At 39.2% G+C, this 288358-nt stretch overlaps 9 protein-coding genes across 12 annotated transcripts in view; 3 read left to right on the top strand and 6 right to left on the bottom strand.

The window, feature by feature from the left end:
* eif3s10 (eukaryotic translation initiation factor 3, subunit 10 (theta)) overlaps positions 1-15769 on the bottom strand; it is a 17105-nt gene extending 1336 nt beyond the window's left edge. The window contains exons 1-21 of one of the 3 annotated variants that reach the window (XM_036575114.1): positions 15563-15769; positions 13469-13659; positions 12617-12753; positions 12289-12452; positions 11776-11975; positions 10957-11165; positions 10352-10523; positions 9652-9756; positions 9465-9563; positions 9207-9323; positions 8483-8668; positions 7680-8027; positions 5980-6084; positions 5665-5778; positions 4901-5023; positions 4551-4704; positions 3896-4077; positions 2032-2111; positions 912-1417; positions 447-582; positions 56-234 (exon numbers count right to left, since the gene is read on the bottom strand). In XM_036575114.1, the coding sequence (XP_036431007.1) occupies positions 56-234; positions 447-582; positions 912-1417; positions 2032-2111; positions 3896-4077; positions 4551-4704; positions 4901-5023; positions 5665-5778; positions 5980-6084; positions 7680-8027; positions 8483-8668; positions 9207-9323; positions 9465-9563; positions 9652-9756; positions 10352-10523; positions 10957-11165; positions 11776-11975; positions 12289-12452; positions 12617-12753; positions 13469-13659; positions 15563-15611 (3556 nt within the window). In that variant the 5' untranslated portion in view covers positions 15612-15769. Of the gene's footprint in view, positions 1-55; positions 235-446; positions 583-902; positions 1418-2031; positions 2112-3895; positions 4078-4550; positions 4705-4900; positions 5024-5664; positions 5779-5979; positions 6085-7679; positions 8028-8482; positions 8669-9206; positions 9324-9464; positions 9564-9651; positions 9757-10351; positions 10524-10956; positions 11166-11775; positions 11976-12288; positions 12453-12616; positions 12754-13468; positions 13660-15562 lie in introns of all 3 variants that reach the window. The other 2 variants (XM_036575112.1, XM_036575113.1) reach the window with 2 other exon arrangements.
* Positions 15770-42362: 26593 nt separating this feature from the next.
* On the top strand, positions 42363-46566 carry LOC118810949 (zinc transporter 10-like). Its single transcript, XM_036575111.1, has 4 exons — positions 42363-43130; positions 44683-44754; positions 44947-45186; positions 45551-46566. Exons 1-4 carry the CDS (start codon positions 42653-42655, stop codon positions 45979-45981), a joined length of 1221 nt encoding a protein of 406 aa, XP_036431004.1. The 5' UTR covers positions 42363-42652; the 3' UTR covers positions 45982-46566.
* Positions 46567-59811: 13245 nt separating this feature from the next.
* Positions 59812-134599, bottom strand: ldlrap1b (low density lipoprotein receptor adaptor protein 1b). Its single transcript, XM_036575109.1, has 9 exons — positions 134335-134599; positions 99224-99366; positions 96016-96128; positions 88940-89054; positions 85160-85232; positions 77775-77861; positions 74201-74328; positions 69334-69368; positions 59812-61045 (listed from the first exon to the last, which is right to left on the bottom strand). Exons 1-9 carry the CDS (start codon positions 134417-134419, stop codon positions 60901-60903), a joined length of 924 nt encoding a protein of 307 aa, XP_036431002.1. The 5' UTR covers positions 134420-134599; the 3' UTR covers positions 59812-60900.
* A 16540-nt stretch (positions 134600-151139) lies between these two features.
* On the bottom strand, positions 151140-182407 carry maco1b (macoilin 1b). Its single transcript, XM_036575108.1, has 11 exons — positions 181764-182407; positions 171932-172073; positions 170205-170331; positions 162654-162777; positions 160445-160623; positions 158871-159471; positions 155471-155629; positions 154188-154370; positions 152742-152862; positions 152412-152586; positions 151140-151517 (listed from the first exon to the last, which is right to left on the bottom strand). Exons 1-11 carry the CDS (start codon positions 181841-181843, stop codon positions 151315-151317), a joined length of 2094 nt encoding a protein of 697 aa, XP_036431001.1. The 5' UTR covers positions 181844-182407; the 3' UTR covers positions 151140-151314.
* Positions 182408-185072: 2665 nt separating this feature from the next.
* rhd (Rh blood group, D antigen) lies at positions 185073-202660 on the top strand. Its single transcript, XM_036575107.1, has 10 exons — positions 185073-185350; positions 187636-187825; positions 190539-190689; positions 192621-192774; positions 195914-196068; positions 196353-196484; positions 198315-198442; positions 199293-199372; positions 200823-200896; positions 201357-202660. Exons 1-10 carry the CDS (start codon positions 185200-185202, stop codon positions 201381-201383), a joined length of 1242 nt encoding a protein of 413 aa, XP_036431000.1. The 5' UTR covers positions 185073-185199; the 3' UTR covers positions 201384-202660.
* A 1751-nt stretch (positions 202661-204411) lies between these two features.
* Positions 204412-216683, bottom strand: tmem50a (transmembrane protein 50A). 2 transcript variants are annotated; one of them, XM_036575105.1, is made up of 7 exons: positions 216497-216683; positions 213964-214069; positions 213648-213760; positions 213313-213380; positions 209888-209980; positions 209639-209699; positions 204412-206845 (listed from the first exon to the last, which is right to left on the bottom strand). In XM_036575105.1, exons 2-7 carry the CDS (start codon positions 214063-214065, stop codon positions 206800-206802), a joined length of 483 nt encoding a protein of 160 aa, XP_036430998.1. In that variant the 5' UTR covers positions 214066-214069; positions 216497-216683; the 3' UTR covers positions 204412-206799. The 2 variants fall into 2 exon arrangements, with proteins under 2 accessions (XP_036430998.1, XP_036430999.1); XM_036575106.1 differs by lacking the exon at positions 216497-216683 and adding an exon at positions 216414-216436.
* Positions 216684-218607: 1924 nt separating this feature from the next.
* mgst3b (microsomal glutathione S-transferase 3b) lies at positions 218608-223512 on the bottom strand. The gene is made up of 4 exons (XM_036575104.1): positions 223237-223512; positions 221719-221841; positions 221342-221414; positions 218608-218936 (listed from the first exon to the last, which is right to left on the bottom strand). The coding sequence occupies exons 1-4, from the start codon at positions 223360-223362 to the stop codon at positions 218836-218838; spliced, it is 423 nt and encodes a 140-aa protein (XP_036430997.1). The 5' UTR covers positions 223363-223512; the 3' UTR covers positions 218608-218835.
* A 1272-nt stretch (positions 223513-224784) lies between these two features.
* On the top strand, positions 224785-229708 carry rsrp1 (arginine/serine-rich protein 1). The gene is given in 6 exon segments (XM_036575103.1): positions 224785-224954; positions 226425-226916; positions 226919-227041; positions 227360-227544; positions 228896-228973; positions 229326-229708. Coding segments are annotated over 5 exon segments (1011 nt in total). The 5' UTR covers positions 224785-224954; positions 226425-226432; the 3' UTR covers positions 229467-229708.
* Positions 229709-242935: 13227 nt separating this feature from the next.
* syf2 (SYF2 pre-mRNA-splicing factor) lies at positions 242936-257078 on the bottom strand. Its single transcript, XM_036575102.1, has 7 exons — positions 256995-257078; positions 254159-254257; positions 252515-252640; positions 250698-250815; positions 248636-248726; positions 247284-247382; positions 242936-243391 (listed from the first exon to the last, which is right to left on the bottom strand). The coding sequence occupies exons 1-7, from the start codon at positions 257010-257012 to the stop codon at positions 243226-243228; spliced, it is 717 nt and encodes a 238-aa protein (XP_036430995.1). The 5' UTR covers positions 257013-257078; the 3' UTR covers positions 242936-243225.
* Positions 257079-288358: the final 31280 nt, after the last annotated feature.

Below are 288358 nucleotides of genomic sequence, written 5' to 3'. Positions count from 1 at the left end.
TCTTGGGACAGCACAGGTTTTAAATAGATACGGCCAAGAAATACAAGGGTTTCACCATCATCGTGTTCTCTGGGGGGGCCTCTATGTTCACGATCACGGTCACGCTCACGGTCGTCTCTGCGGTCTCTCATATCACGTCGATCGCGGCGCTCATCTCTGTCAAAGTCCTCACGACGAGAGTCACGCCAGCTGGATGACTCATCAGTACCACCCCTCCTCCAGCCTCCTTCTTCCCTGTGTGCACAAGAATAAAATTGACATATCAATGAAAAGGAAAAAACAAAAAAACACCACGAATCCCCACATAAATACCACCAAGAGGATTAGAATATTCAAAATCACAGGTTTAAATCATCTATACAGATGAAACAAACCAGGCAAACTAGTTTTACTGTTACGCAGTGTGCAAATAATGACCTTATAAAAGGAACAGGTTCTCCAAGTACCTGGGTGGACGACGGTCTCTGTAACGGTCTCCCTCATGGCGGTCTTCCTCACGATCATCATCATCATCATGACCGTGAGACTCACGGGGAGGACCCCAGCTCTCCTCACGAGCCTTCTCCCTCTCTCTCCACCCTCCTACAGAAAACAGCTTTCAGCATCAGTGTAAAGATACATACCTGACCTTGTCACAAGGATGGCTATATGAACGCAGTGTTAAAGAGCACCAGACATGCAAAGGTACACATCCACTTGCAATTCCACCACACCCTATTCATGCTTTATCCAGTTGTGGGGTGGCAAATTTAGCCTCACAGTACAGTGAAGAAGTTTTGACTGGATAATCTGATCTGCATTTTAACTAGCAATAACCCATATTGGTCAAGTGTTACCTGCCCTCGAAAACTCCAACCCCACACAATATTCTGTCTCTTAAAGGACACCCTAGGGACATATACCTGGTCTACCTGAAGGTTTCCATGGCTTGGAGTCATCACCGCGGCGTGGAGCAGAATCATCCATGCCTCTACGGCCTCCTCTCTCATCATCACCTCCTCTCCTGGGGCCCCAGTCATCATCGGCACCGCGTCTAGGGCCTCTGGGTTCATCCACGCCACGGCGGGGGCCGCGGTCATCATCAAAGCCCCTTCTAGGGCCACGGTCGTCATCCAAGCCACGTCTGGGGCCGCGGTCGTCGTCCAAGCCACGTCTGGGGCCACGGTCGTCGTCCAAGCCACGTCTGGGGCCGCGGTCATCATCAAAGCCCCGTCTGGGTCCACGGTCATCATCAAAGCCTCGTCGTGGTCCACGATCATCATCACCGCTGCGCCGTGGACCTCGTTCGTCTTCAAAGCCACGACGGAGGCCTCTGTCATCAGAACCTCCACGACGGGGGCCATCACCTCCTCTTCGGAAGGGCGGCTCACGTTCCTCACGGTCGTTGTCTTCACGGCCTTCTTGACGCCAGTCCCTGCTTTTCAAACACATTTAATATTATATAAATAGGAGGATCAGGAGATCACAAGACTAGAGCCAGAGAGAATAACAGCATGGTTGATAAAACCGACAGAGTGTTGTTGCCTTGATGCAAGTCTGCAACATAACCAAGACCCGTAAGTCCCAAATATGTAAATCACCACACAATATCACCTCATAGAGCTTTGTTTTTTCTGTTTCCCCTTAAAAATGTCTCTAAACCCTCCAAGGTATTTTTTGATCATTCTCCCAACAGTGAAGGACCTTCAGTGGTTTAATTAATGCTTTTCTTCACATGTAGTTTTCCAAAGGATAACATCACAAAATAAGTGATGCTTCTTGAGTTAATTCAGACATTGCAAAACAACTTGAAATCACCAAGGCACAATTTGGGTTAAATTCCATTAGCATGGCCAGGTTAATAACTCATGTTCCATAGCTGACTGTACAATTCACTTTGGAGGAATATCTGGCCTGCAAATCAATGACAAATTTCTCATGAAACCAAGCAGCAAAACAGATGGCAGAACCTCTATTAAATACCTTAAAATGTCATTTGAATTCAGAAACAATCAAAGCCCGAAAGCAGCCACCGGTTTACTTTTTACTTACTTGTCAGAAACGGGGCGTCGCCATTCTGACTCCCCTTCTCCACGCCTCCTCCAGCCACCCTCTTCTTTCTCACCCCAGTCCTTTAAAGAACGACAGAGAGACATTGACAACTGATTATGTCAGTGGAAAAACAGAGGGAACATTTCATCCTTGAACAAAGATTTATTACATGAACATGCAACACTATCATACTAAAATCATTAACCGAATGTAGAATCAAAACGATATGAAGGTTTGACCAAAATGAACGCCAAGACCCCTCACTGCTACTTCTGAAGATTATGATCCTAAAACAATTCTAATACTAAGGTACAAATCATGCAGTGAACATGTACTTTAGATTTAAGTCTTATATCCTGATAGTAATAGTTAAACAGTGCTTTACTGACCGATGTGACTGTCCGTTAACTGTGAACTGAACTGACAGATTTGGATGACGTCACAATCGCACTGCCACCATTTTGGTAGGCAACATTAAGTTGTTTCAGCAGTGCTGTGGCGGTTTGTAATGAGATAAAGCCATAACTGATCCAGCAAAGGCAGTAAAACACGTTTGTTTAAATCACTTATTTAAACTTGTTTTTAAAGTGTATTAACCAATATACTGAAGTCTAATACCTTATTGTTGCTGTAGTGATAACAAGTGAGCTGAAATCTAAATGGCTGAGATTTCCTGCTGATCGAGTTACTAGGATCTCAAACTGCATCTAGTATATACACTAAATAGTGTATAAAAACAATGCATATAACATTAGAAGGGCATTTAGTGTAGCAGGTAAAGTACAGAAGTGTGTGGTTTGGGACATCAACCAGTGAGACGCGTTAAACAGCTGCTTCACTGTGCTGCACGTCAGCTGCTCAGTAAACATTACCAAGCGAAAGTTTAAGGTATTTGTTAATTAAGGACACATTTATTGAGGTAAATTAATGCTTTTATTGAGGAAAGCTGATGTTGGCTTTGTATTCACCAAGATTTGTAAGTCGTTCTACATTTCAGGCACCTCAGTGTAACTGCAGCACCATTTAAAATGGAAAGAAAAATTCAAATGAGAAGCTGGCGAATAAGAAGGTAACTTCAGCTTTATATATGAGTTTACTATTTAAGAGCTTTGGAGGCTTTGGTAGCCACTTTTATCAGTCTTTGTAAAATCTCACGGATTGGGACTCTGGAGATGTGCAGGCTACATCGATCCAGTCCAAGAATCTCGCTAATTCTCTCCGCGTAGCATTTTCTGGAGACGGCCTCTGACACATCTTTTCATGTTATTCTGCTACTTTGCTTTTGGACTTCAACCACCTGCAGGGTTGTAGCTGCAGTAACAGTGATGAGATGAGGTCCATCAGAGCAGAGTCAGAGTTACAGCTTGCCTATCAACATAGCGATGTGGTCTTCTTAATGACACAATCAAATACTACGAATGGTCAGTAAACTCAAAAACAGCACACACCCAAAGAAACTTGTAGTTTCTATATTCTTCTGTGCCACTGGAGGGTCATGGGGGCAGGGGTGGTCAGCCTGTATTTTAGTGCTATGTGAATAGAAATGATTTATTCTTGACAATTTCTTCACAGAGGTTTGTGACAATAAGGCGACCCTCCAACTTAGTGCTTTATTGGTATGAATTCTACTGAAAAGTCAGTGGGAACTCCATGTGTTTTAATGGTCAGGACCTGCTTTAAACCCATGGTACCCAGATTTACCACTCTCATTCTGTACTCTTTAAATCTGAAGATTTAGATTTTTCATTGGACTGAAAACCTGCAGGCACACCAGCCCCCAATGGATGAGATGGGTGACTCCTGTGCAGTTCAAACAAACAAACGTCTGCCCAGTGACAGAGGGTGAATGTGCATTTGTACTTACTTTGCTGCCCTTCTCCTCTGGCACTTTCCTCTCCTCCTCTTTGCGGCGTTCGCGCTCCTCAATTTCCTGCTGCCTGGCACGCTGCTTCCTCTCCTGTTCCTCCAGCTTGCGCAGGCGCTCCTGGTACTCACGCTCTTCCTCCTCCCTCAGCTCCTGCTCCAGGCGCTCGCGCTCCTCACGCTCTGAAACACACAACAGACATGAGAACTCATACAGACCAGAACGTGATGAACAGTTTTACCTTTACAAATTAAATTGTCATCTAACAAAGAAATACTGCCAACACAGTCTGGTGCATACACTTCAACTCTAGTGCCTGGGTTTCCAACCCTGTTTACCTCTGCCCTGCATATTCCCTGCTCTCAATTGCTTGGACCAACTAATCAGCATATAAGTCTCCCAAACTAGGGTCTGGTGGGTTTTGCCACAAATGTGGCCAAATGAGACACTTAAATATGGCACTTTCCTGCACGCTTTTGTGTACAATTTCTATTTATTTGCTGAGTTTAATCTACTGGAAAAATAAAACAAATTGAGCCATTACTTCTGCACAAGACACATTTTATGTTTGTGCTTTTTAATCTGCTTTTATCCTTCTTTCAAGACATCCTAATTCCTGTGAATACTGTAGACTTTTTGACAAGGTCTGCAGTACCTTTCTTCAGCTGTTCCTCACGAATCCTCTGGGCCTCCTCCTCTTTCTGCCGGTAAAAGGCGTTTCTTCGCTCTTCTTTACGCTGTTTTTTACGCTCCTCGAGGCGCTTCTTCCTCTCCTCTACCAAGCGCTCCTGGAACTGCTTCAGTTTTTCCTTAGTGAAGGTTTAAAATACATATTTAATTTTTTTTAAAAGCACAACAAACAAATACAGTTTTAAGAGTGATCACAAGTGAATTTGAAACAGATCACACACTATTAGTAGGACTATACCTGAGCACTAGTGACCAATGACTAGTAGCTGAGTGAGGCTCCATAATTATAATTCCATAATAAGGTTTTGTTTTTACCTCATAGATGAAGCTTCGGGCAGCTGTTATTTTAGATACAAAGTTCTCCTTGTCTTCTACCATTCTAGACAACCTCTTCTTGTGTTCCAGAGCCTTCTCACGCTCCACTTTCATGTTGCTGATCTGTAACACAGATGAGTATCATCACACGTCATGAAATATACTGACTAGTCAACTCCTTAAAAGCCATCATTCTCTTAATTTTCTCTCAGAGTCAAAGTCAAAATGAGTTAGATTTGTCTGTATCAAACAAAAGCTCACAAACTAGATAGGGTATCAGATACTTTCCTTAAAAACACATCAACCTCTGCATCTTCTGCAGCTACGACTCACATACCAATACACTAGAGTGACAGCATTTCCGTTATCTTCTCTAACAAAGCACAGTATAATTCAGTCTGACTGATAAATTTCTCAGGAGAGCAAAGTGCTAACGTGACAGGCAAAATGACTCCAGGACCTATAAGTGATTAACAAAAACACATCAATTTCCAAGAGCCGAAGCACGAAAAACAAGAAGTAAAGGTCACAGTTTATCAGAGGCTACTTTAATTAAAGAAGCTTGACAGCTGAAATTCTCCAGAATGGCAGGATAAGATGCTTCCCTGCTTCCCTCAGGGCAGTGATTTTTTTTTCCATGTCTAAGAACATTACATTAAAGCAGAGCACTCCTGACTCGGTCTGCTTCAAGCACAAAAACAAAAAGTTTGCACAAAGCAGACAGCCTTGTATCATTAGTTCTGTGTTAGACTGCAAGGTCTTACCCTCTCCTCCTCTTGGAGCTCCCACAGCTCCATGTCTTTGACACGTTGTTCTTCATAGGCCTTTTTAATCAGGGGGATTTCCTCAAGTCGCTTGGCCCTCTCAAAGTAATCAATCTGAAACACAAAAATCATGGAAAAGTTTGAGAAATTATACGTCTTGACAGTGTTCGACCGTATGAAGTCTGCCTATTTTTAATTAAATTAACCCAGCTACATTTTGAGAGAATCATTACAATAATAAGAACAAACATGATCTACATCATCAAAGTCAACCTGTGTTAACTAAAGCTATTAATCTACGCAGAACAAACCTACCTTTTTCTCCTGATTCTTCAAGCGCTCCTGCAGCTCCTTCTTCTCTTTCTCCAACTGTTCCACCTGTTTGGCCATGATGAAGTCTGGGTCCAATTCTTCCAAGTCCTACACAGAGAAGCAGAAAGAGTCAACACATAAATGCTAACGGATACTGTTAAAACTCATACAGTGTCACTCCTTAAGTCAAACATGCAACTGAAAACAAGTCAAGATGCACAAAAAACAGACAAAGGAACAAAAATGATAAGCTATGGAGTTTACATGGTTCTTAAAAAGTTTGTGGCCTAAATATAATTTTGGCTTTGTAAAAAGCTACAAGTAGAAAAAAAGAAATTCTGTACCAAAAAAGACTGGAAGTCTAAAGGAGGTACGATTCATGAAGTACACACCTGGGGCCGTATTACAGAAACGTCTTAAGTCTAAAATCTCATCTGTTTAGTCACCATGACAACTTTAGGTAGGACTGAATTTAGGACAGAAGCTATTACAGAACAAAAGTTCTTAAGTTCATAATCTTATCATTAACTCCAGATAACAGTATTATACAAACATCCTAACTTTCCTAAATACTGTCCTAACTTTAAGATAAACCCCAGAGGTGTCTTAACTTCTATTTTAACCATCTGTTCAATTGTTTTATGCAGTGACCGGCAGCACAGTTCACTATAACTGGCATAATGACGCTACATTTATCTACTGAAAACTGTTTTTGACTAAATTTTTTTTTCTAACGTTTTAAAAACCCAGACGCTGCAAACACGATTTCCACCGTCCCTCTTATTGCCTTTGTGTGTTAACGTTTGACAAAAACTTGTCAGATACAATGTCACCATGATGGTGGTGAATAATGAGGAGACAGAGCTGAACATGTGTGTTTATTAGGAGGGATAATGTTAGCGCGGTCAGTTTAAGTGGGAAATGAAGCTGAAACGGTAGCAGGGCAACGCTCTGAAAAACAGCACAAAGCACTGATACGATATTCTTTTTTATCGTGCTTTAATTTGGTTTGACCTTTTTTACCTCGGTAACGGTACCTAATGTTAGCTGCCTGGCTAACTAGCTTGATTAACGTTACTTTATGTGTTTACGTTTCAGCTGTGCGTGTATGGTCGGTTGCTAGGTAACAGACATGACAGTTGAATGTCGACTTCGATCAAGTTAGTTAAGATTTCTTAACTTGAGATAAGATGCTAAGATAAGATTCCTAAATTAAGATAAGTTTCGCTTCTGTAATGCAAATTTGTGAAAAATCTTATCTTGACCTGTCAGATCTTAAGTTAAGACAAAAAGATATGATGTTTCTGTAATACGGCCTCTGCACCCTCAGACACAACACAATGCACTTACCTACCATGATAAACTAGATGCACAATAAAGGTGCACAATACATCCTTTGTTTATTATGATATTGGCCTTTGTAATACCACTATGGCAGAAGGCTCCAGCATGCAAAAGAGACCAATTATCAATCATTAACTGTTCTATCGTGCGCTGTAAGCACCCTGAGACACTCCAAATGAGCTTTTATAGACGCTATTTTGGTCTAAAGTAACGCACGCTAACTCTTAACAGTCCTTAACTGTAATCACAATATGTAGCAACACAATCCTAACATGCAATTTCAGCCACATTGTGAAGCCCTAATACATGAAGTAAAACAACTGGCCCACAAATCTATCCTTAAGCGCTTCGGTTTGCACCTCAATGTCGATGTCTTTGAAGGCCTTGGCTCCCAGCTCGGTCTTCTTGATTTGCTCCAGTCGCTCGCGCACAGTCTTCTTCTTGATCTGCTCGTGCTCCTGCATGATGCGCTCCTTCTCCCTCTCCTTGGCCTCCTGTCGCAGACGCTCCTCCTCAGCCTTCCGCACCTTTTGGAGCTCAGCCTCGCGCTGCTCCAGCTCCTCCTTCTCTCGCTGGATGTTCAGACTCTCCAGGCGTTCCTTGCGCTCTTCGATGGTCTGGCGACGAGCAAGGATGCGCTGGTGCTCCTTGCGGGCGTTCTTCAGGTACGCTGCGATGGCCTGTTGGTGATGCTCCTCTCGCTCTTGCTGCAAGGAGAGGATACAGGAGTGAGGTTTGACGGCAACAAAAAATAAAGGGTGGATATGGATGAGAATTTACCATTTTTGCTATTTATTTTTAAACAAATGGTATTAGAATAGCACATGCAAAGCAGTTCCGTACTTGATAATTCAGGTTACTTTAGTGATTATCTCTGTGCTTGAGATGTATATTTACTTGCTGACCTACAGAATAACTTCTAAAACCTACACTGCACAAGTTTCCTTACACACATTCACTCAGAAGTGGCCAGTTGGCTTAACGTAACATGAGCTGTAATGTCAGCTGTTGTATTGCAACATTCCCTGTAATTTTATGTCACAAGCTGAAAGCAGACAGCATGCAGAATAAATACAACAAAAACTCACTGGGAACATAAGGAAGACAATACAGTGAAGCAAGGAAGACACTTCTATGAAAGAAACTAACAGCGTTTTCTTACCAGAATAGAAGCAGGTTTGATGACCTGAATAGCCTTGGCCAGGGAGGAGGACATGGCTGTCAGTTGGTTACGGATCTGTTCAGAAGGCATGTTCTGCAGGAACGGCCCCACAGGTGCATCTTCTTTAGTAGAGTAGTTCAGGTCTGAGCCAAAACTCAGCGTTCTGGACGTGTGGTCAATGCGCACCTGAAAATAAAAGTAACAGTGAACAAGGGTCACACATGAATGAAATCTGGACTGCAGTCTAAGCAGAACACGAATAACAATCAACTCAGTTCACAATCTGACTTCTCAAATGTTATCAAAGGGCCCCAAAAGGCTGACTCAACATCCTCAAAATGAACATTTTCATTTATATTCTTCATTTATACGTACTTATGTTCTATACCGACAAACAAAATATATAACACTACAATCTTTGTAATGTATGTTTTATTGTTTCTGTCAAGAATTAAATCACTACGAAGACTTATAACTGAACACTAGGAAATACAATTACAATTACCAACATCAAACGGATATGAAAAGATCTGGTGCCATATCAAACGCAGATTTTGATTTGGCCGTTATTTTGCAAACATCGATATAGACATATGTCATGCGCCTTACGTTAAAATGAGAAAACCTACAGTCTACTACAAAGTTATACCTATTAATGACAGTTATTCATGTTCGATGCCCCCAACCAACACTCTCTATGCCATCATCCCACAGCATACTGTACCTGCAGGTCACAATGGCGTGCAGCATCTACAATGGAGCGCTCCAGCTGAAAGGCATCCACAAATGGCACGAGAGAGGCCAGCCTGCTGAATTCAATGCTCTGGTAGATTTGAGCCACCTGACACAATCAAATCATACAATCAGCACCAGAGAAAGGCTCTACTGAAGAGAGCGTGTCTTCCACATAAGAGAAACAATTAAATGATGAAGCTTTGAGGTACATAGTTACGTTTTTAGGTTAGAAAGCCAGAATACGAACCTGCTGCAGCAAACGGAGGATAGTGTTGTTCTGCAAGTGAGGAACATACTGCTGCAAGTCAGGCTCCTTCTCAGCCTGCTCCCTCACCCAGCTCAACACCTAAAAAAAGGCAGGATTCTGTATTAGTCTCATCACCTAAAGAATCACTGAGAAAATTACAGACTTCAAATGAGGATCAGGGAATTACCTTGGTGACTCTTCCACACAGTTTCAGGGGATGGAAGTCCACCTCCAGCCAGCTGTACAGCTCCTTGACTTCAGGAACAATGTACTGGAGAAGATTGAACCTCACCTGCGGAAACAAGACAGCCAGATGTGTATTAGCAGCAGGTATAAGGTGATGTCTATGTATTCCAGAATTTCAGAAACTAGCATGGAATATGGATAGAAATTCAAATACAATATGCAAGAAATGTACAAAACAACCCTTCACCCTACATCTGCATTTCTATAAGACTGTATCACAGCAATAATAATAATCAACGTTATTGCATGATGCAATATAATACAAGACATCGTATTGTATAACTGTATCATGGCTAACATGTTTGCGTAGCATCTCCTTGCTGCCAAGGCACCAGACTGAATGGATCAGGCAAAGCTCTGATCAAGCAAGACTCAAATATGGTGCTTCAATAACATTAAATGCTTCAATTAACTAAAAACGGAAATGTTAACATAACACAAAACACTTTCTTGCTGAATAGTGAAATCTACGGAATCACCATCATACTGTAATGCATTATATATGAACTTTGAGAATCTGAACCTCCTACAAATTTGAATTATTTTTAGAGTATCGCAGTAGGATTTGTGGTTAATCTTCCAGATGCCTATGTTTAAGCATTACGCGAGCATGAGCATTTATTTGGCTGATTCTAGGTTACCATGTCATTGATAAGGCTCTGGCGAGTGGGTGGGGACTGCAGGCCGAGCAAAGTGGCCAGTCTGCGGTGTTTCTCCACGATGATGCCATCCATATCCAACAAGCGTGCGATATCAGTGCGCTCAGGGGTTATGGGAATGGACAGAGTGGCCAAGAGGACGCGTGTTGACATCCTGGAAATAACAAATATATATATATATTTAATAATAATAAGAAGAAGAAGAAGAAGAAAAAGAAGAAGATTTAAGAACTGACCATTTCCCATAGACTTAATAATTACCCTATGGATTCAAAGATGATTTTAGAAATGATTGTATCTGCTATCTCTGACCACTAATTAAAAATAAATTCTGAATATCTGAACTTTGCATTACAGACTGCACGCTGTATCTAAAAAGCCTTTTTATATTTCATGCTTTCAGCGCAAGAAAGAATGACAAGTAGCCTAATTAATCTCCTAATAGCATAATAAAAAAAGCTCCGTTAATCTCCTCCCACTAGAGATTACAAACCCCAATACAATAAGGAAACAACTGAAATGTGTCACACAATGTTTCATGCCCAAATTCAAAATTATAGAACAGCACAAAAAACCTCAAAGCTCACCTCTGCATCTCCTCCTGGGTAAGGTTCTTCCTCATCTCCCTGGAGAGATGGTAGAGCCGGTGCAGGGTGGAGGCATGAAACAGAGCATTACCAGACTTCCAAAACACTGTGGACACCTTGTTGTAGTAGTTGGCCATCAACTGGGGCTTTGGAGGTTTCTTAGAGAGAGCGAACAACCCATGGATGTCCTCTACTGCCTTGAAAGCTTCCTGAAATATAGTCAGTTACATGTTAGCAAGTGGGATTTTCTGAAAACAAAGCAGTAAATATGTGGACACGTTTGAAAATCATCTAACCACAGATAGTATACAAATACTGTTTGACCATCCATCATCACAAACTAATACAAACAAACTTAAATGCCCCATATTTATACAGGACGTTGCCAGTTTAGGCAACTCAGGTATACTGCTGCTGTGCCAAATTAGCCTGTTACAGCACAACACCAACTAACATGCCATTATGTTGGCGTCACTGTTGTGCTGAGAATGGTGCACCACCTAAATATTATCTAGTCGGTGATGTTCCTATGGTGGTCCCGCTCTACTGCTAAACAGGGTCGAGGGGGCCCTCTGCAGAAACAGTTGCGCTTCAATGAGAAACTGTAAGCCTACATGGCTGGTGTTTCTTATTCTTATGAAAGAAGTATAGATACAAAGCACCTAATAAACTGCCAGTTCAGTATAACCATCTACTCTGTATGGTTTTGTAAGAATGTGTAAATGTAAAGGCTCAACATTTAAACTTTTAAGGTTTTAAAATCATACTCACAACTTAATCAAAAACACTGCCACCTGGTCTAGCACTGTATTGACCCACCTGCCACAGTTCCATGCTAATAGCGCTGTCCAGCTGCACCAGACGAGTCTCCAGGTGCATGGACTGGCTCTCGGGGTTGTTCAGGTTAATGGCCGTGCTCTGGTTGTGATGCCTCTGGATTTGGCCCAGGTGCATACGCAAGTTATCACAGAGCTTGCGGAACTCTGCCTTACGGGTGTACTGCAGGCAGAACCTGAAAGCTGTGTTAGGGGGGACAAAGAGAGAGATTAAATGACCACAGCATAAAGAGTCACCTTATTACAAATGACCCTTTCGCAGGGATGGTCCAAAATAAAATATCCAAGTCCTTATTATGGCTTTAAACTACTTGGATATCCCACCCAGCCAGGCATATAGTCAAACTGACCACTTGAGATACTACACACCACACCAAATCTGCAAATATGTATTTCGTGATATGACTACAAACAATTCACATAACCATTCTCTATGCTTTAAGCAGCATCATGAACGGATGACGCCAGCTAAAACGACATGAAACTCTGTGCTGACCTTGCTGAGCGATGTCATGGTACAGCCTCTCCACTTTGGAGTTGTTCCTCAGAAGGTCCAGACACTGGCGGTATGACTCCCACAGGAACTTGACCCAAGGAGTGAGCAGCAGGCGGTCAGTACGGTCCTGAGTGTCCTCCCCACTCACTGCACTCAGCAGCACACTGATAACACACAAAAGAAGCCCACTCAATGGTCACTTCACAGGTCTGAACTTTGTGGTCTGCTAAGCAAAGCTGTTCATTTGATAAGGACTCCTTTAAACACTCCGGGTCTGTATGCTCTAAAATTCACTTCAACCTCATATTTATTGTTTTGCTCTGCTGACCTCTCTGGGGTCTGAATGTTATCCAAGTCCTCAATGTCCAACACCATTTGCTGAGACTCCTCCTTGGCTGTCTCAGTCTTCTCCTCAGCCAGTTTCAGGTAGGCACGAACCACATCCTCCAGAGACTTTATATTCACCTGAAATGAAAGAGGATATCTCTCATGCGACACGCCTAAGGAAACCCACACACCAGGAACAAAGCGTAACTCCTATTTGCTCCAGTAGAGGGCACTAAAACACAAGGTCTGCTAGAATATCACGAGTTTTAACTGCAATAACTTTTCTCTCCATTTCCCAGTTTTATATTAAACAATGATCATCATGATGCAATACTAACTGACAGCTCGGCAGAAAGCAATTAGCGCAATCTACTTTACTCTTGGATAGTACATACTTATGTTATCTTGGCATAGAGCCCTTATTAGTCTGATGTATGTTGATTTATAACAATGCAAAAATGTAACACAACAATCAACTCATCTTTAACCATTACCTTTATCAATTAAATGCCATTTATATATTATGGAAGCATAACAGTGCTTTGTCTATTACATTACTAAACAAATGTAATCAATATAACTGCATTCAGACGCAGTACAGGCTGATTTATGTAAACTAAATTCAATATACATACAAAACATGCAGTTTTTACTAGTTTAAAACCTTATAGGCCTCACAGAATTGAAATGTTTAACAACCCCACAAAGCTGTGCTGCAAAACGGTGCATGATTATACAGAATAACAGGCAGACAATAAAGGACTTTATATTTCTTTCACACAAAGAGATTATAATACTAATAACATTAGATCAACAGACACAGAGTTGTGATAGTGAACAGCTGTTATCAGACCTGCTGACAGATGTTTTTGTACTGGTACAGGCCCTCTTTGGCCAGGTGGCTCTTGCGAAGGTCCACACAGAGCTCCAGGTACTTGAGCATAATCGGCTCGTGGATCTTCTGCCATGTTCGATGCTTCTTGCTCTTGATGACATCGTACAGCACATCCAAAGCTGGCTGCTTCTTGCCAACCTCAAGAAACTCTGAACAAAAAACAGATGTCATTAGTGAAGCGGTCAGTCATTCACAGGCTTTAATGAGGGTTTTTGTGTTGCAAAAACTTGCCATTAATCAGCAAATTTCATAAAATTTTCAAAACTTCTGCATTAAATAAATTAAGATGTAAACATTCATTCAGAGCGGTTTGACTGAAACATGCCTATTCTGAAGGAACTTGACCGGTCAGAACTGTTCATACTGGTGATGGGAACAAAGACGTCTAAAGTGTTTAACACCTCTAAAAGCAACCTCACAAAGTTTTTACATTAAGTTGTTATGAACAGTCTGATAATTGTCATAATAGTTTTTATCTAAAACATTTTAAACTTTTTTTTCCCCACTTATTCTTGGTGGAGAGATTAACATCATCAATGTTGCATATAAAACCACATATAAAGAGAAAACGTTTAGGTTCTCTGGTCGTTTTGGATAGTAAATAAAATGGGTACATTAGCGTTATGCACATTTTAACCCTTGGTTCCCATCACCACCACCACCACCACTGTAAACAAAATCATAAGCTTCTCTTTAATGACACATTTCACATCCAGGCATTTTAAATGGCTTCAGCTGTTCACATCTGATTGATATCACATGCAGAAATTCTGAAAATTCTGTTGAATTTTCCACTTTAATACAGTAAGGAGTAGACTGGTCATACCAGCACCTACGACTAATGTTTCCCTGACAATTTAACATCCAAACAAATCACCCTACTGAAAAATGAACAAAAAATTACTGGACTTGAAAAATTAAAAGCTATTAACAACTGTAAAAGGTTCTCTTAAATGCTGATATTCGTTTGGGAACGAAATTTACAGAAGAAGGAAAAAACGTCTAATAACATCTTTAACAGTTTCCAAAATGTCAATATTTTACATACAGTATTATATACAACATTTTGAAGGGCTGGTTTATGGCAGATATTATCTTTATATTAGCATTCCTATTTTTTTCGGATATTCTCATTTTGGCGCAGGCCACAGACAGATTTCACAAGGCTAAGACAGGAACAACTCAGAAATTGTCAAATACTATTGTTTTGGTCGAAGAGTTGTAGGCTGTGAGTGACTTAATCTCTCTTATATTTCACTGCTACTGTGTGTTGCTGAATATGGGCCTGACGTAGATACCACTGCAACAATAACCCCCATTCATCTGTGTCTCCATGTATCTGAACGTGTTTGTGTGTTGTCAAAAAAACAATAAACGTTCATAAATAAAAATATATACACACAATTACACAAAGTCTCGCAGCATTAACAGGCTACCAATCAATCTCTTGCATTTTACGTACATAACTACCCACATCTTACACCATTTAAGCCATAGCAACACACTGATTATCATGAAAACTGTTAATTATGCATAAAATATGTGGCAATGTTGGATAAGATTAACGACGCACTCAGCCAAGAGGCGAGCTAGCTTAGCTATGTTAACAAAAAAAGGACCACGCAGACAGACTGTGGCCTAAAGTCCCCGCGCTGAGTTAGCGAGCTACGAAATGCTAACAGGGTATCCTCGAGAGAACAGACGCTTTAACAGATCTCGTTACTACAAGAAAAACTCAAAAGCTTCAGCATTATGTTTATATATGTACGCCTTAGGAACAAAGTAGCTCTACTCGTGGATGGGAGAAGTGCGAACATACGCGCTAAAATGCTAAAACTGCTGACATACGGCCTGGTTTAGTGAAGAAACATGGGTTGCACTCCAATTCGCGCACTTGAGTTCTAATTAGGACGCCTGGCTAGTGCGTAGAACTACGGCTTCCGCGCTCTAACCAAGCAGTCTAGATAGAAGGCTAGTGCGCGAATTGGAACACCGCCCGGCCCCAACCACGCTGCAGCTACCAGCTAGGAGAGACTGGAAGGGTGCGCTCACCGTTAGCTCTTTTCAGAGCGTTCTCCGGTCTTTGAAAGTACGCCGGCATTGTCGCGGCTCGCTAGCAGGACGAAATTCGAAGAAATATCGAGGTTTGTTTTATTTATTTCTACCAATCCTGCCGGTCCATCCGCGCCGAAGCTAAAGCCTCTCGCCGCTTCTACTCCAGAGAGAACGCAGCACGCATGTGAGGTGGTCCCTGTCAGTGACGAGGAGAGGACCCGTATGTACTCGGAAAGCTAGGGAGTCGATACCGGAAAAGAACCGATTCTCGATTCGTTGAGGCGTCAGTAGAACCAGTACTGATAGTAGCTGGTGTTGTAAGAAGTATTATTACTGCTTATACCGCCTACTGGCAGAAAGTGTGTATATATATATATATATATATATATATTAATATATCATACTATCAGTATGGGCTATATATAGCTAAATATATCTATATAGCTACATATATATATATATAGCTAATATCAAATATAATGAACAATCATTAACTATTCTCTAGTTAATGGGCCTATATAATTATAGTTCAGAATATCTATCTATCTATCCATCTATCTATCTATATATATATATATATATATATATATATATATATATATATATATATATATATATATATATATATATATTCTAACTATAATTATATAGCCCATTAACTGAAATAGTTCATGATTGTTCATTATTTGAATTAGCTCAGAGGATATTGTCAAAGTGATTGTCAAAGTGGAATTCCACCATTTCTTCAAAATTTCTGAATAATTTAGTCCTAGAGATAGGTTTTCATGTAAAATGATTAATTGTAGAGAAACTTACAGACTCTTACAGTGGTGGTGACAGGAACCAGAGGTCGCCATGTATACAACACAAATATAACCATTTTATTTGCTATCCAAAACCACCAGTTAACCTACATGTATTTTCTATGTAATGTTGATGACAAAATAGGCATACATCTGGAAAAAATAGGTTTTCTTAGGGGCTTCTTTAATTTTCTTTAATTATGTATTTTTTTAAATTAGTGGGGTTCCCCTTAAAAATACACTCAGTCATTCAGAGTGGTTTGATGTGAATGCTCCATTCTAAAGAAAGGAACCAGATGTCCGAAGAATGTAATACCTCTAAAAGTTACATCACAGAAAGCAATTAAATGAAATAATTACAATGCCTAAGATGTTGTTTTAGGCTCATGGATTCCATTCAAGTCCATTAAGGTTTTTGTATTCAAGTTATTCAAGTAAAATACAAAGACAACAGACAGAATAGAAACACGAAAGAATAGACAAATGTTCTCTGCTTCATATTAATGTTTTCTGTTTTTTTTCTTTGTATGTAGAGGTAATAGTAGTACTACCTCTGGGGACACCTTAGATCACAGCATTCTTCTCATGCAGCCTGTATTTAAACTACACAGTTTGTCATTACACACAGTTATAAATTTGATCTCCAACTGAGGGACACCATCTGTCTTATCTACTAGTGTGCAGCCAACACTGTTTATCCAAAGATGGGTGTATCTCAAAGGAAAAATATGCTCACACTAACAATTACAGAGGTCAAACGAACTGCAGGCTGCTCGTCTTTAATTGTTCCTCAGCTTTGTGAGAAACAATGTAGACAATGAAGTAAAAGAAAGCGTACAGCTCTATGAATGAGACTTCATGGAAGCTTTCCTGTAAACATGGGCCTGCATTCTTCACCATTCATGGGCCTGCATTCTTCACCATTCTTCTTAAGTAACATGGGTAGATGTCACCCAGTCAAAGTTTTGCTTCCTATAGAGCCAAATTGTCAGAATATATTCATAATTCAACCATGTAACGTTTGTTCAGGCCAGTTCTATAAAACTGCTTCATCATAATAATGTGTGGATCGAGTGCATTTATGAATTTGCATACATTATATGTCCAAAAGTTTACAGACACCCTTTTAATTAAATTGAGCCACTTTAATTTAATTCAGCTACTTTAAGGTGCACCCATGGCTGACACAGGTGTTCAGTTGTGCTCACACATCTTGTATAATCACCATAAAAGTGTTGTCAATAGAATGGGACACTCTGGAGCAGCAGCACATGAGCCTAAGATCACCATGCCCAATGCCAAGCGTCAGCAAGAGGGGTAAAAGGCCCCCAGCAATGGACTGTGGAGCTATGGAACTGCATTCTCTGAGGTGATGGAGCTTCATCCATTACCTTTGGGATGAGTTTGAGTGAAAGAACTAATCATCCAACATCAGTACCTGACCTCAGCAAAGCTCCTGAGGCTGAATGCAGTCAAATGTTTCAGAAAGGTCTTCCCAGAAGAGTAGAGGCTGTTACTGCAGCAAATTCTCTTACAGTACAGTTTGATATGCCTGGTTTAGGGCCCCCAAGCCACCAGGGGGACCCAAATACATACTTTGTGAAAAATCATTCAATATAATTCATAGAAAAAGCACTGTGAGTCTAGAGATTTGCTTATTTTTCACTAATCAAAATGAATTAACTAGTAATTCATTTTCTATTCTTGCATACATAAGAATAAGATTGGGCAGGTGGGGCCCACAAATGATCAGAAACAGACCTGGGTCAAGTTAGGATAACTTAGTTACTGAGAGATACTGAACTCAAACAGATGTTTGAAAGATATAAATGTATCCATTAGACTTCATCAGAGCTCCTCTGGTGATGGTCAAGCTTTCTGATAGGAGAGGAAAGCAGGTGGATGGTATTTTGTAGTTTATTCGTGTTTTCTTTCAGCAGGTCAGTTCTAAAAAAGGCCTGTTCCTGTGGGAATCTGTTATCATTTCATATCATTTCTACAGTGGAGTTAATGTTTCAAACGGTTTATTGTGTTTCTAAACGTACATTCAGCCTTAAGTCACTTGTACAGCTTCATATTACTACCCCCTGATAAGGTGACTCAGGGTGTCAAAATAACCTACTTATTGTTTTAATGTTGGTAATGTTTTCTGATATGGAGATGAATATCAGAATATCATACCAATACATGTCAATGCTGGCAGCATTTTCTGATAGAGTCATTTAGGCTGGTAAAATATCCTCCCAAGCTAACCTGTAGTTTTAAATATCCTACCTGTAGTTGTGCTGCTGGTAGCACTTTCTGATACAGAGATTTAGGCTGTCAAAATATTGTACCTACAATTTTATACACAGATACAGAGCCCCACTGGCGACATCTCGTATAAATAAAAATGTGGCCACTCATTAGGATTTCATCCCCATGCCTTACTAAGTCGTGGCCATGCATTATTTTAATTTATATGCGATTTCACCAGCAGGGCTCCGTAGGAATGAGATCCTAATGTGTGGCCACAACTAAGTAGGGTGTGCGAACAAGACAATTAAGTCGTGGCCATAACCTAGTAAGGCATGGGAATGAGATCATGCCTTATTATGCTGTGGTCAAGGCTTAATTATCTTATTCCCATGCCTTACTAAGTTGTGGCCATGCATTCGGATCTCGTTCCCACACTTTACCAAGTTGTGGCCATGACTTAATTATCTAGTTCCCACACCTTACTAAGTCGTGGCCACGCGTTCTTTTTATTTATATGGGATTTCATTAGCAGGGCTCCGTATTCAGTGCTGTAACTACCGTAGGACAATTTAACACCTGTAGGCTGTAGATAGTGTTGTAAACAGCACTATAAACCCTAACAGACTTTTGATTTGAGTTTAAAAAAGTTTAGTACTGAAAAGCTAAATGCCACTGTTATTATTCCAAATCTTACAAGACAACACACTCGTTATGCACTTGCGCTTTATTGTAAGACAGCTTTGTAATGGAGAGTCGATTCCAAAAGAATCGATTCTTCGACCCCAACACGCCTGGGAGGCGGAGTTGACTCTTGGCCAGTGACTCTAAGAGTCGAAATGCTTGGAGTCGACTCTTCCACTCTCAATCGGCTCAGTGAGCATTTTGATGTAGGAGTGTGTACCGCAGTGTGTAACACAGGAGAGAGTGTGAGTTTAAGTAGTGCGAGTTCGTTTAATTACCAACTGTAAACGATGTCAGCGCTGCTCAGCCTCCGTCGCGAGCACAAACTCTGCGCACGGAAACGTTTTCGATTCGTCCATCACCGCAATAAACAGTGATTAGAAACGGTAAAGGGAAGAAAAACCAAAAACAATGTTTTTCGTTACACCTTAAATGGCGCACCGTTAGGACCACTGCTGCATCTCTTAAGGTGGACCGGAAAAGTCGAATAAGAAGCGGGCGAATACTAAGCCAACGTCAGGCTCGTAAAAGGGGAACAAGATAACATCCAACGTTTTGAAAATGGTTCCTCAGAGTTTCACCCTTCAGTCACTGCATTTTTGTCATATGTCTATAATCTGTAGCCACTCAAAACCGGGTAAACTACGTTTAGGGTGGTTTAATCCGTGCTGTGTCCCTTTGTCGCCGGCTCTGGGTTTGTCTTATGCCGGCCTTACACCAAACGACTTTTCAAGCGATTTCACTGTCGCAGACAAACATCCATGTCGGGATAAAATCATGAGGGTCTTGTTAGAGTCGGGTCATTTCGATCGTTTAGTATAAGGTGGTCAAGATGGTCTTAAGTCAGTCTTTTTGTCGTCTTCACGCTGCGACAGAATCAACCGTGTTTAATATCATCGTAAGTTTTAAGTCTTGGCTCATGAAAATAGTGACGTGCCAGGGGTGCGCGTGAGTGCTTGCGGGCGAGCGCAGGCGCGCGGCGCGAAAGAGAGAGAGAGAGAGAGAGAGAGAGAGAGAGAGAGGGAGAGAGAGAGAGAATAACTGCCTGAAATCTCTGTAAAAACGGCAATTCAGTACAATAATCATAACAACTTAAAATGTAAACTGACTGCTTTAATATTTCAGGTTCACTGAGCCTGTAACACGTGAGGAAATGTGCAGAGGACTTTAAGAATGCCATTATTGAAGAATCATCAATGGTTTTTTCTGTTTTTTTCTGTTTTCTGTTACAGTCGTTTCTTATTTTGTTTGTTTGCTTCTTATGGTTTAGTTCATAACACCCAATCAACAATGTGTTGTGTTGATGTGTAAATCTTCATATCAAATTTAAAAAGTAGCAGCACATTTTACAGGTTAATTAAAGATTCTGGGTGATGATCTGCCAGAGCATACAGCTCTACAGTGAACAGCTCTGAGCCCCAGATCTTTACGCACTCAGCCAACATATTTTCCCATCTGTACCACTATATAGTGGAAGGAAAAGTGTTTCTCTGCTTGTGAATTTCCACCAGGTGCATGATGGGGAATAATCTCAAAAATCTAGTTGTATTATTGTAAATAGTGACACTGCCAGATTCCTAGTCTTTGCAAAATCATAATCTGTGACAAAAAAACGTGACAGTGTCTTTAGATGTGAGAGGGTGTCAGACTTTAGTCTTTCAAAAGTCTTTCCAAAGTCTTAGTGTATGGTTAGCATTAGTTAAATAAAGCGGAGTTGAGAGTCGGTTTCGACTCCAGAAAACTCGGAGTAGCGCAACACTAGCTACGGCCGGCAGATGGCGCTACATCACTTGTGAGTGGACGACAGACATTACAATCGAGAAGTCGATAAAAGAGCTTCAGATTTCGCAGAAAGTGTAAAAATGAACAGTTATTGGTCATTATGTTTCTCAGGGGGTCAGTATTCGCACCGCTAGAGGGATTATAACGAAAAAAGTGGCCCATTTACAGCGGTGAGTCTGGTGAGTTTCCAAGTTTCTGAGTGTGAGCTAAGCTACAGAAATCCGTTATGACGAGTTCGTTATTTTTCAAATGTTGGTGACGCGTTTTAAGGCTAAACAATCTGTTGGCTTGGTTAGTTATGGCTTTTTTATTTTTTATTTTATTTTTTATTTTGTTATTTACTTTGCTATTTGTGAAGTGAAAATTGGATTCTAAACAAAAAAAAATAATCAGATATTACAAAAATGTCAAAACATTTTAAAGAACAAAATAAATCCTTATAAAGTTCAGACTGTGGATTTACAGAAGCCACAAAAATAACGGCTTCAACAACAACAACAACGAAATACTCTAAAATATAAAAGACAAATGTCTCCTCACTCTCAGCTCGAACAAATATGAGCAAACATGTTCAAAATTCATATTTTATGTAAAGAAATCAGGAGTAACGGTCACAAGCGCTGCGTAAGTGTCCTACATAATAAGTGACTGATTGCAGCAGATCAGCCGCTCCTGACTGAGTCACTGTCAGTGCAGTGAAGGGGCAACGAAATTGATAAAAAAAAAAAAATAGAGAATACATTAGAAAAGTGTGACCTCAAATATCACCATATATGTTAAATATACTCGTGTTGTTTTTGTGGATTTGACATGAAAAACATAACTTAGAAATTCCACACAAAAAGAGGTTCTTCAGGGGTTCTTTAGTGAAGACAGTAGTTCTGTATAGAACCATGAGTTCTATGTAGAGCCATTTGCATGCTTAAATGGTTCTTCAGACTGATGGAGAATGTGCTGCATATGGTTCTACATAGAACCTTCTATAGGACCATATGAGTTCCTCTATTGTTACAAGCTTGATATTGTCCTATATAGAACCATATACAACACATTCTCCATCAGAAAACCATTTAAAGAACCATTAAAGCATGAAATGGTTCAATAGACACGCTTAGAAAAAGATGTTTTTTCAAGGGTTCTCTAGTAAAGAAAGTGGTTCTATATAGAACCATAGCCACTCAAGGAGCCCTTTGCATGATTAATGTGTTTTTTTTTGCATCGTGAAAGGGTTCTTCAGACTGATGGAGAATGTGCTGAAGCTATATAGAACCTTTTTGAAAAGAGTTCTGTATAGCACCAAAATAGGTTCTTCTATTGTTGTGATATCAAGCTTGTAACAATAACAGAACCTTTTTTGGTGCTATATTGAATCATATACAGTACCTTCTTGAAAATGGCTCTATATAGCACCCAAAAGGGTTCTTCTACTGTTACAAGCTTGACGTCGTAACAATAGAAGAACCCTTTTGGGTGCTATATAGAACCATCTACAGTACATTTTCCATCAGTCTGAAGAACCCTTGCACAATGCAAAGAACCCTTTTAATCATACAGAGGGTTCTTTGAGTGTTCATTGTTCTAAATAGAACCATTCCCTTTACTAAAGAACCCTTGAAGAAGCATCATTTTTAAGTGTGTACAGTCGTTATTGACTGCAGCAGCTGCTCGCTGCATTTATTTTCATACCATTTTTAATAAATGAGACAAAAATGTATACCTTCAGCAAAAACGTGTGTGATAATATATTAGAAAAATAAATGATCTGGGCGGACAGTATCCTTTTAAAGCGAGGGCTGCTCACCTACACAAACACCTACATACCGTTTTTATGTATTTGACTCGGCACCTTTTTTTAAGAGGTGAAAAAATGATTAAAAGATAGAGAGAAAGTGGAACGACAGTGACCCTGCAAGACCTGGTAGACCACCAACACTGTCCCCATCAGATAAACAGAAAATCAATCTCCACAGGTGTTTCTGTCCATCCTTCCATTGTGAGAAGACCACTCAGCGCTATGGGTCTGAAAGGATGTGTAGCTGTTAAGAAGCTCTCACTGAGGTGTGGACAAATACGCAGATTTCTTTGAAACTCTTCCATTGGTTTACTTTAGTCTAATGAGATGAGTGGAGGCTGTAAGGCAAAGCGTGGGCGCATATGGAAATGTGTATTATATTAATGTAGCTTTCTGTTAAGTATGTTTTCTGCTTTTTTCCTGACACTGAAAATGAAACTTGTTCTTGATGGCGGTTTTGACTAGAATTTAAATAACGGAAGGATGGTGTCTGAGTTTGGCACTGTACTGTATGCTATATACAGTCGAATGCAAAAGTTAAGGCCACCCTGGTCAAATGACACATTTTGTGGATTTTTTTTTAAGTGAAAATAAGTTAAAATCCTCCAGAGAACAAAGTTCATAAAAATATACAATGTGGCCTATGCAAAAGTTTTTCTGTTTTATTTTTCCCTGTATGTAAAACTCATAAATAAAGACACATTGTGCATTAAAATGTGCAGAAAATGTCATATTTAATTGTGTTTTTGTATAGGATGCATTATTTTCACACCAACAATCAACAATACATGATATTTGACCAGGGGTGTTTAAATGTGTGTATGATTGTAATACTGGTTGAAGCAGTTCTGTTCATATTGAAGGGGGATGGGGGGGTCACTTGCCCAAGACATTAATAGTATAATAATGAGTACATTATTATACAATCTCACTGATACCATTGGTTTAAAAAAGGATCTTTTTTTCTGAGAGAAACACTACAGTTACTGTCACATCAGAAATTGAACTTTATATAGCACACATTCATAACACTGTCAGATAAAAGGTGCTGTGCAGGTTCATTTCTGCTGACTTCAGATAGCCTTAAGTAAAATGTTATGACTTTATCAAGTTATTTACTCAATTCAAGAATATCAGCTTCAACCACACCCCTTTTCCATCGTAGCATTCGCATTTTCATTTTCAGTGGAATCGTTTCTTAAACTCAAACTGCAAAGGACACAGGTCATTGCAAAACTTTATTATATTAAGCAATGCTTTGGGGAACTTTACAGGTTTAGAGTACTCAGAGGCAGAGAGGCTTTGATCCTATATATATATACATACCGATCAGGCATAACATCATGACCACCTCCTTGTTTCTACACTCATTGTGCTGGCCTGAGTGGATCAGACATAGCAGTGCTGCTGGAGTTTTAAACACCTCAGGTCACTGCTGGACTGAGAATAGTCCACCAGCCAATAATATCCAGCCAAAAGCGTCCTGTGGGTAGCGTCCTGTGGGTACGTAAAGTCACCTTGCTTCTTTTCGGGATATCCTTAAAGGTATAACAATGTGTCAGAGGTTTCAAGGCCCAACTGTCTACCTTAAATACGCTTTTCCCAGGGGAAAGTGGTTTATTTATAAATGTTATATTTATATATTTATTTATACTCGTAGCCTACTGTTTTAAAACAAAACCGTAAAATAAAAAGGCTGGAAACATGACAGGGTGTGTGGAGTCAAAACAATTTCAAATACATGACTGCAAAGGAAAATGGTACAATTATTTTCTCCCCTTGAGGGGACCACCGCAGTGACAGTATGGTATCTGAGAGAGAGAGAACGAGAGAAAGAGAAAGAGCAGTTTTATTTCAAGATAAATATACACACACACACACACATCTTCTACGCCGCTTATCCTTCTGGGTCGCAGGGAAAGCTGAACCTATCCCAGCAGTCACTGGGTGCAAGGCAGGATACACCCTGGAAAGGTCACCAGTCAAGATAAATATAAATCAGCATAATATAAATACTAAAAATAATATAACAAAACAGAATCAAACAATTAAACTAACAGAATTTCCGAAGAAGTAAAAGTAATCTCTGATCTCACATCCACAGTTAAAAAGGAAACGTTTTCGTTTTTGAATCTTTATTATAGTGTATCTGTTTATAACAGTGATGGGATGGCGCGAACTAGTCAACACAGGCAAAACAAAAAGCCTCGAGGCAGCATTCATATAACGTAGTTACAGAGCACATAAAAAACACATAAAATGCTAGTAAACATGCATAAAGGACAAAGAACAGACTGTCCTACCATATTATACAAGGTAGTACTGATTTGTGTGATTCCACAAAACATTTACCATGACTGAACTGAAGTGTTGCCACTTTTGGTTGTCCAGTAATCATACATAAATCAGCACTTAGTCAAATTACTTATGATTTTATATAGAAACTCTTCAAGCACTGGAAGGCCAAGGCCAGTTATAACTTTAATAAACTGCTTTAACAGTTTCACTAAAATTTCCCAGCTTAAAAAAAACACGCTTGGCTAAATAATATAACAATTTTTTTTTAATACAGGATTTTCTATATATTGTACACTCTTTAAAAAGATGGTGGTTCAAGGGTTCTTCAGTAAAAGGAATGGTTATACAGGGTGTCCCAAAAAAATGTACATCATTTGAGATGTGAATATCTGAGTAACTACATGTCCTGGCAAACGAAATTAAATAGGCTTCATGTTGAACAATACAAGATTTATTTATCAAAATAATAATTTTATAACCAATTTCACAGCTTCACAAATGTAATATCCTCCGATACTGGTGGTCGTCCAGATCCCTTTGTCCTGCACAGACAATTTTTTGTGCCATGTCCAAATCTGCTTTCCAGTTGGTGCATTTTTATTGAATTTTCTCGAAAATGCACGCTGTACACTCTTGTTTGACTGTGTTCGAGCATATTCTAAGACAGTGAATGCCGTTCTTCATCCTGAAAAAAAAAAAACCTTAAAAATTAAACTTTTTTTACACATTTTGTCAAAATTTAAAATCATTTGAGGGAGAATTGGCTGTTATTAGACTACGAAATGATGTCAGTTTTTTTGGGACACCCTGTATTTAGAACCACGAGTTCTATATAGAACCATTTCATGCTTAAATGGTTCTTTGCATGGTGAAATTGTTCTCCATCAGTCTGAAGAACCATTCCACCATTCAAGGAACCATTTACGCATGAAATGGTTCTGTATAGAACTCATGAATTCTAATGAACAGAACCATCCCCTGACAGTAGCTAACATTAGTCAAACATTCTGCAGTGAATGTAAAATTAGCCAAATTAAATGTCATGTTTTTTGAAAGACAGCTGGATATCAGTTATTTAAATTCATGCTCTTCCTCATGTTTCTTATACAAATACTTCAGGATCAAAATCAGAATCAACCCTTTTGTAAAACCCAAACAAATTATTATTTTTTTTTAATTTTAAGATGCAGATCAACTACTCCAGGTAAAAGTTTACAATATGTGTAAACGTTTCTGAGCAGCCTGCTGCTTATTATTTCCATGCATGTAAATAACGGTCATCTACGTACACTTGAAAGGAAACATCAGATGACAGATCTAAAGATCATTAACTTATAAATTTAATAACTGTGGACCTAGAACCGACCCTTGTGGAACTCCAGCCTTGTGGTCTAAATACCGAGTGACGAATGGACTGTTTCTTGACACGTTGTTGTCTGATTGTCTGTTGTCTAAATAAGGCTTAATCTGTTTGATTGCCTCTGGTGAAATATTAAAAAGCTTTAATAGCCTTAAGTAAAATTTTATGACTTTATCAAATCATTTCCTCAGTTCAAAAACAACAGCGTCAACCACGCCCCCCTTTTTCCATCACAGTGTTCATGTTTTGGACACAAGTAGCCTTTCAGTGAAATAGTGCTTCTTAAACTCCAACTGCAAAGGACACAGAAAAATGGGAATTATTTATAATACAGAGATCAGGCTTATGTATTTTAACCAGTTTGAAGAGTTATAGGTGTCACAAAACCTTTGACAATGTAGGTCAGGAACGGTCATTGCAAAAACTTTAGTATATGAAGGAATGCTTTGGGGAACTTTACAGGCTTAGAAATTGAAAATAAAAAAAATACATATGTATTTATGCTGGTGTGTATACACACACACACACACACATATATATATATAGTATAGATAGATAGATAGATAGATACACACATACATACATACAATTGCTGATTGCAATTGTTGCAAAACAGGCATATACATAAACATAAGAAACGTGAATTATGAAGAAAAGAAAAGAGCAAGTCAAAGGTTATCTACTATAACTTTCCAGGTATCATATATGTTTATCAGTAACTTCTATGATAGATTTGACCCGTTGATACTGAGTTCACAGCAGCCTAGATACTGTGCTCGTCTTGAGTTGACTGGACATTCTCATTTTTTGTCTTTTTAATGGGAGCTCTCATTTTGATCTCATACTATATCTTATCAGTGTTTATTCTGACGTTTTAGATTGAGGAAGAAAATCCAGCCGTGGAAAATGACGCACATTCATATTAATGAATAATTGTCAAAAGTGGAGCAAGTGAGGTAAAGGCTGCACCAGTTCACTCCTTCAGACAGGTGATCGAGGTTATAGCAGCCAGACTGTTCTTAATAAAACTGCACTCTTAAAACTCAGTATACCAAAGGGGTTCTTTGGGGCAATGCCTTTTTGTATGCCAGAGAGTCTTTCATTGGGTTGTTGTTCTTTAGAGAAATAGTCCAGTGTTTTTGAACCTAATCTCTATCTGCTGTACAACTGATTACAGAGAATAGACGCTTGTTCCCATGCTTAGTAAATAAATCGGACTCAAAACACATTTAAAATAGAAGCAAATGAGTATCAGTGGTATGAATGGTAAGAAACTTTGTGTGACGTATTGAGATAAGATTGAAGAATGCTGGCGTCAATGCCAGTCCTACACTCCCCCCCCCCATCACCTAAACGGCATATCTTCATCTTTATCAAAATAACATTAACCTTCTGCATACTCCCTTTGATTCGCCTTACAGTCATCTGCTGATAATCATGTTAAGCCCGAGTATTTCCATTACATCACTGAAATACCTTTAGAATTGAGCTTTCCTACATTTCCTGGAGATAAAATCGTCAATCGTATTATAAGGAAGGTCATGGCTAACCTCAGGATTAATGCTCATGGTGGCAAGATCACTGAAACACTGGGGCTGCCTTCAAGTCATGTCAGAAATATAGTTATGAGATGAGCGAACATGAACACCACCACAGTGTCGTCCTATTGGGAAACTAGTATTTTTCGCTGAGCCCTGAGTTTTTGAGTTGGTGGTATCTTAACAAAAAAGCAAAACAAAGCACTAACTGGTTTTATTTTAGTTCAACAGCCACATATGAACACTGCAGGTTAAAATCATATACATGTAAAAACAGAAATATACATGTTTTATGTGATTCTTCTAACTGGATAAATACAATACTCTTCTCAAAAGCTCTGCTCTTCATTTTGCTTCAGTAATACAAAACAAACATTCTCAAAATAAACATGAATTCCACTTTTATTCCATGTTTATGCTGGTTTGATGCTGGTCTGGTGTTGGTTTAGCTGGTCACCCAGCAGGGTCATGTACATACATACATACATAATATATATATATATATATATATATATATATATACATACATATATATATATATATATATATATATATTTTTTTTTTTTTTTCTACATTATTTGAATACTGCAACTGTCCTTTACAATTCCCACCAATTTTATGATGAATGGACCAATAGAAATGCTCCAACATCATCTCTAAAAACCTTGGCTAAAAACCTTTTTACATCAACGTACATTAAAAGTTAAGAATGTTTTCGCCTTCTCCTGCAAAGTTACTGTCTTTGAGATGCATGTTTTTCTTTAGATGGCGATGATATGCAGTGTACCAGCATCCAAAACACAACATATGCTGGTTTTACTGGTGATCAGCTATGAAGGTCTTCGCTGGTTTTTCTAGCCAGGTCTTTAATGACAGAAAAACAAAAGTAAACAAAGAAACATTATTCCCAGTGTGTCCATCTACTTTCAGACAAAACCACTTGAACGAAAATCACCTCATACTTACAGCTTCAGAAGTCAAACTTATAGGCATAAATAATCTGAGATATGTGAGTTTTAACTTGGAGAAGATTTGTTTTGCAAGCTATCGAAATAACTATCGTTAACAAACTGGTGATAAGGTGTTCAAATTTGCCCCCAACGTCGTAAATGTATCATGCCTCCGAATCATTTTAAAGTCAGAGTTCAAAACACCATTTCAGACTTTTAACTGATTAGACTTTAAACTAAAATCCTTTTGCTCTGAGTGACCCTATACCTTAATTACCTATGATTGACCATTTCATTTTGTTGCTAACAAAACAATCATAAGACTATCAAAACTGTTCCAAATGTTTCAGTAGTGACTGTTTTGGTCACAACAATTTTAGCTAATTTTAAAAATAACTCCAAAGCACTGGCCAGTACATGACTAACAGACAGTACACACAAAATATCATAATATGTTTCATTAAAACATAAAAAGTTTATTGTGTTTCAGTAGTGACAGTTCTTAATGTTCCACACTGATTTTCAGACTTTAGGACTCATTTACTTCAAAACAATGAGATCTAACTGCTCACTATGTGGCCATGAGGGACAGGGATGCAGTCTCACTTCCTGCTCTAAAATGAAGGGGTGTGGCTAAAAGTAAGGCTCGGCCTATGGGCTAAAACTTCGAGTGTGACAAAAATGTGGGACAGCCTTTTTTTTAATAAAGCTTTTTTATTTAAAAATTACAATCATGATACATTTAAATCTTTTAAATTGAATTTCAAAAAATTAAGAAACATCTTAAAAAAAGAAAAAACAAAAAGTTGAAATTTAGGGGTTAGGGTTTGGGACAACCGCAAAAACAAAAACAAAACATATTTGTATATATTTTGTACATACAAGTATATATTGTATATATTTAGCTAATTACTCTCTCAGTTAATGCCTTGGGTTTAAATATCTAAGGTCTGAATACATATTTATTTTTTTCTAATAGTTCTTTTACTGCATGACCACAGTTTTAACTAATTAAATGTAATGGTCCATATAGAGCACTACTTAGATCGAGAAAGTATGACTTCTACACGCAAATACTCTATGGCTGAAACACAAATGGCTCTATTTTGTATACAGTGCGCTAATTCAAGTGTAGTTTACAGAGCTAAGTAGTGCACTACAGAGGGAAAACGAAGCCATTTCAGATTCTCACAATGGTCAGAAGTTATCTAGAACAGTCCTCCTAACACTAAACATTTTTGATTACTCAATTACACATTAACGAAATGAGACACCATAATGATGACTTACAGTGATATAGGTGACACAACATAGCTACCGGTCTCTTGTCTCACTGCTGTTTTCCATTTTTTAGCCCACATCAGATAGTGCTGCTCCAGAGCCACCCTGTCAAGACTGCCACAGCTGCTATGTCCATATGGACAACAGAAAAATAACATAGCTACCCACCACCCCCCACCCCCCCAACAACCCGGCAGATGTGAGGGCCCGACGCAACTTGCATAGTTTGCATATAGTTTAAGTATTAAAGAACCACCAACTGAAGAGATGTTTAGGGAACGAGACATGGTTCCTCTGTGGCATCACTTCAAAGAACCTGTTTGCCTTTGTTATTTTTAAGAGTGTGGGATTGGGTTTTTAATACCGTCTAACTGTCTCCAAATATTACCGCCATATACAGTATTATGGTAATCGGGGTAAAAAAGTTTTGTTGGTTTACATCAAATCACCATTCAATCAATGTCAAACCATCTATCTAACAACTTAAATGCTAAACAGTGCTGCAATCTAGGAAAGTGCTGCTGGTTAGCATTAGCTATTAGCTTACCTAGCATGATAACAGCTCTGCTCGCAGCAGAACATGCTCGATTCTGGCTAACTAAAGCACCAATACAAGATTCAATTCTGAGGGTGTGAAGTTGAGCGGCTGGCGCTGAAGGGATAGTAAGGAGAAATTAAACCTGTTTTTGGGTTTGGATCTGTAGCTTGATCACACCGTTAACTAACTGTTGTCTGCAGACCCAAGTAGTGTTTGATTAAAGGTTTGATTCTGACTAACTGGTACACTGCTGACACAAGTTTGGATGACAAAAACTTATGTCAGAGAGCAAAAGTCGAGTGACAGAAAGCCGAAACTGGTCCTGCTCTGTGGTGTTTGGTGTTGTAGCATTTAAGTTAGCAGGCCAAATGTGCCACACAGCACAGGCTTGAGTTAAGTTGCAGCGAACTGATGCTAAAATTACACCGTTTAGAGGATATCTAAGCACAAAGTTGAGCGAGTGGGTAAACGCTGATATTGAACACATTCAGTGGTGTGTGCAGCCATCGCTGAGCTATTATCTTAGCTACATTCACATTACAAGCCTCATTGCTCAAATCTGATTTTTTGCTCAAATCCGATCTGTCTGACAGGATGGTTCACACTCGTTTAGGTAAGTGATTCAAATCTGTCAGTAATGTGAATAAACCGGCATCCTAAAATGACCCTCATGTGCACATCCTACTCAGTAACGTCACGTGATTGAATCATGTCCATCATCAGCAAACAGACTAACGAGCAGAACAAGCTTCGCTGAGAAGATAATTAACTCTGATCAGCTCTCAGCTTCATTATTAGAGCGAGACGAAGGTGAAATAGATGAGATGTGTTGCTTTTCCACCGTTTACAGGCTTTAACTTCTGTTCGGTGCTGCTGCCATGGTAACGCTGAATGATGGTGCACGCGCAGGGTAAAAAAAGCACATGAATTCTGATCTGAGCGTCACATTAAGGCAGCATGGCCAAAAAATCTGATACGTATCCGATCTAGGACCACATTTGAAAGTGGCTCAGGTCGGATTTGAAAAGATCAGATTTGCGTGTCCACACAGCCCCGAAAACATCAGATCTGAGTCACATTAGGGCAAAAAATCAGACTTGTGCCACTTCAACCTGGTAGTGTGAACGCAGCCTTTAAGACCACCACACACAGGTTCCGCAACGTCTAAACATTCCAAATCATTGTTTTTAATGAAGATGCGCACAGCGGCACTCGCCGACTCTGAGCACTGTTCAGTTTCTCAGTGTGGCACTCAGCATGTTAAATTAAAGCCACATCAAGGCCACAGAAATCTATGGTAGATAACGTGGCTTAACATCTACACAGAGAAAGGCTGTCTTTTAGGTAAACAGATCTCAGCTAATGTTGTAGCCTAGTCGTTTCCAGCTCACTAACAGGGAGCTGTTTGTAAGGTGGTAAACTGATGCCAAGCGTGATTAATGATGGTGAATCTTTTATATCATTAACTTTATATGAGTATATTCTACAGATGAATTTAAAATTGACGTTTATTGGCGCTCTCATTGCATACGTTCTGTAGCAGCACTCTGCTACATGATGGTACGTGACTCAGCGCATCTGCTGTGCTTTGGTACTTTTTCTGAGGTTTTCTGATTTTCCCACTCATTCTGTTATTTTTAAATACCATGCTATACCATATTACTGTTATACCACCCATCACCAGTGTGGAAGAATGATACCACAGGGTTTTTAGCCCATTTCTAATACCATATGTCAGAATATGTAAGGATTTTCTGAATAAGCATCCCTCTTTTGTTCAGGTGTGGTGGAATGCTTTTGATCTTATCTGTTCCTAAATCTCAGGGTCAATAAAGGCCTGGTGACATTTAGCAGTCTAAGCACTTACATCCACAGGTGGGAATGTTTTTTTCCCTAATCAGGAATTTATTTTCTTTCAACTCAGAGACCTCTGTCAAGTATAGTTCTTAACCTGATATCAGAATATAGCAGGTATATAACTGGTATATAATTAATCTTAGCGAATCTCTGGCCTCCACACTGTCACAAGGGGAGATATAAACGATGGGGTTCAAAAATCTTGGTGTCTGTCACACCCAAAGTGGAGAATTTATATAATTCTAATTATGTAATAGATTTTAATGTTAGAATCAATTATATAAGAAACATTTTACATAGATTTTGTACTCAAACTTTAAATAAACTTTGTTATATTCCCCAAACTTTCTTGAAAGGTATAAATGCTTGTATGAAGCCAATACATTTGGAATAGTAAGAAGTCTTGACTCCGGTTTTTAAAGAAACTTGGGACCACATGTCTATGGAACTATTCGTTATCTCAAGTCATATATATCTTATATATGTACAATCAAGGTATGCATTTGGGGCAGATAAGACCTTGGTTTAATCCTCCTAATTCAGATCTTTATCTGTAGGTTTACTGCTATGACATTCTGTAGACTCTTTGTCCAAAGAAGGTAAAGGGAGATATAAGAGATGTAAAGATGTAAAAAGGTGGCCTTAGAGGTAAAGATTTGAAGTATAGTACTGTGCAGAAGTCAGAGACCACCCTTCATTTATTTAACTTGCAGCCATTAGGGCAAGGCAAGTTTATTTATATAGCACATTTCATACACTGCTGTCATTCAAAGTGCTTCACTAATGAGTCATTTAAAAAGTAAAGGAGAATAGAAATCAAAAACATGATTAAAACAATAGATTTTAAAAGAGAAAAATCATTAATAAAAAAATAGGATAATTAAAAAGTCAAATAAAAAATTGAACTAGGATAAAGTGCTGTTACAGAGGAGAAGGGCTAAAAAATCGAACAGTGTTTTAAACTGAGCTGAAAGCTGCTCAAATAGAAACGTTTTCAGCCTGGAGTTAAAGTGCCCAGTGTCGGGGCTCTTCTAATGATCTCTGTTATTTGGCTCCATTTAAAAGCAGCATAGTAGCTAAACGCTGCTTCTCCATGTTTAGTCTGTACCTTCAGCAGGACTAACGGACTAGTTCCTAATGATCTGAGAGTTCTGCTCGGCTCATATCGCTCAGCATATCAGATAAATATGCCGCACCATTAAGTGATTTACAGCTCATTAATAGTAGCCTTAAGTCTATTCTGTAACAGACTGATAGCCAGCATAGGAATTTAAGAATGGGGTTGATGTGTTCCCTTCTTTTACTCCCAGTGAGACTCTGGCAGCTGCATTTTGAATCACCTAAAACTGTTTGATTGTCTTTTTTGGGAGTCCAGTTATGAGACCATTACAGTGATCAATCCTGCTAGCTATAAAGGCGTGGATGAGTTTCTCCAGGTCTGCTTTAGTCAGACAATTTCTGATCTTGTTTGTATTTTAAGGTAATAAAAAGCTGATTTAGTAACTGCTTTGACACGACTGCTAAAACTAAGATCTGAGTCCATTAGTACACCAAGGCTATGTACTAGTTCTTTAGATTTTAGGGCTCTTGAATCCAGATAGGCAGCCAGTCTGTGCCTCTCACTGCTATTCCCAAATAATATAATGTCTTTTATATTTATTGATCTGCAGAAAGTTTTGTCCCATCCAGTTAGTGATGTGCTCAAGGCACTTACAAAGTGAGTCAAGGGGACCATAGTTGTTTGGGGAAAGGGCCAAGTAGATCTGAGTATCATCTGCATAGGTGTGGTAAGATATCCCATAGTCTTTGGCCAAAAGGCAGCATGTATGAATTAAATAAGAGTGGCCCAAGAATTAAACCTTGGGGGACACCACAGGTCACTGGCACTCTCTCAGAAACTTTTTCTATTTCCAGAAAGTAGTCTTGTCCTTGCAGATATGACCTGAACCATTTTAGGACAGTTCCTGAGAGCCCAACCCTGTTCTCAAGTCCATCTATGAGAATTTTGTGGTCAATGGTATCAAAGGCAGCACTGAGATTGAGAAGTAGAACAGATGTTTGTATTTAAACAAATGTCATTAATAACCTTAATTAGAGCGGTCTGAGTACTATGATTAGGCTGAAAACCTGACTGAAATTTGGCTAGACAGCTATTTAAGGACAGAAAGCCAATAAGTTGCTTGAAGAAAAATTTTCTCAATAATTTTTCCACTGTAAGATTGATTTGAATTCACCTGTAATTACTCTATAGAGCTGCTTCTAGATTTTCCTTTTTTAAGAGAGGTCTGCAGTTTTTAATTTGTTAGGAAGAACATCCGACATGAGTGAGGTGTTCACTGTCTGAAGTATGTTCGCTGCCACTGAGTGAAACATGTTCTTTAAAAAGCTGGTCGGTAACATGTCAAGAACACAAGTGAAGGATTTGAAATGACTCAGTGTATCGATTAAAATTTCATTATTAATGGCACTAAACTGGGACATTTTAAACATCATATCTTTACGTGGTGATGGAGAGGACATGGGCTCTTTGGTGGGTATAGATGTATTGATGGCTTGCTTGATATTATGTATTTTAGTGTTAAAAAAGTAATCAAGATCATTACATTTCTCAGTTGATTATGTATAAATTGTTCATTTTTCAGGAGATATTTCTGTGGAGATTAGATATAACAATCAACTTCCATAATGAAGGAGAAAGTCAAAGGAAAATAAATATAAAAACAGGTATTTCCTAAGCTGGAGTTCAAAATATTTTTAACAGCTACAGAGAAAATGAGACTCCTAACAACCACCTGCAATCTGGTAGATGCCAAAACTGTCCCCATCAGACAAACAGCACTTACAGCTTTCATCTTTCAGAGTGAGGAGAAAATCAAACTGCTTCAGATCTGAAAACATCCACAGGTGTTTCTGTCCATCCTTCCACTGTGAGAAGACAAGTCAGCGCTATGGGTCTGAAAGGATGTGTAGCTGAAAGAAGCCTCACTGAGAAAATATACAAAAACAAGAACATTTGCAAATAAACAAAGAAGCTGCTGGAGTTCTCAGAACAGTGGACTGACCACTTCAGAGCCCAAACGTCAACATCACTGAATGTTTTGGAATCACTTGGATTGTGAGAAGCAGAAAATGCAACCGATTTCTAAGACTGAACTGAGGTGTAAAATGTGGACACACTAAATACTGAAAACGCGATATTATACTTAGAATTGAGGCTTTTTTTGTAATCTTCTGTTAAATGTACGTTTTCTGTTTTTTTCTGAAGAATGAATAACTTGTACTGGCAAGTTTTGTTAGTTTTGACTGAAGATTAAACAAATGAAAGATGGTCTCTTGACTTTTGCACAGTACTGTACATAATACTGACCCAAACAGTTTTGTACAGTACTGTATATACTCTGTTCTGTTGTGCTCTGATACACGGAGAAAATGTTTTGTTAGTTCAACCTAATGTATTTAATGTGTTAAGCAATCAGTCAAAAATATACTTGAAACAATATATAGAAATGTAAAGGTATATACTTTAAACCAGGGGTGTCCAATCTTATCTGCAAAGGGTGTGGGTGCAGGTTTTCGTTCCAAACAAGAAGAGCACATCTGATTCCACTCATTTAATCAGTCTCAGTCTTTCAACAACTGATCATGTGTGCTCTGCTTTGTTGCAATAAAAAACCTGCAGCCACACCGGCCATTGGCGGATAAGGTTAGACACCCCCGCTTTAAAGAAACCAAAGTAAACTAATATTTAAGCTTAACAATATTTTTATCTATTCAAACCTTGCATAATTGAAATCAACTGTTACCCCGTTATACATTTTACCATATGTATGTTTTAATTATTTCTATGGTTATTTTCATTGATATTTATGAGCAGAATTTACCTCGTTCCTAAACACCTCCATAATATTCTCCCAACTCATCCTTACTGTACCCCAAATGCAAAAGTCCCAAAGGTACAGTCATGCATATGTTCTGGCAGGGTGCTAAAATACAAGAGGAAAACTTTGCTGCAATTAAATGTTGAAATTTTATGGCTTGGTAGACATGGTAGATATGTCTGGCCCAGATTAAAAATAGTTCAACTCATGTTTCCTTTGATGATGTGTAGTGTCCCAGCACTGTTTACAGAGAAGCAGACCCATATCTTCATACTCCCACCTTCATACTTCACTGTGGGTCAGGTTTTCTTGGGCACCTATGTGCAACCCCTCTTAAACCCAAGCCCAATTATTTCCAAAGAGTTCTGTTTTTGTTTATACATATACAGCATAACTCACTGTTCCAGAAGAGTTCTGATGTTTCTAAATATTCATATGCAAATTTTAGACGTGCATCCTTGTGCTCCTTTTTTAGCAGAGTTTTTCTTTGGATGTGGGTAATTTTGAATGGAGGTAATTGCGATGCTGTTTATTGTTCTTGCATCTTAAAAAAGATGGTTCTTCAAGGGTTCTTTAGTATGAATATGGTTCTATACAGAAATACAAACACTCAAAGAACCCTCTGCATGATTAAAGGTTTCTTTGCATCATGAAAGGGTTCTTCAGACTGATGGAAAATGTGCTGTAGATGGTTCTATATAGAACATTTTTGAAAATGGTTCTTCTATTGTTACGATGTCAAGCTTGTAACAGTAGAAGAACCCCTTGTTGCGTGAAATCTTCCCAACCAATGGCAACGTCTTTTGGGTGCTATATAGAACTCTTTTCAAAAAGGTTCTTTATATAACCATCTACAGCACATTCATGCAAATTTTCCATCAGTCTGAAGAACGCTTTTATGATGCAAAGAACCCTTTAATAATGCAAATGGTTCTTTGAGTGTTCATGGTTCTATATAGAACCATTTTCTTTACTAAAGAACCGGCGAAGCACCATCTTTTTCCTGTCATCTTGCAGCTCTTTTCGAGTGATTGTGGGCTTCTTTCTTAACGTCCTTATCTTTAGTCCGAGAGCGCGTTGTGAAACGTTTAGCTGCGCAGCTGTCCGAGTAGAACTAGTTGTGGTTCCATGAACTTCCCATTTACATATTATCAAACCCGTTTGTACTGACGGGGATGTAAGTACGTCCTAAGTCCTAAAGTGTACGTTACATCCTAAGTAAGGATGTAATTTAAGATATTTGCTATGGCTCTGTAGCTATTTTTCCATTCGTGTGTTGTTTAATAACATCGGGCCTCATTCTCCAGTATTTCTTTCTTAAATTTGTTCTTGAGAAAGATCCTAAGAAACAGTCTACATCAGATTCATGACGTGTTCTTAAACCGCAGAACTGTTCACACCTTTGTGCTCTTCAGTGTGTGTAGATTAAAGAACAATTGCAAATAAGAAAACAGTGAAAGTTATGAATGTTTTGTTCAAATGACACATTTACAATCTTCTCCCACTAGTAAACATTTCATGAGAATCATCACGGACACTATAAATTCTTGTAAATCTAGTCCTCAATGTGGGACATAGTAGATTACATTTTAACAGCAACCTGAGTGCTCTCTCTCTCTGTCTCCCTCACTCCCTGTCTCTTTCTCTTCGTCTTTTATTGCAGCTCTGATATTGTACCGAATGTGTTTCTGTGCTTCAATTCTTTCATTTTGCTATTATACGTTGCTGTATCTTTCCCGTCCGTCTGTCATTGTAACATGTAGTTGCAGTCAAAAAACAAAACACAGTGGACTTGCACATTGTGACGCACTCATTTACAACCTTGGCACACAACAGATGTTGTTGGCAGTTTCGTTGTTGAGTTGGAATGCTTAGAACATCAGGCCACCAACAAACACGATGCCAACAGTGCTACAGGCCAGATAATATCTACTAATCTACTACCTATTAATGACTAACAGTTAATAATCTTACCTTCCTGCGTAATAGTCTATTTTCATTCATCATTAGATCAAAGAGATGCCTTCTACCAAATATTACTAAATTTCTGTATTTTTGTACAACTATTAGGGGTCAGTTGTGTAAATAACAAAGCTGCTTTGTTTTGGATTAGTGACAACATTCATAAGAGCAGCTTTCATTTCCCCTGTTTAATGTCAGAATACGTCACGTTAGCTCGAGACTTGGGTCACTCAAGCGGACCTTGATTTGCCAGGCCTACAGTTTCTATCAAAATCAAAGATTAATTGCAGCCATACAGATATTAGTACAGTGGCCGATGACATATTACTCAGGTTATTGAAATTCAGAAGCCTCTTTACACTTTACCTCAATTGTGTTATAAAGTCCAAACAGCACATATAAATTGATTTAAAGTCCAAATAACACAACTAAACTGAGTAATCAGGCAGGAGTAATGCACTAGCGGACCTTTTTGTAGTTTGAACCTTGCAGATGATGTGATACAAATAAAGGAGAATGACCATTGGTATGTACCCCACAGTAAAACTATAAGACTACACCACTATTTCGGGTCCATTTTTGGGGGAATAGTGTATCTCTCCTATCAGTGTGACACAATGTTATTTCCTTGGTATTACGTTCTGCCGCGAGCAGATTTTGAGTCTTAATATACACCGATCAGGCATAACATTATGACCACCTCCTCGTTTCTACGCTCATTGTCCATTTTATCAGCTCCACTTACTATATAGGTGCACTTTGTAGTTCTACAGTTACAGACTGTAGTCCATCTGTTTCTCTGCATACTTTGTTAGCCCCCTTTTACCCTGTTCTTCAGTGGTCAGGACCCCCATTGACCCTCACAAAGCAGGTACTATTTGGTGGATCATTCTCAGCACTGCAGTAACACTGACGTGGTGGTGGTGTGTTAGTGTGTGTTGTGCTGGTGTGAGTGGATCAGACACAGCAGTGCTGCTGGAGTTTTTAAACACTGTGTCCATTCACTGTCCACTCTATTGGACACTCCTACCTTGTCAGTCCACCTTGTAGATGTAAAGTCAGAGACGATAGCTCATCTGCTGCTGCACAGTTTGTGTTGGTCATCCTCTAGTCCTTCATCAGTGGTCACAGGATTTTTGGTTGGTGGACTATTCCCAGTCCAGCAGTGACACTGGGGTGTTTAAAAACTCCAGCAGCACTGCTGTGTCTGATCCACTCAGACCAGCGCAACACACACTAACACACCACCACCACATCAGTGTTACTGCAGTGCTCAGAATGATCCACCACCCAAATAGTACCTGCTCTGTGAGGGTCCATGGGGGTCCTGACCACTGAAGAACAGGGTAAAAGGGGGCTAACAAAGTATGCAGAGAAACAGATGGACTACAGTCTGTAACTGTAAAACTACAAAGTGCACCTATATAGTAAGTGGAGCTGATAAAATGGACAATGAGCGTAGAAACAAGGAGGTGGTCATTATGTTATGCCTGATCGGTGTGTGTTTCATGTCTGGATCATATATACTTTGGCCAGACTACATTTAACATTTACGTGTCACTAAAATGCGTGCCTAGTGTGGCCAGATGAGATCCGATTTTACTTTCCTTGCATTTTCATTTTACTTTTGATTATTTTTCCCCTCCGTTGACAAGCTTGGATTGGACACTTTCATCGGCCCAGAGTCCAAGAAAAACCTTGGTCTGGTGGAAGACTCCAGCCTCACGTGTCCAACATCTTTTGTTTCATTGTTTATCCTCTAATCTTCTAGTTAGCACTCAGCAGACGCATTTCTGCTCAAGAAATTGTATATAGCAAACACCAAGGTGTAAACAGGCCCTTAGATACACGTTTAATTTGCATTCTGTGATTTTAATGATCAATGAATTATGACAATGCAAAGCGTTCTTTGATACTATGAATACAATCATCCAAATATGTTTGAAATATTTGCAATATTTACATTATAATAATATCTAAAAGTTAATCACAAAGAAATGTTCTAGAAGTGTTTTTAGAGAGTTGCCATTAAGGCAGTGGTTTAATCTTGCGCAAGATAGGTAATACATATATGCAAGATATCAGCTTCTCCAAACTCTATCCAGCTTTTGCGGATTTGAGAAAAGGCTATGAGACACATCATTACTGTCCAAAAAAAAAAAAACGTATCTCCATTTTTTGTGATTTTTAGTTTTCTGCATCTGTCCTTTACATTGTTTTCAAATTTCATCATGATTGGACCAATAGAAATGCTCCAAAGTTGCTTTGAATAAAATAACTTTACATTAACTTTCAGTGAAAGTAAAAGCGTTTGCCCTCTCCTGTAAAGTTACCATTTTGGAGATGCTTGTTTTTCTTTGGACAGCGACGATATGCTGTGTTCTGATATAACAGCCAGGTTATGTTTTTGCAATGAAGCTTTGACCACTCATTTGGAAGATATGTACGGTAAAAGTAAATCTCGCTTGTTTTATTTCCTAAACTTTCTTTGAAGGGATAAATGCTTGTACGAAGCCCGCACGTTTGGAAAAGTAAGGCGTCTCTTTTAAAAGCTTGGGACCATAGGTCTAATCATTATCAACTACTCCTTATCTTGAGTCAGATATCTCTCTTGTATGCACAATCAAGATATGCATTTTGAACAGATAAAACCTTGGTTTCATCTTCTTAATTCAGATTTCAGATTGTATCTATATATTTGTAGCTATGGAATTTTATAGACTCTTTGTCCAAAGAAGGCGAAATTTATCCGGAGATTGAAAAAGTAAAAATTTGTAAAAATCTATAAAAATTTGCACTGCTGTGCAAAAGTCAGAGACCGCCCTTTATTTATTTAATTTTCAGTTAGCATGGCCAATCAAGTACAAGTTATTCATTTTTTTGGAGATATTTCTGAGGAGACTGAATACAAAATGACCCACCTGCATAAAGAAGAGGAAAGTTAAAGTGGAAAAAAAAAAGGTTTTCAAAAACACAGAAATGAATAACTTGATTTTTTTTACTTGGAATTGTATAAAGCGTGGTCTCTGAGTTTTGCAGCATACTGTGCTTATGTAGGCCACTAAATAGTGTTCTATTCTGACATATGATGATGGCGAGAGCGAAGGGCATATAAGGCAACATGCTTTATGGGAATTGATACTTTGCTAAAATGCACTTTGTACGATACGCATCAACTCATATAATGTAATAAGACACTCCTCTCATTAACGTTATACAGACCCTGGAATCTGTCCAGAAATCTGACCTACTGGTCATTATTATGGGGAATTTGCTCTGCTGGAACCACATTCTGATTCATGCAATATGCGTACTCGATAACCTCTGCTTTATATGATAAACCAGTGTGCAGTGTACACTACAGTCTACAGTGTTTAATGAAAATATAGGCAAGCCAGCCACAACACTTGGATGCAAAGCTAACATACAGAGAGAAAAATGGTTGATGACACATTTTTAAAAAATCATCATGAATCATCAAAAAACTTACTTATAATGGCAACAGGCCTGTGACACCTGACCTGATGGAAAAAGGAAAGCTGGACACACTACAAGCTGGAAAAAATAGCATTTTTTAGTACCACCAACTGCTACCATGAAAGGTTCTGTGAACGAGTAGCTTCGGTACTTCACCTGCAGGTAGTTCACCTACAACACAATACAGCTTATCTACCTTTAAGGATAACAAGAGATAACGGTATCTGATACAGTAGAAGTACAGTAACTGTCAATTATTGACCTCACAACTTAATAGTCTATCTCACTTAAACTTTGGCTAAACTACGTTATATAATAACACCTTCAATTGTGTGTGGTTTGACCTTGGAATATGATTGGCTGGAATACTGACAATGTCTGTTGTCTTTTTTTTTTTATTCAAGGATTTACAATCCATGAATTGAGAGATAAAACAAAACCGCATGTACGGTCTCAAGTCAGACTCAAGCTCTTAAAGCCACTGGATGGTTTGCATCAACAGGAAACTCTTTAGGTTTTACCAGATAGTGTGGAAACAGACAGTAGTGTTAAAGATACATTACATTGTTTCTTTCTTCCAACAGCACAGTCAGTGAGTAACCAGCATCACTCTTATTTTCATCATTTCAAGCACTTTGAAGGACAGTTAGAAATGGGTCGCTACACTGGGAAAAGTTGTCGCTTGATTTGTATGCTGGGAACCATGTCGTTGTTTTTCTCAGCCGAAATAGTGTCAGGATACATCGGAAACTCCATAGCACTCATCTCGGACTCCTTTAACATGCTATCAGACATCATATCGCTCTCCGTCGGCTTGCTAGCCACCCGTGTTAGGCGCCGTAACGGATCAAGGCGCTGGAGTTACGGCTTGGCCCGAGTCGAGGTCGTCGGTGCGCTGGCCAATGCCGTCTTCTTGGCTGCCCTTTGCTTCACCATCTGTGTCCAGGCACTGAAGCGGCTTGTTTCACCGGAGGCCATTGACAAGCCGGAGCTGGTGCTGGTCGTCGGTTCAGTAGGTCTGGGCATTAACATAGTGGGGCTTCTCATCTTCCAGGACTGCCGGTGGTTGTGCAGGAGAACCAAGCGTCAAGCATCGCAGGGCATGCAGACGACCGTGGACGGGGAAGCAGGTGCTCTTGGTTTAAAACATTAAGTACATGAAATTGCTTAGTTTACAACATTCTTAATTATGAAGGGACTGTTGTGAGAATGATTAAATGGGCGTTGTATATAAAACTAAGACAATGCTTCTTTTTAAATTTTTGTATGTCAATTTAAAATATTTTACTTTTGCTTATATTAATTTAGCCCCAAACTGTAAATCAAAAACCAACCTATAGGCCACAATCACAGACCCTGATTTATTAATAGGGAAGCTTAATTATGTGCAGGCCAGCTTTCAACTTGGAATACTCTATGTCTTAAATGGGCAAGGATTCCATTAGAGGAAGTGTTGAAAACTTTATTGCAAGTATAATCAAAAGGTAGTGCAAAAGTCTGTGACTGCTGTTTTGGCAGAGAGATCTTGTTATTATGGTAGCTATGCGTGTTGTCAAGGTGTCGGCCCAACGGCATCCCCTCCTAGCCTTCACACGTGGCAACACGGCCATTGTTTTGGCCAAAGGTCCAAAGGAGAGAAAGGCTGGAAGCAATGTAGGGCAAACGTTTTCTCAAATTCTTTGTTGCCCATATAAGATATAAAGGATGCCACAGTTCATTTAATAATATAAATTCATTTTAAGTACATATTTTTGCAGTTTTCACCATAATTTATTTGCAATTTGCAAAGCATTTACTTTGAATATTCCCATCACATATGAAAATCAGCATCTCTATGAATATTTGCACAGACTTTAGAATACCTAGTTTCAAGCATGAGTGCTTTTAGGGTTTATCGTATTCAACTGTAATTAAAAATTGATTGTATTGTAGTTTTAATGTACCACACATTTACTTGGTATTTTCAGTAAGTCTATGCTCTATTAGACAGAACTTATATATTAAGTTACAATTTCCTCACAGTGTATGCGTAACTCAATATATCATAAACTGAACCATCTTTATTTTGGGTTAAATGTTACCAAATTATTGACTATCATAAATGGTAATTCATGATTTTATCTTTTGTTTATCTATGTAGATTATCTTTTATTTATCTATTTATATATCTATATTATTTTATTTAGAACAATAACTCTTTGATATACAGTTCAGATTGTTTTATTAGATCTGATATGCCAAATGATACACGTCATTTATCTTGGCTTGTACACAAATGATCTTATTCAGTATAATAATAATCACAATTGAGGTTGCTTTATAAGACCTGATATGCTCCAACACCACAACTTGGAACCAAGAGGACAGAGTTCCTTATGATCGTGGCTAGTTATCCAACCCCCCCCTTCATTTTGGCACAAATGGTGACCCTGCTTCCACTTAAAACTTATCTGCAAAGAGCTTAAGCCACCTTGTCAGAGTTCACCTGACAAGCACATCTCATAATTTGGCACTCTAAAGCATTAAGTTACACCCCAAGTCTCACTAAAGATACAGCAGTTTCTTGATTTTGTCTTGACCTTTTACTGTTACTTCCATCAAACTGAGGTTAACACTGTATATCCTGAAAATGTCTTTATAATAAACATGTATACTGAACTCAATGCTTGTGTCTATCCACAGGTTATCCAGAACAGACAGACTTAGAAGAAGTAGACCCAAGTGAGGAAGATGGTCAACCCCTCAATATCAGAGGTAAGCCCATCAACATACTTGCTAGTAAACTGAAAGGGTCTTTTTTCAGTTTGATTGAAGTCAGTCACTGAGCTGTGCTCTAAAAAGCCACGTATTGTCTTCTTCATATCAGACAAGCAGTTCTAACAGATCTTGTTATACCAGCACTTTGCTTCTCATCGTTTACATGTATAATCTTGTTACTCTTGCCAGGAGTGTTGCTCCACGTGCTGAACGATGCCATGGGTTCACTTGTGGTGGTGGTGACCTCAAGTCTATTTTATGTGTGGCCTGTGAACAGCGGGGAGCCCTGCCGCTGGCAGTGCTATGTGGACCCCAGTCTGACACTGGTGATGGTGGCTATAGTCATGTCCTCTGGGGTTCCTCTGGTCAAAGAGACAGCAACCATATTGCTGCACAGGATTCCTCATGACATGAACTTTACAGGTGTCGGTGAGTATGGAGGGAGTGCTGTGAAGGCATTCTGGGGATTTAATCTTGGTGATTGCGGTCCTAATAATCAGTTCCAATTACTCAACTACATGTAGTAGAACGAAACTTTTGAAGGATTTGTACACCTGTAACAAACTACAGGTCCTATGCTGATAAGACGTTCTGCCGCACTTCTGTAGAGAACTCAGTAGGAGTAGTTTTGCCTAATCTGATTCTTATTCCTTCTCAAGTTGTTTTTGCCGGACTACTTTTATCTCTACTTGATTCATTATATTATTTAAATAACAAAAAGAAAATCTGATTCCCTTCCAGCCTTCTTTAATAACACTTCCAATCTCCCTCCTCTTCTCCATCTATCTTGCAGTGGAAGATGTGTGCAGGCTGCATGGAGTCCTCAGTGTTCATGAGGCCCATATGTGGGAGCTGACAAAGGGACGGTATGTGGCCACCTTTCATGTCAGAGTCACCCCTGATCTCCACAGCTCCCACTCTGGAATCATAACCCTCCACCGACAGATCAGAGAGGTGTGCCACAGGGTCCGGATCCACAGTGTGACCGTTCAGCTGGAGTTCGGAGAGCCAGTTCTAAATGGCACCCGTTGCAGCACCCCCTGCCTGTCCTCTTCCTGCCTGAAAGTCTCCTGCTGCCCAACTGACGTTACGGCGCTCACAGCCTGCAAAGCAAACCTGTCCCTTTACCCTGAACCAACCATAGACATGTATGATAAGAGTATGCTTAAAGAACAGGAGGCAATGCAATCAATTAGTACTCTGTCTACAGTCACAAAGTTTTAACTGATTTCTTAGAGACGTAAAGTGATACTCATTGGAAGCTTTGGTTTGTTTTGTCGTTGACCAAACTAAAATAGGAGGAGGAAAAAAAACCTGTTATTTAAAGAGTAGTTTGAAGGGGTACACTAGTAGTATTTAAACTGCTGTGTTAAATAACTTATGTTTTTAGCCTCATATCTCCTAAGCCTGCGACTTTAAAATCCCTCTTGGACTAGATCAAAGAGATGCTGCTCATGGTGGTTTATTATTGATTTTTTTCTTCTTTTTGCGCTTGTTTTTGTTGGTCACTTATGAAGAGGTATAAGCAACAATTAAAAGTGACATGAGTTACAGATGAATGACAGGTTATTAAACTTCAAGGGAACCTAAAATTATGCTCATCAAAGCATCTCTCAGCTCTAAAAGAGAAGGCTTTGTTTTGCAAAACGAAAAAAAAGCTTTTTTGTACATGTGTATATGTAATTTGTATATACAAATCTAATTTTGTAGCTTCAGTACTGTTATGTTGGAATTTATGTATTGTTCATACTATACCTCAGCAACTCTTGACTGATGTTGACTGATAATAAAAATGTGAAAAAATGCCAAGCAGTGTGTTCATTGTTGTTTTTAGTCTGTCAGTCATTTCTGCCATATATTTAAATAGGGTTCTTTATTTAAAATGGCACAAATATAAAACCACTACCATGACGTGCATTAACAAAAAACATTTATAAAAAACTCATCACTAAGTATCACTATAAAATCACTAAAACAGTGATGTACAGTACTGTGCAAACGTCAGCGACCACCCTTCATTTATTTCATTTCCAATCAAAATGATCATTAAAGTGCAAGTTATTAATTTATCAGTGTCAGGAAAAGAGAACATATAGCTAATAAAAAAGTATACAAAAACATCAAAAGCTAAATATAATTTCACTATCACTATTTAGTGTGAGCACCCCCTGCCTTTATTAGAGTTTCCATGTTTTAAATAGACTTGTACACCTCCAAAGTTCAGTCTTAGAAGTTGCACTTTTCACAATCCAAAAGTTCCCAAACACAATCTGAACTCTGGGGTGGAAAATGTTCTGAGAACATCAGCAGCTTCTTTGTTTGATTTGCAAATATTCGTCCTTATTTCACTCTAAATTGAGTGAACTGCTAATCTGAAATACACTTCTGCAATGGTTGAAACTGAGACCTATACATGATTGCGCTTAATCGTCTTTACTCGTTTGGTTAGTCAAAGCCAATTCTCATGCCTTCAGGTTCAAACCCTGAAATAACACCACATACGCATGGGAAAACAGCTTGTAAAGCATGTCATGTTATCTTCTTGAAGTACTAGTCATGCATCATCGAACAGCTCAGTGAATTTCATGTCATTGTTACGTGACTCACCCAACATGACTAAGCAGATGTCCAGATGAACATCAACATGATACTAGATGCCACTCCAGAATGTCTGACTGCATCCATGTTTTCCCAGGACTAACTTCATCTTTTCTTTCTCACCAAATTCAAACCAGATAGTCATTTCCAGAAAGACAGGCCACCTTGTAGAAAAAAGAAAACACACCATGTAAAATGCACAATGCAGATAAGAGCTAAATTTGAAGACTGTATACTCCAAAAGACAGAATGTGAAATACAGCTTTTAATTCAATTTTAACCAATTAAAAAAAATACTTTAAACAAAAACAATTAAGCCTCAGAGATCAGAGGAACACTATTACTCACAAGATATTCCAGTCATTGCCTGTCCCGACTACTGCAGAGCAAGGGAAAACATTGATACTTTTCCAGTACTGATTGCACTGGAAAAAAACAGCTTGGACTGAAACCTGGATAAATGTAAATAACCAATTTTTAGTTCAGAATATTACAATGTACAAAGTATTATTAATTATCTACATCTTGGTTTCTTTAGGATTGTGTTTTGTAGAGTAAGAAAGTCTGTAGGTATTCACAGTCCTAAAGTTTCTGCTCAGCAAACTGACCAGTCAAAGCACGAGGACATTCATACAAGGAAATTTATTCACCTGCATGCTTCCAGAAGCAGTTGTGGTATTATCCTGGATTCAGCCCTTGAAGTGGCAGAAATACAAGGTGCCCTGTGGTTTGTCTTCTGTGCTCAAAAAGCATGTTTTTTTTTTCTCAGATTTTTGTGCAAAATCTATCAACTCAGGTTGGTTTAAGCTCCAGCACCTGTAGTCACCAAACCCCCACACAAAGATGACCAAAAACAGGCCAAATAAAGCCAACATTGGCCAGTTATAGTGTTTATCGATCCCAGTCCTAAGTATCGCATGCATGCTTTTCATTATTCACACACCCGATTGAACAAGAGGTAACAACCAAACTCTCCATGAGTTAAAACAGGCATATAAAAGCAAGGGAAACACTAAAAATGTGCAGTATTGAAATTCTCTATGACTATGACTGAAGAGCAACTGCTCTTTAACCCCACTCACAGTGCTACGTGTCAATCGCAGCACTATCAGCACAGATGTTATAGATGATATCAGCTCAGACAGATTTTATATAATTGAATAGTAAAGATTTAATATTCCTTTTAAACCAAACAAATACTACAAAAAGTACCTAAAACAAGAGTTTTACAAGTTAGTGAAAAATAACACCTCACACTATTACTTGTAAGGAAAAACAAACAAAAAAACAAACACAAAAACTTGCAAACAGTAAGGCAGTGGTGTAAACATACAAACATTTCAGGACCTTAACTCTCCCAACTAAAGCTAAGAGGGGACAATTTCCAAAAAGTCCCAAGACACAAGTAAAGGTGTAAACAAATATACAATCTGGACACCATTTGGTGAATGCTTCTGGTACAAACCTAGAGCGAAAAGAAGAGTCTGAACAACTTTCTTTTTTAGTGTCTGCATCCTCTCAGTTATTCACAGAAACCAAGACTAACAGTTAAACGACATAATTGGCAGGGATGAAAAGGGTAAAACAAGCCAAATCTACACACTGCATCACAACATTCACAATTCAACACACACACAAACATTTATATACAAAAGCAAGTACACCCACAAACAAAAACGAAAGCTGAAGTTGATGCTCAAAGGCAGACAAACCAATGACTCAGGAAGCAGATACTGAATGTCCTGCCAGGCCCATCGGCCAGTTTCTTGAGGCAGGAGTGCTCCGAATTTGTCAACCTCTGTTACACCAGCATCAAATAAACAACATTTAAGATCTTGATCAAACACACAACACACGCAAAAAATATCACAGCAACCTTATTTGTGAATACACAAACAAAAGAAGTGCAAAAGTATAAAAGGAAAACACTTACAGTTTAGCTTACTTACAGATTAAGTGCAACAGGCCACAACTCCACTAGGGACCCACTATACCAAGCAGAGATGTTTGGAATACAAAGAAGTACTAAGAGGCTACAGTGCAGTCTCTGTAATACAGAGAGAAAAAGGCAGATCTGTGGGGCCTGAATGTTTGAAATCAAAGCAATGGACTCCGGATGAACGGCTGAGGCACTTCAGCAAAACGGCGATGGTAGCGGTAGTTGAAGTTCCGCCATTCATCCAGGGAGAATAAATGGCCGTTGTTACGTGGCTGGTAGTTTCTTGGAAACAGAGAATGAAAACACACTGAAGATACAATTATTGCAGTGTACCAATGCATGGAACACAAATTAAGATTGGGATGAGAAACTTTAATCTCAAATTTCTTCACTGTCATACATCTTCACTACTTACCCATGACTGTGTTTACATGCACTCATACATATGTGTAATACAATCCCTGGAATTTAGTAGTTATCTGATCATTCAAGTGGTCATGTAAATGGCACACGATTTCTTAGATCAGAATAACGTCGTTATTGGATTTCTAGAAATCCGATTAGGAGACCTGGATTTTAGCTCAGTCGTCGGATTTTCACTGCATGTATACTCTTACTCTGATTTCTTTCATTTTCCTTAGCTTGGGCAAAATGTGCAAAAACAGTGCTGTTGCAAAAACAGTAAGCAGCGTTTAATGCAGCACCCGCAAGATGGCAACAAAGGACTTTTTGGAGCGATGCTGAAACCAACAATAGGCTTGATGAAACAAAGAACTCAAATGTTCTTCATCTTCTAGATGGTGTATATTCATACTTTCCAGTAAAGTGACTCAATGTTTAAAAAAACAAAAATCTGCAGCATGATTTGAGTTTTACGTTATGTTTGTGTCACGTTTTATACTGTGAGTTTATTGGAGGATGCAGTGCAGAAACCCAATTATTGCTCAATTCTTGCAGATCCAGAGTTTTCGCAATATCGGATTACCCAAGTGCACGTAAACTCGTTAAATGAATTTCTGACAAAATCTGATTTTCTGCAGTTATCAGATTAAGTGCATATAATCGCACTCATTCACTGAGGTCATGTATTTTTGTTTTTTGCACCCAGCATGTTAACTGGGTGTTAGATGTTTCATTAAATACAATTAATATCTTTATTTAAATAAAAATTAAAACACCTCAGTTTACCTGCGGGTAAGGTCTGAGGGGTGCTGCCAAGGTCTCCCGTAGCTTCCATTCCCCTGATTGGCAACAGTGTTCATAAGGTGCAAAAGCTCAGTCATCACACCTATTAAGCAAAGAGAACTAAAATTAAATTGTGCAAGGAATTTAACAACCCTAATCACAAAAAATCATATAACAATCCTAATCATAAAAAATCATAAAACCACTGCCAAAAGCAGATACTTATCACAATGTTTACCATATGTGTATCCAAGTTATCAAGCTGGCTAACAGCATTTGAGTATATTTCTTGACCCTCTTGGGTGTCAAAAACCAAATAGGGGTACTGTATCTGCATAAATCTTCACTTAACTAAAACAAACTGAACATTTCAGTTTGTATGCAAGTGGGTTTTGCACCAGTTACCCATATCACAGATCTTCAACAAAGTCAGCTGAGCAATGGAGCATTGTCTTAAGACTAGTTAAGAGTGAGCTCAAAACCAAAAAGACTCAAAAGGTAAATGGGGGGGGGTTAAAACACGGGGTGGTAAATTCTCTTTGACCTGCATCTACAGTTAAAAAAAAGAAGAAAAAGACATTTGATGTTTTACCTTGTGAATGTAAGTATTAAAGGTGTGTAAGTTGCCATGGACACTAAAACACCCCCATACCATGACAGAACCTGGTTTTTAAACTTTACGCTGGTATGGATGGTCCTAGAGGTGTGCAACATGGCAATAAGAATATCACAACACTTCAAAAAAGTCATGAGACATGTCATGATGTTTATGTTTTTAGATATCTGATCAGTTGGAACAGAGAAAAAAGAACCAGTATTGCTAGATTTTAAACAATACTATCAAAAACTGAATACAATGATTTTATTCAATATTTGGCAAATTGTGTTGCACTAAATTCAGTTAAACTGGACTAATTTTGCTCCCTTTATAAAGAAATATGCAGCTGGTTAGTGTTCTGACGATATACACATATTCAGCATATTTGATTGCATTGTGACAATTTATCACGATAACGATATATAGTGTCATACTGCCCAGCCCTAGATGTTCCTTTTCTTTTTTTGGCCGAGGAAGGCAACACCTTTTATTTCCATAAACAATCTGAAAGACTGACTCACACGACTCTCACAAGACTGACCACCATGCACGTTTCCACTGGCCACATATCCTACAAACACCGGTGGATTTTTTTCAGATGCAAGAGTGAAGCTCCATTTTATCCAATCTCTCAGAGATGATACCTTTAAGCACTGTTTACCTGACAGTGACAGTTACAGTGGTCTACCAGGGCGCAGCTGTTAAGAATGCCATTTTCTGTATCTTTTAATAGTTTTCTGAAGCTCCTGTTTTTTTTCCCTCCACTTATTTCTTTTGACTTCCCCCTACCTTTTGCAAGTGTATTACCTAATATCTAACAGTCTCAAAAGACCTCCTGAAAAAGGTATAACTTATTTAATGGCAGTTTCAACTGGAAACTAAATAAATGAAAAGTGGTGACTTTTGCAGTACTGTATTTTAAAAAAAATTAAAGCATAGGGGCAACAAACATGTACTGAGAATACCATCACCCTTTTCATATATGATGAGAAAGTTTACTAAGACGAAGGGAGTCCTCTTAGTTAATAGCATTATAATACGGGCACAGGCATAACTGTAAAACCAGTTTGAGAGTGAAAATAAGCAGTGAAAAAGGCATTTGAAGATTACCATCCCCTGCTCCTGTGTTATCCTTCATATGTCTGATGACTGAGTCCACATACACTGTCTTCTCTCTCTCCCAGTCCTTCTCTTTGTAAAACACCACCGGCCTGTAACACAGAGAAAATGCACCTCATGCATATAAGAAATCAGCTTTAACATTTCTTGTGGTATCGCAAGTATACGAAGAATGGACTGTACTAAATTATTACTTGATGAACTGTACTCAATTATTACTTCTATTAGCACAACAATACTTTCTAGAAAATGGCCCGAAATTGCTTATCTATATGAATAAGTTAAACTGAAGTGATGAATTTTCATAGTTATACCCGGAAGTTATTTTCATATTTTTATTCACGACTAAATCTTGATTTTTATTGTTTTGTTAAAAGTCAGCAGTCCCATGTGAGCAAAAGACTAAATATACTATAATAAATAAACAATATGAACTCTGTTTTAGCCATATGGTCCAACTTGTGCTCAGGCAAGCTCAAAGAACATATGGACCAACGGACAACTAACCTTTCATTAACATCAACACTAATGGGTTAATGCTAGCATAAACCGCGACCACCTTTAAATACCTGAGTGAGCTGTTCACCAAAGAACAGTTCAGTTACAGTGCATTAGGTCTTTCACTATGGTCTTAGATTTTCTCCATATAAACAGAGATATTACTCCCTCTACTGGTCAAAAAGCTTTTTTTTTGGTTAACAGCAGACCTGAGCATAAAACGGCTGAATATGTACAGGTATAGAGTTAATTCAACAATGCAAAAAACCCTGACAAAGTCATTTGTTTTCATACTAAAATATAAAATCACTATCAATATGTCAATAAAAGAACAATATTAGACATTAAGCAGTGGTGTAAATCTGCTTAACTGGTGTTTCAATCATTATCTTGAGAACAAATTGCAACAAAAGGATAATTAAGTCTATTATTTGTCACTTCACATATTCTAGCTGTGACCAGCAACTAGATGTCCCTTACCTGTTCTCCTATTGGACATGCTCTGTGGGTACTACCTTGTTCACACTGCTCAGAAAATAAAGGTAAGTGAGGAGCTAATCCAAGTACAGTACCTCTGGACATCTTTGGAGACTTTCTTTGTGTCCCCAGACTGGGGTTTTCTCTCTGGCTGCTGAGTTGTTGTTCTTGCTGCTTCTGCTGCTACTTTGACTGCAGGTTTAGCTTTCACGTCTGGTCTCTGGATGGTGGCCAAAACCACCTTTGACTTTACCTAAACAGCAGATACTGTTAGAAGTCAGGAGAAAGAAGAAGGCAACAAGTAGCAAGCAAGTAGACACACATTTCAGTATTTTGTGTTCATCTGGCTGCAACACAAAACTTGTTCATAACGGATGTGTTTTAAATACAAGTGAAAAAAGAAGAGCATAAACTATTTGCTTTAAGGGTGCAAGGCGCATATTTGAGGATAAAATATGTATAATAATAGTAATCTGCACAACATAATACAATTTGCATTCTTTGGTCTGGTGACAGCATAATTAGCAAAAATAAGTGCGTTCTTAGACAGAACTTCTTATATGAATTTTAAGTTGAGGTTAATTTTGGGAATATAAAGAAGATTCATTTCAATTTATGTATGTCTGACTTCACAATATTTCATTTCAATATTTCAATTTTTCACCTGTTTCACAGAGCATAATGTCTCACAACATAGTGTAGCTCTAAAATACAAGCTGACCGTATAACTTGATGCCAAACCTGGACCCGAAGAGGTGATGGGCTCTCCACACACTTTGAGCTGTCTGTTTCCTCCTGAAACGTCACTTGAAACTTGGGGTCAACCTTCTGACTGGCCGATAGCACATCTTTGATCTTATCTGCATGGCTATCTACGACTGTGACAATTGGTGCCTGCTGCACACCATGGCACTCTAACGACTTCTGGATCGAGGTGCCAACTTCACCCTCTTTGTTTTCATTACTGTCCAGAAACGGGGTTTCTGGAAAGCTTTCAGCATTAGAGGCATCCAAACTCACAGAGCCATACAAGGTAATAGGAGAGGAGGCCCTGAGAGGCTCCTGGTTTACTACAAGAGAGCACTTCCCTACTTTCCCCAACCTCTTTAGTAGGGGGGATCGTTTAACAAGCTGTCTGAATTTGTCCAAAGGGGTGGACATGACTGGGGTTACAGTCTGAGATTCACGTGGGGTTACATCCTTTGACCCCTTTAGCTTAGCTGTTTTATAAGATTTTGTACAATAGCCCTCATCGCTTTCTATCCCCGTGTCCTTCCCTTGCCCTTGTACTTGGACCTGCTCTGAAGTTTGACCCTTTTTGGATGAGCTGTGACTCTCACAAGCCTCACTATGTTTACACGACTGCTGTTCTTCGCAGAAAGTCTGACAGCTCTGAACAAAGTCATCCAGGCCATGCTCCTCATTACGGTCAATGGGGCTCAGACACATTATCTCATCAATATCAAAGTCAAACGCAGGACCCAGGTCCCCTGTGTCCCCACTGACTAGAACCAGAGGGCTGCTCGATCGGTCATCGCTAAGAGAAAGTGATGGGCTGCTCTGATCATCACTCTCATCACTGCTATCAGGCCACACCAAGCCTGAAGACTTCAGGCTTGTTACTTGTGGGTCAGTCTCTTCATTACCACTACTATTCTCTACATTATCCGCCTTCTCCGCTACTAAAGACGACGATGGAGTTATACTCTTCGGATCTGGTAAAGTAGAATCTAAAACGCAGGCAAGATCTGGGGAATGGCATGTAGCAAGGCAGGGTTTTTTCTTTAGAGGGGTCTCATAAGTCTCGTCAAGACAGGAATCATCCAACTGCCTCTTAAGGCTAACGGATGCACCGCTGTTAACTATCTCAACTTTTATGTTGCAGAAAGGACTGTTAGGAATCCACAACGGATCACTTGAACTGGTATCTGTGCTCTCACACGTGATCATTCGAGAGTAAACCGAGAGTGGCCGCAAGTGGGCAAACTCCGTCGTCTTATCTGAGCCAATTCTATGGAAAACGGTCTTGAGGAGGGGTTTTTCGTCCGCCATCTTTAGAGAACTACATTAGGTTGTGATCATCTGAAGAAGTGTCAGCCCCCGTGAGATCCTAGAAGAAAAATAAAATAGTTAATCATAGCATTAACTAAATCAGCCTGGTCAACTTTCATTAGACTTCATTCCTCAAATGATCACCAGACGTTGCTTGCTTTAGAAGAAAATGCACAGAGGTGGAAGACATCGTTTGAACTACCAAATCAAACTGAAATCACTAACAAATGCACCGTTGTTTGCATTACATATTTTGGAACGGACAGAATTCTGAATCACTAAATCCAAGATGCACACGTCCAAAATTATTCAAACACCTCTTCAAACTACTGAATTCAGCCACTTTAAGGTTCACCAATCACTGACACAAGCATGCAACTGCACTGTCCAAAACCTTTATGCTTGTGGCTGAATGCAATCAAATCCCCTCTGCAATCTTGCAGCCTCAGCAATAGTGCAAAGCCTTCCCTTGATTTCAGAAATAACGCTGGATGAGCAAGTGTCTACAAACCTTTGGACAGTAATGTTAACATATTTTGGAAGTTAAGCTTTTCTTAATGCAACACAAAGATCTTTGCTTAACAGCATGGCTAACGGGACCTTACCCATTAAAGGTGAACTCCACCGATTTTTCAAAAAATTCCACATAATTAAATGGCTGAGATGTAAACAGTCATTCAGAGCTGAAGAAACCTGCCACATCAGAACTGCTCACAGTGGTGGTGATAGGAACCAGACATCTAAAGAGTTTAATGCCTCTAAGCTTTATCACAGAAAGTTATTAAATTAAGTAGTTAGATAAATACTGCATGATGTCTGACACTTTGTTTTACAATGGTTTTGTGATCAAGTTTTTGGCTAAAAATGTAAACCCATTCATGAAGGAGGGATACAAGCAGGGCATTGTGAGCCAAAACAGTCCCAATTTTTTTTTTTTAAATGGTTGATTGTAGAGACTCAGATTCCTTTACAGTGGTAAATAGTCATTTTACCATCATCATTACCCACAAAAGGCACGTGTAGGTTCACTGGTGGTTTAGTACAGTAAATAAAATGGCTATATTTGTGTTGTAGACATGGTGACCTATGACTTCTATCATCGACACTGTAAAGAAATCTGAGTCTCTACAATTAACCATTTTATACCAAACCACTCTAAATAACTGTTTACATATCGAAGTCTGAATTATTCAAAAAACTGGAAAACTGGGCAATCACGAAAAACACCTTCAAAACAGATGACTGACTTTATATGACTTCATAAAAAGGAAGATCACGTTCCAGCTAATTAGAGACTACCTTCCTATTATATATCAAGAACCACGTAATGGAAATGAGCCTTGGACCTCTTCACGCTACCCGTGATAAACAAGCCTAAGATGTAGCGTTAACTTAGCTAACGCTAGCTACTTGAACGTAAGATGCAAGATGTAGTTAATCTTTGCATTTACTGCCAAAGAAAATCAACTAAACTAAAACTTACTACAGAGTTTTCTACCAAAATGGCAAAATGTGAGGTCGCTGGTGCAGCAGTTAAGATGGAGCTGGCTAACGTTAGTCAGTTAGCCAGCTCCACAAACTGACTCACCGGGTTAAGCTTGGTTTGTACAGAATGAATTCAACTGTAACGTTAGAAGATATCAAATGTAGTTTAGCCAGGATTTCTTTACATAGATATAAATGTACACAAAACAGCTGGCGAGCTAAGCTACAAAGCCCTGGTCTCTGTTCGTTACCGTTAGTTTGCTGGTGTGACAGTTTGATCCAGCAAGCGGCTAACTTAACCTAGCTAACGTAGCTATCCAGGCAGTTCTAAGGATTTAAATCGCTCAGTTGGTTTTCATGGCCGTTCAGTGCGGATTTTACTTTCATTAGACAGTGTACAGCAATGTTTTGGTCTACCTCAGAAGTGCTGGAGGCGTTTTGGAGAGTGAATAAGTTCGGCTACCAGGCCAACCGCCGCCTCCTCCTGCCGATCAGACTGAAGGCGCCGGAGCTCCTATTTATAACGTTCGGTCTGCAGCGGCGCCTCTGATTGGCTGAGCAACATCGCGCTCGATTATGAATTATTTTTTCGTTTTTTGTCCGGTTTGACTACTGGAGTAATCCGTTAAAACACATCTACATCCATAGTGCGACTAATACACTGATTTTCGACACGATGTTTATCGCATTTATTTTTATTCTAGTATTTTTATTTTACCATTAAGGAGAATTCCACCTATTTTTTCAAAGTTTCTGTATAATTCAGTGGCTGAGACAAAGTAAACAAAGTCATTCAGAGCGGTTTGGTGTGAAATGGTCAACATGCAGAGACTCAGATTTCTCTACACTGGTGGTGATGGGAATCAGGAATCGCCATGTCAAGAATACAAATACAGCCATTTTGTTTACTATCTAGAACCACCTGTGAACCTACACACATCTTATGATTTCTTTGGGGATTATTTTGCCTCATGAAGCCATACATGCATCCGTCCAACATGAATGGATTAAAATAAGTGGATAAACACACAAAATGTTATCACAAAACCATCACGGAACAATGTATCAGACATTTGATTGCAGCTGTACATGGAGGTTGCAGTCTTCTTAAAGGGGAATTCCACTGATATTTCAAAATTTCTACATGATTCAATTGTTAAGATGCAAAGTTTTTCACAACATTTTGTGGTGAAATGGTTAATTGTAGTAAAATGCCCCCGACTCTGATTTCTGTACAGTGGTGGTGATAGGAACCAGGGTGTGTCATGATCTCTACAACACAAACACAGCCATTGTATTTGATACCCAAAACGACTAGTGAACCTACACGTGTCTTCTGAGTTGTTATTGTTACATATACTGCTGTAAATGGTAAAACAGTGGTAAATCTGAACAAAAAAAAAAAGTTTTTCTTGGGGACTGTTTTGTTTTACAACACACTGAACGGACCTCTCCACCACGAACGGATAAAAAAAAAACCTGTTTTAGGTTAAAACCTTCTTAAAACTATCATAAAACAATGTCTCAGATGTACAGGCAGGGATTCATAACCATTTCTTTGTTTATGCAGAAATTGTGAAAAATCCCAATTCAAGAAGAATTCCTGGTTGGACTGTTTGGTTATTCTGTAGCACCAAATCTTCACAATAAGTTCAATGCACTCATAGGTTACGTTCTTTAATTCAAAAGGGAAATACATGATGCAGTCAAAAAAACCTCATGAGCTCTGAAATGAATGCAAAAGATGTAACAAAACAAAACAATCCAAAGGGTAACACTGAGAGGTGAGTTTGGGTGAAACCATCTCGCCCAAACCCCAAACATCAGACCTGGGAGTTTTCCACAGAGCAGGAGTTCTCAGTTTAGCCAGATAACTTAAGCTCAGAGTCAAGCCTGTCCAATAGGAAAAGAGCTGTAGGACATTCCCACTGGACCGTCCTCATCTTCGGGCTTAAGTTGTCTGGCTAACTGAGACATCTTGCTTTGTGGAACATCCCCCTGGGACAAAAACTGTGTAACAAAGCAGGTAAAACATCAGTAACTGCTTATTGGTGTTCATGGTCACACTAGCATGAGTAAACGTTTCAAACCAATACAAAGTAATGGGAAAGTTACACAGTTATAGGCGTGTCCCCCATATGCTTCAAATACTAGCTGATATCAAAGGGTGTACATTTATTATGTCATGAGCTGAAAATGACCAAACCACAACACGTCTTTGTTATACAAAAAAAAAAAAAACCTTGAATAAACTGTAGTGATTACAGAAAATGCGTATAATTAGTTGTGAGAATTATTTCCCTGAAATTAAATCATGTGCTTTGAAAGACTCTCGGGAGTGCAAAAATACATTTTTAATAGAAAAAATAAGATCGTCTTTGATATAAACTCTCGCCGCACATCCGCACGTTTTTTGGTCATTGGCGGGAGGCTGCAGCTTGGCTGAAAGTGTGTGCGAGCTCGTCTGTATTGTAAAAACCGCCAAGCTAAAAAGCAATAATAATAATAATAATAATAATAATAAAAAAAAATCACCCTGTCATACAAGCACAATTCACTTATCCTGTTCATTCATTTCTTTCACCCGACTTTTCACTGCAGTCCCTCCTTTCGGCATGTCAGAAGCAGGAACGTTAAAACAGATTGACCAGTTTAGTAGCCTAGAAGAGAAAAATCAAACCCAGGCTGTGTACACGTCAAACACCTACACACTCAGCACACAGATACCTTAAAACCTTAAGCAACGACCAGGGTTGTGCTGACCTCTCTAAGAGAGAATATTACACAGTGTTATACTGCATAGACAAAATTGCAAAGCCAACCTGTATCTAAAAAAAAAAAAAGAAAAAACAACCAAACAAAAAACAAACACAATCTCATATAATACAGTTCTTGTCATATATGCAGATACTATACACACATTTGATATACATCAAAGAGGAATTCCACAAGTCATTCAGAGTGGTCTGATGTGAAATGGCTCATTTGAAGAGAGATTTACAGACTCAGATGTATTTATAGTGGTGGTGATAGGAACCAGGGGTCACAATGTCTACAACACAAATATCGCCATTTTATTTACTATCCAAAACCACCAGTGCACCTTCACGTGTCTTCTGAGTGTTTATATGTAATGATGACTGTAAAATAGTGGTAAATCTGCAAAAAAACACAATTTCTTTGGGTACTATTTTGCCTTATGACACTCTGCACATAAATGTTCATATCGCATATATTTTAAATATATTTTAAGCCAAAACCTTATTTCAAAACTACTGTAAATCTGTTTCAGAGATCATGTAATGTATTCATAACACTTCTACTAAATGCTTCGATGTTTGGTTCCCTATCACCACCTGAATCTGCAATTTTCTCTAGAACTGCACTTTTTTTAAAACCACTCTGAAAAACTTTACATCTTAACCCATTGAAACTTGCAGATATTGTGAAAATTCCCCTTTAATAGAGACACACTTAATACAAATATGAGAAGAAACAAAAAACAACCTACAGACTGTAACAGAAAATGTCTAACTTAAAATAGCACTAAATGTCCAAAAGTTTGTTGACACTTGCTGAACCAATGCTTCTTCTGAAGCCAAGAGTATTAATATTGAGATTGCCCCCCGACAGCAGCCTCTACTCATCCGGGAAGGCTTTACACTGGAACACTGCTGTGAGGGTTTGATTGCATTCAGCCACAAGAGCCATCAGCCACTCCAATTTATCTTTCAGTTATTGGATGGAGCTCCATCAGTCCAGAGAGCGCAGTTTCCAATGCTCAAGAGCTTTATACCCCTATAGTCAGTGCTTGCCAGTGGGCATGGTGACCTTAGGCTCATGTGCAGCAGCTCCAAAGCAGCCCATTGTATTGATAGTGCTTTTCTATGGAGATTATACAAGCTGTATACAAGCACCTTAAAATAGTCAAATTAACTAATTAGAAGGGTGTCTGGAGACTTTTGGACATATAGTGTCGCACTCAAAGGGAAAACCAAAAGACATTTGTCATTTATTCTGTATTGCTTTGGTCTGAGTACTGGATGCAGTTTGTGTGTTAAGACTGGCTTTGCAGCATCTCCTCAGCTTCTTCACCCAGTTGCATCTCCAAGCACCAGCGAGAGGACCATCCTCCTTCCCTTTTCTTCTATTTATCTGTTCGTTCAGATTCGTTAACTAACCCATCTTGTTCTCAGAAGCCAAAAGTGTCCTCAGCGTCAGCTGCCTCTGCATCCACTTTGTCCCAGTTGCCAGGCGACAGGCACTCTTCAGCGTTGTAGTCCTGAGGGTTTAGCCCAATGTCCAGGACCTGGGGGTTAGCGCGACACTCAGCGAGTCTGTGGGGCCCAAACAAACAGAGAATGATCAATTAAACAAACCAGGCTAAATCAAAGGTTCTCCAGCAAAGAATAGGGGCAGCATGCATAGCATTTAACATTTTAAATACAGCCTGAAATTTACCATATTGAAAATCTGATGTCTCGTGTTGCATTACGAATGTATAATGAATGTACAGTATGTTCAAACAGGTTCTGTTAAATTTCCAGCGCTTAATGGGACAATCCAGTGTTTTTACAGCCTAATCTCCATGTAATTCTACCTGTAGTGTCTGTTTATCAAAAAGCTGATGACCCAAAACAAACCGGTAAGAGTGGGCAACATAATATTTATCACAATCGCAATAATTTCCATCAAATTACATCAAAATATACATGGATATTATCAGTATTTAAAGAACACTGACCAACTGCATGTTTTATTACAAAGAAGAGGTTAAGTGAATTGGCTTGAAAAAGCTTGTGCTGTTTCTATCCTCATTGTCCATTTTATCAGCTCCACTTACTATATAGGTGCACTTTGTAGTTCTACAATTACAGACTGTAGTCCATCTGTTTCTCTGCGTACTTTATTAGCGCCTTTTCAACCCGTTCTTCAGTGGTCAGGACCCCCACAGGACCCCCACAGAGCAGGTATTATTTGGGTGGTGGATCATTCTCAGCACTGCAGTAACACTGACACTGTGTATTAGTGTGTGTTGTGCTGGTGTGAGTGGATCAGACACAGCAGTGCTGCTGGAGTTTTTAAACACCTCAGTGTCACTGCTGGACTGAGAATAGTCCACCAACCAAAAATATCCAGCCAACAGCGTCCTGTGACCACTGAAGAAGGACTACAGGATGACCAACACAAACTGTGCAGCAGCAGATGAGCTATCGTCTCTGATTTTACACCTACAAAGTGGACTGACAAGGTAGGAGTGTCCAATAGAGTGGACAGTGAGTGGACACAGTGTTTAAAAACTCCAGCACCACTGCTGTGTCTGATCCACTCGTACCAGCACAACACACACTAACACACCACCACCATGTCAGTGTTACTGCAGTGCTGAGAATGATCCACCACCCAAATAGTACCTGCTCTGTGGGGGTCCTGACCTGAGAACCTGTTAATCTGTCCAATTCTTTCTTTCGGAGATGGGACTGTTTTTCAAGAGGAGAGAGAGAAGAATTTGTGGTAATACATTACTAACGCAGTAGAGTGGGTTTTCACATGATACTGCCTGATTGTGCATGGATATTAAAACTACTTATAAAAATAGAAAAAACCTTAGGGAAAGTGAAAGTAACTGGAACTGCTTTTATACTGCTCTGGAGTTCAAAAGATGGGCAAACGTTTAATAAGAGGAACTTTGCTAAGACATTCTCTCAGACCGGTCTCATCCCAAGATCTTTATTCTTAGAATGCAACAGCTGTAGTTTCAAATTTGTCAAAAAGTCACATATTTCAAATATATATTCAGTTCATGCCAGCTACAGGGAAATGCAGCATAATGACGTATCAAAATAATCGCACATAAGGCAGACACAGATTAGGTTGAAAAACGCTGGAGTATCCCTTCCCTTCCTGAACATTCATGAACATCACAACTGAAACATTTAAATGCTGCTGCTGCACTTAATCTTTGTAGGAATAATTATAATTGACTGGTTTGTTGTTTATTTTGATAGTCACACCCACCCTAAGGAAAAACAATTGTGATGTACAAGTTCTATGCAAAAGTCTTAAGGCACCTAAGCAATTTTTTTAAGTATTTATAATGGCAGTAAACTCTATATAATATTGAAATAATACTGTAGACAAATAAACATAAACACAGTAAAAAGTGACAAGAACTTCTTTTCCAAAAAGTAGTTGAGATGTTATGACGTCGTTAGAACAACACAGGCTTGGTGCCCTCAGCTTTCGCACAGTTACTTTCAAATTCATCGCCTGCATACATGGTTTAACTTAACGAAGGACTGATTAAGCCAAATGAGGCATTGGATGACAGCGGCAAACAACACTGGGCTGCCACAAGGAGAGATTTGGAAATGGTCAAACCAACATATTGACATACATTAAAATAACTACTTACTTTGCTAATGTTATTTGTATTTATCGCTGCTGTCGTAACAAAACCTCGTATCTCCATTTTTGTCGTTTTTCAGTTTTTGACGTAATGTGTAAATGCCTGTTTCTTTTTACATTGTGTTTAAATTTCATGATAAATGGACAAACAAAATGGCCCAAAATGACTTGGAAAAATGTCTGGGTCCATTGATTTACATTAAAAGTGAAGTAGGTTTTTTTCCTTCTCCTGTAAAGTTACCATTTTGGAGATATGACGTTTTGTTTCCACAACAGCGATATTCTAAATGCTTACTGAACTGGCACTGGATATATTATTTTTTCAGATGCCTAAACTTTTGCATAGTACTGCATATGTATACACATCTACATCTTTTTAATTAAAAAGATCACTGTCCACAGCACTGTTGGCTGAAACTCTACCAACTCGAAAGGAATTCAAATTTGTTGAGTACACCAGTGGCACGTTTATTCATCAGCTGCTGAAGACACAAAAGAAGAAAACACAACACAACACAACACAGAAGAATATCACTACACTATCCTCGCCACAGTGGCTCACCGTCATGGCAATGCACTCACTGATGTAGCAATAGTGGGCGACAGACGGCTGAAGACAAGACAAAAAAGTAAACGTAAGGAAACTGGAACAAGATGTATGAACATACAGGAATGAGCACTACATCTAAAGAGGCGAAGAACCCTGAACCATTTCCAGCTTCTTTTAAGTCTCTGCTTTTGAAGCAAACAAAGCATAAAAATGTATAAGGTAACTTCGTAATTGAACAGGGTTCTAAGCCACTACATGAACACAATGAGAGAAAATGGAAGGATTCTGCGCATCGGCGTCACTGCAGGATGGTTACACCATGGACGATGGAACTGGATGGATATTAATGGGATGCTCTAGATGTCAGGCACTACACACTTAACGATGCTTCTTTACCTGAGTACGACTCAAAACTATCCAAACTGCGGCTGCAGAGAGAAACATCAGGGGGGAGAAAGTCAACGTGATGGAACGTTTTTCAAAATATCAGCAGGTTGTTTCAGATATATTAAAATATATAAAACCTCGAAACTTTCTTTGATTAAACAATATTCTTCTGGCCACCAGATGGCGTAAGCTGTCCTTTCCTCAGACCTTCAGCACTGTACATACCAGCAGTTTGGTCCCTCTTTAATGGCTACATCATTCCACTCATGCTAAAAGTTTACTGGAGGTCAGTAAGTGGGCTGGCTGACTGAAAAGGTCCAAAGTGCTGTGTGGTTTCACTTATGATCAAACAGAGTCACGCAAGAGAGCCTTTCTAAAATTTATATGGGGACTGCATGTACCAAACTGTAAAAGGGGGCTGATTTGGGGCTGATTTATTTATATATATATATCATTTTTTTTACACATAAGTATGGCCAAGCATAAAATACAGACAGCTTGTAAAAAAATATGCACAAAACATGCAGTGGTAGAACATTTTTGTTAAAGCCGCTGGATAAAGCAGTTTGAGGATGGTGTTTTAATTAAACGCAGAGATGTTTAATTGTTCTAGGGAAAGGTTTATGAGCTATGATACAAGCCAACACAACTGAAACTTGCAACACACAATAGATGCTTCTCTTTCTCAGGCACGTTGCTTATGAAACAATAAGCAATGCAACTGAAAAGCACTCAGTCTGCGCAATGTGCTTTGCATTATTAAGCTGTGCACACAACTCAGAAAAAAACATCAACTTCTGTACTGAGCACCATTTGTCAACCACATCTGACCAATCAATATATTGATTGGTCATTGATTGGTCAGCTGTGGTTTGTCAAATGATCAAGGATCACTCTTCTGATGAGGAGGAAAAGCAAGTTGGGCTGTTTTCTGTGCAACATTACACACATTACCACACTGTATACATGAAAAAAATATGTATCAATTGTCTTTCAATGATGTCTCAAATCGCTGTCTCGTGTTTACTTGTGTCAATCAAATGTCTTTGCCTGGCCCCTAAGAGGCGTCCTGCTTCCTTTTAAGCACAAAACATGGCAATCATCCCATATAAAGTGTCATAAATATGTCTGTCATGAAATATCGTATACACATACTGGCCCTTACTCATGTACATGCAAATGTCACTGACAGTTTTGTTATCCATCATTTTCATCTTTGGGGTGTCTGTACAATCAATCTCAGGTTTGGCAGGAGTGTGTGTGAAATGGATCGCAATGGTTTAACAACCTAAAATGGTTTACTAACCAAAACTATTATCAATATAATCTCTAATACCAATAATTTAATAAAAATAGAATATTAGGTCGACCATTTCTTGTATTTATACTAATGACACTGTACCAAAAAAATACAAAGCACAGCTAGTGGAGAAACATCTTATTTACTGCAATCACACACACACACACGCACACACACACACACACACACTTTCTAAGCCGCTTATCCTTCTGGGTCGCGGGGGGAGCTGTAGCCTATCCCAGTGGTCACTGGGCGAAAGGCAGGAAACACCCTCGACAGGTCACCAGTCCATTGCAGGGCGGACAGACAGACATATACATTCACACCTAGGGGAAATTTAGCATATCCAATTGGCCTGACTGCATGTCTGTGGACTGTGGGAGGAAACCAGAGCACCCGGAGGAAACCCACGCAAACAAACACGGGGAGAACATGCAAACTCCACACAGAAAGGACCTTGGTTGCCTAGCTGGGAATCGAACCCAGGCCCTTCGTGCACTCACTGTCTGATTTCAAACTCCACCTACAAGCACAGGCATTGGCTCACGACCTGCTAAATGATATCTTTTTATTGGATCCCTACCAAACATCTGCATAAATCAGAACGTGCTTCATGTAAATGATATGTAAATGATATGTGCTGGTAAACTGATTTCACACTGAAGCAGATCCATCATTTGTGCTCAAACCTCCATGCTGGCGAAAGCTTCATGAATGAGATGTAGAGCAGGTCGTACATCATTAAAAGTAGTCAAATCTGCGTTCTTCTTTACTTTGATGAATAATGGCCACCATACATAAGGCATGGCCCTGACTACAGATTACAGTTAAAAATCTATAAGGTCCAGAGACATTTACAGGAAGCACAGCAATGTTGGAATTTTTTTAGGTAAAGAACATAAAAACGGCATCTCTGGTCAATTTTGGTGCCCCTCCTACATACAGCATTATTGAAATCATTAATAGTGTGCTAGTTTTAAACGCAGTCAAGACAACCCATCACTGAAAACTGCGAAAGCTTTCTTTAGTATTAAAATGTCCCCAGTTGTTCTCTAGTGACACAAAGCTTTGCTGGGCCGAGCTCTGACCAGCTCTTCTTCATTCGGAGGATGAATCCTCATTAATCACCACAGAGATAAAAAAAACAAAAAAAAACAGTGTTTAATTACTGAGCCACTGCCTTTAATTACTGCACACATATGAACAATCAGTGCAGAAAGGAGCTGAGACGAACCCCTGCTGCTTTAAGACAGCACCTCAAGGGTGCAGTCTGACACCCTCGGGGGGGATGTTTGTGTGTGTGTGTGTGTGTGTGTGTGTGTGTGTGTTTACATGTGTGTGAAGGATTACCCTCGTTTCTATCTTTTTAACTGCTGTCCACAATTGTTTACAACCTCACACAAAAAGTAATCATTTCAAAACACTAATTACTGTGCGCCTGAGGACTAAATGCCATTTAAGGAGTGCATTACTGGTTACTTGTTTCGAAGCAACAGCCTCCAGCACACGCTCTGCAGCACCATGGCAACAGAACTTGGCACATTTCATATTCACCCTCCGTAGTGGCAGCAGCTAAAGCAAAAAAACATGCGAAATGTCCGAGAATGACCCTGCAAGTTCGAGAAGTGATGAGATGTAGTCTAATGGAGATTCCCTCTTACCCAGTCCCAAAAGATCTGCTCTCACAGGCTTCAGGCTCAGGGTACCTGCTCTGATACCGAGAGACTGACACTTTGGACAAATGTACGATGGAAACAGACCTTGAATAGGGACAGAGGGACACGGTAAAGATTTTAACAAAGGTTTGACCCGATGGGCTGGACTGGTCTCGCTTGAACAAAAACGAGTTCAATACACTCCCAAGACGAAATGCCTCTGATTTGATACATTTTTCAATACAGCATAAGGAGAATCCAAAGAATGTTAAGTTTATTAGAATGTCCAACATTACAAAAGTACGATATTTCAAACAAATGTTGTGCTCTACAGTGTCCTGATTAGCCACCAGCTAAGATGCTAGTCAAAATACGATCATAGGATATGATATAATATGATGCAATATGATACAGTGCGATACGTTGTATTCTTACATGCTTGGAGGTTACTGTTGTGAGGTTGGATAAGCTTTATAGGACACTGGTGAAAATCCCACTCAACGAAGCACATTCAGTTTTTGTCAAAATGTATAAATAATTCTATATTCTAATAACATTTTTGATTCAGCAAAAATCAAGTGTTCATATGTATGCTCATATATGTTAATATGTTCGTGTTTGCACCATGCACACAGCTTATGTGCCTGCACCCCAGGGGCGTAAAAATGCACATATTTTCAGGTTTGATACGGTTTTCAATTCTGAGGTCAAGATTCAATTCGATTTTCCATATTTTTTTACGTTAAAAATGTGTAAAATAATTCTATGTTGCTTTAATTATATTATACACAGATCCAGGGCCGCCGGAACCATAGTGAAGAGCGGACATTCGCCCCACCACTTTTCAAAGCACTGTGGCGACGCCCCACCACTTTTTGAGTTCAGGACGCACACATAAAAACCTCCACATTCCCTAAACTGCATGAAGAGCTGTTCAGCCTGAACAGACAGAGTAAAACTGAGTGGCAGAGCCAATAAGAATCTCTATTTCAGCTGGGAGGCGTTTTCAGACATGCCTTGGTTGGTGCGAACCTGTTCAACTTTTTTTTGGTTTTGACATACGACTCCACCCAAATTCAGGTGGCACCAAACAGCTGAACCGCACTAATTCACGATGGAATTCAACACCATTTTTTCCCACTGCACATGTTCTCTGTACTGTCTGCACAATCTGCTGTTTTAACATTTCACTCTTTGGATCAGACGCGTAAGTGTTTGTTTATTGATCAGAAGTTTGCAGGGATGCAAGCACTTGTTCCTGCACTGCAAGCTGCTGTAAATAATAAAAGACAAGCAGTAATGATATGCGTTTGATAATGGATTATGGATCTAATTTTTGGCCAAGCATCAGCGACCATTAGCAATTTTAGTCAGTGGCCTAATTGCACTGCGTCACTTTTTGCTTTTTGTTTTTTTGAAATATGTTTTGCCCCACCACTTTTGGAGGTTTGACGCCACCCCTGCACAGATCTGGCTTATCTGGCTTGGCTCAAGATAAACAACTTACAAATGTATTATTTCCTCCAATCATTTGAGCATGGGTGCATGCATAGCATAAGCACCCCCCCCCCACCGCCCAGCTTACTCTGATAGGATGCCCTCAGAGGTCTAGTTTTGATCGTTGATAGTGGTTTCCTAGAGATGCACTAAAATTTTGGCCAACAAAAGCCGAAAATGGTCAAAAACGTTTTCCCGAAAGTGCATCTCATTTACATAAACGGTCCATTAAACAACCATCCATTTAAAGGTTTTTAGGGAATCAACAGTAGTTCTTTTGCTGCACTGCTCTAAGAAGACTTTTTGGCAACTTTATGGTAAAAAGTGTGGCTCACTAACAACAAATGCAGGATAAGTGACATTAGCATGACATCAATGTGTCACAATGATACTCAAAATAAATATTTCTGCAAAAAGTGAGTTGATGCTGCAAATATGAATCTATTTAAATATTTGAGTATGAATCGATATGACAATCAAGCCAGGCTTCTGCAGGTGTCACCTGTGACCTGTGCACTTCTGTCTAACCGTAGAAGATTACCATTGAAAATTGTGAAATTGGGGCCAAAGGCTGCAACTGTGAACAAAAGCACTGTGAGCAAAAAAGCCACAACTTGGCGTAATTTTGCAGCCACGCTTGTAAGTCAAACGCAGAAACATTTTTTTCTTTCAAAACGAAACAGTAGAAGCAAGACATTAAGCAAATGACAAAACATGTTATTACCACTGATTACCACCTTTTGTCCTGAAGCATGGCCTGTAATTTTAAACAGCACGGTGTAATTATATCTATACAGAAGAACAATTTAAAATTTGTCAAACACTGACCTTGAGAAAGCTTCATCCAGCCCATCGTCAAGCTCCTGCAAGACACACATAAAAGAACAAACAGATGGAAACAACTGAATGAAATATGTACACATGATAAATATACTGCAAAAGAACATGATGGAAAAAAACATGATGTGCATTTTGCTATCTGCAAGAATCTATTCAATGTGTTTCATCATCTTAACAATGGTATAAATTCATTTTTAAACAAGATGTCAGGTGGTGCAACCACAACTTAATTAAAAATATTATTTTTTTAATCATTTGCCATTACTGAAAGTATGAAACAAGTGTCTGTACTTAGACACCTGTGTAAACGTTTGCCTTTGAACTTTGTCCTTTTTACATACATTTGTTTTCAAATAATTATACAGCCCCGTTTTCAAAAAAGTTGGGACGCTGTGCAAATCATTTAAATCCTGTATTTAATTGAAAACAGTACAAGGGCAACATATTCGATTTTGAAACTGAGAAATCTTTTTGTTTTTTGAAAAATATACGCCCATTTTGAATTTGATACCAGCACCACATTTCAAAAGTTGGGATGGGGGCATGTCTACTACTGTGTTGCATCAACTCTTCTTTTAACGACACTCTGTAAACGTTTGAGAACTGAGGAGACCGACTGCTGTTCTGAAAGTAAAATGCTTTCCTGTTATTTTTTGATAATGGATTTAAGCTGCTCAACAGTTCAGGGTCTGCTTTGTCATATGGATCCTGTTTATATATGCTTTCTTCTTTGCATGGAGTTTTAACTTGCATTTGTGGATCCAACAATGAAATGTACTCTCAGACAATTGCTTTCAGAAGTGTTCCTGAGCGCCTGCAATAATTTCAACAACTAAATCATGCCCGTTTTTAATGCAGTACTGCCTTCCAACATGGTTTTGGTCTTGTCCCTTGCATACAGAGATTTCTTCAGATTCTTTTATTCTTTTAACGATATGATGTACTTTAGATGATGAAATCCCCAAGTTCTTTGCTATTTTATGTTGAGAAATGTTATTCTTAAATCGTTGCACTATTTGCTTGGGCAGTCTTTCACAGAGTGGTGAAGCTCTCCGCATCTTTACTTCTGAATGACTCAGCGTCTCTGGGATGCTCTTTTATACCCAATCATGTTACTGACCTGTTGCCAATTTACCTAATTAGTTGTGAGATGTTCCACCAGGTGTTTGTTTAGCATTACACAACTTTACCAGTCTTTTGTTGACCCTGTCCCAACTTGTTGCTGGAATCAAATTCAAAATGGGCAAATATTTTTTCAAAAAACAATACAATTTCTGAAATTATCTGATGTGTTGCCTTCAAACTTTTTTCAATTATATGGGGTTTAGGATGGATTTAAAGGATTTGCACATCATAGTGTTCTGTTTTTATTTACATTTGCACAGTGTGCCAACTTTTTTAGAAACAGATTTGGAATAACACATTTTTACGGTCTTCCTGTGTTCACACCACGTGGTAAAGTGAACCAGAGTAACCATGACTTAACAATGACAATTTTTTCAGGACCAACTGACCTTGGCATTGTACCATGGAAGTCACTTCTTCTTTATGAAGAACTTCTGCCCACTTTCTTAAAGTCATGCCAGGTGACATTTGAGGACATCAGAATTTAAGGCCAAAAGTTTTTCAATAAGTTGAGTACTTTTAAAGCTGTCATATGTGCCAACATGTTCTGATTTTTTAATGTTTTAAACATGAAATCATACCAGACTATCTTATTTGGAATTTTATATAACTAAACTACATTTTTTAATGGTTTATTTAATCTATGTATATGTTTGGATGTTCATACCACCGACTTTGGGTGGTGTAAATGCCTAAATTATTATTATTACTATTTTTGTGTGGACAGGAAATGTATTCATATAAATGATGTATTATATATTATTGTGCTCCAGATCATATATTTTTTTTAATGAACTAATAACAAAATAATGAAATAAGAAGGAACAACACAAAAATACACAATGCATAAATGATATAAATTGGAATGGTTTCCAGTGTTGCATTAAAAAAAATCCATGTGTATACCTAATGAGACTACTACAAAAGAACAACAAAATCTCACAGTGCACCCAGACCCACTTACACTTATTTATTGTATTTGTCTTATTTGAAGTTCAATTTGTAAATTCAAATTATTTATATTAAAAATAAAAATGAATGTACTTTTTTTAACTTGCATTAAAATCTTACTGTGGCACAAAACCTATAAGATAATGTATCATAAAATCTGCATATTGTTTCACCCCTACAGGTAGTTTCTTTACTGCTAAGGGAAGAATAACAACAACAACAACAACAAAAAAAAACTCTCATAGTACACATGTGCACACACACCCACACCTGCCCAGTGTTCTTATGACAGGCTCAGTCTTGACTGCCTTGGCCGTTTAACCTGCTGCCATTTCTCCAGCAAACACCAAAATGTTTTTTTCAGTTTCACCTAGAGGAAACCTCCTAAGCTTCTAATGATAACATTTTAACGGCTGCTGGAGGTAACTAATTTAATCTGCGTTATTTGTCCAGCCAAGCCTATATTACAGCAGGGGGGTTGAGGGACGGTGCTCTCCCTTGTTCTCTGATAAAGTCAGATGCTTTGAATACAGCATTGTTCAAGGAGTAATGAATGAGATTGCACAGTGCCATTACAGGCGATCCCAGAGACAGCTAATGATCGAGCAGAGCAGAAAGACCTGTAGATCATACAGTAATGGGTTTGTTTCATGGCCTCTTGCATCACTGTATCCTTAGTAAGAAAAGAGACTTTTCCAAATGACCTAATTCACGTACAGCACATAGGTATATACTGAAAGAATTTCTGGGCTGATAACAATAATGTATAATTAGCAACTTGCATCCATTATTGTGAAATGCTTTTGTTGTTTCTGTAAGGCCCATAATGTGGTCTGATGAATATATTCTCGTTAGCTCTACATTTAGGGTACGACTATGCTAGCAATGATGTCACTTTAAAGAAGGGGCATCATTGGTCACTGTCAGTCAGTGACCCAGTAAGAGACAGTGGCTTAAAAACAGGGTGATAAATTATAGGTTGCAGTAATAATAACAAAAACTCAATTTATATATGGTGTGTGATTTTAGGCTTTGTGCTTATGAGCACAAACAAACATGGGCAAGGGGGATGGGTCAAATGATGGGTTAGACAAAAGAAATGAAAGAACAGAGCGTGCTGAACATGAAATTAACCTTCATCAATGCATCAGTGAATCTCTCATATGATGAGTCTCAAGCTGCACAAATAATTTATACAGATCTGCCCATAATTCACTGCAGTGTACTGATGCCATGTGAGGTGTGCTGAACCACAGGTGATCATTAATTAACCTGAAAATATAACCAGCTGTGTAGGCTCACAATACACTTCCTGTAAGGGGAACGCAAGCTGTTTACTTTACTAGTCAATAGTGAGTCTACTGAGCAAATTAAACCATATGAACTGCATACCCACATTTTCTATTAATTATTACTTATTAAAAGGAATACTCCAGAGATTAGGCTTACATTTACAATGTATACAACATTTTTCTATTTACACAGCAACTACAATTTACACATATTACTGTCGGATTATATCCACATAACGGGCATTAAATAAAGATGAAGTAATTACAGCTATTAAGCCATGACACCCACAGTAAATTGCAGATGACATGCAAATGAATCTGTTCGCATGATTAGTCTGTCCCCACCTACTGTTTCCACACCCTCCATCCACATTTGTCACTCCCACAGGAATACCCCAAATTACATATTAATATAGGAGCAACCTACACAGATTGGTCATTAAAGACCAGCAGATTTCTCACGCAGAAACCTTTCCAGCTTTACAAGAATAAAAACACCAGCAAAAATCAGTAAATTAGTACTTTGTGTGTTTCCTCATGTAGTCACGGATTCATCTGTAGCAAAGTGTGTTTTTGAACAAAAAACACTTCACATAACAGCTTTGAGCTGCAACTACTTTGGAGCCATTTTATTTTTCTAAAAAACAAGTATCGATTTAACAAGTGTGTTCATCAGTTTAAAATGCTCTACATTAGTTGTTCTCAAGCTGGTCCCCATTTCTGCCCTGTCCCTATTCACTCTGAAAATATGGACCATCTGGGAGGCCCTGAGGACAGGTTTTGAGAACAGACCCTGTACATTATTTAGATTATTATGAGATTATTCTCACCTGTATCAGAACAGAATCTGATTACGTTTGCCTAAATCAAATTTAAGATGCGAGTGTCAATGTCAGAACACAAAAACACTATGAAAGTTTCAAAGCTTTAAAATGCCATCTGGTCCTGGATGCATTTGGCTTTGAAGATTTTAATGACTCGTCATTCATTAGAATATCAAAACAAAAACATATTCATTGATGTATTTAACAGCAGTATATATTAGTGATGCAGCGAAATGACAATTCTTGGCTGAAACCAAAATTTAGGCCAAAAAGTGGAACCAACAAACAAAAAATGGCAATAAGTAAAAAACAGTTTCTATAAAAAATTACTAAAATTATGATACGTGCCATAAAGTCAAATGTCCTTGACAACATAGAACAGTTGGTTTTTAGGGGAGGGAAGCTCCTGGGTGCTGTATTCCCTCTTGATACTTGGCATGAATCACTTGTCTAATGTCCCTCATAGAAACTGTGAAATGGCTCCACAGAACTGACTTATTCATTGTTGATGTGCTGCTGCTCAAACGCATCTGTGCCAGAGCAGGATAGCATTTATTTAAACATTGTTTATCATTTTCATTAAAGTTTATTTTTTAACGGCCAAACTTTCAGTGTCTCACTAGCATTTATCCAACATCTTTTCTTTGGCTGAGGTGTGCTTACCCATACTGTGTTGTTGTTTTCTGTGCTGATGCTCTGTGCTGTGTGTGTGTGGGTGTCTTCACATCCTGAGTGTACCATCGCCATTATAGCTCCTTCCTCCAAGTTCAGCAGGTTTCCTGTAGCCACCTCTACACACAACACACACAAAGAATACACACACAAAATCAACATTAACAATCTCTACAAAAGCAGGAAAATACATTTCACACGGCATTTGTTATGCAGACGTTTATTACGAAACCCATACTTCCCTTTCCACTCTCACACTGATATTTACTTGCTATTGCACAGACACATACCCATGTGTGAGCTTTTGTAGTGTTTCACTAATGTTTAGCTTTTATTCAGTAAACTTATGAATGAGTAATGAAGCATTAGGCAACAGAAAGGTGAGAAGCACTTCACCGTTGCAGATCCAATCAACTTTAGCAGTGTTGTATGATGTATCCAAACATCATTTTAATATAACAGCTACAGCACTTCAGCATCATATAATTAGTTGTATTAATATCACAACCTTGATTTGCCTCTTATTGCTATTAGAATAAACGACAGCATCAAGCAAAACACTCGAAACAAAGCATAAATCCAAACCACCACTTCCCTGATTGTCTTTGACCAATCATCTTAAAAAATGCCTGCAATACATAGGCTTTCATGAGATCCTGCTGGTGTGGGTTCCTGTCAGTTTCTTCACTTTCATTTATGGACACAAGTTACCTAATAGCTCCCCCTTATGGAGAATCTCCAGCATCCTAAACGTGAGCAAATGACTAGGCAAGAATGAGCACCAAGCCAGGCTATCTAACAACATTTTGCTGCAGAAGCAGCTGGTTTCAAGATATTTTGTCTGGACTCTGTTCATATTTTATTAGTAATTTTATTTTAATTGCATACATTTTATTTAAAAAGCAATTTATTCATAATTTTAATGACTTAAAACATTTGTTACACTTGATTTCTGAACAGCCATTATGAACCCAACTGCATGCCCGCAAGTTACGCTAGGCGAAAACTCATAATTATATCAATGTAAGGCAAATATTTAAATCAAGAATCATGCAGGCCTAACTACAACCTGGGAAACAAATATTCCCAACTTTCAACGGTTGCAATTCTATTTAAATGCACTAACACTATGTTAAAGTTGTATTTTGTCTACTGGAAAACCAAGCTGAACATGTTAATTAGACTCCAATAGGCAGAAATTGTCCCTTAGCATAGCATAAATTGTATTCAGTAACATGTGTGATGTTATGCTCATAGAAACAATCAATATAACGCATATACTATTTTTTATTTGTTTTACCTCTTAGAATCCTGGGTTAATATTGCACAGACTTTTGGTATTTGTCAATTACAATTACTAATTATTTATATACCATGCAAACAACCCAAAAATGTGATTCTGTGGGTTAAACACAATGTAATGAATATTATAATCTCACAAATGTTTTCACCTAACTGTTAGTCTTCCCTCCAGAACATGCTGAATGAGGCCATGTACAGTTGCGTACTGAATTGTTCAACAAATGATGTTTTGTTTAGATGAAAAAGCGACAGAACTTTCTGTTTTTCTGCGTTTGTCAGCTTTATACCAAACGTCACTAAACACTGTGCGTACAGATGATGATAAGTGCCTACATTTCTTAGCCATAGTATCATTATGAAATAGAGAATTGCGATGCTACACTTGGTTATCGGTATCAAAGTCAAGATCCTGGTGTTGTGACAACCTATCTTTACTTTAACCTTTAGCTAGAGCCAGCTTTCGTTGCGCACATGCATAAGCACAATCTTTAACCCAAACCCTCAGTAGCTGATGTCAAATTATTTCATACAAACTTGGTGAATATGAGGATTTGGTCTAGTTTCGCTTATCATCTGCGGTTCAGCTCAGTGTGGATGACAGTCAAAGTAAACAACCATCACATTTGTCTGTTTTAGCGTTGCATCCTGCACTCGATCCCTCCCTCGCCTCCATATTAACGTCTGTCCATCTCTGAGTCAGATTCAGCAGCTCCTCTTTCACAAGCAGAGCAATTACCAGTGGCTCTCTGGGACAGTGAGAAAACGTGTTTGTGAGGACGATGGCTCATGTTCATGACCTTTCTGATGGCTATGTCTCTCATTCATGGGACACACACACACTCAGTACTGCAAAGTCATCCTTCTCGTATGACACAGAGGAAGCCAGTCTCTGTGTGCTCTGTATTGTGTTTCATGTAGAAGAGAACCACTTACAAGGGCCAAACTGTGCCCAGCCTCACAATGCTTCCACTGTAAGTTGTACAACTACAATGAGTTGCAAGTTTTTTTGAGACCCTGACAATATATACATGCACTATTTTTATCAGTTGCAGCTTGTCACACTTTCTAGGTTTACAGTTACTGACTGTAGCCTATTAGTTGCTACTGTTTCTGATATATAAGCTTTGTCCCCATTCAGGGGCTGCATCCTTCGGAGGCTGCATTTGAAGGCCGATTCCATCACAGCGGCGCGACAAGACTGTCCTATTTCGAAGTTTCCTTCATATGTGGCCGAGAAATGTGTCCTTCTTTTCCATGGCAACGAAAGATCCAACCTGTGGATCCCTCGCCAGCCAACATACCCCGAGGTATGAGTGGATCGGACACAGCAGAGCTGCTGGCGATCCACTCGTACCAGCGCAACACATACTAACACGCCACCACCAAGTCAGTGTCACTACAGTGCTGTGAATGATCCACCGCCCAAATAATACCTGCTCTGTGGTGGTCCTGTGGGAGTCCTGACCCTTGAAAAACAGGGTAAAAGGGGGCTATGTAAAGTATGTAGAGAAAAAGATGGACTACAGTCTGTAATTGGAGAACTACAAGGGGCACCCATATGGTAAGTGGAGCTGAGAAAATGGACTCTAAGTGTAGAAACAAGGAGGTGCTCCTGATGGGCTTGGTGAGTCTATTTCCTCCAGCTGTCTTGAATTAAGGACTTGATTCTGTCTCTGTGTTTGTGTTTATCAACCATTCTCTGTCTCATTTTTGTAATGGATCATCTGGTCACATGACATGACAAATATTTAAAACCTTTACTCCACGCTGACAGATGTGGCAGGAAGGGTTTGTCAGGCGATATTTGTGTGCTTTTCTGAACAGTTGTTGGTGGTGCTGTGTTTGCGTACAAAAGCTGATCCAAAGCCTGATTTAAATGGCATCTGTGTAAATCTGGCAGTGATCAGCAGAATCAGTGTGTTGGCCCTGTAAGCATGTGCACTCACACACTCTCTCTCTCAAACACACACTCTCACACATACTCTCTCTCTCACACACACACACACACACACACACACACACACACACACACAAAACAATCAGTCTCCTTTAGAAACATCAGGGTGGATAACACATGAACACAGCCAGAACAAAGAATCCACAGACAAGACCAAAGAAAGAAGAATCAGTCTTTGACAGAGCAACGGCAAAAATAGGAATGAGAGAAAATGAGAGAGAGAGAGAGAGAGAGAGCTTGAAAGAGAAAGAGAAGGGGAGAGAGAGCGAGAGAGAGAGAGAGAGCGAGAGAGAGACAGACACTCACCTCCTTCTTTCAGACTGTCTGAATTCTCTGCGTGAGAGTTGCTGGCTACTCCTCCATCTGAACCTGACTTCACTCGCTTCTCTTTCTCTGAGAGGTAAAGAAGAGAACAGAGTGAGTGACATTAATGCTAAATAACTGATTTATCAAAACCATATTTACACGAAAAAAAAGCTGCTGTAAAAATGCTGCAAAATATTTGGACGCCTAAAATTTTCAATGAATGGTTCGACTCCAATTCCTAAACATTCACACTCAACCACACAAAGCTACACAGCTAACAGATAAACAAACATTACTCAGTGCTGCCCTAAAATCCCATGATGTCTTAATGAATGCATTTGCTGTTTTCTTTTGTTTATATTTTTTGCCCAAACCCAGTGCACCCAATTCACATTTTGTTTGTTGTAACTTAATATGACTATGAAATATAATGACTGACAAATGATCTAATGAATGATTACACTCAGCTTAAATAACTGGATTTATCTCAAATAACTACGATTACACGATTACGTACAGGCCTTACAGGCCTATCTGCTTTTATAAAGAGTGCGGTGCTCTGTAGTTAACATGCCTTAACGTTTCTGTCAATGACTTTCAAATTTCTTACAGTAGTTTACAGCACAGTTCAGTCCAGTACAGTAACCTCATGCTGCTGGAAAATAAAGTTAAATAAAGTAAAGCTGCTGATTCACTTACAAGTGACCAGAGCTATTTTGAACCATGACATAATTTTAAATAATACAGTCGGCTGTGATTAGTGGTTCATGCAGTTATAATTAACCGACAGAAGCATGTATTTTGGCGCACCACTAGACTCGAAAACTTGGTGTGTCTCTTCCTGAATAAAGTCTTTGAATCTTCTTCTGAACCACATTTCACAAACCAACAACCACTGCTGTGTAAATTCAGTGATATGCACACCTAGATGTGCTCACAACAGGAACTTGTGGTTTCAGGGTGTGTATCTGTGTAAAGGTGTGTTCAAAGGCAGAGCTCGATGAGTGCGCATAATTATCACAACACACACACACACACACACACACACACACACACACACACGCGTGCGCACGTACGCGCACAGCTCTGGATCTACTGCCTCTATTACTGACAGAGAGGGGACATCAAACAAACTATCTAACCATGCCTTAAGGGCATTATAACAGAGAGAGAGAGAGAGAAAGAGAGAGAGGGACAGAGACACACAGGAGGAGGTAATCTCTACTTCGCACACACATACTTACAAGCTACATAATTATCATTTACAAATACTGCCATATACAAAAATTCCAGGCTCCTCTCCGTCCCCTGCTCTCTGAAATGGTTAAAGTAGAAGTTCAGTCAAATATGCTAATGTTACTAACAATAAATGTTTCAAAACACATAATTTGCTCCCCTGCCAACACGGCAAATGTATGTGAAACAAACTGAAAACAGTTTTGAATTAATTGTTTTTGTGGTTTTTGTCATATTGTAGCTATATGGAGTGTTTGTGTTTCATTCCAAGCTTTTTGAATGAGGCACAATACAGGACAGACAATCAAAACAGATGTCATTTACACATGCTGGTCTTAAAAGCACAGTAAAAAGCCAGTCTGTTTCATTCTGAGAGATAGAGGTTGGCAAAATGGTCCATAAATCCACACACACAAGAGGACGTTAGGGAAAAAATAAAATATAAGAAAAATATAGGACCTTTAAAGCTGCAGTTCTTGAAATGGGGGCCTCACGCTGCAAAAATGGCTTGTGAATAGAAAACAATACTTCATGTGGTAACAAGTAAATTAACTAGTTTTACTCAACCTAAGTAAATACTTTGAATGAACGATTCTTTCAAACAATGTAATTTTTTGAGTTGAATAAAACTACTTCAACTGTTTGTTACCACATGAAGTCATATTTTAGGTTTAACTGAGGACCAATTTTTCAGAGTATACTTATTAAGTTCTAATTTTGTTAGTTTATTAATTCTGCTTAAACCAAAAAGAGGTAAAAACAGTAAAAAAATGGTCGATATTATTAAATGTTATTGAAATAAATACACGCCAATCGATCAGAATTTACGGCCATAATGTGTCCATTTATTAAAAAGTTACTACCCTTAAGACCTTTTGTTCCATTAATAGCTGAAATGTATTGTTCTGTAATAATACTATTCACCAGCCTTGCTTGAAATTCGAACACATCTTACCAAACTGTAAACGTAACATTTATTGTGGTCAGTTCAGCCTCTGCACCTCTGGTTCAACTCTGCGGATGATGTGTCTTCGTACCAAAGTCCGAAGACACGTCACAGTAAGCAAGTCTATCAACCAACGTTACCGTCCCGTGATGACACCCTACTAGTGCCCAGGGCCATGTAAAGAGATAGCTCTGCTCATGCACCCTCATAAATATGAAACCACACATGCCTAGAGTGAGGGATCGGTGCAGTTTGCTCTTTCCATACTTATTGTCTCACCACATTTAGCTTGTTATTTAGTGCTCTAGTTAGTTATTACTGGTAATTCTTAGTTATTGTATTGTATTTGATTGTAGTTTTTAGCCTTTTACTACCTAGCCTTATATTGATAACAATCAATGTATGATTAAGTGACAGCTGGCTCTCAACTTTCAACAGCCAAAACCAATCAGGACTGCTCATGGAAGTACTGTGAGATCTTTCCACACCTACGCATTCATTCTTCCACTGATCACAAAGAAAAAAATCTCTCACTAGGTATATGAGTTAGAAAATCAATAAAGACTTTATGTGAACACAGCATACGCTGAATGAACATCGAGGTGGACAAAATCATTCCGTATTCTCTAAATATGGAGGCTTTTCCATGTGGTGCTTGGCCCCCTGAGATTGCTTCTGGCAGCTACATTTTCTCTCATCTTTAAGTACTGAAGCCAAAGACAGCCATGAAATAGTAGCCAAACACTGACGATGGCAGTGCTATGTGTGTGTGTGTGTGTGTGTGTGTGTGTGTGTGTGTGTGTGTGTGTGCGCGTGTGTGTATGCAAAAAGCAGAAGTGATCCAAGCCCTATCATCTCTTTTATCGTCCTACTCCTTCCCACAGAGACTAGCGCCCAGGCAGACGCCAAGCTTTTAAGACTTTTACTTGCCCTGAAAAGCAATATCACTGCCTTTGATTTTTTCATCAGTCACACAGACACATGCACTCGCATGCTCATATGCGTATGTAGAAAGAGACACACAGAACTATCACTCAGAAGAAAGAAAGGGAAAAATACGACAAGGACAAAAATGATCACAACAAAAAAGTTGCAAGAAAAAGATGTAAAAGAGACAGGAGGCAGTCAAACTAAGTGAAAGGGAAGGAAAAGGTGAAACGGAAGACATCCATAATTCAAAATATTAATTTGAATATTAAAAATGTGATGCGATTTTAAAAAAGACTCGGGTTACAGCCTTGATTTCCCTGGGAATTAAATTATTAAATGGAAATGTACCTAATTTTAAACAGTATCAAAGCCTCGCGTCCAAGGCTTTGAATAAAAGAGAAAGATGAGAGTGCAAAACAGTGAGATGTGTTAAAGGACAAGTAAACAATCTTTCCATCAACATCTCAATGAGAAAGGGATCAATGTGAGCTGTCACTGGGGCCTGACATGTTCTTCTTATTTCTTTCCTCTCCCAGCTTCTCTCTCTCTCTGTGCAATGTAAGATAACAATATTGTCACAATTTCTATCTTTACTTTCTCTTCCTGTCTCTCTATCTGTCGAGGGGTCTACCTGGGTGTCAGCTATACTGTCAAAACGTCACCGAGACACTCTGTTCATCTCCTTCGTTCGTCCTTTATACACTCTCTCTCAATTTAGACTGAAATAGAAAACCAGCAAGGCTGAACGATAAGGAAGTACATATAATAAGTAAGTACACTCTTATTTGTACACAGTATTAACTGAATGATTACTGAGTGACATCCATATATTAAATATTAATGACTTAACTTCCAATATCATTTTTAATACCACCATCGATGTTCATTTGATTAGGCAGTTCAAGGCTATATGGGTCCTGCTGTAGTAGAAAACATAGCTGCAATGGTCACTGCAACAGCACAATGGTAAGATGCCAATCCAAGTGTTGGTCACATTTCCGCCACAATCTCAAAATCCCACTTATTGTTGCTCCTGTTGCTGTTTTTCTATGACAGCACTGTAAAAAAAAAAATAATTTTAACCAGATGTTCTAACCAATCTGCTTCTGCACTGCATCACAACCACGCCACTTGGACGGTGGTCCTGTGTTTAAGCTTTGCTTTACTGGCTATGCCTCATTGCTTCTGGTTTAAAGCTTACACAGTTTTTCTACAGCACGCCAAGATTACAAAAAACACGATCACGCATTTTGTCATGTCCACTACCAACAGAAACGTACCATACCCAAGTACTCAGTGATTTTGGTTACCCTTCTAGTTGGGGTTCTTTTGCTTTTGGCATTAAAAGAGACAGAAAGGCGAAATTCAACCCATTTTGTGGTGTTTTTAACTGTAGCTCAAACGGATAACTAAACGTTAGCTTAGCAAGAAGGCTACGGACTAGCGGTGTGTACTCCCATGGATTCACGCTGGGCCCATGGAACCCACCACAATATCTTGTGGCACGGGACTAATTTTCAGTGTTGTGGGCAGAAAACCAACCCACTGCAGGCGGAAGTGGGCTGAAGCACACATGAAGAGAAATCCCACAAATTAATGAATAGCCTAAATGAAGTACAGCAATCGCTAAATCATATAAACAACATAAAATTATAACAGTAAAACAGCTAAAATGAATGAAGTCATTCTAAAGAGTTGCAAAGCAGCTGATCTCGTGAACAACATTCAAATTCTCATAGCTCACAGAGACGGCAGAGCCTTCAATCTGATGGCCACAGCTGCCGAGCTCAGCAAAATAACAAAAATAACCATTCTGTGGTTTAGTTCCTGCTTTTTGTTTGCTGGGAATAAATGAGCAGGCAACTGCATGGGCAGGAGGGGACCAAAACGTTTTGGCTGCAGGCAGGATACCTAATTCTGATTTCTGTGGGAACAGGTTGGAGCAGGATGAAATCTTGCAGGAGCGGGTTTTAAAAAACCGTTCCGCGCAGACCTCTACTTCAGACCCAAACAGTGCCATGTACCACAGTATCGGGTGTTTCTGACTAACTGCTGCTCTGCTGAAGTGCAACTGATAAAAACTAATGTTGAGTGTTGACAAAGCCAAAATTTAACCTGTTCCATGGTACATGCAGCTCTTAGCTGCTGCCAAAGTTTTCCTGGCTCTGACTTCCCCTCTTGCAATCACTGCCACTTATCGGTGAGCTCCCACGCCACCAATCAGTGACCCCTCTAGTACTTGAAATATTGTATTCATGTTCAAATACCACATTATATCTTATTACCATTATACCACCCAACTCTGATGTGTACATGTATATATTAATGAAGCCTTATGCCATATTGGAAATGCTACTGTTGTGATAATGATTAAAAAAGATCCTCCAGGAAATCAGAAAAATAACTAGAAATAACCAGTGATATTCTACATTTCTAGGCCAATTTCTCCCTGAAGGGAACTGTCAAAGGACTGTGGTAAATCCTGGTGGAACATCTTTAGGTTTCTGATCTTTCTGCTAAATTTGCAAAGTGGTCTGTAAAGTGTAGAAAGGAAATGCAGTACAGAGTATAAACTCCGTCATATGTATGCCACACACCCGCAGGCTGCGCACAGAACCGTCGTGTGCTCATACATGCAGTTAATTATATGTTCCCTTGACCTGTGGGAATCCTGGGGAGTGTGTGAAATGTTATGAAGCTTCTGCATCACAGACATACACACACAGCTCAGAAACTCAATTTCAATCTGTCCCTTTTAGTTCATTATATGCTGTAAATGCAGGGAATCTGAGTGGAGTCACACCAGCTCACACACATCTGGAAAGCTTCCAAAATAGATGGCAACTGAACATACCAGCCATACATTTTTGGTGTTGCGTAGGGCCGGCCTAAATAATTTGAATACTTGGGTATTTGCTCAGTACATTGGTATTGAATTCTACATTTGTAGTATTTGGAAGTTTCGTCTTTTCTTCAAGCCACAAAAATTGTAGTCTAAACTACAACACATTTTATCAGCAAAGGCCATTAAAAAGGACAGAGATTATTAGTATATGGAAAATATTATATAAAAAATTAAATAAATTACAACTGGTTTAGTTCAGACATCCACGTATCCTCGCCTGAGAGCGAACTGCACCACTTCCCAAGTGGCCACTGGAGCTAAAAATGCCTGAGAAATCACGTGTGAGAAATTTAAAACTGTACAACGTAAGACTCAGAGATTTGGAGAACTCTCTGAAGAAAATGTGAAATTTGTAATGTGCAGGTATTTTTTTGTAATGTGGGTTGTGCTTCAGCCATCTTCCCTAAGCGGATGAATCTGAGGATTGGCAGCATGAACACAGAGTATTCAAAGAGAACTCAGTCAACACTTGGTGAAGGACATCTTCCGAGGATGCGAGTGTGTTGTCTACTATTGCCATCATATCATCTGTATAATGTTGATTTTGCATTCTAGTCCTAAATATCAAGCCGGACCTTCTTTTTAAACCTGTGAGTAAAAAATCTTACATAGTGCAGCTCTACGTTATCTGATGATGAGAAAAATGCTCAGAACAAAATTTGCAACAGTAAGAGGCTGGTATACCTGGTTGGTAAATTTGTAAGCATATTAATACTTAATTGAGCACCACTTAACTCTGGTGAGGGCGAAGCTAAAACTGGGGAGCTCAGACCTTCAGACCTGTTTGTCGTGGTTAGATGTGTCAGTGGATGAGGAGGGGAACCTGCCGCTCCTTCCAGGGTGGTCTTTCTCACGTTCAGACAGGTCTGTAGCTCCAAAAGCTCTTTAATCATCCATTCTAATATTTGTGGTTTGGCTAGGACTGAACTCAGCTTGGCCTGCATGTTGCCCTCACTGCTGCTTTTCATGATAAGAAAAATTCTAATTCATTACAGTCTACATGACTCATAAAAGCTATATTTGAACAAGAGGGCTAAAACCGGGGCTTCTATAGCAACATGCTTCAGCCTGACTATTACATCTGGACACACTTCGAACTGTAGTAACAAACATAATTAAAATGATGGTGAATTATGAAAGTATACATAACTGATTATGATCATATGATTGATTTTGAGAACAAGTATTCAGGTAGTTACCAGTAAATATTAATGAGTATTCAAAGCTTGTGAAACGATAGTCAGGTAGTATTACAGTTAGAACAACAGTGAAGTTAAAAGTAAAGAGGAAAAAAAGAGAAGGGGTGATCTGGGAGGCTATGAGATGTCGATCACTCGGCTGGCGCTGAAGCAACCAAGTAGAGCGTACCTTCTTTGGCAGCCTGCCAGAACTCAAACGCCACCCTGAAGGCCTGCGCTACCGTTAAAGTCACTGCCTGCGCCTGAGAGAGAAAGAGAAAGACTGTTAATACATTTTCATACTTTATTAGTTTCATTCCACAGCAATGTAAGACAGTGTAGAGGAGGAATGCAGGATATGTAGCAGAAAGAGCTGAAGAACATGAAAAAACAAGTACTGTAAGTTTTTGCACTACTATACGATACATCTTTGATGCAGAAATAAAAAGAAATGCCTTTTTATTACTTTTCCAACTACAAACACAATTCCAAAAAAGTTGGGACAGCAGGTAAAATGCAAAAAAAGAAAGCAGTCATTTATAAATATACTTTGACCTGTATTTGAACAAAAACAGTGCAAAGACTAGATATTTAATGTTTTATCTTATTAATGTTTTTTTTTTTTTTGGTAAATATACTTTCATTCTGAAATTGATGTCTGCGACATGTTCCAGAAAAAGTTGAGAAAGCGACAGTTTAAGGCTAGGAATATTGTGAAATATTCAAAAACAACTTAAACAGGTGATGCAATCATACTTAATAAAAGGAGCATCCAGTAAAGGTCCTTAATGAGCAAGGCTGGGCCGAGGCTCGCCACTTTCCCTCTACAGTGCCTATCATCTCCAAAAGACTAAGGGAATCAGGAAGATTTTCAGTGCGTAAAGCAAAAGGCTAAAAACCAAATGTCCATGATCTTCAGCCCCTCAGACGGCACTGCATCAAAAACTGCCATGTGTCTGTGATGGATATCGCCACATGCTTTTAGGAATGATTTGAAAAAAACGTTGCCAATAAACGCCGTCCGTCACCGCATCCACAAACGCAAGTTATGACTGTACTGTACACAGCAGAAGTCATATTTCAACAGCGTCCAGAAACACCGCCAACTTCTCTGGACTGTAGCAAGTCTGAAATGGACAGATGCACAGTGGAAATGTGTATTGTGGTCTAACTAGTCAACTCTATCTATTTATGGAAATCATGGATATTGTGTTCTCTGGTCCAAAGGAGCAATGGACTTTCCAGACTTTTACCAGTGTGAAGTTCAAATGTCAGGGTCTGTCAAGGTACGGGAGTGGTGGTGGTGTTGGGGGTGGGTTTATTAATGGGTAAACTCCAAATCCTGCATTTTAGAGCAACATATGTTACCTCTTAGATGATGTCTTTGTCAGGGAAGTCCATGCTTATTTCAACATGGCAATACCAAGCCACACTAATTCTGCACGTCACAACATGACTGCATAATCAGAGAGTGCGGGTGCTAGACTGGCCTGCCTGCAGTCCAGAACTGTCTCCTATTGAAAACCTGTCTGTTTAAGCTCAAAATACTACAATAAAGGCCCTCTACAGTTGCATAGCTGAAGACCTGTATAACAGAAGAGTGGCAAAAAAATTACACTTTCAAAAGTAGATTAATTAGTGTCTTCAGTCCCCACAAATGAAGTGCTGTTCAAAGAAAAGGTGATAAAACACAGTGGTAAACATGCTCCCGTCTCAACTTTTTTCGAATTGGGTTTGAACCAAAACGATGCACAACAGCCTGGTGGAAGCATAATTAACATAAACAAGTCGTGAATGTAGCACAAACTGTTTTCATGATTGTGTTTTAGGAAAATAAGTCATCCTTTATCTAAAACTGATGTTTGCCTGACGCTGTGGTCAAGGCTTTCCAAAACGTGTTCACAAATAGGACAGCTCAAGTAAACACGGCGATGTGTTTAAAGGAATAGTTCCATGAAAAATCTGAAAAATTTTCCCTTACCCCAGACACTGTCAACTAATGATGTAGTCATCCAAATCTTTTTTGTAAATACATCCCCAAAACATCTCTCATCACTCAAACCACAACCACGTCTTCATTAAGGTCACACAGATTTGTTGATGTCGTTCAGTATGACTTACTGTGAACTACAAAAATTAACAAAACTTTACACTGTAGTGGAAAACTGCGGGCAGCCCCTTCAGACAACAGGTGTTGTGCTGAATTCTGACTTCCCTGCTGAATACGACTCCCCTTTGTGTGCATGCATACGGATGATAGATATGATTCAAGATTTGATTTCTGATTCTGTTTATAAACATGTATACTTAGCTTGATCAAACAGTTATTTATAAAAAATAAATAAATAAATAAATACAAAAAAAAGCAAACATACTCATACTCGTCTTCACGCCTGCATGATGTCATGCATGCAAAGGGGAAATGGAATTCGGTACCCTGTTGTCTGTGATGGCTGCCATCAGTGTTTAGCTACACAGTAAAGTTTTGTTCATTTGTGTAGTTAATTTAAGTCATATTGTGCTGCAAACCACAATGACAAATCTGTGTGTACTTAATGAAGACCTGGGGCAGGCTGAGAGTTTTGTGAATGTCTTTATGGAAAAGATTTGAGCGATTATTGGCTTGTAGTATTTGTTAGCAATGTTAGCCTCATAGCTCTGGTCTGGGGGATCGACTACATCTGGGCTAAGTGGGAATTGAGAAATGGTGTAAATTTGAAAGCAGAAAATCAAACTGTATTTCAATTCACACCACATACTGTCTTGCTACATCTACACAGAGAAAAAGATATCAAAGCACCCATAACATTATTATTGAAATAAGAGTTTGATGTATTATGTAAAGTTTTAAATCATGCTGCTCACTCCACAGTCCATATAGTCAATATATAAAACAAATATTCAAGCATTCAGCCTACAGCAGTGTAGCTCCACCCATTCTTGCTGAAGTTATAAGTAGTGTTTCAGCTCAGGATTGCTTTGTGAATGAAGCACAATATAGAGCAGCCTATCAGAGCACGGCTCATTTACAGGTATCAGTCTTAAAGAGAGAGTCATAGAAACCCTGTTTAATTCTAAGGGATAAAGAGAGGTTGGAAAGTGGTTATGATAAAATGATTTATGACTGTTTTTAAACACCTCAGTGTCACTGCTGGACTGAGAATAGTCCACCAACCAAAAATATCCAGCCAACAGAGTCCTGTGGGCAGCGTCCTGTGACCACTGATGAAGGACTAGAGGATGACCAACACAAACTGTGCATCAGCAGATGAGCTATCGTCTCTGACTTTACATCTACAAGGTGGACTGACAAGGTAGGAGTGTCTAATAGAGTGGACAGTGAGCGGACACAGTGTTTAAAAACTCCAGCAGCACTGCTGTGTCTGATCCACTCATACCAGCACAACACACACTAACACACCACCACCACATCAGTGTTACTGCAGTGCTGAGAATGATCCACCACCCAAATAGTACCTGCTGGGAGGTCCTGACCACTGAAGAGGGTAAAAGGGGGCTAACAAAGTATGCAGAGAAACAGATGGACTACAGTCTGTAATTGCAGAACTACAAAGTGCACCTATATAGTAAGTGGAGCTGAGAAAACGGACAATGAGTGTAGAAACAAGGAGGTGGTCATAATGTTATGCCTGATCAGTGTAACACTCATAGGGAGAAGGCACAGTAATGAGGCACTGTAATAAGTATCTATAACTAGAAAAATCTTAATTAAAGTAAACAGATATTTATTTCAAGCGACTCTTCAGTACCACTCCACTCCTCTTCTTCTCCCTTCTTCTCTGCAAGAAAGTGTGTTCGGAGTCACAGTAAAATTAGAGAAGGGAAGGAAAAGCAGGGAGTGGCCATGTAACGATCTCTCTAGAGATCACACACACACACACACACACACACACACACACACACACACATTCAAGACATTCAAAAGGAGTAAACACACACTCACACTCACCACTTTCTTTTTGGTGCAGAGGAAGGCATGGCACTCCAGCGTTTCATTGCGTTGGCTTTGAGCAATGTAGGCAAACACTTTATCATGCATCTTATCAGCGGTACAGTACGAGATCCTGCAGAGACAAGCACAAGAGACACAGGTTAGACAGAGACACAGGAAACACTAGAGCATATAACGATTGTGCTGGTACAGTACTGTGTAGAAGTTAGAGAGCGTCCTTCATTTATTTAACACCCAGTCAAAACAACTTTTTCAAAACACATGTTCCATTTTCAGGAGGTATTTCTGAGGACATTACAAATACGATAATCCACTTGCATAAGGAAGAGAAAAGTCTAAGAAAAATATGTGAAAAACCAGGAGTTTCCAAAATTGGAGGATTAATATTTGGGCCAAGCCCATTTCACCCATACCACTTAGCCCTTAGCCCTCCGTTTTGCATGTTCACGTCTAAGGTTAGGGTGTCCCGATTTTTGTCGAGATAGAGTGGTATGCTGATGTCTTGGTAGCTAACTAGCTAAATTTCCCGTTCCACCTTAAATAGTCCACCAGTACTGCCGCCTGAAGCGCCACAATGTAACAGGAAAATCTGAGCAAGAAGCTCAAGCGAATAGCTGAGTTCAGCTTCATATCACTGAAAAATTAGGGTGGGCGATAATAAATAATTATCACATCCCCCCTCCTTGAAGGCATATGATTCCCTAAATGTAACTAAAGCCCAGCAGTGAGGAGCTGAACTTTACCCTCCTCTGCTATCACTGCAGACTGGCTACAGAGCAGCGCTAGTAGCCTGTTAATGTAAACCTGTTAAAGAAATGTTATTTTTATTTGATGGTTGTCCCATTTCACAGGGGAGGATTTCAACGACTACCCCTTGTAACTCAGTTCCAAGGGGCAAGGTGACACTCGAGAACAAGGGGCAGGGGTAAAAATAAGAAATGGGACTGGGCCTTTGAGTGAGAAGAAAAATCAAGCTCCAGTCTGCTTCAGACTGTGAGAAGACAACTCAAAGGAAAGGAAGTGTAGCTGCAAAGAAGCCCTCACCTCTTCACCATTAAAAAAAAGAGAAGAAAATTTGCAAATTTCTTTGAAAAAAATTAAAGCAAGTCTCCTGAAAGAACACAAGCTGTAATAACGGCAAAGAGTGGACGCACTGAATGCTAAGAAAACTGACACTATATTTAGTTGTTGAGCTTCTTTCTAATTTTCCTTTATATAGGTTACAAAATAATAACTTGTACATAAGGACATGGAAAGAATTCTTCAAAACCAAAAAACTGAAGCGCCCCGCTAAACACAATGGATTTGAAAAACTTCTTGGCAGTGAGGACACTGCTACAGTATGGGTCGGTTTCCCAGACAGGGATTAAGCCTAGTCTTAGAGTACATATTCCTTTAAATAGACAATGTGACCTGAGGCCCATGTGAGGCTGTTAGTACAGAGTACAGTGTGTTCTGTACTATTGGCAGTGGATTCAAGTATCTGAATGTAGGTGTCTGAATACTTTCGGACATTTTTCGGATATGATGCGTTATCTAGCAATACAGCTAAAACTGAAAATCAAATCAAATCAATCAATCAGTAACACCAACACAGGTATATCCCATATTAATCAAAAGGACAGTAGCAAAGACAAAGATATGCTCAGCAAAATAAATAAACAAAAAGGGATCTCTATAGCTTTCCGAAGTCTAGGCCTGCTAAGCCTTTAAGCCAAAGCTGCAATCTCATTTTATAACTCCTCAATCTCTCAATTCCACACCCAGCGAGAAAACGATTCGCACGCCCACGCCCGCAGACACACACACATACTCTCACACATGGGATGCGTGCAGACAGTGGTGACCTCATCTCCTCATTGTGCATTAAAACCTTGTGCACAGCTGTGTTTTGGCCCCTTCATGCACCCAAACGTCGCTAGAGACCAAGAGGCACCACTATTTTTCTCTCTCTCTCCTTCATTCTCACGTCTCATCAGCTGGCCGTCCTCTTCACACATGTAGATCTGTAGATCTACCAGACCTCAAAATGACATCAGTGCTGTTACATACTCTTTAAACCCAAACAACTCCATCCTGTAGACTGGTACGAACTCTGAGGCCTTAAATGTACATGGTTAGGCCTTTTACTTTACATAATAAACACTGCGATTATTTGAGTTGACTACAATTACTTTACACATTAGTTACCTTTCTACAATCCTGTGTTTACATCATAAACAGAATGTGAATCAGGTGCAGTTTGGATTGAGGCCAATGCATGTAAAAGACTGCGGAAAATGCATTTATTAGACACAACATGAGTCTTAGGAAAAGAGTCTGTTTTACAGTCTGACTGATGGTCTAACACTTCTAGAAAGCAGCAGTGAGTGATGTTAGATTATGTGAGCTGTCTGCCTGTCATACTGTGCTACTAAGTGTCAGCAGCTACGAAGCACGACAGCTAATCAGACCATTTGCCTACCTTAGGCTTGTATTTCAATAGCTGCATATAATAAACAAAAAAATGCATTAATTTGTCTGCTACAGTTTCATGACTGTGACAGGCCTAATCACAGTCATAGCTCAAAGCTCCTCACTCTATTTTTTGCTGTTTTTTTTTTTTACTTTACACCATCTGAAAACACCAGACGATATTTACATTGTGTGGAATGAAACAATCTGAAACAACAGAGATGGTCCAAAACAATTTGGAACAAAATGTACACACTGGTGTGCATTTAAAGGGGGATTCCATCAACTAAAAAAAAATCTGCATAATTCAGTCACTGACATTTCTAATAACTTTCCTGTACTTTTTAATCAAAAACAATCTTGCAGAAATAACTTTTTCATCGTATACTGTCACTTTTTCAAGATCCATATTTCATGTTTTCTTTAATTATACTGTGTTGCCATGTGCACCTTCTCTGTTTCCAACCAGTTTATTTTTACTGTAGGCCTGTCTTTTAACCATTTAACATTTAATACTACTTTTCTCCTTTATTTTCACATATAAATACTATTAAATTGTACTGTTGTTAACTTTATTACTGTAAGCTTTTTTAAAGCTTTTTAAGGCAGTTTTAATACTCAACTTGTGCCCGGAATGAGTGACAGAATGACAGATGGCTTAGCCATCAAAGAGTGGGCTCAAAACAGCAATGTGGGGCGAGTGATGGATGACAGCCAAGTGCTATAGATTCACCAACTTCAGTGATGTTCTAATGATTTCACATTTTATGTGGTAGAGAGGATTTATTTAGATAGATGGCTTGTTTGACTGCTTGGAGGTCTTAGTTTGAGAGAAAAGCTGTCTCAAATTGAGCACTTTTGCAATGCATCCACCACTTTTAGAGCAAGCAGTGTGTTCACAGAGGGAAATGCAGCAAGATGTTGTGTACCATTGATGCCCAGATGATGAATTAAAGGGGAATTCCGTGTCAAAATGTGCGCATAATGCAATGGTTTAGATGCAAAGTCATTCAGAGTGGTTTGCAGTGAAATGTTTTACTGTCGGGAAATTTACGGTCTCTGATTTCTTTGCAGCGGCGCTGATAGGAACCAGAGGTCGCACTGTTCTATTTTATTTTTCTACGTTATTTGAACACAGTAGCTGCCCTTTACAGAAATGCTATGATGATTTGACCACTTGTAAAAGTGGGGTGGATGGGGATTTTGCCTATTTCACTGCCTATATGTATCCCTCCTCCACGAATGGATTAAAAATATATTTTACATGTATATACAAAATTTATATTATTAATATTTTCAAAACTATCATTAAAAATGTCTCAGGCATCAGGCAGTGTATTCATGACCATTTCATGTCATATCTCTCTGTGAGACAAACTCTTTAGACGTCTGGTTCCTATCGTCACCACTGTGAACAATTCTGAGTTTCTCTAGAACACAGCATTGCCCATCAAAGCACTCTGAATGACTTTGTTTACATCATAACCTTCAGCGTCCACTTTGAGACACAGGTAAAGAAAGAAAGAGACAGAGGAAGCAATGTCTATTCTTGGCCTTGAACACATTACATCACACTGTCCCAAATCACAATTATATTAGCCAACTCTTGATCTCTCGTGCGTTACACACACACAAAATCTGGCTAATCTCGCTAAGTAACCATAAATGGTTTCAATTAATCTTTAATCTACTATCAAACTGGGATGATGTAGATATTACTTGCATTGTAGGATGTAAATCATAATATATAACTATTCAATATCTGAAAAAATCATGATAATCTAAGGCCCACTTCTGCCTGTAACTCACACAAACAAGAGGTGACAGAAAGACTCAGGGGAACAGAAGAGTGAGTGTCTAAGTGTGAGACTGTGTTGTGTCCATGTGTGCTTGTCTGTCTGTAGTTCTATTAATAGCTCCAGGCCCAGGTGAGTCTCAGACAGACAACACACAGAAGGAGATTGATGGGAAGTCCTTGTGCACTCGCCAGCCTCCTCACTCTCTCTCAAAATCTCCAGGCTGTGACAGCTTAAATCCAGACTGACAAGCTCTAGTCCTGGAAGGCCATAGTACTCCACGGTTTTGCATCTTCCCTGTTCTACCTGTTAGAACTTGCAGAACAGACTATGGATACACCGATGCAGAATTAGGGAAAACCCTGAGCCGACATTAATGTAGGGCTGTAGGCTTACCTTCTAGGTGACAGCACTGTGTAGCAGCACGCAGAGGAACCCATTTTTAAACATGTTTTCTTATCCGAAATTAGCTGAGGGAAGTTTCTTGTTTTGGATATGTTGTGGAGGCTGCATCTTCAGATGAGCTAATAAGCTAACCAAGCTAACTGGTACAAGATTGGATGATTATGTCTTGATGAGAAACGCTAGTAACAATTTTAATAGTAAAAAAAAAAAAGTCAAAAAGTCTCTAATGTGATTACGAAAATTTTTAATTGTACTGTGTTACAATACTTTGACAGCATTTGTGTAACACTAAAGTTAAACCCATTTACAACCAACTGAAAGAGAGAAGCATTAGAGGAGGACGGTATGGCAAAACTATACAATATCACAATATTTAAAATGACACTCAATGCTAAGTGTCAGCTAGAAGGGTATAAAGCCTCCAGCATAAGCTGTGGAGCAGTGGAACTGTGTTCTTCTGGAGGAGGGGTTTGGCAACATGCAACTCTGGAGCCACATGCAGCTCTTTGACTGCCCTGTTGCGGCTCCACAGCAGAATTAGATTTTTAGGTAAAAATTTTCCCTTGCAGTAAAATAAAGCTTTGCTGATCATTCTAACACAATCATAAAAATAAATGGTCTTAAACGCTGGAGTTAATGTATAACCGTTAATTCACCCTTTAACCCTGAAGGTTGCTGTATAGACTGCTGGTCACACAGCAACACGGATAACAATCTCGCCTAGCTATTTGCTAACAAAACAGCAAAGAGAAAGATTTAAGAGGAACATCAATAATTTGGAGAATTATTTGCATTTATAATCACTCCAGCTGGTTTCCTGATATGTTAAATCTGCAACGAGAAACTGCCAAACACTAAAAGGTCACGAAGCTGAAATCAGCTTTCTGTTCACCAGTTTCTTGTTCGAATTTTCACGTTCCACCTTAAAAGATGCAGCAGTTAAATTCTGGCGCCTCAGGCACCATTTAAGGTAGAATGGAAAAATTTCGAACAAGAAGTTGGCGAATGAGAAGCTGACTTCCGCACATTGATCACACGTTGAGAGACATTTTACATGAAACTATTCCACTTTTGCGGAAAAGTTTCCTGCCGGAGATGTGGGAAAAGCAGCTATAGCTGAGCTAAAAGTGCAAAGTAAGTCTGTGTTTTCGTTTATATTATATTTTTAGCCTGTACTAGGACATCAGCACAGACTGAGAAATATTTACAGCCATGATGATAAAACGTTACTTCAATAAAATGAACACAAAATGTTGTGGCTCTCAAGGTGGTTTGACTTTTGTTGAAAGGACAAAATGGCCCTTCTCAATGTTTGGGTTGCCAACCCCTTCCTTAGGGAGACGTTTGGTTTGTGAAAGCACCAGCATGAAGGGAAAGCTAAAATTAACCAGTATTCTCTCTTTTCTGCTGTAATGTTGTGCTTCTGTGGAAAGTAAGGTCAGACTTGCATATGTTGTACATGTCCACTTTACGCTTCAGTGCTTTACTTTTTATTTTATCTTCATACTTGTTCTTTTTCTTTCGCCATCTGCTCTCATAAGTACAACACCATACGTAAATTGCTGCCCTCTTCAGGTTAATTTGTTAACTCGCTGTAGGTTATTTTTAAAAATATCAACAAAATATCTGTTGAATTTTTATCGTCAACATTTTTGATAATGTTGAAGAGTTTCTAAATAAAGTCCTAAATTCAACATCTGGTGTAAAGGCTTCCCACAAGAGTAGAAGCTGTTACTGCAGGAAAAAAGGAACAAACTCTTTATAAATACACTTGATTTAGAAAAAAAAGGTTGATGAGCTGGTATCTACAAAATTTTGGACATATTTTTCATCATATTGTCCTCCCCAAGGTGCGTTTACACCCACTGACATGCTGGACCAAAGCATATGCCCCGTAATTATCACTCAACTCATTAGCCCTTTATAAGCCGAATTGGGTCTATTATTCTACTGAAAACACTGGACTCCAGGCCTGACACCCTAACTGATTGATGGCAGTGTTTAGAGGAAGCAACAACTTCGCTCCCTCGTTTTGTCCCAGCCTGAGAGGAAACAAGCTTGTGTTGATGCCACACAGACTGATTTCCATGCAGTAGAGTTCTGGAGGAGTCTTTCCTGCTCTCACACACGATATATGTAAAACAGACTGCTCTAATGGCAGTGGCACTCCTCTGATACCTCTGAAACTTGTCAAAATCAATTTTTCTGACACTGGAAAGAACATGTTCTGTATTCTTAAGAGAAAGAGTGTGTTAAACTGTGATCTTCACAAAACGAGATTAGAACAGCTCACTGAGTGATGAATTTATGAATGTGCACTACTGAGGGAGCGTAAAGCTTAATCTGGGCATCAGGAACTGTCAGACAGACGCTTGTCTTGCATAATATGAGAAGAAAGGGAAACGTTAGAAGTCTGACCTGTAAATGGAGATGTTTTCTATCAGCTGATTTGAGGCACTGTCATAAAGTATGATCCCTCTTGGAGAGACCTTTAACGTTACTTTCTGTAGCTTCTTCCCACTGGCTTTGGCCTGAGAGAGACAAAAAGAGACAGATAGATAAAAATAGAATGAAAGACTTTTAAAGCAACTGCAAATTCATGTTTACATTTGTTCAAACTCCAGCTTGTGCTCTAGCATGACTCAGTGAAAAAGGGCAAGGAAATGCCTTTAGAAACCATTAAATGGATGTGCTGTATTCCCAGATGTCTCAAAAGGAACTGCGGACCCTGATTCTCAGCTTACATGTGCTGCGACACTTTATACATGAATGCACATATTCAAATGACGGCATAGTGCTTCTATTATAGCACACTAAACTTGCTATAATTAGCTGTGACTACCACAGAACCTTCAGAGAAACACTCTGACACTGAAACAAATTCGCACACATCCAACACAGTGTAATCAAGCCTCTGAGAGACGATCTTCTCTCATGTTTTGCCCATAAGCATTACCAGCCCTTTATGCTAAAGCCCTATTCAGATTAGAAGAGTTTATTCAGGGACTGTAATAACATTTTTACATGTCAGTAATACGCTTCAGTGATAAGACTCCCGCAAACAGACAGTAATAAAATGATCACTGGACAAGAGAGGTTCTATTGAGTTGTATTTTCTATGAACCTACATGTTTGCGTAATACGTGGTCAGTTGTGAATTTAAAGCATGGGTGTTCAACTAAACCTTGCAGAAGTCCAGTTACATCAAATTTCTTGCTTACAAAGGTCCACATAAACAAACTAACATAATGCTTAACTATAAATGACCAGTCCAGAGAACTGATGAAATAGAATGAAACACATCAAATGATCTAATGAGCATTTTTAAATTGTATGGTCATTTTTGGGAAGCAAAAATGTGTAAAAAAAAAAATTAAAAATATCTGTTCACAGTCTTTTCAAAAGGTAAAATGAAAAAAAATAAATAAATAAACAATTAAGGCTATTCTTAATGAGCATTTCACATTCTTGTGCTGTCAGGGAATAAACAACCACTCTGGTGTATCTTTCATGTTTAGCTTTGGTTTATTTTATTCGTCCTCAGAGCTGAACTTTGCCTGTAAGTAAATTTATAGTAATTTGTTTCGCAGTGCTACCAGGCTTAATGTTTTCCCTTTTGACATGTACCACAGACACTAAACAGACGAAACACATCTGTTTTAAACTTGAAATGGGGGGGGGCACAGTTCTCTGTTCATTTGTTTTTAAACACATTTTTTTTTTTTTGTTGACTTTCCTTTTTAAACAGGGAAACCAGGTTGCTGCTTCACTACTCAGACCAGAAATACCTTGCTGGGATTGTGATCCACCAGTTGACGACCTCTGTTATAAAGTAGCGGTTTATACCTGTAGTTACCAACATAATCGCCCCTTTAATCAGCCTCACGTTTTTCTTCTCCCACTGCTTATGTTCTCCCAGAGCCGAAAGAGATGATGGAAATGAAGTTCTATTACCCAGACCAAGTAAGAGGTCAAAGGACTCTTAATCAGACTGCTACTGGGTTAAGATAAGATAAGAAAAACTTTACTGTCCATTAAATTTGCATGAAATGGAAATTTGTCTTTGGCAATCTGGGACATAAATACATAGACACATACTTAAAACACTAAAAAACAATTATAGCAACAATGCACATGAACTATGGAGGGGGTTATTCATTATGTCCTTATTGAGAATGCTCACAGCAGAGAGCCCAAATGATTTTTGTACCCATTCTTTCTGGTTAGTGGGACCTTAAACCTCCTGCCCGATGGCAGCAACTGGAATGATGAATGAAGGGGGTGCGCAGGGTCCTTGTAGACCTGGGTCTACTTTTTCTGGTTTGAGCCTGGAATGCTGAAGATAATGTGCCAGGCTGACAGACTGTTGTGGTTATGATGTCTCAGTATGTGGGTGTTTGGTTGCTTCTGATTGGTCCAACTCATCTACAGGCAGTTCACAAACTTATTATAGGATTAGAGGTTATTAGGTCTCCACTTAGGTCCCCGTGAGCACAACAATGTTGATAACGTAGGCTATAATAAAATTTTTTTGGCGATTTGAAAACTGCATCGTTTCACAATTCTATTTCAATTTAAAAACAATTCATGTTTCAGCCTTACTAGTGCATTAGCTCTGGGCACATTAAAGCACATCTGCTGTTTAGTGTTTCAGTACTGCTAAGAAATCAGCCTGAATGGATCAGGTAAATCTTCACTGTCTAAATCTCCAATATTGTAATTTTATAGTGCTGAACACTCTAATAAACTGAAAATAGAAACATTAATATATAAATGTGAGACACATTTTCAGGCACTCGTTACTTTTACTATTATTTAAAAAAATTATTGAATCGAGACACCACTGCACTGTATTGAACCAAAATATGAATTTTGTGAATTGCTACCTCTCTAATAGCCTTCTGCCCAATGACCGCAGAGATAGGCTCCAGCAACCCCTCAACCCCGAAGGATAAGCGGCTAAGATAGAGTGTGTGTGTGTATGTGTATGTGTGTGTGTGTGTGTGCGCGCGTGCACGTGTGTGTGTATACCCCTCTAATAAAAATGTATTTGTAAAACACTTAAAGAACTCTTTAAAATGTTTGTTTTCGTGTGAGATTGTATCGTAATTGAAAATTATAGACAATACTCAAGTTACACGTTTTTGACACAACCTGTACATATTTTGCGACAATGATCCATGGATAAGGCAGAGATTGAAGAGTGTGGACAGGAAAATCTTGCCTGGCCTTAAAGCTCACTCTAGTAGAGGCTCATGAATTCTCAGCAACTATCACAGCACTGCACAATGATCAAATATTAAAGACACTGGCAGTGCTGTACATTTAATGTCATTAGAACTGAATCATCAGATCATTTTGACATTATTCAACTCATTTTTGAATGAACCAGGTCCAGTTCGACAGCTGAATTTAACATGAGAAATAAAACACTTTCCCTCTATCCAAACTCTGTGCCCTAATCTGATATTGACTAAAGCCACGATCTTGACCCTCAACAGGGCCCTAAGCCTTGAAACACCCTATCCAAGGACCACTGACCCAAAAAAAGAGACAGAATCCACAAAGGAGTCAAACCCCATTAGTTGTTTTGTGTTGTCAGGGGCTGTTTCTATGGTGAGCTCACCGTAGCAACAATCCTCTTGACGGCCGCGGCTGACAGCTCTTCTCCTTTGGGCTGCTCCACCAGCGTCACGCCCAGATACTTCAGCTGGAACACCATCCCCTCCAGCAGGGTCTCCCTCGTATCCGTCCAGTTTTCTGGAAGCTCTGGGAAGAGAGAGGGGAGTATTAAACTACATATACAAAAACACACATACACACACACACACACACACACACAAACAAACACACACACAAACTGGGGTTTGTGATGAAGCCTGTGACTGGTGGGCGGCATGGCCACAAATTCATATCCTGATACAATTAAAATTTCTTGTGGTTTTCCAATATCACAGAAATATATATATAAATAAATATATATATATATATATATATATATATATATATATATATATATATATATATATATATACGCATTTGGCACTTTTTGGGCAAGAATGACAGCTGATGTATAGAAAACACATTTTTATTTCTCAAAAAAAAAAGCTCACTGCCAACTACGTATATCAGCAGTGTTCTCTTCTATGATGCATTTTGCAATGAAACCCTGCCATTCTAATCATTAATGCACTGCAACGCTAGACGAGCTAAACCATTTACACATGAAACAACCCAAAACACACCCCACACAATCACTTCAATCAGGACCTCTCTACCAGCATAATCCCCCTTGATTTTAAACAGACCCTGTCTAACTGCACCTGCACTCTTTGCGCACAAAAGACGAGCGTGTCTGCGGAAGTGCTTTGTATACTGCAGCTCGTCCTCCGCAGCCAGGCCGATCGCAGTCGGCTCTGCGGGAGCTCTGTGAGGCTCAGCCGCAATGTGCGCCGCTGGTAAAAACCTGCAGAGCCACAGCTAACGAACAGGAAAACCAGCGCTGGGTTTTTTTTAATACACAGCTGATTAGTGAGAGGAACTTGGATGAAGCATTAATGCTTAGCTTATGCAAGGAACACACTCTCACTCCATGTCACCCACATGGCCTGTATACAGGCTGTTCATAAAGAAGGAAAGGAGACAGCAAGGGAGAAACAAGATGGATGCATCTCAGATTCCACCCTTAAAATGCGGGGCAGATGTCACAGAATGAGAAGAGCATTTTTTTAAATTTCTACCCAATTTCCCCCCAATTTAGACATGGCTACACGCTGCTACCAAGCTTGGAGGATGAAGTCTAGCACGCTGAAGCTCCACCACTTCTTTTCAAACTACTGCTAACACAACATTTCTGTTCGGCTGAACATCCTGGGTGAGAACATTAACTTCTAAATCTGTTACATCAGCTAACAGATGCCAGTATTGGCTAGCATCGCTCTAGTGATGAGTGATGAGGGGAGGAAGAGGGCCATCCCACCCTATTATGAGGCCAATTATGCTCTGTTGGACTCCCAGCCACAGATAGCTGCGGCATTATCCCACTCCAGAGCCCATTATTTTTTACATTCTTAACGTGTTTGTCATTTGTTGACATCAAAACACAAGAGAAAAAGTCACACTGCAGACTGAAACATGCCAGTACACAACATATAATACTGTAAATGTAATTCCTTACATTATCAAAAAAGTAACTGTACATAACTGCATTCAAATAGTACAACGAAACAACAATAATAACTACAGATTTCTGGGCTTTCAGGGTTTGGCACTGCTGGAGCTGGATTAGTTTTTCCAGAGGAGGTTGTGTAATGTAATTTGTGGGATTTGATTGGCTAATTGCTGCAGGATAAAGTATCTGTCATTTCCCCAATCTCCTACGGATATCCTGGATTGAAAGACCATAGCCCGGATGTCTATTATCAGCTTTTGTTATTCCATTAGCATAGATTAGAACAGGACTACTATTAGTTGGGAGCTCTGGATTCAGCCAATTACAGAAAATCTTATGCTCCACAATCATACTATATGCCAATTTTTCAAGCATGGATTAAGCCTCGTAGTATATTTCAGTGTAAATGAAGTATTACCATCGGAAATTCTTTTTAGTCTAAATATGGATCTGGGAAACCAGCTCTTTACGTCCAAATTTTTGAATGCCACCTGCTCATGCAACATTTCTTCTTAAATCAAGGGTATTAATAGGGACTATTTTTGCTGCATTAACAGGTAGATCTTTCATGCTAGATGTTTGTACATTGCTATGAGGTTATGACTGCATTCATCCACAAGAGCATTAGAGAGGCCAGGTCACGTTGGATGATTGGCTCTGGATCACAAAACTCATCCAAAACGAATTGGATTGAGCTCCATCACTGCAGAGAATGCATGGCATGGTGACCTTAAGCTCATGCGCAGTTGCTCTGGAGCATCCCACTCTATGGGTAATGCATTTCTATGGACATTATACAAGCTGCAAGTGCACGCCACTGAACGCCTGTATCAGCAAAGGGTGTGCTTTACAGCAGCGACTAAAATCACTTCAATAATAGTACGTCTTAAGGCAAAGCCAATTCAAATGAAAAGAATCCATCCTGCATCTCACTGTGACTGCCTCCCGCAGGGATTCAGCCACATTCCCCATTCTCAGTGTGTTAGAAAGACCAGGTTCTGTCTGTCGCTCGCTCTAATGAGCAGAGTCACTGCTCAGCCATGACAGGGTCAAGTTCAGGGTCAAGGATTTTGCCTTCAGTCTGCCCTCTCTCTTTCTTTGTTGCACCATAAACTGATTTAAGGCACTTTAGTCTGCTGCATGACCTGCTACTCTGACACTGCTGTCACTTTGAAGCCTGTGTAGACCCATGAGGAGCAAACCAATCCAAACTAGGACCTGACCGAAGTACTGGGGTACCACAGGTCCACATGACATTTGTGTGGTTTTATGTCCCAAACAGTCAAAATTAACTTTCACATGACATTTTCAACTTGTCTCTATCCCTTAGAATTAAACAGGCTGTTCACATTACTGTTTCATTTACATACTGATTTATGTAAATGACCTCTGTTCTTATTGACTGCCTTGTATTGTGCATCATTCAAATAGCAGGCCTTGCTGAAACACCCCTTACAACTTTAGAAAGAATGTTCAGGGCAGAACTAATGTAGGCTGAATAGGCAGAGCTAAACTGCTGCAGACCGAATGGGTGGAGCTAAACTGATGCAGGCTGAATAGGGTGATGTGTATAAAGTAGTGTACAAAAAAAATGGGCTATTTTTGCAGTTTCCTTTCCATGCATGCACTGGAGAGTAAGCAACACCTTTTGAAACTTTTTACTTAACACATAAAACTCTTCATGAAGTTCATAAAAGTAAGAGAAAATCAGTTTTTCATGATATGGACTCTGTATTATGAGGATAATATAACCATTTGTCATTGAATATCTCTCTACAGAGCTAATTACGTTACACAGACTGGCTTGGCTCAGATAAAACCTCTCAAACAGATTTTTTTTCACTTTGAGCCCTCTAGCAAAAGAATTCCCAAATATCACAGCCCCCTAGAATAAAGCTTCAGAAACTTCAGAAAAAAAGCCCAATCATTTTAGAGTAAGTGTGTCTACAGCAAAACCTTCCCCCCTTTTCTACCCACTTTACTCTTATGGGATGTACCCCGATGCCCTAGTTTTGGTCATCGACAGTGGTTTCCACCAAAGACAGTAAATAAGATCAATCAACGTTTACTTAACCTCGGAGAACATTGAGGGTGACCCTCATTTACAATGTTGTCGAGTTGACACAGAAAAAGGGGACTGATAATGTGTAACATATCAAATAATAAAATATATTTAATAATATAAATGACTCAAATCAGGCAAGTATAACATTTTTTATTAATAATAAAATAGACAAAATTTAAAAGCATAATTAAAATGTGAAAGTTAATAAAATCAAAATATAAATACTTAAATAAAGACTTCTGCTACTTTTTTTTCTTTCCTCAAAATGTTAAAGTCGGCAAATAAACAGTAATTGTGCATTAAAATGGGCAGAAGTGTGATCTCTGCAGAGGATGTGTTCACTTATTTTCACTTCAATCCATAATCAACAAAACATGCATTTGGCCATAACTTTTTCATATGACTGAAGTACTTGAAAAAGAAAAAGTTTTGATTTTGATTTCCAAGACACCTCCAGCGACGCATTCTGAAATATAAATAGATATGCTGTTCACACAACTGTGCAGTGGAAGTCATGAATAGTGAAGCAGCAGCTGCTCTGTTTGCACACAACCTCTGTGGACTATGCAGGCTCTGACTGGAGGAACTGTCACTGTGACCAAAACACTTCACAAAAAAACATACAGGGGCTTCTTCAGTCTTTATAAAAGATTCCTTTGCAGAATTTTCAGTTGTCATGAAGCCAGCAGAATGCAAAACCATAAACTGCTGTCACAGAACAAGTTCAGTTTGTTCTTTTATATGAGCTGCGTCACCGCCGAGTCGAATGCACTTTACATTTCATAACAGATGTTGTGCAAGAGAAGTTTAAGTCCACAAGAGATGGTGCAAGATGTAGGCTAACACTTGTTGTGGAAAAAAGACTGAACTCAAATACAAGCCAATGGTAAATTACAGAGTGCAAAATTAGCTGAGATTTGTCCAGGTCTGCTAAACAGGTAAGCATTTTTGACCTGCTTCATGTTCAAGATGAAGAGCCTTTATTGCCTGGAAAGAACGTTATGCAGTCTTTCAAAACACTCTTCCTAGTATAGTCAAAACACTGGGACAAATATGAAACTATAAAGGTGAAATTTCTGCTGCTGTTTTGCCCTTTTTGAAAGCATCAGCGCATGAACAACAACTTGGTAAGCTGTTGTCAACTCTCAGGAAACATAGAAAGGTTTTAAAGACTTCCTGAAGTTCACCACAAGAGCAAAAGGCCGATGCTGTCTAGGTAATATATATGGGCCATGCTTTTTTCAGCTCAGTCATATAGAATGAAATATTTGTGTTCAGATGGTGCAAACTGATCCATCATTGTTGCTGCTTTCCTGTGACATACATACATATACATACATACATACATACATAAATGAAAAAATAAATGAAAGTTAGCATTGGAAATTATTCACACGATCAAGGCTGATAGCAGAACTCTGTGTGAATATAAAGACTGGATGACTCATGAAGTTCTCAAAGTCAAAAACGGCCACTGTGATGTGCAGAAACAGCTAAGAACTGGTTTCATTACTCCTTAGAGTCTGAAACCATTTGGGTGTCACTAAACTGTCACACCTTTTTTCTCTAAGGGAACAAAGATGTGCATAGCTGGGTGTGAGCAACCTGCAGCACTGAACACTTCCCATGACAATGGAAGCCATCAAGAATGGGTACTTTTCAGTGTTTTTAAATGTATTTCCATGTCATATCTGGTCTCATTTTACAGTATCTCTCATACTAAGCAACAGTGGGTTGGTTAAGTGTACAGATTACTGCTCTGTTGTGATTCTTGACCCTAAATGTGAAGTTGCCCAATAACCTCTGGTTAACTGGTTTTGTTTCAAACACACAACAAAAACCTGTTATTTGACACTGTAAGCAATCAATCATGCAAACTTCTAAATAGCCTTTTCATATTTTTTTTTTGCGCATGTTGTATTTCTCTCCCTGTTAGTGACTTTTCTATTAATTTTATTGTGTTACTTTACTTTATCATATCAGCGGTTTGGCTCTGGATATTCTAGCCTTTGCTTTTTGTAATGGTGGGCAAGACTCCTAACACTACCTTCGCCTACCTGTGTAAAATGATCAAATTCTAAGTCACTCTGGATAAGAATGTCTGCCAAAAGCTATAAACGTAGAGTGAACAAGTGACAGAGAAAAATAATGTTAGTGCACCAGTGTTAGGGCTACATGGCCCTCCATTCGGAGGCTTTTCAGAGATAATGTCCTTGTAGTTCAGTTCCAAGGGGCAAGGTGACACTCAAAAACAAGGGGTAGGGGTAAAAATAAGAAGTGGCATTGGCCTTCGACTGTCTTTAGCGGAAAGGTCAAACATCCTGGCAAGTGAAAACTTTATAAAATTTTTATGTTGGGCCACACAATAGAGTACAGTCTCTGAAATAGACTGACATCACCTAAACATGGTCAATACCAATTTCTGGAGTCAGCTTAAATCTCTGCCTCTGTACCCATCGCTCAGCTCTCAGATCTAGACAGTTAGAAAATAAACCTAAGGAGAGAAAAGCTCCAACAAAACCAAGCAGCAAGACTGAGGTCAAAATGACCATGCAGGTCATTTACAAGCTCAGTAAAATGAAACTGCTACTCCTCTCAGGCTGGCAAAAAGGGCAGGCTGCTGACACGCTTGTGCAGACTGACAGAAATGCCATACCATTCACATGCCCTGAGCTCAGCCCACGAGAGCTTAATACAGAGGGGTATAAAGAGCTTAGCAACACTTCACTTTTGTAGCTCAATTTGAGCTGATTTACAGTTCCAAATCCATAATGTGAACATGTGCCATATCAATCTAAAGCCAAAAGATTTAGGATTTGCTCTTTGAGTGTGTATTTGGACTAGTGTATATAAATGCATGGGAATGTACTGATTATTCTTCAGATACATTAAACATGTAAAGAAGTCAGAATTCACTTTCTGAGCTTCAGTACTGAGCAAAAATCAGTGACCACCTTTCACAAAGCCACACACAAGAGTGGTTGAACAACAAAAAGGTGAACGCTCTACAGTGGCCAAGCCGAGATCTCAATCCAGTCAAGAATCTGTGGCATTATAAAACTGCAGTCCACAACCTTCATCCAACCAACTCGAACAAATCTGCAAAGAGGAATTAGCAAAAATCATCCCCAGTTTACAAAGCTGGCAGAAACTTGCGCCAACAGACTCAAAGCTGTTATTGCAGCAAAAGGTGATTATACCAAGTACTAGTATGATGTGGTTGAATACTTACGCAAACAGCATTTTTTGTTTTTTTTTGTTTTTTTCCAGAAAGATCTGCTGACAAATAATGAATTTTAACGTCGTAAAGTGACTTTAAGAGAATACTGGTTTGCAACAAAAGTACTGTCTGGAACAATCTGTGTGTCAGCGGTGATCCAGACAAATTTAATGACTTTTAAGGTGGTCGAATACTTTTGCAAGGCACTGTATATAGCATTGGAGCAACAAGACTCAGGACATAACATGACACATTTTTGACGCATTGTTGGCTGGGCGACCAGGGTCCTTTCTGCATGGGGTTTGCATGTTCTCCCCGTGTCTGCGTGGGTTTCCTCTGGGTGCTCCGGTTTCCTCCCACAGTCCACAGACATGCAGTCAGGCTGACTGGACACGCTAAATTGCCCCTAGGTGTGAGTGTGTGTGAATTTATATGTCTGTCTGTCTGCCCTGTGATGGACTGGCGACCTGTCCAGGGTGTTTCCTGCCTTCTGCACAGTGACCGCTGGGATAGGCTCCAGCTCCCCCCCAACCCAGAAGGATAAGCGGTTTAGAAAATGTGTGTGTGTGTGTGTGTGTGTGTGTGTGATCTTGAGAATGATCATATATTCCCATTTTACACAGCGTATACAAGAGCAGAGAAGCCTGTGACCAGCGTAATGACTCCTATGAGGAACCATTTACCCTTTACTTACCATTTGCTGTGAGAAAATTCTAATTCTTCTTCATAACTAAGCCGCAGTCACATTACACACATGCAGTCTGCATCTTGTGAAATAGGTATGACTATGGTGGAACTTCCTTTTCAGTGCAATTAACAGGCAATGACTTAGCACTTAGCTGTGGCTAGCAACATTGTGGTGAGAAGAAAAAAAAAAAATGACAGAGTTGGCACTCTGACAACTATTAACAGTCAAGCACAAAATGAAAGTTACTTACACCATCAAATCTAATGTAGATCAGCTAAATAACCTGGCACATTTTATAATGGAGTAAATAAGAATCAAATAAAATGTCGTGTCTAGATGCTGCTAAAGTTAGTGCTGCCTCTATTTTGGATTTTCGGCGCTGCTACAGTACTGTGTCAGTACTGAGATCAAGCTTCATCTACATGTTCAATTTCATGAGATATTTCAAAAGAGATTAAATAAAAGATAAGGTAATTCGCTTTGGACTCAATGCTACCGGGTCTGAAAGGATGTGTAACGGTCAAGAAGCCGCCACTGAGAAAAGGAAATGGACAAAAATAGAAGAAAATTTGCAAATCAAATAAAGATGCTGGTGTTCTCAGAACAATGGACTGACCCCTCCAGAGTCCAGACCCTCAAAATCACTGAATGTGAAAATGTAACCAACTTCTAAGACTGAACTTTGGACTTCGGAATTACGAAGTATGGAAAATATCTTCACTGATTTCTTTGAAAAGCTCAAAGCAATTCTCCCAAAAAGAAGGGAAGCTGTAATGAAGGCTGAAAAAGGTGAAAAAAAAGAGTAAATACAGAAAAAATATATTCTTTTCCTTATACTGAATGGCCATTTCAATAAATAAAGGAATGTCTCTAAGTTGAAACATCCCTTAATGTGGCCAAAGCAGCTGAGAGACTGGCTGATGACGCAAAGCTAAACTCAAAGCACAGTTTTGCATGTATAATTTTCGTGGTCCGGGTGTCTGAATTGTGAAACTTGATTTCCATTTCAATTAATGCAATTTTGCTTGAGAAATTTCGCCGTCAAAACAGTGTGACTGGTACTTCATCCTGTTCTCAGCTGCCTTTTATTTGACTCATTCATGCCACATGACTGAATGTGACACAAGCACATTTTTATTTTTAGGTCAAACACTGACTTCATAGCAACAAGAAAGGGCAACACAGCAAAATCATTCGATTCATCTCTCTGTCTCCTTTCCATGAGAGACTCACACTTAGTGAAAGGTCTCCCCCACAGCAGCATTTCAGTTCAGCAGGCAGTAAATGATTGGGGGGTGAGGTGGGGGTGGTGTTAGCAGGTGTGACAGAGTGCACTGCTGTGTTGCAGGTGGAGGATGAGGTCCTTCTGAGCCACTGATCTTCAGAGCCAAGTGTGGGAAATGACAGCAAAATCAAGCTCTCACTACAGATATGGGTTTGTGTCCAAGGCAAGATAAATAAGGACAATATGGGGAAAAATATTACAATATGAATGATGTTTTCACAGTGTATAGTATGTATCTCAAAATTCAGATGATTTTTTTTTAAACTGACTTATAAAATTGAAAAACACTTGTGATGAAAAGATTTAGGAAGAATCTTGAGAATTATCTGGTTATTGTAGATAATGTTGCACTGAGAATACGATAAGATGGCCAATAGCATGTTCTATTTGAACTTGTTTAACCACAATAAAAGTCCCTGTTACATTTTACTCATGTTAGTTTTTGCCCTGCTCTCCCCTGCAATGATTGGTTTTATTCAACAATTCCAAAAATAAACAACTTAAAGTCCAGAAATTTGTAAAATATAAATTATTACGTGAAGGCAATGACACAATAGGCCATGTAAGTATGAAGCCTATTAAGTTAATATACACTGGTTGTTTATAGGTTCTCTATAAGTGGCCTAAATCTGACATGCGGTTCATTGTTCTAGCAGTACTGATACCCATTATTATGCCTGTGTTATGATATCATTATGACAATATCTATACGGCAAAACTGAGCAAAGAGTGAACAGTAAAGAAAACCATTAGTTTATCACCTGTTGTTGTGTGCGAAGTGAATATCCTTTACTAACTGTTGTTAACTCCTTGTTAGTCGTGAAGTTGAGTTAGTTTCACTTTCAAAGACTCTGTTTAGTTCACTGATGTACTAATTATTAATTTGTAGACTGCTTTGATTAGCACTTAGTCATCAGCATTTAAGTAATGTGTTTGTCCCGCTGCTTTGGGTTGTTGCTCGTTGCTGTGTCACATGTGATCTGTGGCATGTGTCACAGCTCTGACCAGCACCTCACAGAGAAACCTTATCTATAATACAGTTCCTAGAAGACCTTCAGCATTGTTTGCGTTCCTAATTGCTGTGTTTAAGCTATTAAAATTTTAATGCAACTTTAATAAAAAAAATAGTTTTGTAAACATTTTCTAAACAAATTTAAGTATTTTAACATGTTTAAATTCTATGGCAAAAACTTACCAAGAAGTGTCTGTTATATCTCTGTGTTTCAGCATTATTTTGCATCATAACGTGACGCTCGTATCTTAACATAGGAGTCGTATAGACTAGTCTACTAAAAATTCACTAGTGCCTTAACTACAGCTGTAAAAGCTGCAGTGAAAAGGCAGGAGGAGGACAGTTTCTCTGTTAAACACAAAGCCTTCCACTTTATGTGGAAATACTACACAATGATACAAGCTGCATAAACCTGCACTGAAATACAGGCTCGTAAGCCAGACCAGGTATGTTTTGATGACCTTGATAGTAAAGGGCCATTTGACTGACATGCTAAACATCTAATCACAGATCACTTAGAGTGACGCACACAATGAAAACTTTTTACTTGCTACCTACAGTTTCAATCACAACAGGCAAGATCTTTGAGCTCGAACACAGCGAGTTTGTGAAGAGGTAGTAAAGTGATTTCATGCATAACAAATGATGTTAAAAGTTTTATTTCACTCAATTTAAACTAATGCTAAAATTAATCTGAACTTGTTTATACGCATTCTATAGCACCTCTTGACTACATGACGCTACACAGTCTTACAGTGCTGTGATCCACCATATACAGCAGCGCAACGGCAATCCTGACCCGTTCTATCTGGTCACACCCCCCATGGAGTTGACCACTGAGAGTCTTATCATTTGAATATGGAATCAATTCCCAGAAAACAACCCTTTCTGCACAGATGAGAATAAAACACACTGTACAAAAGCTGAATTTAAGTGTTTCCCCCCCACTCATCACAGATGTCTTTCAAAGAGCACGGCAAGTATATTAAACCGAGAAAAACAAAAAAAAAGTCTCCTTTAATAGTCGCGCAACCCTTATCACGATGTGTATCGTATTGTGAAGTTGATATGATACCTATGACATACTCAGAAATGCATATCATGACATAATTTATCATGATATTTATAAAATATTCCACCCAAATAAAAAAAAGTTCTCCTGTACTACACCCATTATTATTACCATACTAATTATTTTTTAGAGGACACTAAATCAATCAATAGCAGCAGTAAAATGAACCCATTAAAGAGATCTAATGAGGATGGTAAGACACACACATTCTCTAAACCACAGAAGATGGCGGAGAGGAGCAGGTGTTTTTACCTGACCCCCAGAGACAGAGTAAGAAAAACACACACACACACACACAACTGACGATGACCTCGACCAGCCTCAGAGTTCATCACAGATAAAAATCCATTGAAATCTCTCTCTCACACACACACACACACACACACACACACACACACACACACACACACACACACAGAGAGACCCCCCAACTCCATAATTGCGGTCTTACACTTCATCACGTCCAATAAAACTAACACTGTATACTAATATGATAACGCAGTCATCGCTGTTGGGCCATCCTTGTTGCTGCATGCTGAGCGGAGGATGTAAGACATGTGATTGGTTTTGGTGTAAACAGGGTGCACAGTGGTCACCAGGCGTGAGAGTCAATTACCGTGCTTATCAGGGCAGATACACACTGCAGCTGCTCACACACTCACACTCGCACACAGTAATACAGTACATTATTACAGCTGCCCAAATCTTAATGCTGGCTTACCATTAACAGAATGCTGCATATCAACAACACTGACTGACGGGGCAGGATAAAAATCCTCCACTCTGGCATATTGCGATTCTGACACACCATGATATCCTTTTCAGTCTTAGCCATATTTTAGTGATAGATTTGATCAATAATGATCATTATATCCATGATATGACGCCCATAAAATTGTCTGTACACTTTACTCATGGTATCTGATGACTCTGACAGCTAACAGCAATGATAACTGAAGCTGGGTGTTTCAGAACGGTTTGAAAAAAAACATTTTAAATCCATTAAACAAATATAATTTCCTTTCTGGAAATGTTGTCTATGTGTTGTTAACATTTACAGAACTGTGTATTCATTTGGTGTAATTTTAAGAAAAGAAAACTATACCATCCACTTTAAAAAGCAATGTCAGGTTTGTAAGACATTCCTTTGGCCCTCAGTAAGCATAGGTTCATTATTTTTTATTAACGTTATTTTATTAAACTTGATTAGTGCAAACTTAAAGACCATCTGATACACATTAAGAAAATGTTATCTATATGCCCCAGGACTAGGGTAAACACAGAAAGCAGAACTTCAATTATCTCAATGCCTCAAGCGTCTTTTGGTCTTTGATCAGTGCAGCTTCTGGTTTAACTGATGTAATCAACAAGAAACCAAACAAGATATCACAACCACTGGTCCTAATCTGTGGTAAATGGCAGGTGGAAAGTAACAAATTAGAGCTTCTCTCCTCACAGTTCTTAAAACACATTCACCCGTAATGGCCTGAAATACCTGGCCCAAAACCTGTGTAGTTTGTTTAAAGTCTAAATGCAATATGGACCAAAGACGTCTTTAGAAACCAAACAGAGAATGAACAGTCATCTCCTCTCTACAGACCCTCTTTGGTACCAGCAACAAACAAATTTCCGATGCTGTTTTGACTCTTGGATGAGTTTTATCATCTCTTTATGAACTGAATTTGTAATTATAGAATAGAATAGAGGCTGAGCCGCAAAGCCATTAGAAAATACGCCTCATCCACACACACCTGACTGCACACATCAATCATTTTATGTATTATAGTGCCAAGTTTTTTTTTTATTTTAAAAAGCAGTAATCCACTTGAGATATGTTTTACAGCGAGTCTGCTTGGCCTGCTTGGGAAAGCCACAGTAACGCTCAGTCTCTTGAGGCTTGTTACTTCTAGAATATCACAAGATAGACAAAACAAGACCAGATCAGTTAGGCCAGCGTACAGCATGGTTCAGAAAGTTCACTGGATATTATCCCAGTTACTGTCGCCAAATTGGTCCAATCAGTTGTGACTTTACCCGTATATCTTCTGTTTACATCTTTTGGTTCAGTGTCACATATGCCAGTATAAACGCTACGCAAACTAGAACTAAAATGTGACGATGCATTTTTTGCTTGGTCCAGAACAACACATATAAACACGCCCTTAAACGGGGAACTACTGGTGCTTCTTTGTCTGCTCCAATTTTGCAAACCTCAAAAAAACTAACTATTGTATTACAGATATGCATTCCGGCTAATTTTACAAATATCCACAAGAGTTAATTACTAACTAACCGGTTAATCGAGGATAACGAGACTGAAATTAACAGAAGGCTGGAGGCTTTACTATTTTTATAACTCTGGTCTTAAGAGGTTCCTGAATTTGAATACTGGCACCTTAACCTTAAGGTTAACTGAGCACATGAGTACCCGTGCACTAGGGTTGGGCAAGAAGCTTTTGTGCCAGACCATCCTGCGTTACTTCAAACATAAATCAAAAAGTTTAGTCTGCTTACATGGTCACCAAATAACTGAACGCAGCGCATGATGTTTAATCCCTCATTCACTTAATGTCAAACTATCTATCTAACAACTGCTAGATGTTAAACAGTGCTGCTAACTAGGAAACAGAAGCAAGTTAGCATTAGCTCAGCTAGCATGATAACAGCTCTGCTCACCTCAGAACTTCTTAGATTCGGGCTAACTGAAGCACCGTCACAAGTTTAGATGATAAGAATTTAAATCTGGGGAAGTAAAGTCCAGCAACTGGTGCTGAAAAGACAGAAAAGCGAAATTAAACCTGTTCTGTAGTGTTTGGATCCGTAGCTTAATTGGCTAAGCTTACTACATTTTAGCCTAGCAAACAGGCTACAGACCCAAACAGTGCCGCACACCATGGTACAGGCTGGATTCTGACTAACAGCTGCTCTGCTGAAACAAGTTTAGATGACTAATGTGTAAAGTCAAGTGGTGTTGGAGTGACAGAAAGCCAAAATTAAACCTGTTCTTCGGCGTTTGGAAGTGTAGCATTTTGGCTAAGCTAAGGATAACTTGGTTACATGCCACACACCACAGCACAGGCTTGGTTTCAACTAGCTGATGCTAAAACGACACCCGTTTAGAGGAAATCTGAGAGCACAAAGTCGAGGATACTTTTTCTGAGGTTTTTCCTGGCTCTGAGCTCCCACACCACCTATCGGTAAACCCCCCCCAAAATATAAATGGGTGGGACGTGTTCATTTGACCGATCAGACATGGAATAGAAACCTGACAACATTTTAAATACAGCCTTCATTTTTAAATACTGCTGTATACTTCACTACTATCATACCGCCAAACCGTACCATCCAAGACGTACAATATTGTGAAAATGTCTTCAAGTATCACATTACTACATTTCTGCCATACTGCCCACCCCTACATCAGACTCTAAATCTGAGTCTAATTTGTCTGTAAGCCCACCTCCTGATCTGAGTACCTAAATACCAACGCAGGAGCATCATCTGCATGTGTGTGTGCCAGTTGTCAGCAGTCAGGGCAAAGATCCAGTGTACACATTACAGTTTAAAGCACGCTTACAGTTTTATGAGTGTGCATGTCAAGCAGGGATTTGAGATTATCACCACATCACACCTGACCCCATTCCCTTCCCATGTGTCTCACTGTGTGTAGCTGAACTGGCCACGTCACAGGAAAAATTACCACCCGGGCAACAGTACAAACCAAAAACACCATGCAAGGTAACAAAGTAGACATGCTGAACAGGATGACATTAACTGTTGGTAAAAGCCACAGCTGCTGCTATGTGATCAGAAAGCCTTTTCCCTTAATTCAGAATTGCTGACCAAACAGTAGTCGCCATCCAGATTTCCTTATTGTAAGATCATGTTTTCTCAGAATGAGCACAAAGCAGTGGCCTGAGGAATAATATGTAAAATTGGCCCTGTGGGAGTGGGCAGGTTTAATTCCTAGAAGGTTAACTTTAATGTCAACATTATTAAGTTCCAACACCCAAAGACTCTAGTCCTGGCCTTCTTTAAAGAGCCCTTATCCTACTTTTTCTGGTATTTTAGTTATTATTTTTCCCCTGAGGTCTATTTTTGATAAACTGGCTGTTTTTGTTGCTGTGACTTTGGGGCTGATATAGAAATGATATATAAATGCAAATGACTTCTGTTCTGATTGGCTGCCTCACTCAAAAACAGTCCAGACTGAAACACTCCTTATAACTTCAGCGTGAGTGGGCGGGGCTAAACTGCTGTAGGCTGAACAGGATCTCATATCTGGGTCTTAGCTGGTTTTCTCTACAAAAGAAATGAATGGCATTTTGGAAAATCGCCACCGTCGCATGCTGCGACAAAATGTTTCAAAGCCGCACAAACACTTTTGCTCTGAACGTCACCCGATCCTCTGAACAGCGAGGTTGTTAAGGAGTCAAAATACGACTAGGCCCCTCACCGAAATATCAAATGCAAACCAGGGGGTGGTAGTTTAGAGGCTTTGGCAGTTTTAGGCTGTATGTAGCATTATTTGTGTTTTGACTGATAAACGACTTTATAATACAGAGGTCCACTGATATTTGGGGGGAAAAATGTACAACAATCAAGATATATCTAGTCTGGGGCATTTCAGTTTACCACACAACGCAACAGCGGCAATTTTCCAAAATCTCTGTCATTTCTGTTATAGAGAAAACCAACTTATATGCATGACTTCAGAGGTCTATAGGTGGAAATATAGTTCTGTGTAAAAGTCAGATACCTATGCAAATCGTTAAAATCTATTTATCATCTGGACAATAACTGTGTTTTTTGCTTCTAAAACAACAAGTAACATTAAAACAAATAGAAACATTAATGTAGATAGAGAACAAGAAAAACCTAAAATTTCTCATCAAAAAAGTAGTTTATATTTTGCAAGCTAGTTAGAAGAACACAAGTTGTTTCCAGATCTCTCACCACCACCATCGCATTCATTTGTTAAATTTCATGGTCAGCACACTGATTTAACTTATGAAGCACTGCCTGAGCCAAACCAGGTATTAGATAATAACTACAAATAAAGCTGGGCTTCTTCAAGGGGAGGGTTGGAAATATTTAAACAAAAAACACTTTTTCATAAAATCTAACTTTATGCATATATTCAAATATTACTATTTTTTTCAGAGCAAAAAAATGCTAACTGCCCCGATAAACAGCTTTTTGAATTTTATTTTCTCAGGTGCCCAAGACCACAGTATTATATGTAAATGTGTTGGTTTTTATGATATAAAAACTATGACTGTGGAGGGAATATGTTTTAAAACAACGTCAGCACATTGCATCAAACAGTTATCTATTTATTTTCGATCATTCAGCTTTCTGCGAGGCCCTTGAATTTCCAGTAATGGGAGTGCCTGTGGTGAAACATTTTTTACGAGCCTTATGGGAAGGAATACGCACAAAAATTAGACTGTCAAAGGTGGTGCTGATTTGGGAAGTGAAATTCAACTCATTCCACGTTACTGATGATGGGAGGATACTGACTTCAGAAAAAGGAGAAGGGCTGAGCTAGCCTACTTTCTCATCCATGTTCCAGAGCCAAAAGCAACAGAAAAGTAACCATCACAAGGACGAAAGCAGCAAAATAAATGACACAGTAAGATACAGAGAAAGCGGGGAAGAGAAGGACAGCGAGAATGAGGGTGAGAAAAGCAGTGATTCAGGATTATAATGCATTCGGCCAGAGCACTGGACAGTGAATGGGGCATTGTCTAAAGGCAGCATGCCCATTAGCCCACCTGCATATCTCCCTTTTCCACCAGTTCAACACACAATGCCACTTTGAGTTCTGAACAACTTGATACAGCACGAATACATACACATACACAGGCACAGGACACAATGACCAGCAGATGAGGAAAGTTATCAAATGGGAGAGAAATTAGACAAGCTACAAAACTCATTCCCAACCGAAAATGTCTAAACTGTCCACTGAGGGGACAAGCAGACAGGCCGGCGTAGCTAAAACACATAAAATGTCACAATACTAATATTGTTAATAATAATATTGAATATTGTTGTGTTATGTGCCAAGTACCATCATCAAATGCAGTATTTATAGAGCAAATTCTGCATCTTTATGGTCCTGTACTGCATTATTCTTTCCTCACTCTGTGTGGTCCAGAAAAGAACATGTTCACTAACCACAGCTCCAGCTGGTTCAACCATGACAGGCTCAGGTTTAAACCTACACTGTTTTCAATGCTGTGACCCTTAAATAAAAGGCTAATTCACTGCTCTTACTGTAATTTAACAGGTAGCCACACAAGCTCTTTTTAAACACATCACAGCTGGGTGCTGCCATTCCTGTTCTACTCCATTCAAATTCAGCTGACTTTTTATTAAAGGAATATTGCAGCATTTTTCAATATGACTTCAACCTGCCAAAACGCCATCATACAGCCAATTAGCATAGACCAAACTTTCCATCAGAATACATTACTATAGATGTGTTTTAAACAAGTTTTTTTAAAGAAATAATTCAGCAAAAAATCTCACTTACACAATTTACCACTCATCCCAGATGTGGCTGATCAGCCAAGACGTTTGGTGTCCACATTTTGCTTGCTTAGTTTAGGGCTGGAGCTACAAGGCTAACCTTGCTAACAAACAAACACTGAGTCAACAGTCATCGACAAGACTGTGTGACCTTAATGAATGTATTCCACTAATTTGCTGCTGGCTGATTTGTCCACAGACTGACGCAAGGACTGTCCAGCGCAGTCTGTCGAAAGTGCTGAGGGTATCACTTTCAAAGCCTTTTAAAAGCTGTACTTGAATTAGAGGGCTACAATCACAGACTCCATCATAACAACATACAGCGCAAGGGCATCTGGGCCTCTGAGCTTGGAACTACTACAGACTTGAAAGGTCCTAGAGCGAGAAAGTGTTAACAGTGTTAAAACTGATCATGTCATTACCACAATAAACTTGACAGCTCTAGTTAATATTACTGTCTGTGAAATCAGCTGCATGCTACATGCGACAGAAGTAGCCATAGATATACATCCCTAGATGCAGCATTGGGTCCAGCCAGGCACGTCAACGATGCAGCCATTTTGGGGCGGTCGACATTGCTGCTGGACTGTATTCAGTACCATTACAGAGCGGCAGTTTAAGGAAGATACTGTCCACAATTATCCTATTTCAAGAATATTGCACTCAGAAAGCGGGATAGGATTATATAACGGAGGGAACGCAGCGATCCACACTCATGTTTGTGTGGTGCGTGTTGTTTGTGTGGTGGTTTATGTGTAGATATGGCCGTGTGGTTGGTAAGACACAGAGAACCTGTTGATGTGATTGCTTTTCCTCTGGTTTTATATTAAGCTTATTTCATTTAATAGTCTATTCAGGGGATCTTAACTTTATGTAGTAGTTAATTATTTACAATGATGGTTAAAGCTTTGTAGCTCGGTAAGTTATAGCATTCCTTAATCAGTGTACATATCCATAATAGATTAACGTTAGCACCTTCTTACACAAACCTGAAGTTAGCTTCTTATTTGCCAGCTTATTGTTCAAATTTTCCAGTTCCACCTTAAATGGTGCATCAGCCAGTTCTTTGTTTGGATTTTCCTGTTCCACCTTAAATGGTGCAGCTTCAGGCACCAGTAAGAGACTGCTGCACCATTTCAGGTGGAATGGAAAAAACGTGAATGTAAAGCCAGCGAATAGAAAGCCAAATTCAGCTTCGTCCTTCATCCTTCTCGTTTATTTTGTTTTTATGTGTATTAAGATAACAACATCCCATTGATGGATTTGCTGATGTGTGTGAGATTTGCTTTCGCTCAGCATGGTTAAAGCCAGTTTTAGGTGCATTCCAGTGCAAAGTGTCTGTCCACCAACACACACCAATTTCTGGTAAAGCGAGGGCTTGCACACATGTCTAGAGCACTTGTCTAGGTCAGAAGACATTACGTGGAAACACTATTTCCACCATCACACGGAAACAAAATTGGGCTATTTACTTTGGATAATAACAAAAATACACTTTTGTATGTGAATGAGTGTGTGAGATATGTGTGAGAGAGGAACAGAGTTAGTGAGTGTGAGCAAAAGCATCCAATTTAAGACCTTATCTGACCCATCAGTTGTAATGTCTTCCAAATCAGACTAATGGAAAAAGCTCTTGAAAGCAACATTTGATTCCCATTAGCCCAGTTCCCCATCTGGACAGACTGTAGGACAGAGCCTTAAAAGATTGGTTCACGGTTTTTCAACCCACAGCTTATTTTCAGCATTTATGACTGTGCATAGTGCAACTTCACAGATAACTTTAGTACTGTGAAAACAATCTTCAGTAACTTGTCAATGGGCTTAAACATAGTTCAATGGGGCAACTGCTTAAGTCTCAAAAAAACGTTTTCAAAAACAGGAACATAGAAACGTGTCTTCATGTATTTTTACATTTATTCAGCATGTCCTGCGTAACAGCACATTTGATTTCAGTGGGGAAAGTATATAAACATTCACCATCTGGAGTAGTGGAAACATATTCTGTGGAGTGATGAATCACGCTTCTCTATCTGTCAGTCTGATGGATGAATCTGGGTTTGGCAAATACAAGGAGAACATTACCAGCCTGAATGCACTGTGCCAACTGTAAAGTTTGGTGGAGTAGGGATGATGCTATGGGGTTGTTTTTCAGGGGTTGGTCTAGACCCCTTAGTTCCAGTGAGGGGAAATCTTAATGCTTCAGCACCAAGATATTTTGGACAATTGTATGCTTCCAACTTTGTGGTAACATTTTGGAGAAGCCCTTTTCTGTTCCAGCATGACTGAGCCCCAGTGCACAAAGCATCCGGAAGCCCGGATCTCAACCCCAACGAACACCATTGGGATGAACTAGATCAGAGATTGTGAGCCAGACCCTCTCATCCAACATCAGTGTCTGACCTCACAAATGCTCTTCTGGATGAATGGGCAAAAAATCCCACAGACACACCCCAAAATCTGTAGAAAGCTTCGCAGAAGAGGGGAAGTTGTTAAAACTGCAAAGGGGGACCAACTCCATATTAATGGATTTAGAATGGGATGTCATAGAAGCCCGTGTAGGTGTAATGTGAAGATGTCCCAATACTTTTGTCCATACAGTGTAGCCAAGAATAACATGAAACATAACAGAACATCAGAAGAAATGTAGGCTTCTGGAGACTTTGCCCCATTGTACTGTACCTGAGCTGACTGAAAAGCTGGAGAAGTGTGTTATGTTTCTCAAAACTTCAGCGACTAGTGAGGCAATCTTATATATAATTATAATTTTTAATTTGAATAAGATCTGGTTCATAAAAAATGGCTAACATATTTTACAAGAGAAGATTAGAGAAAATAGTGTTGAAGAGCAGAAACAAATTTCAAACGCTGTAACTATTTAAGAGATCTAAAAAGGATGCGCCCGCTTCGAGTGTGAGTGATGAAACACCAAAATAATTAATAATTCAAAGTTGCCATAAGTTGTACAGCTGTTAAATACTGGTACAATTTCTAGAAGTAATCATCCAAATAAAGGTTAAACCTTGAATGGTCAGCTGGGAATATGATGTTTCCAGCAGGCAGTCAATCAGTGTCACAACACACTCTGAAAGTGCACTGCTTAGCTTGTTAAAGCAGTGACTTTTTTCCCTTTGCTCACATAAACTGGCTCTGCTCTAGTTTTAACCAGGAGCAACCACAAAAAAAAACAAAAAAAAACACAACTTTGCAGCGTAGCCTAAAGGGAAGGCTCTTTTTACATGTATTAGCCTATATGAATAATTCTAGCACTCTTTGATGTCCAAATGTGCAGCTGCTACACAAAATGTATAAATGTTAGAAGTTCTAGGCACACTTAGGGACAAGTTTCTGTGTGCAGGAAAACATCCTGATCAAATGTGCAGCGCTATTAAAATATTTATACTGTCTAATCTAAAACATTTCAGGATTAAAATCAAAAATGCTGTACGAGCTTGAAGGCTAAAACATCCGAGCCATGACACTTCCAGTACACTTGTAGCCATGGCTGAGTTTGGTCAGACATGAGGCAAGAGGAAAACAACCTAAACATCTTCGTGCATCTTCAGATCATTTGTAAAAACGGATTCCTAAAGTGACAAAATGGCTAACACATTTAACAGAGTAGCAGACTTTGTTAAACAAAGGCCTCGGAAAAGCTCATTTATGTTCACTCTTGTTCTCTTGTGCTAAAGTGCAATAAGTCAATGTTTCAACCAGAAACATAAATGGTTCAGTAGATGATGGCTAAATGTGGAAATAGAGGGTGGAAGGATTAAAAAAGACATAACAACTGCCAAAGATCTTGTGATTTATACTAGGTGTGCACTGATCTAGAATTTCTGGGTGGATAACAATAACCAATACTTTATTGCAACTAATATCTATAGTTCTTTTTCTCTCCTCCCTTTAAAACAAGGTCACAATCCATGTATGAAGTGCAGTAAGACTGATTAAAACTCTAAAGCTTAATTTTACACAACCGCAGCCCAGCTAAATAAAACCAGTACTGTAAACATTTACATTATTATGGAGGTATTTTGCATTATGTAGCAGACATTCTTAGAAAATAAAAGTCTTGCCTAAAGACTCTTATTGGTATAACAAGTCGTTTTAACTGTAACAAAATTTTCTGTGTGTGGAGCTGCTAGGTGGAGGTTCTTTAAACTTTAAAAAAGGTTCTTCACACTCAAAAAAATGTTTTACAAACACAAAAAGGCATTGAAAGGTTCTTCAGGAAGCCAAAAGTGGTTCTTCCATGGCACAAATAAGGCCACCTTCCTGACAGAGCAGCCTGCAAAAATGACCAGTTTTACACTGGTTACTGGAATTATTACAGATATTACAATATTACAGAAATATTACAATTTAGACACCTCAGCGTCACTGCTGGACTGAGAATAGTCCACCAACCAAAAATATCCAGCCAACAGCGTCCTGTGGGCAGCATCCTGTGACCACTGATGAAGGACTAGAGGATGACCAACACAAACTGTGCAGCAGCAGATGAGCTATCGTCTCTGACTTTACATCTACAAGGTGGACTGACAAGATAGGAGTGTCTAATAGAGTGGACAGTGAGTGGACACAATGTTTGAAAACTCTAGCAGCACTGCTGTGTCTGATCCACTCAGACCAGCGCAACACACACTAACACACCACCACCACCACATCAGTGTCACTGCAGTGCTGAGAATGATCCACCACCCAAATAATACCTGCTCTGTGAGGGTCCATGGGGGTCCTGACCACTGAAGAACAGGGTAAAAGGGGGCTAACAAAGTATGCAGAGAAACAGATGGACTACAGTCTGTAACTGTAGAACTACAAAGTGCACCTATATAGTAAGTGGAGCTGATAAAATGGACAGTGAGCGTAGAAACAAGCAGGTGGTCATAAAGTTATGCCTGATCGGTGTGTGTGTATTATATATATATATATATGGGGAGTTTGCGAAAAGATTGTGAGTGCTTTTTCTCACAGTTGGAAGAGGCAACGGGCTCTTCAAGATGTTCAGAAAGACATGGACCTACCCCAACATAAACTTGTAACAGAAACTCCCACGAGATGGGGTTCTAAGCAAAGGATGATCCAGCGGCTACTGGAACAAGAAAAGGCCATCACTCAGGTCTTGACTACTGACAGGTCAACAAGGCACCTAGTCTTGATGTGGCAAGATATAGAGGTTCTTGACTCCGTAAACAAGGCCCTTGGTCCTCTTCTAGAATTTACAGACGCACTGTCTGCTGAGGACTATGTCACTGTTTCATGTTTGAAGCCTGTGCTTCAGTTATTTAACAGTGACATTCTACGAGTGAAGAAGAATGACACTTTAATTTTGTGGTAGATTTTTTTTACATTTGTTACAATACATTACCTTTGTTACATTATAATATTTTATTTGTAATTTATTATTTTATACAAAATCAGAGTTGGTAAGTTACTGATTACAAAACAGAAAAAAAGTTTTTTTGTCTCTACTGAATATTTGAAACATATATGAATGAAATGAACCTTTAGCCAACTGTGTCTGAACACATCGGAATTAGACCTCCGCATTTGTTGGTGCCTTGCTCAAGGGCACTTCAGTCACGTACTGTCAGCTGTCAGCTATATTTATACTAAATAAAACTTTAACATTTATTTTGTTGCAATAGTATGTTTTTGAAATTAATAAAATATTATTCAGTGTTTTGTCATATCGCCAAAAATATTGTTATTGCAGAAATACCCTGAAATATTGTGATATTATTTTAGGGCCATATCACCCACCCCTAATACATACACACACACACACACACACACACACACACACACACACACACACACCATCATCAGGATAGGATGGTGAGACAATAAGCGCTGTGAATCGAAAACAGTTCAATTTTAAATTGGAATGATTTCCACTGTTCTATTAAAAACACATCACAGGGACAAAACACAAAAGTAAAAGGGGGAAAATTCAATTCTGCATTGAAATTTGAATTTTTATGCTGCTTTTTCTTTTCCAACATCTTGAGTATCGACCGTTACATTATTTCTTCTATAAAACTTACTATGCTTTAATTGAAACTAATCAAACTACTCAAACACCCCTACTACCCCTTTATGTCCCTCCAAAGACCATCAACATCAACATGACATCTCTTGTTGGTGTTACATATGCTCTGGTCTGGTTCTGTCAACTGGACATTGACTGTAAATGTATTATATTGTGGCAAAAGCACAAACGTCATATTGCAAAACCTGCATGTTGTTACAGCCCCAGGTTAAACATTACTGCACACAATATCACACTGAAAGCAAACATGTTGGGCCAAAAAGCCTTGGCAAAAACTGACTGTAACTTCAAAAAAGTCAGTCACAACTACATCTTACTGACTGCACTCCAGGTTTCAGAATGTTTATAATTGCAATATGGGGACCATAAACCTGATCTGTGACAGTCGATAGAAAGGGAAGGCAGAAATGAGGTATGACAGAGAGCAGAAAGTCAATAAATTCACAGTACCTGTGGCCCTGAGTCCCCATAAATAACCCCTGCTTTAATGGGATTTGAAGGCTGGGGAGTTGCTGTAAATAGCCCCAGGTGGTTAGTGCTTGAACACACACATAGCCTACACACACAAACACATACTCAAACACACATACAAGGACCCAGTGTCTAAGAAACCAAATCACTAATGTGGATGATGGGGGTTAAAAAAAAAACAAAACAAAACAAAAAGCACACATACCTTTTACAGACAAGCTAACCTCATACCTCTCTAAAAGGTCATAATTACCCTTGGCAATATGCATTTGGAGACCTCTTTTAAAGCTGTAAACACAGTAATAGCTCCCTAGAGGCCTCTCTAGGCTGACAAAGCTTGATTCATCTCCAACGCCTCAGCCAAACATAGATCTAGATTCTTGATAAATCTTGATAAATATCCAGTAAACCCCCCCTAACGTTCTCCCACAGACTAGTCAGATGGCTTTCTTCATTACTTTCAGATCTGCACTCTGGCTCTTCACATGCACTGTGTATATTCACAGTCACACAAGTGGAGATATCTTTGGCAGATCATAAATTTAGCTTCTTTTCACTACCCAATAAAACAGAACTCTGCTAAAAAAAACAATCTCCATTATGGCCTGGCAGCACCACTGAAATCCTCTGGTTGACTTTCGGTCAGGGTACACATTTCGCTGCCACACCACCAAGCAGCAAATCCAAACTTAGCACAAGCCAACACAAAGAAGGGCATCAGGTGTGAAACTCAACAAGTTTAAGACGAGAAGACAGGCCTGTGCTGGAAACAGGTTCTTCTTTTTCAGGTAAATATGAGGAATATAAACACGGCAAACAGTTAAACCATGGACAGTCCCTGGCACTGAAGCATGGGAAAAACGCAGTGATAGTTAAAACGTCATCTTTGTGAAAGAGGACAAAATAAAAGGTGGCTGTAGTATTTTTTCATCTCTAATTTGACCACAAAAGTGTAATTAATGTAGTAATAAAGAACAAAATTGTGAATGTCCACAAACTTTACTGTCTGAGGCCACTTAGCTTAGCCTGATGCCTTCTTCTCTGAAGCAATTTCACCTGAGGCCATTTGAAACAGCTCATTTCAGCTGACGTACGAGAGCCGAGGCTTGATTCTACTCACAAGTTTTTCCTGAAGCTGTTTTGTCTGATGCGTGAAACCTAACATTGTCACCTAGAGATATACTAAAACTTACACCATCCCATACAGCTGGCTTTTTGTACAGGCACAATTAACCAGTGCAGCTCAACAGCTGTGCTTCTACAAAACTCTCATCTACATTAGTTAATTAATGTCGTATTAATATAGAATATCACATCACGCAACATCAGAAGTTCATGTGTTCATGTGTGGGAATACTATGAACGATAAAAATCGTTCAGCAAATGAATGACAGGTTTTAAACCAGCTGTAAATTAGTGGCAGTCAATAAGGCAAAAACACACTATCATGATTTTTCAAAAACTTTTTATGATACAGGATATTTCACGATATTTTTTCTGACATCTGATAAGTCAGAACAGACAAAAAAGAACCACCAGTGCCACCTTTTTAAAAAATACTATTAAAAACTACAAGTACAACGATTTTTGTTCAACGTTTCTCATACTACACTGCACTAAATCCAGTTAAACAGGACTAATTATGCTCTTTTTGTAATGAAACAGTTGTTTAGTGTCTAGAAGTCGAGAAGTGCGGACAATGTCCATCATATGCTCAGAAAACCATACTCTGACATATTTAGATGTAATTTATCACTATAATGATAAATATCAGCATATTGCCCAGCCCTAAATGAGTTTTTACCCTCATTGGGGGTTGTAACCACAGTATCAGGGTTAACCATCACAGGGCATGGGCGTATGTGACGATTTCGCACAGGAAATTCTGGGTAGTGATACTGAGAGTCGCTGAAACATAGGACAGACTCTAAATAACTAAGCCGGGATCACTTTATAAAATCAGAACACGGTGCCCCTGTTGCCAGTAGGGGTGTAACGACACCCTCAGCTCACGATTCGATTCAGTTCAGTTCACTATATTGGGTTTACGATGTAGTTTTCAAAACATTCTGAACAAAATTTGAATGAACAAAAAAAGATGACTGTATGTTTGTGTGGGTTACGTTGGTTGCAACTGATATCTGCCATCTCCACAATGCGCATTATCACACTTCGGTGTTATGGTGGTTTTTGTCACTACGTACTTTTATTACACCCCTAGTATGAAGTACTCAGACGGGTCTGAGTCTTCTAGTATGAATTCAAGTTGAATATGAGTCCCATTCAAGAGAGTCAGGCTAGAAGTCCCACCATACCAAACACTGCTAAACAAATAAGCAAACAATCCCATTTAATATTTATTATTACTTTAACTGCCACACTTCCCTATGGTTGTCCACAGCGTATAAGTGGGCTCATAGCTGGTAAATTCATGAAATGCATGTAGTTCACACTTAGGGCATCATGTGCCGTCGAGATCTGCACTCAAATACAATGCAATCTAAAATATCCAGCCAGATTTTAAGTTTAAGTTATGATATTCCAGGCTTGACGACCAGAATTAACAACATGCTGATAACATTTAGGCAGTTTTTAAGGGTAAGCGCAGCTGATGACAGTGATGATGTCTTAAAAAGAGAAAGTTGCACGATATTCGACAATTCCACCCTAACCTCCCCCACCCCACCACCCTTACACATGAATGTTTGGGTTAAGTTTATATTTACACACCAGTCTATACAGTTCATTTTATGCATATTTTAATATGTAGCAGTAATGATCTGACAAAGTGGCATCCTCCACTTCAAGGCTGTCAAACGACTACTATTCATATAAGTAGTGTTCCCAGTATCAACTGCACTGCTGTACTTTATCCTGATTTTAGAATTACAAGCAGGTCAAAAAATGCTGCTATCAAAAAGGTGAAGGTCAAAGTGCTGTGATTCATAAACTTAAAGACCATTTTTAAAGGTCTAATAAAAGCATACGCCACCTTAAACTTAACTTTGTATTTTTTTTATTTCTCTATCAGAAGGTATCACAAAACGTACACTATTGGTACATTATTTGTTACATCAGTACTAGAAATCAAGGCTACCACTGACATTAATAACAAGCTATGAGAAATAAGAAGAAGTGCCCTGCCTTCCCGGCTTCTTGTGAAAGGCCTTTCAACCAAAATAGAATCCGTTCCATTTTCAACATGGTGTGGCCCCACAGTTGGATGCACATGGCTACAGGAAGTGCTGATGGCAGTAAATGAGTGACTTCTGATAACCCACTGTGGTAAATGGTAAAGTGTGCTTGAATGGAGCTTTAGAGAATGTTTAGTCACAGGAAGCAGGGCAGAGGTCTAAGAATGTTCCTCTAAAAATGTAAACATTACTGTGATTATGGAGAACATTGTTTCCATTGCTACAGTGGATCTGTTAAAACTAGTCAACGGAAGTGTCAGTAAACAGTACGGGCAGGCTGGGTACGGGCAGGCTGGGTACGGGCAGGCTGGGTACGGGCAGGCCCAGGTTTGAATTATGACACTCTGGCAAAGGCAAATTCTACTGACAGGCATGACTTGCTATTGATCACAGGGTGTCTACAGGTTTAGCTAGGGGTGGGCGATACAGCAGACATATAGCATCACAGTACTTGATTTTCAATAACACAATTCACAATATATGATATGCCAATTAAAAATTTCACATACCATGCTACTTTCATAAAACATACGCATAATTCAATCGAGATGTAAACAAAGTCATTCAGAGTGTGCTGATGTGAAATACGGCATCTTAAAGAAACATAAACCTGCCCTTCCTGATGTTTAGGCAAATTAAATCACTTGTAACCAATATAAGACCATAGCACAGCAGAATTAATGTAGCTGGCCAGACAAAGACATAATCTTGGCAACAACTTCAAGTGTATAGTCACCACTTTCAAGTGAGGTACAATGTGCAGTTGAATAGGGCAAGAGTGTAAAAAACTGTGGATAAAAACATCAGACAAAGCAGAAAATATAAATGCAAAGACTTAACATCCTGAAATTCATTCAATCAGCCTAAATATAAGACGTTCTAAGATATTACATAGTCACAGACTCCCTAATATGTTTTCAAAGAATATTTTGGATTAGCGTGGTCTGGCGCTAATAAAGGATAACCTAAAAAACTCAAGCAGCTGAAACAGTGGTTTAAACATAGGATTAGAATGTGCAGGAAAAAACACGATGCACTGTACCATGACAATTTAGGCAAGTGCTGGCATGCCTGGAGGTGTCAAGCTGTCAAAATTGTGATGCTATAGTGGGTTTCAGACCAGTGCTAATGGCCTGCTCCTCCATCACTCCAGAGAAGCCTGGAACCTGTCAGTCACCGCACCCGAAATCACAGCAGCTGGATTCCCCCATAGTTATGTCATTCAACCAAACGCACTGAAGAAATGTAGTTACGATAGGATTTTTAGCAGCGTAAACTCAAACAAAATGATTTCTAATTTAAAAAGACATCATGTCTGCACATTGCAGCTGGTATTTAACATTCTTCACATTCTTCTGGAGCAGTAAACAGCATTACTCATGCAGTTCTGATGTTCACCAGCCAAATCAGTGTAAAAAAATCAACAATTAGGCCCACTCTCAAAGGGGAATTTCACCTTTTTTTCAAAATTTCTGAATAATTAAACTGTTAGGATGTAAACAGTCACAGAGTGGTTTGATGTGAAATCAGAATTGTTCACAGTGGTGGTGACGGAAACCAGACATCTGAAGAGTTTAACGCTTCTAAAATCTACCCCATAGACAGTTATTACATGAAATGGTATGAATACACTGCCTGATGCCCGAGACACTGTTTTGTCATAGTCTTAAGTTAAGGAATTTGGCATAAAACATACTTTAAAAACACATTCATGGCAGAGAGGTGCATGCAGGGCACTGTAAAACAAAATAGTTCCCAAAGGAAAGTTTTTTGCCAATATTTGACAGTTATCAACATAATATACATAGATTTAGGTTACATATTAAGAACATGTGTTGGCTCACTGTTTTTTAATTTTTGGATAGTAAACAATATTTGTAGACGCTGCGACCCCTCGTTCCCATCACCTCTGTTGTAAAGAAAGCTGTAAAGTCTGTATGCTTCTCTGCAATTAAATAATCTCACCTCAGACATTACTCTGATTGACTTTGTTTACATCTCAAACATTGAATTATAGAGAATTTTTGAAAAATCTGTGGAATCTGTCTTCAATCAGAACAGATTATGTATTTTATAGTGGTTATTGCTTTATAGTAGCATAATAAATGCTGTTGACATTGCTATCTCTGATTGAGTGTTGTGAGGTTAGAGTTTATTGTTTTGTAATGACAGTCATGAAGTAAAAATAGTCCAGTGTTTAGGCATCTGTTGAGCCATAAAAAGAGGAAATAACTTCTCAATAACTTCTACACAGAATTTAACAGAAGATTTCCTTTAGATCTGGACTAAAAAGGCAGCTTTAACAAAATTCTAGTGTGTGATAATGACAAATGACATTAGAGGTGCTTTGAAGTTTCCAAAAGGCCTCGCTATGAACGCTTAACAAGGCTTTGCCATTAATCTTTAAATGTTAATCCCTAAAAAACTGACATTCTTCATTGATAAAATCTTGATCACTGTTGAACCCAGTTTACCACATACAGCACATCCTCTCTGGGTCCTAAAGTCAATACATGACCTTGTTAAAATAATATAAAAACTTAAAAAAATCGTAATTTGTCCTTGATTTGTGATGCATGTAATGTGCTTTGTCATTATTTTCACAGCCTGCCGATTAGGCTTGTCACTGTAAAAGCAACAACGAGCCTACTAAAACGGTTTAAGCACTCTAACTCCCTGGGGTGACATAATCATGTTTGGTTTTTCCCTGCAGTTCAGTGAACAACTTTGGTATATAATTTATGTAACTTTGGCCATGAGAAAGCTCCAGTGACTGTGTTCAAGAATACAAGCGAAACCAGCGTCCGTGCTGACTTGTGGCTAGAATCGTTCATCCTACTTGCAACGAAGAGGCTTTAAAAGCTAGCATTCTTTGAGCTGCGAAACTAATGTGGTGGGACATTTCCTGTTATGGCAGGCTGACACATAAGAGTACAGCAACTACTAACATGCTTACAGTGGCAACTCACATTTCACCAGCACATGATCAAGCTCATATAGCAATGGGACATCGATTCACACAGAGGAAATCATTTAGGGGAAAAATGAGGGAGCAAGTACAGGTAAAAAGGGCAGAGTGTGCTAAAAACACACCAGGCCAAAAAGTCAAACATGATCTCTGAAACCACCAACATAACTACATAAAGCACAGCTTACTACACCCACTTACACCTGGGCCTGTCATGATTTTGTCTCTAAACCTGATAACATGACAAAAACATAGACATGTTATTACCTTCTCTATAAATCTGTAATGATTAGTTGGCAATTCGCATGATGATTGCATATTTTAAAATCTACTCCACACCTCAAAACAAAATCAGAGCCTGAGAGAAACACCTATTTAAATGCATTTTGCCACATAAAATTTTTTGTATTTTTAAGCGATGCATTTAGGAAATTGTGGTACATATATCTGCCAATTCCGACATAAGATATAGGAATTGGGACTAAAACTACTTAGAATAGCATTACAGAGAAATAGAACATACTTCTATAGGGTTACAAATGCAGTAAAATTAATAAAATGCAGATATATGGCGCAGCAGCCCATTCTCGCCCAAACTTTCTCTACCAGAGTACAAAAAACCTGACCCTGATGTTTTTTTTAAAGGAACTACCTGCAGATACCAATACAATTCCAGTTTAATCAGGCATTCCGTGGTCCTTTTCTAAAAGGCTTCATTTTTCCAATAAAGCATTTTGGGATCTTTGAAAGGCTATGAATGCTTTGTTATTGATCACTTAAGCTCATTCTTACTGCCTGACCAGAATAGCTCAAAATAATCTTTAAATTACACAATTACTAATATTAAAGATGGGAACACCGAAGCACCTCACGACTCAAAGTTTATTTTGTTTCAGTGTGCCAAGATGCGATTATAAAATGAATCCACTTTTTTTTCTATATTTCTATACATTATGATTTTTTTATATTATACTGTAGGTTATAGACACGTTTTATATTTACACACTGACTGATTTATTGAAAATCCTTAATGACGATCATATATTTAAAAATTTAATACTGAGTAACAACATTTTCTTTTTTTGTTTTTGATTTTTTCCCAATTTTCTCCCCAATTTCCAATATCCAATTCCACCCACTAGTTAGGACTCCCCCAGTCACGCGATACCTCCAGTGCTAGGAGGGCAAAAGCTAGCACAGGTTTCCTCCGAGACCTGTGAAGCCAGTCACCGCATCTTTTTGTACTACCACTAAAGCAACGTCACTGGACAGCAGAGCATGCTCTGAGGGAAGCACCAACCGCCAGATCTGTTACGTCAGCTAACAGACGCCTGTGCTGGCCAGCATCACGCTGAGTGATGGAGGGGGAGACGACGGGGCCATTCTACCCACCCAGAGAGAGCGAGGCCAACTGTGCTCTCTTGGATTCCCGTCCACGGACAGCTGTAGCATCACCAGGGATAGAATTCACCATCTCCTGATGACAGGGCAAATGCTTAGACGGTTGCGCCACTCAGGAGCCCCCCAACATTTTCATTTTAAAAACACGTACATTCGTGAAACACACAAAAAATGCAATAATCTTACAACACCTGAACCATCGAGACACTTAAACTTTATGGAGAACGCTGATTTTCCTCAGATGGTGTGTCACACTTTGGTAAACCCTCAGCACATTTTTTACTTTGTATGATGCAGCTTTACTTTTTAAACATTTCTGCTCAAACTCTAACTCTAGTTTTATTGGATTAGCATCTCCTCAGCTGACTGTCAATGCTGCTTTTCTATGTAGGGTATGTTTACAAAGCTTTTGGGCCCTTTACTACATATAAATATGCACAAAATCTGTGACCAATTTGTGACTGCAAGCATGCATGCATTAGTGCACGAGTGTGCAATCTTATCCGCAAAGGACTGATGTGGCTGTAGGTTTTCTTTCCAACAAAGCAACAGATCACCTGATCAGCAGTCTAAAGACTGAGACCAGCTGATTAAACAAGTGGCATCAGGTGTGCTCCAGCTTGCCTGGAGTGAAAACCTGCAGCCACACTGGCCCTGTGTGAATAAGACTGGACACCCCTGCATTAGTGTATTTTCTTTCCTCCACCAAGCCAGGCTGTGCCATCCCACGTGAGTTTGTTTTACAGTAGGAGAAACACAGACCCTATATAAAAAATCTGACTATGACATTTTGTGAACTGATTCAGAATCTTTTAAGATGCATCTAAGAATCAATTCTATTTACAACCCATAACCAACACAACTAATAGCGATAGGCCTGCTTAGGCATCACCTTCCCATCCACCCACATACAAAAGGCATGCTTGTTCAGCCTTGTACACCAAGCTGTACCAAGCTTCTCCAACTAAATAGTCCAGCGTTGCAAGACTGCACAGTGTAATGTTCTGCCTGCTCTAATATGGCTGACTCAGCTAGTAAAGACTCAGATAATTAGCTGATGAGTTGAAACAAGTACTGTGGAGCAAGGAACACACTAAACTGTTTGATGTGTGCTGAAACTGCAGCTGGAGACCCATGCATTGTGCCCATCAGTGTTGCAATATTGGCTCTCCTAAAATTAGGCTGTTAAAGGGTGTCTAGGAGTAATGTGCATGCTAAATAAATTTGGTATTTAAGGGTCTGTAGGAGTTAAGGCAGGGCATTTGGTTAACCGCTGTGAAGGAAAAAAGAGACTGAGATCTATGCATGTTTTTTTTCTGTTTCTGTCTGACAAAAGTAACATATAGAAATGGTAAAATGCACAATAAAAGCTTGACTTTCAGTGAAATTATGTCAGACTTTCAGACGTGATCTTTTTTTTATGCTACTAGGTCACCCGTGATGCAGCTAGGGTTTTTCCATTTCCAACACCTAATGTTTGGGTGCCTTACCACCATGACATGCAGTACCACAAGCATTGTAAAAAAAAAGAAGCAATATAAGCAATACAATCTCCAGGGTTTCCTGACTGCAGTTTAGCCAACACTTGACCTGACAGACGGGTGGTGCCCACTTCCAGAGACCACACCCACAACCCATTTGTATAGTTTCTGAGGCTGGCACAAGCCTCAGGCATTGGCCTCTCTCCATACATTCCTCCACCAATTCTAAAAGAGCACTGGAACAAGCAGCCGTCCTCTGAAAAGACTGCTGTCCTCCCCGAGCCAAAAGCAAGCGATAGTAAACAAAACAGCCGATGGCACCCAAAAGTGGCACGCGTGGCCACAAGCATCTGCCCAGGCACCACAGCTTTCAATCAGTGGGTAGGGGAAAAAAGGGGCGGAGGCATTTGTCAAACCAAGTCAAACAAAAGGGTCACCAGGCAGCTAATCTTCTTTTTGTGAAAGCCACACTGCTGTAGTGTGACTAAACCAAGCCAACCAGCTGACTGGCCACGCATCGCTGTCTGGAGCGCTCACACACAGAGCTGGAGATCAAACGCTTTAGCTGAATCCTACAGGGCAGCAGAAGCAGCGCTTTTCAAGCCGGCCACCGCTGCGGTATTGACTTAGTAGTTACACATTACTGCGTTTACACTCGATGGCTGTGAGCACAAGGCATGTTTTACGGTCCCCGGGACCCCTCCTTCATATGGAAATGCCAAATACGAAGAATGATACCATCCAAGCTTTTCTGGATGAAGGTGAACAAGAAGATGCAAGCAAGCTTCGACATGTAATCTTATCCTGCATGCAATTAACTGTCCTACCATGAAGGCCAAAAAAGCATTGCCTAGCAACACTGCATTGCCAAGAAGTGATGTCTGCTACAATTATGGATTTGGGAAGATCTGAAATGTCCAGCACAGGCTTCAGTCCTGATTGCACGTGGTCTTCCAAAGCACCACCCATAGGGCTGAAGGCAACACCCAGGCTCTCCAACATGATTTCTTGAGGAAGCCCCAAGAGGATGAGGAGCAACCTTGACGGTGACGTGGCGAGATGAATGAAAACAGAGGGACCCCAAGCTGGTCTGTGAGACGCAGACAGGATCTATAACTTAACAGATTCAGATAACATGCTTGTTGAGCTGGAGACCAGAATGAATGTCCACACAAAGAGAGGAGCGATTCAGGCTCGACTGGCTGCAACCAAACGAGCCTGTTCGAAATGACAGGGCTTGAACTTGAGAAAGGCAGCTAACAGCATGGCAGCAATACTAAAAGAACAGGAATAGTAAACAGTGGAGACCCAGGGTGTAGTGAAGTCTTCATTCAGCAGAGGTTTGTGCTCCAAGAAGCCAGCTTAGGAGTATATCAGCAGTACTTAACCAGGAGGAACAGTAAACAGTAACGTTAAAGACTTAAAGACGAGCAGCGGTGTTAGCTAAACCTTTACTACCCAAATAAAGCCAATATAGCTATACGGTTCAACGTGCTAGCTAGAAAGCTAACTACCCTAGAGTGTTTCTTCTTCTGTGGGCACTTTACTTTCATTTAACTTAGCTAATATGACACCAAAGTGAGAGTTACTGTCATTATTCACGAAACTAAGCAAACTCGACAAGCTTGTGCCTCTGAAGTTAGCACTGAAGTCAGTTTCTTTCTTACTCAGATTGCGGTTCCACCTTAAATGGCGAGGCGCCCGAGTGTAACTGCTGCACCGTTTAAGGTGGAACGGAAAAGTGGAATAAGAAGCTATCTTCAGCTTGTGGTGCTCAATCAGGCAGTCCATGAACTGTAAAATAAAACATTAAAAATAAAGCTAAGCCTGAAAGGGCTGAGCTGGGCGTGCTCTGCTCTGAGTTTTGCCCGACAGTAGCACCGGTAGCTGCCACTCAACGCCACTATGTGAACGTTAACTTGACTGTAAACTGTAAACTTCACACAGAACTGAAGTGGCCCAAGTTTAATGTTTAACGTTTACTCTGAGGGGAGAATAGAAAGCTGCCGCTGCCGCTGACAGCAAACTTGCACAGTTACCATAGTTACTAACGGTGCCCACAGAAAGACGAGCACAAAAAAAAACGGAAATGTCGTGTTTGGAGAGGTGAAACTCACTCTTGTGTTTTCCAGAGGTCCAGCTCTGCTTGGCCAGACTGGGACTCCGAATTATCGCCCGGCCAGCCGATTTTAAAGCGTCCATAGTTCGTTATGAGGAGGGGGACAGAGCCCGCGGACCCCCGGCTTCCTCCGACGACGTCTCGAAACGTCTGTCTCGACGACTCACTCGGGCGAAAACTTTTTTATGTATTAGTTTTTTGGCCGGCAGCGCTTCCTTCCCCTGTTTTCTCCTCTGTAGAGAATCCAGTCTGGATGGATTATCATACACGCGGCGGGAGGGCGGGGCCGAGTATGTAAATGAAACTGGTCGCGTAGCGTCGTGACGTGCGGCACGTGTTGGACGGGGCTTCAGCGGAACATACCGATATGGCACCGATCAGCCACAACATTAAAACCGCCTGCGTGTTTCTACAACAAGTGGCTGTTTAATCAGCTCCACTCACCACTGCAGTTCTACAGTTACAGACTGTCGTCCATCTATTTCTCTGCATGCTCTTCAGTGGTCAGGAACCCCCACAGGACCACCACAGAGCAGGTGTTATTTGGGTGGTGGATCATTCTCAGCGCTGCAGTGACACTGACCTGGTGGTGGCGTGTTAGAGGGTGTTGTGCTGGTACGAGTGGATCAGGCACAGCAGTGCTGCTGGACTTTTTAAACACTGTGTCCACTCACTGTCCACTCTATTAGACACTCCAACCTTGACAGTCCACCTTGTAGATGTAAAGTCAGAGACAGTAGCTGCACAGTTTGTGTTGGTCATCCTCTAGTCCTTCATCAGTGTCTGAAAGAAGACATTAAAGTATCTTCTAAAATATTTTCTTAAAATATTCTTTTTTAACTTATGTCAAACTCGTGAATTCACGTACCAAAAACAGTAATAATACATTTTTTATGACCATTTTCTAACCTGCCTTTATCCCTGAGCAGGCTTCTTCTGATATTGTCACTTTAAGATTTTTATGTAAATGACCTCTGCTCTGATTGGCTGTATTATACCTCATTCAAAAAGCAGTCTAAATCTAACTTTCAGCGTAAATGGGCGGGGCTAAACTGCTGCAAGATGAAAGAGTGGGGATGCTCTGCTGTTGGCTGAATGGGCGGGGCTGAACTGCTATAGGCTGAATGGACAAGGCTTAACTGCTGTAGGCTGAATGGGCGGGGCTAAACTGCTGTAGACTGAATGTGGGGGGCTAAACTGTTGTAGGCTGAATGGGGGGCTAAACTGTTGTGGGCTTAATGGGCGGGGCTAAACTGCTGTAGGCTAAATGGGCGGGGCTAAACTGCTGTAGGCTGAATGTGGGGGGCTAAACTACTGTATGTGAATATGCAGATGTTTGTTTTAGTGACATCAGTCTAGTCTTGCTGTCTAGTTTCCATGTATGAGCTGGCATGTTTTGTACCTTTAACCACGTTTACAAACTACATCAAACTACATTGATGATAAGGACTCTTTAAAGCTTGGTAGCATCTAAATGGATCATCTTAAAGTCTAATAACATCTACAAGGAACAGAGTATAAAACCTTGCAGCAGAGAAACAGCTTCTATATTTGTAATATTCACATCATGACTCACAGGTGGTGCTTCAAGATGTTGTTTCAAACCTTTTCATCCCTTGAGAACAACTCCAGACCACCGTATTTTAAGAGCGAACGTCTTCCGCTCCACTCGACCTTATCTAAAGTTTATTCCTGCTTCTTTTTTCCAGTCATTCCACATGAGTGGTTTTCCAGTGAACACAAAGGGAAACAGAGGACAGGCATTTCTGGGAGAAGGAGGCTACGGTGCATGTCAATCGCCCCCGGTCTTACAAGGTCATGTAGGAAAGGGCTGGGAGTGACAGGTTCCTCTGGCCACCTCTGGATGCCACGGAGGGTCAATCCACCAAAGACTGTTTAGTTAAGCATTCGCCTTTCTTAGAAACGATCAATAAACCTGTAAACCTTCCTGTGGGGGTGGGACAGAGAGGAGACAACGCCCCTTATCCGTCCCACCTGATTCAGGCAGCTGACACTGAAAGAATCCTGTCGTCCAGCATTCCTGGCTAGTGAAAACAGCGAGAGCATGCAAGTCAGTGTCGTAACCAACATGTCACCTACCCTTGATCAGGGCCACGCTGAACGCCTCGACTAGCCTTTTTCAGACCTACGCTGTCCAAAAGTATCCAGACATTCTAACTACTGAATTCCTCTATTTTAAGGTGCACTGTCATTTACACATACAGCACTTATAATCTCCATAGAAAAGCATCGGCAATAAAATGAGACGCTCTGGATCTGCTGCACATGAGCATGAGGTTATCATGCCCATTCGTAAGTATCAGCTAGAGCCTCCACTGGGCTGTGGAGCAGTGGAACTGCGTTCTCTGGGGTGATGGAGCTCCATCCAATACCTTTGGGATGAGCTGAAGTGGCGTTTGTGATCCAGAACCGATCATCCAACATCAGTACCTGACCTCACTAATGCCCTTGTGGCTGCAATCAAATCCTCACAGCAATGTTCCCACATCTAGTGTAAAGACTAGAGGCTGTTACTGCAGCAAAGGGAGGACAAAGTTCCTATTAACATCCTTGATTTCAGAAGAAATGTTGGCTTTTGGACACATAATGTGCTTCTAGTTTTGGCCTCAGCCCCCTCTTTTGAAGTAGATGTTGCTAATGATGTAAAATTCTGCTTAAAAATCAAACTTTCTCTTTTATTAGCATGTACTAGTTTTAGAGATCTGAGTTTGAAAGGTGTCTGATGTGATCAAACCTCTATGAGACAACGTCTTTGATGCAGAAGCTTTCAATCTGGATTAAAGTCAACCTGAACTCCAAATTGAAATTTTAGACCTTTTTAGTTCACGGTCCTCATCACATTAGGCACAATTGATCATATTATGTCATTATAAAAGTAACAAACAAATAACAAAATTCTTGTTTTTCATAATTTTCAATAAAAATGCAAGACTTTTGCCCGCCTCTAAAACATCTTCTGTTTTTTTTTATTACACCACTGTGCACCAGTGGGCAGGGAAAAATAATATTAACCAACAATCTATCATCGCTAGCTCTGAGACCCTCCTTAATACCATGATCATGACATTTTAGCTGACAATTCATTGCCATCTAAATAATTTTGATTAACAATTTAATTGTGTTTTTTGTAGCTTAAAGTGGCCAAATTGGATTCCTTACTTCATAGCTCCCAACACAGAAAATACCATCAACACTCACCGCTGCCCCCTAAATAAGGGTGGGCAATATGATGATGATTTAGCGTTATCGTGATAAACTGCATCACAATATCACTGCTCTCGGAAAAAACATTTTTCAGTTTTTGATGGAATTTGAAAATGCCTGTTGCCCTTTACATTGTGTGTAAATTTCAGAAGAATGGACCAAAAACAATGGTCCGAAATGACTTGGAAAGAAGTCTGGTTCCATTGACTTACATTAAAAGTCACGTAGGTTTTTCCCTTCTCCTGTAAAGTTATCATATTGGAGATGAGGTTTTGTTCCGACAGCAGTGATATGCTTCTCTATGTGTTTTGTGGATATGGACAGTAGTTGAAGAATAATGACCAATGGAATTGTGAAGCAGTATGTGAAACATTTAGCAAAAAATGCTATGCTCAGTTTTCGACGGTATAGTTTGAATGGAACCAAAGGAACCAAAAGTGGTCCTTCTATGGCATCACTCCAGAGAACACTTTAAAGTCAAGGTGCCAACGGTTCTTTGGAGTGAACCCTGTTTATTTGCAGGTTTCATAGCTGGTCCAGGTCAAATTTTCACTGGACACTTCTGTTTCAGCAAAGGACTTAAAGCCAAACTACCGCGTATGCCAAGGGGATTAGTACAGCAGCATGTGGCGCACACCATGTCTTCTGACTGTTTTTCAGCCCTGCAGGATCATCCCACGTTCTGAGGTCAGCACCATCCAGATACACACTGTGTACACAGATGCACATAATCTCATCTGCAGATGAAGCTGAGATGGTAGAAGAGCTCAAAGATGGCTGGGATTCTCGACACAGGGTAAAAATGTTGGTCCACTCTGCCCTAAAGGCAGTGCTACATGTGTCCGGGATGAAGATAATGTGGGTATTAAAGCGACCATTCAGCAAAAAAGCGAACTTTCTCTAAGGCTAGTGTAGCTAACATTTAAAGGAAGCTTAAGTCCAATTAGGACTAACCAAACTATACACCTAAACCATCATATACTTTGAGTTAGTTGCCTCTTTCTGCAGGAGATTAAACGGACAGCTGCAGCTTTCTTGCTATCAAAAATCGTGGTAATTAAAACCGAATTTAAACATCACAAAAACACGTTTGTAAAACTTTAAAAGAAAAAAGGCATGAAAATAAGGTTTGGTTTATGGCATCCACATTGTTGAGCTTGCAGTTGTTAAATGATTAGAAGCTGATTATTATGGATTTCTGTGGACGTGACAGAACAGCGCCACCAAAAGTTCATTAAAAAAAAAACAGGAACTGGCTAAGGATGGGGCTGATTTACATCAAGACCAAGCTGTATATCCAATCTGTGATTCTGTGTCAAATGCATTGTAACGTATAACTAAAAGTCGTTTTGTCATTCTGTAGTTGCCGTCATTCCCGTATTAGAAACTCCAGATCTAAGCTGGTTTTCCCTTTGCTAAAAATAATGGGATTTTCGAAAACAGCTGCTATCACTCCCTGTGGTGAACAAAATGATCCAAAATTATTCCAAACTCGATGCATATTTACGTGTCATTGATATCCAGTGAATTACAAGGTCATTAAGGAGCTAATACAATTTTGCTACATGCGAGTGAGCACTGAAAAGGAAAGGAAAGGACATCATAAAACAGGCAAGCACTCAAAAAATACCCAGCGAGGTTTGTCGAGTGTGGTAGTTCAGTTGCTCTGCCAGTAGTAGAGAACATTAGGAGTGGCTGGTGTTAACATGTCATATGTAATATATAGTTTAATAGTAGACTCTATTTCATGCAGTGTCTTTGCAGTGCACAGGAGTGGTCACTTGCTGTTAGCATGGATGTAGCAATGTTCATATTGCTGATTTCACCTTATGGGATTCACAATATTATGTTAGCACCATGCCAACAGGGCTACTATAGCAGCTGTATATAGACATTTAGAGCTTAAAACACTGCCGTTTAGTGCTTATAACTTCTTGTAGTAGATATTCAGTTAAGATATATTTTAAAGCTTGTGTATTGTTGTCCTTTCCCAGATAGCAGGAGGATAGGGGTCCACTGTTGGCCCGCTGACGGCAAAGCTGGCAGGTTTTGCTCAGTGTATTCCAGGAGGCTCATTGGTGTTTAAGCAGGGTGTGACAAAATGTCACTTTTATCGTTTGTTTTCCACCCACAGTCCAATTTACTGTTTTTCTTCATTTATTTCGTTGTTATTGTATGTAAATTAGTAAATCATTTTAATCTAGAACAGTGTCAGCAACAATATTTCAAGAAAATAATTTATATTAGGGCTAGTCATTCATTTTTTCAGTTATTTGTAATATTTGTCTTAGTTTGTTTTCCAAAATAAAAAGCTATGTACCTTCAAAATGTTACCTGGACCTGGTATGCAGGAAGATAATCTGGGTGGTCCGAGGGTGGGCCAGCAGCGGCATATAGTGCACACGGTGCCAACCTTATCGAGCCAGTGGAGCAATATATGCTTGCTATCTGGGAGTCCTTGAGTGATGATTTGACCATAAATCTTGTCAAGTTCTGCTCCTGTTGTAATTGATACAAAGTGCTGCTGTGAAAAATGCTGTGATTGTTCTGTTAGCCTGCTATATTATAGCGCTAATGGTAGACATCAACATTTAATCGTGGAAGCAGTAGTCAGCTAGCTTGGAAGGGGCTCTCAAATATGATTCTATGGTATATGAGCTATTAATAGGACTATATTTTTAGCCTTTCCATCCAGTATTGTAAACACTTATCACTAAACACAGTTTGAGGCAAGTGTTCAAAGACTGAGGCATGCAGTTAGCATGATGCTAACTGGTGGGGTATAAGCTTCCATTACTTTTAAGCATTGTAGCTCCAAACTTCAGACACCAAACACGTTCTAGCTAACCAACTGCATATGCATTTAGTGGAAAAACCGTGTAAATGAGATTTTTTTTCCCTAAACTATTGCTTTAAATATATATCCCAAGCTGAGGGGCATTTGCTGTGCGGAATTATCTCATGGTTATGGCCAGAAAGCAAACATGAAAAGTAGAATTGGAAGGAGTGCTTAGAATAAAGAGTAAAGAATTTCCATAATGAATACCAATGAGGCTCCAGCCTAACAAAGAGAGAGGCAAATTTTCCATTCTGTTCTTCTCGCCGTGTCCACTACATATGAGCCGTGAGCGTGTAGGTTTTAAGGGAAGCAGGGCATGCAGCCTTGGATGAATAAAGCCTTCAGTAATAATTAAACATCCCAGATCCCACCGTTCCAGGGGACTCTTGGAATGCATGCATAAAGTAAAGCGTGCCCGTACATTATTAATGCATCCATATGCTAATCAAAGCTACTCTGATACTGTGAACACAGACACGCTGGAGCTCGCGATTATCTGATCTCTAACCATCTGTGTGGGCCTTGTATGAGTGCTGAACTGCTGTTAGAGGGCTTTGAGACCGAAATATTCCCTCAGTGTCTCTCATCCAGTCTTGCCCGCTGGGATTGAAAGTCCGGGTCTGCTTTGCCCCTGAGCTCCTTCTGGTCAGCTCACGGTTATTCATATTTAATTGTCTCGCACTGCTCTCGTTTTAATCCTGATAATCCCTCTAAAAGCCTAGTAGCATGGGCAGCGAAGACTCTGCAGCCAATGAAGACAATGTTTTTCTGCCTTTCTTGGATTTAGAGGTTCGTTCCAGTTGTTTTAGTAACCTGCTGAGCACTAGAAGGAGCCAATGAGAAGTCACTGAGAGAAAATATGGTCTCAAGGTGTTGCCATAGAAATTGAGAAGTGGTGAAACTGTCGAATTGTTAACCCTAATATTGGGAAATCATGAGTTGGAACAGCCATCCATGGCCATGAGTCCAAGATAGCATAATTTGCCTTGCTCTTTCTGGGTGGGTAGGATGGTCATCCCCGCACCACCACCCACCCCCACCCCATCAATCAGCACGATAACAGCTAACGCAAACGTCTGTTAGACGACATAGCACAATTGGCGGTTAGTGTTCTCCTCCAAGCATGTTGAGCTGTCCAGTGACGTTGCATTAGCAGCACTATGAAACGATGTGGTGGCGCTTTACATGTCTCAGAGGAGGCATATGCTAGCCTTTATCCCCCCCAGCTTGGTAGCATCATGTGCTATGGGGGGGCCTATCCTGCTAGAAAAACCAACAAGCATGGCTGATCAACAGCAAAACCAGCATATCGCTGTTGTCGGAAGAAAAAAAACCTGGTATCTCCGTTTTTGACATTTTTCAGTTTTAGTCATAATTTAAACATTCCCGCTGGCCTTTACATTGTGTGTAAATTTCATGATGAATGGACCAAAAGAAACGGCCCAAAATGACTTGGAAAAAATCTTGTTCCATTGACTTAAAAGTAAAGTATGTTTTTTCCTTCTCCTGTAAAGTTGCCATTTTGGAGATACAAGGTTTTCTTCCGACAACAGCGATATGCTCTGTTTTGGATTCTGGTATGCTGGTCAACCAGGATAAACCAGGATCAGACCAGCATAAAGCAGCGTAGACCAGTTTAGACCAGCAGGGGATTCATGTTCTGTGCTGTTTTTTTTTCGGCAGAGCAGCTAGCTAGGTGGGAATCAGCCAAGATTAAATTAGGTGGGAAATTGAGTTAAAAAAAAAGGAATTGTGAAGAAGAGCAATGAAAAAATGACAACCAAAAGCGACCTCTAACAAAAAAGCGATCCTAGGCGAAATCTACAATGATGGTAACTTAAAAAAACAGTATGTACAGTTACATTTCAGCATATTTTATGGCCTCACACCACTCTCATTTTAATCCACATAATCCTGTTAAAAGCCTATTGCACTGGACAACAGAGATTATCTGTCTAACTTGAATGCAGGTTTCAATAACCTGCTGTAAATAGAAGGAATCAATGTGAAGTTGTAGAGAACAAACAGGTGCTGGCTTTGATATTGCGAGGAAGAATAGTAAACAGAACCAACAGCAATCCTAGGTGAACAAATCCACAATGGCGATTACTTGAGTTACATTACAGGATATTTAACTGTCTCACATTTAACTGCTCATTTTAATCCAGACAATACCTCCAAAAGCCTAGTAGTGTGTCCAGTGGAGACTGTTTCACTGCCTTAAATTCACAGGTTCGTTTGGGTCAACAGTCTGCTGTAGACTATAAGGAGTCTATGTGAAATTAGAGAAGATATACAAGGTGTTGGTCTTGAATCAGTGAAGAAGAATAATAAACAGAACCAACCATAACCCAAAGGTGAACAAACCAGCAGTGATTAACATGAAAAAACATGATAAACATGAAACTATATATACTACTATACTATATCTAATCTCCATTCATTTTAAAGTAGAGTACAAGTTTAAAGGAGATACTTCTGAGGAGATTAGATAAAAGATTATTTGCTTGCTTAAAGTCAAAGAAAAATAAGGGAGTTTCCAAAACTCAAGTTCAAAAAATGACTAAAAGCTAAAGGGAAATGGGACTCCTAACAACCACCTGCAAGATCGGGACCATCAAAACTGTCCCCATCAGATCCACGCCCACCCCATCAATCGGCATGATAACAGCTAACGCAAACGTCTGTTAGACGACATAGCACAATTGGCAGTCAGTCTTCTCCTCCAAGCATGTTGAGCTGTCCAGTGACGTTGCATTAGCCGCACTGTGAAAAGATGTGGTGGTGCTTTGTCTCAGAGGAGGCATATGCTAGCCTTTACCCCCCCGGTCTCTTGAATAAGATTGCAAGCTGCAAAAGAGGGCATAATAAATACTGAGAATGTTGATATATTTAGTTATTGCGTTAATTTTCTCCTAAATATATGTTTTCTCCTTTTTCCTGTTGCTGTAAATGAATAACTTGTACTTAATTGCTTGTTTGACTACAAATGATATAAATAAAGTGTGGTCTCTGACTTTTGCCCTGTCCTGTAGTGTGTTGTCCGAAGTATTATGTGAAGTAGAAACACATTACAGTTCTACATCGTCCAAAAATCTTTTAGCAACTTCAGCTAATGCGAGGGAGGAGAACATAGTTAGAGAATGTTAAGAATGTACAGAGAGATCGTCTTCACCTTCTTGCATGCCAGGTTAAATAGGCTAATTGTGTGCATTCTTCCAGGTGTTGGATATAAAGCCTCGCTATTAGAAGTGCAGTGGTCATTTATTCATGACAGCATCCTATGCATAGCAAATACAGCCGAGGATCAAGATGCTCAGCAAATACTCCATTTCTTTCCTTCTTGCCACCTAAACAAACAGTTTGAGGAAGGATTTGGCCTGAGGGCTCAACAGGGAGAGCTGTTACTGCGCGTGCTTTGTAGTAATTGTGTTTCATGGAAGAAAGCAAAGCTGAGAGAGAGAGAGCGAGAGAGTGTTTAGTGAAGAGAGGGATTGGCGATACTCTTCACATACTCAAACTCATCTCTGGATTGAGGTCATCAAGAAGTTCCTCTGTGACTCTCCAGCAAATCCTAGCCCTCGTAGTCAAGAGTAGCTTATCGCAAGAATAATAAGAGGGTTTATAAATAGATCTGCATGACCAGGCACATGTGAACACATATGCACTCACTAAGGCCTGAGCAGTAGGAAAAATCTGTGGCCGATACCAATTTTAGAGGGTTAATAATCCTGATTACATCACATGATTTTACATTTATACATGGTGATTCAAACAGATTCATTTGATTTCAAAGCGCCATATTTTTACAACCGTGAGGCGCCTAGGAGCCAATCACAATCCAATTGAAAGAGGGGGTCATAGAGTTTCTGACTGTCAGTGTGGCAGTGAGCCTCCAACAGCTCAGAGCATTCGTCGTTGGTACCAGCAGTTCCAAGAAAAAGGTCACCAGCATCACCAGATCTCATGCCGTGTGACTTTTTTGTGGGGGGTGCGTTAAGGATTCTGTTTATGTGCCACTCCTAACAACACTGGATGATCTCTGAAATCGCGAGTGAGTGCAGTGACGCCCGACATGCTCAGTTGAGTACGGGATGAATTTGACTATGGTGTTGATGTTGTCCATACAGCTGGAGGAGGTTCATATTGAGCTCTTGTAAAATTATATAATAAACGTTATGCTTAATTAAACCATTTACAGTTTACTGCATTGTTCTGTAATGATTTAGTGAAATAAATCATTTTGAAATCAGATTAATCTTTTGAATCACTCTGTACGTTACAATTTAATTTTATTCAAGCCAAAATCTGCTTCATCTGCTGTAAACATGCCTAGTGGTACCTTCTGATGATGCGTCTTGAAGGTGGGAGGAACCTTTTGAAAAACCAGCTCCTTTGAGCAAATAAGAGAAAATAAGACAAAAGTGTCTGAAATGTTTTCAATGATAGCCGGCGAATGCAGAAGGAAGCCAGATAGCTAACGTTACAGCAGAAAGCAGAAAGTCACATCTGTATTTATTAGCCTCATTGGCTACACTACACTCTTAAAAAAGATGGTGCTTCAAAGGTTCTTAAGTAAAGAAAATGGTTCTATATAGAACCATGAACACTCAAAGAACCCTTTGCATGATTAAAAGGTTCTTTGCATCATTAAAGGGTTCTTCAGACTTACAGAGAATGTGCTGTAGGTGGCTCTATATAGAACCTCTTTGAAAATAGTTCCATATAGCACCCAAAATGGTTCTTGTATTGTTACGGTGTCAAGCTTGTTACAATAGAAGAACCCTGTATGTAGAACCATCTATTGTACATTCATGCACATTTTCCATCCCTTTCATGATGCAAAGAACCTTTTAATCATGCAAAGGGTTCTATATAGAACCATTTTCTTTACTAAAGAGCCCCTAAAGCACCATCTTTTTTAAGAGTGTAGCAGTCAGGATTTCATTATGACTGCTGAGGTGATTCCAAATGTTTGTGTAATGCATGCTGGGTTGTGTAGTGAGAGAATGCAGATGGATGAAAACATAATGAAAACAAACCGATGAGGATGAGGCTGCACTATGAAGTTCAGCATAACGTGACAGATAGTAAGCGCTAGTTTTAGGCCCCATTCCCACTTTAGAATATATACACTTCATTTATCCAATTTGTCTTCTCTCTGGATTCATTTTCCCAGTTTTTTTTGTTTTGTGTGTTTAATAGAACTCCCAGGCCATCAGGCACTGGACTTTTGGTTCTCCAAAATAGGTACTAAATCCAAAATTATGGTCTTGAAACACAGCCTGATAACCTGCAAACTGCCAGTACTGTATCTACCTTTAAACGTGAGGAGTTTTCTTTTTACTCAGGCCTTTAATTTGGTAACGGTGCGTTTATTTGTGTGTGTTTCAGTTCATTACTTCTGTAGTTTTATTATGGTTGGTTAATTGTTATTTTTATAATGTAACTTCTTCCTTTTTTTACACCTTCCCTTGTAATTTTATGTTTTATAGCCATAAAGCACTTATATAAAGTTGATTTATCATTGTTAGCATTAATATTATCTTCTTTTTATCTATATTTGGTCCATTTCTTAAGCAATAGTTTATGAAAAATGTACACAAAAGTCCCCTTTATCTCAAATGTAGTCGATCACCCAAGCCATGTCTGGGTGATGCAGACTATTACTTGCTATATTAGGCTTACAGCTCCAGCGCAAAAACTAAAGAAGCAAACTTCAGCTACCAGATCCAGACGTCCTGGTTGACCAACTACATTTGGGGTAAGAGGGGAAAATGTGTGCATTTGATTTTATTTTTTTCCAAATTATTCCTTCAATCCACAAACGAGGACTGTTCATGACCTGCCCTCCAGACTGTACTTTAAGCAATCTGCCTAAGGAACTTTGAAAAAAACCCCAGGAGAGCTGAGATTTCGATAAGGTGATAATATAGTGCCACCTAGTGATGGGCAGAAAGTATCGCAAGCTTCTCTCTTTCAGACCTACTGACAATTAGGCAACTCAATACAAACACCGAATTAAATTAAGATTAGATCAAGATTAGGTAACGGTGGTCACCAACCCACCACTTGAAGATCTACTTTCCTTCAGAGTTTAGATCTAACATGATCTGACATGATGTCCTGCCAATACCTCACACTAATGAATCTGATCAAGCCAATCATGGACTGAAGAACTCAACTACCTGCAGCAGGTAGACTGGCAGCGATTATATTAGGTGGCTGGAGGGGTGATATAGATACACTGGGGAAATATTAATTATCACTTTCTTTTGAAAGTGTTTTTTTTTGCCAGACTCAAAGCATCTTTCTTGAAGAGCAGCATTTGCCTCAGTAATGATTTGGCAGTTTTCTTTGACAAAATATTGTTAAAAGCACATATTAAAACCCTTTTGACTCAACTGTGGTTAAAACCTGAAATGCTTAGGTGGTGACATCACAACAAGGGGATAAAATGGGTTGGCTTTGGCTTAATTCCCAGTAGTTTCTTTAGTTTTGCAGGTTCTGCAAACAAACCTGGCAACATCTTAACAGCTTTCTATTAAAATATAACTATATATACTCTGTAGATGCAAAATATGCAAATTTGTAGTAAACATTCTAAAAAGCTGACCTCAAACCGTTGATGTATATATATATATATATATATATATATATATAAAATTTTTCCTTTCAATTAGATTATGGGTATTTTATTTAACGTCTTCCCTGCTATGGACTGGCCTGTCCGGGGTGTTACCTGCCTTCCACTCACTGACTGTTGGGATAGGCTCCAGCTCCCCCGTGACCCAGAAGGATAAGCAGCTTAGAAAATGTGTGTGTGTATGTGTGTGTGTGTTTTATTGAAGATCCCAAAAGTCAAAACAGCCATTGCGTAGAAGTTATTCATGTTCAGGAGATATTACTGAGCAGATGAGACACACTGAGCTCAACAGACCTTAAAACATAAAGAGAAAATGAGACTCCTAACAACCACCTGCAGGACCTGGTAGACACCAAAATCAGATAAACAGCACTTAAAGCTTTCATCTTTGAGAGAGAGGAGAAAATCAAGCTGCTTCAGATCTGAAAACATCCACAAGTGTTTCTGTCCATCCTTCCACTGTGAGAAGACGACTCAGCGCTGTGGGTCTGAAAGGATGTGTAGCTGTCAAGAAGCTCTTACTGAGAAAAGGAGACACATCAAACAAGGAAGCTGCTGGTGTTCTCAGAACAATGGACTGACCACCCAGTCCAGACCTCCACATCACTGAATGTGTTTGAGACTGCTGGGATTGTGAGAAGCAGAAAATACAACCAACTTTAAGGACTGAACTGAAAAATTATCCCAACTGATTTCTTTGAAAAAGTAAAAGCAAGAGTGGAAGCAGAGGGTGGACACACAAAATACTGAAATACTGATATTTCTAGTTGTTGAGGCTTCTGTGTAATTTTCAGTTAAGGTTTTCTCCTCTTTTTCAATAAACTTGCACATAATGGCTGTTTTGTCTGGAAATTAACTAAATAAAGGGTGGGGTCTGACTTCTTCTCAGCACTGTATACAGTAAGAGGACCTGATAAAAGGCCTCTGTATCTATTAAATACTGAATAAATCATTAACAAAAGACAGAAAATGCAGAGGCTGTGTTCTTTCACACTCAGAGCACACAACACAAGGACTTCCAAGATGCCAGAAAAAAAAAACCTTTTTATTCCTCAAAAAACCTCACAGAGTGAGAATGCAGCCACGGTCAGGTCTGAAGAAAGAAAAGAGGGAGAGGTGACGCAGGGCAAAGAACACAAACAAGTGCTTTCTTCTTCGTTTCACTTGAGCTTTCCAAGTCTGCTATGTGACATCAGCGTTCTTTCGGGGGCCAAATCACATTGCAGTCTTCGCTGAAACTAAACCTTCTCCCTCACACCATAATTTAAACACGCACACACACACACACACACACACACACATACACACTCACGCTCAAAACAACAACCATTGCTGATCACTATAATAACACCACAGAGGACTCACTCAGGCTATTTCAATCCTGTAGCACTGAAACAGTAATACGATGGGCAAGAAGTTTACTTTTCATGGGGTTGGGAGTGTCGCCATATCGGGAGCTGAACGCTAACCTTCTTTCTCCAGATCCTTCTACGATTTCAGTTACAAGCACGAAACCCCAGTTTTGTGGCATTATGGCCAATTATCTAGAACTCTAGACTTTGACTGAGGGTTGCTGCACATCTAGCAGCTCTTTGTTGGCCAGATCATAGCCTTCCTACCTAATGTTCCTCACGGTTCTTGAGATGAACTATGGACTTGGTAATGTTGGCACAAAATCCAGAGTTATATTTTCCTTCCCACACTGTTAAATATGGTTCTTTAGTAAAGACAATGTTTCTATATAGAACCATGAAACCATGCATGCTTAAAAGGTTCTTTGCATGGTGAAATGGTTCTTCAGATTGATGGTGAATGTGCTGTATACAGTTCTATACTAAGCCTTTTTGACTTAGTATATAGCACCAAAAAGGGTTCTGCTACCGTTGCTATGTCAAACTTGTAATAGGAGAACCCTTTTTTGGTGGTATGCAACACATTCTCCATCACTCGGAAGAACAATTTCACCATGCAAAGAACCATTTAAGAATGCAAAGGGTTCTTTAAGTGTTTGTGGCTCTATAGAACCACTGTCTTTATTGAAGAACCACTGAAGAACCATATTTTTAATAACGTAGTCAACTATGGGATGTGCTAAGGGTTCTAATCTTAATACATATGAGTGACGGCAGTGGTTCCCAACTTTTGGCATTGGTGTACCCCCTGCCCTGCACACTGTAGCCTGTTCCCTGCCCTAATATAATCACTTTAGCTTAGCAGGGACTTGGCAATTAGCTTATTAACTATGGGGCAGCACATCACATTAGCAGTTAATAGAATACTCCAGAATTTCTTAACATTTGTAGCATATAATAATTCAACACCTGCCCATTGGCTTTCTTTATAAGTGTATTTCGCATCAATGGTTACTTTACTAAATACAGGAAAATGAGCCTTATTTCCTGTGGTAAACAAGCATATCGCTGTTGTCGGTATCTCCAAAATAGTAACTTTACAGGAGAAGGAAAAAACATACTTTAGTTTCTATGCAAGTCAATGGAATCAGAATTTTTTCCAAGTCATTTTAGGTCATTTCTTATGGTCCATTCATCATGAAATGTACATGCAACGTAAATGGTAACGGGTATTTTCAAAATATGTCAAAAACTGAAAAATTACAAAAAATGGAGATACGAGGTTTTCTTCCGACAACAGAGATATGCTACAGATGCAGTAGACAGAAATTAGGCTGAAAAATGCAAGAGAATTCCTTCACAGGAACCATGGGTTATAGCAAAGAGCAGCTAAACATGCAGCTAGTGCCAACAAAACAGCCTGAAAGAATCAACCACAGGCTTAAAATTACAGGCTTGTAACTTCAAAAGGGTCTTGAGAAAGAGGGTTGATAGCTGGTCTCCGGATTTAGACATTCTCTCCTTAACACTTTGTCCTTAGCGTGAAATACTGAGAACTCAAGTCCCAATACTTTCCTATGCACAATGGCGCCACCGTGTGACAACATCAAATAGCTTTCTGCTACCAAGACACTGAACTAGAAAATACAATTCAACAGTTTTGTCGGCTGCTTCTGGGCCGCAGCACATTATCCTAGCATTCCAAATCTGGACAGAACAAAATTACAGGCCTAGCTACTTGGCACTGGACTAATTTTTTTTAGCATTCATCAGGTACAGAGAATTGACTGGCCAATGTAATAAAGTTTCAGGAGTAATCGGGTCACATGCTCTTGTTCGACATGTACATGAACATTGCACGACATCCACCTAAATTTACCCCAATTTCCCTTCTAAGCTACTTTCAAGCATAGTTTGATTCAACAGTGCAATGTAGGCCAAATAAATAGATGTAAACAAGAGACCAAATCAAATTAAACGCTCCTAAGTCAGAAAGATGTGCAGGAGTGGCGCTGAAACCTTTTGACGATCTTTTGACAGCCGCAAAGGATCACAAGTATATAAGGGGGCTGGGTTGAGGCTTTAGGAAGGGGACAAGGCCTTTCAGTTCCACTAATGAGGTCCTGTCTAAAGGCACTGGTTATCTATGACCGCTCATAAGTCCAAAACTGCTAGACTAGTGCTGTGCTTTGGGACCTTGTCAGAATTAAGCTTTTCTAGGTAGATACTGGGAAAAAAAAAAAAAACATGCACAAATTTGTTCCAAAATTTCACGGCATCATTTCAATTGAAGGGGGAGGGGTGGTTGCTTTCCTAAACAAAACAATCAAAAAATTAGATCGTCGAGCATTCCTGCTTGAAAGGACCTTATGCTGTAGACCTGAGACTTGTCCCCTTCTCCCATTTAGGGAGATAATAATAATAATAATAATAATAATAATAATAATAATAATTCAAGGCCAAAAATAATGTAGAGGGACCAAAACTGAGTGAGCCAATTCTGCACAAAAAAAAAAAAGCACGCCAACTTCTGTGAGGTTTCTAGACATTTACAAGAAAAAAAAACCCAACAGCAATTTCCTACTCAACAGGTGATGTCCCTTAAAAGTCTTCTTTTTTTGTCTTTTGTTGTTTTTTTTTGTTTGTACTACAACAAATACAGTCACACAATACAACATCCTTCTGACCAGGTGAGAAGTAGCAGTAGAAGAGAAATCCCAAAACATTCAGAGCCTCAGACATGCTGAAGAAGATCTGGGCCTATGAAGAGAAACAAACTGATCACAGAGAAAAAGAGAGAGCAAGAAAGAGAGGGAGGGAGGGAGGGAGAAAGAGAGAGAAAGAGAGAGAGAAGAGAGAGAGAGAGAGAGAGAGAGAGAGAGAGATGGATGGTGAGTTGTGAGCTGGAGCGCGCATTCATTTTTTGAGGGGCTGGTAGACGGACGCGTTGGGGTCCAGGCCAGAGGGGCTGGTGTCCATAAACTTCGAGGAGTAGTGAGGGGTGACCGGGTTCATGTTGCTGGTATCTGCTGAATAAGCGATACTGGGCATGACAGCCATCACCTCGGCGATCTTCTGTTTCAGGTCTTTTATCTCTTGGTCTTTCTGCAGGATCTGACCTGAATGCAGAAGAGGAACATGCATCAGGTTTCTGTACCAAGCAGATGGTCAGAAAGCCACTTCACTAAAACAAAGATCCACATTCATGCAGATCGCCGTGCTCAGATGTCTGAAGAAGGCTGTGGTATGATAAATGTCATGGAAAAATAGAGAACTGGTGCTGCTGGGTACCATGGGAAAGTAAAGCTCTATTTCTTTAAAAAGAGCCAAATGCTCTGTTTTTGTCCTGAAGTCCACTTACAACGTTTGTATGGTTTTCTGTGCCAAAAGGCAGCCAAAATTAATTTTCCAACCTCTCCTTATCCCTTAGAATTAAACAGACTGTTTTGTTACTGTGTCTTAAAGACCAACATATGCAAAGTATCTTTGTTCTGATTGGCTGCCCTGTATTACACCTTTCTGCAGTGCAGAAACAGACCCAACAAACGGTGCCATCACAGCATGGTATCACAACCATTTACATGTACATTTACAGCACTTGGCAGGTGCTCTTATCCAGAGTGACTTATAATTTGATCATTTTACACAGGTAGGTGAAGGTAGTGTTGGGAGTCTTGCCCAAGGACTCTTATTGGTATAGTGTAGAGTGCTCACCCAGGCAGGGGATTGAACCCCAGGCTACAGCGTAGAAGGCTGAGGTGTTACCCACTACACTATACCAACCAAGACAGATTTAACACAGGCTATTTTTGCAGCTTTGCTTCCATGTATGAACTGTATGGACTAAGGACAGATTGGTACATTGGTTTTAACTATAGTGCATCAAACTCATCTCTGAAAAGCAAGGACTGTTTTTCATGCTGTAGGCCCTTTAAATGTGAGTCGCTGAAACAGCCTGACTGCATAAATACGATTTTCCTGGACTTATGCAGCCCCTGCAGCAGGGTACAGACCTTGTGCGATCTCCAGCTGTCTCTTGGCATCTCCGAGAGCAGAAAAGAGGTCCAGCTTGATCCTGGTCTCAGCACTCAGACTGTTCTCCAAGTGCTGGGTTTTATCCTGCATCGCTGACAAGGCTGACATCAACACCTCTGTGTCCTTTTCATTTTCCTTATATTTATGCAGCTCCTATAGTGGGACAGAGCATCATATACACAGCCAGGGTTAAAGAGAAGAGTGAGCTGTTCGAAAGTCAAGACCATTAATGGTTTTTGCGATCAGATTTTCAGGAGACTGAAAGAATACTAGTGTGATTTCAGTGAACTTGTAAAAGCAACACGCACCTGGACTTTGAGCTCGAGGTCACGGATCTGATCCTCTTTGACTTTTATGTCCAGTGCAAGTTTCTTACACTCAGTCTCGAGTTCAGAGATCCTCCTCCTCAGAGACTCTGTACACTCCCCTCTAAGAGAGACAGACAGAGAGTTCATCAGCAACATGGACATAATAAGCAGAAAGGCATGGAATAAAATTAAAATGGGCGGGACAAAATTAAGACTCCACCTGCCTTACCAGGTTTCTGAAATACTGAAATTACTGGTTTGAGATGGCAAAACTTTTGAGATGCCAAAAACAAAATGAACAGTCACCTTCATGAATGCCTTCAGAATAAATTTGTATATTCAAGCATATATAATAGTTTGCATACTATGTGCAGCATTTCTGCCCATTTTAATTGCTGGAAATTCTAAAATGAAATATAGGGAAAAATAAATCAACAGGAGCCAAACACTAGGGCTGTAAAAAACTAGACATTTAAATATTCATCAAATCCAAAGGGAAAAAAAAGGAATGCGCATTGAAATGCATAGTAGTTGTACCGCTATGATGAGCCATTTCCAATTAGCAGAGCTTACAGAGCAACACACTCTTGGGTATCTTATCTAAAATACTCCCACACTTCAGCTGATCGTGGGCAAGGGTTTTTTTTTAAATCTGCAGCTTGTCCATGTTTTGCCCAGGCACAGCCGTCTTACTTCATAGTGACGAGATCGACATTTTTTCATAATCACTGGCAATTACGTTCATGAGTTTCCCCTGAACAAACAGAAATGTTTACTTAATATTATTATACACCAGAATTTTTGTTCACTATAGTCGGTTTGCTTTCAGCGCAGACACTGTCCTTACAGCTTATCACTGGCAAGAGGATTTTATAGAACGTAAGTAATTCTCAAAGATACGCAGACAGGCACAGATAGGCCTACGTACCATTGTTGTGGCCCCCAGGTTGAGAATCACTGGTTAAAAACTGCATGATTTTAGGGATGCTTAGCCCCCTTGCAGACTAACGCTGACTTAGAAATTCAGTGTTTACTGTAGTAACGCATCCTCCTTATTTTCTCTACAAAATAATAGTGTATTTAAAATGTAAGGTATAAACATAATATATATATATACACACCCTAACGCAGATTCACCAGCACAGGTTACACAATACCAGCACACGTCCAATCAGGACAGTTTTCAGTGTTGAAGTTTCATACAGAAAATACATTAACAAACCCTCATTAAAACACTTGCTTAATTTGCCAAGCTGTCTTGCAGCCTTTTTCACCTGCAGGACTTTAGCTGAACCACCTCCCCTTAAACCCCTGAACATTTTGCATCCATTCCAGTAAAACCTCAATGCAGCTGTAGCATTAAGGCAAAACATAATTTTAGATGTGCCATAAGTTTTTAAAAGAAAGAGGGGAAAAAAAAAATAAAAATACAAGAACAAGAAGTACCTGGAAGCGGCAGCCAGAGCTACAGCCCTGGCTGCTGTGGCCTCCTCCAATTTCTTACGCTTTTTCTCTTCTGCCAGCTGCCTCTCTGCTGCTGCTCGCGCCTCTTGCTCTGCCTTTAGACGCTTTTCCAACTGTCCCAATGTCTGTTTATCCTTTTGCTTTGCTTGCACAGCATTATGGAGCCTAAATACACACACACACACAAACACACAAACGAAATACAATTATAGCTACAACATTTGAAACGTGCTACATGAACAAAATGGAATGCTAATTAATAGTGTTGCACCAATTCTGACACCATATCAATATCAGAGCTGATATCGGTGATAGGGATACCAGTAACTATTACCAATACCATGAGGCACTTTCTGATGCGCTCGCGTGCTGCAGGGTTCATGTGCACCAGGAGACAGAACTGTTGGCAGTGTGGCTTGACAAGCAGCAGTGAAAATGCTCATGGCAGAATTTGTAAAACCAGTATTTTGTGGAAAGGCAGGTAGTGGCAGATGTACCACTTAAAATTCTTCCTAAGCTTCACTTATTTTATTATGCAACAAAGAGCGTAAAACTCGCTAACAGTAGCCCCTTAACTGTTAGTCCAGTTTGTTTTTGAGGGAGTGATAGTTAGACAGACATGACTGAAACCCACCGGTCTCTTGAGGTACTGACAGCCTTTAGCTGTGGTTTAGTCTTAAGCATTTCAGCCCGCTAGACGGGTCTGTGTTTCCACTAGCCTCGTCTGAGGTGCACCTGTCAGGCAGCTGCGGCTCACAGCTACAATGCCAATAAATCCTAAGCTTAACTGCTGCCAACAAACAACAGCAATATTTGTTGACACTGAGACGTAACTTAACCACGAGTGAATGGGACGCACAAGACAAAAAACTTGAGAAATTCGGTGAAAAAACATGTACGCGCCATAGGTTTATACATATATTGTTCAGCTCTGTAATTGACTGTTTAGCACGATAAATATTTTGCATTTAATTCACTTTGATATGGCTTTAATTACTAATTATATAATTGTAAATCAATAAAAAGAATATCTATATGTATGTGTGTGTATTTATATATTTACAAACATATTTAAAAGGGTGGAATTGTATACATATGTATAAATAAATACATTAGATAGAGTTAGTATTGGTATTGATACTCTGTATTACCCGATACTCAAGGATCAGGTACCTGTATCGGAAGTGAAAAAGTGGTATCGGTGCATCTCTACTAATTAAATCCTTCTTTTTTGGCTGGAGCGACCAAACAGACTCTGCTCTTACTTGTTTTGCAGAAGTTCATTCTCCTGGCGGAGCTGGCTGAGCTCAGAGCGTACGCTGCGCTCGGAGCTGCCCAGGGAGCCCAGCTGGCTGCGCAAGTCCTGCTCTGTCTGTCTGCTCGCCTGCAGGTCCGCCTTCAGCTTCTTTACGTCCTGCTCCAGCCTGGTGGTGGAACAAACAACACATGCAGTGAGTTCTCTTAAAGCAGCTTCATGTTTAGTGAGAAACTGAAAAAGTGGGCACACATTATAGTTCTCCTGCAGTTTAAGGGCAGTTAAAAAGTTAAAAGCAGGCAGGCCTGTTTCGACTCCGGTAGAGGGCATTCAGACGAGTGTTTAAACGCAGGTGCTTAAAAAGAGGCAGGATTAAACTGACAAGTGGGTAAACACAAACGCAAAAGGCAGAGGAAATCGATAAACATTTTACAATGACGAACAGAAAACTTATTATAATATTTCCATAACAAGACACACAAACAAAAGGAAAAAAAGCAAAAAATACAATTTATTTACTGTCCTGTTCTCCATTTTGGATGGGTGACCAGAAACCCTCAACACTGAGAGGTCAGCTGTGAATGACGTATGGTTCTCTTTTGGGGGAACTCAACCTGAAAGTCGTTTGGATCCCTGGTCAAATTATTATTATTTTGGTTTATTTTCTAAGTGAAAGTAAGTTCAACACACATCTGCACATTTTAACACACAATTACTGTTTCTTTGCTGAATTTAACATCTTGGAAAACAAAAAAATATATAAAATAATGAAGTCTGTACAAAAGTTGTGTTTATCAACTTTCCTATTGAGTGCCCACATCATTTCTAGTCACTCATAGAAAATTAAGAAAAGGTTAGTTTTCTGAACACAGTGAGTTGTGTTGTGCTTTTCCTTTTGTTTGTGTGTTCTTGTAGAAATATTATCTATGTTTTCAGGTTATAATGAATAGAAAACAAAAACCTAAAACCCCCTAAAAAACAATGGAATAAGCACACTTTTTGAGAAGGTTTGTCAGAACGCCGCCTAAAGGTGCTTTTCACAATAATTAATCAATATCAGTCTATTACTATACTGAAAAAAGAAAAAAATTGTGTTGTGCAGTTTAGATTATGTCTGCCAGACTCTAGAGCTAATCAAAAGGGCAGCCACTGTATGGGACATTCATAATTAGAGCCTTGAAATGGCCAAAAAAGAAGGACATGTCTACACACTACATTAGTCATCTGACACAGACCAACAAAATGCTGCATCAAATGACATCAAAGGCTTGGAATAACTGGATCATGAAAAGGAAGAAAAAAAGAACAGTTAAAACTGAACATCTTCAAAGTGAATATATCATTTTTAAAGAGATCCTCAAAGCCTACAGACTTGCCGAAAACAAAAAGCAAATTTAGCGAAGTTCAACACACCATCACTTAAAATATCACTTTGAGATGTGAATGAGAAGCTGGATGTAAGTGGAAACTTGACAATAAACTGTGGGTTTCGACCTTCAACACTCTAACCACACGTTTCGCCACATCTAGAAAAATGTTTTTTTAAACTACACACATTGAACAAATCTTAAAATGGGAACTTATCTGCGTCAAAGTATGATTAAAGGGAAAGCTTTCCAAAAATCTAATCACAATCATGTGAAAATGGACAAAAGCACAAGCAAAGTTCAGTTTTAATGAAAGCTCCTACTGAGGCTGGGCAATAAAGCATTTCATGGAATCAGATATCAGCAATGACTGAAGCAGCCTGATGCAAGTGCTCGAAAGATAATCACCCATGTTCAGTAAATAGAAATTTACAGACAGCCTAATTTTTAGCTCCCCGAAAAAAATGTAAATAATTTTTACCATGTAATACTATGTTTCCTATTACTGTTATTAACTAAGGATTGTTAAAATAATGGGCATATATTATACAGGTATATTTTCATGGACTGAGTATCGGCTATATTAAGCTCCATCTCTGTGTTTCTGTTTTTGTGTCACTGGAGTACCACAAAGTGACCTCATCTGTATCATAAGTGAAAAAGTGGTATCAGTGCAACCTGCAGCACTGAGGCAAGTGTACCAATCAGTTTAGATGTCTGCATGTGGAGCTATTTTAAAGAGAATAAGCTTGTAATATCTGCAGTGCCGGTGCTTCCGTTGCATTTGACCTTGTCACTTTTCCTCTGAACACAGGCAAGTGAAATGTGAGTGTGCAGCGATCACGCTTTACGCCAAGCATCTGCAGTTTAAAACAGTTGACACGCCAGCAAAACCAGCAGAAAATATGCCATGACTTTCACTCTCGAGTCATGGCAGGCTAAAAATGAAACTACTGCAAAAACTGGCATTCAACAGGAGCACGTTCAAAACCAAGAGAAAGGAGCAGGCCATGGTGCTCATTATACAGCAATATAAATCACACTGCATTCACAGCACTATAAAATGGTTTTTATAAGCAGTCAAAAAAACAAAGGCTAGGCAATATCACAGTATTGATCATTATTGTGATAAATTACATCACAATAGGTCACAGTATGCTTCTCCGATCAGATCTCGAATATCATCAGTACTTAAAGAACACTGAACAATTGTATGTTTGATTATAGAGAACAAAATTAGATCGGGTTAACTAGATTTGGTGCAGCGCAATATGTGAAATGTTGAATATAAATCATTTTATTCATAGAATTTTTTTGAATGTGGCAATTTGTCTGTTCCAACTTATCAGATGTCAGGAAAAAAAAATTGTCACATTGTCTACTGTGAAAATTTCTTGAAGTAATGTGATTATTTTTTTGCCCCATCATCCACTGCTACTGTATACCACTATATACATATATACAAACGAAGTGATTTTGCTCCAGCATTTTAAAGTAACTTATAGCCAAATCATCATGAAAAACAGAACCTAAAACCCCTTAAAAAAGTCATCATAATCAATACTAAACATACTATTAAAGTCATTTTAAAAAGTAGTCCAAAAAAAAAAACAAAAAAAACAAAAAAAAACGGAAACAAATATCAGTCCAGAATGTCACATTATGCACATATTAAATGCAAAGTGATTTTAATGTAATTGACTAGCAGCCCAGCATATCTTACCTAAATAGTAGGGCTGCATTATGAAAATAAAGACTGTATGCAGTTGTTATCAGTTCCTACTCAAAGTGAATGTACTTGGAACCAAACAGGGACAAAAAAACTGGATTCTTAATTAATACGCGCTTAATTATTATTACTTTTCCCCCCATTGTATCTCACACGTGTGCCAACATTCCACTTTAAGACTAAATGCAACAGCAGAGCTCAGCTGGCCTCCTTTACTCAGATTCAAAAGACGTGTCAGTAAAAGCTGGTTTACTGCCTTCTTGCTTTGTGCTGTTTACAGTCTGACTGCTTGTGTGGGCTTGTATTTGTTTTACCTGACCAGCGCCTCAGGCTTGCTGAGCTGGTTATTGGGGATGCAGTTCTCCACAGGATCTCGATGTGACCCTGCTCCTTTCCCCCCACACTTCTGCTTCTTCTCCCCCTTGCCTGAGGAAGAGGATGATGACGGCCCACTGGAGGAGGAGGGCACGCTGCCGTTGGCGGTCCCGTGTCCGCGGGGCGATGAGTTTCCCCCAGCTCCGCCTCCCCCACTGGCGTTTTTGTAATTTTTTGAGGAGGTGGAGTTAGAAGAGGATGATGAGCATGAGGATGAAGAGTTGTCCTCTTTCAGGAGCAGATTCTCTGTGCTGCCCAGCAGCTCGGAGCTGCTCAGTCTCTTACTGCTCACGTGATTCTCCATGTACTCCAGCTCCTGTGCTTTATAGTCCACAACAGGCAGGATGCTGCTGCTGCTGCTGTGATGGTTCTGGTTCTGGTTGTGTTGTTTCTTGGACTCCCGGCCCTCGCCCTTGCCTCGCTCTTTCTCTCGGTACTCCAGCTCCGGTAACGAATTGGACGCGGGTTTCTTACCGCCGGCTGAGCCGTTCTGGGCTACCGGAGGGGAGTCAGTGTCGTGGATGCCTTTGGCTGCAGCAGCTGGGGAAGCATAGGAGAGAGTGAGCCAGAAGGAGTGAAAGACAGATGAGAAAAAAGGCTTAAATATTTTGGCATTGTGTAAAAAATTAGTAAAATACGTATTTTCTATTCTAAAATATCTCCCTCATATTCCTTAAAACTCAAACGTTAGGGCTGGGCCAAACAGCATTTTACAGGCTTTGAAAACTTGTTATTTCCGAAAGAGTACTGAAATATTCCTTCTCCAAATAACCCATTAAAAACAATATTTAACGCATCTTTTAGTCGTCTTGCCTACAGAAGAAATATGTTTCCATTTGAATCAGCGTTTCAGTTTATACCAACTGCGCTAGTCTAACATCTGTCTCTCAAATTGTGCACAAGTGAAATTTCATACAGATTGAGTCACATCACAAAATGTAAGTGTGGAAGTTGCGGCTCCTGTGCTGTACTAACAGTGTAAGGAGGAGACTCTACTCTGTTAAAGCGGCAAAAAACCTTCTAAATAAACAAAACTTCTGTTGTCAGGTTTTAAACATTCTGCAAAACCGTTCAATTATAAAAGCAAACAAGGGGAAAATTAGCTAATATTCACATCTGAAATGACAAGTTGAGTCGGAGGCTCAGTCTTCAGATAAAGATCACCAAACATTCTTATTTAAGATGATCCATCAGACGTGTTATGCCTCTGTAGTATAACAACCCCTTACTGCAAATTTTGCCTGAACATTTTTCTTATTACCTGATAATTTAAAGAGATCCTACACACGTAATTTCTTTTCTTCAATGGTTACGTTGAAAACAGTGCAGTTTGTTGCACAACGAGGCGAGATGACGAGGATACCTGCCATAAATTTATCATACATTCAACTAAACCAACTTTCACTTATTTCTAACATTGTCCATCTGCTGATTAATATTATAGTAACAGTAATATCTGTATAGCCAAGCTATATCTATTCATTTAATTCCTCTACTTCCCTTCACGCCTTACCTTCCTCTGCCTCTCTCTCCTGTTTCTGCAGCATCTGTTGTTCTGGTGGCAGGGCCTGCTGGAGGAGCTGCATGTAGAACTCGTTCTCCTTCTGCACCTCCTTCTGCTTCCGCAGGCGCATCTTATAGCTCACATAGCTTTTGAAGCCAAAGCCCAGCGTCACCACTGGGTACCCAATACTACAGACAGAGATGTGTGATAAATCAGTTGGAGTATACAGACTGAGATACACACAATTTTATACACAGAGATTTAGAAAAAAAGCAAAAGTATAAGGAAAGATCTAAATTTAATTATAAAAATAAATAAAACAAAAAAAAATTAAAATGTGTCTAAAATGTCAAGAAAATCATGGATTTTTAAAGAAGTATAAAAGATATTAGAATCACAGGCCTGGAAGTGCATAAAGGTTTCCATGATGCATTTCCTACAGCTTGAACTAACAGAAAAACAAGAAATGTGTTGGAGTGAAGGAGGTGTGAGAATCAGCAATGCTTCTGCACTGCTGGGGGCTTTAAATAGTCCAATACAGACACTGGTGTAACCTAGTATAAGCATACCATCTGAGCTTAAAGATCATCATTCAAGGGGCCATCAGAATTAATCAATTAAACAATACAAAAAAAGACAGAATTGTATCTTAATTTTAACATGCTAAATGCTATAAATAAACCGTAAATGGAGCATTATAACATACAGAAGTGTGGTCTCTGTAGAGGAAGTATTAACTTTATTTTTACTTGCAAAAATCAACAAAACATAAATTGACCAGGGGCGCCCAAACTTCTGCACGAAAATTAAAATTCACTTACAATGTAATTGTGTGCAAAAGTATATTTCTTAATAGGAATGCACTGAGATAGGATTTCTGTGCTGATGCAGATATATTGTTCATGTACACATCAGCTGATGCCAAAACAAACATTTATACACTACAGAAATTGAGATAGAGAAAAACCGAACTGGGACTAGATTTACCTCAAATTAGCAAACATCAACATCAACATTTATAAACTACAGAAATTGGGACAGATCTAGTACAATAAATACATCATCAAATATTGTTTTGGAGTATTGGTCACATCTCAAAATCTGTCCAATGCCAGAATATGTCGATACTGATAGAATTTCAGATATCACCGCTCATCCCTACTAGCTAAATTTAGAGGTTTATTTACCAACAGCTTCAATTAAAAACTGCAATATACAAAAGCTACATGCTGTAAATGTCAACTAAAGTGCTGTAAGTAATATTAAGCCCAGTGTAGGAAGTGAATACACACCATCTCTAGTTTAATGCAAGCATCTCTGCAATCTCTAGTGAAAATTAGCATTACTGCACAAGTAATCAAATAAGCAAAGCCTCCCTACAAAGTAATGTTAAGTAAAAATGTTCATGTTTTTGTAAGAAAAATTAAATTTATGAACTTGCTGTTAAAATGCCTCTCCCACCTGCTCTGTGTGGTTCTTATGTACTTACATTAAGGCTCTGTAGCTACGACTACTGCTATCACGACATGGTTACTGTTATCACATGACCTACGTCACTTCACTTTATCTTTTGTTGTACAAGCAATTCTGTGATTTTTCAGGCTAAACCCGTTTTTTTCTCCGATATCTGATCCAGTACTTTCTGCTAATATTGGTCCAATACTGATAATGGGGGGTTGGATTGGTATCATTTGTAAAGACATTATAAAAGTCATGGTCTCTCCTACAGAGCATGAAAAAGTAAAATATTTTGCAATATTTAGAAAATCTATGTATTGTATGTCACTTTTAACTCATTATTTGGCCTTTTTAAATAGCTCTAATTACTTATTCAAATAATCAGTAGATTACACTATTACTAATGTAACTGACAGCATTTGTTTATGTTCATTTCCTGTGAATGCAAAGCCTAAAATAAAAATAAAGTGCGACACCGAAGGTCCAGCTGGTGTTGGTCTGAAGTGTTAATCATGTTTGTAATTTCTTCACTTTGGTGCAATGATTAGTTTCTGTAATTTGCCTGTAGCTTTTTTTCCAGAGACCTCATTCTTGAGAGATGATCACTTCTTCAGAATGTTCTAGGGTGACTTAAGATCACTGCGTCACGACACAGTGTGATGAAGTCATTGCTTAAGAACCAAGAGAGCAATATTTTCCACGTGAATCTAAGAGGACATGAAACTCAGTCACAACAACATTTTAATGACCATTTCCTTACCAGTGTGCTGCGAAGGGACGACACAGATCCACATGGAAGTCTTTCAGATCTTTGAATCTTATAGCTGCCTCAATATAAACAAAGAGTATCCATAGCGACACGGTGGGGAGACAGACCCCCCTTTCTGTAAACAGAGAGAGAGAGAGAGAGAGAGAGAGAGAGAGAGAGAGAGAGAGAGAGAGAGAGAGATATAACAGTGATAAGAATGGGCCCCTCTTATAAACATTTGCTGTTGGATCTCAGTTTTTTGTTTTCCTTTTTGACATAATTCCAGTTAAACTTGTATGAAAACTTAATGATGAATGAACCAATAACAACTGTCAAAAATGACTGAAATGTTTGTTCCATAACTCCCACTAAATTTAAAAGGCTGATATTTTCACTCGCGTAAAGAACATGCAGCTTTGCTTAACACAAAATTCTGTGTAACTACAGACATTGGTTGTACTTTGGATCAGCACATTTACACAAGTGTTCACTACTAAGTAAATATAACTAGCAAGTAAGGTGGCTAAATCAGCCAATATGACCACATTAGGCTTGTATTTTAATGTTAATAGCTGCAACCAATGAACAAGAAAAGACAAATCTTAATCACAATTGTTTGTATGACAATTAATCATCAGCTAAAATATCATGATCATGAGTGGTCTAGTCTAATCACCAGTAGTTACGACACTTGATGGCCAATCAGTTAAAACTATGTGAATGTAAACTCCAGAAAGAGAAACTGGACTCAAGGTCCAGATGTGAAGACCTCAGACATTTTGTATTGTATTGCTCAATATGTACAGTCACCAAATAATACATTCAACAGAAGCACACTCCTCATATGTCCCCTGTATATATTATCTTGAGGCTAACCTATTGAGCCCGATCCCATTTCTTATTTTTACCCCTACCCCTTGTTTTCGAGTGTCTCCTTGCCCCTCGGAACTGAGTCATAATAGGTAGTGGTTGGAATCTTCCCTACAAAATGGGACCAAATAAAAAAAGAACATTACTTCATTAACAGCTACCAGCGCTGCTCTGTAGGCGACTCTGCCAGTCTGCAGTGACAGCAGAGGAGGGTAAAGTTCAGCTCCTCACTGCTGGGCTTTAGTTACATTTAGGGCATCATATGCCTTCAAAGAGGGGGGATGTGAAAATGATTCAAAATAGCCCACCCCTAATTCTTTGGTGATATAAAGCTGAAGTCATTTTTTTTTCGCCAGCTTCTCTTTCGAATTTTCTCGTTCCATCTTAAATGGAGCAGCAGTAACATTCTGGCGCTTCAGGCATCAGAAGTGCTGGACTATTTAAGGTGGAACGGGAAATTTATCTAGCTAGCTACCGAGATGTTAGCACAGTACTAGCGATTTTTATGCTTGTTATAAAGAAAAGCACCATAATACATTGAAACAACATTTAAATTAAAATAAAACAATGGTTTTCGTAATTTGCTAACGGAGAAAATTCTCACATTTGTGGGTCTCTCTGGTCGCTCGCGCAGCCATATTGCCCTCTTTTCCCCTCATAACACTCTGTTTGGAGTGTGTCTCTGAAAAACCTCCGTTTGAAGGGCGATGTAGCCCTAACACTTCGCCCTCTATCTCAACAAAAATCAGGACACAATACCCCTAGATGTGAACAGTGCAAAACGGAGGGCTAAGCCCTAAGTGGTAGGGGAAAGGGGTGAAATGGGATTGGGCCTTAGTTCGTGGCTAGGGCATTATTTAAAAATACTGTACTTTCATGAACGGAATGCTCTAAACAACTGAAAATGCAAACATTAACATATGGCAGATTTTCAGGCAATCCTTATTTTTGCTGCATCAAATCACGACACGACAAGTCTGTAAATCGTTACACAGCTAGTACTATTCACTGAATTGTCATCTTCAGTTCAAAACTGAATAAAACATCTTTCAGTCAATTCACCATCTAATGAAAAGCTGTGTTAGAATGAGGAGTTACTTGTCATATTTGGGTTGAGTTACTAGCTGACAGCTGTTCACTAAGCACAATACAATAAAGACAAACACGGCTGCACACACACTCATGTCATACTCAAGTGTCAGCTGTTAATAAGGGATCAGCCGATGAGTGAGTCATTCGAGACACGGCCCAGGTGTGGACAAAGAGATCGAACGCTGCTGTCACGCAGGCAGAAATAGGCAGGTCAATGACTGGTATTTGTGTGTGTGTGTGTGTGTGTGTGTGTGTGTGTGTGTGTGTGTGTGTTCAGGGAGGGAATGCCTTGTAAAGGTGCTGGATCCGTATGATGACAGTGTCAAAAATAAGCATGGTCACCATGATCGAGACTGTATCGAGTCAATAAAATTATGCAGAAATACTTCATAACCTTTGCTTTATTCGACAGCTCATAAAGTGCATTGTGAGTAACACCTGAGTGGAACACTTCACACTATGAATGACCCGCCTTAAATATGTGCTGTAAAACCACAGTCAGAGATTTCTAAAGATTAAAGTGGTAGGTCTGACAACGAATTTTCTCAATGCTCTCAATTCGAAGCCCAGGCTGTACATTCTGGCAAAATCCTCTTTACAAAAACTTGAAAATGAAGTGTACATGGTTCATCACAGTGAACTGCGGAGTGCTCTAACCCTTAAGTGGTGTTCGGTCTGTGGGACCCATTTAAAATACTTACCATAATAAAAAAATTATGTGATTTATTATTATTTCAACCTCAGATGCCTTGGCTTTTGCTCATTTTCTGTGAAGAACATATAAAATAACACATTTCCAATGACTTCACTCTGCTCACCCCCCACACATTTATATTACACATGTGGTGTTGGGTGAACCCGCGGGGAATAAAAGTGTGGAGGTGCTGTGTCCTTCACTCTGTTCTCCTCCTACACGGCCTGCTGTTAGCGTGTGTGTGTGCGCGTGTGTGTGTGTGTGAGAGAGGGTCGACAACATGGACAGGCTGCTGACTGGCTACAGCAGCTAAAGGAGAACCCTACACTGGACACTTGTGATATTTTAAACATCTGGTAATTTTACATAAATTGTTATGGCCGTATTGATTTAAAAAACAATAATGTGGTGAGTCCATCAGACCACTGAGTAACAAACACATCAACACCACGCGAGGGTTAAAAGGTTAGTGCCAATTTGAAACCTGGCTAATTTTTGCACAGTGCTTCCAACATCTTCAACATCATTTTCATCAGACAAAAATAAGACAATAAATAAGAGCAACAAACAAAAAGGAAACGATGAGCAATAACCAAAAACAGCTTTAAAATTAAATTATTAAAATTAGATTATCATTAAAGTATTTTTTGAAACAAAAATTTTTGAATACACAAACATCACTGGATGACAATAGTTGCGTAAAGCAACCTGCCATGCTGTTAATGTTGGATTTTTATGTTTGAATATGGCCAGAAAACTTTATTTTAGCCAAAAGAAATTAGAGCATACTTTAAAAAATATTATTGTAACTGACTATAACTGATTTGACTAATTGTTGATGTTGAATCATCACTTTCACTTTAACAATGTACTTTAACACTCCTTTTAAGAACTGTTAGTAGCTATTATTTGCGATGTTGCACAATATTCATGATATTGTTGACTGAACAGACTCAAACTATAACTATCCAACCCTAGATACCGTTCACCTGCCTTAGACTAAACTGAGTGCGTTTACATGCACTTAATAATCCGATCATAATCAGATTTCTGCAGTTATCTGATTATCCAAATGGTCATGTAAACGGCATACTCTGATGTCTTAGATTGGAGTAAGGTCTAGAAATCCAATTAAGAAATCCGATAAAGAGAGATGGATTGTAGCTCAGTAATCAGATTTCTCAGTGCATGTAAACTCTTACTCTGATTTCTTTCACATTTTTCAGTCTGTGCATGCGCGAGAACAGACCACGGTACCAGAAATAAGCAAGCAGCGTTGCCTCGAGATGGCAGCACAACACTTTGAGCAACCCTGAAACCAAACATACTTGATGAAATAAAGGATTCAAATATTCTTCATCTTCTAGATTATGTATGTTCATATTTTTAGGTAAAGTGGCACATCATTAAAAAAAGTCATGGCATGAAGTTCTAGCTTAATGTTTCGTTTACTCCACGTCTTCTTCTGTGAGTTTATTGGCTGGTTGCAAAGCAGAAATCTGATTACTGCCCGGCTCATGCAGACCTGGAGTTTCCCATTATCTGATTACTCAAGTGCATGTAAACGTGTTGATCGGATTACTGACAAAATCTGATTGTCGGCAGTTATCAGATTATTACGTGCATGTAAACGCACTCACTGAGATCTTCATGTATTCATCACAACAGGCTTTCAGCAGCAACTTCTGATTTTCATAGATGTCCTTTCTCTTTGTTACACTGACAAACTTCTAGCAGAAGCCACTGATTATCCGTGGTTAATCTAAATACTTCTGTCAAGGCTCAATTCTTTTTTTTTCATATTCATTCTTTATATACTCATTGTCAAATCTTAATCCTTTTTTTTTTTCCTCTGGTGTCATGATGGGTTCCTGCTCTGAGTCTTGGTTCCTCTCAAGGTTTCTTTCTCTTGCTCTTAGGAAGTTTTTCCTCATCAGTGTTGCCCTTGGGGATGCTCAACTGGGGCCTGTAAAGCTGCTCTCCAACATGCATAAAAAGCACTATATAAAAAAAAGTCCTAAATTAAATTGAATGCTGGCTGGGGTTTGTCATGACAGTCCAAATTTCCTTTTTAAGATCAACAAACAAATGAACTACAAGCACAAGTGCCGTCTGGTTCCATTGATACCTTCACTGTCAGACTATGTAGATTGAAACCTGCAGTTCTAGAAAACTTCACTGATTGATCTGTTCAGTCAACTGAACGCTATCTGCTGTGTGTTCTATAAAACGCACATGACCACACAGAGATAAGTATATTTATAGACTAGAGGAGTCTAGAGCTTATAAAACGGTTGTGTAAATCATTTAGCACTGGAGACTATCAGCCCATGTGGCAGAGAAGTGTGATGATGATGCAATACGTGTGAATAATCCTTTGATACGCAGTGTATATGGGCTGCCGTTAAATATCGCCTGACATTCAGTACAGACACAGAGCTTGCTTCAGATTGTCACATGGGATTTGGAGAAGTATTTCACTCTCACTCTCTTGTGCTCACACTCACAGTAAGTGTTGCAAAATACTGAAATACTGATAAAAACTCACTGAAGCTAATCCTCTGGGTTTACACAGAAATGTACGAAATTATTCATCAGATTCAAGGCTTGTCAAGTATTAGACCTTTTTAGTGCATTACCTGATGAAGAACCCTCTCCAATCTCATTAAAATACATTAAAACAAAAAATGTGTTACCAATGCGGCAAACAACCATTTAGAAACGTGGAAGTAACAGATGTTTGCATTGCCTTCTAAATTGTGCAAATGAACACCGTCTTCGCAAAAGTGAGGGGGTTTTGAAATAGTGGGTGATGATCGGGGGGTTTTGGCAAATCTGTCTTCACATATGGCTTTAGTAGAAGCAGGAGGGAAGCTAAATTCAGTTTAAACTGTGTTTATCATATGCACATGAAAGACTTGATGAGGAAGATCTAATTTGAAAAGAAAAAAGAAAACACTAGGTGAAAGAACAATGGCTGCCATAGGCTTTCCTTTCTTCCTCTGTATTATCCTCTCAAAGAGCTTTTAGCTTCTGGATTCATCCACTAATCCACTTTATATTTACAAAACAAGTCAGTATTGGGTAAGCTATTAAGATCCACTAATGAAAGTGAACAGATCAGTGTTTGACAGGATTCAAATGGTAAATCAGTCTCTTTCATATTAGAGCCCTTTTTCAAATTAATGTTATTTTTTTTTTTTCCTCCCCAATTTAGTCGTCTCCAATTCCACCCGCTGGTTAGGACTCCCCCAATCACACGGTACTATCAACGCTAGGAGGGCGAAGGCTAACACAGGCTTCCTCCGAGACCTGTGAAGCACCACCGCTTCTTTTCGAACTGCCGCTCATGCAACGTCATTGGACAGCCGAATGCGCTCGGAGGAAAGCGCCAACCGCCAGATCTGTTACGTCAGCTAACAGACGCCTGCGCTGACTAGCATCGCGCTGAGTGATGGGGGGAGAAGGAGGGGCCATCCTACCCACCCAGAGAGAGCGAGGCCAATCGTGCTCTCTCGGACTCCCGGCTACGGATGGCTGTAGCAAATTAATGTTTTAAACGACATGCGTAAAACTTTGATTGCACCCATCAAATACCTTCATTTTTGAAACGAGTCCTTTCGAACTGTCTAGAATATCTGAATATTCTGTAACAAGAAAAGCCCACGACATGCCCATAGACAGTGGCATATCCCAGACAATGTAAACAACCTGGGTAGAGTGGCAGTGATGAGTGACACTGCCAGTCGTTGTTGTTCAGCCCTAAAAGTGTGAGCCTCCATGTAGCGTCTGGCTACAATACAAACAACGGTGTAATAAACCTTCATAACAAGTACTGTTAACAAATTTAGAAAAGATTTATCAAGAAATTTAGAAGAAGTTTTATGTAGGACTCAAAGCAGTAGGAGAGCAGCGAGAAGCTGACGTACATATATCACTATATCTGATTGGTTCTTTTGAAGATTTGGGTGACTTGCACCAAATTTAGTTGTGTCCAATTCAAATCGGACAGAAGAAAATGGCAGAAAACATTATTTTAAAAAAAATCTCTCAACAGAAAACACTAACTGCATTCTCTCTCTGCCAGCTCATTGTAAAAACATTATAAAACCTATAGATATTATTTAAAGGGAAAAAAGCAAATGAGTAAAGAGGGGCTTTAATAAATGAATGGAAAAAAAAATATTCCTATTGCTATTTTTTTTATTTTTGTTGTTGTTATGGAACTGTTGCTACTATTATTTTTATTAGAAATATTGTAACTATTCGTAATAGTACTGAAGGTAATAAAACAACACTGATAACACACAACTTTGCTGGCTCTGAACAGCAGTGAGCAGTGATCAAGGTTTTTAAAGCCGTTCAAAATCACTCAGTACTACAGCACACCAACATTTTCATACACCTCTGTACAGCCAACTTGCACTCTTATTTATTCCTGGTAAGGAATACTACTAAAAACATTAAGTCAAGTCAACGATAGCTGGCGCTATCAATGTGGAGAAGGAGAAAACATATTTGGACTGTTGAGTGTTAAGACAGATGCTGTCGCCTCAAACAGTGGAAAGTTTTGCAAGCTGTGCCAAATTGCAACCTCCGTCTAGACTCCAGTGTGCAGAGCTGGCAACTGTGTGATACTGGGGACCAGCAAGCATTTAGCTTGATAAACATGTGTTTCCACATGGCTGTGCAATAGGTTCATAAAAGTTTGGTTACTTGAGCAGCTTTCACTTTTTCAAATATTTAAATATTTATTTTTTTAAATATTGAATCTCTTGAAAATTACTGAAAATTTGTTGTAGGCCTGCTTAAAACCCATGATGGCCTGAATGTAATTTATAGGAAAATTAAGACTTTGCAGCAAACAAGACAAGTTGAAAGCAGGATTACAGGATTGTTGGTCTTACCTGTGTGCCAGACATACTGCACCCACACATATGTGCTGGCAGCAAAGAACAGCCACTGCACAGGGATGAAGAGCAGGCATATGATATCTGATGTAAACGCCACACACACAAAGAACACTGAGAAAGCCTGCAAGAGAGAGAGAGAGAGAGAGAGAGAGAGAGAGAGAGAGAGAGAGAGAGAGAGAGAGAGAGAGAGAGAGAAATGCATCACTGATCTGTTTATCAAGTTGAGGGTCCAATGCACAGCATGTCCAATATAACATAGACAAATGGATTTCCTAAACATGTAATTATGCTTTGTACTTTTTTTAAACGCATTCTCTGTTTTTAAATGTGATCAACCAACGTATTACAAAATACTGCAAAATTACATTTTCCTGTTGTAAACCAGGGGTGGAACTAAGTTTGACACGATACAGAGAAGCCTTGACTTTGTACATTTTTCAATTTACCATTGTTTTTTATATATTTTTAGTATTTTATAATAATACAATCTAATGTGGTTACGAAGAGCGTGCTTTTCTTCCAGATACTGAGGTAAAGAGGAAACCAGATTTTTAGAAGGGGGGGGTGTCTGCCTTGCTTGGTTTCATGTTTATTATACCTCAGGCAGTGTAATCAGTACTAGTATTGTTACACTCCTAATGTAGTCAGGAGTGGGCGATTTGACAGCACAAAAGCATTACCATGATAAGCTTTTCTAAGTACATCACAGATGTTATAAGTACTGAGAAGTCCACCAGCTTTTCAACATTTTTGCAGAATTAAATGGTTAAGATATAAACAAAGTCATTCAGAATGGTTTGTAAAATAAGCTCTTCCAGAAAAACTGGAATCAGACGTCTGAAGTATTTAATGCCTCTAAAAGCTCCCTCACAGAAAGTTACTACATGATTTGGTTATGAATACTCCTGCTGTGCCTGATGTGTGAGACGACAACATAGCTCTGAGATACAATTTGGGCCTAAAATATTTTTTTTAAAGTCATTCACTGTGGTTCATGTAAGGCAGGAAAACTTGTTTTTGCAGATTTGGCATGACCATTATCAACACTGTATACAGAACTCAGACGTGTGTGGGTTTACTGGTCATTCAGAATAGTAAATAATGACTATTTGTGTTGCAGACATTGCAACCCTTAGTTTCCATCACCATCACTGTAAAGAAATGTGAGTTGGTAAACATATCTAGAACGAACCATTTCACATCAATGCACTCTGAATGACTGTGTACATTTCAGTGACTGAATTGTGCAGAAATTTGGAAAAATCTGTAAAGTTCCCCTTTAAGGAACCCTGACTTGCCGATTTAACAGCAGTCCACAAGTGGTCTAGCAGTAAGATTTCACTCTGTTGATGAGCGATATTATTAACATATATTAACAGACACACGCATGGATTAAGCATCGTTCAACTGTATGTCTGCCATACGCCATACTGATGTAGATATCGCTGTTGTCGGAAGAAAACTTTATATCTCCAAAATGGTATCATTACAGGAGAAGGAAAAAAACTACTTTACCTTTAACGTAAGTCAATGGAACCAAAACTTTTGGGCTGTTTCTTTCGGTCCGTTCATCATGAAATTTACACATAATGTAAAGGGCAACAGGCATTTTCAGATTATGACAAACAAAAATGGAGATATCAGTTTTATTTCCCCCGACAGCAGCGATATACTGACTGAGAACAGAGGAAATACAAAACCAGAAAAACAGAGACGCTCACCAGGCCCTGGTATCTGAAGGAGTCATATACGCTCCTGATGAACAGCCAGAAGGGCCAGAGGTACTCAAACCTGAACTCCAACACAAAGTCGGCCAGCAGCACCAGCGCCCACACCACCAGGAACTTCAGGTACAGGAAGGTACTGAGGGAGAGAGAGAGAGAGAGAAAAGAGATGAATGTTTTTTTTAGTTATTCTGTACATGTTATTTTATAGTTATTTATATGGGGAATGCTGGAGTACAGTTCTCAACATAGTACTTGAAGAGATTTTCTCCAAGAATCATAAAATTAATTGGAATACATGTAAAATCTCTCTTTAGTGTAAGATTTTTTGCTTTTCTATTTATAATGTTTATATTATTACTTCCTCATCATCCCCATGTATAATATAAACTCCATGTGCAGTTTGGGTAAAATATCCTTACAGTGTAAGTATTTTTTTTTGCTTTTTTATTTAAAATTGTTTATATTGTTAATTCTTGAAGGATAGAGTTTTTATTTTGTATTTTTTCTAACCTTCAGTATTATATATATTGTCTATATAGCAACCAGTAACAAACCGTAAACCTTGTTAAGTAATTAACAAGCTTAATTACTTGTTTGTTAATTCTCTTTTTGTTACTACTTTTTCTGAGTGTCTTGCTCTCCCTTTGCTGCTGTGGCACTGTGGATTTCCCCATTCTGGGACTAATAAAGGATTATCTTATCAGGCTAACAGTTCAGGGAAACACAAATTTTATGTAACAGGACTGTAAAATTTGACAGTTTTGCGAGTTTGAATATTATACTTTGCTACTAAACAATAGTGGCTTAATGTGTCACCAAGGACGCGACTGAGAAGGCAGAGATGATACAACTAGCTCTGGCGTGGCATTTTTGCAAACTAAGCTAACTACACTGGCTGACGTTAGCAAGATCTAGAAACAGCGAAAACGGGAAGTGGGTATTTTGGCAAAAGTGTAATATAACAATACTTAAATAAGTTTTTATTTTTACTGACACCGAGTAAGCTGGAACAGACAAAGCAGCACCACATTTAAAAACAATACGAACTCTTATGAACACAATGATTCGTAGTCACCATTTCACATACTGTGCTGCTGATACCAATTCAATTAAACATTAATTATGCTGTCCTTGGAATAAAACATACAGCTGGGTAGTGTTTAAGTACTGACAATATCCATGACATGCTCAGAAATCATTCTGTGAAATGATTCATCATGATAATGATAAATATGGGCTCCAGTATTGTGCCCAGCCCTAGTGAAAATGTATTTCTCTGACAAAATAAAATGCTCGCATGTTGTCAAGTGAAGAGAAAAGGATAGAACACGACGAGTCTCCATCAGCAACTAATGCTGTACCAGTTAGCATTAGCTAATTAGCTACTCTGATAAGGCAACTACTACTACTCATCTGTCACTAAACCTACCAATACCCCACCAATATTTTTTTAATAAAAATAGTTTTTCCTCTTTTCGTTGTCTGTGGTAAAACAGATATCTGTTCATTAACTCCTATGAACACAGGAATATCAAAATTAGTCCGAATGCACATCCCAAATCCACACATCACAGATATCTTCCTGATGGGAACGGCCCAACACAAGTTTGAGACTGACCTAGCAACTGTAATACTGTATAGTTAATATCATATAGGCACACAAATATGTAACAATGTGTCTGGCTTGGCAGACGAAAATAAGGGGTACAAATGCGAGTGTTTATTAAAGTTCTTACATGGAACATCCAAATAATGCACAGGCAGGGAAAGTGTACGGGGATCCACGACACAATGCAAACACGAAAACTCTAAGAACTGAGATAAACAAAGACAGACTAAGAAAACCAGAAAACACCAACACTGGAACAAATACAAAGAAAACATGAGCAGGAAAAAACACCATGAAAGCGAATATGAACACAGAGATCAGCATTGAACAATGCTGGCTGGGGCACAAAGGAAACAAAGGGGTTTATATACAAACACAGAAGACAAGGAACACCTGGGGGTGATAAACAAGGGCGGGACTAGAAACGAGGAACAGGTGAGGACAGAGGACATGGGCAGGACAGGGGAGGAGCCAACACCAAAACAACAACAGAAGCACATGGTTGAATAAAACAAAAGCACACAGAACAAGAAAAACTGGGCTATTTTTGTTACATGTTCGTATACACTGACTGACTCAACACTTTTGGGCCCATCATAATTTTAAAGGACTTTCTAATCAGAAATCTTCATAAAAATGTTCATGACTTACATCTATCCACAAAAAGTAGTGCTGGTCAATACCATCTATACTGGCATACCGTGATATGTTGATTTTCAGTTTTAGTGACATTGTTATAACAACATATGATCCACAACATTTGTTTTTTATTCTGTTCTGTGCTCTTTTCACACGTCCAAGACCTGACAGTTTAATGTGGCGCATGTCATTTGCTGGGCACTTCAGATTTTAAAATACTTAAATACTTCAATAAATGGTTAAACATATAGTATGTTTCCTTATCGTTTCCTCGTACAAACCATGTGGTTTGTATCTGGTTAACCATCAAAATACTGTATTCAAGTTTCCCAGGTGTAATTTTAAGGGGAAACAGAAGTAAACAATCCACTCAAAACCAGTCATGTCAGGTGTAAGTCATTCTTTTGTATATAGAGTAGCAGTACTCGGGAAGCACAGGCTCATTAAATATAAGAAAAATATCATGAATCTGATGAAAAATATTATTAAATATACTATATTAAATATACTGATAATTTGGAAAATGGGATATTTTTGCAGAAAATTTAACATTACCCATTCTTTTTAAAAAACAGAAAGAAAAAAACAGTAATCAGAGTCTGGCTGGGCTCAAGTGACCGTAAAAAGGACGTCTAATACACTTGCATATCTTCAATGAGCATATTAGAGCAGTATGGCAGCGTAATTACATTTGTACAAAGCAACTTGCATCAGAAACTTGCATACAAAAATAAACTGTATTTATTTTGCAAGGCCATGCATTTCCTGCCTTTCACAAAAGTGTGTTTACTGACAGCAGCTCATCTTGCAGCAACAGCAAAGCAATTTCCCCATGAAAATACAGGCATTTAGTTCATATACAAGTCTAATTAACTCAGGGTTTATATACATTTATTCATTTCCCTGTTTAAAAGACAAGATGTAGCGTTCATTTAGACTGAGCTCTTTAAAACACAAAGAACTTACTGGCCAAGCCTTCAGAGATTCATTTGTTCTGGGGCTGGTTACCAAAATTCGGTTCCCAAAAGGCATCGACAGAATCAATGAATTGCTTGTACTGCTGAACAATTCATTACTTATGTTTGACCCTTTGGACAAAACAGGCTTATACACCAAATTGATTTGTTTGTGACTAATTGATTGTTGTTTGTGCATCTTAATGGAAATAAAGCTAATAAATCTTGAGCTTAATGCCAAAAGGTTATTACAACAAATCATTCTAAAGTGAATGGATCTTTGCAACATGCAAAGCGAAGAGAAAGTGAAGCATTCAAATATGTTGCAGCCAAAGAGAGAAAAAATCTCGCCATATATTCCAAAACTAGACACTGTCAAGTATTTCAATGCATGAAATTACACATTAACCCTCGGGCCCCTTCCTGGAGTTTCCCTGCATGGCACATTTCAGCATTTTCCCCTAAAACACCTGACTTAACCGCTCATTAACAGCTGTATTAGGTGTAGGGTGGGCAATATGCAATATGGCCATGTCCACATTACAAAGCTATATTGCTCAACTCCATTGTTTTATTCAGATCTGATATTTCTGCCTTTATAGTTCACTTCCATGTACGTGAGTGACCCGTATGTGTCAATAGTGTGAACACACCTCCACCCTGAAATGACCTGATTTCCTTGTAAAGCTGCTTTGTGACAACACCTGTTGTAAAAAGCGCTATATAAATAAACTTTGCTTGCTTGCTACCTGCATACACATCCTAATCGATAACATCAGGTGAATGAGCCACGTTTCAGAAAACAACAAGAACAACAACAACACGAATCAACTACCCACACAAGCCTTCATCCCAAAGATCATTTGTTCTAATACGGCACTCAGAGAGATGCATTTGCAGCTATACTGAACAAAAATACATGAACGCAACACTGTTGGTTTTGCTCCCATTTTGAAGCAGTTTGGCCTATGATGATACTGGGGCCCAAGCCCATTTCTTATTTTTAGCCCTACCCCTTGTTTTCGAGTGTCACCCTAACCCCTTGGAACTGAGTTTCAAGGGGTAGTGGTTGAAATCTTGCCCTACGAAATGGGACAACCCTCAAATAATGGGGAAAAAAAAAAAAATAGCCTAGTAGCGCTGCTCTTTAGGCGACCCAGCCCATCTCCAGTGATAGCAGAAAAGGAAAAAGTTCAGCAACCTCACGGCTGGGCTTTAGTTACATTTAGGGCATCATATGTTTTTAAAATAGAGAATATAAGACAATTATTTATCATCACCCACCGCTAATTCTTTGGTCATACGAAGCTAAAGTCAGATATTTCCTAGCTTCTTGTTCGAAATTTTCCCGTTCCACCTTAAATGGTGCAGCAGTTACATTCTGGCACTTCAGGTGTAGAACAGCTGGACTATTTAAGGTGGAACTGGAAAGTTAGCTCGCTACCTACCGAAACATTAGCATGCTTATTTTTTATGCTTGTTATGAAGAACAGGGCCATAATACATTGAAACGACATTAAACTAAGGTAATATGATAAGGTAAAATGCTCACATTTGTGGGTTTCTCGCGCAGCCATCTTGCCGGTTTTTCTTTTTTTCCTCATAACATTCATAACACAGGAGTGTGTCTCTGAAAAACCTCAGTTTGGAGGGTCCTGTAGCCCCAACACTTCTCCCTACCCCTCTATCTCAACAAAAATCAGGACATCCTAACCCTAGACGTGAACGTGCAAAACAGAGGGCTAAGGTCTAAGTGGTAGGGGCAAGGGGTGAAATGGGATTGGGCTTGGGTCTCATTCTTAAATTTGTTCTTGAGAAAGGCCCTACGAAAATCTAAAATTCCTGAACCTCAGAATTGTTCACACTTTTCTGCTCTTGAGTGTGTGTAGATTCTGTTCTTACCTCATATCAAATCCCAAATAAGAAAACATTGGTGAATGTCAGAAACTTGGTAAAAACTGTGTTTTAAGAAGAAACTTCTTCTTAAGAACAGTTGGAGAACGACAACAATTGTTTCCAATCTTCTCTACCGTTCCAAATGGTTTGCTTTTATAATTTGCAAGTGTTTCCTATTGTTTCCAGGTGGTTTGTTTCAGATCTGATTTCCATTCACACTGCTATGAAAAACATCCGTCACATATCCTCAAATTAAATAAACAAATAAATAAATATTCATGCCATTTGAACCTGGTAATGCATATGCAGCCTATGACGATGTTATCATTGCGAAGTGGCTTGCTTTTAGTTTTTGGTATTCTATTTTACACGTCTTATTGTCCAACAAGGTCCAGTTATATCATGATACACTTTGAGTATATGATGGTATAATCAGCATACAGTAATTCATGTGCCTGTATCACTAAAGTGACCAATTGTAGAGAGCCTAAAAATAACTACAAACATGCATAGTAAATGCAGGAACTGCATAGTAACAAGTAGCTGAGCAAGCAGCTGATCCCTGTACTTTTAGTATTTTATAGCTTTTTAGTAATGTGGCAAAATTGATTTGCTGGGGTGTTTTGTTCGTTTCAACTTGTCCACAAAGCTCAGAAAGACTAACCTGATAAACACGCTCTCTCGACAAAACGTCTTCAGGTCCTGTGATGTTTTAATTTTGCCATATCATCCACCCTTAATTAGATGGGTTACAGCAAGGAAAGTGCTCGCCATCCCAAGTGATGGTGCCCTGCCAACATCACCATCCCGGGCAAATCACACCTTGGCCACATAATGCAGCACAAACAATTTCCCAAAGTAATACAGGCTTCCCAAAACCATACAACTGCACCATTAACTGAGCTGTTCAATTTCCTAAGCCACTCAAAACAAACAGAACTTCTGAGAAACATTGGAGTCTTTAACTTGGCAACACTTTGCAAATTAATTGATTTGAAATACTTTGTTTACAGCAGAGATGCAGAACTTCGGTCCTGGAGGGCCGGTGTCCAGCACAGCTTGGAGGTTTCCCTATTTAGACACACCCACTAAACCTGGGAATCAGGTGTGTTTGAGTAGGTAAATCACCAAACTGTCCTGGACGTCTTCCCACCAGGACCAGAGTTGTGCACCTCTGGTTTAGAGCAGAGGGTCTTACTCTGACACCTGTGTGCACAATAGTTTTCAGAAAAGCACTTCAGTCAAAAAATCTTTTATTTTCCCCCTTAAACAGTGCATGCATCTCTGAAACATGTAAGAAAGGTCATTTTCTGCTGATTTGTGCCTAGCGATGGCACCAGAAGATAAGGCTTGGAAGCTGCTAGGACATCAAATTGGTCTAAATCCTATTTATTGTCTTGTTTATATGTCTTTTTTTATTGTCAATAACTAAATCAGTAGCAGATGTGAAAGTCCAACACTTGGCTATTCATAAATTAATTTAATTTTTTTAATTGGTGCATAACACTGAACTAGTAGACCTCAATTAGCCTTCTTGACAATTGAAATAAAACCACATTTAAGCAGATACTACGTTTAGTATGACTAACTACAAAAAAATAGGTGATGCATTAAGCTTTCTCCAAACACTAAACTTCAGTGAAACTGCACCACACACAATACTTTTTACTTCTGTCACGTGTGCACCAGATCATAAGTAACAAAGACCAAAACTCTGAACCAACATACCACTAGCCTATACATAAGCCAACACCTATGGCGTGTCCTTTCTCTCTAGGTGTGGTGTTCACGTGTGGAAGAAGAATCTGTCACTGACTTGCAAAGCCAGACTGATGACATAGTTATGTGCACTATTACTGTCAGGACATCCTACCTACAGTACTACCGGGGAAAAAACCCAAAAACAAAAAAAAGTTTAATGCTATTCATGTAAATGAAAAGGTTTTCCAGAAGTCCAACACCTAAATTTAGATGAGAAAAAAATGCCATAAAACTTGTTCTAATTGGTCTGCAAGGACTAAACTTTGTACGAATGTACACTGGATGAATGTCTGTCTAACATGTCTTACTAACATTTGGATCTTCTCAGCCTCATGTGAACAAACGACTTACTTTACAATGAGAAAATAATAGTAAAATCATCTGGTCCTTTACTGCCATATGGTTTGATAAATTTTCTTAAGATTTGTGCTCAGGCAGGCTCAGAGAACATGTGGACATGACGACAATTAAAAGTTTCAGATACTGGCAGTAATTGGTTAGGATAAAATGACTAAACAATGCTTTAAATATGGTTAGAAATGTATGCATGTCATGATTATGGCAGGCCAAACCTGGACTAGATGATGATTATCACACAGTAATTAATTGTAAATAGCATCCACATAAATAAATAAATAAAGCTTCCATATATATATATATATATATATATATATATATATATATATATATATATATATATATATATATACACACATGCTTCCATATAAAGGTTTTAAAGATGTCACGGTCATGACAATTGCCTCTCAATTTTTGTCATTTTTAATTGTTTTGATATAACCTGAGTTCTCCACCTGCCCTCTACGTTGTGTCCACATAGCATGATGATATTTAGAAATAGTCCAAAGTGATGTGAAATAAATAATTTCTCTGTTAACTTCCTTTAAAGGTTGAAAGTGTTTTCCCTTTTTCTGTTAAGTTACCATTTTGGAGATACGAGGTTTTGTTTCTAAATGAAGTGATCGTTTCCAAATCATCTCTACATCTCACCGTAAAGTCAGTCAGCATCACACAATGGCATGTTTTGTCATGAATGTTAAAAGATGGTCCATAAACAATCAATTAGGTTTGGTGAAATTGTCAAATTTGGATTATTCTGTGGAAGTTCCTACACCATATTTAGGCCTAATATCCAGTTTGCGCAATGTAAGTAACATTAACAATACATCTACTTAATGTAAGCCGTGTCAACAGTACACCTTCAAGATATTTACTTCAGTGTATTCTGATGATTCATTACTGATAATTCACTGATATGTTGTTGATCTGTTACTGATACTCTGTTAAGTGTTTATTAATCATCTACAAAGGACCACTCCAAATAAAGTGTTATTTTTATACATATTATCCAGTTGAGAAGAGAATTGATTTTGCAAGTGAAAATGTGTAGAATAAAACTAGAACACTTTCATCATGTTCTCCACCCCCAGAAGCCTAAAAAACATCATGGTAAACTAACAACACTGAGAATGAATGACTTACAGTACGGTAGTGAAAAAGGGAACTAAACTAGATGCCACCACACACAGCCACAGACTACATTTTGTGAGAGTTTGGAGTTCATGAGGAAGATCAAACCACCAACACAATACGCCTCACACACCAACTGTCAAACTGTCAAAAATGATCTGGGGAATCGTGGTAGGAAACCAGTAAAGCCAACATCTCGCAGCCCAGCCATAAAGGCTGCACAGGCATCAAGAGGAGTATTCTTCATGATGGATTATGCATGTATGCATGAGTGGTACCAAACCAAAACAAGCCCGATTATATATGCACTAAAATTAAAATCCATGTCTGGGCAGCCTGGAAGCTTTCTGTGATGTGCTGCTCACATCAGAGAAGTTACTCAGCACCTGACAAACACTCTGTGGTTGCGGGGTTGAACTGAAGCCAAAGATCACTCCCTATCTAAACTGACAACTGACGAGCGTTACGGGGTCAGCCACGGGCATTTTGGCATTCATTCACAGTAAAAGTGGGCCCCTATGAAAGCACTCACATCTCGATAACACGTCACCAACCCTTTGTGATGTGCCCACCTCTCTCTTTATTTCCGATGACAGGACACTGACTGATGCGCTGCAGAGAATAACCTGCCAAGCCACTTTGCCAAAGTTCACAAAGCGTTTGTGGTAATTTCTAGGCTTGCTATCTGTGTGGATCGATCCAACTGACGTCCAGCATCTTCCTCTGATGCTCTACAACGAATAACCCAGCTAAAACGTTGCCTTAAATGAGCCTGTGCTGCGAGCTGGGTAACGTTAGATGGCTGCTTGGCATTGTCACAGCAGGTCGGGATCCGTCTAGCGCAGTCAGCTACACTCACCCTAACTGCCTCAGCTGGCAAGCCAGCACAAATATACAATAAGGCACTGAGGAAATATTTAATCCTAGCTGGCTAGAGGCACCGGATTGCTCATGAAGCTTAATTTGGCTTCTTATTCGCCAGCGTCTTGTTCGAATTCTCCCGTTCCACCTTAAATGGTGGGCGCTTGAATGTAATTGCTGCTCCATTTAAGGTGGAACGGCGAAATTCGAACAAGAAGCTGGCGAATGCGAAGCCTCGTGGATTCCCCCTTAAATGAGCCTGGCTGTTGTGTGTCGTGGGGGGTCGAAGTCTAAAACTGAAAACGGATAATGATTTAATTACAGTTAGCTAACAGCTAGCGTGGCTAAAGCGAGCTAACGCCAGCCAGCTAGGTTACGTTAGCCAAACAACGTTAGCTGAAAGCTAACACAGCTAAGCTATCACTGGTGGCTACAAAATAAGACAAAAATGGTCCGTCGGACAGCAATTTATGTGACCCCACACGAAGATAAAGGTCGGGGGGACAGCCCACTGGTCACCTTCCCTCCGCCACGGGGATATTTTCGCCTAGCCGCGGTGAGGTCGGTCAGGTTGGTCAGGTTTTAGCCCCGTTAGCCCCGCCAGCCCTAACGTTACCTGCCGTAGATACCCTCGGCGATTCGGTTCCGTTTCAACGGCCGTCGGAGTTTGCTGCAGTCCGCATTGCGCCGCTTCATCCTCCTGTTTTTGCCCTCTTCGCTTCGGCTTCTCTCAACAGCCTACTACCGCAACAGCGTCCACTTCTTCTCCGTCCAGGCTGAGCGGGGCGACATTGGAAGTTCCCTAAAGGATACAGCTAGCTGGGTAGCTAGCTATCGTTGTTATTATTATTTTTTCTCTCCCCCCCAACTGGAAACAAAGAAATAAATAAAAAGACTCGATGGAAGACCCTCCTCTCCTCTCTCGCTCCCTCTCCCTCTCTTTCTCTCCCCCCTCCCTCCCTTCTCGACGCAGGACAGAAGCTCAAAGACACGTTTTCACCCACACCAGGTTTGCCAAGACCAAAAAACTGGCCACAACCAACGTTTCTCAGAGGCGATCACATTGACTGATCAATAGCCAGTCAGCTACATCGGCTAGCTACAGGCAATAAAGCGTTGTTTTGTCACGGCTTCAAAGAGAAAAAGCTATATAGGGCGACTGACAACCGTAAAGACGGCCTTTTTGTTTGAGCGACGCTGTTCTTGACCAATCACGTCCCTTGTAGGCGCATCAGGTAGAGCTCGCTGACCAATGAGATGGCAGAGGCCGATCGTCGAGGTTTTTTTTTGTTTGGACTTACGCTGTTTACGTAGCAACGGCGTTTCTCTGCGCGCGTTGACGTTGCTAGCAACAATGGAATATCAATATTCCGCAAAACGAGGCCTTATGTGCGTGGCAGTTGTAATCAGCCTTTATTGTTATTCGTTTATTGATTATCATAAACTACCTATTGTTTGCAATATGACGAAAAAAGTCTGGAAAATTTCTTTGAAGAAAATATGATAGCCATGGTCATCTACCTAGGGACATGGTTGGGATCTGGGAATACCCTGCTGGAAAAGCCAGCACAGATCAGCATGGCTGATCACCAGCAAAACCAGGGTATGGTATGTTTTGGATGCTAATATACTGGTCAGCAGCAATGAAAGTTAATATGCTGTTCACCAGCGAAACCAGCATATGTCGCCTACTGGATGCTGGTATGCTGGTCAACCAGCATGACAATGCCGGGTGATTAGCTAAACCTACACTGATCTAGCTTAAAGCAGCGAAGAATTCATGCTGGTCTTTGCTGTTTTTCAGCATTGTAGTAATTGTGAATTACTGGGAATTTGTTTACATTGTCATATAGGGCAACTCAAAGTATGTTAATTATCATTTATTTGGAAATCACACAGATACTAAATTATTTTTAACATGGAGCTGCAATTAAAAAAAATTCAGTCATTGAGACGTAAACCCTCTCACAAAAGTCACACCTGTCTCACATGAAGTGTGTAAAAACCACCTGTTTTATTCAGTTGTGAAATTCATGTGACTTTTCTGTAAGGGCAAAGTCGTTCAGTGTGGTTTTATGTGAAATGGAGAGAAACACTGACTCAGATTTCTTTGCAGTGGTGGTGATAGGAACCAGGGGTTGCAGTGTCTACAATGCAAATATAGCCATTTTGTATACTGTCCAAGCCAGCCAGTCAAATGTCTGAAGAGTTTTGCTGCTGATGAAGATGTAATGTTAATGATGGTAAAATAGTTGTAAATCTGAAAATATATGTTTTCTTTGGATACTATTTTGCCTTACAATCTCTTGCATGTTACTCCCCATGTTAGTCCCCATGAATGATTAAAATACATTTTAGGCCAAAATCTTCTCTCAACGTTGGCACAAAACGGTGTCTCAGCATTTCATATAAAATGAATTTGTTTTGCATATTTATGACTGAATTTATCAAAGATTCTGAAAGATTGGTGGAATTCCCCTTTAACTAAGGTGCATTAGGTATCTGGCAGCCTACTTATAGGCTTCAGTAATTAATAAACATCAGGAATTCAGAAGGTGTGTTGGAACACCTGAAAATCTGACCCTCATATATAGAGGGATATATGGCTATATATGTCTCTGTATTTGACAGAGGTTGGTGTAATATATTTAAAATTACAACATATGTGTGTACATGTCTGTATGACCATGAACACATATTTTCATGGTACAAATAAGGCTAAATTCTATATTCTGTCACCTGTCAAATAACAATAATATTATTTAAATGCATGCCTCAGTACATGCACCAGTACATTTTATTTTGTTGTTATTTAGTTATTTGTGCTTAAAGTGTAATAAACAAACATATAAACACAAATATTAAAATTTTATTGGAAAACAATAACTGGAATAGAAAAACAAACTCTTACATAATCCAAAATACATACTACTAAAATGAGGTACATACATGCAGCATATTGATGTTTCAAGAATGTTAATATATCAGTAACTCTCATGTATGCAGTCATAAACAAATATAAAGAGCCAATATTTTGTCATTGTCATGTCAAAACTTCATAACTCACTTTTCAATCCAGTTAAATTAATCTTTAACTCCTTTTTCAAAGTAGCCATAAAATGCAATGTCGGCCTGTTTTGAGGTCAGTTGTGCCCCTATGCATTTTTTCTTCATTAACATTGATGGAATATATTTTGATAGAAATGTGCATGATTTACAAAACCAGAAGCAAACTGGATTTTTGTCCAAGTCCACATGTTGGCAGTTGTACACCATTGTTTGATATCAAGAAAACTGCAGTCTTTGAAGACAGATGTGAATCGTTTTCACAGCAGGGGGTTCCCACACCTCTCCTTTCACCCCTCATTGCTCACTAGTAGCTCAACACAGAGTCACAACATGTCATACTTAGAAAGAGAGCAGTGTCCTTGTTAATCAGACAACAGAGTTATGAGGTAGAAATTGATTTGATTCTAATAATTACAAATATCCATGTTGATTTCCATTCCTCCAGTGGAATGGCCACTAGGGGGCCTGCAGAAAGGGGCTATTTTAAGGCAGGCATGAAACATAAAAGTACATTAGATAACAAAGAAAATAAAATGTAATGAGCAGCTGCTCAATGACTGAAGATTAACCGGAAAAAAATCTTGTTTCGTTATTGTATATTACTAAATTATTTTTCTTTCATAGATGTATATATATATATATATATATATATATATATATATGAAATAAAGTAAAATAAATTATATGTCCACATACTGTATATATATATATATATATATATCTATATATATATATATATGTATATATATATATATATCTATATATATATATATATATATCATTTTTTTATAATAGGCAACTAGGCAAATTATCAAGTCAATGATTACAGCGAACAAGTTTATTTGAGTAGCCCGGGTGTTGGTGGTTGGTGTGGGACCGCTTTCAGGGGAACTTGCTGTCGTTCCCCACCCTGTTCAGGATAGCCCAGAGAGAAGTCCTTAGTGTTGTCATGCAGGAGTGGACAGAGAAGTAAACAGTCACTCATGGCTCCTCGGTACGCTCCTAGTCTTTGGTCACGGCTGCCTCCTTTGGCCATAATACTGCAAATCATCTTTATTGTACTTTTTGCCTTTTTTGTGGAAATTGAAGATCTTGCAAAGACGGATGTAGAAGAGTTTCTTAATTCATATGCAGGTAAGTGATCATTTCTTAAAAAGCCTAGTTGTGTGCATTGAGATTGGGACAGATCCTATCTTTCAGAACATACAGAGAAAATGAGATGGATACACACACATACACATACCTGTAATGTCTTACATAAGCTTAAACTAAGGCTACGGTAATTGAGCTTATGCTAATGTAGGTTCTGTTATGACTCTAGTGTGTTTTCAGTTTTTTTTTTTTCAGACAAACTGAAATCTTTTAACAGGAAACATGTAAGATATGCCACTGCTGTGGTAAATGACAAAGTAAAATTATAAGGAAGCAGTTTAAAACTGAAGATTCGTATATTACGGTGAAATGCAGAGGGTTTGCCTTGCCGTTGGGGTGGGGATGACATGCGCCACTGGTTTGGTGTGATAAGAGGGACCCTCCCCCCTTAACCCACCAACGCTTACATGCTTTTGCAAACATGAAAGCCATAATAAAGAATCATTTAACGTAATTGTTGAAACTCACTTGCTACTCCCTGTACTGGGTTTAACAGAAGAAAGTATGAACATGGAGTGTATTTCACAAAGGAGGACAACTTTCCCAGTCAGATAAACCTGAGTGATAGTTCTGAATTTGCTTAACACTGTTTACTTCTTAATCCAAATGTCAGGACCCTCACAGGACCACCACAGAGCAGGTATTATTTGGGTGGTGCATCATTCTCAGCACTGCAGTGACACAGATGTGGTGGTGGTAAACACTGTGTCCACTCACTGCCCACTCTATTAGACACTCCTATCTTGTCAGTCCACCTTGTACATGCAAAGTCAGAGACGATAGCTCATCTGCTGCTGCACAGTTTGTGTTGGTCATCCTCTAGTCCTTCATCAGTGGTCACAGGACGCTGCCCACAGGATGCTGTTGGCTGGATATTTTTGGTTGGTGGACTATTCTCAGTCCAGCAGTGACACTGAGGTGTTTAAAAACCCCAGCAGCACTGCTGTGTCTGATCCACTTACACCAGCACAACACACACTAATACACAGTGTCAGTGTTACTGCAGTGCTGAGAATGATCCACCACCCAAATAATACCTGCTCTGTGATGGTCCTGGGGAGGTCCTGACCATCGAGGAACGGGGTTAAAATGGGCTAACAAAGTATGCAGAGACTGCAGTCTGTCATTGTAGAACTACAAGGGGCACCTTTATGGTAAGTAGAGCTGATAAAATGGACACTAAGTGTGGAAACAAGAAGGTGGTTTTAATGTTTTGTGTACACAGTGACAGAAACCATAATCCAAGTCTATTTTTTGACATTTTACTCCTCACAGTATGCGACAAGGTTGCTACACAGTGATTATTACTGTCCAGTAGCTACATTAGCCTCAGCTTTGAGCTAAGAGGAAAATAATGTCAGTCAGATTTTTTGCCAAACTATAGGAACCCCTGCTTTAAGCCAAAAGTCTGTGCAATATTTTCATTGAACAATTGTAAATTTGGGGCTTAATTTATCAAGCCTTACTAAGATACACTGCTAATGAAATACCTTCCTCTAGTATGTTTTAGCACTTTACGTAAATATAAGTATGAGCTAAAGGTTGAATTCTGTTCACAACAAAACTGATAGATTGTCAGTTTCCTCTGCAACAGAAGAGGTATGTAACTACTAGTTCTATTTACTCATTTACATTGTACTTAAGTACAATTTAGATGGTTTCATACATACTGAGTATGTTCAGGTTATAACAACTAATTACTCTCAATTCCTCCACTGATAGACACTGAATGTACTAAGATGGTCCACAGCAGTTCTGTAGATACTCAGTACTATTTTTTGGCACTGCTACTTTTGTACTTCTGCTTAAGTTTTCGTAAAGGTATTAACTTACAATTTTAAGTATGGGTTTAAGCTATTCTACCCTCTACTGCTCTATAGTGACCCAAAAACCAAGAAAACATGAGGGAGATTGGTTTGACTTGGATTACTACATACATGCCTGTTGACCTGTCGATCAAGACAACAACACACAGCACAGCACAGCACTCCTTTTAAAGAAGGACTTGTGATCCAGATCAGAACATCCAACATCAGTGTCTGACCTCACTAATGCTCTTGTGAATGAATACAATCAAATCCTCACAACAATGTCCCAGTATCTAGTGTAATGCTTTCACAGAAGTGTAGAGATTGTTACTGCAGCAAAGGAGTTACAAACCCAGTATCCTTAATATCAGAAGAAACCAAAGTGTCTACAGACGTTTGAATGTAGTGCACATTCAGTCCATTTAATCTACCATTCCTTCTGGATTTCTTCACTCGCAGTCTTTCAGGATGTCCATGTGATTGTGTTCCTGGGTTTTGGCTTCTTGGCCACGTTTCTGGTCCGCTATGGCTTCAGCAGTGTGGGCTTCAGCTTGCTCGTAGCTGCCATGGCTGTGCAGTGGGCCACTCTACTGAACGGCTTCCTACTGACTTCCCACTCCAGCTCGACGATCCGCATCAAGATGGAAAGGTACTGAAGTGCGATTCTGCTTGTACTGGGATGCTTACTTATGAGACACTAGGTTCAGTTTAGTTTAACACAAAATTAGTCCCAAAATGAATAATCCAGAGCATCTTCTAAGTGCGCCAAGTAGACCCTAAAGTGGCATTTGTTGTGTTATGCAGTATTCTGTGGCTTAGCTACAGAGCTGTAGGCTAATAAAGCACCAAGCTAGCATAAGTCTAACTATCACCTTGTTTGTCAAACATAATCATAAAGAAAAAAAAACAGCACAGAGCAGCAAGCATTTCATGCTGGTCTAAGCTGGTCTAGTGCAGCTCTTGTGGTATAGCTGGTGACCCAAGCATCTCCAAAATTGTTTGCTTTATAGGGGAAAGAAGAACATACTTTATTTTTAATGTAAGTCAATGTAACCAGACCTTTTACCAGGTCATTTTGGGTCATTTCTTTTTGTTCCGACAGCAGCGATATACTGGTTTTGCTGTTTTACTAGCAGAGAAACACTGATTCTATCTTTATTCAGTCCAGAATGGACACCAGAGTCAACTTCTTTTACCCTTTTATTCAGAAAACACAAGCCAAACTGAGGTATCTAGATAGGTAATGACCCTGCTAACTTTAGCTTTTAATTTGCTTGTGGTCCTCCTCATCTAACACATCTATTCTCTCTATTGTAATGATGACTTGATGACAGTTACTACAGATATACAGCTACAGTAAGATGTTCAGCTTATTAGCAGTAATGGTAGCTACAGTCTATCTTCCTTATTTCTGCATTCAACAAAAAAAAACAAATCAGTAAAACAGTCAGACCCCGAAAGTGCACCCCCAAGCAGCGGTACTCTTTCAGAGATTCCTTCCACTTTCATCATCAGTTTGGGGGTTTTCCTAGTCTTTAAACCAGAAAATCTCACTTTAGAGACCACTGCAGGAGCACGGCAGGACGCAGGTAGACATGTATACAGCAGATGTAGTGATGGCTAAATGTTTCATTTTGGCAGGGGTGTCCTTTAACTGTACTATCCAAATGCTCTCTTTCATGACAACTGTCGCAAAAAGATGTAGTATGAGGGAAGACTGATTGAGGGAGGGTGGAGAACTCTGACAATCTAGGCTTGAGTTCTGGGCAGCTTCTGCCTGTAGCTAAAAGGCCGGACCCCCCTCATAGCTGTGGCAGACCGACGAAAGACTGAGAAACAGTGAGGGGATGGGGTGGCGGTGGGGATTGCGAACACTTTGTCACAACAACGGAAGGTGAGGATGTGAATTTATAGGGCATTCGATTGGAAGAAGGAGGGGTTTCAGGCATGTTCCTCCCACCAAACTTCAGTTATAACGAAAGTACATTGAGGAAAAAACAGCAAATAAAAAAAAAATACCACCACAACAAATTAGGGAACACAGTAAAAAAGAACTGAATTTGCTGTTTTAGGTTTATTAATGTACTTTGTATGTTGGGGCTTCTGTACTTGCACAGTTCTTCTTGCTGCTTAGCCTAGTAACCAGATGATTATCGCTAAAACATACATAAAAACCAAACCCACTGTTTTATATCAACATGGCCTGAAAAATGTTTTGTCCCAACATGGACAAAAAATACCTGAAATTGATAACACACTCTAAATGGATGTTATTGGGTTGTGTTTTGCAACTTCTCATTACTGTTGAATGGGATTTTGCCAACGTTCTGTAAAGCATGTCCTTCACAGCAGTGGCCGCTCTGCAGGACAATCAGGAGGAGCTAAACCAGTTAAAACAATATTGCTGCACATAATTTTTAAACCCTTTATTAGATACTAATTCATACTTTACTGTACTTTATACCAGAAGACTGGACACCCCAGTGTACAACAGCATCCTGACCACACCCACTGCGTATCAATTATGTGCTAGCATGCTAGCATTTTAAAATAGCTGTAATGCATAGGTCTGCTCTGCAATGGACTGGTGACCTGTGCAGGGTGTATCCTGCCTTCCACCCAATGAGCGCTGGGATAGGCTCCAGCGCTGCCCCCCAGGGTGTGTGTATAATGCATAGGAGAGTGTACTCTGGCTTTAAATCCTGCATTTTTCTTGTTTCTCCCAACATTTCTATGTGTTTCATTATCAAAATGGTAAAGTCCACAATCCAAGCCCCTTAGAATTAAACAGGCTGTTTTTTGTTACTGTACCTTTAAGACTGATATATGTAAATGAGCTCTCCTTTTATTTGGTGTTCTGTATTGTGTCTCATTAAAAAAGCAGTACAGGCTGAAACACTCCTTATAACTTTAGTGTGAATATGCAGAGCTAATCTGCATAAGGCTGATTAGGCAGATATATGCAAATGTGTTGGTTGTTGTGACATCACAGAGACAATGAATCTAAAACAGGCTGTTCCATATATGTACAAGGGAAGGGGTGCACAACTCCAGTCCTGGACAGCGGGGTGTCCAGCTTAGTTTGGTGTTTTACCTACTCACACTCACCTGATTTCACTTATCCATTAATTGAAAGATTTAGTGTGTTTAAGTAGGGAAACCTCCAAACTGAGCTGGACACTGGCCCTCCAGGACTCGGGTTGTGCACCCCTGTAGGGTATGAATGGTATGTTCTGAAACATTGTTCTGAAAAAGTTTTTATATGCTATATCAAACTGTTTTATTAAACAAAAAAGTGAAGAAAATTCAGGTTTGCACTGTATGGGCCTTTAAAAAGATGATTTTCTTTCTTCCTCTGTCAGCCTGGTTGATGCTGAGCTCTGTGCGTGCTCAGCCCTCGTGGCCATGGGCGCTGTCCACGGAAAGACCAATCCTGTCCAGCTTCTGCTGATGTCTCTGATGGAGGTCACTGGGTTTGTGATAAACCAGTGGCTCATACGCAGATTCTTTAACGTGAGCAAATGCTATAGGTTACCTTCGTTGCTTCACATAAAAAGCACTGCATGAACAGATCACTCTGCACTTTATAATTTCTGCAGCTTGTTTTCTCAAAGGCCCCATAATCTGTTTTAGATGGTGAATTTCAGTTGGCAGAAAAAAATAAACTTTTCACAGTCTCTCTTCAGAGATCACCCTTTGTTTATTTAATTTCCTGTCATTTAGTGCAAGTTATTCATTTTTCTCTATTAGGGAAAAAAAATGTGTATAAAGAGTATTTAACAGAAAAAGTACACAGATGCCTCAACAACTAAATATCATTAAAAAAATCAGTTTTTATTGTGTCCACTCTTTACCTTTATTACAGCTTCCAGTCTTTTTAGTAGACTTGCTTTAAGTTTCCAAAGAAACCTGCACCTCTAAAGTTCAGTCTCACAAGTTGGATGAATGCTTTTGATGTCCCAAGTAATCCCAAACACATTCAGTGATGTTGAGGTCTGGACTCTGGGGTGGTCAATCCATTGTTCTGAGAACAACAGCAGCTTCTTTGATTGTCTTCTTTTTATCTATTTCCTTTTTTCAGTGAGGCTTCTTGACAGCTACACATCCTTTCAGACCCATAGTGCTGAGTTGTCTTCTAACAGTGGAAGGATGGGCTTGTACTTAATGGCTGTTTTGACTGGACCTTAAATAAACTAAGGGGTGGTCTCTGACTTTTGCATAGTGCTGTATGTTTATGAGAAAAGTCTTCCATTTTTAATGAGACTTTAAGTTTTTCAGGGTAAGATCAAGCTGACAAACAATAACACAACATTTTTTTAAATCATTGTTATCAAGGAGGGGCAGTAATTCTGCATAAACAATCATGTGCAAAAGTTTGGCCACCCTGGTCAAATTATGTTTAAAAACAGTTTAAAATATGTAGGAAACAATGAACAGATCATCTACAGAGAACACACATTTTATAATTCATGTAAAGTTATGGCACATTATATTTTATATTTCATTTTTATGTTAAACTCAGCAAATAAACAGAAACTGTGCACTAAAATCTGCAGAAAAATGCTATATTTAGGTTTGTTCGCTGTAGAGGTTGTGTTAACATAATTTCATGTAGAAAATCATCAAAACATGTAATTTGACCAGCGGCGCTCAGACTTGTATACGACTGCATCCCAGCTTGTGTATAAGGAAGGGGATGACCAGATCGCCCCCTGCTGTTTGTGCTCAAGACTTAGGTTAACAGTGAATTGGAGGTGCTGCACATCACAGATTGTACAGCTTAACGCGTAGGAGTGCCCAATCCTGGTCCTGGAGACCTACCACCCTGCAGATTTTAGCTCCAACCCTAATCTAACAGACCCTATCCAGGTAATGAAGGTCTTCAGAGGCATCTGAACATTACAGCCAGGTGTGTTGGATCTGAAGCCCCCATAGTCAGTTTTATTTGAGACTATAGCAGGAGGTGCCCAATCATAGTGCTGGAGATTTACCGCCATGGAGACCTCAGATCCAACACACCTGGCTGTAATGTCCAGATGCCTCTGAAGGGCTTCATTACCTGGATCAGGTGTGTTAGATTAGGGTTGGAGCTCAACTCTGCAGGGTGGTAGATCTCCAGGACCAGGATTGGGCACTCCTGCACTATAGCAGTGACACAGTTATACGGCTATTATTGCTCAGCAAAATATTCTGTTCTTATGTTGCGTTCATAGCTCTTGTGCTTCTGTGGTCACTAAGCAACTTTTTCACAAATGTTCAAGCTTTAAGTGGTTTTTACATTTTAAAAAAATCTCTATGGCAAAATGAATCAATGTTTTGAATGCAACCAGCAGAGGGCATAGGTCTGCACTTTCCCTCATCATATAACAAACTGTACTGCAGAAATGTGGCTTACACTCATAGTGCTCACTGACCGTACAATGGCCTTCCTTTTTCTGGAACAGACACCGTCCAGCACCATGTCTCGTGCCATGTCACTTCACGTCTTCGGAGCTCTCTTTGGTGTGTTGACGTCATGGGTGCTTTACCGTCCAGAGAATGAGCCGAAGCACGAGAAAGAGAAGTTTGACAGTAAATCTGGCTTGTTTGCCATGTTAGGTAAGCAAATGATACAATGATACAACCAAGCTGTTGAATTAATATATTAATATATGCATTCACAGGCCACTTCATTAGCCCCCATCTTGTAGCTCCACATCGAAATAAAGGTTCAGTGCAGGTACATTTTTCGTTTAGCAAGGTACAAACAATGTAAATGTTCCCTCAAAGGTACAACAGTGGTGTTAAGGTCCAATTGTGTACCTTAAATATGTTTTTCCAGGTGAAAAGTACATATTTGTACCTTTTCATAACCGAATGTTTTAAAACAGAACAATAAAATAAAAAGCCTGGAGACGAGACGGGGTGTGTGGAGTCAGTACAACTTAGAAAATATGATTTAAATGGATTATGGTACAGTTATGTTCCCTGACTAAAGGTACTGAGATGAACCCTTGAGGGCACCACCCCAGTAAAAAGAGGGGTACTGCCCCAGTGACAGTTTAGTATCTTTTTTTCTAAGAGTGCAGCTTGCTGGTGTGAATGTGGCCTATTAGGTATCATGCATAATTTGTGTTATTCACCCTCTAGCCTTATGTCAATGGTCAGTTTCTGACCCATATGGAACTGTGACAACAGCAGTCCTGTGGTCAGAAATTGACTATTCTCACAAGCCAGACTTCAACCCAGCATCAGGGAGTCTGGTTTCATTGCTCAATGTGACTAAGAACTGCCTACTTTGACAGTAAGGGGTCACTTAACTGACACGCAGAATAACCAATGATAGACTGTTATTTCTGCACAGTTGGTAGGGCCGGGTCACTCTCTGAAAGATTCTCTAAAAGATCTCTATATTACATTATAGAATTTGACTGATAAAAACTAGTGAACAAAATTTAACTCCGACAGACATGCAGATAGCCAATGAGGATTGACTAAATTCTAGGAGTGGGCAGAGAACTCCTAGGGAGGCCACTAAATAATGTCTTACAGGTTGGTTAGACACTAGAAAAGAGAAAGAAAGACCAAAATGAATGGGTTCCTATAAAGCTTTTGGGTGACACTTTATTTGGAGTGGTGCTTTTAGATGAAACAAACACTTAACAGACTCTCTGTAACATGTCAAAAACATATGAGGGTTAGGATTAGGTTTTGGGCTGAGATTAAGGTTAGGGTTAGGACTAGGGCCAGAGTGAAGGTTAGGTGTTGGGTAAAGCTGGGTGAGGTTAGGTTCTGCACAATGGAAGTAATATATTAACAAAACATCTACTTAATGTAAGTAATGTATCAACAGAACATCTACAAGCTATTTACTTCAGTGTATTCAGATGCTTCATTACTGCTGCTTCACTGATATGTTGATGATGTGTTACTGATAATCTGATAAGAGTTTATTAGGATGGGCAGCTGTTTCTTTGGGTTGTTTCCATGGTTTGACCACCATGGAGCTTCTTGCTGTACAGCGCTGTGCAAACCTCACCTGCATGAACTGACTTGTACCAGACCAGGACAGGTTCCTCTTTTGAGTCTTGGTTCCTCTCAAGGTTTCTTCCTCTTGCTCTTAGGGAGTTTTTCCTTGCCACTGTCGCCGTTGGCGACGCTCGTTGGGGCTTAGATCCGGATTTTTCTGTAAAGCTGCTTTGTGACAACACCTGTTGTAAAAAGCGCTATATAAACTTGACTATTTATGACTATTTATTAATCATCTACAAAAGACCACTCCAAATAAAGTTACCAGCTTTTGTGCAAAATTGTACTTTGTGAATGGTTCACCTTTTTTATACAGCTTTATACAAAGGTACTTCAAGTCAAGTCAAGTCAAGAGGCTTTTATTGTCATTCCATCTATGTACAAGTACACAGTGGAGCGAAATTACGTTCCTCCAGGAACAAGGTGCAACAAGGATCAGAAAGTACAAAAATACTTGTGTTCTCAACACAGAATAGTGTAAAATCCAGCATATTCAAGCGCCCCAAAAAAGAGAAGACAGCTAAGGAAAATACATGGCAAGAAATGTACAGTAGATCTGTCCAAAGGAGGCACACATTCAGGCCAGAATCAACAGGACAGCCACATTTACAGCAAATCAACAAAGGTCTGCCCATTTAGAACATCTGCGAATCAATCCTCCCACGGTGCACAGTGCATCACTAAAATGTAGCCACTACCTACAAACGTTTTATGTTAATAAGTAGCTTTTTATAATGGATGAAATTTAGTTTCACTTTTTTTGCAGCCTTCATACATTGAAGCATGTATAAAAAGTAGTGGGTTTAGTGAGGCCTGATGATTGGGTGGTGGGGCATTGCCCCACTAAATGTTGGCTTCCATTTGGTTTGAGTGTTGTTTGGGTCTCAATAGCCAATCAGCGTTGGATGCACATCTCTGCAGATTCACATGATGTGTAGTTAAGATTTAAGGCTACACCTGCTTATGAACCCCTTCCCTGCATTTCTTATGTGTACCTTCACAAAACTATAAATCAGCCTGCTGCGGACCGCTTTCATCAGGCAATGAGCTGATCAGGTCCAACCAATCATCAGTAGAAAATATTAAGCGACACCATGTAAGATGTTGAAATTTGGAGACCTCTCTGGTGGAAGCGTGTAATTGCACACAACATGCAGAAGAACCTTTTGTAACATCGGTTGAGCTTCGCAGCCCTTCCCCGAGTGAATGAATCCAATGACGGACTGAAATAAATGATCTATTGTTGTCATCATATCTCATCATACATTTGGGACCTAAACATAAAGCTGGACCTTCCTTTTTAGCCTGTGCATGTGACATTAATATGTGAAAACATATGATCTGGTCTAAAAAACTTCTGCAAAATCTTACCTGATGCCTGACTTTTAAATGATTCTTACAGGCTTTACAGTGTTTTACAATGTCAGTGCTGATTCTTTCTTCTCCCCTGACTAAAGATGACAAAAGAACTGTTTTATTGAAAGGAACATCAAAAATTAAAACTCAATCTGAATCTAACAAAAGGGCCACTTGATCTCATCGGTTTGATGTGAAATCTACTGTATCAGTTCATTGTTTGAGTAGAAAGTGGAGTCAGAGGACTCCGTTGTCGTCTCATTTTTTTCTTTTATAGCAATATTAATTATGCGATATGTCACTTAATTAATGTTGCTCTCTCTCTCTCTCTCTCCCTCTCTCTCCCTCTCTCTCTTCTCTCTCTCTCTCTCAGGGACTTTGTTCCTGTGGATGTTCTGGCCTAGTTTTAACTGCGCACTGGTTACAAACGAAATCGCAGCATATGGCACATATCTGTCCTTGGCAGTCAGCGCTGTCACGGCGATGGCCATCTCTATGCTGTCCAGCCCCAAAGGCAAAATCAACTTGGTGAGCATACGTAACTTCATCGGCACTTACAGAGGAACTCCACCAATTAAAAAAAAAAAACAAACTTCTGCATAATTAAATGATAACAATGTGAACAAAATGGCGGTTTGAGGTGAAATCCCCTTCTAGAGAAACTTCCATCCAGAACAACCATTAAGTACAAGTTATTCATTTTTCAGCATCAGGAAAGAGCAGTAAGCATATTTTATAGACAGTTACACTTACGGCTCAACAACTAAACAAAACATCATTTTTTTTTTTCACCAAAAATTGTCTCCCACAAGGTGCATGTTCAGGGCTCCATCCTGGCTGGTGCTGTCGCCATTGGGGCTGCCATGACTACAGTTCCATGGATGGACATGACGATTGGCTTTTGTGCTTCTCTCTTGTCAGTGCTGGGATTTCGGTATTTGAAGGTGGCCAACCCAAGTTACATAATCTATCACAGTCTGTTTAGTGTTCAGGTCAAGCAGATTTGTTAGCCTCTTTAGTTAATATTGAACTGTTCTGTACATTTTGCCATGTGGTATATACACTGACTAGCCACTTTATTGGAAACACCTTGGTGTTGTCCATCTTTTTTTTTTCCTTCTTTGTATCATCTTTCTTTTGGGGGGGGGCTGTCGGTGGTTAGAGCACACTGCTTATGGTATATCACACTGTACTTACAAAGTTTGGTACCTACATGGGATGTTGGTTCCACAGAAAAGGTGCTGTGTTGTGTTAGTTCTCCTTTAGCCCTTCATCAATCAGTCAGTTTTTGCCCACAGAGCTGCTCTTGGCTGTATATTTTTAAATGGTGGACCACTCTCGACACTGACGTGTGCCTCGTCACTGCTGTGTCTGATACACCCGTACCGGCAACCCACACACGTCATGTCAGTGTCACTGCTGTGCTGAGAAAGATCCACCAATATAATGCTATTTGGGTGCTGTTTCAACACATTGTTTAACATGTCCTCACCAACGTGGACACCGTATTACACAAGTGACCCGTCACAGTACAGGTGAGGAGGGACAGTGAGGGCTGGATTTTTCAACCTGAACAAACTCACACTTGGTTATCCTCAGTGAGCTAATTAGCTCACAGACCGGCCTTTAAGATGGCTTTTGTGAATCCCTAAAGGAGAAATGGTGAGGCCAAGTGGACAAGGGCCTGTTAAAAATGGTACTGAAATGGGCAGCTTGTCCAGCTTCTCAGAGTATGAGGGCTGATCTAGGATCTGTTCCTGAAGTCTTAGTAAATAAGAGAGGAATCTGACCCAACATCAGCACTCCTACTCTGAGAAGCTTTGTGAACATGTGAAAATGTGAACAGCGGTCCTGTGGTCAGAAACTGACCAATGATGAATAGAATGGAGGGTGTAGGACAAATTGTGCACGACAACAGATGGGCTACATGGATAATTCGACTGAATTTCGGACTTTTAACTGACTTAGACTAAAATGCTTGTGCTTCGAGTGACCCTGTACCTTAATTACATTTTTTTGAATTAAAATAAATGATAGAAAGTTCCATTTTTTCACCAGCAAAACAACCATAACGCCTCAAGCTCGGTTTAGCGTAACTCAAAAGCGCAGTCAGTGCTTGACTGACAAACACAACTTTGAACAGCTGTGCACACATTAAATCATACAATTTTCATTAAAACACAAAAAAGTTTACTTAATTGCAGAACACATGTGTTTCTGTAGCAAGAAAACTTAATGTTCCACACTGGTTTTCAGACTTTGAGACACATTTATGTCAAAACAATGGGATCTAAGAGATCTGCTCACCATGTGGCCATAAGGGACAGGGTTTCAGTCTCACTTCCAGCTCTAAAATGCAAAGGCATGACTAAAATAAGGCTCTGCCTACAGACTAAAACTCTGTTTCAGAGAAGTGAAACACTGTGTTTCAGTAGTGACTTGGAACATGGACCAGCATTTTTTTGAATAAAGATTTTTTAATTAAAAATGAAACTATAGGATAAAAAATCAAAATCCTTCAAATCTAACAACATTTTGAGTTCATTGACCTTCTAATATGAAGTTAATAGAAGAAGAATTTGTGTTTTATATTTGTTAGGGCACAACTGTACCTCTATGTAGTAAACCCATAAGGTAGGTGTTTCTAATAAAGTGGCCAGTGAGTGTATAATATATTGGTATAAATTTGAAAAAGGAAGAGAACTTAAATACCTTAATGGGAAAAAGATACATTTGTGTGTAGTCCAGCATCAATAAGCATTTCTCTCTTTTAGGGCCATGTCCAGTTTGCTTTCGAGTGCCATGACACCCGCGGTGTCCTGAATGTACACGCCATTCCAGGAATTCTGGGATGGTTTGCCTATGTTGTCATATGGCTACCCAGATCTAATGACACCACACTGTAAGTTTTTGTTATTTGGATCTATCACCTCAGTTCTGTATGTATACAGTACTGTGCAAAAGTCAGAGACCACCCTTCATTTATTGACTTTCCACTTAAACATATTGAACTGAAAATTACAAACAAGCACAAGCAACTAAATATCATTTTTGTCCACTCTTCACCTTTATTACAGCTTCCATTATTTTCAGAAGACTTGTGTTCAGTTTTTTAAAGAAATCTGCAGGGATGTTTTTCCATACCTCCAAAGTTCAGTTTTAGAAGCTGGTTGCATTTTTTGCTTCTCACAATCCCAGAAATCCAGACACATTCAGTGATATTGAGGTCTGGACTCTGTGGTGGACAGTCCATTGTTCTGCAGCTTCATTGTTTAATTTGCAAATGTGTTTCTTTAGCAACAATTCTTAATGTTCCACACTGAGTTTCAGACTTTGAGACAAACTTGCTTCAAAATAATGAGATCTAACTCACTTTTTTGTCTGTTTTTTTTTCTAAGTAAGGGCTTCTTGACAGCTTCACATCCTTTCTGACCCAAAGCGCTGAGTTCTCTTCTCACAGTTTATCTGATCTCACACTCTTACTGTTTATCTGAAGGGGACAGGTCTGGTGGTCTACCAGGCCTTGCATGGTTGTTAGGAGTCCCACTTTCTCTGTATCTTTCGATAATTTTTTTGACCTCCAGTTTTGGAAACTCCTGAAAAATGAACTTTATGGTTGATTATTTTTTAGTTAAATAAATGAAGGATGATATCTGACTTTGTACAGTACTGTACATGGCATACAAAGCCAGTGTTAATGTATAACCATGCTGTGTATTGAGTGCTGTATTTATATTGTGTTTTATTCTCAGTGCTGTCAGGTTTGCAGTGCATAACATCTGTATATTGGTCATGACAGTCAGCATGAGCCTGACTTTGGGCATCATCACAGGTATGTTTATACTAACAGAGCTCTCCTACATCATCATACTAATAGGCTGTTGAGGTGTGACACTGTTTAACAGTGTATCTGTAGCACTGTAACATTACTTGGCTAATTCTGTCCTTGGCAAGTTTCATTTGCGTTCCACTGTAGTTATCACGATGAAAAGAGCATTTCTGCTCTAGTACATTTTCTGTACTGCATGCATGTTCAGGGAAATTGTGCTGTCTGGCATTTCAAGCTTTAATTTGAGGAAAACTCAAATAAATAGTCACTTTGTTTACTAGAGTAATTTCTAGGGTATAATAATTACTATAACTAAAGATTTTTCAGTACTTTAACTATCACTGGTTGCCTAATAATGGATTCCAATTTTGCCTACAAACTTCATGTAAAGGCCAATATGGGTCCCTTCCCATTACCACAGTGCAAAGCAACAGCTCGCGGTCTGCCCTAGTGGCCATTTGGAAATCAACTCGGAGTTTTAATTTTTAATTTAACTAGTTTTAATTAAAATAATCATATCACATTTTTGCTGCATGTCATGAGGTTAACTAGGGCACTGATGTCTCTCTATGAAATACTATGACTCTATAATGAGCTGCTAGTGAGCAATGAGGGGTGAAAAAGAGGGGGTGAGAACCCCCTGCTGTAAAACTATTCACACCTGTTCATAAAGACAGCCAGGCTGAGATAAAACCAGCAGCACAACTGGAGATGAATATTCAGTTCGTTTCCATTTTTTTAAATTATTAATTTTCATCATACAATTTAATTCATATTTAGTGTTATTGAAGAAAAATCACAGTGACACTTTATTTGGATAGGCCACTTTAGATGCTTTGTAGATACTTAATTTACTTTCAGGTTAAATTCAACTAAATATCTACTAATTGACCATCATTTTTTAAGACTCTAAACCTGACTCTAATCCTAACCCTAACCTTAACCTCAACAACCTAAACCCAACCCTTACCCTGGTCCAACTCCTAACCCTAACCTCACCACTGTTTAGAATCAGCTTGTTTTCAACAGATAGTTTGTTATTAATTTGAACACCTGTAGATAATCTATAGGGGTCTATAGTAGACTTTCAAAATAAAGTGAGACCAAAGACACATAGATGAACTAAAATGTCTTTAAAACAGGTGGGAATAGGATTTTATGGCTACTATGAAAAATGGTTAATTGATCTAGTTGTACTTTGTATTATGTTTACCAAGCAATTATTGAAGGTTTAGTTTGGCTTTTGGCTAATATGTTGGCAGCCTGAGGGTCAAGAAACGGAGGCCTCTTCAACAGGAGGAAGGACAAGACATTCTTACACAATTTACACAAATATAGTAAAATTTATGCAAAATTAGAATCAGACAGTACCAAATCCCACACAGGTGATAATGTTCAAGCGTTCGCTCACCCCTTACACTACCAATGTTTTCCTTTTTTTCTTGATCTACAGGAATTCTCCTCAAATGGAGCCTTTGGAGACCTCAGCAGGACAGGAAGTGCTTTGATGACCAGACGTTCTGGGAGGTGTGTGGATTTTTATCCTCTATTTATCTGAACCCTATGTAGTCATGAGCAGGGCCGTTTTGGGGTTGAACATTTAGGGGTTCTTAAGCAGAATCCGACTTGGGCAGCCCACCTTATCCCAGTTTATATTCTATTGTAAGCATGTATAGAAATTACAACTAAAAATGAACTCATTTTGAGCTGAAACAATAAGAATCTCTGGGTTTTTCTGCAAATACATTGTATAATTTATTGAGTACAGAGTCAGGGGCCCCGAGCGACTGCTTATACCACTTACGGCTAGAAACGGCCCTGGTCATAAGGCCCTTAGGCATATCTGTCTCAGTGTAGATGCAACCAAAAGGTCTCAACCTGTTTAGTGTAAATAAAACCTTATAAATTACTGAACATTCATAAATTAAGGTCCCTCACAGAGACTTAGTATTTAAACCGTGCTTGTTTTTCTTTTTGTGTTTTACAGTTTCCACATTTAATCGTGCACAAGTGAGAGGAACAAAAAAACGGACAATTCAAGGAAAATGTGGATTTAATAATGACATATGTTTGAGTTTTCTGTATAGTGTTATGCAAAAGTTTGGACACTCCTGGTCAAATTACACATTCTGTAGATTGTCTGATGAAAGTAAGTGAACACATCCTCCACACAGAACACACTTCTGCACATATTTTGCATTTTAGTTTTTTCTAGTATGTTAAACTCAGCAAACAAAAAGAAATTGTGCACTTAAATGTGCAGAAAGGTTGATTCTCTGTAGAGGATTTCACAAAGAAAATCAACACTGCGTGACATTTGACATGGGGCGTTCAAACCTTTGCATACAATTGTATGCTGTCTTTGTGTGTGTGTGTGTGTGTGTGCGTGTGCGTGTGTGTGTATGTGTGTGTAGGTTTGTCTGAGTAAACATTTAACCAGCAATTCACTCACACAACAAACAAAAACCTTCCTGAAATGAAGCATGATTGGATTACTTAAATGCTGCCAGTGTACATAGAAAGGCTCTTGTTCTTACTGGATTGTGGCAGTTTGTGAGCAGGATTATGCTTCTTTCCAGGGCACCTTACTTTGCCTTGCATATGAAGTGGAGAGAGATGTTTCTGCTACACTGGCATCTCAAAGTTTGGAATCATTTCTCATATTAATGTTATTTTATTCAATAATTTATTTAATAATACTCTACACAGTGTAGACAGACAGCAGAAGGCATTGCAAAATGTTTTGGGGAATAGCAAAAAGTTACTAAATCATAAATAATACACTGTAATTATTAATTTATTGTCATTTCTCGACAGGTTATCTGCCTTGAGGTTTGATCACTATGTTTGAAATTCAAGGCACTCTGAATATAACTTTCAGTATAACTTCATTCTCAAAGTTATACAACTCTCTCAGTTACTATGGAATCATCTACATCTCCGCTTATCATTCTGAACACATCTAACACTCCCCTCTTTTTTCCAGCTTCCTTCTAATAAGCTGAAATCCATTAAGCTGTAGAATAGTATAACATTGTAGAATCATTTCATACATTTATCCACAGCATTTTGTTTACTGTTTGAAAACAAAAGATCCCAAACTTTTGAACTGATTCCAAACATTTGGACGCTAGCGTATATTTATTCTGTGCTGTAGTAATCAAACTTGGTCAATTTCTGATTCATTAAAGGAATACTTTCAACCTAATCTCCCTTTCTTGACCCTTCTGTAACATACAACCGATAATTGAGTAAATAAACAGAAAAACTGTTGATTTAAAATGTTTATAATAGAAGCTGATGAGCAGAAGCTTGTTCTGAGTTCATGGGTCTTCTGTTCAGTATAGTAAAATAATTGTCCATTGCAATGAACTGCATTCTATAAGAACAACCCTCTACAATAATATTAATTTCTGCTAAATCCTCTACGGCAGTGGCTCCCAGCCCTGGTCCTGGTACCCCCTGCCCTGCACATTTTAGTGTTTTCCCTGCTCCCAACACACCTGATCTAACTAATTAACTCATTAACAAGCCTTTCCTTAGTTCAGGGCGTCGCAACCCAACTGTTAAGAAGAGCCATTTTGTCCTTTCAACAAAAATCAAACCACCTTGGGAGCCACAACATTTAATGTCCGTTTTGCCATCGTGGTTGTAAACACGTTTCGGTATGTGTTAATGTACTGGTATAGGCTAAAAATATAAATGACTTGTTTTACTCTGCTTTAAGCTTTAGCTCAGCTGTAGCTGCTTTTCTCGCATCTCTGGCAGGAAACTTTTCCTCAAAAGTAGAAAAGCTTCTTGTTAAATGTCTCTCAACGTTTGACGTTTTATGAGGCTGAAGTCGCTTCTCATTCTCCAGCTTCTTGTTCAAATTTTCCCGTTCCACCTTAAATGGTGCCTGAGGTGCCAGAATGTAACTGCTGTGCCATTTAAGGTGGAGTGGGAAAATTCGAACAAGAATCTGGAGAAGAAGGAGCTGACTTCAGCTTCGCGATTTTTCAGTGTTCGACAGTTTCTCGAACCTGAAGACCAGCTGGAGTGATTATAAATGTGACTAAGTCTGTTTGTCTCCAAATTATCAATGTCTGTCTTAAATCTTTCTCTTTGCCTTTTCGTTCGCTACTAGCTAGGCGAGACTGTTGCTATGGTGACCTGCCGTCTGGGCGCCAGTCTTCAGGGTTAAATGTTGGTGAATTAGCAGTTATAGGCTACATTAACTCCAGCGTTTAAGACCGTTTATTGTTAAAACTGTGTTGAACGATCAGCAGAGCTTTATTTTACTGCAAAGGAGGATTTTTATTTTTACCTAACAATCTAATTCTGCTGTGGAGCCGAAACAGGGCAGTAAAAGAGCCGCATGTTGCTGACCCCTGCCTTAGTTAAAGTGGGTGTTTTAAAGCAGGAAAACACAAAAAACGTGCAGAGGGCACTTCAGGACTGGGGCTGGGAACCTGTGGCTTACAGGATCATTAGTATTATGTTAGCGCTGAGCTAATAATAATGCACACAAATATTTTTGCCATTTCTAGCATAAACATGGACATTTAAAGCTTGTAAAAGACACTGACTGAAACCTGGTTAGTTCTCAAACTCTCAGTGAGTGACATATCTAGGACTTCCATAAGGCCTACAGTGTCATTTCTTACTACACCTATTATGAATCAGAATGTGATGGGTTGAATAACCATCATTTCCTCATTATGTTGGTAGTTAATCAAACACGTTAGGTCTTCACTTCAGCTCCTGAAGTCCTAACCAATGGAAGAGCTCACTTAGCTATGCCTACCTAGACACCACGTAGACAAAAATATTCAGATTACACCATTTTCTGTTGGCAGTTTCAAGGTTTTAACCCTCTTGTTTCCAACCAATAGTATATAACAATAAAACAAGACTATTTCTGCTTTTAAATGCAACACATATGAAGATTATGTTAAATAAAAATGAACTATCAATTACAGAAATCATTAAGCCTTCTCTGATGGGTCTTCTAATACCACTTCACCACAGACATGGAAACATCATTGCTGCAAACTGAAAACTTTATGTGCCAACTTCCAATAATTTTATTTGCTTTGACAGATACAGTTAGCGACTGAAATATCTTTACTTATTTGTCACAAAAAGTATAGACGAAATACATAAGCTTACATTCGTTTAGTGTTTCTAAGTAACAAACACCACCAAGTCATTGGTGCTGAAAAGGCTGCTTTCTCCCATCGATGTCGGCTCTCGACCCGACTACGGAAAAAGGAAATTGTGCTTGTACTTATCATCTAGTCTGTACAGCAGCCGGATTACATAAATAGAGTGCAAACTTAAAGCTAAAAGCTACAGAACATGACTCAAGAGTACAAAATAGACATATCTGAGAAGATTACAAAGAGCAAAAAAAAGGGGAACGTAATCTTCAGTGCCGCTCGATCAACAAAAGATACTATATATAATTGGAATCACAAGAAGGGGCACATATCACGAGATTCTGTTGCATTTGTTCTGAATTCAGTTAGCATTAGCATAACATTGGTAGAGATTATTCTGAGGGATGCAAGACTACTCCACTTAAAATGACAAATATATCTGGTGGTGCATTTGTTTATTAAAAATGACGTCACAATGAACTAAGAGAACTAAGCGGAAAATGGAAATAGCATTTTTTTTAAGCTAGCTTTACAATGAAATCCTGCTTTACAGTTCAATTTGGCTGATCAATAAATGTGGTTAGATGCAGCTTCACAATCAGTATGTTACACTTCTCACACAGAACATACAGGAGTATCAAAAACAGACCTCATCACATCACTTCCCCCTCAGCCTGCCATAGGAAACTACCACATTACAAAGGAAATGAGAAAACGCTCTCACTCATAGGTAGACTACACCTGAAATATCCCAATGAAACCACTGTGAAGGACGCTCCCTCAGACCACACCCACAGAGTGTGATTTGAGTAAATATTGCACGAAAGTAAGCAGAATCTGAGGGAACAGTAGCTACGAAAGATCAGTGCAGTACTGGTAAAAGGTGTGCAGCTTGTGAATCAGCTAAATGTGGAGGGCTTGCTGCACTAAACATCTTGTTCGCTATGCCATCCTTTTATGGCCAAAAGATCCAATACCTGAATTCAAGAAGCTTCTCGGAGTAGGAGTGCTGATCTAGGATCTGTTCATGTTGGTAAAGCAGAGCTGAAAGATTAATATTGGATTTGAAAGAGCTACAGTTTACGTGATAAACATTACTGAGTTTTAAGTGGGGAAATTTAACCTAATAGCACTGAGCTCATGAACTGCCTGTAGACGAGTTCAAAAGCAACCAAATACCCATGTGCTGTGACATCACCACCATGACTAACTGGCAGTCTGGCACACTATGTTCAGTGTTCAAGCCTCATATCCAAAAAAAATATAATAATAAATATGATTTTTAATAAATATGATTAAATATGATTATGACATTTGATCGTCTTCTTGACCAAAACAACAGGTCTGGATCTTAATTCATCAAAAATAATCCCAATTTAAATCGCAGTCATAATATCAATCACAAAAATCGTAATTACATATTTCCCCAAAGTCGTTCAGCCCTACAATAAAGTCAGTAAACAAGAGGAATCTGATCCTAAGTCAGCATCCTGAGAAGCTTTGGGAATACAGGCTGTGGTCACCAATTTTCAAAATGTCTGCACAATTAAACTGATAAGATGTAAGAGTGGTTTAATGTGAAATATGCTGTTCTAGAGAGTTCATAACTGTGAACATCCAAAAAATACAATGCCTCTAAAAGCTACCTCGCAAAATGTTATTACATGAAATGGCTGTCTGAATATGTGGGATATTCTTTTACAATAGTTTTCAAAAGGTTTGGCCTAAAACAGGTGAAGAGGTGCATGCAGAGAGCTGTAAGGCAAAACAGTACCCAAAAGAAATTGATATTTTCAAATTTACCACTATTTTACCATTATAATTACATATAATAACTAAAAAGATGAGGTGAATCAATGGTCATTTGGGATAGTATATAAAAAGGCTATGTTTGCATGGTAGACATTATGTATCCTGGTTCCTTTCAGTGCCACTGTGGGGAAAAAATGTGTGTATAGCAATCAAAGTTTCACTACAATGCAGTTTTACATCAAACCACTTTGACTTTGTTTACATCTAAAACGCTGAACAATGCAGATATTTTGAAAAACTGGAATTCTCCTTTTAAAAAATTCAAGATGTTCTAAAACAGCTCCTGGTGTGCTGAACAGCAGAAACTCCTCACTGTTTATTAGAGAGCTCAAGCTGTTGACACATGGCTAAAGAACACTGGCATTTGTACATGGGAAGAGTAAGTATATTTAACAGTTGAAAAAAAAAAAAGACAAGAGAAAAAAAAGAGAAGTATCAACAGACTCCGGGCTTATTCAGGTCAGGGAGAGTTCCTTTTCACTGCCAAAGGTCCTCTGTACGTCCGAACTTGAACACCAGACCCCTAAAGGCAGAAAAAGCAGAAATACAGAGCATTAAAGGCATATAAAAGTGATTAGGATGGTAATGACTACTCAAAGTTGTGTAGACATAGTCAACATTAATCATTGAAAAAGAAAAAAAAAAAAGTTTAAGCATAATTTATTTAAAAACGAAAGTGCCCTTTAATGTCTGTGGCAGTTGTCACGTCTACAGCAGGTCCATGGTGGTACTGCTAAAGGGGGCACTGACAGTCATTTTTCTTTTTTTTTTCAACCACATACAGACACTGAACCACACTACTGATTTTAAAAACGCAAAATATTAATGTTGTGATAATTATTATAATTAAACATCAAAAACACCTAAATATTTAGGTCGAGCTCAGTGATTGGTCTGACAAAATGCATGACCAACACTGCTAGCTAGACAGGTTTATATTCAGTGTAGGTATATAGTCAATGTAGACTGTTTCTCTTTTTGACGGTACAGAATTCATCATGGATGGACGGCTATAAACAGAAAATGGTAGGATTTTTGTGATGTTTATTATATAGCGTGACTATGCAGTTTTGATAGGCTGCACTGATTATTGAGTTATATATTTGTTTGCATCTGATATGCTTGGGCCGATTAAATCTTCTTGTGGGCTGTAAAGCTTTGGTGGTTGGTTAGGCTTCGAGTTGCAAAAGGTTGAGAATCCTTGCTCTACAGTTTTCACATGACACATGCAGTCATTCTGCCAGACTCCAATACACTACAGGAGGTGTAGAGGGCAATATGGCCTCTACTGTATCACTGCGCCATAAAGGAAGAAACTGCATGTTAAACAGATGAGACGACTGCCCAATCAAAATCGCTCGACTCTAAGCTCCCAGTATTACTGACTTTGGACCTACATACTTAAAAATTATGTTTCGTCAAGGGTTCTTTAGTAAAAAAAAAAAATGGTTCTATAAAGAACTTAAAGAAAGCTTTTTATGATTAAAGGCTTCTTTGCATCGTGAAAGGTGAGGGAATGTATAGCACCGCATCGTGTTTAGTGCTGTGTTATATGTCCTTATATTCAGTATTGTGTGCCTGTACTGTGGTTGTATTTAGAATTGTGTTCTGTCTTTTTGTTTATATCGTCATGTCTGTCACACCTGTCACTTGTCATGTATAGGCTGGGCCTAATCTTGGCAGCAGTCCAGCTATAAAACTGCATCAGCCCATTGTCTTACAGGCAGGCTAAGTGTCTGGGTACCTACGCGCAAGGAATAAACTATAATTCTCCAGACATACGGCTAGCTCCCTGGTTTTGTGAAGAGCGGATTCTTCAAGGGTTTTTAGATTGATGGAGAATGTGTTGAATATGGTTCAATATAGAACCTTTTTGAAAAGGGCTCTATATAGCACCAAAAAGGGTTCTTCTATTGTGTCAAGCTTGAGTGTATATATATATATATATATATATACCCTTTAATCATGCACAGGGTTCTTTGAGTGTTCATGGTTCTATACAGAACCATTTTCTTTACTAAAGAACCCTCGAAGGACCATCATTTTTGAGTGTATACGTTTTGTGGTGAATGTCACTACATATGTGAGGCTGCATGGGTGCGAGTGTACAAATTACTTCAGCTTGACTCACTTCTGTAGTTGATGTTACTGCAAAAGCGTCACGTTTGCTCAAAAATTGTGTGTTACACTCTCTGTCTTTTAAAATTTTAATTTATAATTTTTTTTGGAACTCCCCTCAAGCAAAGTCTGCTGAAGCGGAGTCTCTGGAAGTTCTTAAAAAAGTCAGTATTACAGCCCAGATGACCGAGCGAACTGGGGCAGTTCACAGTGCACTTTTTTCTGAAGATGGTGGCACAATGCACTTTTTTTTCTTTGAGGATCGTGCTATGCTTTTTTGAATGCTGCTTCTGGCTACATGTCTTTCTGTTGCTAAGCAACAGCATCATAAATGTCAATCAGCTGGGCTAGCTTGTTGTGGCTTCAGTATGTACAGGCAGAAAACTGTCACTTGTATGCCTGTCACAATTATTACATAATTGCCTGACTGCAATTATTTGAGCTAACTGCAATTATTTTGTTATTTGAGCTTCTACTTTTAATTGTTGCACACAATGGAAAAAAAAATGTTAACCACAACTGTCTATATTGCAAATAGCCATCATCTAAAATTTCATGTTCATGATCGGCCTAGAAAGCAATCTACTATTAAATAATAGTGAAATCGTACAGATCAGAGTACTTAGCGACTGCAACTGTCACTGAAGGCCTGCCCTTGAGTGCTTCATACAAAAAAAAAGCTGCACAGGACACATAAAATGTGAGGCAGCCAGTACTAAAAACAGTGATGTATCTCTTACATTGTAAACAATAGAAAAAAGGCACCTCAGTCCTCAAAACGTGTACAATGTAAACACCACCTCAGATAGCCCTGCGGCACTCTGGACTTTCTCATGAACGTGCACGTCAACACTGAAGATTTAGATTGGGCATTTAAATGATGGTGGTGCTGTGATGGAGCAAAGTGAGAGAAAACCGCAAAAGGCATAATGGGTCAATCAGTCGATTAATCGCACAGTCGAAAAATTCATTGATTATAATAACTGTTGCTTGCAGCCCTAAAACTGATATATAAAATGTAAAGTTAATGTGATTTTAACTTATACTTGTGCTGTGTACCATACATTCCATTAAAAAAATGAGGCCATGATTTTATGACAGGAATTTGATCTAAATTTCAATCATTTATAAAGATGAAAAACCATATTTCAGAAATTCTCATTTACACTCTTGCATTTTCACATTGTTGAGAACATACCCAAAGAAGATGAATGCATTCTGGAAGAAAACGGCAATTCCAGGGTACACTGTTTCCTTCGCTGTTGATAAAAAAAAACAACAACAACAAATAAGAAAAGTGCACATTTGAATAATTCAGCAAGAGCTAAGCAGATTAAATAATAATGGTTAAATCACAGATTGTGGCTTCCGGCAACGGACTGATTATGCTAATGTATTGCCTACATGAAAATATAATAGAGAAGTGCAGCACAGAACAAAAGCTTACAAGCCACGACGAAACCTCCAAACAGAATCCACATGGAAGCGATGAGAGAGCCAAAGGCCAACATGAAGCCAATGAAGAGCCACACTCTGGCACCTGCAGAATCACATGGTACAAATAACATGCAGTCAACAGATACACACTAAACTGAACCATGTTACATAGCTTTGCCTACAGAGGAGCAGTGACTTAACATCACACACGTAAAACTAATATAATGAAAGGTTAGTTCATCTACATTGTCAGCAAATAAGTCAGTGCTGTGTACAACTTTCAAGCCATCATTCAATACATATCAAGTCACCTACATAAAAATTGCAAAACAGGAACTGGCTAGCATTAGCTTAGGTAGCATGATAACACCTCTGCTCACCACATGGTTGATTCTCGCAAACTTAAGCACAAATCTGAGGGAGTGAAGCCATTTAACCTGCACTGAAGAAACAGATGGGCGTTTGAATCTGTCACCTGATTAGCTAACTTGATGTTAGCTTAGCGAGCAGGCTACAGACACAAAAAGTGCCAGACAGCACAGTACAGGTTTGATTCTGACTAACTGGTGCTCTGATCCAAGTTTAGATGACATAAACTAATGTCTAAAGTCGAGTGACCGGTGCTGGAGTGACAGAAAGCCGAAATCAAACCTGCTCTGTGGTGTTTAGGACTTTAGAGTTTTGGACAAGCTAACAACATCATTAGCAGGCCAAACACACCACACACCAGAGCACAGGACTGGTTCCAACTAACTGATGCTAAAATGACACCCGTTTAGAGGAAATCTGAGAGCGCAAAGTTAGAGAGACTGATGTTAGAGTGAAAGCTGAAATTGAAGATTCTGCTGGTGTTTGCAGCTATCAGTTTGGCTCTGAGGCTGTTTTTTCCCCCCTCTTTGGATCAGCTCTAGTCTCCCATACCACCAGTGAGCCCCTCTAAAATATAAACAGGTGGAATATCTGGCTGTTCAGACATGGAATAGAAATTTGACACAGCATGATTTTAAAATACTGTCATTCAAATACGAGCATCAGTTTTAAACCCCTGCAGTCTACATCACTACCGTTATACCGCCCAACCCCAACTGAATGCATGCAATCTATGCTTATTATTCAAGTCTAAACCACTAGTTTCAGTTGCAGTTGCACGTTACACCATTCCCGATGAAATGCAGGCTGACATGAGCTGAAGTACAAGACAGCATACCTCAGTTTAAAAGCAATTGAAAAGTCTCAAGTAATTCCAATACTACCAGAAAACAAAGCTCTATCATGGCCGTCCAATATAAGAACTAATTCAGCAGCCCTTTATTAGTAACAGTAGAGAAGCATTAGTTGCTCTTGTGGATTTCTTAATTTATATTTATTGCACTTTGGGTTTATTTCTGGTTACAATGCCGCAGGGGTGTTCAATCTTATCCACAAAGGGGCTGCGTGGCTGCAGGTTTTCGTTGCAACAAAGCAGAGCACACATGATCAGTTGTTGACAGACTGAGACTGACTGATTAAACGTGTGGAATCAGATGTGCTCTTCTTGTTTGGAACGAAAACCTGCACCCACACCGGCCCTTTGCAGATACGACTGGACACCCCTGCAATAACAGGAAGGTTCCATTTTGTGTCATCATAAGAGAAAAAAACAGAAAACATCCGAATCAAAAACAAACAATCAAGTTATGCTACCTATTTTTTATGTTTGCCCAGCACTGCTCTCTTAAAGTATGTCTGTGCGCACACATGCAACAAAAAATGTCAGCCCCAAACCCCCCACTGCAGACACCCAATCTCAATCAGCTGACACTTCTCACGCGCACTCCACAGTCCTATTCCTCTGCAAAGTAGGCCAAGCAGGTTTGTCTGCTCAGGCCAGCTTATTAACGCACAGCTGTTATTCTACTTCCGTGTACAGTCAGCACTGAAAAATGTGATAATATTGTTACACATGCTAGAAGAAGTTAATCCTGTGTGAATACATAAAAGATCACATGCATGTAACAGACCTTCGTGTGCGAGTGTGCGCATCTTCATTCAAAAATTATAGCGAGTTCAAGTGCTTATGGAAGTTGTGGTCAATTATTCAGCCAATTATTTCTGAGCTGTTCCAATTATGTGACGTGTGTAACATCAAACAACATTTCTCAGCTGCTCAAGTCATCTGCTCAGCGTAGTCATGTGAGCTTGGCTGCGGGTTACGTTTTGGAGTTTATGGTAGTTGTAGTCCATCTGGTAATAATATATAGCCTGTTTCTTAAGAATAAGCTGACTAAATGAAAAAAAAATCACTTATATTTTAATAACACTGAGTCTTAACTTCAGGTAATAAACTATTTCATTTCATAATTTCTAATGATACATGCATTACTACTGTTGTGGGTTTCCTTGAATGCAAAGATGCAGAAAAACAAACGCTACTTAGGTGCTAACAGCGCCCCCTTGTGGGGAATCTGAACAATTCATATATACCATAAACTAATCCTCTGTAAATTTCACAATATGAGCATTTATAAACACTTCTTTTTCACAGTTAAAATGACAATTTGTGCCACTTATTGAGATTTACACTTTTTAGAAACATGTCATTTTTTATCTCTATCTGCTAAAAAATCTGAATTCATGCCACAATGCTTGCAACTTTTATAGCACCAGCGTTACATGCTGAAGAATTGTACATACAGCCCTGACAGTTGTAACTTGGTGTAGAAATCTAATGATGCCCCTGAAAAAAGAAAAGCAACTCAACAACTGAGAAAAATTAAAAGAATACCGCAGCTTTTTTCAAACCAATCTCTATCTGTTTCAGTGGCTTCAATTCTAATAAAGTCTGGAGTCAAGAGGTTTTCTGTTCTTTTAATTAAGTGCAGAGACACCGTAGGCCTAGGGCTGAGTTCAAAATATCGATATATACTTGCGATATCTGTATTGATACTGTGATAGCTGTATCTACATCTATGAATTTAGGAAGTGAGTGAAGCTAAAACTGCTTTTAAGTCTGAGAGAGCGACATTTTACAGAATCAAGCATGTGGTAAACATGTTCTCTAGCAGTTCTCTTGTTTCCTATTTAGGTATTATTATTTGTTTGTAGGTATCTTGCTGCACTGGAGAAAAACAATCCAGTTCTTTCTGGAGAAACTGAGCACAAAGTGAAGTTCATTCATAAGTTTTGTGTCTGCTTTTGCTTGCGTAAATGAAATAAGTATCCTTTACTAACTAATGTTGAATCCTTGTTAGTTGTGTACTGGAGTTAGTTTCATTTTCAAAGATGCGGTTCAGTTTGCAGAAGTTGTGAATTGTTAGTTTGTAGCTGCTGTGATTACCGGTCAATCATTAACATAACCCAATTACTCCTTTAACATGAGACGTATGAACAGCAAAATAAATTGCACTACACTATTTTCTGGCGAATGTCTGCCGGCACTCATACATAAACACATACCTGTCTGTCCCATGCAGCCTTCGCTGTAGCTGTCACCTCTCACCTGTCCATTGGACACTGCATTGATCCTGCATACAACACAGGAGAAGAAAACATGTCAGTCCAACTGAGAAATTCTATGTTATCAAATAAATAAATCACACGATAGCATTTATCAGACTGTCCCATATAACACTATCTCTGCTAGATAACAGCCAGAAATATCTAGGGCAAGTTTCTTTAATGTTTAATATGAGCCCGAGCTGTTCTTGTTATAAGCCCAGCCCACAACAGGACATATCTATGCTTTGTTGAGCCAAAGGCAATAAGAGAAGGGTGTGTCAGAGATGACTTACATTAGAAATGCTATTGTGGCTATGACTCCGCAGGTGTGATAAGCATGGTGAAACTGGTCCTCTTTGGGGTACATAATTGCAGCGTCAATTATGATCCACCACCCTGTGAAGAACTACAAACAAGTTGACTCCTGGTTATCTTGAACGATGTGATCAGGGTGGATTTCATCACATCATATGTTGATTTGCAACTCAGGATAAAAAGAAGATGAGTGACTTTATTATGATTAAGGTTGGACAATTACAACCAACTGATTGATCAAAGCAACATTTAACTAAATCAGGCTACACGAAATAGGATTTGAAATCATCATACCAACACGCCAGCCGCTATCGAGGCAATGGTGTTCCTCTTCTCTCCCCAGTCAACATTACACTCACAGTCACCACATCTGATGCCATCCAGGAACCCTGACATTTTCCTGAAACATAAAAAAATAAGACACAGTGTTGGGTGGTCCTTAAAGAAATCAGCATCAAGGTATATACGTGTATCATCATCGCTGTCAGAGTAAAACCTTGTATCTTGTTTTTCTTTCCTTTGTTTTTCTTTTAAATAATCTGACAACACCAGCTGCCCTATACATTGTCCAGAAATTTAATGATGAATGGACCAATGAAAATGGCCCAAAAACACTTGGAATACATTAACTTACATTAAAATGTATAGATTTTTTTCCTTCTCTTTTCGTTCTCTCAAAATTGCCATTTTGAAGACCAGGTTTTGGATTATTTTGTTGCTCTAATTTCCTTAAAATTACTCCAAAATCAAAGCAAATTTCCAGAAGGAAACTTAACAGTTAATTTTGTGTTTGATCTGGCTGCTGAAACTGCTTCTTATATACAAGTTCCTTGTTTCTGGGATGGATATAAGGAACTTAGAAGGAACTTAGTAGGTTTAGGGTCTTTGACAAGGTCTATGAAAAACAAATGTTCTTCTTTTATGTCTATTTACTTCTCTCAGTGTTGAGTTGTCTTCTCACAGTGGAAGGATGGACAGAAACAACTGTGGATTTTTTCAGATCTGAAGCAGCTTGATTTTCTCCTCTCTGTCAAAGATAAAAGTGCTGTTTATCTGATACAGTTTTGGTCTTCCAGGTCTTGCACTGTTGTGAGGAGTCCCCTGACTATTTGCCACTACCTAAGATGTTTACAAGTTTGACAATACCAGCTGCCCTTTACATTGTCCAGAAGTTAAATGATACGTGGACCAATGAAAATGGTCCAAAAACACTTGGAATACTTGGATATTGTTTTTCCTTCTCTTGTAAAAATTGCCATTTTGAAGACCAGGTTTTCGGTTATTTTGTTGCTCTAATTCTCTTAAAATTACTCCAAAATCAAAGCACATTTCCAGAAGGAAACTTAATATTTATTTCATTTTTATAGATTTGGCCTGTTCTTTCAAAACCATCTGAAGCAGTCAGTAAGTGACACACAATTATCTAGTTTCCCGTTAGGCTCTGGACACCATGAGCACACAAAACGTAACTTCATCTACAAAACAGTTCGGCAATGGGGACATTGCAATTTTACGAGTATCATATAAATCCACTAGAAATGTTGCTTAATAGCAATATCACAGCATGCCAATATCAAATTTCCTGCTATACACTCTTAAAACACATGGTTCTTCAAGGGTTCTTCAGTAAAGACCATGGTGCTATACAGAACCATGACCACTCAAAGAACTATATGCATGTTTCAATGGCTGATGATGGATAATGTGTTCTGTATGGTTATATACACAACCTTTTTTCTATATAGCACCAAAAAGGGTTCTTCTATTGTCACAAGCTTGACATCATAACAACAGCAGAACCCTTTCGGGTGCTATACAGAACCATTTTAAAAAAGGTTCTTGAACCATACACACATTCTCCATCAATCTAAAGAACAATTTCACCACGCACAGAACCATTTAAGCATGCATCATCTTTTTTTTTAAGAGTGTAAATAATATCGCCAAACAAACATTTAAAGCATCACCATTCAGACCAACTGTAGTCACATATATCATCAGATAGACTGTATTCACGGATATTAACAATCTGCAGAATATGTTTTTTTCCGGTTTACACCAGTCAGTTCGACCTTTAGAGAACAGAAAAAAGGCAAATCAGACGAGAGTAACATGTTCCAGGAAGAAGCCGAACAATGGGTTCATTTTCACAGCAAAGCCTGAACCATATACACACAAGCCTGGACACAAACTACAGAGAGTGGCGTAAAGACATACAGTTATATTTCTACTTCTACTGACTACACAACCGCGTTTAATAACCGAAATTAATACTGAAGTTTAGACAGTTGAGAAGTCAGTCGCAGCTGGGCAAACATACACAAGCGAGCTGATGTCAATTCGCCAGTTTCTTGTTCTATTTTCCCCGTTCCACCTTAAATGGTGCGGCAGTTACAGTCTGGCGGCTGTGGCGCAGATCATAACTGCGGCGCCGCTTAAGGTGGAACGGGGAAATTAGAACAAGACGCTGACTAAAAACTCGACTTCATCTTTATCTAATGCTGAAGGTCGACGACTACAGTGAGCAAACACAACGTTAAGCCTCAGAGATAAAACAGTATGATTCTGTACATCACACGGTAACGCTGTAAACAAAGCTATCAGGCAGCAAACAGACATATCTGGGCAAACCTGTCCAACGTAGCTAGGTTGGCTAGCTGGCTAAGCAGGCTAACGCGATATTGTTGCCAACGTTTCACTCTTATCCCTCTTTCACTAAGCGGCTGAGAAAACACCGAGTTTACCTCGACTACTCGAATCTCACAGCCAGCTAAAATGCATGTTATACTAAGTCGTTTCAAATGTCAGCCATCCCAGTTTTGCTCACCTTGCTGTATTTTATCACCCGCAAACAAAGCTCTCGCTTCCTCCGAGGTTCGGTCTCGCGCATGCGCAGAGAACTCATTTGACTTTGGACTCCATTTCCCAGACTGCCCCTCAGGTTATCAACCCAGGGTCATAGTGATTTGATCCATTGCATATACACCGATCAGGTATAACATTATGACGACTTCCTTGTTTCTACGCTCATTGTCCACTTTATCAGCTCCACTTACTATGTAGGTGTAGTTCTACAATTACGGACTGTAGTTCATCTGTTTCTCCGCATATTTTGTTAGCCCCCTTTTACGCTGTTCTTCAGTGGTCAGGACCCCCATGGACCCTCACAGAGCAGGTACTATTTGGGTGGTGGATCATTCTCAGCACTGCAGTAACACTGACGTGGGGGTGGTGTGTTAGTGTGTGTTGCGCTGGTCTGAGTGGATCAGACACAGCAGTGCTGCTAGAGTTTTAAACACCTAAGTGTCACTGCTGGACTGAGAATCGTCCACCAACCAAAAATATCCAGACAACAGCGTCCTGTGACCACTGATGAAGGACTAGAGGATGACCGACACAAACTGTGCAGCAGCAGATGAGCTATCGTCTCTGACTTTACATCTACAAGGTGGACTGACAAGGTAGGAGTGTCTAATGGAGTGGACAGTGAGTGGACACCGTGTTTAAAAACTCCAGCAGCACTGCTGTGTCTGATCCACTCAGACCAGCGCAACACACGCTAACACACCACCACGACATCAGTGTTACTGCAGTGCGGAGAATGATCCACCACCCAAATAGTACTTGCTCTGTGAGGGTCCATGGTGGTCCTGACCACTGAAGAACAGGGTAAAAGGGGGCTTACAAAGTATGCAGAGAAACAGATGGACTACAGTCTGTAACTGTAGAACTACAAAGTGCACCTATATAGTAAGTGGAGCTGATCAAATGGACAATGAGCGTAGAAACAAGGAGCCGGTCATAATGTTATGCCTGATCGCTATACGTTTGCTCTAACATACCTAAAGGGCTTCATAATGATCCATTCTATGCAGAGCAATAACTGGACCTAATGACCACAAGGTCCATACCATTAAAGGTTCATACTGTGGACTCAATACTTTGGCTCTACCAACATAAATAGTGTGAAGGACAACTCATTATTACACCATATTGACTTTTGTACAGCACACCCATTTGTCATGATTTTTAATATTTCCCACAAAACGGCCTGTTAAATAATTTTGTGTTTTTGTGACTGATGCACTTTCAGTTTGAGCTGGCTGCTGAAACTGCTTCTTATGTACAAGTTCCTTGTTTCTGGGATAGATATAAGGAACTTAGAAGGAACTTAGTAGGTTTAAGGTCTTTGACAAGGTCTATGAAAAACGACCACAAATGTTCTTCTTTTATGTCTATTTACTTTTCTCAATGTTGAGTCGTCTTCTCACAGTAGAAGGATGGACAGAAACATCTGTGGATCTTTTCAGATCTGAAGCAAGAGTGGAGTTGAGTGGAATTTTCTCCTTTCTCTCTAGATTGAAAGCTTTAAGTGCTGTTCATCTTACGGGGACGGTTTTGGTCTTCCAGGTCTTGCACTGTTGTGAGGAGTCTCCTGACTAGAGAAGTTCCAGAGCCAGTGTAGAAGCACCAAAATGTTGGGTTACAGTGCCAAATAATTGAATCCAAATATTTTACTGCTGGTTCATAGTCTCTGTGATGGTTGAAACCCACTAACACCAAACGAAAAGGTAGAAATAACCTGATTGAAGAGCAAAGGATGAAACCAAGAAAACACATTCATAGCTGGGGTATGCAAATTACTTCATATGCTTTTCTGAGCACACTTTGTATATTATCAGTACTTAAAAGTACACTGATGAACATAATTTCACAGAAAATTACACAGAAGCCTCAACAACTAAATATTATTTAATAATAATAATAATGATAATAATCTAAAAAAATAATAATAATAATATTTTTTATCATTTGCCACCACCTAAATTGTGTTCAAATGCAATGCAACAAATGTGGGGAAAAATAGCAATTAGATTATATTGAATTTTCATGGATTTGTGTTAAAAAGCCCAGTGAGAAACTCAGCCAAACAACATCTTTCAAACCCAGATTAGTTTTTTTATTTGGAATAAGATGACATACATGTTAATGTGATAGACATGACATGTTTTAACCAAACACCCAAACAGTGGTCTACAGAAGCAATTCAATTTCACATTCTGTGGAAAGGAAAGAATGAAATTATATTAAAACTAGAAAGAAAATACCTTTAGAAAAAAAACCCACTTGGTCAGTGCTATGAATGAAATCAGTGCTCAGAGGCTTTTAAATGACTCCAAGGAGTTGCAGGGCAACCGAAATGGACAGGATGATCACTCCAAAAAGGCCGATGTAACCATAGCTCCCATTCATCCTCTTGACAGGGTCTAAAAGGGGTAAGAAGAGAACATACAACAATGAGGATGCAGGAAAACACCTGCACAATTACTACTAAATATGGTGAATAAGCTGCTGCAGCTGAACCCTTACACAGTGAAAGCATCCTGTTAGCTCCCACCACCCAATCTGACTGACTGAAAAGTGTTCTACCTGTTGCAAAGCAGCAATGGAACTCACTTTACTCTAAGCTGCTGGAAGTACTTGTGCAAATTTTAGTGCACAATGAGTTCAAAATATTGTTAATATCTTGAACTGAGCAAATAAACAATATGTGTGCAATAAAATGTGCAGAAGTGTGTTCTCTGTACAGGGCATGTTCATTTCTTTCACATAGGAAATCTACAAAATGTAACTTGCCTGGGGTGCCAATACTTTTGCATATGATAGTATTTGACATAATGTTCAGGGCTTCTATCCTTTACATTGTTGCCATGTTTGTTTGATAAAAACAAACAGAAAAATCATTGATACGCAATTAAAATCAAATGCATATGTAAGTATCTATGTAATTATGTAAATATTTGATAATAATTAAGTAATGTAAACTGAATGGATAGCAAAATGTAATCATCCACACTGCTACATCTTTGGTAAACATGACTAATGCTCTTGCAGCAGTGCCACAACAGCCCAGAGAGTTTTCAGGTTTAAAGGCTAGGAAAACCCCCTTCTGATGATGTATCTTGAAGGTGGGAGGAGCTTTTGAGGAGCTACCAGCACATCTGGGTCGATACTTGAGGGCAGGCAGTTTAAAACTTTTGTTTTTTTAGCTGGCTAATGCAGAAAGGAACCAGATAGCTGCTAGGAAGCTGAATATCAGGGTTGTATTTAATTGGCCCTACATAAGTGGATTTCTGTATCACAGCTGGTGAACGAAAATGCAAAAAAACCTGTCAAATCTATAGGCTGAGTGATGCAGAGCTGGGCTACAGAAGATTTTATAACATGACGAATAACATATTAAAGGCTAGTTTTAGGCTGGGATTTCCCTTCAACTTCATAAAACATCTGAATACACAGCTCTACGGAGTTGTTTATTGCTCAGTACTAGGAGACGATATGCGCTGTTGCAAATGTGAAAAACAACAGATGGTGTGAAGCAGTAATAAAACAAAATTATGTTCCAAAATGGGTCCTGTTTGCTTTCAGTCTTCAAAAGCGAAGCAGTTATTATTGTTAAATTTCAATCCAAAGCTCTATCAAACTCATTGCTTACACTGTGTATATAAACACACTCCTGCTGCTTTATGATACTCATGTAATCTGGGATTTCAGGCAGATTTCTTCCAATAAATGTTTAACAGACATTTACAAGGGTTGAAACTTCTGTTGATCTGGATTCTTAGGCTGTTAAGCCATCACCAAGCCACTTACGACAAGCGATTCTGTTCCATTTGTCACTGTTTAGGCGCTCACTACTGAACTATGTTTACATACCATTTGTTATATAATCCTGTCTAGGCCTGTGAGTACTTGTGGTCTATGGTAGGGACGACCCATGCATAGGAAGCAAGTAATTTCCTGTTGTGGCAAAGATTTGCAGAGCGTACAGCATACTGAAAGATTTATGTGTAGGCTTCGGTTTTTATGCTATAGTGTTTTGGGCTCATTCAACGAACAAATCTAAACTTGAAAAACTCACTGATGCCACATTTCCACTGCCACTACTACTCTGACTCTTCAGTCATTACATTAACTCTTTGGAACTGCCTGTTTAGAGTATGACTGTAGTCCTAAAGCAGTTGTAAATGCAGTTTCAGTTAGCTGTGGGACAATAAAAGGGGGCAACGCCCCAGTTGCGTAATCTTATCTTTAGGCTGCTCTACAGCTGAAATATGACAAACCTGCATTCGATTAACCCCTTAAACCATCCAGTGTATGGCTTCCTCACTATCATAACTAAGTAATAGTGGTGTAATAATGCAATTTTTGGGTTGAATACTATTTTCAATTCTGCAAATTCTTAAAATGTCTTGATTCTACACAGCTGTAATTATATCTCAGACGAGGATATCAGATGAGGTTTAAAATTTCAATATGCGGTTTTGAATGTTTTATCATAACTTTCTTTTCACATCTACTACATAATTTACATATTATTTTCATAGTAAATCTTAATAATTCATAGTAATGTATGAACAGAACGTTTAACATTAATAATTGAATACTAGGCCTGCAGTTTAAGGGCTTAAACAAAGTTAAACAAACTGCACTAGTAAAAAGGCACATTCTGGGGTTTTATCTCCTTTCACAACAGTGTATGGAATGAATGTGATGCATATAGTATGGCTCCAATCCAAATTGGCCTTTAAATGACACGATGGACACATAACATTGCAGCTAAATAAAACACAAAATGTAGTAATAGAGGAACCAGTAAATTAAATCTTACTGCCAGTGTAGTAGCCCCAGGCATAGGAGAACCTGCTGGTCACCCAGATGACCCCCAGAACAGAGGCCACAGTCTAAAGTGAGAGAAAATGATAAAGCAGTGGATTAAACAGGACAAGGTCTGTTGTGTTTGCTTGAGATATGAGATTGTCTGTTTGTGCAGATATCATTATACTAGGGTAAAGTGAATATCTGACAATCATACTGGATTACCCTGTTAAACATTAACTGCACGTAAAGCCATAGTATCCTAGTACAATACTACAGTACTGCTGGTACCCAAATCAAACATAATATAAAATATTAAAACATCACAACTTATTGCATTATAATGAATATGATGTGGACCCCAAGGCCCTGTAATAGTGATCTACTCACTGGATAAACGAGTGCAGCGATGGTCTGGAAAACTAGCCACTGCGGATAGACTTCCAGCGTGTTCTGATGAGCCCTCTGGATGCAGTTGAACACGTCCTCCTTATCGCTGTACATGGTAGGGTACTGCAAACACGCATGTCAAACAGATAAAGTGAGGCGGTCAAAGTACCAGAAGCCTTTCTTTGGTTCATTCAAACTTGTATTGTCTATAACCTACTTCATCTGAGAAATTTCCAAAGCCTACACATTTAAAAAACATGGTTCTTCAAGGGTTCTTAAGTAAAGAAAATGGTTCTAAATAGAACCATGATCACCCAAAGAATGCTTTGCATGATTAAATGGTACTTTGCATCGTGAAAGTGTATTTCAGATTGATAGAGAATGTGCTATAGATGGTTCTAGAAGGTTTTTAAAAAGGGTTCTATACAGCACCAAAAAGGATTATTCTATTGTAATGATATCAAGCTTGTAACAATAGAAAAACCCAATCATTAAGCTGTAAACACAGTCATTCAGAGTGGTTTGTTGTGAAATGGTTCCTTGTAGAGAATTTTTTTTTACAGAAAACAGGGGTCACATGTCTACAATGCTCCTTTCGTTTGCTATCCAAATGTCCAGTAAATCTCCACAGGTCTTATGAGTTTTTATATACTGATAAAAATGCTGATAATGAGAAAATAGAGGCAAATCAAAAAAAAAAAATCCCCAAAAACATGTTTTATTTCAGTACTATTTTACAAAGCCCTGCATGTACTGCTCCTATATGAATGGATTTTAATACATCTTAATACATCATATTTTCAATACATCTTTTAATACATCATAAAATAACGTATTACCATTATCAGGCAATGTATTCCTAACCATTACATAAACATCCTGTGAGGTCATTTTAGAGGCACTGAACACTTGGTTGGACGTCTGGTTCCTATCACGACTGCAGTGAACAGTTCTGACTCTGCGAGTTTCCCTGGAACAGAGCATTTCACACCAAACCACTCTGAATGACTTTGTTTACATCTTCAACACGTAATTATGTAGGAATCTTGGAAAAAGGGTGGAATTCCCTTTTAAAATCCTACCTTACATAATTCTCTTTTAGATACAGTACTAGTCTGGGGCCAACACAGCAGAAAAGATGTGGTGTGATGTGTAACTAAATGTGTAACTACAATGTTATATATACTTTCGTGCATAACTAAGTTGTTATGTCTAGTATTATGCATAACCAGACAGGTGACAGGTAAAGTGAGCACTGTCAGTGTTCGTACAGCTAAAGAAATGAATGGTGGAAAAGGCTAAGCTAGCAGCTGCCTAGATGCACATGCAGGTGCCACTTTTTTGACAAATTTGGTCATTTGACAAAAGAAATTCATTTGTTTTCGCCCTTATGCTGTATCCCAGCAAAACGTAAATAAATAAATAAAAACCCGGAACAAGCAGATTTGAAGGGAAGCTCACTCTGTGCAACGTCACCTCAGAGCCAGGCCAGTTTAACATTACCACTGAGTTCATTACCTTCACACTGTATTTTTTTCTCGCAGCTCCGACTTTGACGGCGAGGTAAGTCAGCATGATCCAGCTGTAGAGGTAGGTCAGGATCGCGTAGCCGAAGTTGGCAGGGAGGACGTCTAAAATCTCCATTGCTCCGTGCACGGCTGGGTCGCTTCTCCACAAACTCGACTTTACACAATTACGGTGTTTTTAAGACGCAGATTAAATGCAAACTCACGGTGACGCTTTGTGTAATCAGAGGAAAATGGGAGCAAAAGTTACCGCGGAAACCTGGGAAGTCTCGCGATAAAATATGTGATATATGTGCAGATTCCAAGGTAAATATGGAGGCGCGTTCACTGACCCGTCTCCTTGGCAACGGTGCTTCACGTCACAGATAAAGAAAAATATATAATAAAAAAATATAATAAAAGAGGAAATTTGTAGAAATCTCTCAACAAGATGGCATTTCTACGGAGCCTCTAAGGTGACATGGTGATTATTTTTTAATAAGACGTGGACAAAATTAATATATTAAGCCACAATTTACTACATTAAGGCCACAAATTCATATATTGAGGACAGGAATTAGTATATTGAGGCAATTAGTTATGAGAATTATAACTTGTAGCCTCAATATATTAATTTGTGACCTCAATATAGTAATTCGTGGCCTCAGTGGCCACACCTTATTAGTATATTGAGGCCATGAGCTATGAGAAACTTCACTTGTATTGTATTGTATTCAATTTGGACGTGTCCAACATTTTTGGAACAATAGAGCAAAGCTGATGTCGATTGTTTGTCGTGCTGATAAGTCGACTCAAACAAGATGCTGAAAAACCCTCTCCACTGTAATCTGCTATCATTTTCAACCCGTTGTGATTTTGACTCTTTGTTGCTGTCAGATATGCCTCCGGCCGTTCTGTCCGAAACCTCCTCGAACACGGAGCGGTTTGATGAGTCTCTTCTAATTTTTTGGTACAGAAACATCAACCTAAGTGTTTATGAGTCTCAGCAGCGCGAAATTACGACGAATGTCGAGTTAGACTGGCGTAAAAGTCGCGTGAATTCCGATCTGGCTGTTCAGACTGAGCCGCACTGCCGCAGATCAGATACGGATCGGATTTCAGTACCGCATATGAAAGCGTCTCAAATCGGAATTGAAAATGTCAGATTCAGTGTGGTTTTTGCTGTTCACACTCACACACAGATGACACATCTGTGTCACGTTTGAGGAAAAAGATTCTGGATTCTGGCCACTTTTACCTGCTGTGTAAACGTAGCCTTATTAGCTAGATTATTTACATAAAAATGGCAAAATTAGAACAAGGTTCCAGGTTTTCACAGCTTTCCTACTGCAGTAGGCAGATAAAGACTGCGAACAACACTCAAATTTCTTTGACAAAGTGACAAAACAGGGGTCCATAAAGACACACAAGCACAGAAAGCCTTCAAGCGACTGAACGTGCCTCATGTAGCTGACGTGGGGGGCTGAGAGGGCGGGACGGGGCGGGACGGGGCGGGCCGCAGGGGGCGGGGCGGGGTCAGTGAAGCTTCTGGAAATTTCCAGCTCGTTCGGTCCTGTGACGTTTCAGCTTTCGGGCTGTTGGCTTTGAAATCCTACTCTCATTCCAGAAACGTCGACGGTCGGTTGGCATCGCTTCTCGACCTCTCTTCGCTTAAACGACAAACAACAACCTCGCTTTGGAGTTTTTCGACGATATATCAAGTCTGTCCAGGTATAAGATATGTTTGTTTTAGAAATAGTTACTGATTGGGTTTTTTTTTTTCAGAAGTAGTTTTATCTGTTAGCTGAAGTCGGCTTCTTGTTCGAATTTCCCGTTCCACCTTAAACGATACAGCAGTTACTATTATAACGCCTCAGGTTCATGTAACAGCTGCGACATTTAAGATGGAACGGAGGAATGGGAACAAGAAGCGAATATGAAGTCGAGTTCAGCCTCGTGTTTTATTTCGATTCGAAGAAACGGCGTTTGGTTGTTAGCCTGTTAGCTTGGGTAGCTGGCGAATAATGAACCAGCTACTATATTAATGTTAACCCGAGTGATGAACGTTATTATAACGTTAGCTACATTTCTGTGTTTCTGTGGCTAGTTAGCGTTAGTTTTGAGGATGAAATAAATAAAGTCTAGACTAAAACTAAAGTTGAATTCTCTGAAAATGTAACATCTGTACTGCCTGCATGCGTTGCTGTAACGTTAGTCTAGTTTAGGTGACCTAATAGTAACGTTATCTTTACGTTTACTAGTTAGCTGAGTGCCTCCTTGTTCGGTAGCTAATGTTGTTTGGTTAGCTTGCTAGTTCAGTAATTAACACAGATGTAAGCTAATTAAAAAGAACGAAACGCAGTTATTTTTATATTTCCAGAGTGGTTTAATTTGAAATTGTGCGTTGCAGACAAACTTGCTGACTCAAACGCCTTCAAAGTAGTGCAGAAAGGAATTGGTTCGCGATTTTATACATATAGGTCAGCTAGACAGCCGTTTGTTATTATGACCAGTGAAGTTAGACGTGTCTCATATATGTAACGCTAATGTGGTTAATGTTGAAAAGCGACATAGTGAAAACTAGGTAGTACTATTTTTCCAGAAGACCCTACACTCACTTCGCCGTGAATGGGTTTCAAGAAATACGTAGGCTAAAACTACGGTAAACCTTTTAAAGTGACAGAGTATGCGTAATTACTTAATTGTAAAGAAATTATGAAAACTCGGTGGAATTCCCCTTTAAAGGGCAAAGCGCTTTGGCGGTCCATTGTTAGCTGTTACGCAAACTGGGTGGAGTTTAAGTTGCATAAGCTGCCCTATTTTTGTCTTGCTGTGCTAGAACATTCCCCACCCAGCGCCCTGTTTATGATACTGCAGTCCTTTCCAGGAACATGGTGCTGTTTTAATAGACTTAATGCTGTTTAAACATATCTTAGGTAGACAGTCATGAATTTTACGTTTGAGCTTTTGTTTCTTTAAATAGTACTTCAGATCCTCAAATGCCAATATTTAATGACAAGTAATGATTATCATTATGTAAGTTTTAATAGTAGTTATGAGCTTCCTGGACATTTATGTTAACAATCAACTTCTAATTTATTAATAAATAAAGGTTGTATTTTATCATTGGTTGTTTTTCTCTTCTAAATAAGTAATTAATTTTTTTGAGGCAGAAACTTAAAATGTACATGTTTTCTGCAGATCTGACAATGAAGACAGAGGAAAGTGGCCAGGCCCACCAGGCTCGCCTCAGTGAGGGAATGCGGCTCATTTTTGACCAAGAGACCAGCTCCTCACGCTCTACTAGTCGCAGCAGCAGCCCAGACAGTTCCTACTCCAGCAGCAGTGGCTCTTCCTATAGGTCAGACGAGTCACGGCGTTCACGGCGACGACATCGCCGGAGGTCCCGTTCCTCCTCCTCCGATAGCAGCTCCTCATCTGACAGCCGCTCCCGCACGCGTTCCCGCTCTCACCCGCGCTGCCACCGTGCTGCAGACCGATCTCGCTGTCGGCACCACTCTCCTCCCCGCCGCTACCGGGCCCGCTCTAGGTCCTTCAGTCCTTCACCATATCGCTCATCCCGCCATGGACGCAGGCACAGGGCATACTCCCGCTCCAGCAGCCGTTCTTCTTCACGTGGCCGCTACTCCAGGCGCTGGCGCAGGTCTCGCTCACGGTCCTCAGTTACAGGGGAGTGTCTAGCAGGTTTGTGGGGAGGTACAGGTGCAGATTCTCCCCCTCACCAAAGAGGCGCTACAGAGACTACAGGAGCAGATCAAGATCTCCAGAACAGTCTGCTATTCGGCTTAGCCAGAGAGGTAAAGCCCTTGTACGACTGGTTAACATGTGAAGAGCTGATATAAGTATTGCTTTCATTGATTGTTTTAGGCTACTGGTCACCAGCTCTATTCATGATGGAAGTGTAGCTCCTACCTTAAGCAGCTGATTAACTCATTTAATTTTCTGAGTCAGCGATTTGGGTTGAAGCTGTAGTGTTTGAAGAGTGTATCTCCATGAGGAGGCTTGGTGACCTGTGGTTACATAGACTGCTACATATCTGTACTTTTACATCACTTGATTTTAATCCCCAAAACATGTAGAATTAGACAGACAATGTCCTCTCAATCTCTCCACAGAAAAAATGGATCTCCTGAACATTGCTAAAGAGAACGCAACAAAAATTCTTGGTGTACAGAACCTGGAGCTGCCTGCCAGTGTGAAGACTATGGAGCAACAAACAAAGCAGCAAGAAAAGAAACCAGAGCCTAACGCTGAAGAACGGGTGAGAGTAGACCCGGTGTCACTGAAGAAACCAGCACAGGTGAGTGTTAGAAACTCCCACATACCACCTTTTGTAACTGGGAGTCAGTGATATGAAGCTAATCTACACTGTAGTAAATACAGTTCTTTCTTCAAAGAGGTACCTGCTTTGGAAAGAGCTTTTAAGTTAACTGAACTGAAAGAGCTAACGCAATTGTACATTACCCTGTAGTTTGCATGCTTGTGAAGAGGGTTGTTTAACCTTTGGTTTCTACTTGGATTTCATGAAAATAGTGTTATTTGTGCTCTGTTTAAACCAACCTGGGTCATCGTGTAAATTATCTCCTCAGACATAATTGTTTTTGGCTGATGGATATAATGGAAGCGTGATGAAGGCAAAAATATAGACCACCAACAGCTACATACTGTCATGACCGGATTAGGTAACGGTAAAATAAGAGTATGTACAAGTATTTTTTGTGTGCGTGTGCACCTGTGTGTGAGTGAATGTGTGTGTGCGCACCCCTGTGCAATACGAGAGACAGTAACAGTTTGTTTTAACCTTCCTCAATGTCTGCAGGATCGCTTCAATTGCTTTGTTTTTGTATCGTTTCTGTTCCTGTAGATCACATGACAGTGGTCTGCACTCCTCCATCCCTTGGAGTAGGAGATCATTTGAGTGACAACATTGGGTTTTCAAGAAGGTTTAAAAGCTTATGTTGCGCAAAGGTCAAGTAACATCGGTGCAAATATTTCTAGAAGTAGAATATCATTACTTACAATATATTTGCTACACAACTAATTTATTGACTGTCATAGAACAACATTTATTAATACTTTATACATACTTGGGACATTTCAGCACATACACCATATATAAACTCATCACAATTAGAGCTGCAGGATTATGATAATGTTAACTTACTGATGGTTGAACTGGGTGCGTTGTTATTTACCAGAGTCTTCCTCGAATCCGTGTGTCTGAAGAAACTCAGGCGTACGGACTGGCTTTTAGTGGCCCTTAATTCAGAAGAACAGCCCCTCTCCCCTCTGTCCTCGTATACCAAAGACAAGTCTGCGCCCAGAGCGCTGGATGGGGGTTTGGAAAAAATCACATTTACTGCATCTTCATCTTTCTACTCAGAGAAGGATTCTTTGACTTTATTTTATTTTTTGGTTAATGCATTTTATACTTTCTGTATTGATGATAGATTTTGTTTTGCCTCTGTCAGCCGTACAGACTGTTGATGGAGATATAAACAGACAGAACAGTTTCAGACTCGGGCCTTCTTTAAGTAGGCCTGTTTTCTTTAAATGTTTTTTTTGCATGTACAGAAGGTTTTGTTAGAAAATGGATAGTAAGATGCAAGTATCTTTGTGTAAGTGTAACTTTTCTCTTCCTGTTTCTGTAGGACAAAGATATGAGAGCTGAAGATGACAGCGTTCCTAAGATGTCCCCATCAAGGAAACCAATTACCTTCAGCATCAGTGTAAGTCTATAGCAACTTAACCCATAATTTTGAATAATGTTTTCAGTCAGCCTACAGCAGTTCAGCCCTGCCCTTTACTTTTTGAATGAATCTGTCAGAACAGATCCCATTTAAATAAATCAGTCCTAACAGCACAGTGACACTAACAGCCTGTTTAATTCTAAGGGATAAACAGAGGTTGGAAATGGTCATGGATTTATGGAAATATGAATGAAATTATGACTTGTGGTACATAAACGCACACAAATGTTTTCCATATATAGATTTTATAAGGAATAAGTGCCTTTTCAGTGATGATAATGTTAAATGTAAACTTACTGCTTACTTTTCTCTCCTTCTTCTCTGTCCACAGAACGCTGTTGCCAAACCATCAAGCAGCCCAACGTTCCATGTGTCGGAGAGTAAGGTAACATCCAGAGCAGACAGCGTGGGGAACAGAAAGCCATATGGACAGTGGGTCCCCATCAAGAAATCTTCCCCTAACAAACACTGATCTTCCATTTGTCTTTAGATTGGAAGGTTTTATGGACACTGTAAATACTGTAAATAGTTTGTACAGGGGGAAAGGGGAAGGGTAGTGATCTCTTGTTTCATTAGACGTGTTTTCTTTCAGATGTAAAGTGATTTAAGTTGGAGGAAGACCAGAGGAGTGCGAACAGGTGGGAGTTAATGTGTATATAGTGTCGTCGTGTTTTGTGCTGTTCAGATTTCTAAATAAACAATGTATTTATGAGACTTGGTGTCTTGAGTTTTTATTTGCAGTGGGAATTGTGGAGGAAGAGCAGTAAGTGAGGGTAAAAATAACATTTTAGTGTTTTGCTCATGGGTCAGTGTTGGAATTACTGAAGTACAGAATAAGTTAGATTTTCTCCCTAATGGCTTCGCAGACGTCTTGAACAAAGTTAACAGGGAAAAAAAAACTTTGGCAATAACCAATACCTTCTGAGGAGCTGAACTTCAATTATTTTTCTCTCAGCTACTATGTACACCCTGATTAGACGGTGTAATTGTAGAGTGAAGCTCGTTCAGTGAAGCTCGTATAGTGTTTTATAGGTCATTTCTTGGTCTAGAAAGCTGGGACCACTTCCTCCGCCTCCCCACTTTAAAGTGCAAGCATAAAGAAAATCAGCTGTTAAAAAAATATGCAGAAGCTGATCAAGTAAAATTTTACTGCTGTTAAGAAATTCAGCAGGAGGAGTCAGGAGACCAGATCTTCAGATTCAGTTTTATTCATGTGCATGTAGAGAATCATGCATAGGCATGTGTTGGTCATCAGTCCATCACCAATATTTTGAAAGGATCTTACGTACATTGAAAACTAAAGAGGAAAAGGAGATTGAGGTATAGGGGGTGCAGATAAGGCGGGTTATTATCATCTTAAGGAGTGAGATGACGAGGTTAGAGTGTTATCACCTTTCACCTTATTGCTTTCTGCAAGGGGGGGTGTGTGACAAGTAGTACTTTACTACGACTAAAGGCCATTTGCTAAAACTAAGTATACCTGGTTAGGAAAATAACATAAGGGAAAACGTTGAGCATATTTTCTCTTACTGGATGTGTTTTAAAATAAGTATAAAATATTAAAATAATTTTTTAACCATAAAGTATGAAGAGATAATAGAGTTTAACAAGTTCCTGTGCTGATTTGTGTACTAAGAAGGCTCCCTGCAGTTCTATTAGTAACTTAGTATGAGGTACTTTTAGTTGAGTCACTATGTCTCAGTAGCATGAGCACGAGTTCAGGCTACCCCACGCTCTTCTGTATGGCAGGAACATTTTAAATGAAAGCACTCTAAGCACTGATAAACACAGAGGCTCCTGGGGGAGAGTTCACCCTAATCCAATCATTATCGCCACAAACTGAACAAAGTGGCTACTTCTCATCAGTAAAGAGGCTTTTGAAGAAAATATTACCGCATTTCTGCTTAATATACACTCTTAAAAAGATGTTTTTTCAAGGGCTGTTCAGTAAAGAATTTGGGTCTGCATAGAACTATGAGCAAAGAACCCTTTGCATGATTAAAGGGTTCATTGAATCATGATAAAAAATGATGGAGAGCTTCTAATAAGCTTGTAACAATTAAAGAAACCCCTTTGGGTGCTATAAAGAACCCTTTTCAAAAAGGTTCTATTTTGAACCATCCACAGCATAGTCTCTAGTCAATCTGAAGAACCATTTCATAATGCAGAGAACCCTTTATTCATGCAAAATGTTCATGGTTTTATACAGAACCAATTTGTTTACTAGAGAACCATTGAAGAACTTTTTTTAAGAGTGCAGTTCTTCAAGGTAGTGGTTCTATTTAGAACAAAGAACACTCAAAGAACCACTTGCATGCTTGAATGGGTCCTTACATGGTGAAGTGATTCTTCAGAGTGATGGAGAATGTGTTGTATATGCTTCTACATAGAACCTTTTTTGAAAAGGGTTCTCCTATTGTTACAAGCTTGACATCATAACAGCAGCAGAACCCTTTTGGTGCTATACAGAACCAATTCCAAAAAGGTCCTACACAGAACCATATACAACATATTGTCTCTCAGTCTGAAGAAACATATCAGCATGCAGATGGTTCTTCAAGTGTTCACAGTTCTATATAGAACCACCAGTAAAGAACCATCTTTTTTTGAGAGAGAGTGTGTGTGTGTGTGTGTGTGTGTGTGTGTGTGTGTGTGTGTGTGTGTTGGGGGGTGGGGGGGGGTCTGATTAGTATGCTTTAATCTGTTGGAAGTAATACCAGCTTGTCAAGCCTGAAGCAAAGCTTTAGATACACCTCACATTAAGAATGTAAAGACTGGGCGAACCACAACCACTAGGTGACGGTATTGCTTTGCAAAAGACAAGCCAGACACAACTAGAAAAATCCATGAGGAAAATGCAGCGTTCAAGTGCTGTCAGACTCGTTGTAAAAGTGAGTTATGAGCGAATAAACAGGCCTCCAGAGTGGTAAACATCAGCAGGAAACCTCGAGTTTTCTATCATAACTTGTTGTTTGGTGTTATAATACACAGACATAAAACAGTGAGTGTTAATCGTGTGAATGCCTCAACAAAATGCGTCATTTTTAAACATTTCTTGTGACACCTGAGGCAAATTTCCATGTTTTTTCCAGTTTCATTAGTTGTTTTCTGTACAAATCTCTCATGACATTTGCTACTATGATTTGCTGAGTAGTTTGCTTAGGAAATGGCATGTATTTACTCATAATCACACACAATCATTAATTAGATACCCCAGAAACATATTTTAGAGTCTTTTATTGCTCAAAAAGTAAGATAATGCACAAAATAAAATACCCCCTTACAAAAGGCTTCCATTGGGCTAGAATGGCTAGAAAACCAGCACAGACCAGCAAAACCAGCACATGTTGTGTTTTGGATGCATTGGAAGCTGATATGCTGGTCAGGAGCAAAGCCAGCATATGTTGAGTTTTGGATGCTGGTATGCTGGTCAACCAGCATGACCCTGCCGGCTGACCAGCTAATCCTACACCACACCAGCACTAGACCAGCATAAACCAGCATGGAATTCATTCTGGTTTATGCTGTTTTTTTTCATCAGGGTACATGTTCAAAATGATTTGAACTGCAAATGTACAACAGTTTAATGACATCACGTCCTTTTTAAACGTTTTAGCATCAGATCACTATTTGCCCGTTGCTTTGATAGCTAGATTAGCCTCACATCCTTGGGTTGCTATGGGGGAAACTGGAATGTAATAACATAAAGAGGCACGTCACGCAGAATATTGAATTATTGGAACAATATCACTGAGTTTTAAGATTATTTACCTTTTGTTTATCAGGTATTACTGTAAAAGTATTCAGATGTTACTGTCACACATAAGCAGCCTATTGATATTCATGTCCCATTCTATACTGTTAGAAATAAAGGTTCTGTGCAGGTACATTTTTTGTTCATCAAGGTACAAACAATGTAAATGTTCCCTCAAAGGTACAACAGTGGTTTTAAGGTCCGATTGTGAACCTTAAATACGTTTTTCCCAGGTAAAAAGGTTGCAGTCCATCTGCATCTGCTTAATGTAAAACTCATTAATACTAGCTAAAAACTCACAACTTTATTTTCTCTTCAGAACTGCATAATATTCTAATCACTCCACACTTGTCATTATAATACATATGAAATCAGTCAATCAAGCTGTCAACGTCAAGGATCGTCTTTACAGATTTATGCCGTTTGAGGAGACATGATGTCGTGAGACGTGGATTAAAAACACTTTTTCTTTCTGGTTTGAGTGACAGATATGCGACGCATCAAAGTCAGCTCAGGTACTTGCAGTCTTTAAACAGCAGAGTAACAGGTTCCCTCTGATGTTTGCCGTTTTTAATTAACGCTGTTGGTCTAGTATGAAGCCAGTGCAATGATACATCATCCAGTAGTTGTAGTGAATGTGTCAAAAATAAATTTTGGCCTTTGTGCAGCATTTAAGCCGCCTTTATTCTTTCCTTGCCTCATAAATTGGCTTTCAGACAGGGAGCAGACGGGTACATGTTCATGCAAATGTTCAGGGACTTGGCAGGGATTTGGCATTTTTAATGCAAGCTTGTGACAGGCCTGAGGCTTTCGGTCCAATTAAGGTTGGGCTGCTTTTTGCACGCTTTTTCATTTGCATACACAAAAGCAAGAATTTCCAAAACACTGAAGATCACTGGAGTTCAGCAACAGATGGAATCAAAAGTGTGATCACATTGAAAAATCTAAATCTTTTTTTTTTCTTTCTTTCATCTCGATGAGATTGGAATGAGGAATCTGGCTTAGATTCAGAGTTTAATAAAACATATACAGGTCTCCTACACGCAAAAGAAAGAGTAAACAGGCTGGCGGTAAGTGTTGGAAGCTTCCACAACAACACTGAAAGTCCTGCCTGTGTAGCTGTGGATAGAAAATTGAGAGTAAATGAACTGTGTGCGGTCGCTGCTCCACCCCACTTATGCATTCTGTGCGAATTTGTGGTAAAGCAACATGCCACATATCTTTCTGCTGAGCATAACTTAAGCACTATTGGAGCTGGATTTTTTTCATTTTTTTTTTTACCAGAGGATGTTCTGTAATGTAATTTGTGGGATTTCACAGGCTGATGGGTAAATGAAAATATCTTAAACTTACCACAGTTAGCACAGATGTTACAGCATTACAGACCGGATGTACACATCAGTGTTACAGTATTATAGTCCAGATGTAGACAGCAGTGTTAAAGCATTATAGTCCAGATGTGCACAGCAGTGTTACAGCATTATAGTCCAGATGTACACAGCAGTGTTAAAGCATTATAGTCCAGATGTACACAGCAGTGTTACAGCATTATAGTACAGATGTGCACAGCAGTATTAAAGCATTATAGTCCAGATGTACACATCAGTGTTACAGCATTATAGTACAGATGTGCACAGCAGTGTTAAAGCATTATAGTACAGATGTACATGCCAGTGTTACAGCATTATAGTCCAGATGTACACATCAGTGTTACAGCATTATAGTCCAGATGTACACACCAGTGTTACAGCATTATAGTACAGATGTACACATCAGTGTTACAGCATTATAGTCCAGATGTACACAGCAGTGTTACAGCATTATAGTTCAGATGTGCACAGCAGTGTTAAAGCATTATAGTCCAGATGTACACATCAGTGTTACAGCATTATAGTACAGATGTACACAGCAGTGTTAAAGCATTATAGTACAGATGTACATGCCAGTGTTACAGCATTATAGTACAGATGTACACACCAGTGTTACAGCATTATAGTACAGATGTACACATCAGTGTTACAGCATTATAGTACAGATGTGCACAGCAGTGTTAAAGCATTATAGTCCAGATGTACACATCAGTGTTACAGCAGTATAGTACAGATGTACACAGCAGTGTTAAAGCATTATAGTCCAGATGTACACATCAGTGTTACAGCATTATAGTACAGATGTACATGCCAGTGTTACAGCATTATAGTACAGATGTGCACAGCAGTGTTAAAGCATTATAGTCCAGATGTACACATCAGTGTTACAGCATTATAGTACAGATGTACATGCCAGTGTTACAGCATTATAGTACAGATGTACATGCCAGTGTTACAGCATTATAGTCCAGATGTACACATCAGTGTTACAGCATTATAGTACAGATGTACATGCCAGTGTTACAGCATTGTAGTCCAGATGTACACACCAGTGTTACAGCATTATAGCCCAGATGTACACATCAGTGTTACAGCATTATTGTCCAGATGTACACAGCAGTGTTACAGCATTATAGCCCAGATGTACACATCAGTGTTACAGCATTATAGTACAGATGTACACATCAGTGTTACAGCATTATTGTCCAGATGTACACAGCAGTGTTACAGCATTATAGCCCAGATGTACACATCAGTGTTACAGCATTATAAGCCAGATGTATACATCAGTGTTACAGTGTTATAGGTCAGATGTACACGTCAACATTACAGCGTCACAGCTAGGGCTGTCACAGCCATGACATTTTAGCTGATGATTTACATTATATTGTCTTTTCTAGTTCACCTTTTTGTAACTAATGAAATACAAGCTTAAAGTGGCCATATCGGCTGTTACCTGCTGGCATACATTACTCAACACTGCCCTCTAAACGTTAAACAACTTTAAGCACTACAGCCCAGATGTATGTCAGTGATAGGCACACTTAATAACAGTAATACTCACAGTGGTGGTGGTATTGTATTTTAATTATGAGATTAAAATGATTTATTATTACTATTATTATTATTATTACTCCTCCTGGTACTACTACACTACAGTACCTCAGTAACGGCTGTGCTGCTGTCTACTCAGAACTGCAATTTTTGCACGTCACATTCTTATACACTTTACTGTCTGTTTCATACTGTATTCTCCTTTGTTTATTGAATTTTATTGTAGGATTTTAAAGCTAGTTTTGCACTGCTTTTTTGATTGTATTTATTGTAGTGTAAGTTAGTGTTGTACTGCACTTTGTATATGTATTTTGTTTTGCTGACTTGTGTTTCATCCCCGGCCGGGTGACCAGGGTCCTTTCTGTGTGGAGTTTGCATGTTCTCCCCGTGTCTGCGTGGGTTTCCTCCGGGTGCTCCGGTTTCCTCCCACAGTCCACAGACATGCAGTCAGGCTGACTGGATATGCTGAATTGCCCCTAGGTGTGAGTGTGGGTGTGAATGTATATGTCTGTCTGTCTGCCCTGTGATGGACTGGCGACCTGTCCAGGGTGTATTCTTCCTTCCACCCAATTACTGCTGGGATAGGCTCCAGCTCCCTCCGCGACCCAGAGAGTAAGCGGCTTAGGAGATGTGTGTGTGTATGACTTGTGTTTCTGAGGATCTGGAGGTTCCAAACATTCCAAAGTTCTCCTTGATTTCGATCTTGATCTCAACAGGTAAAACCCGTCCAGCTAACATACAGCTTCAGCCTGCATTCCTTCGCCCACAGACCCACTTTTCAGAAGAAAGGGTCCACTTTGCCTTGTGCTGTAACGTGAACAGATTTTTGAAAATGTTTTATTTCTTTTCATTCTGGATCACAAGGTTTACCTCTTGTCTGATCTTCAGGGCACAGCGGTGGATAGTTTGAATAGCGTTAGTTACGCGATTCAAAGCTAACATTCATGCAGCATCACCAGCTGAGAGTTTTGTTATTTTCAGCTAATAAGACATCTTAGGAAAAACTGATGCGGCTTCAGCTGTATGGACTCGGGCACTGTTTCAACCGCAGCATTCAACCTCTGGCCTGTTTTCCTCCAGCCTCTCTTGCCAATAAGAGATATTTATGAGAAACTTAAGAAAAGTGCATTCTCTTTCCCTGGCCTTGAGAACCCTGCTTCTCCTCAGGCCTAACCTCAATTGTTACTGATAACATATTGCTATGATTTCAAGATGACCAGATAAGGGAGCGCTATATCAACCTCACAGTCTATGTTTGTGTCATATGCTTATATGCCCAGTGATGAATTGCCCCTCAGGGGCAAATAAAGTTCAGTTTAAAAAACCATTATACACTACCGTTCAAAAATTCAGAATCACTTGTCAAACAAATAATTAGTTTAATTCAGTAATAACTTATATAATGGAGACTTTATACACTTACACATAATAGATATATACTTTCATTTTTTTTTTCAAATATTTTTGTTAGAGATTTTATTCTAATTTTTGTCTTTCAATATTCAGAAGTATTTTAGGAACTAATGGTGTGTATTATAGATTTTTAAAAGTTTTTTTTTTCAATACTGTTTCCCAAAATTAATTTTTTAAAAAAATGACATTATTTAATATTTGCTTATTTTAAAGATTTTTTTCAATACTCTGAAGTTGTTAAATGGTACATTTTAGAGATTTTATTCAATGCTGATCACAGTTTTAGGAGCAAGATACTAAATGATACAAATCAAGCTTTAGAACTTTAGAAATTTTTGCATCAAAAACGAAGTTATTAAATGATACTTTTTTATTTTTACAACATATGCATTTTTTTTCAATATTCAAAACTTTTTAGACGCAAGATGTTTATTAAACTCATTAAATTCATTTTAGAATATATTAGGCTTTTTTTCAAGATTCAAAACTTTTCAGCAACAAAGTTTTTAAATTAAACATATTTGAGAACTTTGTTTAAATATATTATTAATCTTTTTTAGGAAAGCAAGTTTTTATGAACGTGGAGTTATTAAGTGATATGGGCCGGAGGATGTGTGTGTGAGGCCATGCAAAATGTCCTCAAAGAAGCAATTTCCCCCATTTATATTCATAACACCTCAAGGTTGGGCAATAAATTGGCAAATAAATTGAACTACTAATAGTGAACATTGTAATGACAGAATAAAGTGGCGCCTTGATGTAGTAGCTGATTTGCTATAAAGCTGAATGAAGGGCTTAAAGTGTATGGCCCAAGTCAAACTCCTAGATGCACTATATGGCCAAAAGTATGTAGACACCCTGTCTAATTATTGAGTTCAGGTATTTCAGCCACACACTGCTAAGAAGTGTATAAAATCAAGACATGGACATGCAGACTCAACACAAACACTGGCACTAGAATGGATCGCACTGTCAACAGGATGACAGATGCCTCTGCCACAAATCAGTTGTGCAATTTCTGCCCTGCTGCCCTGCTAGATCTGCCCTGGTCAACTAGGCTGCGCAGTGCTGACATGCGTAGCATGTACAAGTTGCCTATCCTCAGTTGCACCACTCACTACTGAGTTCTAAACTGCCTCTGGAATCAATATCAGCACCAGAACTGTGAGCCGGGAGCTTCATGAGATGGATTTGAGCAGCTGCACACAAGCCTACGATCACTATGCACACTGCCAAGTGTCTGCTGGAGTGGTGTAAAGCACACCGCCATTGGATTCCAGCGGAGTGGAAATGTGGTCTCCGGAGTGATGAATCATGCTTCCTTATCATTTAAGTTATTTAATTACACAATGACAAAGTACCTATTTAAAGCACTTTCAGGTCAAGATTTCCGTCTCTACTTCCGGTCACTACTTTTCATATACATTCTTCAGATGGATATTATTTGAAGCCTTTGAAGCTGCAGACCAGCATCATATTCGGATCAAACATGAATCTGCAACAAAATTGGTTTTATATGACAAAGTATTGAATGTTAATGTATCTACTTTAGGAGCAGACAGGTACGCAGACAACTAGTGATGTGCAGAGAGGTGCACAACGACATGGCTGGACAATGTACAAAACACACAAACACAGTTACACACTCACACACACGCACACACACACACACACACACACACACACACTCACACACACATCCTCCGGCCCTCATCTTCTCTTAGGCCTTCAGTTCGCCACAGGGAGATTCCACAAGCCCTAAATCTGGAACGTCCTGGCAAAGCCACAGAAGAATCCTGACACATCCTCACAGTCGCAGAGAGAAAAGAGAGAAGGAGAAAAAGAGTTGGGGAAAAAAAAAAATCGCAGCATGTTTACAGATGCACATAAAGGAGCCCATTGTTCGGGACACACAAGACGTCTTTTGAATTTGGCTTGAGAAAAATGCTACGAGTCACCCCTCACAGGCAAACTCCATTTGATGTCTAATTAGTTGTCCTTAATGCCACGGATGCCAGGCTGCTATTTGAGCCCATCACATGAGTGTAATCTCCTCTCACAGGCGCCTGTCCCAGCGTTCTTTAACGATTTTACCAGTGAAGGCATCCATCACCATTTAGGAGCCCATTGAACATAAACACCTTCAAAAAGCCCATCAATCTACACCCCACACGCTCAGGACAGAACAGCAGCCAAAAAAAATATGTTTCTCTCTATATGGAACCAAGAGAGATGTTTAAATGACAGGTGAACAGAGTGAAATGGAATTGAAGCTAATGAGCTTATGTAGAACCTGATGATCCAACCCTAATGCTTATCCTTAGCTAGCAGTACAGGTGAATGTCAAGTGATCTGAGCAAGTGAAAGAAAGCCCAAGGCCATTCCTTTGCCCAATCTTGAGGAAACTTGAATTTAGATATTTAGAAAAGACAGTACATACATTTACAATCCCATTTCCAAAAAAAGTTGGGACACTGTGCAAAATGTAAATAAAAACAAAATGCAATGATGTGCAAATCATTTAAACCCTATATTATGTTGAAAATAGTACAAAGACAGCACATCAAATGTTGAAACTGAGAGATTTTATTATTTTTTGAAAATTATATGCCCATTTTGAGTTTGATGCCAACAACACGTTCCAAAAAGGTTGGGACAGGGGCATGTTTACCACTGTGGTTCATCACCTCTTCTTTTAACAACACTCTGTAAGCGTTTGGGAACTGAGGAGACACTGCTCTAGTTTTGAAAGTGGAATGTTTTCCTTTTCTTGTTCGATATAGGATTTCAGCTGCTCAACAGTTCAGGGTCTCATTTGTTGTATTTTTCATTCTGGATGGCAGCATATGTTACCAAAACATGTATATATCATTCAGCATTAATGGTGCCTTCACAGATGTGCACTAATGCACTCCTATACCATCATGAATACTGTCTTTTGAACTGTGCATTGATAACAAGCTGAGTCATCTTTAGCCCAGAGGACACAGTATCCATGATTTCCAAAAAAGAATTTCAAATGTTCATTCGTTTTACCACAGGACACTTTTCCACTTCCCCTTAATCCATTTTAATTGAGGTCAGGACCAGAGAAGGTGGCAGCGTTTCTGGATCCTGTTTATATAGAGTTTCTTCTTTGCGTTTTAGAGTTTTCACTTGCATTTGTGGATGCAGTGACAGACATTTCACAGACATTTTGCACAGTGTCCCAACTTTTTTGGAAACGGGGTTGTGCTTGCAACACCTCTGATGTTTATAATTTCCCCCATTTATATTCATAACACCTCAAGGTTGGAGAGTAAATTGGCAAATAAATTGAACTACTGATAGTGAACATTGTAATGGCAGAATAAAGTGGTGTCTTGATATCATAGCTGACTTGCTATAAAGCTGAATGAAGGGGTTAAAGTGTATGGCCCAAATCAAACTCCTAGATGCACTATATGGCCAGAAGTATGGTCAGAAGAAGGACACACCTCCTAATTATAGAGTTTGGGTGTTTCAGCCACACACACACTGCTAAGAAGTGTACAAAATCAAGACATGGCCATGCGGACTCAATAGACAAACACTTGCAAAATGGGTCATAAAGTCTGTAAACTGATGACGGATGACTCTACCACAAGCCAGTTGTGCAATTTCTGCCTTTCTAGATCCGCCCCGGTCAACTGTAAGTGCTATTATTGTAAAATCGAAGCATCTCGGTAAACCACAGATCAGCCACAGAGCGGCAAACCAGGCAAACTCACAGAGCAGGGCTGCACAGTGCTAAAGTACGAAACGTAAGAATTGCCTATCCACTGCTGCATTATTCACTACACAGTTCTAAACTGCCTCTGGAATCAACATCAGCACAAGAACTGTGCATCCGGAGCTTCATGAAATGGGTTTCCATAGCCTATGATCACTATGCACACTGCCAAGTGTCTGCTGGAGTGGTGTAAAGCACGCTCCCACTGGACTGTAGAGGAGTGGAAACGTGGTCTCTGGAGTGATGAATCACGCATCTATATCTAGCAGTCTTATGGGTCAATCTACCTACTGCAATGCTTAGTGCCAACAGCAAAGTTTGGTGGAGGAGGGATAATGATCTGGGGCTGTTTTTCAGGGTTTGGACCACTTTGTTCCAGTGAAGGGTAACGTTAATGCTATGGTATACAAAGCAATTATATGCTTCTAATTTTGTGTCAACAGTTTGGGGAAGGTTCTTTCCTGTTCCAGCATGACTGAGCCCCTGTGCACAACGCGAGCTCCGTAAAGAGTTTGGTAAAGAGTTTGGTGTGGAGGAACTCCAGCAGCCTGCACAGAGCCTTGACCTTAACCCCACTGGATACCTTTGGTATGGATTTGAATGTCGGTTGTGAGCCAGGCCTTCTCAGCCAACATCAGTGCCTGACGTCACAAATGCTCTTTTGACTGAACACAGATTCCCATAGACACACTCCAGAATCTTGTGGCAAAACTCCATATTAAAGCCAATGATTTTGTAAAAGGATGTCCAAGCTGTTACTGTTTCACTGTGTTCTAGATACATTTTGAAGGGTTTTAGTCTAAGATCAAAGTTCCACTGTTTTCTACTGAGCTTCTTAAAGAGATTCCCCAGTATAGTCCACCTGCCACACCTGTAGTGTGCAGCCAAATTACCACCGACAATAATTTCGCATTTTCCTGTACTTAGGAAAAGAACAGAAAATTTGTTGACTCACAACACACTTAAGTCAACTGAAGTCAACGGGCAGTTGTTAAGTAGTCATTCATTCACTATGGATGCAGCAGACACAGATTAGGTTGAAAGTATTCCTTTAAAAGCCTCCAAACAAAAAAGTTTGACCGTCCTCAGTGACTCACTTTGGCTGTGACAAGTGCTTTAAGAAGGCTGAAGGAAGATCTACGCTGTATGTTGAATTACCATGTGGCTTTTACACAAATCCTTCCTGTGATGCAACTACTTGTCTTACCTGCAAACACTAGATTTCTAAACCTGCTCCTACATACACTTTCTGGTTTCTGACTCCATCTCGTTTTCAGCGTCATGATCACATATATCAAAGGGATTAATTTGTGTGGACCCCCTCTTTGAGTCGATACTGCCTCTGAGAACAAAAGAGAGAAATCATAAACAAGGCATGGCTCTAATTCCCAACACACCAGGGCTTTGAAAGCAGCCCCCGAAAAACCAATTGTCTCCAAACCCCACCAGGCCTAATTCATAACATTCATTTATATGCAGATGGGGCCAGCGTGCTGCTTGTTCGACTCCCACAGCGAAAGAGGTTGGAGGGGGGTTTAAACTGAAACCTCATGAGGCCTGATCAGGATGAAGTATCACCCAGTGGTACAACTAATGAAGTGATTGGAGTAGCAGTGGTCATTTCTCACTTCTTTGGATGACTGCAGAATATTAAACAATTGGGTATCTCTTGGTTTCCACCTTTGAGGATGTCAGTTCTCAAGGCATTGTTACCACCTTGTAATAGAATCAGCATTTCCGATCTTTTCCTCTAGGTGGCGCTTGGACACTTCAATACTGACATGGGCGTGAACAAATCAAGGCAGCCTGGGAACAGCTGTAGTCTACTTTGAAGCTGGTTCAGGTCACAAGTCTCTCCCTCTGATATCTTGCTGCTCTGAGGCATCTAGACCTGATGGGGAGATAGATAATGGCCTAATTGAATTGCCGAATTGTTTACTCCCGCAGTACCTACACGCTGACACTTTTCCAAAGGCTATGAGCCTTAACTCATAGCCTCTTCACGCCCTGAAGAAAAAAGATAGCGCCGGCTTCTCACGCTCAGCCATTCCCTCTGCCTCTCTTACACAGCCCCACGCCTGGCCACAAGAACGCTCGTGTTTAAAAATGGAAATTTCTTTTATTCAAAAAATGTGTAGCAGGAAGGTTTCACACAACAGAACAGAGAGAAAGTAAGCATCCATTTTACTCGACACCTTCAGCATTCATATCAAAATAATAAGTATAATAGGCATCTTTCATAATATCAAATAATACACAGGCCATAGTAGTTTCTATAGTTTAGGTACGCTGACTAAAACCACACAAGAAAACAGAAGTTTGTCCCCTTTATCTAACAACTGCTTGCCATATAGAAGAAGAATGAAGTCCATGGTGACAGTACTGGTGTTTACACTGCTGTCCCTCTCTCCAGGTTCTGTTTGATCTCCGCGGTGTATTTGCCATAGAAGCGCTCAGCCTTCTTGTTGAACTTGGCGTTCCTCTCATTGATGTAGTCGATGTCAGCGTCATCGTTGTACGCTCTGCGGCGGCTGTATTTGGAACGTTTCTCAATTCTGTAAAGAACACAAAAGAATTAAGAGAAACACCCCCATCAAGCTTGTTTATATACAAATATCAGAACATGTGGCCCTACGTATCGCTGCTGTCGGAACAAAACCTTGTTTCTCCATTTTTGTCGTTTTCCAGTTTTTTAAATGATTTGGAAGTACCTGTTGCCCTTTACAATGTCATGATGAACAGACCAAAATAAATGGCCCAAAATGACTTGTAAAAAATGTTGGTTCCATTGACTTACATTAAAAGTAAAGAAGGTTTTTTCTTTCTCCTGTAAAGTTACCCTTTGGGAGATATGAGGTTTTGTTCCGACAACAGCGATATATAATACAAATGGGAGTTTGAAATGAATTGTTTTGTTAAAGTGAAAACACATCCCCTACAGCAGAGGATAGCAACCCTGGTCCTGTAGATCTGTAGTATTATTTTTTACTTTAGGTTTAAGTTTAAGTTTAGGACAGACACCTCCCAACAGAACATACCTCAAATTATGACTTGTATATATTGAGCTTATTACTATCTCAATGAATGCCTTGGCTCTAAATATATCATAACAAAATCCCTGTAATTATCTAAGCTCTGAATACTTAATTGTTTTTTCCTTCCTGTGGGACTGTAGTTAGATCTTTCAGTCCAAACACGAAAAACATGGTCACAAAATTTTCAGTTTGGCCACAAGATTCATCGCCTTGGTGACCCGAGTGGCCAATTCAAAAACTTTTATATCCGTCCTCCTCTGCTTCCTTAACCACACACAAACACATCCTCTTTCTTTGTGGATTACAAGTCTAATGTTTGACTTTATGACTTTAACAGTGTCAGTCCTCAGGCTCAGTAAGATACACCTCCTTAACCATGCGCACGCACACACAGTTTGTTTGAACATCTTCAAAGTGTGGTTGTGCGTCATGCTCTGGCAGCCACAGCCCTGTATAATCTCTCACAGGAGCTAAAAGCAGCTCCCTCAAAACAGAAGAGCAGAAAGAGTCTAATCTACTGCAGAGCACGTCCTCCCACACGCTAATCTACACATCTGTACGATACGCATCTACACATCCATAGCAGGAGATAAACATACAGAACTGAGGACACAGAAGTGGCTAGAATGGGAGGCACCATAATGTAAATACATCTATCTTAATTGCCGCATGCTATTCAGAACTTTCCGACTCTGCTAATGAGTAAAAAGCACATCCAATGTGCATAGTGCTGGTCAAAAGTTTGGGTCTAGCCTTTTTGGACTTTATTTATTTTCACCAATTAAGAAACTTTCGGTAACACTTTCTATGAATGTCACCTTTGTAAGCATCTATAAACACATTCAGAACATGTTGTAATGCATTCATAAGGCATTATAAACATAGCTATAAATATTTATAAAAATGCATTATACATTACAGCCATGTTTATTATGCATTATGAATTGATACATTATAAGTACTGTTCATAACAAATTATAAGAGCTCATAAGTCGTATTTGTCCGCTCTAAGTAAAGTGAAGCGTACTGTACTAAAGCCTCCTCCAGTGTTAAGAGTGAGGCTTCAAGTTGAAGTATTTACTGAAGGATTTACTGAAACACTAAAACATTCACAATAAAGCACATTACAGGCTTCAAATGTCAGAGTTTAAACTAGAGCTGCCATCAGTGTTTTACCCAGTGTGGGAAAGGTAATGTACACCACCGTTAGCTTGGTATTTGTCTTTACTTTATGCTCTCCAAGCTGGGACTGACTTCTTTGGCCCTGACATTATAACATGTTATTAACACTATTTATAATGCATTATATAAACAATTCATCATGTATAATAAACATGGCTATAAAGTGTAATTCAGTGTAATTCTTTTTTATAAATATTTATAACCATGTTTATAATGCCTTATGAATACATTATAACATGTTATAAATGTGTTTATAGATGCTTACAAATGCGACATTCATAGAAAGTGTTACCAAACTTTCTAATTAAGAAAAACGGTCTGCAAAAAACTGTTAGCATAAAGACACTATGTGCTAATGCTTTGGGTATATTTAGTTTCAACAATAAGGTTCTTGTTCAATAAAGTGTCTTCCTTGGTAGGAATAGCAGTTTTTGCCTAAATAAATGACCTGACTGCTTTTTTCTCCAAACAATTGTTAAAAGCACATGGTTTTTAAATTTTTTTTTGTTTTGTTTAGCCCCCTATATAAAAATAAAAAAATAAATAAATCCACTCACCCCAGATATGGGGGATCAGCCAACACATTTTCAGAGTTCAAATTTTGCTTCTTTATTTTAGCACTGGAGCTACGGGGCTAATGTTGCTAAGAAACAACAGCCTAGACTCCCCTTTATGTTCATGCATGTCATGCAGAAACACAGACTCTACATTACATCTGTATTTTTGGGTGTTTCTATTTATAGCCACACATACACAGTTTGAAAATGAAGTTATTGATAAAAGAAACCATGAACATGTAGCATCCATATGTCTGCGTGACGCACATGCACACAAAGAAGAGTCAGAATTCTGCACAACATTTGTTGTCTACATTGGATTCCTGCTGCATTCAACTACATGGTAAACTTTCATTAATTTTCATAGTTCACAATAAGTTGAACTGTGTCCTAAACCACATCAACAAGTCTGCAGCACATTAATGAAGCTCTGGATGTAGTTTTAGCAGGCTGAGAGAAGTTCTGAAGACATATTTACTGAGATGATTTGGGTGACTATTGACTTACATTATTTGTTAGCAACATTAGTCTGGTAGCTCCAGTTCTAAACTAAAGAAGCAAAATTTGCACACCAAACATGTCATGGCTGATCAAATACATCTGGGGTAGATGAAAAATGATGTACATTTGACTTTCTGCCAAACCATTTTTTGAGTTTTGAGTGCTGATGAGTGCTGACATCACAACTAAGGGTTAAAATGGGTGGGCTTAGGCAATATTCCCAAAGTAGTACTATCACAGGTGTAGTCTCAAATATTTACGTTTGTAGTTTTGTTTACCATAAGCCTGTTTAGTCTTTAATAAGTTAAGTTGCTGCAAACAACAAATATAACATTTGTCATTTGTACTAAAAACACTTTACAAAAGTTGGCTTTTCACAGGCACAAGAGAGCACTAGAAAACATTTAAAGCTACACGCTATAACAGGGCTGCTGGGCGATTTTTAAAGTCAAATTAAATAATTTCTAAAGACCTCAACAAAGGAAACATACCATTTCTACAGCACACCACCAGACACAAACTCAAATATGGCTTGTATTAATGTCTAGTCTATGCAAACCAATTGTTTGAAAACCAAATATGGTTTGTTTTGAGATGCATGATCATTGCGCTGTCTTTTCAGTGTGCTTAACTTTGCGATTTAGTCATCCTTTATCGGTCAGCTGGAAATTTCTGGTGGGCAGAATATTATGAATTAGTTTAATATTCTCTTTTTAACCCAGACTTTATGCTTTGTTTTAAAATGTAATACCTCTAACAGATAAAGACAATCTATTTAAAAACATAAGACGTTTTAAGGATCTGCGGGAACCCTGTATAAAACCAACACAATGTATTAAACACACACACACACACACACACACACACACACACACACACACACACACACACACCACCAGATGCAGATCTGAGAATGCAGGCCTAACAGAAAAAAACTGTGGAAAACGAGAGAAATGAGAGGGTTGATGGAGTTTGCGATACAAAAGGGCCCGAAGTGCCTTCACAGTAGATAAGATCATTGAGTTTTATCTGGGAAGCTCATTCAGCACATTAAGCCCATTGTGGCCCATTAAGAAATATGGGAGATGTCCCAGATCCTCACACACGCAACTACCGCTGTCTGAAACACATTCTGTATACAGATCACCCCCCCCACTCGCCCCCCAACTTACTGTTTCTCCACGTCCTCCTGCATGCGGTTGATGGCCTCTTTAGAAGGTACGTGGGTTCCGTGAATCAGGCTGTTGGAGGTGGGGTGGAAATCTTCACCACTGAGAAAACACACAGGCAAAGGAAGATTATTGTCTAAAGCTCAATTCAGATAATAATGGTATCAGAATACACATTCTCCAAATCACCCTTAAAAACAAGAACATCCAGTAGGTGGCAACAGTATATTAATAGCCAGGCTGAAGCCTATTATATATATATTGCTTAATTCTGACCATAATTATCGCTTTGTTTATCACCATCATGACAGCAGTGATGATGACACGCAGGCTGAGTTGTTTATATGAATAATATATATAAATATATATGAAACAATATTCTATTTAAAGGCCTTTGATGATGAAATGTCTTGTAGTCTATTCTTTTATTTTCATGGCTGGAAAAAGATGAAGCTTCCAAATAATTGTTAGAGAAACAAATACCAGCATAATGTAAAAATACTCAAGTATTAGAAATATTTAACCCAACATAATTAACAGAAGAATTATTGTCATATTCTATACATGCATTTTACAGTAGCTAATAATTTGTATGTGAATGCATAATTCTATAGCTGATTACATTTATTCATTTTTTTATTATTCACAACTTTTTTCGCATAGATATTAAACTGCCTCAAAAACGTTAAACATTGCACGTTACATGCTTATTTATGTTATTACATAATTACCTAGTCGCAAAATGAATACATTTACATTCATTTTACACTATGTATTGGTTTACGTCTGCATTTCTGACTTTTTCATTTGTTTCGATATCAAAACGTGACAAAAACAGCAAAAATGTAAGACGCTTTTCTTTCTGCACAAAACTACACAGCAATTACTTTTCACTAAATCCAAAAAAAACCACAAAACATAAAAATGGTAAGGACTGAAAGTGTAGCATCCCCGCTTTCAACAGAATTTGTCCACTTGTTTTAATGAGCTGCGAATGAGAAATAATACAATACATACATACATACATATATATTGCTGCTATTGGAAGAAAACCTTCTATCTCCATTTTTGTTGGTTTTCAGTTTTTGACATCATTTGAAAATACTTGTTGTCTTTTACATTGTTTGTAAATTTCATGACTTGGAAAAAAGTCTGGTTTCATTGACTTACATTAAAAGTAAAGTAGGTTTTTCCCTTGTCCTCTAAAGTTTTCTTTTTGGAGATACAAGGTTTTCTTCGGACAACAGCGATATATGCTTGCGAAACCTGTGACTCTTAAGTGTTAATACAGTATTATTAATACATTACAAGAGACGTATTAGGCTAAATGTAATTTTGTAGGTTCTAATGCTTACTATTCCTCTCTCTGTCTTTCGTAGCCCTCCATATCAGGCTTGATCTGCTTGGTGAGCCTCTGGTACTGCCTCAGCTGGGCCTCTGCGTATCCTGTGGAGAGAACACAGAAAGAAAAGAAAGCATAAGAAAAGGAATGAAGGAATGAAATGATCACATAAAAGCCAGAGTGATGACAGAGGAGTGAGAGATTGAGGGCAGACTGTAATTACCTAATTACCAGAACCGATCACAAACAGGTGTCAAAAAATAAGCTCTGCATGGTTTAATTTCTACATCCTTTAATCTCGCCACATGGCCGCCATACTTGGGAGAGAAATAATGACTCATGCTGAACGAGTAACTCTCAGTTCAACCCAAATGCTTTTAGATGGAGTATAAGCAAATCCACTCGTAAGATGGGTGCACACGACAAGATTTTAGCCCCATTTTTAGCCTCTCCTGATACATTTCTCAACAAACACTAGTTCAGAATTATATCTGAACTAGTATTTACTGGTTCAGGTACATGAATAAGGCTTGTGTATTGTGAAGTGGCTGAACTAGACCTTAAATTAAAGTACAAGTTATAATTAAGTGTACTTAAAGGGGAATTCTACAGTTTGTTCAACATTTATGTCCCATTTAATACATTAAAATATCAAAGAAACCCCAAAGAAAACTCCTGGTGGTTTTGGATAGTAAATTAAATGGCTGTATTGGTGTTGTGACCCTTGTTCCTATCACCACAACTGTAAGATGGTGAAAGGAACTGTAAAGAAATCTGTACATTTCTCTATAATGAACCATTTCACATCAACACATCTCAAGGACTTAATTATTCAGAAATTTGGGAAAAAAAAACTCTGGAAGCATCAAAGGTCGTTACTCAAGTAGAAATACAGACAGAATACTTCCACTCAAGCAGTAACAGACAGTGACTGGTCATCTTCTATGTTTGTCAAATGGTTCTTTTTGATCAGAGTTCTCGAAGCCTATGCGGTCTGGCTTACGAGCCTGTATCACAGCACAGCTTACAGAGGAAATTTCATCTCGTGTAGTATTTCCACACTAACGAAGGACTTTGTTCTTGTGTTTAGAAGAAAAACTGATTTCTGTTCTCTCCTCCTGCCTGTTTACTGCAGTTTACACTGCTGCTGTATTTCGCCGCTGCTGCCTAGAGCACAGATTAGTGCGATTATAAGTGGTGTGGTCGACTAGTCTATGCAACTACTATTACCAATACCAATATCTTGGCTTTGATACCGATTCCTAAGCAATATCTTAGCATCTTTCTGACATCTTTTTAATTGTTGGGGGTGTTCTTTTAAACAGTTGTTGTCACGGCTGGTGCAGCACAGTGGGTGATCCCGCTGCCTCATATGCAGCAGAGTAAGGTTCTATTACCCCACCGGGGCAACCACACCATGCTTCACCAATAAAAGTCCTTGGGCAAGACTCCTAATACTACATTTGTCTACCTCTGTAATGTAATTGAATTGTAAGTCCCTTTGGGTAAGAGCGTCTGCCAAATGCATAAATGTGAATGTAAATTACTAAACAAAAGCAGGAGTTGCTTAAACCAGAAATGAGTGTGAGGTGCCGGAAGTGGGTGTTATTACTGACCACAGTGGATTACAGACCAAACAAGAAGAGTTGATATTAATAACAGGCGGACTGCAAGGTAGGCATCCAATCAGCAGTGTAAGCATGTTTACTGGTTTACTGACACTGATGAGTCTGATCAGTACTGAAATTTAGTGTGGAATGACACAGTTTCAGTACTCTGCAGTACTGAAGTAATGTGGTCAGTACCATAAAAGTACTGACAGGTAATACTTGTAGTTGACTTTCAACTTTATAAATACTTGCATCTAAAGTTAGCCCCCCACCGCCCCCTGGGAATAACTAGTATTTAAATGATTTAGCCCATCTTTGCCAATACTTTAGCGGCTAAATGCTACATTCCCACTTACAATGCTACATAGAATGCTACATTAAAATTCGATGACGATCATTTAATGATAGCTTTTTTTTCCCTCAGTGGATCTGGACTGAAATTGGAGTTAAATTAGATGACCTTACCTGAGAAGCCGGGGTCAGGGTTTTTCTTTTTCTTCTTCTTCTCCCAGCGGTCAGCATCCTCGGCGCTGATCTCGAGCAGTTTCACACGCTCGTAGTCCTCCCCACGTTCGGCACATTCCTAATACAGGAATATAAGCTTGTTTTACAACATGGACTTGTGCAAACATAGCGGACCGAAAGCTGACTCCAAACTATCACTACACTTTGTAAACGAGTGACACAGGAAATGTAGAACCTTTACTGGCAAAAAACGTCTTGAACTGTCTATGAACCTCTTAAAAAAACTGCACTTGGTCTTACATTTTTACTCCAATTCAACACATACATAAAAAAGGGCATGAAATGCATGATAATGCAGTAAGACTAGATGGTCTTCTATACTATGCAAGATTCTATATTATGGAAGATTCCTATTCCAAAAGCTGTATCAGGCCAGATTCTGAAAAACTCAGTGTTGCATGGTGATACATATAAAAACACAACAAATGTTATACTTAATTCCATCGCATAAGACTGAACTGTAAAGCTCAACAAGGCTTACAGTGAAACAGCGTCTTTGATGTAAAGGTTAACACTGCCCAGATTTCGTGGTAAAGTTATCACATGAAAAATATCAATTCTCAGAACTGATGAAAGGTATGTGATTTTGAAGTAATAAACACAGAAGCCAATGCTGTGCTTAATAATAAGGAAATAATACATTAATGGGTGTTTTTCTGCCCTCACTGGCTGAAATTCAGGACCATTTTTGTCCTCAAATGAGGGAACGTGGCTATTTCTGACGCCAACCAGTCATAAGTATCATGGGCTAATCGCTAACAGGGATGCACCAAACCAACTGACATCTGAACTCCTGACTCCTGATCTGATACATAGGAACTGTTAAGGTTGTTGTGTTTCTCAGCAGCAAAGTACTTTACACATAATGTACCATACATGTAATGAGAGGAGCAGGACTGGAGGAAGATGATCGAGGATTCAAGAAGAAACAACAATGCAGATGATACAACACTCATAGGGGAAAATCTGGAAGACCTGAAGGTCCTTATGTAGAAAGCTGAAGAACACTGAAGCTGAAGCTGAAGGATCTGCATCTCACTATGAAGGAGACTAAGGTTCTGACAACAGGAAAGACAACTAACTTTCCTACATATGGACAAGATGTGGAAACAGTGGGCAGCTTTCACCTACTCAGATCAATTACTAACAACAAAGGATCCAGCACTTAAAAAAAACCACACAGATTGGCATTTTGCAGAAGAAAGAAGAAGGAGCTTGACAAGATTTTCAATACAATGATTTGTCTCTACAACCAAAGATCAGAACTGGCTCCACTATGGTCTTCTTTGTGGTTCTTTATGGGTGTGAAAGCTGGACAATAAACAAGAGAAACAAGAAAAAATATAGATGCCTTTGAACTTTGGTGTTGGGGAAGACTTTTGAGAGAACCCTGAATGGCAATAAAAACAAACAAATGGTTCCTCGAGCAAATCAAGCCTCACTCTCACACAAAGCCCAGATAACCAAACTAAGGCTCTTATTTGAGACATTTCCGAGATGAACCAATTTACTGGAAAAGACCATTATGCTGAGAACAGTTGAAGAAAACAGAGCTGGATACAATCAGTGGAATCATGAAGAGGCAATTCAGAAGCCTAAAGACCGAAACCAAAGACAGGATTTTCTTGAGAAACACCATCCATATGGTCTCCGGGTTCGGAATGGGCTTGATGGCACTTAATAATGAATGTACCACAGTGGAAATGCACTGTAATTGGTGCTGAAAATTCAGGATGCCATCCAGCCAATCAGCCTACCTTTTTCTTTGCATCCACCATGAGCTCATACTCGAGTCGGGCTTTCTTAGCCTCCCAGTTTGAGGGAAGCTTCAGCCTCTTGTCTTCCTCTACCACTTCCTGATGATTCAGCTTACGAGCCTCATTCTATAAATATAAAAAAAAACAAACCAAAAAAACTGCTCAGTTTACTTTATAAAAAATATACACTACTTAACACACTCATCGGTATCTCTTTATCTGGACAGTCCACTGCAGATGCTTATTTAACACTGACCTTTCGAACTTTCCATTAACCCTAATGTTACTGCTTACTCTAAGCTTAACCTTCACCACACTCCAAAACCTAAACCTTATCCCAGATCTAATCCTGTACATTAAAGGTAATGTAGACTATATAAAGCAAAGCCATTCAGAGCAGTTTGATGTGAAACGGTTCATTGTACAGAAACTTACTTAATCAGGTTTTCTTTACAGTGGTGGTGACGGGAACCAGGGGGGTCAAGATGACTACAACACAAATATAGCTATTTTATATATTATTCCTAAAGCTACATGCGACTTCTGAGTTTTATATATAATGTTGATAATGGCAAAGGATTGGTAAATCTTTAAAAAAATACAAACTTTTGGGCACTATTTTGCCTTACAACACCCAAATGTAAGTACGTCTCTGACATGCATAGAAAAAGTGCATTTTAGGCCAAAAACCTCAAAATAATCAAAAACCAAAGCCTCGGGTGTCAGGCACCATATTTGTAACCATTTCCTATAATTACATTCTGTGAAAGAGCTTTTACAGGCATTAAAGTTTTCTGACATCTGATCCCAATCACTACTGCTGTGAATAATACTGACTTGGTAAGTTTCTCTATTTGCATTTCATATCAAACCGCTCTGAATGACTCATATACATCTGAAAAACCCAAAATACATCTTAGTCATGCAACTATGGAGAAATTTTGAATTCCCCTTTAACTTTGCTTCTGGTTCTAATGCTAACCCTGTTAATAATTTTTCACCAGATACTCTGTTAACAGTTAACATGTTAAACATCAGTAGTTAATCTATAGAGGACTATACAAATAAAGTAGCAAAAAAACCCATCAAGTAAAATTGTATAAAAATAGGATGGCACCAACCCCTTAGTTCAACTTACTTTCCTTGAGCTCCATTGGTTTAGGGGATATTTTATATTTTTTATTGATTTTGTCTCCTCTTGATTTCATGATAATGAAGCGCTCAATGTGTGATGTCTTTTCCAAACCAGATTACCTGCTGTTACTTTGCCACGCAGCAATATCACCAAGGTGTTTGGAAAGAGTAAGTGCTACTGATTGTTATGACGTCTGTCTCATTTTTGTAAAGTAAGCAGTTCCAGAGTAGTTGAATTGAGAAGATGGAGTGCAAAAATACTGCCAGTGGGTTCAAAGGATTAACAATACATGAGTTGTTCGGCCATCTGCATATGTTCTCTTTAAGCCAGGCATACACTGTGCGACTGTAGGCCATGTTTAAGCCTGATTTGGTTGTAGACGAATGAACTTCAGGATCTGAATTTAGCTTCGCTAGTTGTCATTTGGCATGCAGTGTGAGGAGGGAAGCGATAGGCGATTGACTGCAATTATTGCAGAGACGATTATGAAATTGTGTTTTTTATCTCACCCTTTTAAAATGAAGCTCTCTGAATTTTCTCAGCCTTTCCTCTCTCTTCTGGGATGCTGCAGTTTCGGCAGGCTCATCACTGATGACTGGCGCAGATACCTTCACACAGAGAAAACAAGGCTGATTAATTATGACATGAGGAGCACACTGCATGTAAAATGACACAAATTAACAATCCAGTCACACAAAAATCTACTATGTTCAATTTGTCTGGTTCAACTTTGTCAGCTGGAAAAGTGGACACTATATCAGAACCATCTAGGTGTGTCATACATAAGCAATTAAACGAAAGGGACTGTAATCCTGTCAGTGAGCCGGTTGACGCAGATCATCGTGACGATATTTGTAAAAACCTATTTGATTGCTTTTAGTAGTATAAGCAGCAATATTTAAGCAACAGAATACCAGTTAATCCAGAATACCAGTTGAAATTCTTCCTTAAGTACGAATTTTGTCATGACCTTTACACCGGTATGCCACAAATAAGCACAGTAAATGTGATGTACAAACAGTGCAAACCATGCTAACATTAGTGCATTTAGCTGAGAGGCTGAATCAGGGATATTTCAATCACATTTCAAATGAAAATAAAAACTCAACAGACCCTCAATCACCTCCCACTGACTAGTCCGTTGCGTCTGAAATAGTCCACTTTGTTTTCAAAGCAGCGGACATAAAGAAATGGCCAGTCTTTTGGGGTTAGCCACAGCTTAACACACACCAGACCGACTGCTGCAATTCTGTTTCCTTTTGTACCGTCTGAGAAGCAGCCTGACTTGGTCAGACGAGGCTGTGGTCAGGGCCTTGCAAGTGAAACAAGCCGTGAACCAGCTGGTACTGACAGCATGCATGACTGTAATATATTCCACACTCCAGCAGTCAGAGGCACGGGTAAAATGCAGAATAACAAACCAAGTTCTTCAAATGGGAAACAACATTATTGCCAGGCTTGAGGGGCTAGTGTTAAAAAGCAACACCAACATGGTTTTATGCATGTATTATTCAGTTTTGTCTTTACAACTTTGCACAATAAAAATATTTGAGATTTTTCTCTGCAAATGAAACCTTTGTCAGCAATAGTGTTGCCACCTCAGCCCTGTAAAAATTCCTGGACACTCAATCAGTTTTTTTTTTAACTAAATTCATAGGACAGGGAGCAATGCTCACAACAGACAGATAAATAGACAGATGTCAGTTTAGATACAGAACCTAATCTTCTCAGTTATCGTGTTAAAGTGCAGCCTAGTGCCTAAATATGTCACCAGTACCTTCCCCAAACAACTGCCCCTACATAGAAGGTAATATAAACTAATCTATTACAGTGTTTATATACAAATGGTTTATTAACTGGATAGAAAGAAGCAGCTTGAACCTCATAAGAAATATTAACATACAAAACTGCTTGGATGTCTGGACATTTTGTGTCCAGGAACAATTTTTTTTTCCTGTCTAGGCAGCCGAAAAACCTGGACGGGTGGCAATTCTAATAAGCAATGTGTGAACCTTGAAGTAGCTTAATTCACTAATTAGAAAAGGTTTCTGGAATGAAATTCATGTTCTCCAGTAAAAGGAACCCAAGCAGCTTTCTGTGATGGGAACACAGCTAAGGCTCCGCAGTAGGCACTCGTTCATAGAGAAAAATGGGTTTATTACATAAATATGGGAAATCTGCCACCTAATTATAATTTTTTCCATTATTAAGTGAATAAATGACATCATAAGTCACTGCAGAGATTATTATTTTGAGATGCATTCTCACTATTTTGAAAAACTCTCATTATTTACATTTTCATCTCAAAAGCATAAAGACATCTCAAAATAATGAAAAAGCATCTCATATGTCTTCAAAAGAACGACTTAGTTTCACAAAATAATGGCATAGCAATTCACTTCATTATTAAATCATTTTTATACAAATTTGAACCTTTTTAACTCCTTGGGACCACCAGTGGTTCCAAAACGCACTTTGTCATATTCTTCATAACTTTCATATTTCATAAGCTACATTCAAAAGGGTCATATGAGAGCTGTAACTGTCTTCTTTCCAGTCAGATAGATGGGAAATGTAATTTTAAACCCTTAGAATAAAAGAAACTGAACTCACAATTTTATTTGTCTACTGAAAGTCGACCCATTTTTCCACAAATCTGAGCTATAAACTGGATCCCAGATGGTGCCTCTTCAGTGATATACTCTGTAAAAATTATTTTTTATAAAAAATTACAAAGAGTGTCTAAGATTTTTGGCTTTCAACAGTAAACTGTAAGCCTATAGCAATATGTGTGATCATAAAACACTGATCTGAGGGGAGTTTTTACAAAAAATAAACAAATACATCAAATAAAAATTTACATTTATTTCATGCAGTCACTAAATAATTTGCCATACGATTTGGTCCTGTAAATTCAGATGGACAAACCGAAATATACCCTGGAGAATAAGAGGTTAAGTGACAGAAAAGGGCTTCAACACAGTGAAAATGTTTTATAGCTACATAAATCTTCAGCAGGAACAACATCCACTTTGTCCTCACATTTAAGGCCACTGGTGCTTAAATCATTTATGTTTAAATGTCTAACAGAATGTTTAAGCGGTTATATTTGTTTGTCTCCAGTTTTACGTTGTTGTATTTCATTAAACGCTCAGCTAAGTTAATGTTAGCCCGTTCAGCTAACAGCCCGACCCGAAAACACGAACTGAGGAAAATGAAGATCCTAGAAAGGGATTTTTCAACGTTCAGCAACACTAGACCGGCCTAAAAGTACAGACCTAACGCGAGAGAGCCGGGAGAGCGGCTGAAAAGCGTGTTTTGTTGAGATTCCTGTAATGTTTTTACCTCCGAGCCAGACGCCATGATCGACCTCTTCACAACAACACAGAGAGCGGGCCGACACTGCGCGAGTCCGGGTGAAATCTGCCTTTGCACGTGATAGTTCCTACCCTGTACGGTCCGCGTGTTGAACTTACTCTCTCTCTCAAAGGGAAATGCCACCGATTTCTCGAAATTTGTGCATAATTCAATGGCAAAGATGTAAACAAAGTCATTCAGATTGGTTTGGTGTGAAATTCTTTGCCGAAAAACTTGACTTTACAGTGGTGGTGACCAGGGTTGCGATGTCTACAACACAAATATAGCAACTATTTTATTTAACATCAAAAACTGAAGCCACTTCTGATAATGGTAAAACAGTGATATATCTTCTTCTTTGGAGACTATATTGCCTCACAATGCCCTGCATACACCTTTCCACCCAAAAACCGTTTTAATGATTTTGATGATTAAGTTACGAGCACTTTTGAAAAATCCATGAATTTCTCCTTTAAAGCAATTTAAAATAATAAGGCAATTTGTTTGACATTATCTATGCACTAATTTACTAAATACATGTCTTTACTACAAAAATGAAGGAACATTTCTTACTAAATGTCCATAATTTGCTATTTTTATTTTTTTCCATTCTACCTACTTATGATATTAGTGTGGTTTTATGTACCAAAACAGTCTAAATTCATTTGTACATGACCATTTTTCAACCTCTCTTTATCCTGGCAATGGCTGCTATAGACTGAATAGGCAGATATGTGTGTCTTGGTTTTTCATGACATCAAAAAAACAAATGCAAAACAGGCTGTTTTGTAGCTCAGTTTCCATATGAGGACTGTAGGGACTGGGGAGTGAATGCTACATTTAGAACCTTTTACATTTAGGCAATGTTTACATTAAATTCTTCCCCCACCCCCAAAAAAAAGAAAAAGAAAAAGTTGCTGTTTTTTTTTATCTACACCATACACATAAACACATATACACATACAAACATACCTGCATTTGTTTCCCTAGAAATAAATGTAATAATAATTATAACAGTTAAATGACTTCCAGATTTTCCTGTTACTCTTTGCTTTTATTTGTAAACTACATGTTCAAAAGATGTCGTAGCTGCAAACATGTTCCGGAAAATGTCACTATAAAGAACGTCCTTAAGTGCAGTATGCAGTAGTTTTATGTCTCAGTTTTAAGTGTGGTTTACCAATTTTAGCTCCCCATAAATTACGTTGTTTACAGAGCAAAGACAGCAGTTAAGCCCACATTCATGTGATGAAGCGCACGAAATGAATGAATTTGACAGTTTATTAACTTCAGTTAATGGCTAAGTGGAAAAGATGAACACAACTGAAAGACTCCAAGCAATGATCCCCTTACCCTCCTTCAACAGCGCTAACATGCTGCCTTCGACCAAACTGCCCCCTTTTCCTGCAGGATTATTGTTGTTATAATTAAGAGCGCTCTTTTGGAGGATGTAATTAAGTGGAGTTTACAGCGTTAGATTAAAGCAGCCTCCAGATCACAGGCAACGCTAATGGACTGATGCAGTCTGACTGTACACCATATGGAGGAGCATCACAGCCATAGCGCAGAAAGCAAAACTAAACACAACACAACAGAAACCGACTCCCAGCAGCTCGGACCATCGCATCACTGCACACAAGGAAAGAGAAGAACATCATTAATGTCCATACAACTGCCCAGATATCGCTGCTGTGGGAACAAAACCTCGTATCTCCATTTTCAACATTTTTCAGTTTTTGATATAATTTGAAAATGCCTGTTGCTCTTTACATTGTGTGCAAAATTCATGATGAATGGATGAAAAGAAACGGCCCAAAATTACTCTGAAAAAAATCTGGTTCCATTGACTCACATTAAAAGTATGTTTTCTCCTTCTCCTGTAAAGATGCAAGGTTTTGTTCCGACAACAGTGATATACTCCATACAGGCTATTTGGATAATGGTACTAGGCCTCTGAAATCATGTTGTCATTCTGTAGTCGGCGTTACGCCCATGTTAGGAAGTCTTGGTCTCAATCATCGCTTTCATGTCCTGTGGATCCTCTGAATTACAAGCTTGTTAAGGAGTCTAAATTTAAATAATGCTACACACATGCTACAAGCAAGCTAACGCTCCTGCACACAGAAATGATGACAAATGAAAATAAATCTACTATGAAACTTCACCACTCTTATATTCCAACACCAGCTATTCACACTGCAGACTAAAACTACCAAAGCTTCAAAACTACCATGGTTGACAAAGCTTGCTGATTTGCGTGGGGTGTTTTGTTGAAGTTGCCATTTTTACAATATCAGTGCGCAGCAGTTTTAGCTTGTGTGTAGCTGTATTTCAGCTATTTAAGTTCAAAGAAAAATTGTCTGTATAGCAAAATACATCAGCTTTGGAACGTTTTAGTTCACCACAGGACATGACAATGCAGATTTTCCAAAAATCTCATTCATTTTTGTCATACAGAAAACCAGCTTAGACCTGGATTTACATACACACCTGAAAAGGATGGGTCTTCAGGGGTTCTTCAGCAAAGAAAATGGTTCTATGTAGAACCATGAACACTTAAAAAACCCCATTGCATGATTAAAGGGTTCTTTGCATCATGAAAGTGTTCTTTAGATTGATTCGGAGTGTGTTTTATATGGTTCTATATAGAACGTTTTTGAAAAGTGTTCTGTATAGCACCAATAAGGGTTCTATAGTTATGATGTCAAGCCTGTAACAACAGAAGAACCATTTTTGGTGCTATACAGAACCCTTTTTTTAAAAAGGTTCTATATAGAACCATGAATGCTCAAAGAACCCTCTGCATGATTAAAGGGTTTTTAGAATCGTGAAAGTGTCCTTCAGATTGATGGAGAATGTGTTTTATATGGTTCTATATAGAACGTTTTTGAAAAGTGTTCTGTATAGCACCAATAAGGGTTCTATAGTTACGATGTCAAGCCTGTAACAACAGAAGAACCATTTTTGGTGCTATATAGAACCTTTTAAAAAATCTATGGCACAGTCTCCATCAGTCTGAAGAATTCTTTCAAGATGCAAAGAACCTTTAAATCATGCAAAGGGTTCTTTGAGTGCTCATGTTTCTATATAGAACCTTTCTCTTTACTAAAGAGCCCCTGAAGAAGCATCACTTTAAGAGTGTAGGCCGGACACTGAGTACAGACTGATGACACGACTTCAGAGGTCTGTATTCGTACTGGAACCCTAAAGGATGATGATGTAATGCATGGACAGATTTGCATAGACCTACATATGTAATGTGAAAAATGTTAAGGATCTATGCTAATTTTGACATATTTCATTGACATACCAACCAGTGTTTTTACCCATAGTGATCCATCAGTTTTAGAGCTAGGCTTTCCGTTCAGGCCAAAAATGTCTTGATTAAAAACAAGGAGAAAACACCTCTACAATAATGCTAATTTCTGCTAGCACCCCTATGGGATTCTAGTAGTACTGCTAAACTAACAGTGATTCACATTCACTTTTTTTGGCCATTCTGGATCAAACACAGGCATTTGAAGCTTGTAAAAGACATTCCATGTTTTATTTAAAAGCCTGTAACAGACATATGAACATATATTTTACCTTGTTGTTTTACAGTCACTCAATTGACTAAAATGCCTTAATCAGTCCACCACTTGTACTCACAGTCAGTGATGTATCTAGAACATCCAGAGAGCCCATTGTTCACTAGAATGTGATTGGTTGATTCTACTGTCAGTGCCTCATTATATTAATGGGTAGACTGATATTAGGCCTTCAGTTCAGCTCCCTAAGTCCTAGCCAAAGGGAGAGCTCACTTGGCTGTATCTACCTAAGTATCAAAGAGGGAAAAATTCCTGATTAGATAATTTTCTGTTTGGTATTTCAAGAATTTAACCCTCATGAAATAAGAGTACTGATGCAATGCATTCAACGTTTAAATACAACAAGCATGGCTCATGAATCATTAGGGCTTCTCTAAATATAACTTATTGATCAATTGATTAAATTGATTTCAATTTACTGACAGCTGGTGCAACAATGTGTAGTAGACAATAAAAAGGGCAATCAACAATAAAAAAAATGAACACTAAAGCAGAACATAGAACAATTGTTTTCAAAATTAAGGAAAGGAGGTGGGTTTATTCCTACCTCTAATCTTTTTTGTGCAAAGTCACTGAAATTCACTCAGTACAATCTAAAGAAAATGCTGTAATTCAGTGAAGGAATCTGTATATTTCAGTGAAAAAATCTTGTGATATTTATGCAATGTAGATTATGTGGTGGATAGTGGAAGGCCCACCTGATTGGTTTGGCTAATAATGTAATAGTAACATCAAGTCAAAGTCTGACCTATGTAAACTCCCCTGTGGAGGTCCACTTTTCAGGGAAAAAGACCCACCCTCTTCAGTAGGCTGGCTACGCCCCTGTAGTACAGCTGCCTCACATCTGCAAGCATGTAAACACTGTAGCCAATAAAATCATTCCATTTCCTTAATTGCTATTTCTGTAATTTCCGCAGCCAATGAGCGAGAACTTATTAATGCCGAGCCAAATCAAACAGGACCCCCTGACTCCTCTAGCTGCTGCGGCATGAGCCAGCTGGTGCCAACACACGCACCCGCAGCGGGGAATCCACAAACAGACTCACACTATTGTTCACCACTTGCGGAGCCCCTGTGAAGCCTCGTTTCATGCTGCCATTCATGCGCTTTTAAGAAAATGGATTGCTACTGACGTTGGCTCTATTACCAACACCCAAATTAACCACAGTTACACAACCAATAGATCCTAGGCCTCAGACATGTTTGTTCACACATGTTCCTCTCTGTGGTATTAGCTTTATTTCACTTTGCTTACTTTATTGGTTTATTTTACAAATAGGAACAATGTACACTAATCAACATCATTGCTTTATGATGTAAATGAGCCATATTTAGCCAAATGGCTAATTTTCATCTGCCTTCCCAGAGCAGTGAGCAATACTGAACAGTCTGCTCAGTGTAGCTCCCTTTTGCTTTGTTTCTGCACTTTATTAGAAACACTATATACCTTTGTACCTTTGTACCTTCACTCATTGGCCGCTTTATTAGAAAGACCAACCTTGTACTTCACCTCTCTGGCCACTTTATTAGAAACATTCACCTTGTACTTTCACTCACTGGCCACTTTATTAGAAACACCTACCTTGTACTTTCACTCACTGGCCACTTTATTAGAAACATCCACCTTGTACTTTCACTCACTGGCCACTTTATTAGAAGCACCTACCTTGTACTTCCACTCACTGGCCACATTATTAGAAACACTGACTGTGTATTTTCACTCACTGGCCACTTTATTAGAAACATCCACCTTGTACTTTCACCCACTGGCCACTTTATTAGAAACATCCACCTTGTACTTTCACTTATTGGCCACTTTATTAGAAACACTGACTGAAACAGAAAACTGGCAAACGTAAACAGTGAGTCATCATGGCAGCCCCCACTGGGTTTTCAGGAAAACCATGGACAGGTATATAAAGAACTGTAGTCCATCTGTTGCTGCAGAATTTGTCAGACCCTCTCTACTCTAGTTATTACTGCTTAGTTTCTGACCACAGCATCACTGTTGGCCAGATATTACTCAAGTAGTGGACCTTTCTCAGCACAGCAGTGACACTGACATGGTGCGGTATTGCGCAGGTTTTAACCTGTCAGTGTCACTGCTAGTGAAAGCGGTCCACCATGCAAAAATATCCAGGCAAGAGTGGCCCTGTGGTCAGAAACTGGCCACTAATGTTGGTCTGGAGGTTAACACAAACTGTCCATTAGGTTGGCTGAATTAGAAGGCCTAACAGAGGTGTGTGTGAATTAAATCAGAAGCGTTATGTGTAGTGATTATTCAAGGCTTCAATAGCATCAGATATGTCTTTTTCAGTTGATCTGAAAAGCCAGATGCTTTGCACTGATTTCATGGTTATTTTCAACACTGGTATCAGTGGTAGCCACAGGGCACACATGAGTACAAATGGCTCATGGATATCTACGTAATTCCAAGTGTAAAATACGCAACCATTGTGAATGAGCGTAACTGTGACGTCATGCTATATGTACGGCCTCCCTGACCCATGAGCATGTGCTTCACTTGTCATCAGAGCCAAATACTCAGAAGATTAAATCTACATTGGAATCCCTCACTTCCATCTGTGTGCAGCAGCTTTAGTGACTGCCGGCAAAACTCTCAGCCAAGGACGTATAGAAACAATCAGAGAAACCACTGCCTGAACTCAAACACCACAAATTTTCACATGATTTGACTGACAGCTGCCATTTACATAGTGTAGAAATGTCCTGATGAATGGACCAATAGAAAAGTTCCAACATGACTACATAATAAGTTCCAAAATTACTATATAACATAAGAGCAAGTATATCTGCCCTGCTCAGCCACTCTCTACTTTCCCTGCTGTCCAATACGCTGACGACGCTGGCACCCCAGGTGACACAGGAGAGGCCATGATATCTGCTACGAGAAGTGCTCCTCATTCAAGAAAAGGCACAACACAAAATAACACAATAAACACATACACACAACTTAAACTAACGTACAACAACATTAACAACAATAAAATTCTAACAATATATTGGAGGCCAGGGCAACACATTTAACTCTTCGTCATGTCCTTATGTTTCACCTGCTGAAAGAGGTCACTGCCACTGAGGAATACCATTGCCATGAAGGGGTGTATCTGGTCTGCGACAATGTTTAGGTAGGTAGCATGTGCCAAATTGATGTCCACATGAATGACAATGCCAGAGTTTCCAGCAGAACATCACCCAGAGCATCACACTCCCTCCACCATCTTCCTACAGTGCATCCTGGTGCCATTACTTTCCCAGGTAAACAGCTCACACGCACCCGGCCGTCCACGTCATGTAAAAGAAAACAAGACTTACCAGACTGAGCAAGCTTCTTCCATTGCTCCAAGGTCCAGTTCCAATGCTCACTTGCCCATTGTAGGTGCTGTTAATGGTGGATGGAAGTTTGCACAGACACTCTGACCAACAGGCACTGAACTGCACTGAAATTCCTCCCCATGCAAAACTCCTCTCCTAAAAACAAAGCTATGAGATGCAATGAAGAAGACCCACAGTGAAGTATGAAGGTGGGAGCATCATGATATGGAGCTGCTTCTCTGCAAACAGTACTTGGGCATTGCACATCATCATTAGAAACATGAATGGAGTGAGGTGCTGGTAGATATTAGAGGATAATTCAAACTCATCAACCAAGAAACTAAGAGGATGGACAACTCTAAACATACAGCCAGAATAGCTTCAGTTTTTAAAATAGGTGAAGGTTATTTTTCATGGCGTAGCCCAGAGGTGTTCAAACGTTTTTCATAGAGGGCCAGATTGTACTGTGTTAAAATGCCTGAGGGCCGACATATTATTCACAAATGATTCAAAATATTAAGCTTTCAAAATATCAGCGCATAGAATCTGAGCTTTCTGTGAGCCACCGTGTTTCCTATCACTGTGTAAAAGATGCACGAGGCTTCTGTTATTGTTGGATTGTTCATTCAGAACAGTTTGGATCGATAAGCACTTACAATAAATAATTAAATTGTTTAAGAGTAACAATAAACATGTCTAATGTACTAATCATATTCCTATTCGTGTTTACTTGTTGAAAAATAGAATTTGTGAGACAAACTAAACAAAAGTGTAGCTACGTTTTCTGCTCAACCTTAAAGGGTTAATATTTACTGAACTACTGAATTTGCTCTTATAAAACGTTTTCTATCTCGCCAAAATCAACAGTTTTCAGTGTTTAGTTTGACAAGACTTGACAGTCTTGACTAAACGTCGTTTACTAAATGAAGCTGTAGGTCTGGTCAGCTGCCACCATCAGGTGAAAGGAAGAACTACAACATACTGGCTGGCGGGCCACTTATAATAGGCTGTAAAACAGAAGCTGGGGGCCCATTAAAATCTGTCCATGGGTCGCATTTGGCCCTGGCGCCAGACTTTGGACACCCCTGGCCTAGCCAATCTCCTGACTTGAAGAATATTGACATTGTGTGTCCAAAAGAGGGATCCTCGTAACCTTAGGGAATTGAAGATGGTTTACCAAGAGGAATGGGGCCAAAATTGAACTACAATCCTGCAAAAAGCTAAATACATCTTACCATAGGCATCTTTATGGAACAACTTTGCTGTTGTATAAAACTATGGCAAGCTAAACAGGAAATATTTAATGGACATTGAACATATATATGTATATAAATAAAGCTAGTATTAATATATATAAGGAATGAACACTGATAGATATGGAATGATCGGAATGATGAACAGAGCTGTAGAAGAGTTGTTAATAGCTGAGAAGCCTGTGTAACACTACAACTAAAAGACATGGAATGCCTCTTATTTGAAACATGGTGATCAAATCTTATGGCAATATGTTGGTCAAATCTTGTGACCAACATACAAGGTGCAAAATGACTTATGATAAAATCTTGGTACCTCAACATTGAAGTTAGAATGTTTTTCCTTATCTTGTACACTCTTAAAACAGGTGGTTCTTCAAGGGTTCTTCAGTAAAAACAATGATTCTACATAGAACCATGAACACTCCAGGAACCATTTGCATGTTAAAAGGGTTCTTTGCATGGTGAAATCGTTCTTCAGATTGATGGAGAATGTGTTGTATATGGTTCTATACAGAACCTTTTTGTAAGGGGTTTTATTTAGCACCAAAAAGAATTCTTCTCTTGTAACAAGCTTGACACTGTAACCATAGCAAAAATTTGTTTTTGGCACAATATAGAACCCTTTTCAAAAGGTTTCTACATAGAACTGTGTACAACACATTCTCCATCAATCTGAAAAACCATTTTAGTATGCGAAGAACCCTTTAAACGTGCAAATGTTTCCTTGAGTGTACGTGGTTCTCAATAGAACTATTGTCATTACTAAAGAACTCTTGAAGAACCATTTTTTAAAGAGTGTATAGTTGTGAAATTATACGGCTGAAGAACAGAATGCCCTCTGGAGCCAGACAGAAGAAGACACGTCAATAGGGGGCACTGCAACACTCAAAGATGAGGGGAGTGCTGGTATTTGTGGAGTGATGCTTTGATGCAAAGTCCGATTATAAAGCATGGTGTTTAGTGCAGCTCATGTAGAATCAATCATCTACAGTAAATGGACATGCTAGGCTCTTCTATGAGAAAGTGCTGCTCTCATGTTGTGGTAGTTCCAAGCCACTTGATTCAAACCTTCTATCAACAGCTGCTCCATTGTCAAATACTTCAACAGAGCAGGCATCACGCTACCAAAGAGAACGCTCCAAATTACAGTGCAAGACGACAAGCAACAAAAATAACAAGAAATTAAGACAGATATGGACAATCAGGATGTAATTTGAGAGAGTTATTATATAATATGTATTATACATATGTTAGTAAGTACAGGCAATAATAATATGTCCCATATATATCATGTATGTCACTGTTGTCTGAACAAAATCTCATATCTCCACTGTTGTTGTTTTATGTTTTGTTACATAGCTGCCATTTACACTGTGTCACAATCTCAGAACAAACAACCCAAAAGAAAAAGTCCAAAAAGACTTAGAATATCTTGTCATGTTAACTTACAGTAAAAGATATAAACTTCTTGGAAGGAAATGTTTTTCTGGGGGGATTTGAGGTTTTGCTCTGACAACAATTATATGTAAGTATCTGTATGTAATAACTATAAGTCATATACATATGTAAATACCTATAAGTGATGATAACATATCTAATATATCCTAAATGTATTATTTATGTAGTATCAATATGCAATAATGTGTCCCATATATATTTAAGCATGAAAGCATCTATTTGTCCCATATGTCCCATATATATATATATATATGGAACAAAACGTTGTATCTCCAAAATGACAACTTAACAGGAGAATGAAAAACATGTTTTATTGTTAATGTAAGTCAGTGGAACCAGACGTCTTTTCAAATAGTTTTGGGCCATTTTATTTGGTCCATTCATCATAAAAGTGATGCACAAATGACAAAAATGGAGATACAAGGTTTAAGTGTGCAGTCATTAAGTACAAGGACGTTTTTTCTGAGGAGAGACCTGGTAGACCACCTAAACTATCACCACCAGATAAACACTTAAAGCTTTCATCGTTGAGAGATAGAAGAAAATCAAGCTCCACTCTGAGAACATCTATTCACTGTGAGACAATGCTATGGGTCTGAAAGGATGTGTTAGCTGTGAAGAAACAGGAAATATACCAAAAAGGCCTATCAAACAAAGACTCCAGACTTCAACATCAATGAACATGTTTGGGATCGTGAGAAGCAGTAAATGCAATCAACTTCTAAGACTGAACTTTGGAGGTGTGGAAAAATATCCCTGCAGATTTCTTTAAAAACTGAAAGCATGTATCCTGAAAAGAGTGGAAGATGTAATAAGGCCAGTGGTCACACCAAATACTGAATTAAAAGAAAGGTGGTGTCTAATTTTGGACAGTGTAGAATCTAATAGATGCAACCAGGGATGGTGACCGCTGCTCTACAGCAATGGTCACTAACCCTGGTCCTGGAGATCTATCTTCAATCAGCAGCTTATTTTCAAGCACAATTTGCCACACCTACTCCAGCTAATTAACTTCCGAAGTTCCTGATTGGCTGGATCAGAGGTGCTAGAGTTAACATGTTGGAACTAAGCTCTGCAGGAAAGTAGATCTCCAACAGGACGGTTGGTGACCACTGTTCTACAAGAAACAAAGTTTATATGTAGGTACGTATGAGACATTATTAATACCCTAAGCAGGACCATTTGCTGGTCCTGAAAATATATGAAAGCAATTACACACACACACACACACACGCACACACACACACACACACACGCACACACACACACACGCACACACACACACATTCAAACATCAAAAAAGCGCTCTCTCATGTTCTTTCCCATCCTTTTCTCTCTCTGACCTTAATTAGATGGTGTGCGTCTAACTCACGCTGAACAATAGGCCGTTGTGGAGGTTTGTGTTGAGCCAACTGCCCGTGGACATACAGCTGTGGGGTAGCACAACCTTCTATTTCAGCCTGTGTCAATGCAGAGAAATACAGAGCAGATCAAATGAGAGAAAGAGAGAGAGAGAGTGGGAGAGAGAGACAGAGGGCTACTAAATCAAGATCTGTTGATTTTGCACAACCAAGAGATTCTTTCGTCTCATTTTCATGCCTGCAGTGATTTAACAGCGAAAGCTGTTTATTCCCAAGCTGCTTTCAAAGCTACAAAGTTCATTAGTGTCTCACATCCCAAGCTGACCATGGGATGACATGCTCTTTCGCATGAGTGTTTCTCTGAGAGCAGATTGGTCTTCTCAGAAAAGAAGTGATGCATTGAATTCACTTGATTTCCATGTGAACAAAATAAGTGACACTTCAGTGTAGGGGGTGTTATAATCCCTTGCAATGCTGTTACTGAGCTTTATTGATCCAGTAATTAATGGGCTGCTCATTACTACTTTATTAAGCAGTAACTAAAGTGTATTACGCCTGTTCCAGATCAATTTTTATTGTATAAATTACATCTTGTGCACAGTTCCTATCCAAGCATTGGTTCTGTAACGTGCTTATTTTCTTATTTCCTATCAGTACCTCAACAATAAATCTCTCCACAATAACTCTTAATGGGGACAAACTGATCTTCGGTTCCACTGGTTCTTAATCCTGGTCCTGGAGTGTAAAGTGGAAAGTGGGGCACGTAGGTAAAATGTAACATGGATATTTTATGTGATTAAACAGGTTCAAGAACATGCTTTCGGTCATCTTCTCATATTTCCATAGTAATCCATCTGCAAATTTTGACAGACTAAAATTAAGTGACCCTTATTAGTCCCACAATGGGGAAATTTCACCTCCACATTTAACCCATCTGTGCAGTGACACACCACATACACACTAGTGAATGTACACACAGTAGGGGGCAGTGAGCACACTTGCCCAGAGCAGTGGGCAGCCCTATCCACAGCGCCCGGGGAACAGTTGGGGGTTAGGTGCTCAAGGGCACTTCAGTCACGTACTGTCGGCTAAAGGGGATCAAACCGGCGACCTTCCGGTCACAGGGCTGGTTCCCTAACCTCCAGCCCATGACTGCCAGGAATCAACATTTACCTAAAGACTGTTTCTGTATTATAAAAGTAAGTTTTTTTTTATCATAAATGTTTTTTGATTACTTGATAGCTTGCAAAGCAGATACTACACTGCTATGAAGACATATCGTATCTGTATTTATTAGCCTCTACATCATTGTCCATTCTAGCAGTGTCCAATTATTGTGGGCAGCATTCTTAGTTCTTATGACGTATTTACATAATGCATGCTGGTTATTGTAATGAGACAATAATGGACAAAAAAAACACAAAAAGGATACAAAATCATGACTTTTGTCAAATCAGTGAGGCTGAGGGATGCAATGCTGCTCCACTCAATACTACATAACAGGACACTTAACATATTAAATGCTAGTTTTATGCCAGAACCTCCAAATAATATCCATTAAAGGCTTTTTGTAGGTCAGTACATACAAGCCAAGAACCATTCAGGATCCTTTATTTTTAAGAGCGTATGACAAAATCTCATTACAGTTCAGAAGGCCAGGCCAGTTCACTCTCTCTGTGACTCCAACATCTCAGTGAAGTTGCCAGTAACGGCTCAAACGTTCTCAGAACCATGAGTGTGTTTGGTTTAATATTCTCTCGCAAAGATCACAGAATATCCTTCAAGACGCTGCTGCTGGTAAAGATTACATCACTACTCTTAGACTCTACTGTTGGAGCCCATCCGGAGAAGACCTGTCATAGCAGAGAGGGCTACAGTGCAGATGCTACAGTAGGAATTGGGGTGGTGAGAAAATGTACAGTACTGTTCAAAAAGTCAGAGACCACCCTTCATTTATTCAATGTGCAGTCATTAAGTACAAGGATTTTTTTTCTGAGGAGAGGACTGGTAGACCACCTAAACTGTCCCCACCAGATAAACACTTAAAGCTTTCATTGTTGAGAGATAGAAGAAAATCAAGCTCCACTCTGAGAACTTCTGTCCACTGTGAAAAGACAGCTCAATGCTATGGGTCTGAAAGGATGTGTAGCTGTCAAGAAGCTGTTATTAAGTAAAGGAAATATACCAAAAAGGCCTATTAAACAAAGACTCCAGACTTCAACATCAATGAACATGTTTGGGATCGTGAGAAGCAGTAAATGCAACCAACTTCTGAGACTGAACTTTGGAGGTGTGGAAAAATATCCCTGCAGATTTCTTTAAAAACTGAAAGCATGTATCCTGAAAAGAGTGGAAGATGTAATAAGGCCAGTGGTCACACCAAATACTGAATTAAAAGAAAGGTGGTGTCTAATTTTGCACAGTGTAGAACCTAATAGATGCAACCAGGGTTGGTGACCGCTGCTCTACAGCAATGGCCACTAAGCCTGGTCCTGGAGATCTATCTTCATGCAGCAGCTTATTTTCAAGCACGATTTGCCACACCTACTCCAGCTAATTAACTTCCGAAGTTCCTGATTGGCTGGATCGGAGGTGCTAGAGTTAAGTAAGGCTCTGGCCAGTGTTTTAGATACATGTTGGAACTAAACTCTGCAGGAAAGTAGATCTCCAACAGGATGGTTGGTGACCACTGTTCTACAAGAAACAAAGTTGAATAAGGCAAATTTTAGTGCACAATCTGTTTATTTTATTGTACCTGTCCTCACTGTCTCTGGGTGGGTAGGATGGTCCTTTCTCTCCCCTCATCACTTAGCATGATGCTAGCCAATGCAGAAGTCTGTTAGCTGACACAACAGTATGGGAAGTTAACCTTTTCCTCCAAACGTGGTGAGCTGTCCAATGATGTTGTGAATGTTTTGGAGGGGATGTGCTTGTCTTCGCCCTCCCAGCTTGGTAGCATCATGTGATAGGAGGAGATCTAGCTAGAGGATGACACTGACCATAACTACATTGGGTAAAAACAAAAAAAAAACATTGTCCAGCTCAGCATTTTAAACTGATAAGTCAAAGTTATATAGTGACTCTTAAATAAACATTGTAGTGGACAAATGATTTACATATTTTGATTGTATTGTTTACCAAGCTTTGCTGGTGTCCTATAAAGCTTATCCAAACACATAATGGTTACTACAAGAACACCTCTGTGGCCGGGCAGGGCATGATCAATTAAGTGAAGAAAATTTGTCGCACATTTCAGATTCAGTGAGGAGAAGGCCAAAAAGCATGAAGTACTAATGGCCAAAGTTGAACCCAGGGAAACCACATTAGCGCAGATTACGTCTACACCGCAGGATGTTTCCATTGTATAGAATTTAAGCGTTGTACAAATATAAATTTGATTTATATTTGCACTGGCATGAAACATAAGATATCATATGCTAGCAAACCACTGCCACTGGTGATGCATGACAATGTTGGCTCAAAGCTTTCCTGCAAACGCTGCTCAAGTCTCTGACCTGAATTGAACCACACCTAAACAAATAGATGTTAATGAATAAATTAAATAAACACAAGCATCCAGAGGCCTGCTGTGTTAAAGATTTTTGAGGAATTCTGTAAGGAGCTGTATCTCACCAATAATCTACAGGAACCAGCTGTAAATAACAAATATATATATAAAAATGTATATAAAACAGAGCTACATCCAGTAGGATCCTGACTGCTCTGGTCCGCCAAGGGTCTCTTCCTAACCCACAGTGGTTAACGGCTCTTGGCACACACACACTCATGCTCAGTGCAGGTTATTAGAAAGCCACCACAGCTAACCATGCTGTGCCAAACCATGGCTCATGAGCTCACTTCCCCTTCCCAGTTACGGTGGTTTGGGATTGGCCCCCGGTTGGCGTGACAGCTTGGAGGCCGCATGGCTTGCCAAAATGGGATGCCTGTTGTTACAATCTTCCTTGTCTTCTTTCGTCCTCCCAGTACTCTCCTGCTTTTTTTAAACTGACTTTCTACCCAAAGTGTTTGAGGAAGTCTTGCTTTGTTTTGACTTGTTTTGATTTTCATTGTTACTTTTTAGCTCAGTTAGAAAAACTTCTTTTTCAAACTATTGTTAAAAGATTGAAAGAAGAAATGTCAGAAGAGTCACTTAAAGTGAGTCAGAGTCAAGTCTCAAGTCTCTGAGATGCGAGTCTAAGTCAAGTCTTGAATCACTGGATTGCGAGTCAGAATCAAGTCTCGAGTCTCTGGGGTTTGAGTCCAAGTCAGGTTTAGGTCTCTGAGGTGTGAGTTCAAGTGAAGCCTCAAGTCTCTGAGGTTCAAGTTAAAGTCAAGTTTCAGGTCTCTGAGGTGTGAGTCTAAGTCAAGCTTTAGGTCTTTGATGTGTGAGTCTGAAGTCTTGAATCACTGGGTTGTGAGTCCAAGTCAAGTCTTGAGTCTCTGGGGTTTGAATGTAAGGCCTGTCTCAAGTCTCCGGTGTGCGAGTTCTGAGTCAATTCTCTAGTCACTGGGATTTGAGTCTGAGTTAAGTCTTGAGTCTCTGGTGTGTGAGTCTCAGTCAGGTCTCGAGTCACTGGGGTTTGAGTCTGGATCAAGTCTTGAGTCTCTGGTTCTTGAGTCCAAGTCAAGTCTTGAGTCACTGGAGTGTGAGTCCAAGTCATGCTACTTGCTTGACAACTGCTTCAAATTGTTTTGTCTTTTTTTATCAAGCGTTTGCCCTATTATCAGGAAAACACTCTCTCTGGGTGGGCAGGATGGCCCTCCTGCCTCCCCCATCATGCACCGCGATGCCAGCCAGCGTAGGCGTCTGTTAGCTGATGTAACAGAACTGACAGTTGCCGCTTTCCTCCGAGTGCATTCAGCTGTCCAATGACATTGTGTTAGCAGCAGTTCAAAAAGATGCAGCGGCTCACTTCACAGGTCTCAGAGGAAGCCTGTGCTGGCTTTCGCCCTCCTAGCGCTGGTGGTATTGTGTGACTGGAGCAGTCCTAACTAGTGAGTTGAACTGGTTAAGTCTAAACTGGGGAGAAAATTGCGAAAAAACCCTGCATTTGCTGAATCGCTTTAGTTATGTCCTCCAGAATGAATGCTTTTCTATAAAGGCTTGTTTTTTGAAGTATCAGACCTGATCCTGCTTCATGCTGCAGGAGAATGACATTGCAGTAATAACTAAGCATAACAGGCAACATCACGGTTGGAAACAAAAGGTTTCCTTCATTTGTATGGTTGGCGTTCCTAAATGTTCCTAAATGTTTGTTAGTGTTTTTATCAGACTGACATTTCACAAATCCATGTAGAGTCATGATTCAGTGAACATGCAACTCCAATGCGACTCAAGTCCGAGTCCTCTGTTCTTGTTGACACCAGATATCAAAGCAATTGCAAAAGCAATATGAATAAACATTAAAGCTTTAGCTATTAACATACTGTAGTAAATATGGAATAAAAAAAGAATTTAGCCTATCATTGGACAGAGGTATTTAGATTAACCAATGATAACCATTGAAGTGTGTCACAGTGACAATGAGGATTAAATCCATAAAAACCAATGACAACTGTTAGAAGTGTATCATGACAACACTTTAGCATGAATTTGTGTCGAACTCTGTATAGTGCGAAGCAAGTGAACAATGTCTAAGACTTAATAGTTCTAGTTAGTCAGTGTAGACACATCAAAACAGTCCATAACTCCACTGTCAACAAACCTGAGTGAGTGCGTGAGAGGATGAGAGTACCATCATCTCAGTTTTCCATAATACTCTACGTCCATGAAGCCCAGATCTGCACATTTTATCGAATGGGAGCACTTATTACTAAAGGCTTTATGAAATAAGTAGGTTTTCAGGGTAGACTAAAAACTGGGGGGCTTTGAATGAAAAAGCTCTACCCCTGACTGTAGCTTTATTAATTTTAGGTACTAATAGTAAGCCAACATCTTACAATCTAAGTAGGTGTGATAGTTCCTAATAAAAGATAAGTTGACTCAGGTACTGAGGGGTGAGGCTGTTGAGAGCTTTATGTATCAGTAGCATAAGTTTGTAATTAATATTGAATTTGACTGGCAGCCAATGTGATGTTGTGGATGGATATGGTCAAGGTTTCTGGTTCTTGCAAAGACTCTGGCTATAGAACTTACAAGAATTACAGTAGACTTAAACAAAATTGTAGGTTTACAAATGTGTGCTCAAATGCATATGAATATTTACTAATGGTAAGATTAGATGGTAAGAACTGAGGTAGTGCTTAATGAACCTTTTAAAAAATGTGCAAATGATTATCATACATGTATGTATTATGCCAGATAATGGTAGAATTTCAACACTAGTGTAACTGGAACCCCAACCAGTCCTAAGAGTCCCCACAGACCGGCCAGATATTTCCTGTATTGTTGCAAGTTGGGTTATATCAAAAATGCAAACCCTGCAGACTGGCTTTAGAACCACAGGCTTAGATGGTTGCACCACTCAGTGCATTCCCATTGCAAACAACTGTAATTCAATAAAATACTTGTGCTTTGCAGCTGACAACTAATTGGTATTTACACTTGTGTATAAATATATATAAAGCTGTACACAAGGGCATAAAATCAGTAGGTTTTGATATTATTCTCAAGGTAGAGCCTTTTTAGCTGTTCCAAAAATGGCAAAAATAATATGACCTAACCGGTTTTCTGTTTAATATGTCAAGTTATTACAATGAAAAAGAATTCATGCTCATTTATTACAATATTTTTAAGATCCAGGTACTTTGGAAGGGCAGAACAGCTGACAAATTACCATACCAGGTTTGATGAGCATCTGCTTAGGAATGAGGATTGCACCTAAAATTTAATCAACTGTCTGTAGCCTTTTTCTACTGTATGTGAGTGATATTTGTTTCCAGTGACATTTTCAGATTGAAGCTAACTTGCCTGGATGTTTTTCATTATTGTATAGTAATACATTTTGTAAATAGATGTGCAAACATTTACAAACAAACCTTAAGCATAAAGGAGCTTTTATAGATTCGAAGACTGACAGAAGCGACAGCAACACGGAGAATTCTATATCCAGAAACTACTATATATCCAGAAAATACAGAGACAGAAAATAGTTTATGGATGTAATTATGAGAGCACTTTCTCATAGCTAGCTCTTTATGCATATATTTGTATATAGCTTTATGCATATGTTTGCAAATGGCAGCATTTCTGTATGCATATGCAAACTATGTGACCTACTTTGCGGTTGGAAAGAGATCATTCATTTAAGAGACCAGTGGAGACTGACAAGACTTTACAATCACTGAGGCTTTGACTGAGGCCCATTTTTACTACAGGGTCAATTACGGTCAGATTCCGTATTAGTAATAGACAAAGAGAGCAAGAACACAAATCTCCCAGCTACTGTCAGTATACAGAATTGTTGTATGTTTAACAAAGAGACACAAACAAGGAAAACTCACTGATCATAAAATGGAACTATTTGGTAAATGCAGAAAAATATTTAAAATTACTGCCAAATTACTGCCAAAGTAAGAGACAATTGCTTATTGGACATTCACAGCAGTGGTAGATTTGTGCTTTGTCAAGCTTAAGTCTAATCTCTATTCTCAGGATCCCAGCCACTGCACATTTCTGTGTTTTAAACCTCTAATACACCAAAAGTAGCTCATCAGTTAATCAGTTTAACATCCTTCTTGACCTGAAATGTAATAATGCAGGTCCATTGTGCTGGGATTGAGGCCTACTGCCTTAAACTCACATATTTGTGTGATTAAATCAAAATGATCCATTTTGTCCATTGCCATGTTTCTTCAGTCTTAATGAAGTGATGATTTGTCTGGATTTGTTTCGGGGTGTCAGTGGTTGTGGTCATTGTGTGTTCTACGATGGTATTCTCTGCCCAGTGCAATGAGCACTAATCACCTCAGACTGGACTGCTGGCCAGAGGAGCCCTATTCAGACCACTGCTGTGGGCAATGGCTTTGAAACCCAAACCCAGTGCAGTGGTTGAACTATAGGACAGCAATCACAGCAACAAAAGATCATATGGTTTAGATCATTGGATGATGGTCTTGAAGATCAGCCAATGGTCTAGATGACTAACAGTGGCCTAGATAATCATACAGTGGTCTAGACTTGATGATCAGCCAATGATCTGAGTATTCAGACCATGGTCTAGATAATCAGACATTAGTCTACATAATCATATAGTATTTTAGTGTTGATGATCAGAGAGTGGCCTGGTTAATCAGTCAGTGTTGTAGATAATCAAACTGTTTTCTAGGTAATCAGATATTAGTCTAGACAGCCATACAGTAGTCTAGTCTCGGTGATCCAAAAATGGCTTAGATGATCAACAATGATCTAATAATCAGACATTTCTCTAGATAATCAGACAAGGCCTGGATAATCATACAGTAGTCTAGTCTTGACAATTAAACAATGGCCTTAATGATTAGCCAATGGTCTAGATAGTCAGACCTTGGTCTAGATAATCAAACGATGCAAGTGCAAGTTGGAACTAAACTCTAGATTGAAGTAGCTCTCAAGAAAGACGGTTGGTGATCATTGGCCACGATGACCAGCCAGTGGAAGAGAGCTGTTGATCACTGGCCTTGATGAAAAGCCAGTGGTCTAGATAATCAGACCATGGTTTAGATAATTAAACAATGTAGGTGCAAGTTGGAACTAAACAATGGAGAAAAGTAGCTCTCAACGATCACTGGCCTTGATGACCAGCCAGTGTAAGAGAGTTGGTGATCACTGGCCTTGATGACCAGCCAGTGGTCTAGACAATCAGACCATGGTTTAGATAATCAAACAATGTAGGTGCAAGTTGGAACTAGACTCTGGAGCAAAGTAGTACCATGGTCTACAAAATCAGACAGTGACCTAGACAATCATACAGTAATCTAGTCTTGATGATCCAACAATGGCCTAGATGACCAACCAATGGTCTAGGTAATCAAACAATGGCCTAGATGATCAGGAAATGCTCTAAATAATCAAACAATATCCTAGATAACCAGACAATGGTATAGTTGATCACACAATGGTCAGATGATTGCACAGTGCTGTACTTAATGCAGAGAAGCAAAATCAGCTAATATTCAGAGTAGTTTTTGTGGTCTTGGCTCAGCCTCTTCTGCTCGCAGTGGAGCGTCATTGCTTTATAGTTTCACAGTTGAGCGACTCTGCTTTATAGGGCCCGCCTCAGTGCGCCACAGCAACTGGACCGTGCCAGTCACCGTGGTTGCAATAAAACCTTGATCGTTTCAATTTCCTTATATCTTTTTTCACTGATTTACTTTAATCTGTGCTTTCTGTGATGCCAGATTTACCCATGAATGACTCTGGTAAAGAAAAGAACAGAAATGGAAAGGAGGAAGATGGTAAAGAAAGAGAAAAAAGCAAAAGAGAGAGAGAGAGTTTTATATTTCAGCCTGTAAACACAAATGCATGATAAAGACCATAATACAAGCAAACTTAATAAACTAACCCTTAGAAGAGTTGGGTCATTCTTCTATTGCAGTGGCTATCAGTGTCCCACAACTTTAAAGCCATGAAAATGAGCTCAAAATAAGAATAGACCACAGAAAGGTGATGTCTGTGTGTTATTTATTCTGTTTATTCATAAATTACCCAAAAGAAAATGATGAAAATTGTTAAAGATTCTTTTAGTGATATGTAATCATGTTTTGCATGACAAAATAATTTTTAATTTTGCTACCTGTTTTTTAGTCTAAATTGTAGAAATGCATCAAAATTGTCTGTCGTGTGTTAAAATAAATTTCTATATCATTTATACACTGCAAAAAATGATATGTTTACAAGAGAAATCAGCTGAGATTTAGTCTAAATATCTACGATTTCTCATTTTGAGATGATACGTGCGAATACTACATGATTCTAAAATCATTTTTGGACATTTTTTACTTGTTTCAAGTAATTTTATTAAGTAAAATTATCTCATATATTGGCAGATAATTTTGCTGGTTTCAGGCACATTTCTTAAAATAAGCAATATTATCTGCCAATGTAGTGAGATGATTTTGCTTAATAAAATAACTCAAAACAAGTACAAATGTCAGGAAATAAGTTAAATAATCTTATTATAAACTTACAACAGTCTTAAAATGAGGAATATTAGATATATCAACTAGATTTAAGACAATTCTACTTGCCAATAAACCATTTTTAGCAGTGCAATAGTATTTTGTAAAATCTCTTTCATATTTCTCATACATTTAGCTGAAATACTGACGTGTCACAAAAAGACTCTTTTTGCGATACATGAAGCTGTTGGAATTTTACTTCTCATTTCTTCAAGATATCTTAAAAGAAGAAAGACAACCTCTGAGAAGTCCACAACTGGTGAAATCTCTTTTAAATTTCTGATTAATTTGGCTAAAGTACAGACAGATTTATGTGTCACACAAAGATTGGGTCAGCAGTGTTACATGAAACATTAAAAGATTTTAAAATTGAAATAAAATAACATGAATGCAATATTTGTCATTTTATACATACAATCTGACTTTAAGACTGAAACAGCAGTGGACTATATTTTAGAAAAGGCCAGATTTCAGTAATTTAGTGTCAGTGATATTACGGTCAGACAACTTTGCTCATGTTGTTCAGTGTAACAGACTAGTTTTACACTTGAATTACAGCTCAACATTTGTACCTCTTTTGCCTGCACAATGGTAGGACGACCCAGTTATTGTTATTGGTTTGCTTTACTGTTCCAATGTCATTACATAATTAGTTACACAGTTATATACATATACATTTAACCTTGATTTACATTCTGTATTAACAGGTTTGAGTCTGCATTTATGCTTTTTACTGTTTGAGGTTGAACAAAGACAAACATTTATGACAAAAATGTAAAAAAAAATTCAATTGTAAAAAAACTGCAGCACAGAATTTACCCACTTGTTTCTATGAGCTATGACCATGCTTTACTATCATTGGTAATAACTGTGAGTTCTAAGGGCTGCTTCAGTCTCATAATCCCTGCTCAGGTGTACAGTAAAGACTATTATTACAGCAATGTTCAGAGATTACTTTTCACAGAGACTGAGATCCAAAAAGAAGAATACTCTCCAGACATCTGCTGATATAGGTGTGTTTATTGGAATTTTGAATGGCGAAGAGCTTCATGCACCCTAGAACTACCTGACATGCCACACAGAGAGCCTGCACTTTGTGTTTCTTCGACTGTGGTCAGCTACATTTGCTGGAAGTGGGTTGTGGGTTCGGGCCTGTTTTCTGCCATTAGTGCTGTTTTGTTTGTTTGTGCCGATCGGTATGTACGGTAAATGCCTCCTGTTGGTCAGCCACATAGCGGCCACAAGAACCCTGGAGATGGGAGACAATGGATGAGGTGTGTCTCGCTCTGTCTTAGAGAGAGGATGCGAGTTTGCGAGAGTGTGTACGTATCGTTCTCACTGTTTCGCTGTGTGTATTCTGCAATTCTGCCTGCACCTAACTGTAGTCTAACCTTAGCATGGAATTCCACCAATTCAACGTTTCTGTTGAATGAAGTGATTAAGATGTGAATAAAATTGTTCAGGGTGGTTTGAAACTGAATGAGAATTGATTACAGTGTTGATAGGAACCAGACATCCGAAGCATTTACAGTTTTTCTTGATTGCTTAAGTACATTTATGATGTATGTTTATACTCTGCAGCACAACCAAATATTTCACCTGCAATCAGTCAGAACCCATTTTAAATATTTAAGACATGCATCAAAATGAAAGATGCGCTATGTAAGATCCTCAAATAATCATCTAAAAGTCATATGTGTAGTCACTAGTGGGCCCAAAGTTTTATTACACACTTCTATAATAGAATAACTCAGCCAGGGATTTGGGGATTTTAAGGGGTTAATGTCACAGGCACAGGACCAAAAAGAAGGTCTAACTCGATGTTTAGGCCTCAAATGCAAAATCAACATTATACTAATGAAGATATGATGACAAAAATAGATAATTCACTTACATCCTTGGAAGACACGTCCTTCGCCAAGCTTTGACTGAGTTCTCTTTGAATTCTCTTTCAACACACTTACAATTATCACATTCATTCACTCGGGGAAGGGTGTCCGAAACACAACCCACGTTACAAAAGACTGTAAGGCAAATTTGAAGTGTGTTTAACGGACACCTCGTTTCATGCACACACTTTAGAACACAGTAATACGACTATACACAGGTTTCCACAAAATAGATACCTAGATTTTTTAAAATCTGAGCCCATTTCCATTATTATGATTATTTTGTTATATTATATTGATTTACTTACCTATTCTTACCTATCGTCTCCTTCTCAGCCCAGCACTACCTCCACCATGCTGTTTGCTGTTTGTTATAACAGGCGTGTGATGGAAATCTGTCACACTACATTCATGTGTTTATTTGTTAGTTTTACCCCAAAAACCATTTCCAATGAAGATTTTGCAGCATTTCTGGTATCAATACAGTTGAATGGAGAAAAACTTTGTTGACATTCATTAAATATTACTGACAGTTTCCGTTGTCCACATTGCCAACTTTTTGAAGCAATAAAAACATTTTTCATAAAAAATCCTTTGCATTTTTGGGAACAAAACAAATGATAAACACCTTTAAAAAAATTCTTACTGGAGCCAAGGCAACATTAACATTACACCAGAATGTTTGTTTTCCTATCACTGTGGGTATCTTGTCCACATAAATATAGTATAACAGAATACACTCATGTAGATTGAAACAGGCCACATGTTAGATCCCTATCTAAACCTAGCAATAGCACTTACAACAACAGTTCAACACGAGCAATATCGCAGCCGTGATCTCTGTTTTCATCGAGCATAATGGGCGGCTTTAATTTCCTCTTCCAGGCATGCATTATGATCATTTTCATATTTGCGCCAACTTTCAATCCCTCAGCGTGGACATATAATCATTGGCAGCGAGGCCAGAGGATACCTGCGTAATGTGGTTAACAGAAAAGAACCCGTTTAGCTTTGGACTCTGTTTGAGAATGAGAAAGTGCTGATGGTCAGAATCAATTTCCTTCTGGCCAAATGACTCCCTCACAGGCTTAAGGTTTCAGCTAAATGGCCAAACCTGAAAACACTGATACTAATGATATTAGCCTAAAGCCCCAGTCATATAGTTCAAGTTGTGCTTAATGCTATTTGCTTTATTTATTGATGTACCAGGGGAGGCACGGAGGCAGCACTGTGTGTGTCCACTGTATGCCCACTCTATGAATGGACAAACATGTGAAGCCTTTTAGTGATACTGACTACAGGGTTTATTACATGTTGAGAAATCTTGGAATGGAGAGATCGTTTTCTATTGTTACAACTCACTGCTGAAAACATGCAGAGGGATCTTTTTATATCACTGAGGTAATTGAGCCGCGTGGACACTCTGAGAGCCCACTCAGTCCACTAAGCCCATTCAGTTCTACATATCGTCACTGTATTAATAACAGGCATCTCCAAAATGGTAACTTTACAGTACAGGGCAACACTCTTTGTTTTTAATGTTACTTGGTGTAAAGTGATTTTATTCCATGTAATACTGGAGCATTTCTACTGGCCTATTCATCATGAAATGTTCATACAGTGCAAAGGGCAGCAGCTGAGCTCAAATGATATACAAAAATAACAACAGAAAAATTGAGATACTGGGTTATTTTTTGGGAAGTGACGATACAGAACTACACATTACTGACATTTTACTTTTCAGCTGTGCTATTTTATTCACTTCAGTCATATTCAACTAATTTTAATTCATGTGTATCATGCTTTTTACAAAAAGCACATTGCACCACAGCAGCTTTCCAACAAGGGCAAGAAAATCAACATGTAAACATGAAAAACCACATAAATCAAATCACATAAATCAAAGAACATGAAAAAATAATTTCAAAATAAGGATAATTATATATTTTAGGTTTGAGTAACTACAGTATATAACATGATGCAATGGAGAGAAATCTCTGGTTTTGTCACCAGTGGCTACAAATGTTAAATACAGCTAAGAAAGACTATGAAACTATTTCAGCTGATGCCCACTAGACCCCTACTCAACCTACTAGTAGCCTGTTTCTGCAGAACCCACAGAGACCATTCTACCAGCGGAATGGATCCGTTTCTGTTATTTTTAATGAATAATTAATAATGTGTGAAATCTCTGTGTCGAACTGCACATTTTAAATCAGCTGGGCTCCCAAGGGGCAAAATCACCTGTGAAATCATTTTAAATCTAGTTAATCTCTAATATTTTCCATTTTGAAAAAAGTATAAGCATGTTATGTAAGATTATTTAACTTAGTTCTACACATTTCTACTTAGAAAATGCTATTAAGTGGAAATATATCACTATATTGGCGCATCATGTTGCTCATTTTAAGACATTATGCTTGAAATGAGCAAAATTATCTGCTGATGCAGTGAGATTATTTGGTACAGAGTACACAGAAGTAATGAGTAATGAAATGACTTTTCCAGTAAGTAACATAATCCCATTACATTTTGAGAGAATATAATTACACTGTTAAAAATAATGGTTCTGTGCATTTTTAATTCATCAAGGTATAAACAATGTAAATGTACCTTAATGTTACAACAGTGGTTTTAAGGTCTAATTGTGGGCCTTAAATAAGTTTTTTCCAGGTGAAAAGTTTGTATTTGTACCTTTTCATAACCTAAAGTTTTATAGCAGAACAATAAAATAAAAGCCTGGAGTGGACGAGGTGTGTGGAGTCAGTACAGGTTAGAAAATATCATTTCAATGGATTATGGTACAGTTATGATCCCTGACTAAAGATATTGAGATGAACCCTTGAGGGCACCACCCCAGTAACAGGAGGGGGACTGCCCCAGTAACAGTTTCACACCTTTATTTCTGAGAGTGTGTACTAACATTAATGCTAACATGATGTGCAGCCAGATGAGCCTGTGCAGCACTCTGTTTTGTCTGGAAAAACAAATTTTGCTTTGAAAGTGTAGCAACAAACTTTTAGCTTTCCTCCCTCTTTTTTGCATTTCTCTGCTGCACTTGGAGGCCTTTATTTGATTTTCCTGTTCAACGCCCAGAAAATCACACTGAAGGAGCTCCTTTCCATAATGAAGATTATAGCTTAATTGCCTTGTTCTTACCAGCCTGTCTTTATGCAGTTGAGTCATCATGTAAGAACATGGAATAGTCCATTAAAATTAATGGCTATACACACTAATAACAGCTTTTTAATGTATATATTTCAAAATAAGTTATTTAACATCAACACATACAGTATACATAATTTTTATTTTCATTGGGTCCTTGGCTGGTGTCTGGACCCCTGCTGTTAAAACAATTTACACCTCTCCCCAAAGACGGCCATGCTGAGATAAAATGGAAAGCACAATTTCAAACATGTACAACAATCATGTACAACTTGCGCACTAAAAATAGCATTTAAACACAATAGAAACAGTTTTCTAAATGATCTGGTTTAGATTTGGAACAGCGGTTCATGTTAACGGTGCACTGTTTAGACTGGATAAAGTCTGTGATGTGGCCTCAGCTAATTATTCCACTTAAGGTTAATATCTCAATTTTCGCAAAAGGAATGCTGTAAGCACCATAACATTCCAGGACATCTTCAGCAGACTAGAAAGAAGCGCAAGGAGAGTCAGTGGTAAGGGTTGCGGGAGGTCACAGCAGGGGAGGCGCAACCAGATATAATTATAATGTGGAACGTGCAATAGATGTAGCACTCAGTTCGCAACATAAAGCCTTGGGTGGCCTCATAGGGTATTGAAATAACTTGGTCTGGTTGAGTGTAACTCTACAGTAGGAAAAAGTCTACTGATCTATGGGTAATGTGGGTACTGAGCAGACCACCTGACCAGGCCACATGATAAACAACTGACATGCCTGTCGCCTTACTCTATTGGAGCTGTAAGGGGCTAACTATCTATGTCTTGTGATGTAAAGTACATAGCTATATCTATGTCTTGTGATGTAAAATAGCCCTGACTTAAATGCTAACGTGGCTATAACAAATGGAGCTAGCCAAGATATTTGTTATTAGCCACATTAGCATTTAAAGTCAGTCATGTTAGCATTTAAGCCAAGTCAGGGCCACTGTACATCATAAGACATAAGACATTGTGTCTAGCTAATGTGGCGTACGCCATATTTGCCATATTTTAGCCATGTTTTAGTCATAAGGCAGGGCTCGCTACTTGTCTTATGGCCTACACACTAACATAGCTAACAGCAAATGGTGCCAGCCATAGATGTCTCGCTAACATGGCTTATAGTAGAGGAGCTTACAAAACGGAGCTGGCCCTGTTCAATGCTAAGTAAATGGAGACTAGAAGCAGGAAACAACGCAATATATACATGCTGGTAGCTCTGCAAGCTATCATTAATCTTTTAGCAGTATTAGCATTTTTGGACAAACTAAGCTACACTTAAAGAGATTTTGGACAACACATTCATTTACATTCATTTGTCATTTATTTGAATATGTCTTTAAACATCAGCCTTCCTTGCTGGCTCGCTATGTGTTAGCCCTGATTAAAGCGCAGTCGGAAAAGCTGATCACTGAAACAGTTTCTTCCCCCGAGAAGGGCTGCTGGGCCGCTATAATCATCTCTGACAGCTCTTCAGGCGCGAAGACGGTATAGAGTATCCACAGGGGCCGGAACATGCCTGGCTTTTCCCGCTCTCGCCCTCATACGCGTGCACAAGCCAGCCGCAAGTAGAGGGAATGGCGTGTGCTAAAGTGACATTAATGGGGCATTGATGACACAACAAGGTGAGCGCAGGGACCACTTTCCCGCTTCTTCATCCTCAGCCCCGTCGCCTCGAGTTTCATTATGCCCTCTATCCGCGCCCCAGCCACAGCCCGGCCCGGGGATCAGGATGTCCTCGCGCGGAAATGGTCACGTGATTTACTGTTGCTCCCGCTCACTCCAGGTGCCACAGGTGGTCGGGATACAATGACCCTCCCGAGCCTGTGAATCTGGGAACCGGCCGGAATCTGCCGCTGCTTGACAGGATTGGGGAATGCGGCGTCACCTTATACTTTGGAAACACACTCTGGACGGCAGTTAATTATTCATGGGAAAATTAGAGCCTGAAAGCTGTATCCTCATTACAGGGAGCATGTAAATGGTTTCAATCAGCGAGATATTTGAAAACGAAACACAGGGGGCGGGCTAAATAGGAGAGTGTGATTTGTTGGTTCGTGTTAAAGAGGTGTTGTGGTTTTAAAGAGCTGTTAGTGCCGTAGTGTAATCATTTAGAAGAAAGTGTTGAGACTCAGAGAAACTCTGAAAAGTGATATGTGGAAGAAAAAGAGAAAGAGATTCAGAGAAGATTCTTGGCCTTTTTTTACTAAATAGATATAGATATAGATATAGATATAGGTATAGATATATCTCACTGGGGCGGCACGGTGGCACAGTGGGTAGCGCTGTCACTTCACAGCAAGAATGGCCTGGGTTCGATTTCCAGCCGGGCGACCAGGGTCATTTCTGTGTGGAGTTTGCATGTTCTCCCCGTGTCTGCGTGGGTTTCCTCCGGGTACTCCAGTGTCCAAAGACATGCAGTCAGGCTAATTGGACATGCTAAAATTGCCCCTAGGTGTGAATGTGTATGTCTGTCTGCCCTGCGATGGACTGGTGACCTGTCCAGGGTGTATCCTGCCTTCCGCCCAATGGCAGCTGGGATGGGCTCCAGCACCCCACCACGACCTAGAAGGATAAGCAGTTTAGATGATGTGTGTGTGTGTGTGTGTGTATATCGCTGCTGTTGTAACAAAATCTCCATTTTTACTGTTTTTCAGTTTTTGACATACTTTGAAAATGCATGTCTTTTACATTGTGTGTAAATTTCAAAGATCATTGGACCAAAAGAAATGGCCAAACATGACTTGGAAAAAAGTCTGTAGTAGTGGTAGGAACCAGATGTCTGAAGAGTTTAGTGACTCTAAAAGCTCCCTCACTGAAAACAATATACAATTCAAACAAAACAATGAAATAGTAACAAATACATTTCATGGTAGTTTAGGCCTAAAATGTATGTTTTTCAAAAAACATGGCAGAAAATACATGCATGGCAAAATATTGCCCCTAAAAAAGATTTCATTTTGGATAATACATAAAATGTATTATTTCCTCAGGAAATCTACAAAGCAACTTCCATATCAGCTCTTCATTGATAGGCCTTAACCCATCTGGCTGTGTTTCAACGTGCCCACACATCTTAACACCCTGCATTTGTCTTAATTTTGAGGGGTTTGTTCAATTCATCAACCTCAAGCCACATTGCATCACCCGATACACTCTTAAGATCAGAACATCAAAAGGCCACTGTGGCCACCGTAATGAAACCAAATACCAATATGTGGGGGGATTCTCTTTCTCTCCTCCCAGCCTTTTGTCATACTTTTGGTCAACCATTGTCTTACATCATCGCAGTCCTAGACCCAACTCAGGCCAGACGTAAGTGGTTCGTCTGGGATGTGGGTGGCACAATGGTTTGGTTGGCTGAAGTTATGTTAGCTGAGACAGTATTGGTAGACCAGAGTGTGGATATATTTAACCCTACACAATAAATGCCTCTGTCAGAGCAGGGAACACACTCAGCATGTCTTCTGATACGTGGGCCCTGACTGGTGGTTGTTGACACGTGGCCATCGTTGAATAGGGACATCCTTTGGATAACTCAGATAGTATTTTCAGGTGTACTTGACAAATTGACCATGGCTAAGGTCAAGTACATCAATCGCATGTTATCACACATAAATGTTGTAAAAATTGTTATTATTTGGACAACAAGCCTATTTCAATAGTAGTTTAAAGTCAACCTAAATCAAAATGACCTTTTTTTAACTTACTAGTTCTTCCTGGTTCTAGTAGGCTTGATTTATCATTTCATATCATTAAAAAGACAAAATTCTTGTTTTTTCTGAAAATGTTTTTTGCCATGCCTCAAAAATGCCTTTTGATTTTTGGCTACATCCCCGTGCACTAGTGAGCAGGGACAAATAATATTAGCCAGTAATATCATGGTTCACCCCCACCCCCCACCCCCAACTTATCATCGAGAAACAATGCTCAGCTAGCTCAGAGACTTTGAAACCATATTTAACTTAAAAATACATCACGAAAAACAAAAAAAACTCTCCTCCTGATTTCTTATATTTTTGCATTTTTTAGATTTTCACACAAAATTTTATATTAGACAAAGACAACCTAAGCACAAAATGCAGTTTTTGTCTCATCATTTATCAAAGGCAAAAAGTTATCCAACACTAATTGGCCCTGTGTGAAAAAGTGATTGCCCCCTTAGCTACTCAATCAAATTTAAAGTCAAATTTAAAGTCAAATTTAGTTGAAAAATAGGATAATTTAAACTAGACACACCCAGGCTTAATTTCTGCTAGCCATGTTGAAACTTAACATCACTTACATCAATGCAGCAATGTGAAGTAGGATAAAAGGTCTCAAAAGGTAGCACCAAACATTCTGGAAGAGATAAGAAACAAAGTTATTGAAACATATCAGTCTGGAAAGGGTTACAAAACCAATTCTTTGGCTCTGGGACTGCAACGTGCCACAGTGAGAGATATTATCTCCAAATTTAGAAAACTTTAAAAAATCTTCCCAAAAGTGGCCCAGAGCACAGTGACGACTCATCCAGAAAGCCACTAAAGAATCCAGACAAACAGTTAAGGAACTGCAGGCCCTGTTTGCCTCAGGTAAGGTCAGCATTCATGATTCCACCATTAGAAAGAGACTGGAAAACACCTTGATGACCCCCAAGCTTTTTGGAATGTTAGTGTATGGATAAACAAATGAACGGGTGACAGGCAGCTACAGACAGGTGGTCTAGCTTGCTAGTTTTTGGTTATGGTGTGTTAGCTTTAGATCACAAAGGTTCTCTGACTCTGAAACTGTTTTGTGTGGGTGGAGCAAGAGATTTCAGCCTTGTGATTGGTCAGGGGAATGCTTACAGCAGTGTTACCCAAGATTAGGACCGACTAGTCTACTATGAGCGGAGAGACAAATATATCATTTATTGGTCACTGGAACATTATTCAAAGGGTTCACCTAATACATGTTTGCTGTTTGCCTACAAGAACAAGATTAACCAACCAAAGTAGAGGGAAACATGGATTTAAACAAATTCCCAGGGTCTTTTAATTTGTAGTTGACAAATTGAACTTTGCTAAAGGCAAAAATATCAATAGCATGTTATCACACACCACACACACACACACACACAGACACACACGTATATATATGCATAGCCTTGATAAAACACGATCATTTAAAAGTAGTTTAATGGGTGAATTAATTTCTCAC

Source organism: Colossoma macropomum, unplaced genomic scaffold (assembly GCF_904425465.1).
Source record: "Colossoma macropomum unplaced genomic scaffold, Colossoma_macropomum, whole genome shotgun sequence".
NCBI lineage: Eukaryota > Metazoa > Chordata > Actinopteri > Characiformes > Serrasalmidae > Colossoma > Colossoma macropomum.
Note: the sequence above shows the minus strand (reverse complement) of the source record. Positions and strands in the feature narration are given on the sequence as shown.

Excerpts from the sequence above, each read along its gene's own strand:
- syf2 (XM_036575102.1), bottom strand. Across the intron at positions 250,816-252,514 it reads TGGTGGATGCAAAGAAAAAG|GAATGTGCCGAACGTGGGGA; the intron begins GTAGGCTGATTG and ends TTCCTGTATTAG. Across the intron at positions 247,383-248,635 it reads GAAAGACAGAGAGAGGAATA|TGGTGAAGATTTCCACCCCA; the intron begins GTAAGCATTAGA and ends GTGTTTTCTCAG.
- maco1b (XM_036575108.1), bottom strand. The coding sequence starts at position 181,843 with ATGAAGCGGCGCAATGCGGACTGCAGCAAACTCCGACGGCCGTTGAAA. Across the intron at positions 155,630-158,870 it reads AAGCCTGAGGCGCTGGTCAG|GCTGGAGCAGGACGTAAAGA; the intron begins GTAAAACAAATA and ends TTCCACCACCAG. Across the intron at positions 154,371-155,470 it reads AATGAACTTCTGCAAAACAA|GCTCCATAATGCTGTGCAAG; the intron begins GTAAGAGCAGAG and ends GTGTGTATTTAG.
- mgst3b (XM_036575104.1), bottom strand. The coding sequence starts at position 223,362 with ATGGAGATTTTAGACGTCCTCCCTGCCAACTTCGGCTACGCGATCCTG. Across the intron at positions 221,842-223,236 it reads GAAAAAAATACAGTGTGAAG|TACCCTACCATGTACAGCGA; the intron begins GTAATGAACTCA and ends GCGTGTTTGCAG. Across the intron at positions 221,415-221,718 it reads TCGCTGCACTCGTTTATCCA|ACTGTGGCCTCTGTTCTGGG; the intron begins GTGAGTAGATCA and ends CTCTCACTTTAG.
- ldlrap1b (XM_036575109.1), bottom strand. The coding sequence starts at position 134,419 with ATGGACGCTTTAAAATCGGCTGGCCGGGCGATAATTCGGAGTCCCAGT. Across the intron at positions 96,129-99,223 it reads TCAAGAGGATTGTTGCTACG|GCCAAAGCCAGTGGGAAGAA; the intron begins GTGAGCTCACCA and ends TGTCTCTCTCAG. Across the intron at positions 77,862-85,159 it reads CTGGCAGGCTGCCAAAGAAG|AGAAAGAGAAGCGAGTGAAG; the intron begins GTACGCTCTACT and ends TTTACCTCTCAG.
- rhd (XM_036575107.1), top strand. The coding sequence starts at position 185,200 with ATGGCTCCTCGGTACGCTCCTAGTCTTTGGTCACGGCTGCCTCCTTTG. Across the intron at positions 187,826-190,538 it reads ATCCGCATCAAGATGGAAAG|CCTGGTTGATGCTGAGCTCT; the intron begins GTACTGAAGTGC and ends TTCCTCTGTCAG. Across the intron at positions 200,897-201,356 it reads ATGACCAGACGTTCTGGGAG|TTTCCACATTTAATCGTGCA; the intron begins GTGTGTGGATTT and ends TGTGTTTTACAG.
- LOC118810949 (XM_036575111.1), top strand. The coding sequence starts at position 42,653 with ATGGGTCGCTACACTGGGAAAAGTTGTCGCTTGATTTGTATGCTGGGA. Across the intron at positions 44,755-44,946 it reads TCAACCCCTCAATATCAGAG|GAGTGTTGCTCCACGTGCTG; the intron begins GTAAGCCCATCA and ends TACTCTTGCCAG. Across the intron at positions 45,187-45,550 it reads CATGAACTTTACAGGTGTCG|TGGAAGATGTGTGCAGGCTG; the intron begins GTGAGTATGGAG and ends TCTATCTTGCAG.
- tmem50a (XM_036575105.1), bottom strand. The coding sequence starts at position 214,065 with ATGTCAGGGTTCCTGGATGGCATCAGATGTGGTGACTGTGAGTGTAAT. Across the intron at positions 213,381-213,647 it reads GCCACAATAGCATTTCTAAT|GATCAATGCAGTGTCCAATG; the intron begins GTAAGTCATCTC and ends TGTTGTATGCAG. Across the intron at positions 209,700-209,887 it reads TGGAGGTTTCGTCGTGGCTT|CGAAGGAAACAGTGTACCCT; the intron begins GTAAGCTTTTGT and ends TTTTATCAACAG.